Source organism: Lagenorhynchus albirostris, chromosome 5 (assembly GCF_949774975.1).
Source record: "Lagenorhynchus albirostris chromosome 5, mLagAlb1.1, whole genome shotgun sequence".
In the NCBI taxonomy this organism is placed as follows: Eukaryota; Metazoa; Chordata; class Mammalia; order Artiodactyla; family Delphinidae; genus Lagenorhynchus; species Lagenorhynchus albirostris.
The window spans coordinates 17,718,568-17,935,879 of record NC_083099.1 but is presented as its reverse complement, the minus strand read 5'-3'; the positions used below and the strand labels follow the sequence as shown (position 1 = coordinate 17,935,879).

At 42.4% G+C, this 217,312-nt stretch overlaps 2 protein-coding genes, 1 long non-coding RNA gene and 1 pseudogene across 9 annotated transcripts; 3 read left to right on the top strand and 1 right to left on the bottom strand.

Annotated features, from left to right (window-relative positions):
- The first annotated feature begins 29,027 nt into the window (after positions 1 to 29,027).
- TM4SF4 (transmembrane 4 L six family member 4) lies at positions 29,028 to 48,314 on the top strand. The gene is made up of 5 exons (XM_060149134.1): positions 29,028 to 29,201; positions 29,972 to 30,061; positions 42,095 to 42,234; positions 46,971 to 47,160; positions 48,297 to 48,314. The coding sequence occupies exons 1-5, from the start codon at positions 29,028 to 29,030 to the stop codon at positions 48,312 to 48,314; spliced, it is 612 nt and encodes a 203-aa protein (XP_060005117.1).
- Positions 48,315 to 62,422: 14,108 nt separating this feature from the next.
- Positions 62,423 to 194,620, bottom strand: WWTR1 (WW domain containing transcription regulator 1). 2 transcript variants are annotated; one of them, XM_060149643.1, is made up of 7 exons: positions 194,369 to 194,620; positions 193,530 to 193,963; positions 115,391 to 115,527; positions 87,535 to 87,737; positions 72,157 to 72,290; positions 70,576 to 70,688; positions 62,423 to 65,875 (listed from the first exon to the last, which is right to left on the bottom strand). In XM_060149643.1, the coding sequence occupies exons 2-7, from the start codon at positions 193,958 to 193,960 to the stop codon at positions 65,691 to 65,693; spliced, it is 1,203 nt and encodes a 400-aa protein (XP_060005626.1). In that variant the 5' UTR covers positions 193,961 to 193,963; positions 194,369 to 194,620; the 3' UTR covers positions 62,423 to 65,690. The 2 variants fall into 2 exon arrangements, with proteins under 2 accessions (XP_060005626.1, XP_060005627.1); XM_060149644.1 differs by lacking the exon at positions 194,369 to 194,620 and adding an exon at positions 194,169 to 194,302.
- On the top strand, positions 193,563 to 198,188 carry LOC132520872 (uncharacterized). 6 transcript variants are annotated; one of them, XR_009540634.1, is made up of 4 exons: positions 193,563 to 193,879; positions 195,363 to 196,274; positions 196,409 to 196,465; positions 197,844 to 198,188. It is a non-coding gene; the product is annotated as an uncharacterized LOC132520872 (long non-coding RNA). The 6 variants fall into 6 exon arrangements; XR_009540635.1 differs by having other exon boundaries at positions 193,563 to 193,980; XR_009540636.1 differs by lacking the exon at positions 193,563 to 193,879 and adding an exon at positions 194,212 to 194,640.
- A 4,343-nt stretch (positions 198,189 to 202,531) lies between these two features.
- Positions 202,532 to 203,358, top strand: LOC132520383 (large ribosomal subunit protein uL30-like; annotated as a pseudogene).
- Positions 203,359 to 217,312: the final 13,954 nt, after the last annotated feature.

The window sequence follows — 217,312 nt, the reverse complement described above, 5'->3', positions numbered from 1 at the left end:
CAGTAGATTGCTTTCTATCTACTCTTGCACATTAAGGCCCCATCCTTCTTGGTTCCTGATGTCACAATACAGCACAGTTGTCACAGTCTTCTTCCATAATGCCACAGAGCAAGATGGAGGTCTCCCTGAGTCATGACTTTCAGGAGGCACACAGTTCTGCAAAGATAAATCGGTCCCCCAATACAGACAACAACAAAATGGTAGAACCTTCATAAAACAGAACTTCCAACTTAGCCTTCTCAGCTCTGAACCTAACTCCATCCCAGCTCCTTTCATCTTCTCCTATAGATGTTGTCTACTCATTTATTTTTCCCTTTTGTTCTTTCCTAGTCCTGCATGCATACTTTAAAGTGTAATAAATTTCCACACTGGATAGGAGGGCCTGCTGCTTTCCAGCGCACGCGCCATACATAGTCCCATGATTACAGACCAAACCATGGCTCTTCCAAAATAAGAATGCTAAGTATGTAGTCACAAGGTTCAGCCTCTGGGGCACCAGATTTTCAGCTCTAGAAATTACAGTTTAATATTAGTTGGCACACAGCTATATGGTTAGCTCACAGTAAGTAGCCTTATGCTACATATATTTGAAATCTGCCATGCAAGGTGAATTTTCGGAAAGTATTCAAAATATATGTTGATAATTCTGTGTGCCTGTTTTGATGATTGTAACCATGGTTTCCCTAAATCTTTAATTTCCTGTGGAGGTTTCTTTGGAAGTAACACAGAATAAATGTGACAAGAAGATTCCACTACTGAAAAATAGAAAGCCAAAAAACAAAAAAGTTCTTGTATCTCAACATTTTGATATGTCTACTTTGATTCCGTTGAAGAGCACATTCACATTTCTCAACTAGGAGTAAGAGGATTAAAGATAATTTAGAATTTTATTAAAACAGTACCACATCCCCCTCAAAAAATGAAGATTTTAGCATTTATAACGGCATTGAAATCACTCAATAAGCTAACGTGTTAGCTTATGTGACTCTTTGGGATCTGAAAGCTGCCAATTGTATCTCCATATGATTTAGACACACTTTTTTCTCAGGTGTTAATTAGAAAGGTTTTTCTTCTGTTCAAACCATCTTATTGCATGTGGTGCATTCTGCCACCCAAGCCACATGACATCTTTACATCCAACCTTCAGTAATCAGTGAAGGCTACAAAGATAAATAAGCCATTAAACAGAAGGAAGTAATTAGCTTTTATTAGAGAACACTGAGATGATTACACCCATGGTTCCTAGTCATCTTGAGGTGTGGCTCACTCTTTTTATTTTTAGCAGCAATAAACATACATCTCTTCCTACATTGCTGTTGTCTATGTATTCACAGGCCTAACTGGTATCTAAAGTAATTTCCACGTGGAAATTTGTATAGAGAAAGAGCAGCAATGCTACCTGAAACACATGGGGAAAAATGAAGCTTGTTCATTTGTTTTTCCTTCCAAAAGGCTGCGTGATAGGAATATAAGATACAGTCTCTGGGACCTCCCTGGTGGTGCAGTGGTTAAGAATCCACCTGCCAATGCAGGGGACGTGGGTTTAATTCCTGGTCTGGGAAGATCCCATATGCCTCAGAGCAACTAAGCCCGTGCACCACAACTACCGAGCCTGCGCTCTAGAGCCTGCGAGCCACAACTACTGAGCCTGCATGCCGCAGCTATTGAAGCCCACGTGCCCAGAGCCCATGCTCCTCAACCAGAGAAGCCACCGCAATGAGAAGCCTGTGCACTGCAATGAAAAGTAGCCCCTGCTCACTGCATCTAGAGAAAGCCCGCGCGTAGCAACGAAGACCCTTTGCAGCCAAAAAACAAAAAATACAGTCTGATGAAGCCAGCTTCCCCAACTGCCTTCTCTAGTTCTGGGTCTAGACCTTACGGTGCAAATAACAAGCACTGACCAGCATTGCAGTCTCTCCTGCCTTGTCTGATGCTGAGTCTTTACAAGAAGATAACCACTTGCGCTACAAACTGTGACAGCAACGATCCTAAACTTCCAGTTAAGGTCACTAATCTCTAACTTCAAATTTTAAACACAGGTAGAAAACATTGTTACACTGTAACTCGTTCTTCTGAGTAGTTAAAACTGGTTGCCTGTGGATTGAGTTCTTACTTGATGACATCACAAGCTCTTTTTCCAAAAGGAGTTTTGCTTACAAATCCATGCATCATGGGTTCTTATCTGAGTTGAAAAAAAGAAAGCCTGATATAAATGGCAAGAATGGAATAAAGGTTATGGCAAACACAGTGTGATGTGGAGCCCTTAATTACTATGCTAAGCCCCAAAACATGATTGAGAGGTGGTGACGAACAGGCAGTGTCACGTCCCGCTAGCAGGCATCCCCTATCATGATGGGGTAAACCTCCAGCCATGACCAGCTCTCCTGTTTAACCCTGGTGTGGCAGGGGCCTCCCTTTTTTGGTCATTAGGCCTTGAGGAGGGACACTGCCTGTAGGTTCAAGGAGGGTAGGAGTAGGTGGGACCTACATTCTGAAGTAGAGAAGGGCAATGGGATGGCTGGTTCTCTACATGGGGGAAATCACCCAGACCACCATCCCCCAAATTGTCACAACTTTAGTTCCAGGAAGACCCAGAAAAGATGGAGTTTGTATAGCAGGGGTTAAGGCATTTCACAGGGAGGAAAGAGAATCCTGCATCAGCCATGGGAGAGATAGCAGTGATTTCCTATGCAGTGGGCAAAGGAGTCACCCAGAATCTCACTGGACTCTGGTGGGCCAGGTGAGGGCTTGGCTAGATGCTTCCAGGGGCTGGTCCTAGGGCTACCAACTTGGGTCCCAGAGTCTCTCTATGCACCATGTAAGGTGAGATGAATATCACTCCCACTTTGAGAAGACACAAACATACATACACACACACAGCACCATCCGTTCTATTAAGGGACTTATAATCAAAACTGTCTAATTGAAGCTGACATATGGGAGCTGGCATCAATTAGAAAGAGTGGCAAAGAGACCACGGACAGCTCATGTGGCTTCTCCTATGACAATTCCAGGCAAGGCCATGTCTCTCGGTCCATTGGTGAGGAAGGGGGTGCCTATAGTTCCTGAAGGACTAAACTCATGTAACTAAGGCAAATAACTCCTTTACAGAAATGTAATGCTTTGCCCCATGGGGACACATTTTGATGGGAGGGGAGTCTGAACTGTAATAAGAAGAGCAGCTTTCATCCTCATTCATAGCATGGGACCATATCCTTTGGAGACACACAACAGGCATTCAGAGAAATGCAGAGGCATTGCTGGAGGGATGGAGCAGTGGCACATAGTAGAGTTTTTCTATCATTAGAATGAGAGACTTGAAGGGAAGAAGAGCTGTATATGTGGGCTTGTGGAAGAGAACTGAGGAGAGAAAAACGGGTGGAAGAACAGGTAGGTTCCTAGGATACCCATCCTTTAAAGACCTTCACAGAGCCTAGGAGGGCTCTTTTTTTTTTTATTTTGAAAAGAGTTTCCCTTTTTTATTCCACACATACTTTTTTATTCCAGACACAACCGAAGAAGGACACAGCTACTCCATTATTATTCTTTGCTGTTGTTCAGTGATGTAAGCAGCACTTATAAATGTTACAAGAAAAACGCTGTAAGCATCCCAGCCAACCGGTGAAGAAACTGAAGTATAAGACTTTTCTTCATCTCGTCTTCTCACCCCTTCCCCTCCCCCACCCAGAAAAAGGCTCAAATATTTAAAACAATATACAGGCTTATGTACAAAAGGGACAGGATTGATTTTTCCTTTTTTTTTTTTTTGTTTTTGTTACAACATGAAGAGAAAAAGTAGAACAGATGAGCGCAGATGCATTTTCACATTCAAAATGGACTTGAGGATATGGGGAGGGGGAAGGGTAAGCTGGGACAAAGCGAGAGAGTGGCATGGACATATATACACTACCAAACGTAAAATAGCTAGCTAGTCGGAAGCAGCCGCATAGCACAGGGAGATCAGCTCGGTGCTTTGTGACCACCTAGAGGGGTGGGATAGGGAAGGTGGGAGGGAGGGAGCCGCAAGAGGGAAGAGATAGAGATAGGGGACATATGTATATGTATAACTGATTCACTTTGTTATAAAGCAGAAATTAACACACCTTTGTAAAGCAATTATACTCCAATAAAGATGTAAAAAAAAAAAAAAAAAAGGCAGACCTCCTAGTGGCCCTAGATGTGATCACCAACGAAACAAGTTTAACAAGAAAGATGAATGCTGACCTGTGAAGGTGTGAAACAGCAAGCAGTGAGATGAAGATGGAATGTTAGAAAGATCGCACATCCATGACAAAGAAGCACTTACGGCTTCAGTCACTTTTTTCCTGTTTTTTTTTTTTCTTAAGGATGCTACCGAAGGGTTTTTTCATAAAGTAGCCAACAGCACCAAAAAATAACAGAATGGATTTCCTAATGAAACCAGGCATAGATTTCTCTCACGTGACCCCTCCAAGGCAGGCAGTCTTTTTCTTCTCTCTCTTTCCTTCTTTTCCTTAAACAGATGCCTAGTGATGTGCTGGAAAAGAAGACCTAGTCACTCCGACCTCCTCATTTTGCCTGTGGGTAGGGAACAGCGTTTGCCCGCAGCTGCCGTAACCGCCCAAAGAAACAGAGTGGGGATTCTCTGGTTTTAACAATCACGAACTCACCTTGCACGTGACAGAAGAGAAGATAGCCAGCATAAAGCCATTTCTTTTTTTCCCACCGGGAAGCCACTGCCATGGGTGTGGGTGTCCACCTTGTCACAGTGCACAGCCACGTGGCAGTCCTTCTCAGAAGGGCTCAATTTTTATAAGACACAAAAATCTCTCTGCGTGCAAGCATTTTGATGCTTACTTTTCCTGTTCTGAAATACCCTTTGGATACTTACCTCCCTTTTTAATAAAGATACAGTGGAGTAGGGCATGGGGGGAGGACATAAAGATAGATGGAGATTTGAGATGGAAAGGGGCAGATTGATTTCTAAAGTCATCACGTTAGACGAAGATTGCTTATTTTCAAAATTTACCTTGAAAATCACCTAAATCTTCCGTTACGCAGAGGATATGAGGTTTCTTACAAATAGAGCAGGTCATTTATTTGTCCAAGGTCATTTACACCTTTTCTCCATGGATCTTTCCCACGGGCATGGACTGTGTTGGGCTTGAATTCATCCTTTGCCTAATTACTGTAATTGAGGCAATCACTAGGTTAAAGGGCTTCTGATCTGCCACAGGCAGGAGAAACCCTTTAGTAAGAGGGACTTATGTTGAGACTTTGCTGTGTACACATCCAAACTTGTGTGGTTGTATATGTGTGTACATGCCCTGCTGGAAGATGCCTGCGATAGGATTACTGTGGTCCCTATCATTAATTTCAAGCCTTGATGGAGAAAGGCATACTCTACTATGTTTTTGCTCTTTTGTGTGGGATCGCATTTGGTTATTGGCAAGAAGGGAGAGAGTGAGAGAGACAGGGAGGTAAGGCCTGGGAGTGGCCAGGGAAGACCTTCAGGCATGAGAAATCGTAAAACCAAAAGTGTAGATTGTCTCTCACCACGATAGGTTAGGGGAGATCGCTACTCCAGGCTGGAATGGGAGGCACCATGTCACATAGGTTGCATTTTGTTCATCTCAGAACACTTCTTAAGAATCCATTGCTATGTGTTCTTCTTTACTGTCTACAAACTTCCTCAGACATATATAGATTGCATGTCCCAGGCCATGAATAAGTCTCTCTACTTCATGATGGTTCTAATATACTTTCCCTTTAGGACTTCACAGTTCCTGAAATGATTACTTTCCAGGTGGAGAAAACAAATTGAAACAGAAAAAATTATCTGTTGTAAAGAGGTTGCCATTTTGGTCCTAACAATTCTTTGGATAGAGATGAGACCACAGTTTAAAAGTTACGGCTTTTCTATTCTTTGCTCCCTTCCTAAGAAGGGAGGCCAAATGAAGTATTTTCAAGGGGACTTTCTGATAGATATGGGCAAACAGATCTGTGGGTCTTTTCTAGATGAGCATAGTTTTGTTTAAACATGATGATGATTAAATAAATTAAAACTAAAATATTTTCTTAGAAAGGAGTTAGAAAAACTGCTTCTACCTCATCCTCTTCAGATGACCCCACTGCAATAAAACTGCTGTTGAAATCTGAATTCTGAGTCTTAATTGCTAAGTTGGAAACCGTGCCAGACATCTGATGTATAAAATATAAGACTTGCTGAAGGTTCGCAAAGTCACTATCCTTGGACTTGAAATTATATTTTTAACCAGGAGGACAACATGCTTTTCTTTTTCTATTCAATGTTTCTAGTAGTTTTAAATATATATATATCTTATAATTTTATTTTAAACTAAAGCAAATATTTATAATACTTTATCGTTTATGAAACACACATTCATATATTACCTCATTTAATCTTCACAACAACCTTTTGAAGTGGGTATAAATACTAGTCCTCTTTGACAGAGGAGAAAACTGAGGCTTGACCAGCCTAAGTGCTTTATCTGAGGACTTTAAGCTGCTAAGTGTCCTGAGTGGGACTTTAAGCTGATTTCAGACTCTCAACTCCAAGTTCTTTCCATTAACTTGGCTCTCTCATCTTCAGTCATTTTCCCACATGTCTCATTTGCAAGTATTTTCCAGTCACTGTAAGATAAAAATATACAGTGGTTCTCAATAGCCTGCATTCTTTTCCACAAATTTTCATTTAAGTCAATCCCATAGATGTTTATTTAACTCAGTGATGATGACACAGGGGCTCAGTGTGTTTTAGGAAGGTCGAATATTACAGTGGACTAAAGACTCTGGAATCAGACTGCCTGGGCTTGAATCCCAGCCTACCACCTCCTAAAAGTGTGACCTTGGGCAAGTTTTTGTGCCTAATTTTCTCCATCTGTGTAAAGGGTTAATAATATCATGTACCTCATAGGGTTGTTATGGTAACTGATGTTATTTATATCAAGCACTCAGAACTTGAGACTTACTAAGAACCAAATAAATCTTGGTTGATATTATTCGGAAGGGAGGAGGATTGTGGTGGCCATACCTACATAAATAACTATTTGAGATGCATAAATCACTGTGCCACTTGGAGCAGGCCGAGAAGTGCCACAGAATAGGTATTAACTAGGCTTTACTGAGGTTCTAACTTAGCGAGAACCGCGGGAGGAGGCTGTCTGAGAAGGCCTGTGGGCTGGGGGAGGATGCTAAACGAGTGGAACAGTCAGAGACACTAAGGTTTTCAAAAACATGGAGACTAAAATGAATATTTGATATAATTTATTATTTTTATTTTATTTTTTGCGATACGTGGGCCTCTCACTGTTGTGGCCTCTCCCGTTGCGGAGCACAGGCTCCAGACGCGCAGGCTCAGCGGCCATGGCTCACGGGCCCAGCCGCTCCGCGGCATGTGGGATCTTCCCGGACCGGGGCACGAACCCACGTCCCCTGCATCGGCAGGCGGACTCTCAACCACTGCGCCACCAGGGAAGCCCTGATGTAATTTTTTTTAAAGCAATACAACCACTGGTGCCAAGCTCTAGGACAAAGAAAGTGGAAGAGCTTCCAAACCTCCCCGTCCTCCCATCCAAGGAAGCACAGGACTTGAATAGCACCTGGTTTGAATTTCTCAGTCAGTTACCTTGTGGTGATGCTACCTGGATTCAGAAAGACACATGTAGTATTCCTGCCGAGGAGATGAAAACTTCAAGGTCTGTCTGCCCTCCCCTTCAGTTCTGACTTATCCTGTGACTTACCTAAGTCACATAGCTCCTTAGCGGCCCCTCCTCAATTCTCTCTTCTCCCTTCCCCCTTCCTTCTCCTCCTTCCCTTCCATATTATTCTATCTAATGACGTTTTTGTGAAGGGTGATTGAGACACATACAATCACTTTGTAAAAATATAAAATGGCCTGTGTGAAAATGCCCTGTGGTTAAATGATGACTAAAAAAGAAATAAAAATCAGGGGCTTCCCTGGTGGCGCAGTGGTTGAGAGTCCGCCTGCCGATGCAGGGGACACGGGTTCGTGCCCCGGTCTGGGAGGATCCCACATGCCGCGGAGCGGCTGGAGCCTGTGCTCCGCAACGGGAGAGGCCACGACAGTGAGAGGCCCGCATACAGGAAAAAAAAAAAAAAAAAACAGTTACAGTACAGTTATAGTAACAGAGAGCTGATCAGTGGTTGCCCAGGGCCAGGAGGTGGGGTTGACTGCAAAGGAGCAAAGGAAACTTCTGGAGCGATGGAAAGGCTCTATATCTTGTGTATACCTTTGTCATAACTCATTGAACTATATACTTCAAATAGATATATAGGCATATTTTACCATATGCAAATTATACCCCCAATTAAATTGATTTGCAAAGTTAAACAAATAAGTCCCAAAGCAAATACAAGGTGTAAGTCAATGGCAGGAAATTTTTAAAATCTGTAGGAAATGAACAGCTTCCCAGCAAATATAAGTAATCAAAATTGGCCCAAGAAGATAGGAAAAATATACAGTGACCATACAATAAACTTAAGGTGATTAAAAACTACCAAAGGCTACTTAGAAATTATTTAACTGCTTGATATTCAGTTTTTTAATCTGTAAAATGGAAATAAAGTAATACTTACCACACAGAATTTTTGTAAGAATTGAACGAATATGCTTAGTATAGTACTTGGGACACAGTAGGCACTCAATACTAGTTTCCCTGGTCTGCAGTGGTGTTTTGAGTCCTTTTGAGGATAACTTTACTTCTCTTTCCAGATGGACAATGTAACATTACTTAATTCAGTCAACAAACATTGAGTTCCTCCTTTTGAGGCTCTTCCCAAGGAGATTCCCAACTCCACAGGATGGGACAGAGTTTTTCTGTGTTTTCCTTTCCTGGACCTAACTGTGGAGAGAGAGGAGAAAACACAGCTAAAAGCAGGAGGCTAAGCCCTCAGAAAGGAAAACACCACCCAGGGAGGTAGGAGATCCCTAAAGAATGTCTTCAGCATATTCAACACATACCCCCTGGGCAAGCCCTAAACTAGGATGATAACTGCCAATTCTGCTCTGAAGAATGCTGAGGTTTCTAAAGTCTAAGCCATGGTGTTGCAAAACTGAGCACTTAGCTTCTAAAGCTAAGGGGAAGATTGATGGAACCAGAGCTTTTCACCACAGGTGTCTTCACCCCCCTCCCCCAACTCCTACGCCTCCCCCCAGGGGAAACATCTGGGCTGAGGGTGGAACCTGCTCTCCCTGGGAGGTTTGGGAGTGGCATTCAAGGAAGGCAGCCTCCTGCCAGGTTGGAGGTCTGAAGGAATGTGGCAGGTCACTTCTCTGCTGGCCTCCTCACCTCTCCATACCCCATGAATGTTTCTCTTGGCCTCCTCCAAGATCTGGGAATGTTCTAGTTTTCAGACAGCTGCTGGAGTCTCCTTCAGCTCTGACCTGGGTGACACAGATTCCTAAGAATCTGCCACCACATCATTGGAACTTTTCAAGAATTTCCATAGGGGACTTCTGTGGACTCTCCTCCAGATAGACGTGCACATTCTAGGCAAGGTAACTGGCATTGAAATCAAACAGATCTACCAACTGGACCCTGCCATACAGCAACTCTGTGGCCTCAGTTTTCTCATCAACACATTGGGGATGATTATATCACCTCCTTTTAATAGTATTGAGAGTGACGGGGAATAGCATACATCAAGTGCATGGTACTGTCCCTGGCTCACGATAGAGCCTCAATAAACATTAGTCTTCCCTAATCACTGTCATGTCACACACTTCCAACAGGAGCACGCAAGACAATTCCCTCTATCCTGTACATTTTCCCCAGCGCCCCTTACAAAAAGCCACAAGTGAATTTTGGCGAGATCTGGTTTGTTCTGCAAAAGACAGTTCAGGCTTCCCTGATGGCGCAGTGGTTGAGAGTCCGCCTGCCGATGCAGGGGACACGGGTTCGTGCCCCGGTCTGGGAGGATCCCACATGCCGCGGAGCGGCTGGGCCCGTGAGCCATGGCCGCTGAGCCTGCGCATCCGGAGCCTGTGCTCCGCAACGGGAGAGGCCACAACAGTGAGAGGCCCGCGTACTGCAAAAAAAAGACAGTTCAATTCAATTTTGACTTAAGAAGGATTTGTGGAGCACAAGCTACCTCCTTGTAGGTCCTGGATGTGAGAGATGATTACTGGTTACCTATTGCCAAAACCACGCCAAAATGTAGAGTCTTAAAACAACGATGTATTATTGACCTTTGTGGTTCTGTGGGTTGACTCAGCCTAGCTGCCTTGTTCTCACGCCATGGTCCTTAGTGCTGAGTCATCTGAAGGCCTGTCTGGACTGGGCATCCAAGACAGCTTCTTCACTGACTTATCTGGTGTCTCCGTGTTCCTTCACATGACACCTGTCTCCAGCAGAGGAGCCTAGACTTCTTACCTGGTGGCTTAATGCTCCACGAGAGAGGAAGCAGAATCTGCCAATGATCTTAAAGCCTGAGCCTAGGAAGGACCCAGGGTGTCTTCTGACAGATTCTGATGACAAAGCAACTACAGGCCAGCCCAGATTCAAGGAAGAAGGACAGGCTCTACCCCTCAATGGGGGAGTAGCATATGTACACAAAGGGAAGGAACTGATTGATGGTGGATGTCTTGACTTTAGATACAACATACGATTTCCACGTGGATATAAACACAAGATATTTACTTGTATGACTTTTTTGAGCTGATAGTTTTTCACCCAAGTGTGCTGTAAACACCATTCACCACATGTCTCAAGCTTTTGAGTTCCTACCGCTGAGAACGAGGCCACAGCGAGGGACAAATCTGTGAATGTGTCAGATCATGACATTTTCCTGTTGGCTAAGATGGCTTCATCACCTTGGAACCCTTTTCCCCCACAAATTTCATCCTCCATGTGAGCGTGTTACTTTGTAGTTCATTGTTCTGTCTTTAAAGTAAAAACCAAGGCTTCTGATCAGTCAGATGCTGCTTTATATCTTTCTATTGTCCCAATAATCATAGCTTCCAATGAGTTCTAGTTACTCAGCTAATTCTTCCTCTTAGTATAAGCCACGTCCTTTAATAGCTCCTTGTACTTCAAGGCACTTACCTTAATTTGTAACTGTATTTGTGAGATTGTTGGATTGATTTCTATCTGCCTCACTATACTCGAAGCTCTATAGTCAGGTACTATTTATCTCCAGCATATAGGTCTGTACCTAGTACATACTAGATGGTCAATAATATTCTTTGAATGAATGCATCGTTTCTTTTTTCCCAAACTATTTAAGGCTGAAAGAAGATCAACCCCATTAAACTGGAAAGAAATTTTAGAAATTTATTTCAAAAATATAGTGTTTAAGTGTCAGACCTTAGAAATCTTGACATCCAACTTAAGAAAAGTGAAATTATTGGATTCTGTGACTCAAGTAGTACAAACGAAGTAATCCTTAAGAACCATTCCACAGCAGGAGATATGACCTCAGGCACGCTAAGCCCTACTACAGGAATATATCTACGCTTCGACTCCCACTTACCATTCCCGACCGTCTTGCTGTGTTCCTGTATCTCACATTCCTTCCCAGTTGCCTCATACCTGCTTACCTAACCCCAGCTGATGGATGTTACAGCTGTAGTGTCCACTTGGCTTAAAATCACCCTGAACTTCCTGACCCTCTCAGTAACTTTCAAAGGCCTGCCCTGCCTCACGCCCACACGCACACATAACTCTGGAATCCTTGATTAAATTCCAATACCCTGATTCTCAACGTATTCAGACACAGCTCCATTCCGCTTTGGAACTCCTCAAACTGCAAACACAGGTGAGGAATTAGACGCTAGAAATCTTTTTAGTCTTGCTTTTTATTATGAAAATTTTAACAGTAAAGAAAATACTGTAATGAACTTTGATATGCCCATCACCCAGCTTTAATTATTATCCATTCGTGACCAGTCTTTTTCCATCCACAACTCCACCCACTTCCCCTCTCCCCTGATGGATTTCAGTATCCGTCTCCAAAAGATAAGTACTTTAAAAAACACAGCTTAAAAAATGATCACACCTAAAAATTCTCGGGGCCCATTTCTGATGACGTCCCTTATTGTTCCATGTAAGACATGGCACTAACAGACTATTGGCTTTACTTTTTTCTGTTCTTCAAAGACCACCAGGAACACCTGTAGTTGGTTTTTCATGGGTGGCAGTGGTGGGAACACACACCATGGGGAACCATGGAGCGTCTCAATAAGAGGGCATCAGAAGGAAGCTTGTAAAGGATTGGGGCGCTGGTGGGGTAGTTTGGGGGACAGCTGAAGGAAGCAGGGACTTACTGTGGATTGGGGGTTGTCAGAAAGTGGCGGCAGTTCTATGAATGGATATCTCAATAGGTCACCTCTGTGGGAGGTCAGATTAGAGAAAGGTGAATGCTGACGTTGGTAAAGAAATTACTTTCTCCACTCAGTAAACGAGGGGAACGTTTGGTATTTTGTGTTGCACAGCGACCTTGTTTTTGTCTCACTTGATTGTGATCTGAGAGGGACCTCATTTGTTATAGATATTCTGTAAGATTGTTTCTGTGCAACAGGAAAGCAAAGTGAGGCTGTGAGTACCAGACCAGCTTGTAACGGTGTTGACGTCTAGCTGTGAACATCAGATCCATTCTGGATGTCAGGGGCAATTTTTTTTCTTTCTCATTATCCTACCACTTTTTAGGGTATATGAGTTCGCTGAATACTACTATTTTTAGTCCTGGTTCTGCATGACTTTCTGACCCTATTTCTCCTTAAAGATCATTTTTTGTCACGCATAATTTACGTGTGTGTGTGTTCTATTATACTGTATTCAGCTGTTTATAAAGTTTCTTAAATCTTTTTCTGGAGAAGAAAAATGAATTCATTTTCAAATGAATGTTTGAAAATGTAAAACTAGCCCAGCTATCTATTATTTATTGTCAAACACTCCAAAATCAAACTCATTTTGGGTGGACGTTCAATAACATTTTATGTGAGTAGGGCAGTCGGCAGGCCTACATTACAATTAATGTATTCAATTGAACTGGGCAATTTTCTCAAACTTTTTCACCTTCACTGGGACCTTCGGAAAGAAGTACATTGTACTCAGTAAAAGGTACACCACAAAATACACACCTCAGGCACATACCTTACCAAACTCGAAATTCTACAAAGCAATGCTTATTATAGTGATATACCCCAATACTTTCCATTTTATTTCATTAAAAATTAAATACTAACCTTCTAAATTGATTTCGCGACCTCCTCATAGATCTCAACTTGCAGTCTGAAAGACCAACTTGGCACTAGGAATTTACTTTGCACAAAGTAAAATATTTATAGATTCTTCATTGATATTAACGTTGCTGTTGTGTTTTAAAACCATGGTGGGTGCTGTAAAAATCATTTAAAAATCTTTCCTGCCTAAAATGATGACAATCATGCCGAATGGCATAGACTGTGACAAATTATTTGTGGAAAGAAATCTTGGCCCTCCCTCTTACTACTTTTTGGCTATCCCCATGCAGAGATAAACTCCATCATACATCAGGACTCTCATAACTGGATTTGAAGCCAAGTCCGACCTTAATTATCAACAAAGAAGAACTGCATTCCAGTGCTTGTCAAGAAGAATGATTTCTCTTCTAGCCCTACCAAAAGCTTAGCTGGAAGACATGACCATAGAGGGATGACATTTGGAGATATGTATCAAACTTAGGATTTTCTTGTTGACTCCCCATTTCTACCCTTGTCACTGTCAACCTCATTCTTTTTTTGTCTCCTGGCTCTTTCATTTGCCATAAAGAAGAAAGGACCCAAATTTACCCAAAGTAAATGAGATTCAGAATGGAGATTGTAAACTCACCATCAAAAGCAGACATAAACTTGGCTTTGAAGATCAAGACATTTATTCACCAACAATAGACTCGAGACCAAAGAACAGAGAAGCAGGACCAGGCTGAACACTTCAGGATGGACAGCCTGGGTTGGGCGTGGGGTTGAGAGTGATGGAGATTAACAAAGGAGGGGGCATTACTAGGCTGGAGGTGAGTGGGATCCTGCTGGGGACACCTAACCAGAGAGGAATCCTGACAAGAGTGGACTAAGCCTCAGGGGGCTGCCCAGCCCTGCCAGAGTGAGCTCCGTCCTTCACAGTGGCAGAATGTTGAGCCAGTACATTTGACTACCCATTGCCATTCACCTAAGGACAACACTTCAATTTTAAATAATCATTCCTGCTAAGCGTAGTTGTTTTAGCTGCTACAAAAGAGTTTGAGCACCTTAAAAACGAAGGAAATTCTGACACGTGCTACAACGTGAATGAACCTTAAAGACATTAAGTGGAAGAAGGCTGACATAAAAGGACAAATATCGTGTGACTGCATTTATATGAGGTACCTAGTGCAGGAGGTGTCTCCTGCCAGACTGTCCATTGCCTATACCCCCGTTCCCTGAGGGGAAAAAGAAGAAAACAGCTTTTTCTTCCCTGAATTATCTACATCTATGGAGTTACTATAGACACAGTTGCTCCGGTCAAAAACCTGGGAAGTAGTTTTGGCTTTTCTCTTCCTGTGCCCCCTCATCCAGACTTTGCCACGATTACCCTCCAAATCGTATCCCAAATCTGCCACTTCTCTGCCACCATCAACCTCAGTAAGACTCACTTGGGCCACTACCATGGCCTTCTGTCTGGCCTCCTGACTCATATCTTCGTCTTGCTATAATCCATTCCCCACTCAGGAACCAAAGTGATCCTTTTTTTAAAAAAAAAAATTTATTTATTTATTTGACTGTTTCAGATCTTAGTTGAGGCATGCAAGGTTGTCGTTGTGGCATGTGGGATCTTTTTATTTATTTATTTTTTTAGTCACAGCATGCAGGATTTTTTAGTTGCAGCATGCTGACCTCTTAGTTGAGGCACACGGGCTTCTTAGTTGCAGCATGCATGCAGAATCTAGTTCCCTGACCAGGGATCGAACCTGGGCCCCCTGCATTGGGAGCAAGGAGTCTTACCCAGTGGACCACCAAGGAAGTCCCCAAAGTGATCTTAACTAAAAGAAAAAAAAAATAGAAAGAACTGTGTCACTCTTCTGCTTAAAACCTCCCAGTGGCCTCCCAGTGAACTAGGACTAAACTCCCAGCTTCTGACCCTGGCTTCAAGGTCCCACAAGACCTGGCCTAGCCCTCTCTCCAACCACAGTGCCACCTCTGCCTTAGCTCACGGTCCCAGCAACACTGGGGCCAGGTCTTCCCTGGACGAGAAGGAAGGATATTTGTCCTTCCTTCTCATCCCCTCAGTGTTCCCTACTCACCTCATTATTCTCTACCTTCCTATTCTGCTTGGTTTCTTTGTAGGGTCATCTCAATTTTTATGTATTTTCTTCACATTTGCCTACTTTCTCTCTCCCCAGCTAAGCCCCATGAAAGCATGGACCAAGTCTGTTTGATTTACCACTGTAAACCCAGCACTGCTGGGCACAGAATTGGTACCCAACAGAATATTCATTGAATGAATAAATAAGGAGGTATATAGACTGTATAAGCAAATCACATACAAAGGAGGAAGTGATAAGTGCTAGAAAAAAAATGTGTGCTGTTTGAATTCAGAGTCAAGAAAAACAACTGAATGTGGGGATGGGCAGGGGGAGAATTAGAGAAAGTTACAAGTGATTACATTCTAAAACTATACCCTGAATATGTACCTTATATGTAAATCATATGCGTCTTTTAGACATTTTGCCCTTTTTTGTTCACAGCGTTATACTTTAAACATTGATAAGTTTTTCTATAACGACCTAAATGAATCAAATATTCTTCCCTTGGTCTGCATTCCTATTGAGATGCAAGGGAACAGAGCTGTTTAAAAAGAGTTTCCAAACTTTTGATGATTGTAAAATTATGATTTATGAGACCAGAAAGATTAAAGAACACAGTATAAAGTGAGCTGTGTAAAACACTGTCACACATCTGGAAGGCTTGAGTTCAAGTGCTGCATTCGTGTGGCCTTGATATGGTCACTGTCTCACCAGGACTCCATTATCTTAGCTACAATGTACTAGTTTGGGCCAGATGACATTTTAAAAAATACATTTATTTATTTATTTATTTTTGGCTGCTTTGGGTCTTCATTGCTGCGCGTGGGCTTTCTCTAGTTGTGCCGAGCGGGGGCTACTCTTCTTTGCTGTGCGTGGGCTTCTCGTTGCGGTGGCTTCTCTTGTTGAGGAGCTTGGGCTCCAGGCGTGCGGGCTTCAGTAGTTGCGGCTCGCAGGCTCTAGAGCGCAGGTGCAGTAGTTGTGACGCACGGGCTTAATTGCTCCACAGTATGTGGGATCTTCCCGGACCAGGGATCGAACCCGTGTCCCCTACATTGGCAGGTGGATTCTTAACCACTGTGCCACCAGGGAAGCCTGGGCTGGGTGACTTTTCAGTGTTCTAATTATAGAACACAAAATAGTCTTCGCTATACTTTATATATTTTAATATATATAAATATATACCTAATGTATTATATATTTATATATATTATATATTATATTATATTTTTAATATATATTTTTTCCTTCCTCCTAACTTTTGTCATGGAAAACTTCAAACATGTATACGAGTTGAAAGAACAGTAAAATGGACCCCCATGTGGCCATCACCAGCTTCCCAGCCACCAAATTCCCAGCGCCGGCCAATGTTGCTATGTCTCTACGCTCACCCATGCCAATGGCTATTTTGAACCAAATCCCAAGACATCATTTGTTTCATCTGCCATTCCCTACTGGAAAGGAAATTTTGAGAAGAAAAAGAACAATTTTTAAATTTAGAGCCCCACAATGTCACATTTGCTCATTTATAGAAACTTAAGGACAAAGAGTCTACATTTAGTAGTGTGGCAGGAAATGGACAACAGTTTTATCAGAAGTGGTTTTAAGAGGCATGATGCCCAGTTGCAGAGTTTTAAGAAAAAGGTAAAGATATAACTTTTTTCCAGAGTATTCTTTGCATTTAAAAAGTCTGTTTTTATTTGTCAGCTGTGACTGAAGCAATCCGTATGAATGGATATGGGGATCAGAGAGAATCTGTGAGCCACAGTTTGAAGGGAGGGTCAATGCCGCCGCAGTCGGCCACAATCTGCTTTTCTGCTGAGGCCCCAGCTTTTGGAAGTCTGAGTGCCTGCGTCTGCAGGGTCATTTCTGGCCTCTCCAACATTATGGGTGATCAGTGAACAGGATGACGTAGATTCCGCATAGGTTGCCAAATTTAGCAAATAAAAACACAGGACGTCCAGTTGCATTCTAATTTTGGAAGAACAATGAGTCATTTTTCAGTATGAGGAGGTCCCAGATATTGCGTGAGATATACTGATACTAAAAAAAAAATACTGTTTAACTGAAATTCTAATTTAACTGGGCATTCTATATTTTATCTGGCAGCCTTAATTACAAGGCCTGTGTTCCAGTTACTCTGGCTGCGTAATGAAACTTCGTGGCTTAAAGTGACAACAATCACTTATTATATTTCATACTTTCTATGGGTCAGGAATTCAGACAGAGCATATGGGGACAGTTTCTGCCACTTCTGCTTCACGATGTCTGGGGCCTCAGCTGGAAGATGGAGGATGCCTGTGTCTGGTAGTGGATGCGGTTGTCAGCACGGCACAGAGCTGTTGGCTGTAGTGCTCCTGCGGGGCCTTCCTTACAACATAGTAACTGGTTTCCAAGGGCAAGAATTCCTAGAGATAGAACCACACGGAGGTCATATTGCCTTTTATGACCTAACCTCACGGTCACTTTCACCCCGTCTCAAAGGGAAGGGGTATAGACCTGAACTGAACCATCTTCATCACATAGTGAGAAGAGTGTGTGGGATGGGATATATACACTCTGCAACAGCACGTCATGCCATTTAGATATCTTATATCTGACTGTTCACTTTCAAATATAGATAAACTTGCCAGATATAACCTGGAATGAAGACTTTCCTTATGTGCTCTTTCCGTTAACATTCTATTGGACAGCTAAAATGTAAATTTAATTATTTACATCTGTAAGGGTAAAATGTCAAAATAATTCATTTTGATTGTGAGAGCTGTCTATTTGATATACAAAAACAATTAAGAACTACTAAATTGGTCAATAGGGAAATCAGTTGACAGTTTGTGCAATAATTCTAACCTTTGTAGAATGAATTGGTGTTCTAACTTTCATAAAATTAAATAAAATAAACTTTCAAAATTGTATTTCATTTTTGGTTATTTAAACTCTATTTGGGTCATATATCTTTCAACGAAAAGTCTTATTTAGAAATTCTTTACATATTAGCAGGATGAATTTAAAGCATAAAGATAACTTTAACCATTTCAAAACGTTATGAGCAGGAGAAATTTCAAAATTATATGACATCTGTGATAAATTATCTTTGATCTAGACAGAATAATGCTATGATTCCATATCTAGGCTATTGTGAATATATATACAATGGAATATTATTCAGCCTTTAAAAAGGATATTCTACCATCTGCAACAACATGGATGAATCTGGGGGGCATTATGCTAAGTGAAATAAGCCAGAGGCAGAAAGAAAAAAACTACATGACCTCACTTATATGCAAAATGTTACAAGTCAGATACATAGAAGCAGAGGGTAGACTGGTGATTACCAAGGGTTGGGTAGGTGGGGGACATGGGGAGATTTTGGTCAAAGGGCACAAAGTTGTAGTTATGGAGGATGAATAGAGATCTAATGTACAACATGATGACTATAGTCAATAGTATTATATTGAATACAGTACTGGAAATCTCCTAAGAGAGTAGATTTCAAGTGCCCTTATGACAAAAAAAAAAAAAAAAAAAATAAGGTAAGTATGTGAGGACATGATATGTTAAATAGCTTGATCGAAATAATCATTTCACTATGCATATGTATGCCAAATCACCATGTTGTACACCTTAAATATATTCAATTTCTACTTTAAAAAAAAGCAATGCTATGAAGAAAAAGAGAAAGTACTAAATAATAGTGAGGTATCCCCAAATATCTTGTTTCTCCACCAGCTTCAGTCAAAATGAGCATCTATTAGATTAGTAGACAGTATCAAGCAGTAGATAGTGCTGAGTAATTATTGATCTCATGCTAGTCACACCTCTACAAAAAGTTCAATAATAAAATTGCAATGATAATTAAGTTTATCGGTAAAATTTCAGGTTCATTCTTATATCCCTTACATTTATCCTATGAAGCTAATAGTTGGCTTTTGCTCAGTTTTGGATGAATATAGATTTTAACATTTGGTTGTTATGCACTGGGTCAAAATAAGTACAGTAAGCTACCAGGGGCAATATAGCATATATAAGCAATAGAACTTCAGGTTCTAATTCCAAGATTCATACAAAGGCTCTGTTTGCCTACACACTGTTTTTGGAAATTTTTATTTGGTTTCCAATCACTATCAAATCAGAACATTTTGTATGATGTCCAACTACCTTTGAAAGATCTGGAGGGGTAACAGCCTGGGCCAACATTTCACAGTAGCCAGAGGTAGGAATTCTTAGATTGATTGAAGTGATGACCCTAATTAATGACTTCAGTTTGACTTTGAAGGTCCTCTCATCCAGAGAAGTCCCTTTCACCACCCTTTGAATCTGGGCAGGCCTTGTAACTTGCTTTGATCAATACAATACAGCAAATAAGATCTTGCACACAACCCAGTGTCTCTCTTGAAACTCTGCCATTGTTATCAAGTAAACAAGCCTAAGTACCTACAGGAGGATAAGAGACCACCTGGTGGAGAATCCAGTTGTCCCAGCCTAGGCCTAGACCAGCCTGCTCCTAGCGAATCTACAAGCTGACCTCAAACGCATGAGGGAGCCCAACTAAGAGCAGAAGAACTGTAGATATATAAATAATTAAAAGTGCTTATTGCTTTAAACCATTGGGTTTTGGTGTGGTTTGTTACACAGCAATTACTAACTAATACAGAAGAAAATGGATAACCGCTAATCCTAATTAGATAACATACTCCCAGCAAAACCAACATGTAACACACATGATAATTAAGTCCTTTATATATATATATATATACACACACACACACACACACACACACACACATATATACATATATATGTATATACACATGTATATAATTCAGACCAACTGGATCCTCTTCCAGGTGGCCTCTTATCCTCCTGCAGGTACTTAAGCTTGTTAATATATATATATTATATATATGTGTGTATGTGTATATATACATACACACACATATATATTATATATATATATATATATATACACATATTTACATATTTCTTCAGTTTAGTTTTACCTGGGGGTGGGCTGACAGAGAAGAAGGAGGCTGAGTGAACAAGAAGCTTGGCCATGTGTGTTTAGAGCCGGTAGTTGGGGTTAGGGGCTGGTAGGCATTCTGGCGTGGACGCTCTGTCTCTGCCTGCATGGTAGCAGCCAGACCTTTAGCCTGGAAGTCAGAGGATGTTTAATTCTAGTTCTGCCGCTTGCTGACTGTGTGAACTCTAGCAAACTTCAGCTCCTCATCCATTAAAAGAAAATGGCTATAACAATGCCTGAGTGGCCACCTCATCGGCAGGATGGAGTGAGATGATGCTATGAACGCACACTGAAGGCTCTGAGAGGTTAAGTCATTCTCAAGGGCCACAGTTATTCAGTGGTAGAGTCTTAACAACTTTCCATCATACCATCAAGTTTTCTAAAAAGAATTGATAGCGGGCCTGCCTCAAAGGCACATGCACCCCAGTTACTCTGAGAAGGTACCTTCTTGTGGGATGACGGTCAGGCGTCTTCACAAGAATGAAGCATAAAATTCCGAGAACAGATCCCTTCAGCCGGGAAGCTTTGAGGGATCTTCGGGGTTTTCTTTCCTCGCTCTGCAGGTGGTAGATGAACCATGAGCCTGGTGGGCAGCGCTGGAAGTCACCAGGAGCTGAACTCATGGTCAGGGAAAACACCAGAGGTGTCCTCCATCAGGCAGAGGTAAGACTCTGTGGATCATGACAGCTGTGAGATTGTGGCCCATGTGGGGACTCATAGCCAGTGAGTATTTGCACATGGGAGAAGGGAAGTGGCGGATGTTTCTTCTGTCTAAAACTTAACTGTCTAGGGAGTTTCCTGGCAGTCCAGTGGTTCAGATTTGGCGCTTTCACTGCCATGGTCCAGGGTTCAAACCCTGGTCAGGGAACTAAGATCCCGCACGCTATGCAACACGGCAAAAAAGAAAAAAAAAAAAAACCCACAACTGTCTAAACTGTTTGCCAGAAAGTGTTCAACATGATGTTATTTTTCAGGTGTTCCCCCCAATGGGAGAAAATACCATGCTTCAGTCAGGTAGGATAATCTCTCCTCTCCCTCTCTGCCCTCCCCCTAAGACACCCCCCTCACCCCACCTTGCCAGTTACATGCACTCTTAAGTAGCTCTCAGTTCAGTTGTGAACAAGCAATGAATGGACACTCTTAAGTGTTAAGTGGAATTTTAAAGTGCATTCAGAATTACACAGGAAGCACAAGAGCATGGAAATCCCAGTCTTGGAAACTTTAGGTAATTAACTATATGGTTATTCTAAAAGGGTATAAAAACTGGGTTCAAGAAGTAAATAAATGATCCTATCTTGCGTTTCCACAAGTCAGGTTTTGTAGTTGTGTGGGGTGGCCGTCATTATCATTATCATCACCATTATCAGATAACAGTTTATGGTGCTTCAATTAAGTGACCGTACTGTACCAGGTACAGTCAAGGACTTTACCTTTCTAAAAGATACAGTCACTGTCTTTAAGGAGTGGTTCATCTCCTTTCCTGGGGCAGAGGTTAAGATGAAAGTTTTTGATGTGGTGATAAGTTTGGAAAGTCGATGTAGCCTTAAAAGTCTCAGGAAGGGAGAACGTTGCAGAGTGTTGACTTCTAAAGTCATTGCACAGGTAACCAGTGTGACTCCAGAGGCTTAAAGGGAAGGATGAAATGCTGCAGAGGCCAAAGAAGAGTAAGACCTGAGAAATGGGCACTGGATCGGTCATGCAGTGACTCATCCTATAGTGAGCCCAGGGCAGGAACTAGACAGCAAGAGGTTAACAAATCAGGAGGGACCAGGAACTGGAAAGAGGGGCTTGATCACTAAAGGAAACCAAGAAGTAGGGTGGTAGCTGAGGGAAGGAGCAGGGCCGAGGGAAGATGTTTCTAAGGAAAAAATTCAAAAGTGGCAGACTTTGATAATGATTGAAGTTAGTGAATGGGTAAAAAGGAGTTCATTATATAATTCTGTCTGCTTGGCAAATTTTTTTTTTGAAGTACAGTTGATTTACAACGTTGTATTAGTTTCCGATGTACGATATAGTGGTTTGATATTTTTATAGATTATACTCTATTTAAAGTTATTATAAAATATTGGTTATACTTGGCAGATAATTTTTAACTTCCTTAATAAAAATTTAGGAAAAGAAAGGTAAGAACCTAACATCTGGAAGAGGGTAGAGAAATGAGTAAAGGGAGGATACTAAAAGTATATGAGATCACACAGTCTCAGAGGAGGTGTGTTGGAATGGAAACAAGAGACCAGGTGAGAGAATTTACCTTCTTATAGGAAAGATAATAAAAATCAATGACAATAAGGACAAAATTTGAGTTGAAGAGGAAGTGTTGGTATAAAAATATAACAAAGTTAAAAGGAAGATGAGGGGCTTCCCTGGCAGTCCAGTGGTTAAGACTCCACGCTTCCACTGCAGGGGGCGTGGGTTTGATCCCTGGTTGGGGAGTTAAGATCCTGTATGCCGTGCAGCCAAAAAAAAAAAAAAAAAAAAGGGCAGATGAATAAAGGAACTTGGGCCTCCTTTTCCGCAAAGTGGAACGAGAGATTATAAGATGCAAAGGAGTGGGGATGAAAGGAGGGAGGACTTGGGGAATGTGGAAAGGGCTAGAATAACAGTCATGGAATGCAGTAGGGAATGAGTATGAGGGAGAAGACAGACTGCTGAGTGGTAAGGCCCTTCCAGTGGACATCAGCAAAAATTTTTAATGGACCCACACTTTGAGAACTACTGCCTTAAAGCACACAGAACTCAGTAAGCCAGAGTGATGAGAGGCCTCTTGCAATCTCAGAACCTTCTGAAATCCCCAAGTTGGCAGTAACTATCTCCAGAACAAAGTTTGCCAGAGCAAGTAGCAACTGTCCAAAACACCCCACCCAGGGCAGATCCAGTGGGAAGTCAAAGTGAAAGTGTCCATTTGGCCCAAAATAAATATACTAATAAATATGTACATATTCACCGTATGGTCCTAGGATCACAGGTATGTCATATGACATGACCGCCAGCATCACCTGGAAGCTTGTTAGAAATGCAAAATCTCAAGTCCCACCCCAGACCTCCTGAATCAGAATCTACCTTTTAACAAGATGAGCCATATACACACTAAAGTTTGAGAAACCGTGGTCTATAACTATGTTAAAAGCTTTGATATACATATAGGTAATCACAGTAATGCTAATCTCAACAAAGGAAAATATTGGGCCTCTGCAATGTCCCTCAAGCTGTACGGGGTACTGTGAAGACCACCAAAGACCTCTAGGATGCATTTTATACCCTCTAACTTTAATCAGCATCGTTATTACTGGGAGGATTTTTTTTTTTTTTGCAATTATACTTCAGTCTCCAAAGGAAAGCAGTTTATTTTAACTTTGACTTTCTGTGAGTTGGAGCTGGTCATTCGATTTCAGGTGAGTGATGTCTACTGTTCAACGTGGGCTTCTGAACACCACCACCAGCAGTGGAAGGGCAGCCCAAGGCAGCCACAGAGTAAGTAAATCCTTATCTTACCAGCTCCCTATAACAAGGCCTGCCTTTAAAATTTTGGTTTTAATATTTTCACCACCCTAGTATTTAGTCTTACCCATCATTTTTTCTCTCTTTGCTCAGTTCTTTTTTTGTTTTGTTTTTTTTGCGGTACGCGGGCCTGTCACTGTTGTGGCCTCTCCCATTGCGGAGCACAGGCTCCAGACACGCAGGCTCAGCGGCCATGGCTCACAGGCCCAGCCGCTCCGCGGCACGCGGGATCTTCCCAGACCGGGGCACGAACACGTGCCCCCTGCATCGGCAGGCAGACTCTCAACCATTGCGCCACCAGGGAAGCACTGCTCAGTTCTTTTGCAGCTGAGAATCAGCCCTTAAAGTTAATGTGAGCATTTTTGGGCAGCGGGCCAGTGTGAGCCCTCCCATCTCCCGGAGCACTGCCTTCTCCTTCTTTTAAGACAAACAGTGTGTGGGCTTGGGTTCAAATGCTGACTTGATGTTTTCTACTGCATGGTCCTCAGCAAGCTCCTTACCCCCTCTGAGTCTCAGTTTCCTCCCATGTAGGAAAGAGTGAGTTACTGTACCCACTGCAGAGGGACACTATCACAATTAAGTGAGCTAATAATGAAAAGCATTAAAGAAATACCTAGCAAGTAACAAGCACACAATAAATATTAACTATACAATTTTGTTAAAATTTTTTCCTTGGCAGTAAAGTTTCAAAAGTACATTACATTCTCAGAGAAGCCTCAATATTTTCCAAATTTTGCTTGTTTTATTATTTTTTTTACTGTTTTCTAGCATATTTGTGAAACTTTAGAAAGTAAGTATGACTGGGGAAATACCTGTGCAGAGGCATAGACCAAAAAAATAATATATAATTTCATAAAGTCAGCTTTATAAACATAAAAAAATAAATGCAGTGTTCACATTTCTCTGCCTTTTAAAACCATGACATGAATTTCTAAACTTAGTCTACTTTAGAACATGTGAGTATACTTAATTTTAAAAAGAGGATGAGGAGTCTCAATTAGTGATGTTCCACTTTACGGAGAGTGGGTGGCGGCTGAGTTTCTATCGAAAGCTAACTTACCACCTACAACCATAGCAGCATAAGGCCAAAAAGAAAGAACGCTAAAACCAATCGATATCTGAGCAGATCTCTCAGAAGAGAGTCATCAGCCAGAGTTCATGCCTCTCTGAGGGGTCAAGCTGTGCTCTTTTGTACTGAGACCTGGGTTAGGGAGGGCCACAGCACACCCCTCTGAGTCATGAGGCAGGGTGTGCTCGCTCATTCTGATTTTGAAAACAACTGGAGATACTGACGTCCAGGTGTCGATGGTGCTTGCAAAATCCCCAAGTCCAAATCCTAATCAAGCTGTGTCCACCCATCTAAAATGGAGAGAATTATCCAGATTAGTTAGCCTGTAGCTGAGAAGGGCCCTGGATGTGAAGCTAAATGCACACAGGCAGCCCTCCCCGTGTTGATCGAAGCACGGGCGTATTGAGGCGTTACACTGTGGTAGTCGAGAGCTCAGCCTCTGGAGCCAGATTCCCTGGGTTCGAATCCTACCTCTACCACTGTGGCGGGTTAAAGATGGCCACAAATACTTTGACACTCTTCACGCAGAGGTGTGGTCTATGCCCCTCTCCTGAATCTTAGATGACTCTGACCAAGAGGATATGATAAAAGTGGTCCTGTCCCAGTTTCTGACCCAGGCGTTAAGAAACGGACAGCTTCTATTTCTTGTCTCTTGAACCACCATATAAAATCTCACTACCTTACTGCAGAGACCATGTGTGGACCCCTAAGATTACAGGGGGGAGAGAGGGACCCTACTGAGCCCAATCTTACCACCCTTCCCATCAAGCCGCGTGGCATGTGAGTGAATCCGTCTTGGACCCTAAAAACCAGTGCAATGCAGCCCCTAGATGATCAAGAGCGAGTAACCCCAATGACAATATGTAGAGCTGAAGAATTACCTGATCTACTTTAAGATGAGCAGAAGAACCTAATCTTCTTCTGCTCAGGAGCAGTTAATTCATTTAACCTCTGCGCGTGATTTTTTTTTTTTTTTTTTATCTCTTGTCCCAAGTAACAGATTGTAATACTGTTGAGGGCAGAAAGTAAGTCAGATTTATTTTGTTCACTAGGAAAGCACTTGGCACACTGGTGGACACGTTGTGGGTGCTTCAAACACACTTACTGATTGCACTGAATTGATGATTCTTCATCTATTGCCAGGCGAAGAGTTTAGCAGGCTGAGAAAGCATCACCCAAGTATTGTGCATGCCTCCTGCCGGTCGTCAGAGTTACCTGGAAAACATCTCCAAGTGCACTGCTCGTTGGCTTAGGGATGGAGTGCCTGCATCACTGCCAGGAACCCCCTGACTTTCCGCTGCTTAATCCTCTGCCATCAAACTCCCAGAGGGTGTGGTCCAGGAGGAGAGCCACGAGGCTCAGGTTCTTCTCCTTTCCTTTCTGCAAGGATCACTTTCTGTCCCTTCCAGAGCTGCCATCTGCTCTCACTTCTGAGGTCTTCTTCCTGCAGGACAGGATCCAAAGTGGGGTTCGGTCTCAGCCACCTCCTCCTTGCTGTCTCTGAAAAGGAGGGCTCTAGCCCTTGTGGTTCAAGGGCTTCACTGCTAAACAGAGTGAACAGCAAACATCAAGCCTGCGTGTCACAAGATCAGTTGCCTGAATCTCCTGAGTGCCTACAACAATGACCCTACCCTTCCTGAGGGCGAATTTCACCAAGCCTCCCTCCCCTCCCTATCCCCTTCCCCCAGATTAGGTGTTCCACTTCCTGCTTGCAGGTCTAAAGGCACAATGAATAGCTGAACAATAAATGAATTAATCACCCTCCAAGTATCTGAAGTCAGGGCATTCCAGAAGGGTGACTGTCAGTGTTTCCCTTTTTCCACACAGGAAATAAATGACCTCAGGCCTCTCCCTCATAGTTACTCATGTACCACATCTTCTCAAGATTCGTGGAAGAAAACTGAACTGTGGTCCACAGTATCTTTTACTCTCACCTGTTCACTTAGTGATTGGTAACTCCAGTTACTAGTCTGAAAAGTCTAGGACATCAGGGCTGTGTTGCCCAGTGTTATTCAAATGCCTTGGGTAACTTTTAGGGGCAAAAGTCTCTGAAGAAAGAAAAAACTGCCCAGTCCCCAAAGGAGAGCTGCCTAGCTCCAAGGTGACATCTACAAAGATGAACTCAACACTTACATCCTGAGAACTCTTGTCTTCCTCCTGGCACTATTCTCAGAACTCCCTGTCAAAGCTGGTGGGTGACAACGAAAGCTCAGTTGCACGTGCTCAGAGTGTTGGAAAACAACTGCAAGGAAAGTGATAGCAGTCCTTACCTGCTGGTGGTAGGAGTACAGCTGGTTTTCCTTTTCTTCCTTCTGCTTATCTTATCTTATCTCTTATGTGACTTTTCTACCCCCCACCCCACAAAAAAATCCCGTATTACTTTGTAATAAGAAAAAAAATCACAATTGTTTGTCGTTGTTCAGAAGGAAGTATATCCCACTGTACCCATATACTTCACACATGGCGTCATTCTATTGTTTATATTGAAAAGATAATATTTTGTTAATTTCTAAAAGAGAAAATCTATTAGGGAGACAATAGCCTGGGTTTTGGCAACAAAGGGTCTTGTTTTAAAATCTTAACTCCTCGCCTTACTATGCTGGGATGAACTAGCCAAATGTATTTAACCTCTCTGAGCCCTAGTGCCTTCCCCTGTAGAAGGGACATGACATCCTCGTGGTCTGTGCTTAGTACATTATACATGCTTAATAAACATTTGCTGTTTTTCTTCTCGCCCCAACCCTGAGATCTCAGAAAGTATCTTTAAGGAGCAACCAATGCACATTTCACAGAATCTTCAGAAGGAAACTCAGCGTCCATCCTACCTGACTTCTCTGGAATCCTGTCCACAGCTTCCCTGGTCAAGGGTCCCTGAGCCCTGGCAGAACACTGCCCACTGCTTCCCTGGAAACAGGTGGCCAACTCCATTGTAGGACAGGTCTCACCATGATAATGATGTGACTTGCTTTTTATTTAGCTACAGTTTGACTATGAAATTCTACCTACTGTCTTATTCTAACCTCTAGGCTGTCAACAAAGAGCTAGCAGGCTCCGTTTCCATCCCATAGTCCTTCAGCTGTTACATAGCACCAGTACTGAGCAGGGTCATTGCGTAAAGCAGGGCTTGGGCTAGGCATGGCAGAGACTTTCTTAAAGTGACACAAAGCAAATTAGTAACTGAATCCTGCCCTGGGCAGTTGGCAACATTTCTGGTAGCGGTCCCATCTTACCTCCTCTTACGCTGCCTGATTGCTCTGCCTCCAGTCCACTCGTCAGTATCTTTCTTCTCCACCCAATGCCGACCTCCCTTTCCCCTTATCCTTTGTAAAGGTGGAGCTTTTTATTCCTGCATGGAAGCTATAGGTGAACAAGGTGATTGGGAAAACAGTCTTTGCTATTTCTATCACGCCAGGTTGGGAAAGAGATAGAACTGAATGGAGTAGCAAGTATAGAAATAGAGTAATCAGGCAATAAAATAAATAGTTGTTCTGATTTTGTCCTTTAAAAAATTCCTGTAGGCCTGAGCTCAGCAATACCCAACGAGACCATCACATTGTTATTTTCCTATTGAGGAAAACAGAAGCTCTTTCAAATAACTCTTTTGCACGCTAGGCTTTCAGCAGAAAAGACAAAGACACGCACTGTAGACCATTAAGTCCTCAGGAGACATGATTTCAGCTAGGATGTAACTCAATTTTACAGTGATTTCTAAAGAGCCTGGGGGAAATATTTCCTGATTTGTGCGGGGCCATTGTCAGTTTAAAGGTGCAGTCGTCCCAGATGCTGTTTGTTCCAGCCCTAGGTTCAATTGCAGCAAGGTTGAGTGTCTTGTCTGTGCTGGTGGATTATTAACAGAGGTTATTGGTCTCCATGGCAAAATCGCAATGAACGTAATCTTATTTATGAGGGTGCAGAAAAAAAAAAAAAGACTTCGGGTCAGGGAGAACGTATAAATGTCCATCGCCATCGAGGTTCTGCTATATTTGAGAAGCTGCAGCGACTCCAAGGACACCGTTCACAGGGCGATCTCGCTTCTCAGCTCCAAAGTCTGGATTGATCTGGGGACAATTATTACGCCTCTGCGGCGGATAACTCAGAAGAGAGCCTGTAAAGGAGGCATCGAGGGGGCTCATAGCGAGACCTGCATCCTACCTCCCCGGCATGTGCACTGAGAGGTGTGCCAAGTGCCTGGGCAGCACCCTCATTCCCCTCGCTGTGTCTGGCTTCCTGGCTCACCTCCTGCTGTTTTTCCCTGGAGGAAAAGTGATAGACAACAATGACCACCTTTCTGACGAGGTCTGGTATTTTGGAGGAATATTAGGAAGCGGGGTCTTGGTGAGTAAGGAAGCCTTAAAATCTCGCCGAAGGAGATTTTCGCTCCATCCTTTTAAAATTGGGTACTTACTGAACAGGAAGAGATTTAGTTGCTAACGAAAGCCCAAGCATCGCATGATGAAAAGTCAGCACTTTAATCTTTTCCCTTCCCCGTTGGGACTTGCCAGAGGCATGTGCACTAAGTTGACTAAGTCATGAAATCCCCAAGCTTAGGCGGGCAGCTCCCATGGGTCATTTGACTTCCCTGAACCAAACTGAGAGCCGCATAATATCTTTAACAAGATAATGCTGCGGTGGGTGCCGGGTTGAAGAGGTTGGGGAAGGAGCACGCATTTTCTAGTTAATCGATTGACTAAAACCCACCAAGAGAAGGAGGTGTCTGTGGGTTCCTCTTCCACTCTTGTGCTAATGATTTCTTTACCCCTTGTTTCCAATAGCAGTTGGGGGCCTCTGGTTTAGAGAGAGAGAGAGAGATTCATGTTTCATGCCAACTGAGGACAAGTTTCTTATCCCTATCCTAACCCACCATGTAAATGGAAACTCGGGGTGTCATATCTTGACATCTTGCCTTGGAGCTGCAGTTAGGCCAGATAGAACCTAAAGACTCCATAATACTTGTCTACCCACCAGCCAGGCTCCGTTAGCTCTTGCCGTCCTCTGGCCACCGAGTCCCACGTTGCGGATGTGGTTCCTCATACAGGCAGGCAGGCTCGGGCCCCCCCTTCACATGCCAGACCAGACCCACTCTGAGGTGCTTCTTTTGCTGGTAGATGATCTTCCCTGCGCTGGTGTTCTTGGGCCTGGAGAACAATGACTGCTGCATGTGCTGTGGCAACGAGAGCTGTGGGAAACGCTTTGCGGTGAGTTGGGGGGCGAGGGGGGAGGGGGGAGGCGCAGCCACCAGAACTGCTCCGGGGCGCACTGCCTCCTTGCGCCGGGCGTGGGGATGAGTTACCGGCCCCAGGCAGGACTCTGGGGGCGGCTGGTACAGGGATGAAAGTGGGTTTCTTGCTGATGCAAAATAACAATAATCATAAAAATGTAAAACCCTTCTACTTATAGGGTATAAGTACCATTTAAAATGTTACAAACAGGCAGGGATATCAGAGTTGGAAAATTGCAGTGATGCCATGTAAGGAATGCATGCTCGGAAGGCAGAGATGGGGGCTGTGACTCTCCCTCTGCCACTTCGAAGCCCTGAGACCTTGGGCAAGTCATTTCCCTTCTCTGGCTCTGCATTGCCTCATCTGTAGAGGGGAGCTGGGACAGGATAACAGTTGGTAACCTCCTCTCCCCGATAGTCCCCTAAACTCTCCATCCACACCACTGCCAGCTTCACTGCTTCAGAGGCTCAGCAATTCCCTACCTCTACCTGGATTTTACCTAGGGCCTTCTGTTTCCTTTCTCGTTTCCTGCAGCCATCCATCTTCAGTGGGCAAGCTAGAGAAACTAGGCTTCACCATTCCGAGCTGGAGTGGGAAGAAGGCTGGGAGTGGGGTTGAGTTCCATTTCCGCAACTAGGATTCTCTCTGACGTCTTCTGTTCATCTATAAGATGAGGAAGTTGGACTAGATCAGAATGTCCCAAGTACAGACAAACTCTGCTAGTACACAGATGTGCTCTATCTTTCAATAACATAGAAAGTTAATTTTGATTCTCCTTCAGTCCTCTCGATTCTATCAAGAAAACTCTTATGTTGATGGAAATGTCTTTACTATTTCTAATCCTTTGTAATCTCCCTTTCTACCAAGTCTCCAGCTCCAGGAATGCAAGAAACGTTAACTAGAAATTCAATAATATTTTGTTTTTGTGAGTTAATGATTCTAGTTTTTCATTCATAGAGGTGATATCAATGAATAAAATAGAGAGTTGACTTAAAGAAAAATATTGAGTTCAGGTACATTGATGTGGCAAAAATGAAGAAGGATGAACTGGAATTACTGGCTGGATGATGAGTAAGACCAGCTCCTGCTCTAATTTCCTGAGATTCAATTGTCCATCTAAGAGAACCCCGATGATGAATTACGCACTCTTACCGTAACCTCTTAAAGGGAAAGGTGTAACAATTTGTCCTGAAACAGAATCATCTCTAACATTTCCTTCTCATCACTATTTGTTCAGTCAATTAAAAAATATCTATTGACTACATATGAAGGGCTGAGGCTGGTGCACTGCAAATACAATGATGCTTTTCCATGTGAGATCGAGGATCATTCAAAGAGAATGTTCTCACCTTTTTAACACCATCAAGCATTGGTTATTATAGCAACATTTAAAATCATCATTTACAAAGAGATGTAAAAATCAACCACAATTCATTTGCTACAATTATGTAACATGTGCTATATATAATATTTTACTAGACTTAATTATAAAGGAAAGGAATAAATATGTAACTCATTTTCTCTTTGAAATGTAATCCCACTATACCTTGTGGATTTGGGGGCAATAAATTGGAAACAAGAATTTGAAAAAAATTAGCAATTAAGAAAGTTGGATGAATTGGTTAGAAATCTAACAGCTCATTCCCTGGTGCTGAGTAGAAGTCTGAAGATTAGCCAGTATAAAGCCAGGGTTTTTGTTTGTTTATTTCTTTCGTTTTTAGGTTTATACATAACCAAAGTGAGATGCGGAACAATATTCAAAGTATTGTGCAAAGAGTGATTTTAAATTAGATTTATATGAAGTCCAAGAAGAGGCAGAAAAGGCACATTTTTACAAGCACCGTTGAGTCAATACAATCTGCCCAATTCTAGTTGTCTGATTGGGTTTCCTCACCCCACGGGGGCCATCTGCCCTTGGTGTGGGTTGAGGATGACTCCTCCCGGCCACTGGCTGGCTGTCCACAAGGGGAGTGCCCGTCAAAGGACCAGCTCTGCCAGCTGGAAACAAAGACACAGCCAGGGCTGCCCTGTACCAGGCGCACCACACTCTAGGTGGCCAGCAGAAGGATTTCTTGTTTGGGGTTCATTTGTTTGTCAGCTGCCAACTTTTAAAAGTAGAGAGATCTCACAAAAAATATCTAGATATCTTACTTCTTTTTCGAAAAACAAAAAAGTAACCTGTTACTCCTGGGCCTCCATTTTGACACAAAAACGGCCTGCACTGGGCGTGACTGAGCTCTTCACCCACCCCTAAGGGCCACTGGGTTCATGCCCCTGCTTTAGAGCCAAGTTTCCTTAAGGTTCTGAGGTTCTGGAGCAATCATCAGTTTCTAAAGAAAGGTATTTACAAACATTTTGTCAGACAAAAAGAAAAAAAGCTGCAGCATAATTTGATTGGTACTATAATGCTAAAGGTTTGAATTAGTTTTCCAAAGGCTCACAGCCTTCCCCTCCAGTGTTTAAGGAACACTGGGCTTCTGAGGAATGTGGTGTAAGAAATCCTGTTGGGCAGAAAGGTCTGTGAGGCAGGAACAGACTAGGCCAAGGGCTGCTGAGCTAAATCCTGCGGCTGTCTTCACAGCTTTGCTCTCCATCATTTGTTTCCTGGTCTCTCTCTCTCCTCTCTTCTTTGCTGCATCTTTCTGGAATATTCCCCAGAAGTCAGCTGCATCATTCTCTTCCCTTCTCTTGGGTAGTAAAACCAGGACATATGAATCAATAGTGGAAGCAGGATGTGATGGCTGTAGAGATAAAGCAAGACAGTGAGCTGGGAAAAAAAAAAAATCTTGAGGTCACCTAATTGGTAGTTTCATAGTGAAACTAAAAAATAGAGGCAAACTCTCCTCTGAGGCAGAGCAAGACTGAAACCCAGTCCCAGGGATCTGCAATCTTTTAAATAAATTAGGGTAAATGAGAGTTGAGAAAAGGGAGCCCTGGGGCAAAAGCTATGAGAGGAGGGTGACTTCCAAGGTGGGCTTTGGAACCCCTGGCCTGGGTTTGTAGTTAGGTCTCAACCTCGTTCTCCAAAACTGGAGGTGCCCTAGCTGCTGATCTGTGGTTGGTCAAGGTCTCCTGCCCTCTAATCCTTAAAAAAAGAAAAAAATTTGACATCTCAGGGTCCAATGGGACAGCTGATTAATTTTATCAACGCTTTTGTGTTAAGTATATTCTTTAATAAGAGCCTTTAGAAGACCTTGACATTGACTCAGAAGAGTGTCTCTAATAATGGGCCTGATAAAGGAGATATTTAGGGGTAGGCTGGCATTTCAGCATTCTGAAAGTATATCAGGCCGATAAAGCCCCCCCCCGCCCCCCAACCCATAGGCAAGGTCAGATGATTGACAGACCTGTTCTGAAGGATGATCTTGGATAGTTCATAAATCAGTCTATTCACTGTAGAGTCAGCACTTCTCCCCATGACCAGCTTGGCTCACCAGTGCCCCTTAGGGATGCCTTCTGTGTAAGTACTTCTGCCGTCAGTACTTCCTGAGGCCAAGAGCACAGCCGCCTCTGCATTCCTTGGAAGGACAGCCCTGTTTGAGGGGGATGTAAGAAGACACTTCTTTTGAAATAACAGATTATCTTAAAAGGAGAAATAACGTATGAAACCCTATTTCTTCAGTAAATGTTTTCTTTGCTTCAAAATCCTCTGCTGTAAAATGGACTGTGGCAGTTGCTACCTTTCGTAAGGACATTGCAAGAATGGGGGAAGAGGTTGCAAGCCTTAGCGTGCAGGGCAGGGGAGAGTAGTACCAAGTGCCTGGGGGTACTGAGGGCACATAGGTCCTCGATAAATGCTTGTTGGATGAATGAAGTAAATGAACGCTCTGGGAGGATTTCAGGTGATTTCCGTACTTGATCAGGCTCAATTCTCACAATAGCCCCTAATGAGTTAGGCATTAAACTTCTCGTTGTATAAATAAGGAAACTGAAGCTCTTGCAAGTTGAGTTTCCGACCACCACACCTGCGACGCCCCTGTCTGTCTTCCAGGCTTTCCAAGGCTGAGGCAGAAAATACAGGAGGACATTCACGTTTAAGCGAGAAAACACTTCAAGTAACATCTATGTACCTCTTAGAAAACTTGCTGAGAGGAACCTTCATGCCCACCAGAGATGTTCCCCCAACATGTTGCCACTGCCCAAGCCTCAAAATACCATGTCTCCGAACCACCCACCCTTCCCCACTTCTCAGCCCCCCGCCCCTCCTCCATTTGCTTCAGCTGACATAGTACACACCACGGACCAGGGCAGAGCTGGGATATCATCCCACATGGTCCGCCTCCAGAGCCCGGTAGAGGGGGAGGCCTTAAAGCTGACACATGGTGAATTTGGGAGCATCTTCTTCCATTTCAACGGAAGTATTTACAGCATATACATTAACACATATTTCTTTAGAAATACAAACTGAACATGAGCGCTGAGCAACCATAAGACAGTCAGCCTGTCTACTTTTATTTTTCTCCCCAGAGCTATACTCTCTGTATTTCTGGAAAGTTAAAGTATGTGAGGCTATGATTATTAAAACATTATAATATAACAATGACACTTATCAAGTGCTTGTTAATGTCATGGGAAATGATCCAAATCTTGGAAATAGGCGAAAGAGATTTCTGGGTATCCCCACAGTGAAGTACCAGGCATTACCTACCCCACCTGGGGGTTATCTGATTTGCGAGACAATGTGTACATTTGATTCCCTATTTCCTATTTTTGATTAGTTATCTTACATATTATGATCTCTGGGAGACGGGTAGTTATTATCGAGGCTTATTTTACAGAAGAAGAAATGGAGATCTTAGAAAGATGACCTTCTCAAATTCATGAGGGAGGAACCAGGACTCAAACCCAGATCTGTCTGCCTGTATCCCACGTCCTTGACCACTACACTACACAGTAGTGTCTCCCTTTACTATTTATTCATTTAGAATAGGGAAAACATGCCCACAGTACAAAAACTACCACAGAAGCCACACATTCCTGACTTCAAAGTCTGGCAACGCCCTTCCCCAGAGGTTACCAGTGTTTCCAATTATTGTGTCTCCTTCCAGAAATATTCCAGGCCTTTTGCCTGTTTAGTTTAAAAAACACCAACTTGAAGCATCTGCTCCCTGACATATTCAACTTGATTTCAATAACTTCTCTTTTAACATGAAAAGTTTTGTATCATGAAACCCATGATAAATGGAATGTACTTCATCTCATTTTAAGATTGATAATAGCTCAGAGTAGTAAATTTAGCAATTTTTTAAAGACTTTTGAACACGAAATGACTTAAAACAAAGTGACATAAAGTGTACCTTGCTTCATGTAGGTCATCCATTCTGGAAAAGTTATGAAAAATTATTTAGAGTATTTTTTTTTATTTCAAGTTGAGATATTTCAAATGTGAATACAAAAACAAAACATACTACCTGTAGCTTTATGAAATTGTAACCTGATGCCATATTTTCTTCAGAAAGTTTTGTAAAGAACTAAAACCTTATTGCTTCAATTGAGGGTCACTGTCTTGCCCTCCTCTGTTATACATCCCTCCCTCCTGCGAGTAACCGTAATCAGGGAATCAGTACAGCCCATATCCATCCATTTTTTTTAACTTTTACTACCAAAAATCAATCTTCCACATGTTCTAGACTGTACTGTCCAATACAGGAGCCACTATCCACATGTGGCTATTGAGCGTATGAAATGTGGCCAATCAAAATTGAGATGTACTAATTTCGTTCTTTTACATGTAGCTAGAGGCAGGACGGGAATAAAGGTGCAGACCTACTAGAGAATGGACTTGAGGATATGGGGAGGGGGAAGGGTAAGCTGGGACAAAGTGAGAGAGTGGCATGGACATACGTACACTACCAAACGTAAGGTAGATAGCTAGTGGGAAGCAGCCGCATAGCATAGGGAGATCAGCCCGGTGCTTTGTGACCACCTAGAGGGGTGGGATAGGGAAGGTGGGAGGGAGACGCAAGAGGGAGATGTGGGGATATATGTGTGTGTGTGGCTGATCCACTATGTTGTAAAGCAGAAACTAGCACACCATTGTGAAGCAATTATACTGCTATAAAGATGTTATAAATAAATAAATATAAATAAATTTTTAAAAAAAAATTGAGATGTACCTGGGACTTCCCTCGCGGTCCAGTGGTTAAGACTCTGTGCTTCCACTGCAGGGGGCGTGGGTTCAATCTCTGGTCGGGGAACTAAGATCCTGCATGCTGCGAGGCTTGGCCACAGAAAAAAAAAGAAAAATTGAGATGTACCATAAGTATAAAACACATACCAGATTTCAAAGAACTGGTAAAAAGAAGAATGTAAAATATCTCATTAGTAGTTTTTATATTGATGACCTGTTGAAATGATAATATGTTGGATATGCTGAGTTAAAGGAAATATATTATCAAAATTAATCTCATTTTTTTAAACCTTTTAAGAAGTGTCACTAGAAAATTTTAAATTATGTATGTGGCTCGCATTATGTTTCAGTTGGACAGTGTTGGGATAGAGGTGCTTACGAGGGGGACTCTTCGATCAAGGGGAAAATTATCTCATTGCTATTTTATATTAACTTGGTTTTTCATTTACTCAGACTTGCCTAAAATGAGGACTGTTTGCCTCTGTACTCACTTTTGTGTCTGTAAACATTTGCCTGCGACACGTTCCAGGAATGATATCTAAAATCCTCCACTCATCTCACACAGCGGGAATAGCACAAGACAGATTTCTCCTCTCATTACCAGCCAGTGGATGATGAAATCCGGAGTTGCTTTAGTCAAAGGGGCCATCTGGAACCACCCACCCCTTTCTTCTGTTTGCCACCAGAAACCGAGGCCAGGGAGGCGGGGGCCTGGGTGACTGAGGAGGCCGGAACCCTGGTTTCCGCAGACTTCCAAACTGCCTTCCTGGAAAAGTGATCTTTCTTTTCTATGACAGCAATTTTAGATACTCTTCCATTCTTAATAATCAATAGTTTCATGATTCCTGACTAATAATTAGAACTCAAGATCAGAAGGTCAAATGAGCAAAAAGATATTTTTTTTCTTATCTGTCGTTTTATTTCTGTGAGAGAACCAATGTCATTCACAGAGAAATTTGCAAATAATAGAATATCTGGCGCTAGTGGCAGTGTGTTTTCTGTGTGTGTGTGTATTTGAAGAGGTGGTAGGTACAGGATACTAGACTGGGAGGGAGACCCAGTTCTTTTTTTTTGTTTTTTGTTTTTTTGAAGTATAGTTGCTGTACAATATTATATGTTACAGGTGTACCATATAGTGATTCACAATTTTTAAAGGTTATACTCCATTTATAGTTACTATAAAATTTTGGCTATATTCTCCGTGTTGTCCAATATATCCTTGTAGCATGTTTTATACCTAATAGTTTGTATGTCTTATCCTCCAACCCTATGCTGCCCCTTCCCCTGAGACCCCAGTTCTTTTTTTTTTTTTTTTTTTTTTTACGGTACACGGGCCTCTCACTATTGTGGCCTACCCCGTTGCGGAGCACAGGCTCTGGACACGTAGGCTCAGCGGCCATGGCTCACGGGCCCAGCCGCCCCGCAGCATGTGGGATCCTCCTGGACCGGGGCACGAACCCGTGTCCCCTGCATTGGCAAGCGGACTCTCAACCACTGCGCCACCAGGGAAGCCCAGACCCCAGTTCTTAATCTAGCTCAGCCACCTTCTAGATGTGTGCTTTGAGAAGGTCACAAAAGCATGGGCTTTGGAAACAAGTGGCCATGGACTGATCCTACTCCCACCACTTTACTCTTTGTTTGACTTAGAGCAATTATCTTAATTTCTAGTAGTCTCAGTTTCCTGTCTGGAAAATGTAGATAATCACACCCACCTCACAGATTTGTTGAGAAGATTAAATGAGATAATACGTCTAAGGCTGTCACAGAATGAAGCTCTTTGCATTATCTAGAAAGTGAGATGATTGCACTAGAAGGTTTTTGAGATTGTCATTTTTGTGAAAACATAATTATAAGAATATTTAACCATTTATTTAGTGGAAATTCTGGCTTTTGAACACTTTTAAGCAATTTTAAGATGAGAGACCCTTCCTTCACAGAATCTTCTTTTTTAATTGAGACAATCCAATCCATCCCAAGGACCACATGTCAAAAATGTTTCCAGACCACTCAGAGCCTCACTCTGAAAGGACAAGAGGTAAAACATTAGGAAAAACTGACCTGAGCATAAGCTTTCAATTGCTCTACTGGAACGTTCTAGCCATTCCTAGATTAACACCAGCTGTGTCTAACTAAACAGCAAGTTGATTGGAGCATGGAGGTTGCTCAGAGACAGAGAAGTAGCTAGATAAGCTCTCGTTAAATTGGAGCAGCATCTCCCAAAGTGTGTCGTCGCAAGGGTTCAAGGGAAGAAGTTATAGGCTCCTATGAGATCAGAAAACTCTGCAAATTACAATATATACCCAAATATAGGTGAAACTTTGTATAAAACCACCTCTTATTTTCCCAGAAAGCAGTTTCAAAAAAAGTTATTTGACTAACGTGAATATATACATAAACGTTCTGTGATATATGCATATTTTAAAGTACATGTATAAAATAATTTTAATATATTGATTTTGAAATATTACTTCTTTCCTCTCATTTATTTTTAAATGTTTTCATGTTTTTTGACCTTAATGTCTTTGCTCCCACTAAAGACAACACTGGAGCCATCAAAAGTTTCCCACAGCACATCTTTTTTTTCCATTTAATGACATTTTTGTATCCATGTATGATGCTGTCAGCGGAAATTTCACTCAGTCATAACTATCAATTCAGATAAGACGAAGACAGTATTCAGACATCCCTCTTGCAAGTGTATATTAATGATCCCCACAATTGTAAACACTAAACATACTTATATTAGAATGCCCTTTAAAAGGCTTGTTAACTATAATATCTGGAACTAGGAATTGTGAGGTCAACTTTCCTAGAATAGTTAGCAAATCTGTGTTAAGAAGGAAATGTTTAAATAATTCTGTCATCCAACAGTAATTGGGTTGTTTCTGACTAATGTCTTTCCCACACAATACTTGTTTGTTCAGATTTGAGGAAATGTCCTATTATCTGATGGATGAAATAAGGGCACAGCTCTAAAGCAGGTCCCTCACTTCTGAGGGATAATTTGAGAGCTAATAATTTTCCTTACATTCCAGTATACATAGTATATCCCCTCCTTGGAGCTCCATACATATTAGCATATCACAAAGATTCTTAGGAATGAAACCTATTTAACTTTATACAATTCAACAATTTCCAAAATTATTCAACAAGACATCCTTTGGAAAAGAGATTGCCTGTTCTAACATGATAAAATGACCCAAATTTTAATTTACTTCTGACCTAGATTATATTCACAATGTTCTTGATGGTGGGAATGGGTTTAGGATACCCTAGGCATAAAAATTAAGAGGAAAAATCTAAATAATGAGTATATGAACTTTAGTCATTGAAAATATCCAATAAGTAGTTATCCAGTGCCTTTGATAAGCTGGGGAGGGAAAAAAAAAAAAACTGTTGGTGGTAGGGCTGGAGCAATGTCCTAACTATCTTCAAATAACCCACTGTCCATGGCTTCAAGGAGTTTGTCCTCTGGCTGGGGAAGACAGACATAAACAGCTATGCAGTAATGTGTTATATATACTGTGCTATGATGGGAGTTGATACAATCTAGAGCCCTGGAGGTGGGAGATATGGATGCTGAAAACTTGGTCTCTGTTCACCAGTGCCAAATTGAATCTCTGAGACAGAGTTTTGTGTGAAGTAGAAAAGAATAGCTTTATTGCTTTGCCTGGCAAAGGGGAACACAGCAGGCTCATGCCCTGAAAAACTGTGTCCCAACCCAGGAGGATTTGGTGAGGAGTTTTATAGCAATGGTTCAAGGGCAGCTTTGCTGATAAGGATCAGGGTGTATGCAGGGCCTGAACTTCTTTAATCTGATCTCGAGTGGTGTCCTGATGAGGTTCTCAAGGTTATCAAACTGTGACATTCTCTGGAATGAAGAAAGCTAACATCTTCCGTTTGTTGAGGGTTTTAGTTCTATAAAGAGCTCAAAGATATTATTATGTGTATCCCTTGAGATGGAACCAGGACCTTGCCCCAAGGCTGAATTATTGTTTCTTGGCTATTCCTCCCTTGTCTCTGCATCCTCTCCATTCCCTGATTAGCAACTGTTCAAATCTGCACTTTGGGATTCTGGGAAGGTTATGGAGGCTTGAGTCTGTTCCCTACAAATAAGAAACAGGGACATGGAAAGGCTTCCAGGCCCAGGAACTCCACAGGGTCTTGTTCTCTTTCAATATGAAGAAGGGAATGGTCAGTTCTACTTGGGAAGTCAGACACGGTGCATGGAGCCAGAGCTCAGTCTTGGAAAGTTGCATCAAAAATACATTTATAGGGACTTCCCTGGTGGCGCAGTGGTTAAGAATCTGCCTGCCAATGCAGGGGACACGGGTTTGAGCCCTGGTCCGGGAAGATCCCACATGCCACGGAGCAACTAAGCCCATGTGCCACAACTACTGAGCCTGCGTGCCACAACTACTGAAGTCCATGTGCCTAGAGCCCGTGCTCGACAACAAAGAGAAGCCACCACAACGAGAAGCCCGTGCACCTCAACGAAGAGTAGCCCCTGCTGGCTGCAACTAGAGAGAAAGCGCGCACACAGCAACGAGGACCCAACGTAGCCCAAAATAAATAGATAAATAAATTTTCAAAAAAAAATACATTTATATATGATATGACATATGATATGAATATGAACCCCAGCTAAATAGATTACACAGATTCCAGTTGCCCAGGCACAGTTAGATCCTCTCTACACTCTAACCCCACCCTCAAACCCTCAAATATATACTGTAAAAAGATTGATAGTAATACAGGGAAGGGGAAAGAGGAAGTATCTGACATTTAACTTGGGTTATCACATCTAACTTAGGTAGGCTTTATCATGTCCATTTTATAGATGAGAAACTGAGAGCCAGTCATCACACAGAGAAAAGTAGCAAAACTGAGATTTGAGACTGGGTTCTGCTGACTTTTAAACTCTTGTACTTTGCACTACACCTTCATGTCCCAAAGCAATAGAGGTGATCATTTTCCACCTCTATTTACAGAATTATTAATGTTTCCACATTACTCTCTAATTACTGTTTAGAATGGACATTGCCTCTCTAGGCCCCTTTTTTTTTTTTTCTCATCTCTAAGAGGGATTTAGCCTGGATAGGCTCCAGGATTGTTTCTGCCTTTTATATTCTATATTCTGTCTTGATTTTATAATTTAAAACAAAGATGTAGTACAATCTATTTTTCACTAACTAATCTGTCATATAAAAATATTTAAAAGAACTGGAATCGTTGGGCTTGTGTAACCCAAAGAAGAGAAAATTAACAGAGGGTGGAAGGGGTGGAGAGATGTCATATAGGAAATATTTTTGTGTAAGATATAAAATATCTTCAGATATTTTAAATGTTGCTACCACATGGAAGAGAGGTTGGACTTAATCTTTTTGAACTCAAGGAATGTAACTAGGACCGATGAGGAGAAATTCTAGACTTCTACCCTTTCTCATAAGCAGAACCTTCCTGCCACATGAGGTCCCACTGTGACCTAGCCTCAGTGAGATGATTGGACCACAGAACTGAAGATCACTTCCCATTCTAAGATTCTTTGATTCTGTAATAGATGGGTCTTCCGTATTAGGCCTGTGAAGGACAATTTGTTCTTAGCAAGGTTAAAAATCCTGGTTCAAAGGCATCAAACCATAACTAGCACTTGGGTCATCAATGAATAGGTGAAAAAGATGGGGATGGGGTTGGAGAAAGGGACATGAGACACCAAAATTCATTCTAGGAGACTCCACAGGCCCCATTTCCAGTAAAAACTGGCTGCATACCCCGTAACTTCCCCATATCCACCATGCTCACTAACAGGCCAGTTAGGTGTGCTGTGTGTAATCTCTGGACACCTTAAGAACCTGGCGGTCTCTCTCCTTCTCTTTCAGATGTTCACCTCCACAATATTTGCTGTGGTTGGAGTCTTGGGTGCCGGATACTCATTTATCATCTCAGCTGTCTCAATCAACAAGGGTCCAAAATGCCTCATGGTCAATAATAGCACGTGGGGCTACCCCTTCCTGGACGGGTAAGGTACACCCTTCAATGCTCACATGTCACCATTTGGGGCACCAGCAGGTAAAGGCCCATGGGGGACACCGTTCAAGGTCCGCCATCTTCAGTTTACAAGTCGCAGGCATGTTGCTCCTTTGAGGCAGAGCTGGAGTTGTGGGGTGAAGTTACACAAGATCTCACCTCTAGGTGCTCTTTTGACAGACACCAGGAGAAATAACGGAAGAGGGCACGTCAGTTGGCCTGAGGGAAGGAGGTTGGTGGCGTCACCTCTTGCATTCAGACATTTATTAGCGGGCTTCCCTGGTGGCGCAGTGGTTGAGAATCTGCCTGCCAATGCAGGGGACACGGGTTCGAGCCCTGGTCTGAGAGGATCCCACATGCTGCGGAGCAACTAGACCCGTGAGCCACAACTACTGAGCCTGCGCGTCTGGAGCCTGTGTTCCGCAACAAGAGAGGCCGCGATAGTGAGAGGCCCACGTACCGCGATGAAGAGTGGTCCCCGCTTGCCACAACTAGAGAAAGCCCTCACACAGAAACGAAGACCCAACACAGCAAAAATTAATTAATTAATTAATAAACTCCTACCCCCAACATCTTCTTTAAAAAAAAAATTATTAGCATCAACATGAGGCAACTAATAATATTAATAAACAGGGAGCAGTGCCTTCCATTGAAAATCTTATAATAGAAAACGAGAATGACTACTCATTAAGCTCAAAGGCTTCCACTAATACCCCAAATGATGGATAACTAAACAATCTCTTAAGGTGCAGATTTATGGAAAACGACCTTGAAAACACTGCAGGTTCTTCATGAGAGTTATTGTTAATAGAACTCATTAAAGTAACACTTAATATTTTCACAGTACTTTGTAGTTTAGAAAGAACTTTTTTAAAAATAAATTTATAATTTAATCTCCACAACAATGTCAAGAGGTAGTAACTCCCCACTGAGGCAGAATGAATAAGTGTGATGTGCTCCAAGTCTCACAATTAGTGGGCAGCAGAGACAGGGAGCAAACTCTCGTCTTCTAACTTCGAGTATTATTAGTATTTTTATATTACACATCCCTCTGCCCCTAGACCGCACTGCTCAAGGCAGTGGACAGTTGCCATACGTGTGTACTTAAATTCACGTAAATGAAATAAAGTTTAAAATTCCTCAATCACACTAGCCATATTTCAAGCACTCAGTAGCTGCACACGGCTATTAGGGACTATATATATACATATATATATATATATATATATTTGTGTGTGTGTGTGCGGTACGCGGGCCTCTCACTGTTGTGGCCTCTCCCGTTGCGGAGCACATGGGCCATGGCTCATGGCCCCAGCCGCTCTGCGGCATGTGGGATCCTCCCGGACCGGGGCAAGAACCTGTGTCCCCTGCATCGGCAGGCGGACTCTCAACCACTGCGCCACCAGGGAAGCCCCTCAGCTTTTTTTTTTTTTTACACTTTCTAAATAATGTCTTTTTTTAAGCAGTACATTTCTTGTAATTGAAGTATAGTTGATGTACAATATTACATAAGTTACAGGTATACAATGTAGTGCTTCACAATTTTTAACAGTTAAACTCCATTTATAGTTATTATAAAATATTGGCTGTATTCCCCGTGTTGTCCAATATATCCTGTAGCTTATTTTATACCTAATTGTTTGTACCTCTTAATCCCCTCCCCCATGTTGCCCCTCCCCCCTCAACTTCTTAATCTGTGTATATGTTCATTCATTCATGAGTATTTCCTGGGGCATTGTTCAAGAAAACTAGCACCTCCTCGTAGGATTGGGAGGGATGATGGAACGCAGCTAGCCCAGCGCCCAGAACACGGGCAGGACCCCGTACATGAAAGCTGCTCATTTACTGAACACTCCCTGTGCTGGAACTGGGGACAGAGATGGGGACATGGTCTCCACCCTTGTGGATGTATAGTCACAAAGAGAAGACAGACAAATGGACAGATGCGGACAGCTCAGGGTCCTGGGCACTGTGTACCAGAAGGAACCAGAGGGCTGGGAAGCACAGAAGGGGTACCACAGCCAGCTGAGGGCAGGAACATCAAGGGGTCTGTCTCAGAGGAGGAGGTGGCGCCCGAGTTCCCCAGACAAAGCCCTCGGGCTCCCCTGCTCCTTCCTTCAGCTACCTTTGCTGCTGGCAAGAAGTGAGTTGTATCCATGTATCCATGTATCCATGAAATCCATGGTGTTCTACTCTGAGTGATGGAATTACTGCATCTCAGGTGGGACGGCCCTTCACAATGATGAGATTCAGTGGGTTTAAACTCCTCATGTCACAGAATGTGGAAGCATGGTTTAGCCTCCAGATCCATGAAAAAATTAGGGCCCTCTCACCTGGGGTTGGAGGGTTGGACGCAGCAATCATTTCCTGAGATCTGAGACTCTCAGAACCTGAGAGTTTGGGGGGAAAGAAGAAGGGCCTGTGGAACAGCTATCCGTGAGGGTTTGTAAGGGGTGAGGCAGCAGCTGGAGTGAAACTGAGAGGATTTCTCCATCCAAACTCAATCCTTGTTTCCAAATTCCCCCGTGAGCGGTTCAACAATATCACCACCAGGGGGTGGTGTCGTCCCACCGCTGGACAAACTCTTCAGCCGAGGGTCCAAACTGGGGACTGCCAATTACTTCACCTTAGGATCTTTTCTTTATAAAATGTGCCTGGAAAATATTGTCTTTTTGTAACCTCTTATAATCACCAAGTTGAAAAATTGTAAAGATAGGAAGGACTACATGGAAAAAAACAGAATGGAAAAATGAGTGTTTTAAAAATAACATAATGGGGGCTTCCCTGGTGGTGCAGTGGTTAAGAATCCGCCTGCCAATCTTCCTGGACACCGGTTGGAGTCCTGGTCCGGGAAGATCCCACATGCCGCAGAGCAACTAAGCCCGTGCACCACAACTACTGAGCCCACGTGCCACAACTACTGAAGCCTGCGCGCCTACAGCCCGTGCTCCACAACAAGAGAAGCCACTGCAGTGAGAAGCCCGCGCACCACAACGAAGAGTAGCCCCCGCTCACCACAACTAGAGGAAGCCCACGCACAGCAATGAAGACCCAACGCAGCCAAAAATAAATTTTAAAAATAATAGTAACATAATGAAAAGAAGTCTTATACAGCCATACATACGTATATTATCTCAGTGAAATTTCACAATTGTGAGGTTGTTCTCAGCCCATTTTATAGATGAAGAAAATGATGTGAAGGCCAGGGGGTGGGGGGTGGTAGGTGACTTGTGTGAGGAATACACAGCCAGTGAGAGGAATGCTTGGATTCAAACCCAGGTCCATCTGAATCCAAAATACCAGCCTTTTTCTTTTAGACCAGACTGCTCAGCTTAAGTAAAATAATAACAATATTAGGGTTTATGGAAAACTTACGATATGCTAGGCACTGTTCTAAGTGCTTTACTAGCGTTAACTCATTCAATCCTTATTTAACCCTATGATTTGATATCGTTATTCCCATCTTACAGAGAGATACACAAGTCACACAGCCAGTGAGCTGCTAGAACCTGTATTCTCATGGGAAGGTGAATGAATGTGATAAACGATGTTTTATTTTTCAATCAAGAGCGAAAGTCTCATTCTTTCCTTTATCCCTTCTGCGCGACTAAACTCTAGGGCATCTTCCATCATTTCAAAGATTTTTCAAAATCTTAATACAGAATGTATCTCAAATAAATGTGTGCTGATGCATTGGAGAAATCATCAGAGACGGATCGTCAAAATGATCTAAAAACAACGAGGTGGAGATGACTTTAGTAGTCAGATGGAGAGTTTCCTCTTGAGGCCTTGAAAGGAGAGAGGACGCGTAAAGGAAGAGGGAGAGACCGATTTGTGGCTTTAAGAACGTGAGAAGGAATATAAAGATGCAGAGATTTTACCCGTTCTACCCTCATTGTTGTCTTAAAGATACCACACTTCACATTTCTCCTTCAAGGCACAATGCCCTTGATACTGCAGTGGACTCCTAATGTATATATTGTATAAATATATTGCAGTTTCTCCTATTTCAAAGTTTTCATAAAATGTGTATTAAGGCAGCAGATTATTTCTTTCTTTTAGTTAATTAACTCTTTTTGCAGGTGGAATCCCTACATCTTCACAAAAATATAGCTGAGTCAGTTCACAATTTGGCTAGAAGTAGGCCTTAAAAGAATCGAGCTCTTCCCTTTAACTATACGACACAACTGTACTTTACATGGCTTCACACGGCCACTAGACGTGACAGATAACTTATCAGAAGTCCAAAAGGTCCCTAAGGACAATAGTAGGATAAAGGCCGTGAACATTTGTGAGATTCTGCTCCTGGAGTGTCTTCATTTTCATTGCCCCTTAATAGATATTAAACTTACCCATCCTCCTGGTCAGCTCACAAAAATCACTCTGTCACTCAGTAGCTGTGTGAGCTGGGGTAAGTCACTTAACCACTCTGTGCCTCAATGTTCTCATTTGTGAAATGGAAGAAAAGAACCATAAAGTTTCTATGAGAAATAAAGGAGTGAATACGTGTTAAATGTTCAGAACGGGGTTTGGCACCTTAGTCTATACTCAATAAAATTGTCAGGTATTGTTTTTAAAAGTGTTGTTATTATGGGATTTTTTTTTTCCCATGGAGCTTATATCTTGGATAGATAGTATTGCAGAGGAAAAATCGTTATGGTGACTTTCTAGCCTAGGGTATTGCACACTTTTTACCAACATCTCCTTTTTTCCTCATGTTCCCGACAGAGATTACCTCAGGGACAGGGACTTATGGAGCCAGTGCGAAAAGCCTGACAACGTGATTCCCTGGCATCTGACCCTCTTCTCCATCCTGCTGATCATAGGGGCGGTTCAGATACTTATCTGTGCCATCCAGGTGATCAACGGGCTCCTGGGGACCCTGTGTGGAGACTATCAGTGCTGTGGCTGCTGTCGGGTGAGTTGGGGTCTTTGTCTTTCCTTCTCGGCACGCAGCTGAGGGAAGTTCTGCTCTCGGTGATGCTAACGTACCCAGGCTGAAGCTGACCAAAGTTTTCAGTCTTACCCCTACTCCATATACATGTAGAAGTTTATGATGATGTTTACATGAAGAGCCCCAGAGGAAGTGGACATCAGTTACAGGCACATATTGTCAGGAATACGCATCACGGTCTGTCCCCAAATGTTTTACTTCCTAAATAGATCTAGAAGTGGGTTAAAGTCGTCAAGTAATATATGGAAGGGTATTTTCTTTCCCTTGGAAAAGATATAGAAGAGAAAACTCATTCTTAAGTGCAAAAAATAAAACAAAATCATTTTGGGATTTACTCTCCAAATAAGACTGTAAATGATCAACAATATGAAAAATAAAAATAAACCTATGGACAGTAGGACAAGGTGATTATTTCAACTACTGAACAAGCCAGATCAGTCAATTATTCATACACATAAAGTTATTTTAAAGCACAGATCGAAGTATGAGGAAAAAAATTAAATAGAACTTGAGAGTTGGGGACTTACCTGCTGGTCCAGTGGTTAAGACTCCGTGCTTCCACTGCAAGGGGCACAGGTTTGATCCCTGGCCAGGGAACTAAGATCCCACATGCCAAGCAGCACAGCAAAAAAAAAAAAAAAAAAAGCATCCAATCCATGTTAATAACAGAAGGCTCAGTACATTGTACTGACTGTTATTTCCTCAAGAGGATGGAAATCCATGTGACAGCATATCTTCAAGGAAAGGAACACAGTCTCTGGGTTTCACCTCCCCAGGTTCTCTATTTATGAAGTCCTGGCTCCTCTACTTATTAACTGTGGCTTCAGATACATCACTTGAGCCCCATATCAAAATTTATTTTAATAATAAAATGATGGAAAATAAAATGAAGCTTCCACACCTATAGCCTAAGCACAAGTTAAGTAACAGATTAAAACTCTGAAACAAAGTCAGAAAAGTACAGAAAACATTCAGTAGGTAACCAATAAGGGGTAGGAGTAATCAGGAATAAGAGGGCTGATGGGGAGGGGAAAGGGACGGGAGGAGAAAGCAAAGAAAAAAAATGATGTTGTAATTAATTAACCTTTTCTACCTTCTAGGGAGATGGACCAGTCTAAACCTCCATGATGAGCTGCCCTAACTTAATGGTGTGTGAGAAGATACATTAAACTTATTCTTCTCTTCTTGGGGTTGCCAATTCCTATCTGCTTCCTAACTGACAAAACTTAGGGAGGCCAGAGTTATTCCTTCTCCTTTCCAACCAGGTCAGCTCACCTTAGAGTTTCATGTTAGTTTCAAATAAAAAATAGTTTGGCCACTTAAGTAATACTTATGAATCTTTCAAATTAGCTTCCTCTTAGAATTGAAGAGCAGGTTCAAAGCAAATATTTCATAATTTTTTCTTTGAGTGAAAAATGTATAAGGTCACATGTACTGCCACACTGCTTCTTTGTATATAGAGGTGTTAATATCGTTGGAAGTTTTACAGGAGTCAAAGGAAGAAAGCACATTGAAAATGAGAAGCTAAGACCAATTTTTATTTTTAAGATCTGTGGGAAAAAAGAACGACTGATGGATCATAAATAATTTTTATTTGTTTTCTTTTGTGCTAACATGTTTGAATTAACTTGTAACTAATCTTCTGGGCCTGCCATCATTTGCAAGCATTTCCTTGTGTATATTAAATTGAAATCAGAATTCAGAGGTAATAAAGATTGTGTGCTTTTGGGGAGGTAGGGGCAAAAGATTGAATGAATAACACCCTCTTTTCATCTTTTCTACAAATGCTTCCTTTGCTCAAACAAAAAACAATGTTTTTAAAAAGCTGATTTGGGTAATAATTTTGTCAGCCTATGTATGACCCAGGATTAAGATAATAAGTGTTATCAGTTCTACGTGTTATGTTAAGACATTAGCTTTGGTTTTATGAGTCAGGCACTAATATGGAGTCAAATCCATTCTGTTGATTTCAGCTCAAACCCCAACTACCCACATATCAGCTTGGGGATCCTGGGAAAGTTGCTTTCTAAGTCTCAGTTTCCCCATCTGTAAAAGGACTACTGAAAGGCAATCAATCATCAAGAAATTTTGGAATCCCCCAAGGGTGAAACAAAGAGGCCTGTGGGATTGTCTATCTGACTGATGTATAATACGGAGGACCTTAGAGGGTGTCACAAGCTAGAGTCTCACTTCTGCTCCTGCCAAGCTGATTGGCTGCACTATGTAAACTAGGCACACCAAAAACTGGGTTTCTCACAGTCACCAAGAAAGCAATTACTAATCATAGTGCTGGCCACTGGGGGCCGGGCACTGAAGACACAAAGAGTTACATGCTGTAATTCTTCCCTCGCTATATGAGAACTCTGAGGTCAGAGAGTGCGTCTGGAAGTTGCTTAAGTGGAAGGAAGAAAGGCAGGCAGATAGGCAATTAAGATCTCATTGGCAGAACTATAAATACAAACACACACATACACATACACTCACACACTTACACACAGCATGTTTCAATTCAGTTTAGACCATTGGTTCTCCAACATGGCTGATCATTAGAATCACCAAGAAAGTGTTCTAAAGTTATGATTCCTGAGCCCCAGCTTAGACCTACTGCATCTGAAATCTTTTTTCCATTAGGTAGTGTTGAAAGCTCACCAGGTGATGCTAAAATCCAGCCACTTTGAGCAACCATTGATTTAGACCACAGACTGGCATGCACCAACAATGACGAGTCAGACCCCATAACAGTCCATTGGGAGCTTACACTCTACTGATTAATATTAATCAATGTAGTACATGCTAAACCCTAAAGGTGACACAGGTAATGGTGTTCCAGAGACTCAGAGTTGTTCACGGCATTAGGGACTGATTCACTACCAAAGTTCTTTGATGAGGAAATAAGAATGTGGGGAAGACACATCAATTCTTTTTTCAGGAGTTTTCATTGACTCAGAACTTTAGAAATGAAGGGATTGTAGTCATCATCAACTCTAGTCTTATTATTTTACAGATAAAGAACTAAAACAAGTCTTTGACACGTTTTCACACAAAAGGTTTCAAATCTAATTGTTATGAAGTTAGGGAAAATAGCTTACCATGGATAGGAGGACTTAAAAAGAAGAGAGAGAAAACAAACAGTAAAGATGAATGGGCCCCTCCCTTGGTACATCCTCCTATAAATACACACACCTCTCAAGGTTGGTCATCCAACTGTCCAGAAAATTTAGTTTTTATTGAAATATAGTTGACCTACAATATTATGTCAAGTTCAGGTGTACTACATAGTGATTCAACATTTACATACATTATGAAATGATCATCACAATAAGTCTAGCAACCATCTGTCCCCACACAAAGTTATTACAATATTATTGCTTTTGTTTCCTTTGCCTTAGGAGACAGGTCCAAAAAAAATTATTACTATGATTTATGTAAAAAAGTGTTCTGCTTATGTTTTCTTCTAGGAGTTTTATGGTTTCCAGTCTTACATTTAGGTCTTTAATCCATTTTCAGTTTAGCTTTGTATATGGTGTGAGAAAATGTTCTAATTTCATTCTTTTACACGTAGCTGTCCAGTTTTCCCAGCACTGCTTGTTAAAGAGACTATCTTTTCCCCATTGTATATTCTTGGATCCTCTGTCATAGATTAATTGACCACAAGCACATGGGTTTATTGCTGGGCTCTCATTTCATTGATCTATGTGCCAGTACCATACTGTTTTGATTACTGTAGCTTTGTAGTATAGTCTGAAATCAGGGAGCGTGACACCTCCAGCTTTGCTTTTTTTTCTCAAGATTGTTTGGCTATTTGGGGTCTTTTGTTGTTCCATACAAATTTTAGGATTATTTGTTCTAGTTCTGTGAAAAATGTCGTGGGTATTTTGATAGGGATTGCATTACATCTGTACATTGCTTTGGGTAGTATGGACATTTTAACAATATTAATTCTCCCAGGTCCACGGTGCTAATAGGCTGGAGGGAGGATTTGAAAATGGCACTTGCCAGTGCTGATGTTATCCCAATAGAATGAGCTCCCCCGACTTCCCTGCTGGTCCAGCTGTTAAGATTCTGTGCTCCCAATGCAGGGGACCTGGGTTTGATCCCTGGTCAGGGAACCAGATCTCGCATGCCACAACGAAGATCCTGCGTGCCACAACTAAGACTTGGTGCAACCAAATAAATAAATAAATATTTTTTTTAAAAAAAGAATGAGCTCCCCAAAAGGACCACCATCCCCATTCTCGGAGGGTGGGGGTGGTCCCAGTTGCCTCCTGAGTCTCCAGGATGCTCTCTAAGATCAGCAAGTGGGTGTGATTCGGTCTCCTTTAAAACTACCACCTCTGGATTGGGTCTCAGAGCATGTGAGATTTTGCATGTGCCCTTTAAGAGTAGAGTCTCTGCTTCCTATAACTCCCCAGCTCTCCCAAACATAAGCCCTGCTGGTTTTCAAAGCCAGACATTCTGGGAGTTCATCTTCCTAGTATAGGATCCCTAGGCTGGGGAACCCAATGTGGGGCTTAGACCCCTCACTCCTTGCAGAGGACCTCTATGACTGTGATATTCTTCCTGTTTGTGGACTGCCAACCCAGGGGTGTGGGTCCTGACTATAACGTGTCTCCACTCCTCCCACTGGTCTTGTTGTGACTCCTCTTTATGTCTTTAGTTATGGAAAATCTTTTTGCTAGTCTTCAAGTTCTCCTCACAGATAGTTGCTCTGTAAATAGTTGTAATTTTGCTGTGCTGTGGGCGGAGGTGAGCTCAGGGTCTTCCTACTCTGCCTTCTTGGCATCTCCCTGCAGAAACTTCTTTTATGGGAGTTACAAACCTCGTGTTGCTTTCTAGAGTACATGACATATCTCTACACTTGGGACTACAAATTCTTTGAGGCAAGGACAGTATCTGGATTCAAGTCTACGTCTCCATGCCTAACGGGGGACCTGGCACATAATAGGCAATCGATAAATTTGTTGTGTCAATGAAGGTGCCCAGGACCCATTTTTCTTTCTCCTATAGCCTCAGACTGAGTGAAGTATTGTCCCTCATCCTGAAATAAACTGTAGGAAGATTTCAAAAATGAGTAGCCAAAAAAGTAGGAAATGGGCGTCTGTGTTACACACTGAACAAGGGGCTGGAGTGATCCATGAGTATAAAAGTTAAAATTGTATTTTCTATAACTGCGTTTGGTTTCTGACTCTGAGTGCCGCTGAGCCAGGGTTTAACTTGGGCTGTTCTTGGGGTTTTCCCTTCTGCGTCAGCATTCTACTGGGCCCATGAGCACAAAGACCCACTTGAATGGGGGAAAGGAAAAGTGGGGTGCTAGGAAGAGCAAAATAAAGCCTCGATTATTTTCTGAAAATGTTACCCAGCTACATACACATAACACGCTGATGAGCCTGAGCTCTTAGTGGTGATGGAGGAAAAGAGAGAAAAAGAAATTCCAGGTTTTACCCAAACATACCAGTCACAAATACAATTGTAGGCAAGAAGTTATAATGAAGTGCTGAGCAATTACATGTAAGTAGCACCCAGCTTCTCCTCCCACTGTTCGAGCCCTAGGAGAAGTCTGCCCAGGAACTGAGGACAGCTCTCCTCTGAGCAGCTTCAGGAAGACACAAGGTCTCTGGAGGATCTCCAGATGGAGACAAAAACAACAACAACAAAAAACAAATGGTCAGATGGAACGTCTCCAGAAAGGCATCATAATCCTTCAATCGACAAAGACCCAGGTAGCAACAGGTTATGACTGATGACTTTGGATGGTCGCATGGAAAGGGTACATGACGTACTTTCCTATTTAGCCAACAAGCTATGGAATAACTGTGGGTGCTAATCTATGGAGTATATTCATCCAAGAGGGGAAATAGAACAAATAAAGAAATAGAGAAGAGAGAAGAGGAGGAAAAGGAGAAAAAAGAAAAGAATAGGTCCAGGGTTTAGAACAATTCATGGGAGAGGACCACTGAGATTGGCCCCAGGGAGGAAAAAATCTGCCTTTCTACAAAATTACCTTGTCCTGTGTTAGAAATACTAACAGACTGACACTGACCTCAGCGCAGCATATCAGTCATGGTTCAGTCAGAGATTAAAGATCCATGTGTGTAAAAATCACAAGGATTTTCCCTTACTAATTGTGGGAGCTCGTTAAGCAGTCTCTGATAGACTGTTGTCTCTGTGTCTAATGCTGGGGCTTGAAGTCCACAGGGCAGGCAATCGGCAAGGAGAGATGGTTGTAAAGGGTGAGAGAGCACGAACAAGCTGGAAGCCACAGCATGAGCTGAAGACCAGGAGGATGGACTGAGACCCGTGTCAGCTCTCGTTGCCTCTGACTTCAATGGTACGGGTGTCCTGCAGAAGGTAGAACCCTTTACCACGGAGCTGAACACACACTGGGTGTGGTGGACCCCGGGGTCAGAGAAGCTGAAGATCCTGGGGAAGGCGAGCAGGTGTAGATCCAGCTGCTGCCTTATGTCAAAGACAGTGTGCAGGAGTTACAAGGTGCTCCTGCTTCCCGTCTGCCCTCCAGAGCTGGCAGGAATCGCCCTTGTGGTGCACCCTAACGGGAAGCATAACTCTGGGAAATGCAGTTTGACCTAGCCAAGTCAACATGTTACAAAGCCACCATACTCAGTTTGTAGAAGGGAATGGGTTTCTTTACTTTCTTGACTGTGTGCACGTCCTGTTTCTTAGTGTAGATCAGGGCTTCTCGTAGCTGACATCTGGGTGAGGTAATCCCTTGTCAGGTGTGAGAAGAGCCGCCCAGTGCACTGTGGGATGTCTAGCCCCAGCCCTGGCTTCTACCAACTAGATGCTAGTAGCAACCTCTCCTTCTCAGTTGTGAGAACCAAAAATATCTCCAGATGTTGCCAAATGTCCCCTGGGGGGCAAAGTCACCCATTGTTGAGAATCACTCATCTAGAATGTGTACTGCTTGAGGAGAAGAGCCATAGTTCTTTATCCCGGAAACCAGCAGTGTTTACACACAGAGAGTGCTCAGTAATTGGTTGAATGCCCAAATATGTGCATAAACAAGTATCTGCCCATCACCAAAGTGACATACATACATTGAAAAGTAGGTACTCTGTTCCTTACATGTTCTGACTTCATAGCACTGCTTTTCTTGGTCTAAATACACTCCCAGATGATCGTCACTGCTGTGGTTTCATGACTATGTTCATGACCCCCATGTCTGTATCTCCAGCCCAGACCACTGCCTTGCCTGCTCGATGTCTGTCTTTGAATTCCTCACTGGCACTTCAAAGCAACATTTCTAAGCTGAACTCTCCCAGTTCCCTCCATACATGCTTGTCCTGAAATCCTTGTCTTAGGGAATGTCATCTTCTGTATTAGGTAGACCTAGAAATGCAGGAGTGAGCCGAGATGTGTCCTAAACACAAAACTTAGCATGCCCCTGTCCTTGCGATGGCTTCCATCACCCAGCCCCCACTGGCCTCTGCCCTTGCTCTGCCTGGAACTCAGGGATCCAGTAACTACCTGTTGTCATTGGCATCCCATACACTCTTTGAAATCCTGGCTTTGCATGTGCTGTTCTGTCTGCCTGGGAACACTCTTTCCCTCTTATACATTAGGGTAACTGCTTCTTCTCCTTTATTTTTTAAATTTTGGGGGGGTGTCTTTGTTGCTGCGCGCAGGCTTTCTCTAGTTGCGGCGAGCGGGGGCTACTCTTCATTGCGGTGCGCGGGCTTCTCGTTACGGTGGCTTCTCTTGTTGCGGAGCACGAGCTCTAGGCACGTGGGCTCAGTATTGCGGCTCATGGACTCCAGAGCGCAGGCTCAGTAGTTGTGGCGCACGGGCCGAGTTGCTCCGCGGCATGTGGGATCTTCCCGGACCAGGGCTCGAACCCGTGTCCCCTGCATTAGCAGGCAGGTTCTTAACCACTGCGCCACCAGGGAAGCCCTTCTTCTCCTTTAAGACTCAGCTCACTTCTCATCTTGTTCTTCCTTCATCACAGTACCCCCAGCTAATTGACAACCCCTCCACATTCTCCTGTGACATCCTGTATATGTCAGAAGGGTTGCCCTTTGCAAGTTATATCACATAACACTTCCTTCTTTCCCTCTGGACTGAGAACTCCTTGTGCTTGGAAACTCTGTCTCATCAATGTTTGTACCTCTTCCCACCATTGGGCCTGGAACATAGTAAATGCTCACTGAATAGACTGTTAGCCTTGTTGTGGCACCATGAATAAATTATTCCGCTCAAGAGAAAGAAAAAGCTACTCTCCCGCATTTTAGAATCAAGCATTTGTAATAAAAAAATTAAAAAACTCGGCATTCATTGTATATACCCAGAAATCTTGGTAAGTGATATACGTGGAGAATTTCACTTAATCCTCAAAACAACCTGCCAAGTGTCCACAACGGCCCATATCTTCCCTGCTTCTTTGTCTTGACCAAGCTTTAGTGATCCCCTCTCCTCCTCACAGGACGCTGAACTCTGCTTGCTTCTAAGCCTGGGCAAGCACTCAAGTGTCGCTTTATCAGCTTATCCGGGGAATGCGCTGACCACAGCGAGACACCGTTCCTGTCAGACTCCCGGCCATCAAGCCCCCTCGCTCACCCAACTTCCCACTGCTGCGAAGGTCTGCTTACCCCTCCCATAAAAGAAAAGCCTTTTTGATTTGTTTTTGAGATACCTGCAGGTTCCTGAGATCGGTGATTTTCCTGTTGCAATAGTTCTTTTGAATAAAGTTTCCCCCTTTCTAAGCCTGCGTTTGTTTTTATTTGGTACAACTCTAAGATAAAGAAACTACGATTAGCCCATTTTGTATAAGACTAAAGTGAAGCTTAGAAAAAATAAATTCCCCAGGACCTCATAAAAAGCAAGTGGGAAGTCCAGGATCTAAACCCAGAGAGTCGAAAAGCAAAGCGAAAAATAAATAAATAAAAGGGACTTCCCTGGCGGTCCAGTGGTTAGGACTCAGCGCTTCCACTGCAGGGGGCACAGTTTGATCCCCGGTTCGGGAACTAAGATCCCGCATGCCTCGAGGCACGGCCAAGGAATAAATAAAGAAAGAATAAAATAAACCCAGAGAGTCGGACTATTTGAGGGTGAGAGTCCACACTCTCAGCCCTGTGCTCCCTACCTCCCTAATTCTTCTAAAAGCACCTAGGAAGGGATGCTTTCTTATGCTAACTTAAAGTTCCATTGTAAAACTGAAATATCAAAATTTTGTTATTTTTTAAAATTTCATAATTTATACTGTTCATTAATTCATGCTAACCTGAATTAGTGAAAAGTATCACTTAAAACATGTAATCAAAATCATTATTTTTATATAATCTTTCAAAGCGCCTATATAAAGACATCCACACACAGAGTCCCCTGGTTGCTCACTCTTATAATTTTTATTTCCGAATTATTTCTATTTAATGATTTTATTCTCTCCGTGTGGAATAAGCTGGAATGCCGAGGCAGAATTCTATAACCCTTGGGGTTAAAAAAGAAGAAAGAAAAGAAAAGAAGCAAAAAGAAAAGGAAAAAGGGGAGAAGAAAAGAAATGAGAAAAGAAAGAAAAGAAAGGAAAAGAAAAGGAAAGGAAAGAAAAGAAAAGCAGGTTCTTAAGCAATCTGCCCCCATGCCTGCCACCAGCTGAGAAGCTGACACTTGCAGAGCATGCGCTCTGAGGCAGACATCAGTCTTGACCTCCATCAAGCCCATTTAATCACAACCTGCTCCTGGGGGTTAATTATGCTAATATTATCACCCTTAAGTGAGAAGTTAGGAAACTGAGGCATGAAGAGGTTGAGCAAGAGGCCCAAGGTCACAGAGCAACACGGAGGCAGAGCTGGCATTAAACCCGGGACACCTGGCTCCACCCCTGAGCCTCCCTCTGACCGCACCAGGCTCTCCTGCAGGGCACCCGCAAGTGTCAACACCAAGACCACAAGCGCCAGGAGCTGAGTTCAGTGCAAATGGGCAGCAGGTACTGCAGACAGTGGACTAAAGAATAAAAACATCTGGGAGTTGATGTCAGTGATCTGCTTCAGCAAATGCAGAGATCTCGGCTACTGCTGAACATGCAATCTTCCCTGTCCAGGCTTCCTCAGGAACGTGACCGGTTCTCTGTTTCAGTATGTGGCCCCTCCTGGAACAGGGAACGGTGGAGAGCTGGATGCTGCCTGAGACAGTCAGTACCCTGAGACAGTCAGTACCTGGGCGGCCTTGGGGAAAGCTCCAGGCCTCAGTTTCCTCGCCGGTAAATGAGAGCAATGAGTCAGGCCATTCAAAGTTCCTCTGTAGGAGGAACTAGTTTGCTCTGAATAGCCTAGTTTATTAAAATCTGGGTCCACAGAGCTTAACTCCTTGGAGAGCTTTTTAAAATCCCAGTGTCCCCTCACACCAGTCAAAATGGTCATCACCAAAAAATCTGGAAACAATAAATGCTGGAGTCGGTGTGGAGAGAAGGGAACCCTCCTACACTGTTGGTGGGAATGTAAGTTGGTGCAGACACTATGGAGAACAGTATGGAGGTTCCTTAAAAAAACTAAAAACAGAGCCACCATATGATCCAGTAATCCCAATCCTGGGCATATGTCCAGAGAAAAGCATAATCTGAAAAGATACATGCACCCCAATGTTCGCTGCAGCACTGTTTACAATATCTAGGACACGGAAGCAACCTAAATGGTACATATATACAATGGAATATTACTGAGCCATAAAAAGAACAAAATAACGCCATTTGCAGCAACATGGATGGGCCTAGAGATTGTCATACTGAGTGAAGTAAATCAGAGAAAGACAAATATGATGTCATTTATACGTAGAATCTAAAAAAATGGTACAGTGAACTTATTTACAACAGAGAAGTAAGAGTCACAAATGTAGAAGACAAACTTATGGTTACCAAGGGAAGAGGGGGGAGGAGGGATGAATTGGGAGATTTGGATTGACATGTACACACTACTGTATATAAAATAGATAACTAATAAGGACCTACAGTATAGCACAGGGAATGCTACTCAATACTCTGAAGTGGCCTATATGGGAAAAGAATCTAAAAAAGTGTGGATATATGTATATGTATAACTGATTCACTTTGCTGTACAGCAGAAACTAACACAGCATTGTAAATCAACTATACTCCAATAAAAATTAATTTTAAAAAAATCCCAATGTCCAGGCCTCACCACCAGAGATACTGATTTAATTAAAGGAGATTGGAAGATCCCACGTGCCGCAGAGCGGCTGGGCCCGTGAGCCATGGCCGCTGAGCCTGTGAGTCCGGAGCCTGTGCTCCGCAACGGGAGAGGCCGCAACAGTGAGAGGCCCGCATACCCCCCCCCCCAAAAAAAAAGGAGATTGAAGCCCAGGCATCAGTGCTTTTTTTTCTTAAACTCACCAGGAGATTCTAATAAGGAGGCAGTTTTGAGAACCATTGCTCTGGAGTGTTTCCAAACTTGAATATTCACCAAAAATACCTGGAGGACTTATTCCCACCGCAAAGTTTCTGATTCAGTAGGCTTTGAGGGTGAAGTATTTCTAGTAAGTTCCCAGAAAACACTGATGCTGCTGGCTCAGAGTCCCCACTTTGAGAATTCCAGAAATTTTCACACCCTCTGAAATGGTGTATGCAGTCAGATGAGTAATTTTTACCCCCCATCCTGGAGAGAAAATTCATAGGTTTCATTAGATTCTCAAAGAGACCTTCGACCTGAGAAAGCAGATGATTTTGCAACTTGTTCCATCTTGAAGTAGTCCCAGAGGTGTGTGTGTGTGTGTGTGTGTGTGTGTGTGTGTGTGTGTGTGTGTGTGTGTGTGTGTGTGTGTAAGTACCTGGGCATTGCTGGGCTCTATGATGCCGACACACCGACCAATCCACACTCAGTTTCCCACCCAGAAGTTGCACTCAGGGCATCAGGTTGAGGAAGAGGGTGAACGTGACAACTTTCCCCAGCACCAAATGTGAATTCTGGGGAGAAGGAGAAGGAGAGAGAGAGAATTCCCAGTGACTCTTTGGAGCAGAAATAAAACCTCTATGGATAATCATGTTGCCTCATGCCCGTTGATGTTGAGAAAATGAATACTGTGCCATCACAATCAGCCTGCAGATCAGATAAACAACATTTCATCAGCATGAAGTATCCTTATCCTCTCATCCAAAATGTGGCGTGGGAAGTTCATATATAAAATTTAACATATATGTTCTTTCAACCTTTCAAAATCTCCATTTTTGTGAAATGTTTTATAATGTACAAGATACATTAGGACAACATCTATGTATATAATTTACAAATAGAGAAATGAGCAGGCAAACATACATACCTTGGGGTTCCATGATAGAAAAGTTTAGAGACTACTCATCAGGTGTGGCGGTCCTCAAACTTGAGAGCCCACCAGAATCACCTGGAAGTTTGCTAAATAAATGCAGATTCCCAGCCCTCAGTCTCATTCAGATTCGGGAAGTCAGGGAAAGTCACATTCTACGCTGACATCTTAGGATAAGATGATGATAAGAGGCAGGTGATCCATTGACTCCACTATAAACCTTGCTGTGAGAATGCCTTATTTTTTCCTTTTTTTTTTTTCTATGCACTTAAAAATAACTTTATTCTCACTCAAAAGCTATAGCTCTTCCTGGCAAGGGATATATAGGCGAGTGCAAAGAAGGTTAACAAAAATATCAGTATTCTGTATGTCCTTCTATTTCCTGCTCCCGTGATGTCCCCCTCCTTCCCCAGCCTCTCCTGGCGTTGGTCACCACACATGACAAAGCCATCTGCTGCCCTCTAATGGCAACTCGGCCCAGCTGATCACTCAGCAAATAATTTCTGAGGCAGGCAGGTTTGGCCATCTTTCCAAAGAATCCAATGTTTTCCAATATTTCCCCGTTGAGGAACACTTTCCAGAAGCCTCTTTAATTCAAGATATAGAAGTGCACGCAAAAAAGTCAATCAAAGATGGCGCCGTCCACAGGAAGGGTTGCAGTGTGAAAGACAAATTCTCACAAACATATTCATTCATGCAACAGATGTTCTGAAAATATTTTTGAACAGTGTACCAGGTATGGTTGAAGATGCTACATGCTAAAGAAAAAAAAAAATCTCTGCTCTCACAGCACTGACAGGCTAATGGGGGGAGAGAGCGACATCTTACTGTTAGATGGCGGTAAATGCTGTTGAGAAAAATGTGGCCTGGGAAGAAGAGAGTTGGAAAAGCTCACCAGTAAAAGAAGGAAATGAACACTTATTGACCATTTTTGAATTACTGAGTATTCTACATAAGTCACTTCTCTTGATCTTCACAGCTCTCTCATTGTAACCCCCTTTTTTAAACTGTAATAGCCAATTTACACGTAAAGAAACTGAAGTTGCACAACCCTAGAAACTTGGCTAAGGCCAAGATGTTAACTCATAGCGACATGGTACTGACCTTCTTAACTGGTTGTAGGAAGTGAAGCCCAGGGCCAATTTGTAAAGGAGACTGCTCACACCTGCCCTTCCTCAGCTCTCACACCCACCCTTCTCCAGGACATTCAGTGCTGCATGGAATGTGCTGGACTCACTTTTCCCCATGAATCTTTCCCTTGTTCTCATTCTCTGAAGCTCTTATTTTACTCTATGATAATTCCATAAACGGATTCTCCTAGAGTGCGGGTGTTTAGTGACTGTTAATGTCTGCTAATCCCATACTTTTCTCCATTTATCGCCTAACTAGTCACATCATCATCACCCAGGTAAGATATTTGAGGGGGCCCTTTTTCTGGAAACAGTCTGTAATCTTAATAGTGGAAATATCAGGCCCTCTGGTTGAGCAGAAACGAACATGCTTGTTGAAATGGTGCTATGTATGGGGATTAGAGTCATATTAAAATATCAGTTTCTCATCTTCCTGTCTGTTATAAGTATTGAACTCTCGAAAATGCTACAAGAAAAGAACGTGTCTTTGTGTGCACGACACAAATCCATCGATCTCCCGTGAGATTTGAAAGATAGAGAACTTTCACTTTTTACTTTATACTTGTTGGTACCAGGTATGAGCCCCTGGTACCTTAAAAGTGATGATGAGGGACTTCCCTGGTGGTGCAGTGGTTAAGAATCTGCCTGCCTATAAAGGAGAAACTAACACACCATTGTAAAGCAATTATACTCCAATAAAGAGGTTTAAAAAAAAAAAGAAAACTCAGAATTGACTGAAATGTATTGGAAGCAGGACATATATTTGAAACTCAGTGACTCTGGGCTAGAAATACTATCAACAGTGTTAAGGACATATACAAAATGAATGCTTTGTGTGATTCTCTTTCCATAATACATTGTCTTTTTTAACATTGTATTGTTCAATATTTAATTAGATTATATTTTGAAAGCAAAAAAAAAAAAAAAAAAGAATCTGCCTGCCAATGCAGGGGACACGGGTTCGATCCCTGGTCCAGGAAGACCCCACATGCCGCAGAGCAACAACTACTGAGCCTGTGCTCTAGACCCAGGAGCCACAACTACTGAAGCCTGCGTGCCTAGAGTCCGTGCTCCACAACAAGAGAAGCCACTGCAATGAGAAGCCGGCACACCACAACGAAGGGTAGCCCCCGCTGGCCGCAACTTGGGAAAGCCCGTGCACAGCAACGAAGACCCAATGCAGCCAAAAGTAAATTTTAAAAAAATGATGATGAAATGCAGCTTTTAAAACGATGCTTGAGACTTAGACTCGACTGTGGCTAAGTTGTGTCCACCAGGATCTCTTCTTTCTGTTGTTTAGCTGAATGCTTCTGCTTAAAAACACTCTGCTATTAAGAGTGCCCTCACCTCATAAGGTATCACCACGGCAAGAATCAAGGGACTCAACAGACAGAGAAAATATACTGTCACAAGCCTACACTCAGAATGAATGATGAGCTGTTTTTCAGTTTTGACGAGAAGCCACAGCTTGTTGTTAATAACAGAGGAACGCCTAAGAATCCTATAGTTCTGATGTCTCAGTCAAATCTGTGAGGGTGTTGGAAGGACTGTGTGATTTAGAAAAAATATATATATACATATATATATATATAGTTTTTAAAGTCTCAGTGAGTTACTTCAAATAAAGTAGAAACCAGAATTCTGTGGACATTTAGAATATTTAAGACCAGGCATTTGAGCCAAAAAAATGTTTGCCTACAAAATTTATTTCTTTCATTGTCTGCCAGGAGGGTTACATAAGCCTTTCTTCAGTACCACCCAAAGCCCTCAGTAAAAGGAACACACACAAATAACGACGAGATAAAGGTTCCAAGTGGAAATTCAACTGTATTTATTTTTCTTATACAGAATCAGAGAAGTAAAAACCAGTACCAAACTCCAGTTAAAATGGTTTGAGCTGACTGATTTTTCTGCATACTTTCTGTATGTATAGCAATCTAAATTAAAAATAAACACACATATGTCATATTACAAAATGTAGAAATAATTTTTTTAAAAGTTAAAATACTAACACATAAATGATGTAGTGTGTTAGGGAAACGGTCTCTGTCAATCACCCATTTTCCCAATTAAATTAATCTACAATTTCCTTTTAACAGCTTTTATTTTTCATAAATTGGCACTTTCGGAAGTTACTTTCCAATTATGTCATGAGAACACAACTTGTCGCTAACAGAACTCACTCCAGATCACCTTCTTCTACAGAGAGCTTTTCTCCCAAGCTGGAGTCAGCAGCACCCCAGCAAGCTAAATGTTTTACTCTGTTTTCATGTATATTGTATAACCAGTGAAAAGAAATGGCATTTCACATCCTAAACTCTATGGTGAAACGCTAACAATTACTAAGATTTCATAGAATTGCAAATAGGTTTTGACAATGTATTTACTTCAAGAAAATGTGTTTTATCAGGGGGAATAAAAACCTTGAAAGATCTCTGAAATTATTTTTCCATTTCAATTTTTAATCTGCCTTTTCTCTGGCAAAATTATTGGATGAAATGTTGAAATTTATTGACTGATTTAGGACTAAAAAGGTGAGATATTGTGGCAGTTCTTTTATAATAAGAAATATAGTATAAATAGCACCTTATCATGAATTCTGCAGGGGTTTTAACACAATAATAGGAAAGAGCCTTTAAAGAGTTGTTCTTACTTTAGATTTCTAGCTTTAGTGTTCTTTAACAAAGGCCATATTTTATGGCCTTAAAAATAACAACAAAAATTATATCTGGCTTCATTTATTAGTAAACACATAGTCAGGGTCCATATTTAATTCTGGAAAAATAATTGTTATGTTCATTAATAAATGTTCCAACTAATTTCACTAAAAAAATTCTTCTAGTGTTTTCTAATGCCACAAGCTTACTAGGAAATTACGTCTAAAAATTGATAATACAAATCATCGATGTTTTAACTGCTTTAAAAAGAGAGGGGTATCTGTTTCTTTTATGTTTAATAACCTGAAAATGAGTCTATAAAAATATTTTTTAAAAATACAGTAACACTGCTCAGTTTTACTAGGTCCCTTGTTTCTGAGTCTTTTTTTTTTTTTGCTTTTTCTTAGAAAGAATGTACAATGCTTTTTGCAATTATTGCTAACACAAGAGGAAAAGAAATAGTGCTCCCTCCAATTTAGTAGCTAAAGAAACATCTGCCCCCATCTCTCTCAGAGCGCTTCGAGAGAGAGAGAAGGAATCAGAGGAACAGAAACCATGGGTCCTTCAGGGGAAAAAAGTCACTTCATTGTGTTGGAAGCAATGGTAGGTTTATGGTCTTGTCCGCCTACACACTTAACATCAGCGTAGACAGGACAAGACTAGCCCTGCCCCTCCTTCTCCCACATAAAGTGCACCGAAGCCTTCTTTTCTTCTACAACAGTCTTTTGGTACAAAGACTGTAGGAGAAAATTGTTGCTTTGCTCTTTGGGGGCACCTCATACCTCCTGCTCGTCTTGCTTTTGGAGTACTATAGCTTGTCTATTTGCATTTCACACCTAACAGCCTTTCCACTATATTCCCTAACTTTACTACTTCATCTCTGACCTTTACACTTGCTTTCTTTCCAACAAGATAAGATGTATTCTGCCATCTATCTTTTGGTAGATCGAAAAGGATCTCAGATCCCCAGCAAATAAGCCCCTCGGGAATGGAAAGGTTCCTCTCAGAGACCTGCATTATTAATGTCTCTCAAAAAAAGATATTAAATTCATAGATTATAAATAATGTCCGTTCAAAATATTAAACAGTTGAGGACTTCATTGGCAATGCAGGCAGGGTGCATGCCAGGCAAACCCAATGCTCTCTCTCAGTCCTTAAAAGCTAATAAAAAACGGTTTTGGTTACATAAGAGGTATTGAGTACATATTTCATGCCTTTTTATACCAACTGTAGCAAACAAGGTTAGGATAATATACTTAGGAATCAACATTAGTGACTTCAGAAACATGTCTCCACCATACACCCTCAGGGGGCATTTTTTTACATGTCAGTCAGAGATCTGCTTCATCCTTCAAACAGTTTCACAGATAAGATTACTTTAAACCCTTGAAATCTTGAAAGAAGCAAAACCGACAAGGCTTTGGAAGTTTAAAAGCAACAGCTTACTGCGTGTGCCATCAGGTTGAAAGCTACGTGGTCCTGATGTTTTCAGAACGGTTTCAAAAGACAGAGATACAGTTGTCACTGATTTATCAAAAACATTTGACTGCCCTTTGTCATCAGCTACAAAATGATAGTGCTTCATAAAATAAACATTTGAGTTCTAAGCTGCAGTTTAAAAACAAAAAAAAAATCCAACTTGTAATTTTAAAAACCTTTGTTTAATAGATGTTCATAATTAGTACCAAACTGGTCTCTTTCATAAGATCTTAGTGTAGGAGCTGTGACTAACGCTGCTGTTACTCTCCTGCTGGAAGGACTAGCTGGCTAGATGCTGTGCAGTAAAATGCTAAAGGATAAACTACAATAGGACTGTGTGTGCCTTTGTGAATACAGGGTAATAAGAACCAACAGAACCAGCATGGATCCCAGACTACATTGTATTCCAAACAGCAGAATTTTACTATCTGTACAATGATTTTTAAAGCTCAAGTTAAATATTTTTTAAAGCATTTGGTACTAATGTCATCAATACAGTTTTTGAAACTGTAAATCAGGTTGAATTTTGTGTACATTTCCTGGACCGAGCCGCCTGTCAGAAGTCACTGCCTGTGGTCAGCTTTTCATGGTTTATAATCAATTGACGTATAAATTTCAGCTAACACCCATAAAGCTTAGTCATGGGGCAGCAGAAAGGAAAGCAGAGAAGCAATTCTGCATAATCAATTCTGCTGAAACAATTCTGCATCACCCATCACAGGAAGGCAGGCTTGCAGAAAATGAAAATAGAATGTTTATTTATGTTTAACTTACGTTACTGTCAATCAACTCCAGGCAATGATTAAACTGGCCACAAGGAAAGGAGGGAGCATGCGTCACGGAGGCAGTAAGCGGCACACCTGCAGACTTGCTCTGCTCCATCGCTTTTTCCAAGAGGCCCAGGAAATGTCAGGTCACGGCTGCATCCAAGCTACAGTGGTACTGCTTACAGCCAGGTTAGAAAAGGCTCGCTTTTGTTCAGAGCAGATTCTACATCATTGAAGAGGGGGATCAGATCTTCAGATTCCAAAGTTCCTAGATCAACATTTGTTCCCGGAAGACAGTCAAGAAAATCAGGGAACCGGGTCTGCTGAGGGTTGATGTTCATGGGTGCCTGGCCTGCATTTTCTCCTATAACAGAATGAAATGAAACCATTTTAATTCTTTTTTAGAGCTCTTGAAAGAGGGACAGATTCAAGTGTCAACATAACTCTCATCTTCATTTCCACTGTGTCTACATTCCACCAGAAGATTTTATTGCTGCAGGTCTAAAATATTTCATCTCTGTGCAAAAGTTCAGCTTCCACATTATTGAAACTGAATTGGAGATGCTCACTCCTAAGAGATGCAGAGATGCCAGGTGAACCTTTCATTGTTCTGGGTAGACACTGTCCAGAATGGGTAAATCCAGGGAAAGAGGAAAGGAGCAAATGAGGGTGCTGTGGACCTGACCTACAATCAATGACTTCCCATGACAACGGCGTGAAGAGCTGGTTTGAGTAGAGAGGCCCTGCCTGTCATAAAAACCTTATCACAGAGCTATAATCCAATGATTTAACTGTAAGCTCAAATTTGCCCGTATCATCCCTCTTTATGTTCAAAGAGAGTAGTGAGAAGTTTCTTTTAACCACGTTTTTAAAAAGCTACCTTCATTGATGACTCTAGGGGTCATTTTCAAAGTATTTTAGAGAGGGGGTGTTGCAGTTCACCCCCCTCACTCCACACACACATACAGCCCGCAAGTATCTACGCTTCTCACAATGCATGTGAGTCACAATGCATGGGAGCTGACTAAGGTTCTGAGAAGTCTTGTAATAAGAAAGTCTGATATATTTTGCTTAAGCCACTATGACCTAAAGCCATTTTATCATCGAATGCAATTTTGGCCGAATTTATATCCTAATAGAACTAGAGTCTATAGAACCTAGTTGAGAGAATGCTGTTCCAGAGGAAAGTTAAGTGTCTGGGATATAACATGTGGAATACATGCTCTTCATGAATGATAGTATAGGAGAAGACGTACGGACAATTGTACCAGGAGACGGAGCTTTTTAGCTGTGTAACCTTATTTAGACACACTTCACCTGTCTGAAATTGGGATTATAGCACCTTCACAAATTGGAGTTAGGTGCCATGTAATATCTGCCACACATCCATGGCTCTGGGCTTCTTTCATACATACACACTTAGGAAAATACAAAAACGCATTGCTTGTTGATTGTGCTGAGAGGAAGAAAAACCTGGGAACTCAATCACAGTTAATGACATAATATCAGAGCAACTGGCTTATTCCAAGAACCCCAACCAATTTTCTGAAGGGATAAAATACACCTCACAGTCACACTTCACAGTGCATTGAAAACTATGGCCAGCTTTCACCATGGAATCACTTTTAAGAAACGTATTAAATTAGCTTTTGTGCCCTACAAGTACGGTAGCCTTCCTGAAAAGCCTGCTTAGGAATTTCACTATTCTGAGCAAAACAGGAGAAAACTCATTTTAACCATATGCATTTTCCAAGGAGAAAAAGTACATTTTTCTGAGTGATGAGGGAAAAATACTCAAACTTGCATTTTGGTGGTAGTAAAACTTGATGGCTTTTCTATAACTCATAAAATATCAATGACTCTTAGGACTATTTTATAGGATTTTCATTGCAAAAGGCAGTATTTTAAAAGTTAAATCGAGTTCAACATGACCTCAATGCTGTTGTGTTACTGACTTGAAAAACATTAGTTTAGAAAAGAAAATCCAAAATAACTTTTTTCTACCCACTAGAGTGTAACAAATGGAAACGAGGCTTAAAAAAACTATCTGCCCTGAAAAATCAGCCAATCTAAAGTGCTGGATGTCTTTTTTTCTTCATCTCCAGTTAGAATTATTCATCTCTACTGATTTCCCATTTTAACTTTTTAATAAGTCAAGAATTCATTTTTTTTTAAGAATTCATTTTTTAACCAAATAAAATCTCTCTGTTTAAAAGAATTCCTCTTATCCTTTCTCCTTGGGCATGGAAAGCATGAGGAGACTAGTTAAGGTTCTTCAATAAGGTTAACAATCTTAAAATCTCTCTCTTTGGAGCAACTCTGCAACCTCGTAGTAATATTTTGGGTCTTTGCAGTTTTATCCATTTAAAAAGTGGGGCATAGTGTACAACATGGGGAATATAGCCAATATTTTACAATAACTATAAATGGAGTATAACCTTTAAAAATTGTGAATCACTGTACGGTACACCTGTAACTTATATAATATTATACGGAAACTATACCTCAATTAAAATATAAAGGATGCATATCTGCATAGATAATAAAAATGAATGAATGAATGAGTGAAAAGTGGGACAGACCAAAAAAAAACAAGCAATTCTTAAAAGGGTGTGATTATTGCAGAATATTCTGGAAGGTGGATGACTTCCAGCCTTTGCTCCTGTTATTCCCTCTACTCTATCCTCACACCATGTCCAGCTGTTGTTTCCATGTGTATTTTGCAAAGGGAGTGTTCAGCTGGCTTGTTCCCATTCAGCATGTGGTCAGCATGTGATCAGTGCATCTACTAGATATTTGCCAGCCACACTTGAGCTCAGCTTTTCCTCATCTTGTTCCTGAAAAAGTAATTGTACTTCTCCCCTTGAGGGGGTTTATGCCCACTCCCTAGAAAGGCTTCACAGATGTGACCCTAAACCCAACAGGCTGACACTCACTACACCAGGTTAACCTGGAACCCTAACATTTAACAAGACCAACTTGTACATTACTTCATCCTTCTTAGAAGGAGGAGAAGAGGAGAAGACAACTTTGTGCCAAGCTCTGTGACCTCATGAGCCCTCACAACTCTACAAGATGAGCACATTACTCCTACTTTATAGGTGAGAAATCTGAGGCCCCTGGGAGGTTATGTCACTTACCCAAAGTCATTACTAAGAAGTAGAGAAGCAAAGGTCCAGCTCAGGTTGCCTGACTGCAATGACTATGCTCTTTTCAGGACACCACTTAATTCTACATTTTGGCTTCAAAAACATTCCCTACTTCTCCACTCAATGTCATTTTAAAAAGCCATAGAATAGAATCCATCTTCTTTTATTTTTAAATGTCAAGCTTGGATTTAGATCTCCTGAGTCATTTCTTATTTAACTTTGCTTTTTATCTTTACTGGCTTCCCAGTGTTTAAAAGATGAAAGCAAACAATTATTAAACACAGGAAGGAGCCACTTCATCAGGCAGGTCTGAAGAGGGCAAGATAAATCTCACACCGAAAAATAAAGACAGGGATGAAGAGAGGGAGGGAGGGAAGCAGGAAGGGAGGGAGAAGGCTGAAGTAATAAATTGAAGAATAACAAAACAAACAGTTCAAACTATTCCTGTGTGACTCCTCACAAGGCAGTCTGTGCAATTCTCTCAACAAGTAGATGATGGGCTGCACGGAGAGCCCGGAACAGCTGCTCCAACCTTCTGGCCAAGTTTGACTTTTGTCTGACCAGTCGTTTAGTTTTAGAGCACAAAGTGCAGTCATCGAGGAGCAGAGGGTAACAAACACGGGCGCTCTGGACAAGGGCACTGGGGAAAGCAATCATTTCATCACAGAACGATTTTCTTTCAACAGTGAGGATGGAGGAGAAACTTGCATGAACAGCTCCAAAGAGGTTATTATTTAATTTTTTAAGTCCATTTTCAGGGTGTTTTTTTTTAATTGAAGTATAGTTGATTTACAATGTTGAGTTGGTTTCAGGTGTGCAGCAAAGTGATTCAGTTGTATACCTATAGATGTAGATATAGATATAGATACAGATACAGATATTTATATAGATATAGATATTTATATAGATATTCTTTTTCAGATTTTTTTTCTATTATAGGTTATTTCAAGATATTGAATATAGTTCCCTCTGCTATACAGTAGGTCCTTGTTGTTAGCTGTCATTTAATTTTGGTTTCAGAATATCTTCTGGGAGTTTAGGACTTTGATAATTAAGCCTTGACCAAATTTGGAGGCATCGCTCCTAGAGAAATGGTGAAAAGGAGGTAACCGGGAAGCCAGCTGAGGCCTAACCTGAAAGCAGGGCAGGCCAGGAACTATGTTAAATTTAACTGCCGGGGGAGGACACTGTTACCATGTTAAGATTTGGAGCTGACATTTTAGAATCCTCTGAGTTGCTTAACTTTCCAAATGACCACTGCCAATTACTTCCCAAATGCAGTTAATGACATGAAAAAATTTGCACACTGGTGACCTGTACATTACAACCAAAAGCTAGAAAAAAGCATAAATATTCCACTGTGGAAGAATGGCAAAGCAGACAGTGGTATGTTAATGTAATTGTGAGGAAAGGGTTATATGAAGCAAGGACAAACAAAAGGAAGGAAGGGAGGGAGGGAGGGAGAGAGAAGAAAAAAGCAGAAACTAAAATCCTGTGCCCATATATAAAACTATATTTGCTCCAATAAAGATGTTAAAAAAAAATAAAATAAAAGGCTACTCCTGGAATTAAAAAAAAAACTATATTTGTATAAACTATGGGGAAGGGGCTAGAGTTTATTAATAGTGCCTGGGTTCCAGTGGCTTTTCAGCTGTTAGTTTATGTTGTTGCTGAGGTTAAGTGTCTCTCGTTGGATTTTAGAATTGAGAGGACTAGGGAACTTCCTTGGCGGTCCAGTGGTTAAGACTCCGCTCTTCCAATGCAGGGGGCACAGGCTGCATCCCTGGTCAGGGAACTAAGATCCCGCATGCTGAGCGGTGTAGCCAAAAAAAAAAAAAAAAAACGAATCGAGATGACTAAAGAGACAATTTAAAAGTGCAAACCTACTGCAAGGCCTCGCAGGCTTGGCTCCTACCTGTGTCCATCTCATCCACGTTGCTGAGGAAGTCCTCCGGAGTGGTCGGGACGCTGTAGCACCCTAGCCCCAGGCCGCTGTCGGTGCTCTGCTCCCTCGAATGATATGGCCCCCTGCAGAGCAAAAGACGGAAAGAAATTTCAAAATTAAAATACAGTCATGAAGACCCTCAACTAGTGTAGTTCTGTCAACCTGCCCGATCTTCAGATAACAAAGGGAGGTGGACTTTGCACTTCCTTTTAATTTTGAAACATATATCCCTGTGTCAGTGAAATTAATAAATTGTAAGCAAAAAAAACCTGGCCATTCATACTAAATTGACACTGATTCCCTTTTCATCTCAAAATAACAATTTGAACACCATTCTACATACAGAGAATGATACCATTTATGTACACTTTTTCAAAACCGAAAACGAAGTTGAATATTGTTTCTGGATACAGACATTAACAGGCAATAAGAAATATAAAAATATGTGTGATGAAAAAAGAAAAAAAAATGGGTGTGATGGATACACAACAATTTCCAAATAGTGGCTACCACTAGGGAGCGAAGACGGGAAAGAAATGGATTTCAGTGGTGGTGGGGAAGGGTTTAAGTATTAATTGTAATACTTATTCAAAAAAAAAAAAGATCTATGGAAATATGCAAAATGTGGGAGTTGGGTACACGGGTAAATCTTAAGTTATTCTTTATACTCTTCTCTACGTTTGAAGTAGTTTTAAATCAATCATTTAAAAACGCCTTTCTTTCATTATTTCCCTTACTGTTTGTTTTCATCTCTCTATTTTTAATAACTTTCATAACTGTATTTGCTTGTTTGCCAGAAGACTCTGCAAGGGCAGAAAAGACACAGGAAATAGAATACTGCCTTTTATTTGGGTTTAAAAGGCTACAATTAAGGTTGACTACTTCTACTCATGAAGATATTTCTGGTTCAATCACCTTTTCCTTCTGCTCATATATTTCATATTTTAAAACAACACCTTTTTGTTTTAATGAAAATTTTAAATTGTGAAATAATTTTAGAATCACACAGAAGATGTAAAAAGAGTACAGAGTTCCTGTGCATCCTGTTCCCAGCTTCCCCAAGGACATGGTACACAACCATAGTACAGTGATCAACACCAGGAACAGACAATGTATAATACTATTAACTAAACTATAGACCTTATTCACGTTTCGCCACAAACATCACCTCTTAATTGTGTTGCTCCCTTATTTGCCATATGACATGCTTTTTATCCCCTGTTGGCTACATAAAACCACAAAATTCTTCTAAATAATTACTATACAACACCATCCCATTGAAATCGTTAAGTTCATCCCCATTTTCAAATTATTGACTAGGGGTTTACTCCATGCTATAGCACCAATTTTTGAATTTGAGATTTTTTAAAAAAAAGGTAGATGACTTCTTCCTCCACTTTTTTTTTCCTGCCACCTCCCTCCACATCCTCCCTCTATCTTAACCCCATCCTCCAAGCTCCCCAGCTTTTCCCAACATAAACAAAGATCTGTTATACTGTAAACTACATAATAAAGAAAGCAAAAATAGGTGGCCCTAAAATGTTGACTTACCCATTGAGGAAAGGATCCGAGCTATTATTAGTGATGGATCTCATGTCTGGAGTCATGGCGGGTGGGTTGACGGCAGCCTGAACCGTGGCTAGAGTCTCGGCTTCCATGGGGAGCTGTCTACAGAGGGCGGCTTCCTACAGAGAGGTGACAGTCCGAGGGAGAGGCAACAGTGATTCTTTCATTGTCATAAGGATCGGAGCAAAGGATGCTTCGCATAAAAACTTTTCACCAAACACAAAAGCGCTTTACGTTTATTCCTCATACATCAAAATCATCAGGAAATCATTAGTGTTCTTTCTCTGAAGAAATCTTATAGATATAAGTCACTTTCTCACATTCACAAAGTTAATGAGAAGCTCATGCAATATTTGCCCTCAAGGCACTTACATAGCAACTATCTAACCCATCCAATTGCTTAAAATACCCAAATCAGGGCTTCCCGGGTGGCGCAGTGGTTGAGAGTCCGCCTGCCGATGCAGGGGACATGGGTTCGTGCCCCGGTCCGGGAAGATCCCACATGCCGCGGAGCGGCTGGGCCCGTGAGCCATGGCTGCTGAGCCTGCGCGTCCGCAGCCTGTGCTCCGCAACGGGAGAGGCCACGACAGTGAGAGGCCCGTGTACCCACCCACCCCCCACCAAAAAAACCCCAAATCATATAAGGGCCTCTCAAGACACTTTCTCAGAGACAAGACTATTTTTACCCCAGGTGCTCAGACCAAATCTAAGTCAATCAAAGCAGTTGGACTCCTCTGGACTAGCAGGTACATTCTGGTCTTTGCTGCTTAGAGGCCAGTAAAGCAGCGGGATTACAGAGTTCTGGCTCTGCATTGTCACGTCTGGCAGTTTGATATCAATAATAACCAGGAGGGCTTCCCTGGTGGCGCAGCGGTTGAGAGTCCGCCTGCCGATGCAGGGGACGCGGGTTCGTGCCCCGGTCCGGGAAGATCCCACATGCCGCGGAGCAGCTGGGCCCGTGAGCCATGGCCGCTGAGCCTGTGCGTCCAGAGCCTGTGCTCCGCAACGGGAGAGGCCACAACAGTGAGAGGCCCGCATACCAAAAAAAATAATAATAATAAAATAATAATAATAACCAGGAGAGCAGAACAACCAGTTTAAAAGCTTGTTAGTCAATAAGTTTTTCTATGTTACTAATTATTTTGTTGACTAAAATGGCTGAAGTTTGGGGCACCATGCACATGCAATCCAAATCCCACTGACGATTAACTATTCGATAGCACGTGGATTTCATTAGCAAAAATTAAAACACTAGCATTTTTTTAAGCTAGCACTACTTTGCCAAGGAGAGTCAATCCAAAAGTTTACAAATCTGACTGCAATTACTTTCTCTAGATATAACCTCTAGGGAGTCTCTCCCATTTTGACAAACATGACCAGACATCAAATTCCTTTCAAATTTGCTGCTGTTTCCAGAGAATAATACTTTTATATATTTATACATGCATCCAAAACCAAAGTTAGGCCCTCGGCATATTTATGCCTATCGGTTTCCCACCACGCAGGCTGAATCACTGGTCTCACCATCCCTCAAAACCCCAAAACCATGGCTACAATGGCAAACAGAATATTTAGACCATCTAAGCTACAGTGTCTGTGTTAGATCCCTTCCAGCCCTGACACACAATGATTTTAGAGAGTAACTGCTGTCTAGACAAGTCTAGTGAAATCATCGGCCATAAAAACTTTCGGTTATTAGAGTTCATTATACTGTTCTGAGGAGTTATGGTAGCATAACTCTTATAAACCATGAAGACCTGATTGATAAGAAACTGCATTGTCAACTTATACTGAAATAAATACCCTGTCTAGACAGGGCTCTTGGTTCACCTCTGTTCATTTCGATTGCAAATAATCAAATACTTAACTAACAAATTTTATTCAGTAATCTGTAAAAAGTAAACCAAAAAATGGAGTTTTTTTTTTTTTAAGGGGGATTTTAATCTCAATCTTGGAAGTAACTTCTGACTAAATCTAGAAAAACTGAATTATTTCCTATAGTTGTTTTTATGTGGTAGGCAGTGTGCATTAGAAATCTTATCTTCCAACCAAAGCTTACCCGGAGGCCTCACACACAAGAATAACAGGGATTGGACCTGGTGTGAAGAGCACAGAGGCCACCAACCTCTCAAACAGACTCATACACACAGTCTGAAGACAGCTAGTCAATGATATAATTTCTAGTCCTTTATAAACTGTAAATGCAAAGATCCTTTGGGCAATAACCTTCATTAACCAAAAAAATCAACTGTAACTAGAATATTCCAATTCTCCAAACTTTCTGAATAAATGTGGAGTGTACCCCTAAACGGATACCCATTTAAACATACAGCTTGAAGAGACTGCTGCATTTCTTTACATGTGACACAATTTTATCACCATATATCTTAAGAACACTAGTTGAATTTGCAGTTTCCAGGTGGTCTGCATTTCAATATAATAAGAATCATTTCTGGAACTTCACTGGGGAAAAAAATATAGATACAATGTATATATGAATTATTTGTCATCTCTAATGATATATCATATGAAAATAAAACGTTTAAATTATAAGAAAAATATCTAGTTTCTGATATTTTAAGCTTTCCTCTTCATTTAAATTACTCTGGGAATAGGTCAAATAGATACAATATGCATTTTAAAAGAATGCTTGTGTGTGGCTAAATATATAAATGAAATTCAAAAGAACTATTTATAATAACCAAAGCTGGAAGAACCTATACTATTATATATCAGGGAAAATGTGTCATGGTGCCATTTCACGTCTGTCCCCTCTATTTAAAATGAAAGATAACTGAAGTTCCATTCCTCAGCATCGATGTTTCCCTAACTACTTTGAGGACTTGACCCCCACGGCATCATAAGAGGCAATGCTCCGTTCTGCCTGTAGGGGGCTCGCACTATCATTTTCGCCTCCGAATGACTAACTTGGGAGAGAGAATACAGAAAAGGTGTTGAATATACCTGAAAACTAACTTTGCAATATAAATTAGGCCAGTCTGAGTTAGAAACTTTTCCGAGGGGGCAACACTTTCTTCGAGATTACTCTAAGATTATTCTTAAGTCACAGCAGCCACTGTGAAGGTTATGTTGGCCCCTGGCTCCAAACCCACCTGCTCCCTATCCCACCTGGACGGCGGCCCACAAAGCCTGCCTGACAGCCCTGTCCACGTCTCCTCCTTTGTCTCGGACGGGACCCCCTCACTCCTTCACTCCCTCCCCACTGCCCCTCCCACTTCCGGCATCTGCTCCAACTGTTCGTTCTGCTTGGAACGCTCTCCTCAGATCGTCCTGAAGTTCACTCCCTCATTGATGTCTGTCTCAACAGATGCCATCTCGTCAGAGATTACATTCAGTGTTCTTGATGAAAACTTACATATTTACCGTCTGTCTTTCTCTTTAGAATGTAAAGAGAGGAAAGGGACCTTATTTGTCATGTTCACTTCTGTATCCCCACTGTGTATAACAACCCAGGCATATAGCGGGCACTTGATAAAATATTCACTCAACGAAGAAATGAAAAATATTGCTGGAATTCAAATGGAAATATTTTAAATTATAATTAATAATAAAAGGAAAACTTAACTAAGATCATTCAATTCTCATCTTCAACCACAAGTATGAGTCAAACAACAGTCTACTGTATAGATCCCAACTAACCAGGCTCAAACTCCATCCTAATGAAATGATCCCACGGTGTTTCTCCTGCTCCCAACACAGGAGATGGGCAGGAGGGCAGAGTGGTCATGGGCAGGGATTCCAGGGCCAAATGCTTGGATTTGAACCCTGGCCATGCCATCTCCCAGCCAGTTATCTAATTTCTTTGTTCCCCATTGCTAAAGTGAGGATAATAACAGCATCCACCCAATAGGGCAGCTGTGGTGATAAAATGAGGTAACACATATAGGGTACTTAGAGCAGTGCTGGCGCACGAGATCACTTAATAAATGTTAACTAAGTATTATTACCGTCTTATGCTCTGTATTCCAATCCCAGAAAACTAAACAAAAGCAAAAGCACAAATAAACAACCTTAAAAGTCACACTACCACATGGAACTGACCCACTTTGAGTGGTCTGACAACTTTTCCTGGCCAACTTTCACCTTGGAAGGATTACACCAAATGTGAAGTTCATCATGAGTCAGTAAGGCTAAGAATATAACTTTTTAAAAATTTTACCAAGGAGCGGTTTGTAAACCTTTTTGTATAACATAAAATTGATTTTTAATGTAAGTGGAGAATGGTGAGAAGTTTCATTTCATTCAATTATGTCTTATAATAGTTCCATATTTAGATTTTTTTTTTTTTTTTTTGCCACACTGCATGGCATGTGGAACTTCCCCAACCAGGGATGGACCCTGCACCCCCTGCAGTGGAAGTTTGGAGTCTTAACCACTGGACTACCAGAGAAATACCCATATTTAGAATTTTTAAAGGTCTAGCCTTTTTTGAATGAAAACAGTTTCCTATTTCTGTTCATAAATTGAAACAGCAATACAAAATCTAAGGTTTGGAAATAAAAGAACTAACCTCACTAACACGTCCCCGTCCAAAGAAAGGAGGATTTTTATTTAAAAAAGAAAAAAAAAAAGAAACTAAATTTAAGTATAAAATTAAACCCCAGACGCAGTATGATTTGGGCTGCCACGTGACCTCCTCTGCCCTTGCCCGGGCAGAAATGAAAGGCAAACACCTGACTTTAGTCTGACCAAGATGGGGGAGTCAAGACTGAAGGAGAAGCGGAAGCAAAGGCTGCAGATGGGGCACTGGGCTAAGTGAACTGATGTGGAAACAGGGGGACAGTTGAACAAGGCTGGTCTAGGACAAGACTCAGGTCTCCAACTCAGAGCTGGCAGTGCAGCTGCCCTAACCCTGTGCTCCCTCCCCAGCTCCCGCCGGTGCAGGCAGGATAACACATGCTAACCTGGAGACACACCTGAGCCCCTTGGTCTGTCTCATCTCCCACCTCCACTCCAGTTCAGCAAGATCCTTTCCCAGTGTCCCTTCCACTCCCACCCACCCTATCCTCCCAAACAAGTCTTCAGTTTCCTGAAGTCCTCGGTACTTTGGGTCCCTCTTCATCAAGACATATCCCCCCACCCTTAGGGGTTCTGTTACATCACCTTTCCCAGGATGCCTTCCCTGACAACCATGACCACAGCAAACCACTACCTGCCCCTTTCCCACCCCTGAAGTCCAAAATAAAGCATCCAGCTGGGGTCTGAAACTCCATGTCTCACAGTACACTCCTCACCCGGCCCCAAAGCAGCTCTTCCTGCTGACGTCAAGCTTTCTCCTAATGCCGTCACCCCTTCTCCCAGCTCCAAATCTCAGTCAACTGTCTCCCTCAGTCCCCACAACAAGTCATTCATTTGCTCCTGTATTTATTTTTTAAAAATACTGTGGAGAGGGCTTCCCTGGTAGTGCAGTTGTTGAGAATCTGCCTGCTAATGCAGGGGACACGGGTTCGAGCCCTGGTCTGGGAAGATCCCACATGCCACGGAGCAGCTAGGCCCGTGAGCCACAACTACTGAGCCTGCGCGTCTGGAGCCTGTGCTCTGCAACAAGAGAGGCCGCGACAGTGAGAGAGGCCCGCGCACCGCGATGAAGAGTGGCCCCTGCTTGCCACAACTAGAGGAAGCCCTCGCACAGAAACGAAGACCCAAAACAGCCAAAAATAAATAATTAATTAATTTAATTAAAATGTTAAAAAAAAAAATACTATGGAGACTACCAGGTGCCCAGTACAGTTCTCGGCAACAGGGATACAGCAATGAAAAATACAGACGGTGTCCTGCCTCTTCAAGGATTCTAGAGGGGGAGACAGACTCCAACAGAAAATGACACAGAAGGGCCAAGCCTCATGGGGTCCGTCTCCCCGATATCTACATGCTCCAAACCTTCTTTCCAACTCAAGTCGTCTGCACTCCTTCTCTAGACCTACCAGTCTCCATGTGCAGGGGGAGATTGTTCTACACTTTGTCACGATCTTTACAAAGGGTGACCAGAGGAGAAAAATCAGGATAGGGAGCGGTCAGAGTGTCATGTCCTACGAAGGAGCAAGGGGACTGTTTAAGAGAGACTTGTGGTACACCATGGCTCTCAAACTATTATTGATTGCCACGTGGAAGAAGGAAGATTCCTTCTACCCCAGACTGGAGGCAGATCTGATGGAGGGCTTTGTAGTTAGTAGTTCGTTCAGTGATAGAACTGGCTGCTTCTCAATTCTCTGGGCTACTGGCCACTGGAATTTTCAAGCAGTTGTTGAGGGTTAAATGCTACTGGATATGACCAGGCCTTGGCACAGGAGAAAAAGTGTCCTTGGATTCAGAATGATGAAAGCTCAAATCCCAGCTGAGCTACTCCCTAGCTATAACATTTTGGAGTACATTTTTAACCTTTCAGTTTGTTCATCTGAAGAAAAAGAAAAAAAAAAAGACATAAGATTTATCTTGCTGGGCTGTTATAAAGATTAAAAAGCATATTTATCAAGAACCTGGCACAGTGAGGCAGTTACTAGAATGAGCTACTTACTCATGGTGTTAAATGTTTTAGGAGGTGGAGATGTTAGCTAATACTTGCGTATCACTTACTACTTGTGAAGCACTGCCCTAAGTGCTTTAACATACTATATCTCATTTCATCCTCCTGACAACCCAACTGTCTCCATTTTATGGATGAGGGCACTGAGGCACAGAGAGACTAAGCAACTTTCCCAGGATCTGGCCCCAGAGCCTGTTGTCATAGCCACTACACTCTGAGGAAAGCCAAAGATTGAGGTCGGCAGACCTCAAATTTTCAGCCCTTTCACCTACTGGCTATAGGACTTGGGCATGTTATTTCATTTCTCTGAGCTTGTTTTCCCAGCTATAAAACAGAAATACCAACCCCCCTCCTTCGGGCAGTTTAGAGGATTTAATGAAGTGGCCTGTTTCACTGCCCTGAACACAGTTTCCCTCTCTGAATTGGAAAAGAGATGGAACTGGACATAGTCTCTGATCCTTTTCAACGTATAAGGGTGGAGCTAGTGTCCTGGGAATTCACAAGCACATCCAGCAAAGTTATAAGTTCAGATTTTAAAGGCCAATTTCAGAAAGATCTGGAAAGCTGCCCCTGGTAACCTCACCCCTACCCTGCTCCACCACAACTTTATTTTTTCTCTACATCCAAGCTGGGGGTGGAAAGACTGTTGCAAAATAAAGGCTTGGGAATCTCTTTCAGAGTTTGTGGTCTTCCATCTAGCTCCCTAAAACGAATAATTACATGCGGGTTTACAAGCACCCTCTCCTACTGGCTGGGGGAGGGGGTGGTGTGTCAAATAGCTGGAGGGGTGTGAAAGACAAAGGCCCATCTGTAAGAGGAAGGTGTTCCTGGAAGCAAACTTCAAACCTCCTTTCCTTCCAGCTCCCCACTGGCCTGCAGCCTGCCTGTGGAATAAATCAAGAGAGGAGGTGAGAAAGTCAACAGCAGTTGAAAGCATCCTGCAGCCCTGTCCATCCCGGGCTAAGGGAGCGCCTCCCGCCAGCCAGCCCTGGCCCTCCCTGGAATGTACTTGAAAGGAAAGACAATAACCTCTTCTGAGGGTGCCTGCTTGATTTAGGTGTGTGTGGCCAGGGATACTACAAAAATGGAAGATTGTACTGTTTTAATTAGAAAGGGTGGGGTGAGTAGAAACAAATGAAAGCCAAAAAAAAAAAAAAGACAATATTTTGAAATCCTAACATTAAAACAGTTATTCTGGTGCAGAGAAGTTGCTCTCTCTGCCGAAACTTCCCCGGACTTCAGAGGCAGAATACTGAATTATTTACCTTCTTTATAAGGAAAAAAAAAAAAAAAAAACAGGCCCAGTGTAAATTTCTTTTTAACTCTGTGCTAAGGGATTCTAGAAATTCACTGTCACATTTCCTGGAGCCTCCCTTTTGGAAATACCTCATCACACAAGCTCAGCTGCCAGGCTCAGACTGTCGAAACTCTGACACTTCGGGGAAGACATTTGTTGAGTCCATAATTATTATCCATGGCCTGTTTGATGCTCTTTTAATTCAGGATATAAATAGCAATCTTGTGTTGCTCCATAATCTCTGTTATCCTTTAGAATCGAATTAAGGAAAACATTATATGATTTAGATAGTCTCCTCTTAAGAAAAATAGCTGAATGGATTTCGAGGTGGAATATTTCTTCGTACCTCTGATCTTATCAAGATCCGAAATATGAAGCTGCTTTACATTTGTGCAAACCTGGTGAGCCTCCATTTAAAAAAATGTGTTTGTACTACTCAGCCATAAAAAAGAACAAACTGTTGCCAATTGCAGCAGCATGGATGGACTTGGAGGGTGTTATGCTAAGTGAAATAAGACAGAGAAAGACAAATAATGTACAATATCACTTATATGTGGAATCTAAAAAAATGCAACAAATAGTGAATATAGCAAAAGAGAGGCAGACTCACAGGTGTAGAGAGCAAGGTAATGGTTACCAGTACAGAGGTTGGGGGTAATACACAGATGAGGGGTGGGAGGTACAAACTATTGGGAATAAGACAGGCTCAAGGATGGATCGTACAACATGGAGAATATAGCCAATGTTCTGTAATAACTGTAAATGAAAAAACCTTTAAAAATGAATTTAAAAATTGTAATAACCTATAATAGAAAAGAATCTAAAAAAGAATATATATATATATGTATAACTGAACACTTTGCTGTATACCTGAAACTAACACAACATTGTAAATCAACTGTATTTCAATACAAATTTTTTAAAACTGTATAAAAATATTTTAAAATAAATAAATAAATAAAAAATTTAAATGTGTTTGATTTATAATATCTTTCAAAAGGGTCCCTTTTATTTATTTATTTATTTTTGCGGTACGCGGGCCTCTCACTGTTGTGGCCTCTCCCGTTGCGGAGCACAGGCTCCGGACGCGCAGGCTCAGCGGCCGTGGCTCACGGGCCCAGCCGCTCCACGGCACGTGGGATCTTCCCGGACCGGGGCACAAATCCGTGTCCCCTGCATCGGCAGGCAGACTCTCAACCACTGCGCCACCAGGGAAGCCCTGGGTCCCTTTTAAAAGAATTGGTATTTATCAGAAAATGGATTATTTCTGGGACTTGTAGGCAAAGAGAACACTGACAGCAGTTACAATGGAAGCCCTTTGAGGGTAGGGACCAAGCCTATTCGTTCACTGCTGTGCGTTTAGTGCCTAGAGCATGCTGAACAAATGAATGAATGAACGTAGACAGCCAGGTTACTCTACAGGGATCCACACCCTGGGTGGACAACATGACCTCTGATGTTGCAGTCAATCCTGAAACCTAATTCTCTGAAATGCTTTTCTAAAAGGAAATTATAGCCCCAGGTGCTGAAGGCAAGACTCTATGAAGCAGCCACTACTTAGGCTATGATATGACACTTTTTAACGTCTCTAAATAGCTATTCTTCACATGACAAAAAACAGACCTCAGAACCTTCCCTGGACCAGCGCTGCTCACAGCCGGGTGTGTCCCTCCCCCGGGCCCTCGGTCAGGAATGGCTGCCAGAGGCCGGCCAGCTGGCCGGCCAGACCCGGTAGTGGTTGTCAAGCCCAACAAAAATCTGTGAGACCTGCCAAAAGAATTCTGAGGCCTCCTGCCCAAGCCCTCTCCCCTTGTCCCTGTTGCCCTGGCAACCAGAGGCCGGGCTTAGTCAGCATTTTTGTTTGACAAGCTGCTTTCTCCTGTCCACTGAGCCTCAATTAAGGGAAGGATGGGGGTAAAAGCAGTGCTGAGTCTGCCTGGGAATAATAACCATTTCCCAACAACGCAGAGGGAGCGAAGGCTTCTTCACTTAAGACTCTTCCAGGCCCTGGAGGCTGACGGGAAGTCCTCGAGGTTAAAATCATCTTTGAGGCAGAAGGTCCCCCAGCTTCATATTTAAATGAATAATACAACGAAATACTCTCCTCAGATAAAGCCAAGAGTCTGTTTTTATGTCAAGGAATTGTTCTTTCAGAGGGGTAAATAGGGACTGCGAAGCCTGTTTCTCAATTTCTTACGAGTTACTCAAATTTTCCATTTCCTCCGGTAAAGTTGTAAACATGCCCTTTATGATACTGAGCAAATACTGTGTTGGTTTTTAAGCTGTAACAGCAGAATAATCTATAGTCTTGTGGGCACGTGTGGCTCATAGTATTTTAAAAATTTATGTCCAGAAACGTTGGAGAAAGGATTCCAGGCAGCTTAGAATAGATATGTCCAAACTCACAGCACAACTTCCATGGCTGATACAGAATAAATAAATGACTTCCCAATATATTAAGAAAAAGAGATAACAAACAGTAGTATTCTCTACTACCAATTTTGTTTTAAAAAACAAAATACACATGGATACATACGAAGACTGGAGAGAAATCACCAACATCTTCATAGCTGCTCTCTTTAGGTAAGAGTATAAGTGATGCATACATTCTTTCCTGGTTTTGATTATTTTAAAACATTTACTACAATGAATGTGTTTTGTCTTTTCTGTGCGACACTTTTACTTTATTATTATATTTACTTAGAGTCGAATTCACTCTGTGAAACTGTACAGTTCTAAGTTTTGACAAATACATAATACAGTTGTGAAGCAGCCACTGCAAGCAAGACACAGAACTGTGTCATCCCCCACAAACCCCCTAGTGCCTCTCCTGTGGAGGCAGCCCCTCCCCGATCTTTAACTGTAGCAACCACTCATCTGTTCTCTGTCCCTATAGTTTTGCCCTTTCCAGAATGTCATATAAATGGAATCATACATTGTGAAGTCTTTTTTCTTTTTCTTTTTGGGTGCACTGCGAGGCATGCGGGATCTTAGTCCCCCGACCAGGGGTCGAACCGGTGCCCCCAGCAGTGGAAGCACAGAGTGTAACCACTGGACCGCCAGGGAAGTCCCATTATGAAGTCTTTTGAGTCTGAATTCTTTCAGTTAGTAAAATGCTTTCTCTCATCTCAGTCAGAGAAAACAAACAAAAAAAACTACTAAATTATATTTTTAAAAGTTAAAAATGATTTTTTACTTAAAAAAACTTCATAAACTGAATTCTAACTTTTTTTTCTAATATGAAGGTAGCAGGAAGTACATCTTCAACTGAGAATTGCTTTCTTTCCTAGGGTTGCCGTTTCTTAGATGAGCCTGAAACCGCTTCACGGCGTTTTGGAAAACTTAGCAAAAATAAAACTGATTATCACGGACAACGGAGAATGTCTTTCATGAGAATTCACTCTCCATAATGTCTGTGACAGACGCTGAAAGCAGAGAAAGTTCCACTTTCCTAATAAGGCCACGTACTGCAGACCTGGCTGGGATCCCCTTGGGCTCGTGGCACCCCAGCCCTTGGAGCACCTGCCACATTCTGAGATAATTCATCAATTATCAGATACAAGCAGTTCCACTCTGTTGCTACAGCAGCCAATGCTAAATTGTAGGGATCATTTTTAACAAAACTCTTCTACTTCAAAAGATTCCTAATCAGGGGAGATACCAAACCTCACCGGCCCTTTGATCAGAGTTCTGTTGGCCTGTGGGAACGAGGAAAAGAAAGAAAGAAGCACCTTATGCTCATTTTCACAGAACTCTGGGCTCTGGTGCATCTGGTCCCTGCTCCAGCTATGAAAGTGAAAGATGGCAGCACTGGGACCCCACGAAGTAAGGAATGGTTTGAATTTATCCTTCTGGCCACCAATCTGGATTAGAGTTCATCATTTTGTCTCCTTTGCTAAAATGTGAGTTATCTGAAGGCAGCCATGTCCCACTTATCTTTTTAGTATTTCCCACAACATAAATGTTGGGTGAATAAACAAATGAAGAGATAAAAGAAGGAATGAAAAAAAAAAATTTCCATCCTGAAATAATGGAGGTTCACTTCAGATCTGTAATCAGACTTTCCTCAACTTCATTTGTTAATATCTCTGGCATGATTTCAGAGACAAGTTAACATCTGAGCCCTAGGCATTGTGAGGTGTACGTCAGACTGTGGAACGAGAACCGAGGAATTGTTTTCTCCACAGCACAACATCAGACTACATGCCTGGAGGAACAATGGCACAGAAACAGAAAAAAGAACAAGAGGGAGAAGGAGATGAAGAAGAAGAAGAAAAAGGAAAAATAAAATAATATTTACATGGCATATAACTCATAAGGACCTTTCACATTTATCATATATTTAACAATAATAAAAATATACAGAGTAATGGGCTTCCCTGGTGGTGCAGTGGTTGAGAGTCCGCCTGCCGATGCAGGGGACACGGGTTCGTGCCCCGGTCCGGGAAGATCCCACATACCGCCGAGCGTCTGGGCCCATGAGCCATGGCCGCTGAGCCTGCGCGTCCGGAGCCTGTGCTCCGCAACGGGAGAGGCCACAACAGTGAGAGGCCCAAGTACGGCAAAAAAAAAAAAAAATATATATATATATATATATATATATATGTACAGAGTACTGATGACTTCCCAAGAATTAGGAACAAATTCATTCTATTTATTAAAATTTACCAACCTCCTTTCCTATCATAAAGATGGAGCCTAGGAAGGGGCCTCTCTCCCAGAAATTCTCCCCTGATAGGAAGGTCAGGGCCTGCCTGCTGGGCAGGGACTTCAAGAAGACAGGCTGGACAGCTAGGGCCCTCCTGCAAACTAGAGGAAGGCCAGGGGAATTACAAAGTGCCCAGAAAGCAAAGGATATTCAGGAAGTTGTTGACTACGTAGAACAGGGAGTGGGACAGAAAGAACAAATGGCACAGACAATCTTCAGAGCTCATCAGGACCACCACTGCTTCCGTCCCTCTACCTTCCTACCAGGTGCTGGAAGGCGGCTAAACAGGTGAGCCAAATATCACTTTTACTTCCAATCCATTTCCCTGCCCCACCCTGGCTTAAGTGCAAATAGCGAGGCTTAAGGGCAAAGCACCAAAAGAAAGCAGTAAAAAAAAACCCCACAAAGGTGATACACATACTAATCCACACCTGAACAATCAGACATCTTGGCAAATGCCACTGTCATCAAACACTCCAACACCATTTACTGTATGGCCTTAAACAATATCTTTGACCCTGAGTATCAGGCTGCTGCTGGATGGGGAACATGTCTGCCACGACTTAAAAAAGTCTCTTTAGACCTTTTTTCCTGTATCCATAATAAAGATAAAAAGACATCAGAACAATCCATTCCACCTTCTTCTCCTCCTCTAACCACACACACACACACACACACACACACACACACACACACACACAAGCTCACACGTTCAAAGCTGAACTACAGGAGACTCTGGGAGCAAATCTGGACAGCGTTCCTCCCCGAGGTCCTGTACAGTGGAGTCGACGCTGTCATGCAGCAAAATACTCCAAGTTCCACAACCTCTAGGGATCAGCATTTAAGGAACTTGGTTGGTATTTCTGTAATATGAACCATCAATACTAACATTCTGGTTCAAAGGCACCTATGGTTGGAATAAAGGAAACAATTTGGGGCACTTTTCTCCACCCCTTTTCAGAAATACTTTCTGTGGGAAAGGAGGAGGTGGGGTAGGGGAAAGAGAAACACAGAACGAGGCAGAAACTGAGACACAAGTCATTCTTTGCGGGGGAAAAAAAAAAACATTAAAACTTATAAATGCTACTATAATACTATTTATATTACTCTATATTATAAAATAGATAAATTATTCCAAACAGAATTATTATCCAAAGACAGAAAACCATAATACAATCATTTCCTGCTAAGAAACATGATACTGTATATCTAAAAACAGTATAAACAAATGCTACCCTGAAATAACCGTGAAAGTTCAGACATAAATCCTCAGGGTAAAAAAAGCACAACGATGGTTATATTACAAAGTTGTATTCCTCAAATTTAGAGGCTAGTTCAACAGAACAACAAAGCACAATTTATATTCATTTCCCACATTTTCAAAGGCTATGTATAAGAAATTCTTTTAATTCATCATGTTTTTTAAACTTCATACAGTGTAGATACTTTATATTTTAGAATTTATTTGAAATTTATTTGATGAGAAATACATTATTTACCTATGGCAGTCAATGTATATCTTTGAAAGTATCAGATATAACTAAAAGAAAAAATCGTGTTTACCCTAATACCCCCAGCCCCCTGGAAGAAAGCTTTCTGGAACAGTTAAAACTATTCATTTCCGTCCACATGGAAAGGAAGCTACCCGTGTATCTTGCTTCATGTGAGTCATAAGGCAAAGTCTGAAGAATTAAAACAATAAACTGAAGCCTTCCTCCCCAAAATGCAGCCAGCAAAATTTATGAGACCTGAAAGCATGGGCTACATGAGTTTAGCAACACAGAAGAGAATTCTGCTTTTGCACAGACCAAGCCACTGAATCAGGGAGAACACTGTGGGCTCCTTCATGGATTTTCTTTTCTTTATTTTGTGAAGTGAGGCCCTGAGCCTGACTCACAGAGGACACACACTCTGTTGACTGACTGACTGAATGAGGAAATGGCACTAAGTGCCTGATCAAAGCCCAGGGGGTTTTGCAGAGCACTCTATCAGAGTCTGTATGCAAAACATTTTCCTTTCTTTTTCTCATGCTCCACGATGGATCAAAGATGGTTGCAGATTCTTTGTCATCTCTTCCGTGGAACATCCCCTCTGCTATCTGCTCTAATTGGGGGTGGAGGGGTGTGCTGTGACTGCTCTGTCCAAGAGAATATGGAAGAACTGACTCTGTGGCAGTTTCCAGAGCCAGGCCCGAGACCCTGGCAGCTTTCAATTCCTGTCTCTTAGAACATTCTCTTGGGGAGACCCAAGCTGCTATGTAATACGTCCCACTGCTCTGAGATTGCCAAGCTAGAGATGCCGTGGGCAAATACTCCAGCTTTTAGTCCTAGCTATGCTCAGTCTTCCAGCAGCCCTTTCCATGGTGCCACACACTTGAGTAAACCCACCTTGGACCCTCCAGGCCAGGCTACCCACCGGTCGACCACCGTTAAGTGACCTCAGTCAAAATCACGTACAGCACAAGAACAGTCCAGCTGAGCCCTGCCCCAATTCCTGACCACGAAATGGCGTGATATAATACAATGGCTATTGTTTCAAGCCACTGAGTTTTGCGATAATGTATTACACAGTAATAAATAACTGGAACGTATTCTTCCTCTCCTTCTAGTGATTAGCAGTGAAAGCCACAGGCAGCCATGCTGATACAGCTAGTCTTTGTACTCATCTACGTTTGGCTCTCAAGACAGTGCAAATAGATGTTGGAAGTTTGAAGCAGCGCTTTGGGCTTTTAATGCGATGGCAAGTAGATACCTACCCACTAGCCTTGCCACCAAAGGCCACGAAGCCTCCACCAGGCCCCACCGAAGGCCATACCTGCCTCATGAGCTCCTCTTGACGCATCCTAATTCTCTCTCTCTCCATCTGGATCCTCTGAAGCCGAAGTTTCTGCTGCTGCTGCTGCTGCGTGGTCAGCGCGTTGGGCATACTCATGAGCCCTGCTGGGGGGTTCTGAGGAGGGTGGCTCTGCTGGCTCAGGGAACTGGATGCCATCTGCTGCTGGTGCTGGTGATTCATCACTACAGGAGGGAAGAACAGGCGGGTGAATGACCAGGGACCACAGCACCTTATCAAAAAGAGATCATCAGAATGCTTTGCGCTTTACACTATAGATTCCTGAGATTCCTTCCAAAGCACTTTCCTGTTAATCATTACTGTTGAAGTAATTATTACCTTAATTCAATTCATGGAGGCTCAGATACTGGCCCTTCTCCTGGCTCACCTAGTCGTGGCTTTTGTGCCCTGTTAAAAACCTGATTTCACACCTTGCCTGTGTTCTAGAATACATTTTAAACCTTTCAGAGAACAGAGTGGTCGTAAGTAAATTCCACACAAGTTGACACAGCATAAAAGCTAATTTCACCAGGACATCTGGGGGTGTGTATGCACGGTCTCAGATAAACTGCATGCTTATGGCAGGGCTAAGGAGGGCATGTGATCGTTGACAGGTGGTGGGTAGAAAATAATACTTAGGATGGATGAGTGAATTGACGAGCGACATGTAAAACATAGTACCTAGATCAGGGACCTACACAAAAGCAGGACGCCATTCACGCTTTGTTAAAAGAGGGTGCCCCAAAGAAATTATTTAGTGAGAAATTATTAGTGAATAATTAGAGAATCATTTAGTGAGAATTATTGTGAGAAAGAAATGATATAAAAATGCTAACAGCGTTTGTGATTGGATAAAGCCACAAGAAGTGTTTGAAACTTTTTACGGATTTTCTATTTGTCTGCATTTACCGACATTTAAAATTTTGGCATGCAGTACTTCACTTTAGAAAAAAAAAATTTGTAATCCTTTAATAAATTCTATAATTGGTGTCTCCCCACACCACCCCACCCCCCGCCAAAAAATGCATCTTAAAAAGTGCTAGCTTTCCTCCAAACAGTTTACCAGTCAAATCTGCTTAACTTCTGCCTGGGTAATATCCTACAATAAAGAAAACCATGCTTTTCAGTCTATTTGCTCCTAGGTCAGGGCCAAAGGCAACAATGTGTAATTTTATATACTTACTTCATTTCTGAGGGAAAAAAACGCTCAATTTTTGCTATATTTGGTATCATTACCTTTAAAAGATAAAATTATTGGCATACTTTACTTAAAGTTCAAAGTAAAATATTTCAGATCATCAGTTTGTTATGGATATTACAAGGGAACATATTTTATAACTAAACTTTCTTAGATGAATTTTAAATTAGCCTAATCAACTATGTATTAAGTGAATGTGTAGAAAACACACACACACACACATTGAAAAGAAAGTACCAGGAAACCCTCCTACACTGTTTGTAGGAATGTAAATTGGTATAACCACTATGCAGAACAGTACGGAGGTTCCTTAAAAAACTAAAAATAGAACTACCATATCAGCCAGCAATCCCACTCCTGGCCATATATCTGGACAAAACCATAACTTGAAAAGATACGTGCACACCAATGTTCACTGCAGCACTATTTACAATAGCCAAGACAGGGAAGCAACCTAAATGTCCGTGGACAGAGGAACAGGTAAAGAAGATGTGGTACATATATACAATGGACTATTACTCAGCCATAAAAAAGAATGAAATAATGCCATTTGCAGCAACATGGATGGACCTAGAGATTATCATACTAAGTGAAGTAAGTCAGACAAAGACAAATATCATATAATATCACTCATGTGGAATCTAATTTTAAAAAATGATATAAATGAACTTAGTTACAAAACAGCAACAGACTCACAGACTTAGAAAACAAACTTATGGTTACGAAAGGGGAAACGTAGCGGGGAGGCATAAATTAGGAGTTTGGGATTAACATACACACACTATTATATATAAAATAGAGAATCAACAAGGACCTACTGTGTAACACAGGGAACTCTACTCAATATTCTGTAATGACCTATATGGGAAAAGAATCTGAAAAAGAATGAATATATGTATAACTGAATCACTATGCTGTACACCTGAAACCAACACAACATTGTAAATCAACTCTACGCCAGTAAAATTTTAAAAAAGAAAAGAAAATACCAACACTGAAGATTTTCTGTAGAAGAACTGGTTTCCTTAAGGAAGAATTAATTCCATGACAGGAACTTCCTCTGGATGGGAGTAGAGGTGGGGTAAAAATACTTTTTTTTTTGAAATTTACTTATAACTCACTCAAATCTTTATCCCATTCCCACTGTGTGCTGGGCACTGGGTTTGTAGTTGAATAAACAGCTCCTGCCTTCACAGGAACTCACAAGGAACGTGTGAAGAAATGAGGTGGGTTTTTATGCTTGGCCGTGGAGCGCTAGAATGTTAGGCTTTGTAAGGACTCCTGGAAAGCATCTAGTCCAGCCTTTTATTTTGTGAAACCCAGGGAGGTGAGGGGCGTGCTCTGCTTAGAAACAGGTGGAACCAGGGCCACAGTTGAACCCCCAACACTCCGTCCACCTGCCCTTTCAACTGTCCTTGGCCGCCCTCTGCCACACCTGAAACTGAAGACCAGGAACGATCACTGAAACTGAGGCAACCCCGCTACACACGGTTTCCCTTCAGTTGATCGCAAGGAAGCACCACTTAAACAGCAGACCCTCAAAGCACTCAAAACAGGGCCCTGGGACAAAGGTTGCTCAGGTTACAATTAGGAAGGGCTCAAGGAAGGTTTGGACAGATGTACAACTCTGCTCAATCCCAGGGAAGTCACTCGAGGCAAGGTAAGATACTGGAGTATTCTGCCCAAACAGTTTGGGCTTCACTTCCCGAATCAAGCCCACCACCAAGAACTCTCATTTCTTGGCACCGTCCCTGGCACACAGGGAAACTCAGTAAACGATGGGATGAATGACTGAAACCAGCTGGGCATTCCTTATGTTCTCAGTTTGAGAACAGAAAAAAAGCACAGCTGTGATCAATGCCAAAATAACTGAAATAAGTACGCCATTTCTACAGCTTGTTGGAGCGTAATCACAATCTCTATTTGAAGGCCTGGGTGGGAGGGTCAGGGATGGGACACACACTGTGTCATCGGGGAAAAGTTCTCTTAAATACCAATTCAAGTAAGACAAAGTCCAGATATCCAGAAGGGTTTAATTCATAAGACCTCCTTCAGGCCGGGAGAAGGACGCTTAGATGGAAGAATAGTGATTATCCCCTGGCACAGTCGTTTCTGAACCTTCCGAAAAAGTATGCTCCTATTTTTCTGATGTAACTACTATAGACAAAAAAAAAAAAAAAAAAAAAAATTGTGTCTATAAGAGAAATGTGTAAATTGACTATTTCCAATATCAGAAATCCCCAGGTTAGGAAAAAAGCTTAAAAATGTTAAATTTTTTTGTTAACTGTTCAGAGGTTATGTTCATTTTTATAACTCAGGTTCTTTGAAAAATATTAAAACCGGCTCAAGTCTGGTACTTACTGACATGACAAATCAGACCCATCTGCCGTAACTTGGGAAGACAGCATTGTCAGTCTACTCACACAGGATTCTGTTACTCCACTCCACACACTGTCCAGATACTGCTTGGCAGGTTTTATTGATGTCTGCCTCCTTATCTGGGGGAGTCTAAGACTTGGAGAAGATCTCTTCCAAAACCACACCCTTGCGAGCCTTTGAAACACCAGCCCTTACGGCGACCATCCATTGGGAAGGCATGGTGGACATGCTGCTTTCTCCCAGTTAATTTAGATTTGATCCTTCAGACTACACTCAGACTAAACATCTCCAGCTATTAACTGTAGTGACTGGAAAAGAGTAGAACTTAGCCAGTGGCTTTGTTTTCAAAATAAAGCACACCCACCAACGGAGAAGTCTATATGAGAATATTCACCATAGTATTGTCCATAACAGCAAAAGACCAAAAACAGTGTCCACCAATAAGAGATCATGATGCATTCATTCAGAGGAATTCTATGTGGCTATTCTGAAGAATAAAGAAGCTCTGTAGGTCCTTCTATGGAACAATCTCTAAGAAACAATGTTTAGAAGAGGGAAGAAAAAAAAATCCAAGGAAAAGAAATGCAAGTAAGAGCATGCCACTATTTGTAACTAGAAAAATGGAGGCAGTGGGCATTCATATCATATCAATACATATACAGCAAATCTCTCTAGGAAAATACACAACAGTGGGTGCCTCTGGAGAGGAAACGGGGTGTCAAGGATGGGAGGAGATCTTCCTTTTCCTCTTCTGCACTGTTTGAAGTTTTTCTGTGTGCATTTATTATTTATGTAAAACATAAAAATGTGAAAGTAAAAAACAGAAAACAAAAGCACGGTCATGGCTCCCCTGGTGGTTTAGTGGTTGAGAGTCCGCCTGCCGATGCAGGGGACACGGGTTCGTGCCCCAGTCCGGGAAGATCCCATATGCCGTGGAGCGGCTGGGCCCGCGAGCCATGGCCGCTAAGCCTACGCGTCCGGAGCCTGTGCTCCACAACGGGAGAGGCCCACGTACCGCAAAAAATAAATAAATAAAGCAGGGTCATGTATGCATCAAATATGCAAAATATTTTCTTGGTGGACTGAAAGGAGGTAACCCCCAAATTATTTGAAAAAAAACGAATAAGGCTTAAAATATAGTCAAGATCCTCAAAACTAAGAGCCTGCCTGGTGCAACTTCTTGTGAAGGTGAGGAAACAATACCCAGAGAAACAGTGAATTTGGTCAAAATCATAAAATGGTCCAGGGCCTAGAAGCCAGGTGTCCTGCCTGACTCAACCCAGGTGCCCATGATTCCACCTGTCACTCTGTTCCCTCTAGTCATTTCATTTCAGACTGTTTTTGAATCTTTTATTAGGTTGAATCTCATGAACTTCACCGATGGTTGAGGTTCTAGCTACTCAAAGACAAAGAGGCAACAGAGGCCCAAGACAGAGACAAACAGAGAGGAGGTCCTCAGGAGAGCACAGGAAGGAAAACATCTAGACTTGCAATGAACAAAATACTCCTTGGGATAATATTCCATAACATTTTAGGGAAGAATAGTTCAGTTTAAAAAAAAAAAAAAGAAAGAAAAGCAGCAGAGTATCTCAAATGCAGTATCTGAGGCCAAACCAGTTAAGGGCAGACTGCCACTAAATGCCTCAAAAAGGCTAAAGACCTAGTCAAGTTCTAGACTTTTGCCAGTCCCCACAGAAAGGAATAACCCAAACAGAAGATTTCTCCATTGAAGCAGGAATGTATCAAAACTAAAGCAGAAAAAAAAAAAAAAAAAAAAAAAAAACCTAAAGCAGAGACTTCTTTTTTTTTTCCTTCCAAGAGAGTCAGAATTTAAATTGAAACCCACATGTATCTTTTTCATTCTTTTCATCTCCTTTTCCTTTCTCTCTTTTTTTTTCTTTCTTCTTTGATAATTGGCTTTCTCTTCTGTGTTTGGCAATCGAACATAACCAAGCTCTACAGATATGTAACCAGAAACATTTCACTGCTATTATTCAATATAAAAGAGAACACCAAGAAAAACAAAACTCCACAGCATCTGAGATATGAACACTCTTTTGATTTAATGATTGTATCCTTGGTGAAGTAAACGGTCAACATGGGAATGGGGTGTGCAGAGGGGGTGACTACCCAGACTCTCTGTTTAATGCTGCCCAGGACGCTGATGCACCCTCTGACCTGCTCCAGCAAACACACTTGGTCACGTCTACAAAGCCCCACAAGTAGGCTTGAGGCCAGGAAGGTCCCTGGACTCAGTTCTAAGCCTACACATCATTTGTTGTATAAGAAGCAGACGTGGAAAAGGTGAAGGCTTCACTCCTGAACTTTTGCCTTTTGCAGCAGCAGGGACAGAGAGCGACAGCTCACAGACAAAGTGTTTGGGCAGCTTCCCCAAGCCAGGAGCTGCAGACGAGGAGGGAGGCCAGGGAATCAGGTTGTCCAGCGGGCCTCCTGGAATGTTTGACAAATGTCTTTCTGGCCTCGGAGAGGTTCAGTGGCTTGCTTTTCTGTGTCCTGGGCTTGCTTCCCTTGTTTTTAAAATAGGCTATGGTTACACACACACACACACACACACACACACACACACACAAAATGCCAAATGAAGAAAACAAAACCACAAGATTAGGCTCAACTACAAAACCTGTCACGGGCCTGCATGGGGCTGGCTCTGAGCAGATTATGGAAAGGACAACCAGCTTGCCAATGGCTAGAAGCCACACCTAAGCCCTAGAAAGACACAGAAATTACTTTATTCCCTTCAAATCCTTCTCCCTGATGCACATGTGAATCTGGGGAGGGCAGAGAGGAATACCTTTTGCTAGTTATCCACTGTTGTTCAAGATACAAAGTAACAGAAAAACAAAACGAAACAAAATGCAAGGAAAGCGGGGGTTATAAGAGACTGCCAGAATATCTGCTGAAACTCTCCATCAGCAAACGTTGATTTAACAGGAAAATCTCAAAGATGCTTTAATTTGTACTCCCGTTTTCGCGGGTGGTAAACAGAATCTTGCTAAATGAACTTCAGTTCCACATATTCAAAGTAACCTTTTAGTTTAGTTTTGGGCTTTCTTTCTTTCTTTTTTACAAGCTTCTATGATAAATCATCAAGCATTCCAAAGAACCCTTCTAACATCATCCCTTGAGCGTGAGAAGAGCTTTGAAGAGGCTGACTTTTTGTGAAAACCTGGTTGCAGTGTCCTCAAAGTAGACGAATATGCAACATTCGAATACTGTACGCACCTTGGGTAATACACTTGATTTGGGATGTGGGAAACTTCCTCCTCCCATTTGGAACAGGTGTTTAATTCAGTTTGACGTTTGGGCTAATACGTTTATATAAATTGCATCAGAAACACATTCCAGAAACCTAAACACCCATGAGAGGGCAACACAAGCTCTCCTGCATCATGGACTGTTAACAACGGGAAGCTTGACGATCACTCCATTCTCTGTCCCTGCTCTACAAATGCTGAAACGGGTCTGTCACAGTGAGTGACCAGTTGTCCTAAGTTTGACTAACGGGTTTCCTGGGACACGGGACCTTCAGGGCTAAATCCAGGAGAGTCTCAGGCAAATGGGATTGGTTGGTCACCCTAAGCCTGTGAATGTCCGTGTCCCCAGAGCTAACTCATGGCAGTAGAACCCAAGTTTCCTATTTCCACGCTAATGTGTTTCCTTACAAAGAGAACCAGCGCCCGTATGAAATAACCGTCTGATATTTAGAATGACAGTCAGGCTGCCCAGATTAGCTCTCAGTGTGTCCTCCATGGGTTACAACTAGCTGCCTGTCCTTTTGTACCCATACAACTTGGTAATTGGAGAGGGAATATGACGCCTGCACTTACTCTGTAACTTTTTAAGGAAATCAAGCACTATTTATGACATTGCATTGCACCACTTGTAAACATGTACTTGGTTAAGGCTTAAAGTCAGGAAATCTTTCCTGTTGGATTCTGGGTTGGGCTATACACACAGAACAGAAGCTCTTTTAAGAAACACTGAAGCGTTTTCTTCCTGTGATTTGAACTCTCACTTTCCTGGGGGCTGGATTTGTGCTCTTTATAAATAAGACCTAGGAAGGAGCCAAGTCTGCCCCTGCCCCTTGGAACCAACCCCAATGATACGGATGTTCCTTATAAACATAGAACACAAATAATTTAGTGCATTTCAAACCTGACTTGCTGATGCATACAGTAGGCACTAAATACATTCTCCCTGAACTAAACTTCAGGGTTTATGGGTCAGAAATTGGTGTATGATATCAGTTCATTTGTAAGAAGGTGATCAGCATAGACTTTTCTAATTTAAAAGAAACATAATATGAAGAAAACTCAGAATAAACTGGAAATCCCTCCCCACCACACACACAGACACAACTCTTTCTCTTGAGGATGCGTTTTAATCACTACTCCCCTAATCTTACAAGTGAATATTTAATGAATACTAGACTTTTGTGGCTGCTTTCCCTTTACTTCCAGAACATAGTTCCCTGTTCAGGACCCATTGCTCTGTTTTATCATTAGTGGTTTACAAACCCCACCACACTCATCACAGCTGGGGCCATGTATTTACACTACTTTGAAGCGTCACCATAGAAGTTCAGGCTGGAAGGGGCTCAGTCCATTTCGACCAGGGTTCTCAAGTCTTCTTTTTAGCAGCAGGATCTTTCTCCAGAGCCTGATATATGGCATGAGGCAGAGACACCCCACATGGGCAGGGGCTCATTCACAACACGCCTGGGGCCTGTGCTGGTGCCAGTGAGCGCTTAAATGGCAGCCCTTTTGACTCTCTTCTCTAAATTTTCTTGGTCTGGCTTTCACTGTGCTTTCCCTACAGGCGTTTCCCAACTCTTGTGTCAAAATATTAAACAAAGTTTTAAAATATGTTGAACAGACACAGCTCTTGGAGACTGAATACTAACTAAGCTTAGCTTCTGCTCACATGCCCCTGAAACCCTGGCATGGGGCCTTGGGACACAATTTAAAACCACTGACTTAAGCCAATTCACTCATTTTTGAAATGAAGAAACTTGGAAGTTTAAGTGACTCAGCACAAATCACAGGCATAGACTGTGACAAACCTAGGAAGCCCAGGGAATGTGCTGGAATGCATGGCTGGCATGGGAGGCATTGACCACCAATCACTGCCCTGTCCTGCGATCCAAAAATATTTACTGAGTGAAATATGGTGACAAGGATTGAGGAGTTTCCTTTTCCCTATTTCATGAAAAGGTCTAATGCAGACTAATTTAATTAACTTATTTACTTATAAAATGATGAAATCAACACGGATCACATGTTACAATGACACCCTGCGTGATCTGGTTTTACAGAGAATGGTATAGGGCTTTCTTCTTCAGTCCTTAGGAAAAAAAAAAAGACAAAATCAGATAACTTTGAAGAGTTACATTTCATAATTCAGGAAGGTTTCAAGGAGAAGAGGTGCTGCCATCAGGCAATACTAGCCCTTCTGGCCACAGCGGCTTTGGGGAAGTAATGATATGCAACGCACAGAAGCCAAAACAGGTGTAAATCGTATCTGACATATATGCAGACCCAGCCACACCAAGCTTCAAAAATATTTCAGCAGCAAGAGTGTCTGGGTGCAGCTGTGGGTCTTTTCCTCTCTGTTTATGGGCCGTACATGGCTTAACTCATGTGAACTGGCCAATGTCAGGTGTCACGCAGCCCCGTCTGATGGAAAACACATGTCTACGGAGGTCGAAAAGAAAAACCCAGCCTCAGTCCAGCCTGGACTCAGTCACGATACAATGAAGGGGGGAAAAGGGCTGCAGACACGTCTCTCGCCCTTCTTGCGCCTCTCTCAGCTTCTGCTAACAATGAGTCGCTTGTTTCTCTTATTTCCCAGAAACAGTATTAGCCGTCCAACAAGGTCAGCAAAAAAAAAAAAAAAGGCAGCCTTTCACTTCAGGGTACATTCGGTTCCAAAAATCTGTAAAGTATTAAACCAAGAAGCTGCACCATCCCAACTTCACACTGAGCCCTTTATTCCAATTCTGGGTGAGAATAGCTATAAGGAAATTTCTCAGCTGGCTCAGTTGATAAGGCATAGAGTTCTGGGGTCCCTGTGCATTCAGCCACACTTTCTCGGCTTCAAACCTTAAAGTCACTTCCAGTGCCCCCAAAACTGAACAGGTGGACCTTAGGTTTCCCAGATGCCCCCAGCTGGTCTGGTTTTAGACTTGTAACCCAAGCTGCATTTACTTCACAAGAAACCCTGAATTTTTAGCACCAGCACACGATTTTCCTACTTGCTCTCCTGTCTGCCCATCCAAACAGTAATCTAGTCAACAAACCAGGGTGCGAGTATTCAGGCAACTCTGCTCTCTTAGGTATAAAGATGGAAATGCCTGTAACCTACGTTTTTATGTTTTCCTAGCAAATGCATCATCTACAATGTATATTTTATTGGCATTTAAAGGATTACAACATCGGTTTTCATGGTTTTGACAGATCCAGGACAAGCTAGAAATAAAAGGAAATCACATCTTTCTGGCATGTTCATTTATCTGGGTCCTTCTGCTGTAAAGAAACCATATTTCTTCTACCTAAAGCAGCACCAGAGTGTGCTACTCAGATTCCATGTGATTTCTGGGATATCTCAAGATTTATCAAAAGTGGCCAGGAAGGAAGCACATCTATGAAGGCAGTGAATTTAGGCAAATAAGGACCTAACTCGGAAAAAAGGAAATTGGGTGTTTCACTGTGCCGCTTCACAAAGTTATCTTTGTGTCTTTGAATTTAATTCCATGGCCTGGCAACAGCAGCAAAACCAAAACTTTTCTTGTTTTATTATCTTCAGACAATAGGCATACTTTTATCCCAGCAGGAAATGGAAACTCTGATTCATGCATTTATTTTCATTCGTCAGGAGAGAGTTTATCGTAGCTTTTTATTGGTTAGCTTTCCTGAATGATTTTAAAACTACTCCAGGTGCAAAGTGTGGCAACCCAGGCTTAATAACAGAAAATGAATCCGCAGCTGCGTTCCACAAGAAGCGAGGAGAAGTTGCCAGTGTGGGCTGCTGGTTCTTAAATCTGTTTTCTTTTTATCACGTGCCATTTTAGTAAACATCTTTATTATTAAAAGAGCTCATACAACAGACGCTCCAAGAGGTAAGTCAAAGGATTTGAACGATTTATGAAAGAGAACATGTATTTACTAATCAAACATGGAAAAATTATCAGCTTCACAAGGAATCATAGAAATGCAAATTAAGGAGCCATTCTTCAGCAATCAAATTAGCAGAAATAATACAGTAAAGGTGATGTGGGTGTTTTGCATCCAGCCATGAGTACTCAGGAAAAAAAAACAAAACAAAACAAGAATTTAACCAGGGGTAGCAGGATTAAGAAATCTGCTAAAATTATTTGTCAAGTTTTGGGACTTTGTGCTTATACGCATGTACCCCTAGGTCTTATAGGATTTCTAGTGACCCCAAAAGGCTAATTACCTTTGAAATGAAAATGTATCAAAATACTAATAGTGGTGGTGCTCGGATGGTAAGCCAATGGATGATTTTTTTCTTTCCGGTGTTCCAAGTTTCATTTAAATATTCACTCACCAAATATCTGCTGAGCCCCGTGCAGGTGCAAGGCCCTGTTTCTAGGTGCTAGAGATACTGATGAACAAGACAGAAAGGCCCTGGCCCTTCAGGAGATTATATTCTAGTGGGGAGACACAATAGCAAATATATGGTATAATTCTAACGATAAGGGCTTTGAACAAACAAATGCAGAGCTATTTGAGACAGGCATTCCTTCTGTGCCTGAGGAGGTAATGTGTGATCTAAAAACATCTGGATGAAGTGCAGAAATCAGGGTGGGGGGCATACTAGGCTGAGGGAGAACAAGTGCAAAGGTCCTGAGGTGGGAAGGGACCTGACCTGTAGGCTTGGAGTACTTGAGCAAAACGGGGTGGCCCATGTGGCTGAGGGGCACAGGGGGAGAGGCAGGGACCAGGGCCTATGGGGCCTCATGGCTGTGGTGAGCACTACAGTTAGCCTCTGTTCCAAAGTGATAGAAATCTCCTTCGGGCTACGACATGAGAAACTGTCAGAGTATTTCATACACTATGGTGAAATAAAAAATTCCGAAGAAATCAACAGATGGAGAAGTTAGGGATCTGTGTCTCTGAGCTGTTGTCTCTCAGCCCTGTGAGGTCGTTCAGAGTCATCTTTGGGCAAGAAAAGAACAAGTTCTGCGGTGGAGGTAAGGAGAGGTAGAAACCAAAACAGCTCTGCTCTTTAAACACTTTCAAAAGGCGATTCTGGTCCCAAGCCAAACAAAAACAAAAACCGACGCCTCTAAATTTCATTTGTCAGGATGTGCCAAGGGGGCCCTGTTCTTAAAAACGGAAACAAAACGAAACACACACCAACAACAAAAAGCTACAACTCTGGATTTTCTGAATTGTATGCCCGAGTCCAGCTGGTACGCGGGGTAGCCTTGTGGTCTGCAGCCGTTCCTGGCTGGTTCTCTGAGATGATGCCACAACCTAAGGTCAAGGAAGGGTAGAGAAAACCTCTCTCTAGAACTCCGGGTATTCACAGTTGGGAGACTTTTTGAGGACTGCTAGATTGCAGTGTCTAGATCATGTATGGGGAATTAGCAGGAGAACTCCCCCTTCGGCCTCTATACCTGGAAAAGCTTTGCTTCTCCTCCACACCCGGCAAGCCTTTCCCTGACGGATGCTTTGACTCCTGTAACTGAACATATCTCGTCCTCCGAGCACGAGCCCCCCCAAGTCTCAGCATCAAACCTGCAGGCACCTCTAGCAACCACACGAGGCCTGCAGTATGCGTTTTTCTCCCTGACTTTATTATTTTCTCAGCCACAGTCTTCTACCCCAACTTAAGTCAATTATTTATATGTATACCTTTTTTTTTTTTTTTTGGCTACACCACGCGGTATGTGGGATCTTAGTTCCCCAACCAGGGATCAAGCCCACGCCCCCTGCATTGGAAGTGCAGAGTCTTAACCGCTGGTCCACCAGGGATGCCCCTATATGTAGACTTCTGAATTAAGTGTGTGGGAAGAGGCAAGAGTAGAATCAACAGATGGAAGCGTCACAGTTTCATTTCAAAGCTCTATCTCTCTATATACAGCTACACCAATATAGCATTTTTAAAAATTTTATATTGGAGTATATTTGATTAACAATGTTGTATTAGTTTCAGGTGTACAGCAAAGTGAGTCAGTTATACATATACATGTATCTATTCGTTTTCAAATTCTTTTCCCATTTAGGTTGTTACATAATATTGAGTTCCCTGTGCTATACAGTAGGTCCTGATTGGTTATCCATTTTAAATACAGCAGTGTGTACATGTCAATCCCAAACTCCTAATCTATCCCTCCCACTACCCTGCCCCCCTGGTAACCATAAGTTCGTTCTCTAAGTCTGGGAGTCTGTTTCTACACCAATATAGTATTATTATTGGTTTTTTTTTTTGCAGTACGCGGGCCTCTCACTGCTGTGGCTTCTCCCGTTGTGAAGCACAGGCTCCGGACGCGCAGGCTCAGCGGCCATGGCTCACGGGCCCAGCCGCTCCGCGGCATGTGGGATCTTCCCGGACCAGGGCACGAACCCGCGTCCCCTGCATCGGCAGGCGGACTCCCAACCACTGAGCCACCAGGGAAGCCCCTAGTATTATTTATGAATTAAATAGTGGTCTGTGAAGCCTAAGTGACCACGCTAGATATGGCATTTGCTCATCATCCAGAGGACTGAAAAGAGTTTACATGACCTGAGGCCACATCTTACAGAGGCCTGGTGGACCAAAACGTTTTTCCTCTTATTGCACTGTCTTTGTGGAGCACACTCATGAGGCAAGCCAGCTGACCCAAGAAACTCCTTCCATATCACCCATTCTAGGACAAACTGGCATCACATGCCTCCTGACAGGATGCAGGGAGACGAATACAACATCACTTCTGTGGTACTCCTGCCCAAAATGTATAACCTAAACCTAAACCAGGAGGAAACACCAGACAAAGCCAAATTAACATCAATCTTCAAAATAACCGGCCCATACTCTTCAAAAATGTCAAGGTCCAGAAACTCGAGGGCTGAGGAATCATTCTAGGTAAAAAGAGATTAGGGAGACAGGACAATTAAATGCAATGCATGACCTTCAATAGATCCTGGACCAGAAACCAGAAAGGCCATAAAGGACATTACTGTGGGGACTTTCGTGGTGGCGCAGTGGTTAAGACTCCGCGCTCCCAATGCGGGGGGCCTGGGTTCGATCCCTGGTCTGGGAACTAGATCCCACATGCATGCCACAACTAAGGAGCCGGTGAGCCGCAACTAAGGAGCCCACCTGTTGCAACTAAGACCTGATGCAACCAAATAAATATTTAGGGGGAAAAAAAGGAGATTATTGTGGCAAATGAAATTTCAAATATTGACTGTGGATTAGACAACAGTATTGTACCAATGTTGAATTTTGTGATTTTCATACCATACAGGCATACCTCAGAGATATTGAGGGTTCGTTTCCAGACCACTGCAAAAAAGCAAGGCATACAAATTTTCTGGTTTCACAGTGCATATAAAAGTTATGCTTTTGGGGCTTCCCTGGTGGCACAGTGGTGGAGAGTCCACCTGCCGATGCAGGGGACACGGGTTCGTGCCCCGGTCCGGGAAGATCTCACATGCCGCGGAGCAGCTGGGCCCGTGAGCCGTGGCCGCTGGGCCTGCGCGTCCGGAGCCAGTGCTCCGCAGCGGGAGGGGCCACAACAGTGAGAGGCCCGCGTACCGCAAAAAAAAAAAGTTATGCTTATACTATACTGTAGTCTATTAAGTTTATTATATATACACATATATATACACACACACATAGACAATATATATAAAGCAATGGCATTATGTCTAAAAAAAGTACATACCTTAATTAAAAGGTACTTTATTGTTAAAACATGCTAACCCTCATCTGAGCCTTTAGTGAGTCAATCTCTTGGCATTAGTAATCAAAGTACACTGATCACAGATCACAATAACAAATATAATAATAATGAAAATGTTTGAAATATTGCACGAATTCCCAAAATGTGACACAGAGACACAGAGTGAACAAATGCTGCTGGGAAAATGGTGCTGATAGATTTGTGTGATGCAAGGTTGCCACAAACCTTCAATTTGTAAAAAAATGCAGGATCTGTGAAGCACAAAAGTGAAGCTCAGTTAATATGAGGTCTTCCTGTACTGTGCTTAAGTAAGAACACATCCTTTTAGAAAATATGATCTGAAGTATTTACGGGGAAAAGGGCATTACATCTCCAACTTAGTCCTGAAGAGTTCAGAAAAAAAAAAATATATATATATATATATATAAAATACATCTTCATACAGAAAAAGAGAGATAAGCAAATGAGGCAAATCATAAACAATTAACAAAGGCAAATCTGGGCAAAGGGTATGTGGGAGTTCCTCGTACTATATTTGAAACTCTTCTGTAAGTTTTAGATTATTTCAAAATAAAAGGTAACATATTACAGCAAAGAAAAAAACTTCCTCTAAACACACCCTAAACTCCCTGGAGATTGAAAATTCTCAGCCTGGCAGAGTCCAGACAAACCGTGTGGTATACGGGCCGTTGTGCAGCGATGTTATTTCTCTTCGAGGAAACTGCTACTGCTCAGTGGTTTTGAGAACTGACTGGGGTTTGGAGGGAGAGAACCCTAATTGTAACAGGTGCTTCATGATCCTGATACCTGACACTCACCATTTCTCCCAGCCTCGCCACCTCCATCCCCAACCCCAACTGTTATTTGTGGACAAAAATACTTGTGGCTGCCATTTCAGTAAACAAAGAGTGGTTCCCGCCATCAAGCCAGCAGCCGACCCCAGTGGTGAGTCCTGAGGAGCACTGAGGATGGAGGAAAAAAGGATGCTGGCCCTAGATAATCAACATGTAAATCAAAGGAGTAATTTCAACGAGTCCAGACTCCTGCATCTTCCCATACATAGAAAAGCACTAAAGTCATTAACTTGAGATGTCTGTTTTTTACGATTAGTAGTAATCTTTTGATGTGCGACTATTTTTTTTTCAGCAAAAACTCCTATATATCACGGCACCTCCCTTACCTCTTCAGAACAGCCCCTCAGAGCTATCTGAGGGGCTGTCTCCTGGGCTACAGTCCTCAGTAAGGCCCCCGAATAAAACATAATTCTCAGCTTTTAGGTTGTGCGATTTTTTTTCAGTCGACACATCACAAGAAAAAGAAAAAACTATGTGTGGTGATGGATGTTAATTAGATTTACTGTCGCGGAACCTCCCTGGCGGTCCAGTGGTTAAGATTCCGCGCTTCCAATGCAAGGGGTGCGGATTCAATCCCTGGTAGGGGAACTAAGATCCCACACGCCGTGTGACACGGCCAAAAAAAAAAGGATTTATTGTCATGACTACTGCACAACATATACACGTATCAAATCACTGTGCTGTACACCTGAAACTAATATACTGTTTATGTCAATTACATCTCAATTTTTTTAAAAGAGAAAAAAATCTCATTTTTAAAAAATAGAGAGCCTGGAAAGACAGGACAAAGCGGTGTCCTATGGGACTGGTCTTTCAGAAGAAACAGCTCTGGAAAACTGTACCTAACGACAAGACGCTGAACTAAACAATTACAAGTTTTCTTGGGTAGAACCTGGGCTCCAAGAGTTAGCTGACTATAAAGCTTGAGGCCCTGGGATGAAAGGCCCTCACTTCCCAGGATCAGAGGTGAAGAAACTGTTCCATGTTGGCCTTCTCGATAAAAGGAAAACTGGACAAGCTAAGAAGCGCAGAGTGGAGGCTGGAGAAGGAACTTTCATTTGCAGCTGCCCTGAGCATTCATTTTGCTAGGATGGGATGATCCAATTCCATCTGGGGAGAAATGATAGCTCCATTCTAATTAATTCAGGCATTATGGCATTTGATAAGAGTGAAAACAGAATATTTTTCTTGATATTTAAAATGTAAGCTTTGAAGCAGCTATATGAAAGTCTTGTGAGCCAGGACTAAATCAGCCACATTAATTTTCCCTTTTTTTTTTTTTTACTTTATTTTTTTTCCATCTCTGCAAATATTTAACTCTTGGCAAAACTGAAAACTCACTCTTCACTGGTGCCTGAGAAATATAATACTGGAAAGGAAAAGGACGAAAATAATATGGAATGAAATGCATGACATGTACTGGGAAGCAAACTTCAAATGAAACTTCCATTTATGGCTTTAGTCAAAAACATATGGATATGCAAGCTGAAAACCAGAGCTAGTGGGAAAGCAAGGTGCCTGGCTAAAAATACACTTTTTGTGGCAACCTTAAATCATATTTTTGTAAAAGAAAGTAGCAGCCCAAACAAATCCTCCCCAACACACACAGTGGACATGCAAACAACTACTTACTTAGTTCGATGAAAGTAAACCAGGTCAAAATTGTATTTTTTTTTAAAGGAATTCTCATACTTTCCTAACAAATTAACTTTCCAAAGAAACTGGAAAAAATGAGGAAATTAAGGAAGGCACAAAAATTTATGTACAAGAATATTTACTGCAATATCATTTATAATAATAAAAAATAGAACTAATCTATACGTCCCTCAATAAAAGAACTGGTTAAATAAATTATGGTAGAGTCACACAATGGTATATTGTACAGTCATTAACATGATGTAATGGTGTATAGAGAGAAATATGCCCAAGTCCATTCATAACTTAAATACATGTACAAACTAAACAATGAGAATCTAGTTTGTACCTATCAGAATTATAAAGACTAAAATGTTTGATAATGAACATTATTGGCCAGAGTAAGAATAATATTGGCCAGGGAGAAAGAAACACTTTCGTACACTGTTGGCAGGAGCGTAAATTGGTGTAACATTTTTGGAGGGAAGTGGAACATCTATTACAACTTTAAATGGACATAACCTTTGACCCAGGAATTCCACCTCTGCAAAATTATCCTATACATAAACAGCATACGGCACAAGGATTTACATACAGGGACACACATTGTGGCATTGTTTAATAATAGCAAACAATCAGCAAAGAACCTAAATATCCATCCTAGGGGACCGGTTGAATAATTATGGTTCATCAGTAGAGTGGAATATTATTTACTGCTAAAAAAGAATAAATCTATAAGTGCTAATTTAGGGAGCTCTCTAAGATATGTTAAGTTCTAAAAAGGCACATACATCCAACCACACCTTTGTATGTCGAGTATTTCTGGAATACAGATGGCCCTCTGTAACTGCAGGTTCCACATCCACGGATGCAACCAACTGTGGATAGAAACTGAATCTGCAGATGCGGAACCACGGATACAGACGGCGGACTGCACTGTGCCATTTTATGCAAGGGACTTAAGCATCCTCGGATTTTGGTATCGTGGGGGTCCTGGAACCAATCCCCCGTGGTTACCGGGGGAAGAGGGAAGGCTGTACTGAGGAAGCTGGGAGTAGTGGTTTCCCTGGGGAGAAGAGAAGGGCAGGGGGTCCTGGTGTGAAGGAGACTTACTTGTCTTGAATGCTCTTTACGACTGTTTGAATATTTCACCATGTTTGTGTTACTTTTCCAATAAAAACAGCTAATCAGAAAATATCTACTGAAACAGAAAGATGCTCATGATACATTAAGTGAAAAAAGCAGGCTACAAAAAAGAACGTAGAGGATTCTCCAACCTCTTTTGTTTACATTTGTATTGAAAAAAGACAAATACGAGACAATGTTAGTGTGATTTTGAATTGTCAGATTACAGTGTTTTTTATTTTCTCATTTTTTGCTGATCAGTATTGTCTACAATGACCAAGTAGTAATTATATAACACGGGAGGAAAATAACATTCTTTTTTTTTTTTGCGGTACGCGGGCCTCTCACTGTTGTGGCCTCTCCCGTTGCGGAGCACAGGCTCCGGACGCGCAGGCTCAGCGGCCATGGCTCACGGGCCCAGCCGCTCCGCGGCATGTGGGATCTTCCCGGACCGGGGCACGAACCCGTGCATCGGCAGGCGGACTCTCAACCACTGCGCCACCAGGGAAGCCCCGAAAATAACATTCTTGAATCTTGCTGCCTCAAATATGTTTTCGAATCTTAATTTTTCCTGCATTTTGTTATTTTTTTTTAAACCAGGGAGATGGCTGATCTTCCTCTCTTCAGTGCTCGTAATGAGAAAAGACCATGACGGCTTTTGTTTTCCTGGCTTCTCTTATGGTATTATTTTGCTGACTTCAACACAGAGAATTATCCAGAGTCAAGCGTGGCAGAACAGCTGTTCCTGACCACCAGCAACTGCAAAACACCCCGGGAATAAATTTAGACTTCCAGAAAGGAAGAAGAAATCAATCTTGCAGTTGATACAGGGTGGGGGAGGTGATGATCAGGTGGGGACAACATCACCAGGGGCCCCAAAAAGGAGATCAAAGAAAAGTGTCCAAATGTCACTCAACACATCAATTTGGAACAAGTGGCCAAAGGACAAGCCATCCCAGAATCCCTCTGCCTAAAACTGTAACTGGGCAACATTCTCCACAGCAAGGAAGTTCCTGGGGACAAACTACTGGAAGTCAGCCAGCAGATAGTACTAAAACTGTCCCAATTATTTTTAAAACTCTTGAAACAGGGGCTCGCAGCTTAGTGAAGAGATTAGACTCCATTAAAAATAAATAAGTAAATGAAGGTCGTGCCCACAAAGAAGGGACTGAGGAAAAGCTTGACCTGGCCTTTACCTCTTTCCTAAGAGACTCTGTGCTTCTTTGGGGTATGGGGTGCCCTCCAGAATTTTTCAGGGCTTTAAGCTTGCAGAGGCCTGACTCTTTGGTCAGCTCTCAGCTAGCAAAGTTCAAGATGGGCTTATACACTGACCCTATGAATTTAGACAATACACTTCAATAATCTAGTTGCCAAACTGCAACGTCTCCCCCGGTTTTTGAAGTCTACTTGGTATGACTGGGGTCAGAACTCTCTGGAAAGCAGCTTCAGCATTCACATACCCAAAGCTCATGTGTGCACTGACACCAAGTGCCAAAGTGACAAATGCCAATGTCACCATAAACGTCTATTTCAGGCAAAAATCACAGTTAAAAGTTGGTGAAATAAGTCAGACAGAGAAAGATAAACATTATATGTTATCACTTATACATGGAATCTACAAAATAAAACAAATGAATGTATATAACAAAACAGAAACAGGACTCACAGATACAGAGAACAAACAGTGGGGAGAGGCAAGATAGGGGTAGGGGATTAAAAGGTACAAACAACTCTGTATACAATATATAAGCAACAAAGATGTACTGTACAACACAGGGAACAGAGCCAATATTTTAAAATAACTATAAATGGAGTATAATCTTTAAAAATTGTGAGTAACTGTGTTGTACACCTGAAACTTAGACAATATTTTACATCGACTACACCTCAATTAAAAAAAAAGAAGTTGGTGAGCACACTCGGCGTTCTTTTCAGGTAACTCAAGTTAAAGACTGGATCTCTGAGTGCGTTTTTGCCAGTTGTTCTGACGGCAGTTTCCAATCTCTGTGCTAAGGCACAGAGTTCCATGGCTGTTCCTGCACTTGGCTGGTGACCAGAGGTATCTGAGCACTTGAAAACAGCACCCATTCCTAGACTCCACCCTACATGGTCTGAGACAGGATTTCGCAGGGGTGGGGTCCAGGCAGTATTTCTCCCAGCAGCTGCACATGACTGTTCTTTGGGCAGCAATCAGGCTCCTACAGGACTCTGAAGATGTATGTGTAACAAATGGCCCAAGGAATCCGACCCATGCTAGACCTGGGCCTCCACGTGAAGAAACACGGATCTTAGAGACCAGGGAATGACTTGTTTGCCACAGGTAGACTCGGCTGCAGAAGCTTGACGATTCATGGTTCTGTCTCTATTGCACACTGGGCCTAGAGCCTTCTTCCCTACACCCCATCCTCCTCTCCCACCATAAAAAGCTCAAGACACCAACCAAATGGCTCTCCTTTTTTTTTTTCTTTTGGCTATTATAAAACGAATATCACCATATTACAGAGAAAATTAAGGGGACCACCCCCAATTCAAAAGCCTTACTATAATCACTATGAACATCTAAAAATATATAATTGATTTACTCAATACATTTATTCTACTAAGTGGTGCACCTGTGATGCATACTGCACTTGGCCATGGGCTAGAAATACACAGGCGGAGAGCATCGTCTTTGTGGGAAAAGAAAATCTAAACAAAGTCTTTTTTAAAAAACAAAATTATAATCCTAGTATAAACAATTTTGCCTGCTTTATCAAATCAGACTGATATAATAAAGTTTTCCATGTGCCATATAGTCCTATAGCTACTCTTAGTTACAAATATATTTATTTTCATATTGCAGGCATTTAATGGGGGGGGAAGCATCTTTGTGTACAGTTTTCCAAAGTGTTCATCTAGCAACTACTTGGGAATTGTACCTTGGGGGATATTTTCTTCGGAAAATTTTGGCATCAAACATTTTTCATGGCTCTTAAGACTTCTTATCAAAGAGATTTGCTACCTAAATTTCTAAATTTTGTGTAATAAAATCTATAAGTCTTCATCACATAATCTTAATGCATATGCAGATGAACGAATACTGATATAGATGAGAGATTCAAGAAAACACAAGGTTGGTTTCTTTTTTTCTTTTTTTTTTTTTTGCGGTACGCGGGCCTCTCACTGTTGTGGCCTCTCCCGTTGCGGAGCACAGGCTCCAGATGTGCAGGCCCAGCGGCCATGGCTCACGGGCCCAGCCGCTCTGCGGCATGTGGGATCTTCCTGGACCGGGGCATGAACCCATGTCCCCTGCATCGGCAGGTGGACTCTCAACCACTGCGCCACCAGGGAAGCCCAAGGTTCGTTTCTTTATCGACTATTACGTACCACTTTATTGCACAAGAAGAAATGAATCAGTTGACTTAATTATTTGTGTTTGGCCCCCATTTCACATAATCTTTAAAAGCCTTAAAAGGTAGGAACTGTAACGAATCTCCTTTAGGAAATGCTGAAGAGTGGTCTTCAATAATGCCGACAGACTAAATTCTGACAATTGATGGATTCCTCCAAATCTCTCTAAGAAAATAATATTGATTTTCTACAGCATTTAGAAAACTGCTCTCTCTTTTTTTAATCAAGAAAAAACGAAAAAACATTGTAACCAGAACCCCTTCCCCTTTCCCTGTGCCCACCAGTCTTCCTTCCCTTCCGTAAAGACCCACTTCCCACCACAGCACTCTTACCAGCACCCCATCACCACCACCCTCCCCCTTAAGGGTGGAGGTTTTTCAGTTGTCTTTGGGTTTGTGTGTGTATGTGCTTGTGTGCGTTAGGCTAATTCATGCTGCGGAAACCGCAAAGTTCAAAAAGTAGTGAGAACATCAGAGCTGGAAAAATCACAGTAGCCAGATGTGTCTGCCATAAACTCACTACATAAATTTGATTAGAAGAAAACTACCGGAAAAAGACAAAAATAAGCCTATGTATAAATCTAACTTTCAGCACACTTTCAGGATACCTCTCTACATGCTTTCAGCAACACTAGGCTGCGGTGTCCCTTAGCTATTTTATTTGCTTTTGATAAAATGTCTTCAAGTGCCTTTGTACACTTCCTCGAGGGACAAAGGAGCCAACTTTGCAAACTGAGCAGAGACTAGATTTTCCATCTTGTCTTGAAAAGCATACCCTGCAAAAAAAAAAAAAGCAAGAAAACCACACGTGTTTACAATTTGAAATACAGATCAAGATAGACCTGGAGGACAAACTCTGGCCTGGTGGATGGCGCGTCTTCAAAGGGGGAGTGTGTGATATTTAAAAGATTCCTATAGCATTAAAAATACACTCTGACTGCACTTTACCAGCGGTTTCTCAACTGGCTAGGGCTGGCAGTCTGGTGAAGTTGTTATACAGTCTTTATTTTTCCTGTCCTGTCTGGGAGGATACTGGCACCCCAGGTCAGGGTCTCATTCCAACAAGGAGGTCCATTAATGTGTGACAGGAGGCCAGCACCCCATGGTTGACGATCACTAGGGTTATCACCAAAAAGGCAAAACTGCCTGTCCCTTTCTCTCTGCAAAGACATTTTAAAATATGGGGAGATTTTAAGTTACTGTACGAGTTCAGTCCTCGTGTGCTGAGAGATAGGAAGACCTTGACACCATCACACTTGCAGAAGGAGAAGGTTCTTTATGTGGGGCTCGAAGTGAACCTGCCCTTCCCAAACTGCCTCTGCTCATCTGCTCATGAACGAGCCCGGGCTCGAGCGTGTTTCTCACAGTCGCTGCCTGGGGTTCAAGATTAGTTTCGCAACGTGTAAGCAAAAGTGTCCAAAAGATCAAAGCTGCAGGAACAGAGGTTGGCTTTTCCTGAGGGAGAAGGAAGAGGATGGCTTTCTATCGCACACACCACAGGCTCTTCCTCTGGCTACACAGGCCAGAAAAGTGAGGAAAAAACAGGCTACTAGCTCATAATAATAGTTACAACAATATATTTCTTGGGGAGCTTTCTCTATGCCAGCTACCAAGGCATGGAATACCTAAGTACTCAAAACTTTTATGGGGAAGAGACTATCATTATCACCATATTACAGATAAGGAAAATGAGACCCAGGTTAGATAACAAACGAAACTAGTAAATGTCTAACCCAAGAGAAACTCAGTTCTGACTCCAGGTCTTCCCATTAACCACTATACAAAGAGGTCCCTGCCCACCACACCACCCGCATTACCGCCCTAACAACCTAACTGGTTTCCTTAGCAGGTTCCATTTGCCCCAAGCCCATTGTTTTATGTATTATAATACGGGCTGTGTAGAGTCCTTCTTTTTTTTTCCTGTTTGTTTCATTTTTTCCCCTCCTTCAATAAAATTTAGTGGCTATTAAAAGTAATTAATCATACCAACAACCCACTTAAAAGATATGAGATCCCACCTGGTTTGTGTCATGCAAAAAAATCAACTTTCACACTTATAGTAGTTTTCCCCCTTCACTGTGTTACATAACAGTGAGGATTTCAAACAAGTTGTCAGCCCCCAAGTGATACGGCCTCCACCCAGTGGTAATCTCTCCTCTTCGCTATCTAAAGTTCTCCAAAACCTTCCTTTCTTCTTCCATTCACTGGGTATCTCCGGGGACTCAGACGCAAAGGGGACCAATCTGCTCAAACAGAATCAAATTGGATAAAACCTGACAGACAACCCGATTGGGTAAATACAAAAACAAAAATTTCAGTTAAAAATTAGACCAAGCTGGGGGCTTCCCTGGTGGCGCGGTGGTTGGGAGTCTGCCTGCCGGTGCGGGGGACACGGGTTCGTGCCCCGGTCCGGGAAGATCCCACGTGCCGCGGAGAGGCTGGGCCCGAGAGCCATGGCCGCTGAGCCTGCGCGTCCGGAGCCTGTGCTCCGCAACGGGAGAGGCCACAGCAGTGAGAGGCCCGCGTACCGCAAAAAAATAATAATAATAATAAAATAAATTTAAAAATTAGACCAAGCTGGAGAGAGCTATTTGAAATACCCCTTGAGAGTCTGTTTCGTTTTACTTCAGCATTTGAAAAGCGAGTGAGTTTAGATACACAGCCAACCTGCCATCCTACCAAGAGATAGATGCCTTTTCACTGGACTCTGAGGCAGCCTGACAAAAGTATGCTCACGAAGTCACTCACAGAATGACTTTCACAAAGTCACTCACTCCAGGATGCCTTTGAGTGATGGATCTCTTCTCTCCCAATTAAAATATGGGTTGCCTTACAACCCACATTTCAGGAATAGAGCTACTGAAAAAATAAGATATCCACTGACAATAAGTTTCTCGGGGGTTGGGGTGGAGGGGACCGGGAGGACTGAAACATTTCCACCAGGGGGCGCTATCCTCACTGAAAGTAAAAAATACAGAGTTCTAATTTAAAGCTCTTTGCACACTAACCAGCCTAAAATAAATTTTTTTATGAGAGCTTTTAAGATGAACAATGAAATTGTCTTCAAATCTAACATTCTATAGTTAAATAAAACTTTTCTTTCCACAAAGAACAATGATGACATAACATTTCATTACGTGCCAGGCATGGATCTATGCACTTTACTTATAAACTCATACAACCTCCTCACACTATAAATATAAACCTCATTTTACATATGGAGAAACTGAGGCACAATTAAGTGACTTAACAGAGTCACCAATAGGCAGAGCTGAGATTCAAAGTCTGACAGTCCGACTCCCAAGTCCATCACTAACACATAGAAAAACACGGAATCACAATATAAGGAGATTTATTGCTGAATGTGTTTTGCTATGTCACTGATTATATCATAGTTCCAGAAATACATAAAATTAGCTTATTACTATTTCTATCACCTGACAGTAATGTTCATTGCATTTTGACATCATTTTCACTTGTACATAAATATCTATCAGTGAAGGGGACACATCACCTAAGTTCACTTATTTGTCAGATGTATGCCATTGAAAAGACCAAAATTCTAGAGTTAAGAAGTAGGAGGAGGAGAAGGATCTTCTCTGGTTAAAAGGTAAAAAGAAAAAAAAATGCAGTTGATGTAAAACCGACATAGAAGTTTTGAATCATATTCCAAATATTGACTTTATATGTTTACATATATATGCTAATGTATGACGTAGGTATAATATATGTCAACACAGATGTACACCTATTATTTCTAAAATAATGAAAATAAAATACCACATACTAAACCTCAAAAAAAAAAAAGTAGAAAGATCTGCTCTTTCTATTTTTAAAGGTTGATAATAAAGAGTATAAACTACAGGCAGAGCTATAGCTTTAAATAAAATACTCTGAGTAAATCATTTATTATTAGGACCATATTGTGACTCTCTAAATTACCCCCAGTCTTTGGAGCTTACTTTGCATTCCCCGTTATATTTCCAAACTTGGGACACATCTGTGATTCTCGAGAGGCTAGCAACGCATTTTGTAATGGGCAAATATTCAAATATTATTGGAAAAACCCCAAAATGTGTGTCTTGAGAAATTTACTGCCCCGATTTATTAGAAATCTGGAAAAAGGTATTTTATTCAGCCACAGGTAAACTTGTTTCAGACATTCAGATTACAATTTCTTTAGATAAACTTTACCAGCAATTGGGCTTTTAGTGCGTGGGGGGATGGGGGGAGGGTAGACTCACATGTGCCTTCAGTATTAAGCTTTTAGCATTCAAAGTCCTTCTAATTTAGTCCACTTCCTAATCGTTGTGCAATTTTGTAAAATTAAGGAAAGTACATGAAACAGCACAAACAAGGATCTTCACTCCAATACTGGGTGCACTAACAACACACTAAACCCAAATACCCATCAGATGGAGGCTAGTTAAATAATTATAGCATATCAACATGTTGGACTACTCGGCAATTTAAAAAAAAAAATGAGGCTGCTTTGCGTATACGGATATAGAAGTAGAAGAAAAGCAAGGTGCAGGATGGGAGGGAGACACAAGAGGGAGGGCATATGGGGATATATGTATACATATAACTGATTCACTTTGTTATACAGCAGAAACTAACACAACATTGTAAAGCAATTATACTCCAATAAAGATGTTAATAAATAAATAAATATATTATGAGCAAAAAACAAAAAAAGGCAAGGTGCAGAACAGTGGGTATAACGTGCTAGCAATTTATGTGAAGAAACATACACATAACTGGAAACACTGATTGACTCCAGGCAACATACAAGGGACTGAGGCATGGGTATCAGAGGAAGACTTACTTTTTGAACACCCCTTTGAAAAACGTGTTTGAATTTTTTTAACCAGGTCCATGAAAGATCCTTTCCAATTATAATAGATTATAAAGTTAACATTAATAATTTAATAATCAGCTTTTAGAACTTTTAATAAAAATTAAATGGCTAAAGAAACCCTAGTCTAATGCTACCTAAAAATTAAATAAATTAATAAAAATTAAATGGCTAAAGAAACTAGTCTAATGCTACCTGATTTGTGGTTTCCTTGCTACACTCGCATCTGCTTTCTACTTGACCTCTTATGTACTGGGGACAAGTGACTCACTGCTCGTAGAAGCAGTGGCACCATTTTCCTTGATCTACCCTTTAGATACGAAACACAACAGAGGTTGTTCTGAGTCGTTTGCTTTTTGTATATATTTTACATCTGCAAGCTTTAAAATGGTAGATCCAGACTTCCTGGAAGAAGGGACAATATATTTACTTGAATATACTGACTCAGGTCTCCTCGAGTCCATACTCACCATGGCTAAGCCACAGTTATAAAGGAAGGGTGTCCAGGAAACTGCTTCCATTTTTATCCTGTTCATTCCTGAAAATCCAACAGGAGATTCTTTTCATTCTCTAAAATTCTGTTCTGTGTATAAAGCAGTATCTGGATATCTGATCTTAAATGGAAACATTACCTGAAAACAGCACCATCTTTTTAAAAATTGGCCCTCTTATTTTTAGCCTTTGGGGGTGGGAGAGGATGACTAACAAAAGCTGACTGGTTCTGCTGCAGGAGTGAATTCATTCACATCTGATTCTCTCCAGTGGGCAGAATTGTATTTCTTCTGAAGTAAAGGCAATTAGCAGAAACGAATCTCAAGTTTAAAATCACACTTATTCAAAATGAAGTGAAATGTGAGCCGTCCTATCCTAGGGCAGGTGTGGGGAGAAGCCACCCGCAGATTATGTAAGGGTTGAATGCATTCCCCAACCTCAGTTCCAACTCTGGCTCTACTAGCCCACAAGCTCGGACTTGGGAAAGTTTCTGCATCTATAAAATGGGAATACTGTCACTTCTTGTAGGGTTTTTGTGAGGATTGAATGAGATAAGGCAAGAAAACACCTAGTCTGGTGTTAATCACACATTGTTGGGGGGCGGGGCTGAGCAAAGAGATTTGAGGCCAGAACTGTACACTCTGGCAGTCTTCAGGGACCAAATTCACAGAAAGGGGCCCTTCTTGCCTTGGTCTGGATGAAGACAGGACGCCTAAGTGAGTTTTCAAAGAACTTCACTAAATACAACTGGAGGGGATGCTGGAGCTGTAGTGTAAACCCTGGTAGCAGTGTCATGAACTGTGTAGCCAAGAGGCCAAGAAAAGAAGGCAAGGGCAGTGAAAGGGTAATGCAGCCAAGAGGGAGGAGAAGATACTATCTGGGCGTGTGAGTAGGCACTGAGGCAACCAGAGCTGCTTCTGAGCTCTCGAGGCCCTCGGTCGAATGCTTGTTTATCCAGCTCCGGTCAAAGCTTACCGAGATTCGGCTGAGACACGGCCATGGACCTCTGGGGCGCTGGTGTGGAAGTGGCAGCTGGGTGGAGGTTCATATGATTCAGGGGCTGATTCATCGCCTTCCTAGGGTCTTGCCATGTGGTGATTTTTTCTATGTGACTAAAAGAAGGAAAACAATTATCTTTTTCATTGTTAGCGTTATCAATGTCATCATCACCAGTAACAACACAACAGTTAAACGATGCTGGCTCTTCTTGCCCTAGGACCTGCTTATACGAGGTTGACACATTGTTTGTTTTCAGCCAAGGTCAGGCTTGCCCACTTACCCTCCATCCAAGTTGGGCCACGTTGGGGATTTTGCAGGGGACTCTCTGAACATAAGTCCATGACTTAGCTGACCAGCTGCCCCTAGGTGCAAACACCCTCTTAAGGATTTTCTGCCTTACCAGGGATGGACAAGCCCCAGCGTTCCTCCCCACGGTCCAAGGAGCCTATGTTCTCCAATGCCCTGTGCTCACTGCCATTCAAGCACTGCGATACCACAGTGCAAACTCCTCTCCCAAAGCCGGACCTTGCGCTCCTGCCCGTCTGCCCTCCCACACTCTCCCAGCTCATATAATTGACATAATGAGGATGCCTCCACCTGTCCTCAGCCAAAGACAGGGCCCTTGAAACCAAACTCATAAACATCACATTGCCGAGCTCTTACAAAGGGTAAGACACTGTGAGGTCCACATAGGTAATACATAAACCCTCAAGAAGTTTATGTTCTACCATGCAAGATACCAACTGTGTAGCTGGAGGACAGGGCAGCAGGAAATAAGGCCAGATTATGGAGAAACCCAGATGCGGAGGCATAAAGGTTTCTGAGGGAGGAGACGCGATTGGACTTTTGGTCATATACAACTTCCAGGGTGTGTTATTACAACTTAATCTCAGAGAAACGAGCATGACATCAGCTTCTACCCAGAGTTTCTGATGTGTCTGTAGAAAGATGGATGGGGGACTTCCCTGGTGGTCCAGTGGTTACGACTCTGCGCTTCCACCGCAGGGGGCATGGGTTCGATCCCTGGTCGGGGAACTAAGATCCCACATGCCTCGCGGTGTAACCAAAAAGAAAAAAAAAAAAAAAAAAAGATGGGTGGGACATCTAGCTTTGCCTGCCTCCCTCCAGACCACATCTTAAGTCACTTCTGGTGCCTTAAAGACCCTGTGCCACTCCATAAACTCTTTTTTGAGAGTTCATTACATTTTTCTTTTAAAGATAAGCATATTCATTTGGTGCCACAATTCTTGTTTTATGAACTGTATCAGAGATCTTTCTGTATTTATCAAGGACAACGAACTTTGATAGCAGAAGCTGAACGTCAGCCCTTTGTTCCAAGCCTTGTAACTAGGTTGTCTCTCCCAAACCAAAGGGCAATGTCAACCCCACACACTATAGACCTTTCTGGATCCACGTGAAAAGGAGAGAGCTTGCTCCTTTCAAACACACCTTGCTTTTGAATAACAATGGCTTCCTTTGAATCCTCAGCTTAGGAAACCACTATTAGTATCATTAGGCTAAATCCTAAATCAGTGCTATCTCCTACACTGGAGTTGTATTTATCTTTTAGTTTGCTTCTGTTTCCTCACATCTGAATACTGCCACGGCTAAAATTCTTCTTCAGATTTCTTCATCCCAGACTGGAAGTCATTGCCATGGGGAGCTCATTCATTGCCTTGAGTGAAAACTTGGATGTTTTCCCAAGAAGGCCTTTAAAATGAGTATGATTAAAAAAAAAAAAGTCAGCTTCCATAAAGGAGGCAAAACTGTTAACTGTTGAGTTTCATACTATAGGAGCCATCGGTGGGCTTTAAAAAATAATCAAAAATAAACTGGGAGGAATAAAAATTAAAAACCAAGACGATTTTGTTAAGAAAAACACAAATGGGGCGGGGGGTGGGTAGGGGGCTGAACTACAGAGATGAAAGTCAATTACCTAAGCCTAAAGGAAGAAACAACGGTCTTAGTTACACCTTCAAGCTTAATAATTGTAATTCTGTTCAAAGCTTGCATAAAATCCTTTGTCAACTTTTGGTCCTGTGAAGACTCATAGCCAGCCTCAGGGGGTCTGTCACAGGCCTTCCAAGTGAGGAAACAATTGATGAGGATTTCAAAATTAAGCTCCCTTTAGCAAAGTAATGAGTTAAGAAACCCTTTGACTAACTATTCCTTCAGGACTCTTACTACTAAAACATGTTTTCCCAAGGTAGGCACGTCCTACAGAAATACTTTCCACTGTGGTACCAGGAGGGGAAGTATCCTTCTCCCTTTCGTGAGCCTTTCTTAGCACCTCTGGTACCATGGATATGGACACTGTGGTAGAAGCAGCATGCGCGCAGCCCCGGTGAGACGCAGTGACATACACCGTACAGTGGAAGACATTTAAGGACGCTGCTGTGTACAGACACTCAGCTATCTGTCAGTGGTCGGAACTATACAGGAACCCGAATGATGCATTCCCAAATGCCAGTCCCCCACCCTCCCCTCCCATTCTGAACAAGTGGGCTGGGATTCCCAAATCTGGGGAGAGCAGAAAGGCCCGCACCCAAAGTGGTAGAGGAGCCCAGCTTGCCTGAGGACTGCCACCACGGCTGGCCAGCCTCCATCCCCTGGGACAGAGGTGAGGGCTTCCTGGGGGAACACTCTGGCCCTCATTCCGATAGATCCGACCCCAAAGATGCACAACTCAGCTGCGGCTTCAAGCCCCAGAACTCCCCCAGGACCGTGGGAGTCTCCGCAGCCCACCCTTCAAACTCCACACCCAGCCAACGCTTTTAAAGGAGTTTTGTTCCCAGCGGATTTGTTAATTAAAAGTGTCACTCACTGTATTCCCCAAAGACTTGAGTACAAGAGGGAGCCTTTCATACGTGAGCAGTTCTCATTGCTCTGAAACAACTCTGAGAAGAAAAGCACTCCAACTCCCAGCCTCTGCACATCCATCGACCCCACGGCAGCTTTGCTCTAAACCTCAGTTTATGTGATGTCCAGGGCGGCTCCTGGTCTGAATGCCAACAGCAAGGGCACTGCTCACAAGAACTTAATCCACTGCTCATGGTTTGATTTGAAAACTAAATTCTCTTATTGTTCAAATCACTTAGCTCCCCTCACCCCATTCCCAAACGTAGAACCACCCGCTATTCCATACTGCTGTCTCATCTCTGCTCCTTCTCTGAGCTACTGAGTCACTTCCTTTCCTGTATTTCTCAGTGCAGCCTTACTGTTTGCCAGGACCCACAGTTTAGCTAGATTAATCCCCACTTCCCTACTACTCCCACCTCTCCCTGATGTCACTCCCTTAAAGAGTCCACTTCAAGAAAATGTCTAAGGGAAAAAAGAAAAAAAAAATCGATAGGGCTTCCCTGGTGGCGCAGTGGTTGAGGGTCCGCCTGCCGATGCAGGTGACATGGGTTCGTGCCCCAGTCTGGGAGGATCCCACATGCCGTGGAGCGGCTGGGCCCGTGAGCCATGGCCGCTCAGCCTGCACGTCTGAAGCCTGTGCTCCACAACGGGAGAGGCCACAACAGTGAGAGGCCCGCGTACCGCGCAAAAAAAAAAAAAATATATATATATATATCTTCAAGGGTTTCACATGGAGGCCTGGGGTGGTGTGCAGTGGAAATGGCACCTGAAAGAAAGATAATCAGGCCCCCTCTTCCTTTGGGGGCCCCTTTGACCACTACTTCCCATGCTGCCTTTCTTCACAGTCTCATAAAGGACAAACCTCCAACCACATCAGGGTCTGTGATGTCCAGGTCGGCAAAGAGCCTCAGCTCTGAGGACCTGCATTTTGCCCAGGGGCAACAAAGGTCAGCATTTCTCTGAGAAGATATTTGGCTGGAAATGGTAGCTTATGGAAAGCTGTGCTGTGTTAAATAATTTTTCCTTCTAGAATTAATGTGTTCTTCAATAAAGACACAAGTTGAGAAAGTCATTTTATGTATTAGGAAAATTCTATGTTGGGGGTTAGATTGTCATGGAAATCAGTGGGGAGGGGCAGCATTACCACCCTCTCCTATCGGCCTGGCCCCTCCCATCGGCCTCCAGGGGATTGTTAATTTAGCTCCTTATTTCCTCCCTTCCAGCCCCCTGCATGACCTTTCACCTTGATGAGGGCAATGGCCTCCAGGCTTCTCCTCCAGTCTCTCAGGTTTTCCTCTTGCCCTCCATCCCTTCCCCACCCTCCCTATCTGACAATCCCTTCTTTAACCCACCTCCAGACTCATCCCAAGGACAGCTGGGATCCAAGTCACCCCTGGATCCTTAGTCTCCCCTGGCCATTGACAGCCTACTGGGAGACAACATGAGGCACTATGGCCTCTGGAAAGACCACAGGCTTGGAGTCACACACACCTGAGTTTTCATGTAGCTCTGACCCTGTGTGACCTACGTGGACAAGCCATTTAACCCATCCTAGTCTCAGCACCCATATCCGTGAGACGGGTAAAAAAGCCAACAAATGCTCCGGTTCCTCCTTGCAAGGGTGAAAAAGGTCTGCTCTGGGAAACCTGTAACCGCCAAAGTCACCTGCCAATGTCATGCCCAGTTCACTGGGCTTCCCCTGCTCACTTCCTCAGCAAATAAATCCCCAGAAGACAGCTCCAGCCTCCAGCCCAAGGCTGGCAACCTTTGGTTCAAGTTTATTCAACAAGTGTGGATTGTGTATCTATTGTGCACGTGCACTTGGTAGGCATAAAAATGAAAAGCATTTTGTAAATATAAAATCCTGACTGGCAGCAGAACCATGAAAGGCAAAGATAAAATCTTATCTGTAAAAATAGAATCCACCGACTTCTTATAGCCCAGGAAAAGGCCTGGTGTTTTTGGACGAATTTACCCTCCAGTTCATGACCTATTACACTAACTTTATGGAAGGAAGCCACACAACAAAGACTTTCTGAAATAGAGAAGGCCTATGCAATCCATTTTGTATTGCTGGAAGCATACAGAGATATAAAAATAGGAATGATTATAAGTGCTTAATTTTGAAAGAATTTAGAGTTCGTAGCAACATAATAAGCTGCTTGCTCATTTCTATGGGCAAAGATTTCATTTCCAAATATAAGTGTTTGGCCTTTTTCCTCCTTCGCCTCTCCTAATATATTAGAGTTTCACATTAGTTAGTGTCAGAAATTACTTAGGGCTCCCTACATTCAACAGAGCTATTAGGGCAGGACTTAGAAGCAGCGTCTTCTTTTCTACCACCCAGGCCCAGCTAGGTGGTTAAAGAGAACCACACCAAAGAGATGGGAATTTAAAGGCGACCTGGGGTCATAAAACCAAGGCTGACTGGCTCAAAACTCAGTTCACACTCAGCGCTGCTTGGCTTCATCCCCTGGCCAATCCCTGTTTCTCTTTAACCTCTCCCCTCATTCTTTCTTGTTTGGGGGGTGTTAATATTTCTCTTCCAATGGAACATAAGCTCTTTCGATGATAGATAGGACCCTAGGGGTGGAGCAAGGTGTCCTGCACATTGCAGGCACTTGAAAAACAATACTCCTGCAACCCCCCATAATATTCACAAGACCAATCAAGGGCAAAAGTAAATCATCTTACTTTTAAAAATCAGACATTAAAATTTTTTTTGACTTACCAGGCCAATTCACCACCCTCTTAATGTTCTAACAAAAGTATATATACACTGAAGATCATGTGCTTAAAAACTGCTAACTGAAATAGCTTTGCAGCTTGCTCGTTGTGAACCAGTTCAATTAAACTCATCAGTGTTAAAAATGAAAACTGACACAGATTTGCATGAGGTTGATAATTTCCCAGACAGGGCTTGCCAAGTAAACTGGAACCACTGTCAGCAGACAACAAATATTATGCCAATGTTTAAGCCTATACCAGATGGCAAGAAGAGTTGCCCAAGACTCACATTAAAGTTTTGAAAATCTTCCGCAATTAGAATTAAAATACAAACACTAAAAGCTGGTTTACTTTTATATTGTATTTCAGGGATAAATGCTGCCTGTGTTTCAATCACATTAAACATGTAGGCAGTGTGTTCTGATTTAAATTTCAAGACCTAGGAAATGACACATCACATCTTACTCATACCTTGCATTCCTCTGAGTGGCGCCTTTTGTTGCACTTTGGTTTTTGCCAGTGATACTTAGCTCTTCCGACTGACACCAGAGGTGGGTCTTAACCACAAGAACAAAGACAGCTGGAATACACACTTACTAATTCTCCCAGGCCCAGAGGCACACTCTTTCTTAGTTCCTCTGCTGTCACCAAACCCAGAGAGAAGTGGGAGCTGATCACAGTGCGAGCCCCACGGCAGTGGTAGCTCAAAGCCCACGTTTAAACTGGCATCCCGATCTGATTAGTAGCCATCAGTAAATTGTTCCCCTCTGTTTAACCCTATCAGCCCAGCTGGTTCACGGGAATTTGTCTTCTGTATATACTGACAATTGGAAATAAAGTGCTGGCTCTCCACCTGACTGAACAGATCCGTAGCTAATGTTTTATTTTCTTTCTAAAGCCACCAGTCTCCCTCCCAAGTTGCCATCCTTCCTATTGTCACCCCAATTGATGATTCTTTGTCCCAAAGCAGCTTTCACAGCACTACAATTGGTTGCAATTCTTACTCTGTTCTGCCCAAATCTTAAACATCACCACCTCTTGCTAGCCCGATTCCTAAGAAGAGAAGATACAAAGAGGTAAAAAGTCAGGCTGCAAATGTACCTAGCGGACACATCCATTAGCAAAACATTCATATCATTCACAGATTAAGTCCGAAAGCTATAAAAACTGACTCTCTCATGTCGTACAATAAAGGTGACTGTTCACACAACAAAAGTGTGTTGGCTGAGAAAGTTCATCCTTTGAAACCACGAGTAATTTATAGTTAAAAGGTTCCGGTCAGATTTTCACTTCGGCAGCTCATCAGACATAGCTGCAGTCTGTGACACAGGACTAATAACTCATATATAAGTAGGGAATTTTTTAGGATCCTCTAATAAAAGATGATACCAGACCAGAAGCATTATTTTGGTGCACGCTTCTGGTCTCTACCATTCACTTGCCAATTCAAAAAATGTCAGAGTTCTCTGGAATTCCGAATGAATGGCGGGGATTGTATTTTTAACTACCAGGCTCTAATCCTCGACTTCCATCCCAGCAGTGCCAAGAAGTCTCTACGTGTTTAAATTAGCAGCAGTAGGAGCCGCAGCAGCGTGAAAGGTCGGCGGGCACTTCCGCCGCGGCCAGCTGTGGGCATCTATCTACGTGAATCCTATCCACAGAGGATCACCAGCTTTTCTGCAAATTCATTCCTGAACCTGCTCGGCCTGGGCAGAAGCTGAGTCAGGCAGAGCTGCTGTCAGCCCCGAAGTGCAGAGTGAGCCCACGTGAGGCTGTAATATACGTAGTTCCTTCTTGCAGGGGTTTATTTACCAGCGTTTTGTCCCTGGGGCGGGAAAGTAGGGGACACTATGAATACACCACTTTTGGAGAAAGCCTCTTTGGGAAGCGGGTGACTCATGGACACAGCCCCAAGGTGTGACTCACTGACCTCGCCTCGCAGGTTGAGCTATTGTGTGAGGCACCCCGTCATCCCCGCGGAGGTCTCCAACGCCACCCGACCGGGGCAAAGCTGACTTGGTCTCTGCAAACTGGGCCAGCTCTTGCTTCACCTCATTTTTCCTATTCCCAAAAAAAGCAAAAAGAAAAAGGACTGCGTTTCTGTTCGCTTGTTTGCCTTTGGCCAAGCACCCGATTAAAGAACTTTGGCTGTATTGCAATTGTATTATCAACACTTAGCCTATTTTTTCGCTTTTCGTATCAGGATCAATAATGATATTAAAAGATTTATAAATCACGTTGTTTCTTGTGTTGAAACCAAACAACAATGTAAGCCACTCTTTATTATTTTATTATTTCCAGGCATCAAGTATAAAATATGTACTTGGTACCTCTTTTCCCACTTTTTCCTTTTTCACAAACAAAAATACGGGATGGGAATGAGGAGAAGTGAAGAAAAGATGAGGTTCCTAGTGAATAGAGAATTCTAGAATTATCAAAGGAAGTGAAAGGCACTCATCCGTTCATTCAGTTCGTTCAACAAGATGCATTTACAGTGGCACTGCATCTTCCATGAGGATTCAGTTCCAAAATCAGTTTTGGCAAATGCGGAGTGTGGTGAAAATTACCCCTGAATATCCTTTAAATGGCCCATAATGTACAGTCTGCTAAGCTTTGTGTATATTATAAGGTCTTTCAATAAGCCCAACACAGATGGATCCTTCCAGAGTTAGGACATGGTACTGTTTCTACAGCCCAGCTCCAGATGAAGTGATGCTGTCCCCAGATACCTATGTTGGGATTTGGTAGGTATGGAGAGTTGAATTCATGCCACTTAAGTAGGCATATGGTCCTGAATGCCTGCAGTGTCCTTTCCTCTGGGATGGACGGAACAGAAGATGATCTAGCGTGGGCCCTAGGAGCTGTCAATCAGGTGGCTAGTGGCAACGAAATAAAGGGTGGTGTGGAGGTTAACAGAGCACAGCCCCTATTATTATTGTTACTATAAATGGTCCAGAGCCTGACATTCTGTCTTGATAGCTGCATGTTAGATACGCTCCCCATATCAGCTGCATCTGACATCTGGGAAGCAGCTTTAATCTCGCGATCAGTATTTTAAAGCATTTTTTTTAAACCACCGAGCTACTTTAAGTGCTCAAATACTTTGAAAGTTGTTTTTCCAGGCTTTCTGTGCCCAACACGTGTTTCAACGTGTTGTTTTTCCAGTTGTTCTTAAATGGGACATTGACACACAGCTTCTTCTAATGGGGCCAAATGAACTAAATGTCACTTGCCCAAAGAAACAGGGCAAAACCTCCTAAAAACCAAAAATTCTTTTGGGTTAGTCTAGTTTCTCCTCTATTCATGTGGGGAGAGTCAATCCCTTTTTGTTGGTTTTTTTTTTTTTAATTCTGGGAAAGGGATGAGCCACCCTGTGCTCTGGGTGTCAGTCACTTTCTGCACATGTTTGAAAGACAAGACACGTGGAACTAGAGAAAAGACTGGCATGAACCCCAACCCCAGTCTGGAGAAAGGCTGGAGGTGCTTTTCACAGCCCGCATCTCATTTCGCAAGAAACGATTTGGAGGATGGAAGACAAAAGAAGGGGAGTTGAGTTAGGCTTCCCAGGCAGGGAGGGGAGAGGGACATTGGAGGCCTTGCAGATAATCACCGGGCAACACTGCTCATGTTTCCTGTAAACTCAGCCCATAATGTCTCTTTACATGTATTTCTTGGCATGTCTGGTTGAAAGCATCACCCAAATGAGGCAGTACTGCAGTAGCTTTGAACTTTGCCTCTGCAATTAACCAGTTAAGAGACCACTGAAACTTTACTTAGCATCTCCAAGCCTCAGTTTCCTCCACTGTAAAACAGGCATAAGAACATCCTTTCATGAGGTTGTTTTGAATATTTCATCCAATAACAAAAGTGAAACACCCACTTGTGAGTGCCAGACACACATGACACTCTATAAATATTAATTCTTCTTCTTTCTCTCATGAAAATGTATCCCAACTTTTTACAAAGATCTGAGGAATTCAAATGCAAAAAAAATCTGCAAACACCCTAGGGTACAATGAACCCAAGAAAATGGGGGAAAATAAGAGTGGACATCCATTCACTGAAAAACCTACAGATTTATTTGATTTCACATAGAGTAGCTAGTTAATAATTGATCTAGAGACAAAAACATTCTCAAAACACAAAAGAACTAGCAAACCACCAGCCTCAGTGGCTCCTTCACCACCACCCCTCCTCCCACCCTGCATTCTAATAATAACAACTCTCAGATCCCGTGTAAGAAAAGGCCAAAGCTGAGATTCCTCTAGTGCCCTCATTGGGCACTTTTAGCAGTGATGAGCATCCCATGTCAGCACAAGATTTTCAGCCTCATGTATAAAGTAGAAAGGATTTCAGCTTCAAGTGAAAAGCAAAAGACTGAATACTAGAAAAAGAGTATCTAATGGCTTTCCATCCTTCCTAACAGAAATGTTCAAGAAGTTTTACACTAATTTAGTTTTTTCAATCACTTACAGGGTGACAAGAGTTCACCCCCATAGCGCACCCCAAAAGGTAGGGGTACAGATTAGGTACAGAAACGCAAGAAGACTTGAAGTTTCTGGGACTCAACAAAATGGAAAAACAAATTTAGCCTAAAAAGTACTATAGTTTTATACAAAGCATGTTAATGCAAACTTCAAAGAGAGTTAATGTTAATGTTAATCAAAAATATACTACAGCTTTAATCTTTTGTATTTAACAAAGAACAGAAATATGGATCTGTTTCCATTTTTTATGACTTATTTCCCCATCTAAACCCCACTGTTCTTCACTAAAGTGGCTGGTATTAATTCTCATATTAAAAAACATCTATTTCTGTGTATGTAATTTTTATTTTGATAAGACTTTAAACTTACAGGAAACTTGTAAGAATATACAAGGTACTGTCACCTACTGATTCACCAACTATCATATTTTTTTCAAAGAAAGATGGGGGAAAAAAGGCTAAGATACCTGAATAACCAAATTAAGAAACAGAGTGACACCAAGTTTGTTAATATCTAAACAAAAGCAATAAAAATTTGGCAATAATGATGACCCTTAATATCCTTTCACAGAAGGAGAAAACAGACCCCACCCAAGAGGAGGAAACCCCAAGCAGAAGATTCCTTTATTTTTGGAGCTACTGATGGCCATGCCACAGTGTGACAGAAATCAAACATCTATATATCTGAACAGACGTGGGCTGAATAGCTTCTTCACTGTGCCTTTTTACTTAACTGGCAGGGAAATTTTTCAGACTGGGAGGGAGCCACCTTACTTGGGTTCGTTTATTAATTCAATCTCCAAATAAGTTTTCTTAGAAGTGGAGGAAACATGTGTGAACAGCGTTTGAATTCTCAGCCAAATGTCCTTCTAATATCTGGAAGGAATGCTCTACTTGTACAGACATCAATTTTGAAGAAAAAACTGTAAATATATCAACACCCGCCACATCAACCCTCTGAAGAATGTGTGATTTAAACAAAAGAAAGAACACAGCTTCAGGAAAATAGCTTTAAAAATGCTCATCCAAGAACCCACAGCCTCACTGAGGGTCACTCTTGCATATTACTGAGTTTAACTCGGTAACCCCTTTCTGGAGAGTAGTTTGTCAGCACATTACAAAACGTTTAAAAAGCTTTGAACCAGAAACTCCACTTCCACGAAGCTTATACCAAGGACACAGTTAGAGAGATATGGCAGAGATGGCCAGCTGCTTCTGAATATCTGCTCTCCCTCTCTTCTGGGTGCTAGGTGTGGCCAAGAGACTAAGTTCTAGACACTAAACAGAGTGCTGTGTGAAATTCTGGGGAAGTTCTTTAAATGGAAGGGATACACAAGCTTTTCTGCTTTTCACCCTTCTTTCTTCCAGCTTGGAATGTGGACGTGATGGCCAGAGCTACAGCAGCCCTCTTAAATCATGAGGAATGAAAGCCACTCATTAAGAAAAACAAAGTAGAAAAAGACAAGTACCTGTGCAGCCATCACATCAGCCCTTGATCGCCTTACCTTAACATTAGAGATAAATAAATAATCTCATTTCACATCCCTGTTAATCATAAACATAATTCCAAACCAATACAACAAGTATGCAAAATGTATGTGCAGGGATGTCCATTGCAGTTTTGTTTATATCTTAAATGTGTCAAATGGTTAAATAAATTATGGTTCAGCTAGACCATGGAAGACTGAACAGACATTATAAATGACACAGATCTATATTTGTTAAACTGGAAAGATGTTCACAATATATTGCTAAGTGAACATGATCCTATTTTGGTTAATATACATACATATGAATAAGGGGAAAGTAGGTTTCATTCATATCTTTAGATTTGTTGATACTTCCTCCATTTTGTACAATAAGCATTATTTCTCAATCAGAAAAAAGGAGAGAAAGAATGAGAAAAGCTATCCTCCCCCACTCCAAGTAAACTCACTTCCTGCTTAAAAAATCATGTTGCATTCCACTTTTGAACCTAAAACTGCTAATTACAGCCTCCGAGAATAATTCCACAGCTAGAGTGTAGGATTGAACATCTGTGAGTCCCTCAACTTTGAGCTGGAAAAGGCACCACCATAATACCCCTCTGAGTGCTTAGCCTAAAGGTGCTGTGAACCACGGAGAGGCACAAGGGGGCCGGGGGGTGGGGGGAGCAGTAGAAGGAAGGGATAAAGAGGATCAAGGGAAATTCTATAATTAAGCAATATTTCACGGCTGCCTCTGGCAGCTGTTTGAGCAAGGTGGGGGGACGCTGAACGAGGCGTCAACAGACGGAGCAGCTCTGTCCTCGGACAGATCAAGCGGGGCCTGTCATCCCGAGCACTGTCTACACTTCACGGGACAATCTGGGGCATCTTATATCCAGCACCTGTCAGCTTTGGAGACGCCCAGCTGCGGTGCTGTTACTCCTGTCATCTGCCTAATCCAGAAGGGAGAGGCATTTACTGTCTCTCAAAAGATGAGGTTGAAACTATCTTTGATTCTTCTTATGAAAGAGAATGCATGCCTCATGTCACTGTGTTTGTTTTCTTCTCATCCCTCCTGACTTTTTTCTTTTCTTATTAAAGGAATAAACCTACCCTTGCAGCTGTATTTTTCATTTTTTAACCCCACGTTAATTATATAGTCGCTCCAAATAAGGGTTTAAATTTAGTCTGATGACCAACCACAGGGCTCTTTCTCCTCCCGCTCTGAGGCACATCCTGCCTGCAGCCCTGCTACGCAGTTCCCACTGACTTGTAGAGGAACTCTGTGTAAAGAATGAAGCAGGATAAAGATCGGAATAATGGTCAGAGGAAATGGTATGGAATATTTTCTCTACAGGATGCGTTTAGATTTTTCCTTCCCATGAGACTGTTTTTTAAAGGGTGTTGAAATTGAAGGAGACTTTAAATAAGCTTTCAAGTTCTCAGTAGTTCCAATATTGTATTGAGTATGCAAGACCCACAGCAGATAATCAAAAACTACTCATGGAATAAACGACTAAGAAAAGGAAGGAAGGAAGGAAGGAAAGCATTTAATGAGTTTTCTTTAACAAATCATTTTGCTTCTCACTGTCTGTATCAAATGAATCTTACACATATCTTATATAGCCTTACGTATCAAGTGCTCAAAAAACTCAGCCAGGAAAATGTGTTCTTTACTGGTCCCTGGGAGGACATGAAATCTAGAGGATGCTGCGACATCCTCTAAAACAAATGAAATCACTATCAGTTCATTCTTGTTTGATTCAGCAAAGTGGTCAACTGAACCACCACCAAGTGCCACCCACCATGGCTCCTGAAAGTGCACCGCCTTGGGCATATAGCAGACACTTAATAAATAAATGCTTTTTGTTGTTGTTGTTATTTGGCCGTGCTACGTGGCTTGTGGGATCTCAGCTCCCCAGCCAGGGATTGAACCTGGGCTACAGCAGTGAAAGCGCCGAATCCTAACCAGTAGACCACTAGGGAACTCCCAATAAATAAATGTTTGTCAAATGAATGAATAAGTGAACAAACGAATGAATGATGTGGTACTAATATTTATTAATAATGACAGTCATGATAATAATGATTCATTATTAGTCATACATCATAATATTCACAATAATGATGGCAATAATAATGTCTGAGAGCAACAGTTGGCATGTATATAGCATTTTATAGCTTCAAAAATTATCTTAATTTGGGCTTCCCTGGTGGCGCAGTGGTTGAGAGCCTGCCTGCCGATGCAGGGGACGCGGGTTCATGCCCCGGTCCGGGAAGATCCCACATGCCGCGGAGCGGCTGGGCCCATGAGCCATGGCCGCTGGGCCCGTGCGTCCGGAGCCTGTGCTCCGCAACGGGAGAGGCCACAGCAGTGAGAGGCCCGCGTACCGCAAAAAAAAAAAAAAAAAATTATCTTAATTTGATCCTCACACAGCAGATTTACTAACTTCCATTTTTAAGATCCAGAAACTGAGTTGGGAAAAGTTAAATGGCTTAAAAAATTTCCTGAGGTTCTATGTGACCCAGCAGAGAGCACAATCTTGCTCTCAGAGTCGCATCTGGGGCTTTTTCCCATGACATGTTACTGCCTTGTGAACCCAAAGAGGCTGACGCAAATAACCTGGACCCTTAGGAAGGAAGGAAAAGAGGGTATGGACTGGTGCTGCTGATAGCCTGACTCAGTCCTGGAACAACAGCCCCCTACAAGCTCAGTCCTTCGGAGGAAAGGACCCCACAAAATAGATACCCCACCCCGCCCCCATCTTGCTTCAGTAACACACCACCATCCCTCCTCATCCCTCCTGAAGCCCTTGAGACATGGAGTGTGTATACTTGCCTGCAAGGTTGACCTTTTAACTGGCCTGTTTTTTTTTCTTTTTCTCTTTTTTTGCGGTACGCGGGCCTCTCACCGTTGCGGCCTCTACCGTTGCGGAGCACAGGCTCCGGACGCGCAGGCTCAGCGGCCATGGCTCACGGGCCCAGCCGCTCTGCGGCACGTGGGGTCTTCCCGGACCGGGGCACGAACCCGCGTCCCCTGCATCAGCAGGCGGACTCTCAACCGCTGGGCCACTAGGGAAGCCCTAACTGGCCTGGTTTTAATCAGGCCCATCCTGTCAAGAAAAGGGACTCCCGTGACAGTAAAACAAATTAGCTCCATGTGATCCTGTAGCTGGTGCTAGGGAGGAAGGAGAGGAAGAAATACAAGTACTACTTCAGAAATGTAAACCAAACACAAAGCCAGACTCCCTGCTATCACTTAAAAGGAAGAGGTAAAAGGACTCTGAAGATGGATTTGGAGACGCAAAGGTAGCAACCGAGCATGCCTGCCTTAAGTAGGGCTCCAAACCAGAGCTGGGGCTGTTAAAGGTCCCGCGTCCCGTAAAGTTTGTTCCTTCAGAAACTCTGACAAGAACAGCTTCAGCCTGATTTGTCTTTGGTCTTCATTAATGTCGAGTACTAGGGAAAATATTCAAATAGGGTTGATGTTCCATAAATGTGTTCATTCTATAATACTTTAGGTTACTGGCTTTTATAATTGACTATAACTATAATTACTTAAGTGAAATTCAACATGTAGATGAATCTTTCCTACTTAATCATTTTATGGGGAGAAAAAGAAATATTGGAGATAATTCTCATTTTCCTAAGCTACTCCCTTTTAGCTCTTCATAATCTTTTACATTTTTAACATTTACACAAAGTACATTTTTGTAATGTGCTCTGAAATGAAAATATTAGAAGAAACAGCCCAGAACTATGAGGATTTGCGTTCATTTTAAATGACTTTTTGAGAAAAGGTTCAAGTTTGCATAGTCAGACACATAATAAATATGATTTTAATACAAAGTGCAGGAATATGTACACATGTTATCATATGTTGTCTAACGTGAGAAAAGGAACGTCTATTATTGCACGGAAATGAAATCAGGAGGAAAATGACAGAAACACGACTTTACATGACTATCTAGATAAACTATCTGTATTTTCTTATTTTGCTCCAAAATTTTCCTTGAACAAATTTTTGTCAACATGTTCCTACAAAAAGAGGTTAAGATAAGCCCGGCAATCGAGCTTTGGTCTGGAAAATTGCCGTAATCCTGATAACAACTATTTTGACAAAAAGATGAAAATGAAAGTGTGCCCTAAGGTGCGGGCATGGGGGGGGGCGGGGCGGTAATTAATACTAAGTCACTGTGAGGTAATTAGGGGGAAAGACACTTCTGAGTCTGCCAACAGCATCACTGCGTGGGTGGACCTCATCTGACATTTCAACCTAAAATCAACTTCTCAGGTGACAAAAGCTTTGGGGCTCAGTCACACTGGTTGTGAGGAGAGGCAGTTATGGGCAGGGTACCCTCAAGTACGTTCTATGGGATATTAGCCCTAGAAGATAATCCCCCAAGATTGCACCCAAAAAGGTTTTGTTATGAAGTTAGTTTGGGAAACACTGAATGTTATATTTCCCCCCTAAAATTTATACAATATATATGCATTATTATAAAAGGCTCTGTGTTTAAATTAGCTTACCTAACATTTCTCTAATTTATTTTAGGTGTAATCTTTTTTTCACTTTATTAATATGCTGTAGAATACATTTTAGGAATTAGAATACACCATTTGTGGTACTTATGCCAAGCATAGCTTCAGATTAAATCCAGCAGCATAGTCTGAACACACAATATACTTCAGATATTATAGCAATATTTTTATTGCTGTAGTAATATTTTTCTTGTTGGCTACCAACTGACCAGAACTAAAAAACTATAGGCAGTTCCCATCCAGAGTCGGTGGGCAAATGTGGGCGTGATGCTATGAAGCCATGATTCCAAAGCATCCTAATGACAGAGTTTATTCAAAGCAGAGTTCATGTAGATTAGAGAGAGAGAGATAGAGAGAGGCATATATAAGCATGTGTGTGTGTGTGTGTGTGTGTGTGTTTAAAAAAGTGAACTGAACTGTTTGTACCCAGAAGCTTTTTTTTTTTTTAAACATCTTTATTGGAGTATAATTGCTTTACAATGGTAGCACCCAGAAGCTTTTAACCTTCTTCCTTACTTTAACATCGGGAGCCTGTAAGTATCTGTCTATTCTTAGTGTGCTTTCAAAATGCAGCTTCCCTTGGCTGGGGTCACAGCTGCTGCAAAGCACTCTGGGTGGCTCCTCTCCATCCCCTTGAAACAACTGGTGGGAACCCAGCACTAGGCCATCAACCCAGCTGTTCAATCTCACTTTCTAACTTTAGCAAGTCACTTCAGAACTAATGTCACTAGGGCATGCCACATTGAAAACCACACCAGAGAAGGTAGATTCTTCCCCCCCGCCCCCCAGAAAAAAATCCAGGCACACAGATCAGTCACACTCAGGTACCTACAGCAATACTACCCAGATGCAAATATAGGACCCACCTGACCTGATTGATGTGGGTCATCTAAGAAGGCTTCACTGGACACCTCTCTACCCAGTTCAGCCCATTAGAAGGATACCTGTTAGCAGCTGCAGAGCCCAACAGCCTAGAAGTCCGTGAAAACGAACCTTGGGTCAAGATACTCGTACATACACTGTGCTATCGGCTTTCCTACTAGAATGCAGGATGCATGCCTTTCCACATTGTTAATGTACCATAAAATTGTCATGAAAACCTCATAATGTAATTACTTGCATTTAATTGATTATACATGCCCCCAGCCTTGTTTTCTTTCTTTTTTTAACTGCATGCTCATTGTAATGACTTGTCCCAAAGCCAAGTGATTTCAGAATTATTTGACTGTTTATTATCCTTTGAGAGTTACTAATTAAAATACTTTCCTCCAGTGAAAAGAGTTGCTCTTTTCCTGAATTCGCTTCGGGATGCTCACCCCTGAGGAGAACTCCAGGAATGCCTTGCTAAGCTCCCCTGTAACTGACGGCCTCCATTGTTAACATATGCGCGGGCTTAAAAAACATTAAGCGACTTACACAAATGGAAACAAAATGCCCTTTGAGTTCTATTGATAACTTAACCTTTAGCGTTTTGGATTAAATCCCTTTTCTCGGGAAAGCAGGGGGAGCCACTGAATGAAACCATTATGTAACACATTGTTGTGGGAATTATTTTGTGTGAAAATATATACAGTATATCATCTAAAATGTCTTTGATTGACGGTGGGTTTTCATAATTCCTAACTACAATATACATATCTTTTATTGCTTCTCTAATTTGTGCTCCCTTTTTTAGGGAAATAGAAGTAATTTTGAGCAGGCAAATGATCCCATGACACCAGACATAGTGGAAACCCTGGAGAATGTGGGGGTCTAGAAGGGGTAGATGGGGTACTTATTGGAGCTGGGAAGGTCCTGTTTCTTGAAAGCTGCTTAGGTGGGTGTGTCCAATTTGTGAAAATTCATCAAGCAACATACTTAAGATTTGTCTACTTTTCTACAAAAATTATAGTTCATTTTTAAAGTAATTAAGAGAAGTTATTTCAATTTTTTAATTATTTCAGTATTAAAAGTAATTTCTATAAAAGAAAAAGGATGTAGTTGCCATCTAGCAGAAACACAAGCATTACCCTAAAGTGTTTACAAGGAACAGAATTAAGACTGGTCTCTTTTTCTACTTTGTTTTAAAAAATGATGCACAGGGATTCCCTGGTGGCACAGTAGATAAGAATCTGCCTGCCAATGCAGGGGACACGGGTTTGAGCCCTGGTCTGGGAAGATCCCACATGCCGTGGAGCAACTAAGCCCGTGCGCCACAATTACTGAGCCCACATGCCACAACTACTGAACCCTGCGCGCCTAGAGCCCGTGCTCTGCAATAAGAGAAGCCACCGCAATAAGCCCACGTACTGCAACGAAGAGTAGCCCCCGCTCGCTGCAACTAGAGAAAGCCCACGCACAGCAACAAAGACCCAACGCAGCCAAAAATAAAATAAATTAATTAAATAAATTTTAAAAAAATGATGCACAATATATGCTTTGACAAATCGATGTTAAAAAAAATCTGAGACAATTGGGAAAGTCTGAATATGCACTGGATATTAAGTGATATTAAGAAAGTACTGTTTGTATCTTGATGTCATGCAATAAGAAATTCACAGAATGACATATGTTGTATTTTTGTCAAAATGTTTGACCTAATTTAATCATAAGAAACGCATGTGGAATATTGGTCTAAAATGTTTTTTTTTTTAAAGTTAATGTTTGGAAAAAGAAACAAAATGGTAAGAGAGGGGCACATTTCTGAATCAAAACAGGGGCATAAAACTAAATGCAATATGTGAACACATACACACACACACACACACACACACACACACACACGGCTGCTAAAGATATTTTACAACTGGGAGAATAAGGCCTGTATATTAAGTTACATTATTTAACTAAGGCTAATTTTTTTAGGTAATCATGGTATTTGTTATCATGGTATTTGTGTAAAAGTATGTTTTTTAGGTAATCATGGTATTTGTGTAAAAGGATGTTCTTAGGAGCTGCGTGCTGAAGTATGCAGCGGTGAAATCGCATGTTGCCTGTAACTTGCTTTCAAATAGTTTCGTGAAAGAAGAAAAGAATACACACAGAGAGACGTGGTGAAACGTTAAGAATTGCTGAATCCAAACCAAGGAAGAATACGCTCTTCTTCAGTACCTCTTTGGGTTTGAAAATATTCAAAAATTTTTTTTAAAATCATTGTTAATTTTGTTACGTCTGTAAATGGGAATTTCGTTATGTAGGAAAATGTCTTTAATTTTTAGAGATAACTATTCAAGTATTTAGGGTTAAAATACCATATCTATTATTTGCTTGAAAATATTATACTTTCATTAAAAAATATGAAACAAATATGGCAAATGTTAACCATTCTTAAATCTAGGTAAGGAGTATATATATATACACATACATATATATATATATATATATGTATGCATGTATATATTTACCAATAAAATCCTTCCCAAGTCTTTTTTGGTCTCAGGTTACCAAAATAAATTTCAGTAGCAGTCTTCCCCAATTAATTTTCAAAGCTCTCCGTAAATTGGTAGAGCTTGGAGAGACAGACACCATTAGTTCAGTGTACCTAGAATTCTGACTCTTTGTAAATAAAGTCAGACGACACACTTGCCTCTCAACTCCACTTATAACAACAATTAGGAGAAGGGATGATAAAGGTTCTAAGAGAAATACTTCAGTCTGCTCTGAAACGTAAATGTTGTCTGGCCATCTTCCAAAGACAAGCCATCATACTCCCGTCCTGCTCTCTCAGACACTGCCCCTTCAGGAATTCATCGTTTTCTTCCGGGCCATTCTCCATTGAGGAATCAGCTCTGGCACTTCTAGAGCCCTTGCTGGACCCCAAGCAAGCCCTGGCACCACAGCTCTCCCGGCAAAACCCCTCTGTAACCTGCCGCCGAGTCTGTGCACCGATTAACTTAGAAAAGGAGAGCCCACTTCTCTGTGGCCCTCTGACCTCAGGGAGCAAGAAACTGTAGCTTTTAATCCACAAGGCAACAGCTCTGCTACAGTGGGCCTTTGGCGGGGCCCTGGATGTGCTTTTTCTCTGCTGTAAGGACAGCAGAGGGCCAAAAGCCCTCAGAGCAGCTCCTAATCCCCTAGCCTTGGACTCCGGAGACCATATTGCACAACACGCAAGGGTGTGGGCGGTGGAGTCCTAAAAAACATGGTTTGAGGTCCACATCTGCCACTTACTAGCTGTGTGACCTTGGAGGAGTTACCCAGCCTCTATTTCTCGGTTTCTTCATCTGTACAATGGAGATAACGCAAATAGTAGCTAACAGGTTGGGGGGAGGGGGAGGGGGAAGGGCGGAAGGGGGTCAAAAAGTATAACTTCCAGTTATAAGATAATTAAGTTCTGGTGATGTAATGTACAGCAGGACTATAGTTAACAATAACCGTATTGTGTATATCTGAAAGTTGCTAAGAGAGTAGATCTCAAAAGTTCTCATCACGAGAAAAAAATCTGTAACTATGTGGGGTGATGGATGTTATCTAATCATTTTGAAATATATACATATATCAAATCATTATGTTAAACTTATACAATATTATAGGTCAGTTATAATATAATTAAATTTTGGGGGGCTGCACCGCAAAGTTTGTGGTATCTTAGTTCCCTGACCAGGGATTGAACCCCGGCCACGGCAATGATAGTGCAGAGTTCTAACCACTGGACCGCCAGGGAATTCCATCCACCCACCCCCCCAACTTTTTTTTTGCTAATCTTTTTATTTATTAAAGTAATTAAATTTCTAATTATAAAACTTTCTCATAAAGAACATTCTAGTCCCAGATAATTCACTTTTGAACTTATTCAAACTTTAAAGAAGACATTATCTAATGAACAATATTCTTCAGAAAAATGAGGAAGAGGAAATATTTTCCAATCAGTTTCATGAGGCAATATATCCCTTTTACATAATCATGACAAAGACATAAGAAAAGAAAGCCACAGACTGATATCATTGTGAGAATAGAAACTACAACCTACTGGCTAAATCCAGCCACACCTATTCATTCATATATTGTCCATGGCAATAACATTTTTTTAATTTTATTTTTTTATTTATTTTATTTTATTTTTGGCTGTGTTGGGTCTCTGTTGCGGTGCGCGGGCTTCTCATTGTGGTGGCTTCTCTTGTTGCAGAGCATGGGCTCTAGGCGCACAGGCTTCAGTAGTTGTGGCTCGCGGGCTCTAGAGCTCAGGCTCAGTAGTTGTGGCGCATGGGCTTAGTTGCTCCACGGCATGTGGGATCTTCCCAGACCAGGGCTCGAACCCATGTCCCTTGCATTGGCAGGCGGATTCTTAACCACTGTGCCACCAGGGAAGCCCCAACATTTTTTAATGTTACAGAATAAAGAGGTCTGGAGTCAGGCTGTATTCCATTTCTAGCTCCTACAATTATTACTTGTATAAACTTGGGCAAATGACTTAATTACTCTGCACCTCAGTTTCCCACCAATACCTATGACACAAAAAGACCTTAAAACAAAGCCTGACAGGTAGAAAGCGATCAGTAAGCATTAGCTACCATTATTATTACCAGGACTAAAGGACCCACCCCATTATCTTGAAATTAAAGTTAACTAGGACACCTAAGGCTCTTAGCATAGTGCCCAGCACATCATAATTGTTTATAAATGTTTGCTATATGTCTAGAGGCATAAATGGCAGGAAAGGTGTTGGGGGGGATTCACGGATCGGAGAAAGAAAAAAAAGTTTGCTATTATTATTGGACTTCACAATAGCTCTGTTAGGTAAGCAACAGCAATATTAGCATTTTGCTGATGAGGAAACAAAGGATCAAAAACACTCAATGACCTTCCCTCTGTTGCATGCTGACAACAATGACTACTATCCATGCCACTTCCTAAAATTCTCCATGCCTCAAGGATCCACTAGGAAGGAGACAGAAAAACTGAAATAGCGTTTGAAGATGTACTCATGAACATCAGCATAAGTATTCTGAAGCTAAGTTTAAAAGATACAATAGTCAGTGATGGGAACAATTGTAGACTGCCCTGAGAAAGATGCTTGGAATTAAAGCAACCCTGGACACAACTGTACTTTACTTTGTGCCACTGAAAGCTCCTGCTAAAATCCTTTTTCGTTTGGTTTATTTTAATCACATTTGAAATGCAGAGAGAGCTCCTTCTGAAAACTAATTTTGTTACAAACCTTTCTGGAAAGTGAGTGATTATTTTTCCTAAAGAATTAAGCTCTCGCCCCCTTTATCAAGTTATTATAGATACAGATTTTTCTGTACCTGTTTAACTAAAAATAATCAGCATCTGTATTCAAGAGAGTGCATGCCTTCAGGTGGGTGTTGGTCCATCTTAGGTAGAGAGTGATGGTCCCTACCTGATCTATAGTGGACTATAAAGGCAAATTCTCCCAATAGATGCCTTGCATCATCTGCTTCTCAGCAGCATGTTAGATTAGCACAAACAACGCGAAAATCACAGCACAAAGTCAAGAATACAACCGAGAGTACGCTATTGAAGCTATTAGTACTAGCTACCACCCAGCTCTTGGTCTCCTACAGAATCTCAAGAATTTTCCTTGCATCATTATCTCATTTAATACAACAAAGAGAAATTATTATCCCCATATTATGAATGAGGAAACTGAGGTTCAAAACGTTTAACATATGAGACTTGCCTGAAGCTCCACAGCTCATAAATAGTGTAGGAATTTAGACCCAGGTCTGCTTGGCACCAAAGCCAAGCACTCCTGAAATTTTCTGTAATCTTGTTAGTGTCCCTTGGAAGAAAAAAGAAGATACTCAGAATCTTAAGAATCTGAATCCAAAATTAAAAGAAAATAAATATTTTTAAAGAATTAAGCCCGGTCGAGTCCAAGAATTCCCCCATGGGCTCTGGGCAGAGCAAGGCATCACTTTCTAAATAAACGCAGCCTGCTAGGTGTCCCACCCCGAGCATGTCGCCCCCTGCTTGGTTCAAAGTGGTCACAACGCTGACCACGGTCTCTGGTCTTCTACTAGCTGTCCTGGGCCAGCACACAACTCAGAGATTAACTTTTACAGGTCCAATAACAGCTGGGGAAGTTGATGAGGTATTAAAAGAGAAACAGAGACAGAGAGGCACAGAGAAGGTGGGGGAGGAGAAGAAAAATAGAAAGCGGGTAAGAACTAGCACTCCCCTCTCGCTAAAGAATGTGAGTCCGTTGCTGAGCAACAAGGGGGAGAAAAGCAGTTGACAGCCATTCTAGCATCTGCAATTGGGCTTCAGTTCAAGAAAAGTAACACTTGCTTTTAGCTACTGCCTCTGTGCTACAGAGCTGCATTTAGATAAATTTTATGTTATCCACATTTTTACTCTTTTTTCCCTTTCAATTGGCAGGCTTTCTTCCCAAACCTCTTCAAGGAGATATAAAACTCAACTGAAAGGGGAAAACTGCTAAAAGCAGCATCATTCAGGAATTTTTTTTTGAGCAAAATAAATATAGGTGGTGTTTTCAATCACTGTAACCTGCAGTGGTAGGTCCAACCTCTCAGTGAGGCGGTGAAAGGGGTGAAGCTTCATGACACTTTTTGCCTACACTGTCCCCGTGTTTTCTACATTCAAGAAGGTAGCTTAGGGCTTCCCTGGTGGCGCAGTGGTTGAGAATCTGCCTGCCAATGCAGGGCACACGGGTTCGAGCCCTGGTCTGGGAAGATCCCACATGCCGCGGAGCAACTGGGCCTGTGAGCCACAGCTACTGAGCCTGCGCGTCTGGAGCCTGTGCTCGGCAACAAGAGAGGCCGCGGTAGTGAGAGGCTCGCGTAACGCGGTGAAGAGTGGCCCCCGCTCGCCACAACTAGAGAAAGTTCTCGCACATAACGAAGACCCAACACAGCCAAAAATAAATAAATAAATTAATTAATTAATTTTAAAAAAGGGCTTCCCTGGTGTCGCAGTGGTTGAGAGTCCGCCTGCCGATGCAGGGGACACGGGTTCGTGCCCCGGTCCGGGAAGATCCCACATGCCGCGGAGCAGCTGGGCCCGTGAGCCATGGCCACTGAGCCTGTGTGTCTGGAGCCTGTGCTCTGCGACGGGAGAGGCCACAGCAGTGAGAGGCCCGCGTGCCGCAAAAAAAAAAAAAAGAAGGTAGCTTATTCATTTGCAGCAACATGGATGGACCTAGAGATGATCATACTAAGTGAAGTCAGTCAGAGAAACACAAATATCATATGATATCACTTAAATGTCTAATCTAAAAAAATGATAAAAATGAACTTATTTACAAAACAGAAACAGACTCACAGACGTAGAAAACAAACTTACGTTACCAAAAGAGAAAGGTGGGGAGGGATCAGTTAGGAGTTTGGGATTAACATATACACACTACTATATATAAAATAGGTAAATAACAGGGTCGTACTGTATAGCACAGGGAACTGAAAATCAATATTTTGTAATAACCTATAATGGAAAAGAATATATATATAACTGAATCACTTTACACCTCAAACTAACACAACATTGTAAATCAACTATACTTCAATTTAAAAAAAGTTGGCTAACTTGTTTAGATTTTTTTCAAATTAAACAAAAATGAATACATTTTGATGTTTCTTGCTATTTTGGTGACACTTACAAGCATCAAAGCCTGGGGTCTTAGCATTTTTATATTTAAAATTATATTTTATGTTTGAGCCCTTAGGAGAAAAACACATTTAAACAGACATACACATTTAAACAGACATATAACTGTATAACATACGGTTATACTTCCAAATGCTGATCACAGTGTTATCATTTTCAAAAAAGACCCTTGCAAAGATGTTCCAAATACAGATCACCATGCCCTATTCCCATCAAATTTTGTGTAACTGAGTAAGTAGACTGATAATTAAAATACCAGGATTCTTTAATACTCATCCAGAATCCACCCCAGACATCTCTAGCAATGGTCTAGTCACTTATTACAGCACCATACATCATACAGCGTCTACTACAATGTGTAAGTAACTTTTCCCAACAGAACTCCTTTGTTCCTCGAGCTATTTGTGTTACATAAAGCCCACAAGTGGCCTACAGAGAAGACCAGATTGGCAGATATCTTCTAGTCAGGCTCACCCCACTAAATAAATGGTCTTATTACTAATAGTATCCAGCAACACGTATACATTCATCGCTTATTAGAAGGGCTGTGCTTCTGAAAAGCTGTGATCAAATAGATCTTTTTAAATCAGAGTCCCTTTTTTCTTTCACTTGCATATGATCAGAGCTTACTCCTAGGAGACAAAAATGTACACATAGTTCCATGCACACCTCAGATGTTAAGAAATGGAAAAAACCTTAGAGACTATGGAATCCAACTTCCTTGTTAATCTGTCTTCTGCTTCACTGTGCCACATTCGTAAGTGACAGCAAGAAGCACTAGAGTCACACACATCTCCCAGACCATCTCAACCCACTTCACAGAGGAAAGAGAATGGGACTTAGACATGAGTATTATTCTTTTCTTGGTGCAAGCCCAGGGGACCTCCCCAGTCTTCCATTATTAGAGGGCTTTGTTCCCCACTCCGAAGACTGGAACTATCAACAGTTGACCAGTGGCAGCAACCAAGTTTTATCATCTGCTTATTTTTACAGAGTGAAAAAATGATTGTTTTACAGAGTGAAAAAATGATTGTTTTATTTGATTTATTTATTTTTGGCTGTGTTGGGTCTTCGTTGCTGTGCGTGGGCTTTCTCTAGTTGCAGCGAGCGGGGGCTACTCTTTATTGCGGTGCGCGGGCTTCTCACTGTGGTGGCTTCTCTTGTTGCGGAGCATGGGCTCTAGGCGTACGGGCTTCAGTAGTTGTGGTTTGCGGCCTCAGCAGTGGTAGCTCACGGGCTCTAGAGCGTAGGCTCGGTAGTTGCAGTGCACAGGCTTAGTTGCTCCAAGGCATGTGGAATCTCCCAGGACCAGGACTCGAACCCGTGTCCCCTGCAGGCGGATTCTTAACCACTGCACCACCAAGGAAGTCCCAATGATTGCTTTATTATTGAGGATCACTCATTACATGTGGACTTTTAAAATTATTATTTGTGTACAAGAGCAATTTAATGATATTTACACTACAAAATTATCTTTGATTGACCAACCAATTTTTAATCATATGTCACTGACGTTCCATTCCCGCCATGTTTGAATTATGTCAGTCTATAAAGTGAGGATTCTAAAAGTGCAATGACCAAGGTCTATCATGGTAACCTTGTTCAGAAATTAACATCACTCTGCAGAGTATTGATTTGTAGATTAACAGTTGGATACTGGAAGGAAGATCTGATTCATCAAAGTTAGTAGGTTGGGGAAAACAATGGGTCTAATTAGCAAATAGATTATTCTTAGGCCCTTTGCTAATTTCAAAAGGATAAGTTTATTGGTTCCCATGGCAGAAAATGCAGAACAAATAACCAGGTTAATCACTGAAGTTCAAAAAAAGTTGGCCAGTAATGGTCATCAAGGGCTCTGTGTCCAGGAAATCCCGCCAGACAGGCACTGTTTGCAAATGGCTGGGAAATATGGTCCACTGCCATCAAAAACAGATGAAAAGCAGGATTTGGTTAAAAGAGTGAGTCTTTGCCCAAGCAAAACCTTTCCAAAATAAAGAAACAGTGTATGCTGGCTGCCAACTGACCTCGGCTGAAAAGAAGGGACAGTCCCGCACTGGTGTTCATTATACTCACTCTCAATACTATTAAATGGTGTTGAGTGGAAATAAGACTCAATCAAGGGAAGACCCTGCCAGCTCTGACAGCGTGGTAATATCCCCAACTAAAATACTCAGATTCTCATTAAATCACATATTTTTTAAACTTAAAAGTCAAATACACCAAGATAATATCTATACTCTAGTGTTAAGAGAAACTACAATAATACGAGGAAGGATTTAGATATGTGTTCAAAAACATCGAAATTCCAAGAATTTTCCAAATACCTCTAGGCTATCTTTAAAGAGCAACAAGGTATATATTATACAGAGTAATTAAACAGGGCAAGGGATTATTAATAATAATCTTTTCAAAAATAATGTCATTATTCAGAGTCAATAGCAGTACTCTAAGATTCTTCCTGTAACGTAATCTCCTATGGAAATATAATTGAGTTAACAGATGTAAAGGACCTGGTACATCGTAAGCATTATGTAAGTATTAGCTGAGCTAATAAAGTCACAGGGCCAAAAGGGGAAAGAGAAGCCTGACAACTTCCTCATCCAATCCTAACACAGGGTGCCTTCCTAACCCCTCCAAGAAACTCAAGCTGATATCCAGTCCTCTGTTCCTGACACACTGTTCACCTGAACGGAAATAGTCAAACAGATGTCAAGACAAGCACTAACCATACCTCACGTACCTTCCTTGGCCCTTGGTAGGAAGGAGGCCACTTCCCCAAGATAAGAATCAACCTGGGGGGACCCATTTGATATGTTAAACGAAGTTCAAATAAAATGTTTCCGTAAGTCACGAAATTGCCTATTTAAAATTCACACGACCAACTGCTTGACCAATAGAATATAGTGCCAGTTTCCAGGCTCAAGTCTCCAAAAACTCGCAACTTCCACTTTCTGTCTCTTGAAAGGCTCATGCTTAGCACCCAGGCTCCATGTCGTAAGGAAGCTCAAGCAATCAACAGAGAGTCCCTCATGGAGAGAAACTGATGCACCCGGCTGACGGCCAAAACCAACTTGCTAGGGTGAGCTGCCTTGCAGAGGATCCCTAACCCTCAAGTCGCTCTAATGGACACTTTGTGGAGCAAAGATAAGCTGTTCCTGCCACATCTGTCCAAACTGCAGATTTGGGAGCAAAATTAATGACTGATGTTTTAAGCCTCCCCTTCCCCCCACCCAAAAAATCACGTTATCTCAGTAAAACATAGAGCTATGCTCACGTTCTAATTAATCAACATTCCTGAACTCAAAAAATATAAATTTTAAGAGATGGGTGCATATTTTAAAACAAGCAACCAAAAAAATCACCAGGCATGACTATTTCTCCTTTTCTTGAAACCAGTAAGGTCAGTTCTCCCCTGAGAAATTTCCTTACTTCATATCTAATAGTTTTCCACTTAACAACCAGCCCAAATACCCGCAAACCAATATATGCCCCGATTCCTCATTCTATACTATCATTTAAACAAAGCAGTATGAACTAGGATATGAAAACAAACTTTTTGTCGATTTTTTTTTAAACAAGGTCCTGTTCCTTGCATACCTTGTAAGAATCCTCTAAACTACTTGAGAAATTTGTTCACGTTTATAACACCCAGCAAACAATCCTAAAGGCCATAGAGCAAGTAATCAGCCTTGTAATCATATGGTATGCAATGACTGCCTCAATACAGAAAGAAATTCAATGTAAGCAAGATATGAGAGTTGAGGTGCACTAGACTTCAGTTACATTGATTCAAAGAAATTTACACTAGCGGTGGTGGTAGGTCTTACTTCTAACAGATTTTAAACTCCTTTTCACCTTGGACCATATCTAATCTTCATATTCACCACTAATGACCACAAACCAGACCCCACTAGAAAAACTATCAATATGCATTTTGTAGGCACTGAATAGTGCTGGGGGGAAATGGGGAAACAATAAAGTTTTCCCACAGGAGAGAAATGTATCTATGTAGGGTTCAGAGAAATGTTAAGAAAACTCAAGGCAAAGTTCAGTTTGAATTTTTCATTCTCGAAGTCACAGTGTAAAACGGTATTTGAAAATCTTTTATATTCTTGAATGGGAATTTGCATCTATTTTTGCTAACAGCTATTTTGGAATGAGCTGAGGATTTGGATTAAAGAAGAAGGAAAGGATGTGAATGGAGGCCACCCGAGATGAGAAGACGGTTCTGGTAGCAACGATCCTCCCTCCTTCATTTCACCCTGAGCCCTGAGCAGCCCTGAAATCCCAGCAGTCACAGGATCCTCAACGCTTGGGAACAACCTGACTCAATCTCGCAGACGTCAAAGGTACAAAGCACAAGATCTCAGGAGCTTAAACTCCAGTGGTTGATCATTTCTGTGACCCAACTTTTAAGTGTTCAGTAAACCCCTTAAATAGCTCATCTTCTCATCATTGTTTAAATTGACCATGCTGATGTTCAAATAACTTACGAGAAAAGCCTAATTTTCAAGCCAAATAATAATAATAACCAGGCTTCATCCAACTCTGGGCTTCAACTGTAGAAATCTATTTTCAAACTGCAAAAAATACTAACTTTGGGTAAGAAGGTTTTTAATCTGACAAGAAGAGACTCTGAGGTAATAGTTGCGTTCCTCTTACTGTGAGGGGCCAGTGTCACTGCTGAGCTGCCCCTCTCTGTGCCCACCCACCCTGGGCCCACAGACTGCCTGCATCACTACCACTCTCTGGCTTCCCACCAAGTCCTCAAGACATGATTTTCTAAGTTCAGTCGAGTAACCAGATTCTATGAAATAATAAAAGGAAAATGGAGTTCATGACTGAAATCAAGCTGGATGGAGACATAAAGGGTCTTTTGTTAATCACTGTACAAGGGAATACAAATGAAGTCAGGCTTCGCAAGGAATTCTGATATCTTAATGAAGATTTATGAAGAATTGTTGGCAAATAAACCTCCAATGCAAGGAGAAATGGTCACATAAAAATACGGGTGTATATTTCTTTAGCTTAAAAACAATTCAAAATACAGTTCCTTCATAATAATCCTAATAATTGAACCGCGAGGGGTTTTTTTTTTTTTTCTGTTCTCTAATTACACTCCCCAACCCCCATTACACTTGTCTGTTTCTTCTTTCTTCTTTGGTTAACTCTGAAGTGGGATAGCTCATCAGCTTGCCCTAAAGCTGTGAACTGCCCCACTGATGAAATCATGAGAGTGATTAGATTTCTCTACTCCACACAGAAAGTTTTGTTACACAGTTTTATTTGTTCATGTTCTTAGTAATGCAGAAAATCAACTGACATTTTCTCCTAATAATGATTGGATTATGAGAGAATGTCAATGGGAAAAAAAATGCTGTCACGGTAAAATGCTTAACTGGTGCTATGTAAATGTCACACAAAAAAGCAGCATGTGAAGCCATGCAGATCTCATAAGGAGCACATTTCCCACATCCAAGGTCAGCGATGGTATTTGGCCACAGTCATGGATTTTACGTTGCAATCAGGACACACGGAGATAATTAGAAAGACAGTGAATTCATGAAATATATTCAAAGTATGGGGAATTGTTTAACTTTGTAAGCAGCGATAATAATATTACTAGCAGTAATACACTATAAATAAGTAGTTTACGCAAAGTATTTTCACATTTCATAATATGCAAAGCATTTTTGCTTTTGATTCTCCAGATATTTATTTCATTCTCTAACCCTGGAAGAGAAGTATTATCATCCCTACTTTATAGGTGAAGAAACAGAAGGCTAAATAATTTGCCTGAAGTCATGCTGCTAGGAAAACGGCTGAGACTCAGTCCCCTGGGATGAACGCACTCATCACAGCTCACAGTGCACAAGTCCCGGGGCAGCCGAGAAGGGGTCGCCACAGGCTTTGCAACAGCACCCGAGCAACCGAGTTGGCTTTGACATCTATTCATCATCCAAAAGAGGAGCTGGAAGAGAAGCCAATCTTGGGAAATCAATGCTAGCAGGGTCTGGTTTACTCCTAGGGTTCTGGCTCCTCCTGTTTTAGCTGTAATTCAGAAAATGCAGGAAGTGAAGCAAGGAGGTCAAAGAAAGAGCTCCGGGACTTCCGGGAGGGCCAGGTGCTCCCTGTGTCACAGTTGCTGCTACAAGGGCTGCCTTAATCCCTGGTGCCTCGCCCAGTCCCATTCCTCCCAGCCCACATGCTGACCAGCTGCTCAGTGCTTCTGTGCGGGGAGCGTGGGGGGCAAATGTCAGGCAAGTCCAAGGCTCCTGGCCCTCCAAGCACTACCCTTCCTCCTGACCCACCCTCACACCCTCCTCCAGGCCCCCAGATCAGACTTGAGGGCAGGCCAGGAAGCAGGTGCGAGGACAGGTGCCTGGAGAAACCAGGCACAGAGAAAGGCTCACACAGAAACTGAAGCCATAAGTTCTGCATTCTTCCCCCACCAGGCAAAAAGAGGGAAGTGTCAATGGAAGGCTTGAGTTACTGAAGTGCAATGGTCACCTTATCCCCCTGGATTTCAGGGTGTCAACGTTCATGGCAAGGCTTTCAGGCCGGTGCCCCTGCAGGAAGGAATGATCACTAATTAAAGGGACAAGTAATTCAGACAAAGGGAAGAGCACTGTGAAGGTCCAGAGGCTAGCAGGAATGCAATATATATTTTTTACGTTTATTTGTTGTGATTGTTTGTGAGATATTTCTATATTTTTATAATTTATTTTATTTATTTATTTTTGGCTGCATTGGGTCTTCATTGCTGAGCACGGGCTTTCTCTAGTTGCGGCAAGCAGGGGCTACTCTTTGCTGCGGTGCGCGGGCTTCTCATTGCGGTGGCTTCTCTTGTTGCGGAGCACGGGCTCTAGGCACGCGGGCTTCAGTAGTTGTGGTGCGTAGGCTCGTAGTTGTGGCTCACGGGTTCTAGAGCGCAGGCTCAGTAGTTGTGGCACACGGGCTTAGTTGCTCTGTGGCATGTGGGATCTTCCCGGACCAGGGCTCGAACCCACATCCCCTGCGCTGGCAGGCAGATTCTTAACCACTGCACCACCAGGGAAGCCCAAGAATGCAATATTTAGGAGGAACTATAAGAAGTTCGTATGGCCAAAGAGTAGAGGTTGGGTCACAAGGGCCTTGTAAGCTCAGTTAACACATTTGAACTTTACCCTAAAGCCAAATGAGGAGTTTTAAAACAGATGCTATGACACTAATACATTTGTCTTTTCAGAAAATCACTCTGGCCACAGCATGGCAACCAATCAGAGGAGAGTAAGACTATCTCAAGGAGGGAGATCAGGTAGAAGACTACTGCAGATGCCCAAGCAAGAGGTGATCGTGATCTAGACCAGGGAACATAGAGAAGGGAGGTTATGGGGATGCTGATGAGGTGGGACTGTGAGAAAGATTGGATGTGATAGGTGAGGACAAAATGATGGGTGAGGTTCCAGCCTGAGCAACATTTACTGAGTTCCAAACAATGGAGGAGAAGCAAGTCTGGGAGTGAGATCATGAATTCAGTTTGGACATGTCGTTTTTGAGGTGACTGTGGTACACACAAGTGGATGTGTCTAATGGACAAGTGGATACAACGGTCTGGAACTCAAAAGAGAGATTTAAGCTGCAGGTTTAGACTAGGGACTTACCAAGTACAGGTGCTGAAACCTTTTCTCTAGTTACCAAAAAGCGGCCATGCCTTACAGACCCCCTCAAGCCACAACCACTCCATGAAGCTGCTTTCTTATCACCAGCTCATGTTCTGAACTCCTGTCCTGAACTTAATAGCCTGTACAATATCACTGAGATATTGGCAGAAAAAGACCAGACAGGTGTACAGACAGACAGCCGTTGTTACTGGTTGCATACTATTTATTTATTTTTATTTTTTGGGGGGACGTGGGGGGCCATGCCACACATTTTTCTGGGATCTTAGTTCCCTGACCAGGGGCTGAACCCATGCCGCCTGCAGTGAAAACGAGGAGTCCTAACCACTGGACGGCCAGAAAAGTCCACTGATAATTTATGCATATGTATTTTCCTGCCCCACCCAACTTTAAGCTCTTTAAAGACAAAGATGTGTCTGGTATAGGCTCTGGGTTTTCCAAGGTAGTCTTGGTTCCAAATAGCCTGGCCCTATGCATTCCTGTGCCATTAAATTTTCTTTAAAAACTCCAACATTTCCTCAAACAGTAAATGAACAAATTTTTCAGCAAATGTTACAATTAAATGTATAGGTCATGAAAGACTGAGGACCACAAAAAGACACACAGACCCACAGGATGAGGAAACAGTAAGATTTCTCACTAAATTGCATTAATAGCTAATACTGATAATTCTGAAGTGCCCGTGAGAGGCCAACTCCGGGGTCACACAAACCTGGGTTAGCACTGAAGCTCCACTGCGGATAGGGATGTAACCTTGGGCAAATTACTTAACCTCTCTGTGCCTCAAAAGCCTCCTTTGTGAGGGAAAGATGGAAATACGTAACTAACAGGTTCATTCATACCAAGCTGGCTATAGACAGGCAAACACAGACTCCACGTTCATCCAGCTTACTGTCAGATAATGACAGAAATAATTAATTACAGTTGCTCTGAAGAAGTAGAAGATGCTATAGGGCTTATAACAAGGGGAATCTTCTGTTCCCAGGAAGGTCAGGGAAAGCTTCAAGGAAGAGGGGACCTTTTAAAGCAAGACAAGAGGAATTAACTAGATGATAGGGTTAAAGTGAGGGGAATCCCAAGGAGCGGCAAATGCAAGAGTGAAAAGTCTGCGGCCAAAATAAATGAAATTTTTTTAAAAAGAACAAAAAAAATAAAAAACAAAAGCAAAAACCTCTGAGGCCAGGGACTTCCCTGGTGGCGCAGAGCTTAAGAAACCACCTGCCGATGCAGAGGACATGGGTTCGAGCCCTGTTCCGGGAAGATCCCACATGCTGCAGAGCATCTAAGCCCGTGAGCCACAACTACTGAGCCCGCGAGCCACAATTACTGAAGCCAGTGTGTCTAGAGCCCATGCTTCGCAACAAGAGAAGCCACCGCAGTGAGAAGCCTGTGTGCTACAACGAAGAGTAGCCCCCGCTCGCCGCAACTAGAGAAAGCCCACGCACAGCAATGAAGACCCAACGCAACCATAAATAAATAAATAAAAATTTTTAAAAAGTGTCTGAGGCCAGATATAACTTTATTTTATCAGAAAAACTGTGAGGTGACCACCCTGAATAAAAGTGGAGCAGAGGTGGGATTGGTTGGAGAGGAGTGATAAAGCACAACAGCCTTCACTATTGTTGGATTATTTATTACTGTCATTGTTATAAAACTATTATCATAATGGTATTTTTCTAGTTGTAAAGGCCAAGAACGCCAGCCTTTTACAAAAATAAAATTTGTGACATCAAGGCAAAGCTATGTGACAGCTTTAATAGGTATTGTTAAGTATTTCAGTTCCTTTTATTTTGCCTATGTTTTTTTAGTACTCGTTTATAAATGCCTGTGGAATATTTTTATAAGAAGTACTGTATGGGCTTCCCTGGTGGCGCAGTGGTTGAGTCCGCCTGCCAGTGCAGGGGACGCGGGTTCGTGCCCCGGTCCGGGAAGATGCCACATGCCATGGAGCAGCTGGGCCCGTGAGCCATGGCCACTGAGCCTGCGCATCTGAAGCCTGTGCTCTGCAACGCGAGAGGCCACAACAGTGAGAGGCCCAAAAAAAAAAAAAAAAAAAAAGAAGTACTGTGTAACGCAAATATAAATCCACTATTATTGCTTAGAAGGCTGATAGTATAAATTAACTTAAATGTCCTTTGAGAACTTGACATAGTAATTTTCTAAAAGACCTATTTGACTGACCGTCTCTAAAGCTCTGAGTTGAATGAAATGCTTTCCAAATTAGCCGACATAATTAAAAAGAGTGAATTCATTCTCCGTCAGTGAAGAATCAGAGTCATCTTCAATGATTAACAACTTTGGGAGACTGGGAAAGTCAACAAAGAACTGTGTGACTATAAAATTTCCTCTAATAATTCAAACACATTACTCAGAGATTTGCCAAAAGATAACTGAAACAAAAAATACATGTGTGAAAAACAAGTAGTGAGTAAGCAGACCTCTTCTGAAAAGTACAAATAAAACTACCCACCCATCACCTTCAACAAAAGATTCCCATTTCGAATACAAGCTTTATAAGGGCAAACAGTTTGGTCTTCAGTGTCTAGACGAGTGCCTGGCACATAGCAGGTGTTGGATGTGTTGGATGAACAAAAAAATAAACAAATGAGGAACCACAGTAACAATGCAAATATTGAAATCTGATATTGAAAATTTTGAATTATTCATAGAATTTTTTAACAAATATATTTTAGATGTATAATTACCATATTATTTTTATAACTATAAGAAAGACTGTTTTGCACAATGTGGAAAACAATTTCATTTGGAATACTGAAACGTACATTTCTGTATTCTGACTACCCCACCATCACATTTCACACACACAACCGCACCACGAAGCCCTGTACAGTTAGGGTATATTTGTTTCCCAATAAATATCTAAATACTTTTTAGGAAGGTAAATTGCAAGAATGATCATCAGAAAAAGAACGGAAGCATAAGTGATAAAGGGTCTAAAACATGAAGAGCTACATGAAGCCTTAGAAGTCATCTAGTCTGACCCTATCATACACCAGATGGGTAACAAGATGCAAAGCACCAGTGAACTTCCGCATTAATGGGGCAAGGACAGAAGCACCAGATCCTAAAGAGTCATCCAAATTCCACTAGGGATTTTCTTGGCAAATTTGTGTTAACTAATCATAATCAGATTATCTACTAAAAGGTACTGAATACCGAAGACCACCACACCCTTCCCCTCTTCAAGAAATTGTCATGCCAATTCACTAGGACAGATAGGGGACAGCAGATGATGCCCTGCAGCCGAATCCCACCCACCCCCTGTTTTTCTACAGCCAGCAAGCTGGGCATGGTTTTTACCTTTTTAAATATTCAATTTTAACAAACTAAAAGTACGATAATACTGGTGACCCATGAAAATTCAGATCTCTGTGTCCACAAACAAAGTTTTATTGGAACACAGCCACACTCATTTGTCTAGGTATCGTCTAGGTATCGTATTCAGAGCTGAATAGTTGCGTCAGAGACCACAGGGCCCACAGAGTCTAAAATATTTATCCTCTGGCCTGTTACAGAAAATGTCTGCGACCCTCGCACCAGGAGATAGTTAATGTGACTTCAGTAAATTTCACCTTCAGAAAGAGCCAGCCCTGTCCCCCGCCAACCAGCTGTAGTCACTCACATGCTATTTCCTCTTCTTTGATTATTGAAACTCCACAGCAAACTATTGTTTTTACCAGTCACTCAGAAAACAAAGATAAAAGTTTCCACAGAGGAAATAATAACCTTCCTTTTCCAAGGTCCTCATCTGCCTCACTTGCAGTGAAATTAAAAAGCCATGCTTCACTCACAAGTTGGTCTGTGTCATTTTCCCCAAGTGAATTCAGAAGACTCCAACGATTCACTTTTAAAATGAAGAGCTCAGGCAGAAAAAACAACAAGTAGCCAGGTTAGTGAAGATGAACTTATTTACCCTACGGGGGAAAAGAACATTTATTATCTGGAACTGAAAGCAGTTTTCTCCTCCTTTGATGTGCTATTATTTTAATATCAAAATGTGCGAACTATCCTTATGTACTATCCATCTTCTAAAAATTGAAAATTATAATATCCACACTAAAATTTTTAATTTGCCGGTTTTCCAGATGAAAACAGAGTACCGAATTCATACCTGCTCAGTGTTGCAAAATGACTTTTACGATGTCAAGAAGTTTTTTGTTTGATTTTGTTCCATATTACTTTCCTCTACCAGTGTACAAAGTACTGCCTTGTAACAAACACATCAACTAGGAAAATCCCATTCCTGGGGCCTTTGGAAATAACTTTAAAGGTGTCTGCGTTCACTTACATCATGACCCCAGCTGTTATGTTCCTAAAGTTACAAATGGCCACTCTTCATTTTAAGAGCACATTTAAAGAAACCTAATGTTAGTTCAACACGGGTAAACAGTCTCCGACACTGTATAAATAAAGAATTCTTTGAGTTGTAAATAGTAGTTGCTCAAAGTAGTGGAAAGCGGGCTGAGAAATATAGAAACGAGAGATGGACACAAAGTTCGCAGGGCCCTCCCCCCAACCCCCTTTCCAGCAGGGCAAGGAGTGAGCACAGGACATCAGAAGCTGGGAGAGCTTGGCCACCCAGAGGGGCACTGAAGTTGTCAACACCTGAAACCAGCTGCCATTCAGTCACTGTTCACTCGTTGGCTGAACGTCAACTGAAGAGCCTCCTACTTATCCAAAATCCAGGGGATTCAAAGGCAACAAAGGCCTAGACTCTGCCCTTGAGAAGCCTACTGACATGCAGGTAAGAGAGAATAGCCTAGAACCAGTAAAGCTACCCGGAGGACAGTGACATACGCCAGGGGTTGGCTAAGTGCAGCCTGCAGGCCCAATCCAGCTGACAGCCTGTTTTCGTAAATAAAATTTTATTGGCATATGGCTACACCCACTCATTTATTATCCACGGCTGTTCTGATGCTATAACGGCAGAGCTGAGTGAATGCAACAGAGACCATGTAGCCCACAAAGTCGAAATACTTCCTAACTGATCCTTTTCAGAAAAAGTTTGCCAACCCCTGAATAGGCAGACAGCTGGCATCCAGTGAGGGTAATCGGAGGAGACTACACGAAAGAGCTGGTATTTGGTCTGAGCCTTGAAGAATACGGAGAGTTTCAAAAGCAATGGGAAAAGGATATAGTGAGGGACAGAACGGCCAAGATGAGACGAGTCTCGAGTGAGCAAAGGACCCAACCTAAACGTGGTACCGAATAGGAGCCGGGCGTTGTGTCACCACGGCCAACTGTACTCACCTAGACTACACGGTTTAACCTCTAATAATGCAGTTCCAGCACGTTTGCTTACTCACTGGCAGTGTTATTCCCCTTTCCTCTAGCTTCCTTGACGTTTACGGCAACCTCATCAGAACCTAGTAGAAGCCAAAGTGCATTACGAAAGTTCCAAAAAATGTGTGTTTGCTGAATCATTATTTTATCCAATCATAAATTTGCATGTGAGTTTAATTTCAAAAACACTCGTATACATTATTGCCTTTCTGATTATTTTAGTTTATTTAAGACTTCACGCCTTTTTATTTTATTTTATTTTTTTTATTGGAGTATAGTTGATTTCCAGGGTTGCGTTAGTTTCGGGTGTACGGCAAAGTGAATCAGTTTATACATATACATATATCCATTCCTTTTTAGATTCTTTTGCCATATAGGTTATTACAGAATTTTAGACTTGCGTTTAATCCTCAATCATGGCAGACATTACTACTTCCATTTGGCAAATGAGGAAAACTTGGACTTACTGCGTGTCCCATATGGAGTCAGGGGCCAAGAGACTGGCCTGGAACCCTGGATTCCCCATTCCATCCCACAGCTTACTTTAGGAAAACACTCTGTTGGAAGGCTTGCCACATGGACTACATTCAAGACTGGAAATTCCAATAATCAAATACCAGATAATCAAAGGGAAATGATTTTTGCGGACACATCCTTGCCAAACTTGAACTGTGGCCTGCATTAGCTGGTGCTTGGTGCTACTTAAAATCTAGACCAAAGACCAAGAGCTGGAGGTAAGTTCACTCCATGCTTCAACATCTCTGGTCAACATGCACATTTTGTTACAACGGGCACTAGGTCAAACTTCACATGGATTGACTTGAATCCATTAGAGATGAAAACAAAACTCACCTACTAATATATGTCTTGGCAGTTGGATCACTTTATTCTGCATTGGAAAACTCACAGTCCTTAAAAGAAAGGCATCATTAATAATTAATTCCCCTGTCCCTCTGTACTGGCAAGTACACAATAAACAGGATTTGAATGAGTCCCTTAGAAACCCCAGTTGCCTGCCAACTGAGTAATATCTTCTTTTCAGGGAAGGGCCATGAAAGAGATTCTAAAACCTTGGGTCGCTAAGTATTTCCTATGCAACAGGACATGAGGCTTCAGCGCTGAATTTCTCCACCAGCAGGATATTCGCATGATGAGTAAATTAGCAAGGAAAACAGGAGTTGCTCTCACCATTTGTCATTCCATAGGTCAGACTTTCCATAATCACCAAGTTGGCATAAATGGCTTCTTTAATCACGGAAGCTGTTTCTTCTCAACCCTTTCCCCTTGTCTCTCCACTCACATCTCACCTCCACTAATCCCTCAAAACATCTCTTCCTGCTCAATTTTTATTTTTTATTTTATTTTATTTTTTAAAGATTTGTCTGACTCGCTTTATTGTGATATTTGTTATTTATTTATTTGGTTGTGCTGGGTCTTTGTTGCGGCAGGCGGGCTCCTTAGTTGTGGCAATGCGAACTCTTAGTTGTGCCATGCATGTGGGATCTAGTTCCCTGACCAGGGATCGAACCCAGGCCCCCTGCATTAGGAGCGTGGAGTCTTAACCACTGCACCACCAGGGAAGTCCCCCTGCACAATTTTTAATTTGTGTTCCTTCAACATAAGCCCGTCTAGAGGCCTGTATAACTAAGCTATTTTCATTATATTTAACTTCAGAACAGACAATGGTTCCAAAGCAGGTCTGAAAACCATTTTGAAAAATAGAATAACTCTTCTTCCAAAGTAGAGGTGGGCAGGCTGGCAGCAGAGCACAGAGGCATTTTTATATTTTCAGGATCAGAGGAGGGACTACACCTGCTCTCTGAGGTCGCTGTCCCAGTCATCCTGCCAATGTCCTGTCTCCCAGCATCTATCATCTCCTAGCTTTTTCCCAACACCCACCTCTTGAAGCCAGGGCATCCTCAGAAGGTAAATCAGGACATGTAAAGGCAGAAGACAGAACAGAATCAAGTATGAAACCTAAATACAGGTTACGGGCCTGGCCTAGGAAGTATGGTCAATGGGTCTCCCAACCTGGCCTAATAAAATGACGTCATGAAGGTGAGCATCACTCCCCAGCATCAGCACCAAGGAAACAGAGGCAAGAGCCAGGGACCAAGTACAGGGCTGAAGATAAGCAGCAAGACCAAAGGTAAAAACTTGGTAGTTAAGAAAAGGTATCTGCCTTGCACTGCCATGGTCACCTAAATATAGCCCATCTCTACTCCCTCATGCCCTCTTTTATTCTGGTGACTTACATTCTTTCATTACTTTTTTAACAAGCAGATAATCGAGGTTCATGGTGGGGAAAACATGTAAAATACATATAAACAAAAATGAAACATAAAGATGCATGGGTGGAAAAAAGAAGAAAATCCACAATTTCTCCACCCAGAGAATCTATTGCTAACATTTTAGTATTGCCTTCCAAACTTGTTATTGCTTACATGTCTTTTGAGGGGGTCTTTTCCTGAACTGCTTTCAAACAAACAGATTTTACTTTTTTTCCATCTGGAAAAGAATCAGTTCCTCTGAGAAGCTATTACTGACACACTTCTCAAAGGCATGATGATTAAGGATTTCCTTGCATCTAGTATAATATAAATGTTTGATCCTATATCTTTTGCCAAATTATTAATGCCATTTGAACCCAGGAAGTCTTTTATGAACAACATGAACACCTTTCAAAAAGTGACTTTGGAGTGACAGCTTAGGTGTTGAGTACAGTGGGGGTTCATCATACTACTGTACTAGTATTGGGATATGTTTGAAAACTTCCATTATAAAAAATGCTTTGCACATGCACCTCAGTATTAATTTACATGCAAACCAACATGTGAAGTACTCACTAAATAAAATAAACAATACTTTGTACTTTCAAAGTGCTACTCTTGAATAAAATATTCGCAAACATCTTCTGATTTAATGCAGAAACAGCTAAAACTCAGCTGTGAAAACTGGGCTCAGAATATTGGTTTCTGCCATTTTTAAAAGAGTTTCTCCTTTGGCCAACTGATTTTTCAGACTGAAAAACTGTGTACAAAATTCCATGCCATGTGGAATCTGCTTTAAAATAATTTAGCTAGCAATTAATCATTACAAATTTTAAAACATTTTTAGCCCCAGGTTTTTTTTGTATTTTGGCCACATCACGTGGCTTGTGGGATCTTAGTTCCCTGACCAGGGATTGAACCCATGCCCTCAGCAGTGAAAGCATGAAGTCCTAACCACTGGACCACCAGGGAATTCCCTTACAACATTTTTAAAAGAGAGAATGGATCAATGATGAATGTTGAAGTGGGTAATGATGGGCACGTGGGAATTTATTATACTATTCTCTCTGCTTTTATGTATATCTGAACATTTCCATAATATGAAGTTTAGTTTAGTTTTGTTTTTAATCACTGTGAATATATTGCTCCTGTTGTGAACAAATCCTTCATACCCAGGGTAAAGATTACTAAGCTCCACTGGAGTGGCTTCAGTATGGAGTATGCCCAGTGCTGGCCCCAGCATGTTGTACTCATCTATTCCTCATGACCCGCCTGCTGGGTGGGTGTTACTGGTCCCGATTTGGTATGTGAAGAAACTGAGACCCAAAGAAACAAACAGCTTGGCCAAGGACTCAAGGCGATGGAGATGGGGGAAGGAGAACAGCCACACCATGGAGGTGTCTGCTACACATATTGTTTGGTCCCTTTCTAAATATTATTGTACGTGAGCATGTCTGTTTCATTGTCACTTGCAGTATTTTAGTGCATCCTGTTTTTCTAGAAAAATGAATCAGCCCCTCTCTGTTTATCCAAGATAACAAAACAAAACAAAAAAGCCCGGAGAACAATATTGGTCTGATGGAGTTCATCCTGACTGTAAAAGGAAACGTCCCTGAGGCAATATCCTCAGTGAGAGACATCCCTTCATAAAACAAACCAGGAATATTCCAACGGGGCTCCAATAGGCACAGACATCCACACCGGTCAGTGGAAGCTACACTGTACTCACCAACCGGAATTTTGACCGCGTTGTGGAGGCTTTTCCCGTCTCATCTCGGATTCATTCCATGAACTCTATTCCCTCCAATGGCTCCAGCTTTAAACTTTCATGCGTCTTATTTTTCCCCTTAACTGAGAAGGCCTCTCCCACCCTCTTTTCTGCCTCTTGAAACTACCCTATCCTTAAAAACCCAGCTCAGGGAGCAGTCTCCTCTGTGACCCCATGTAACCCCCATCCCCGGCTGGAACTGTTTCTTTCTCTGTACTTTCCTAATAAAATGGCTGTGGTCTCCTTTAATAAATTTCCTTGCATCGCTGTGTATTATGATAAGCCACTTTCATATTTCTCTCGAAAACTCATTGCCGATTATTTAGCACAAAGGCCATTCATTTAGTATTACATCCCACAGTCCCAGCACATAGTAGAAGCTCAGTGTGGAAGGAGAAGAAAGAAGGAGGGAGAAAGCAAAATGCTGCTTTATATGTACAGCCCAGAGATAAATCTAATAAGGGAGTTAGGATCTAAAGTCATCAAGCGAAGACAAAACTGATTCAGGAAAATTGCTCTTGAAAATCTAACGGAACATTAAATTTGCTGCACCATTTGTAGACATCCTCTCTGTTAATAAAAGCAGCATAGCCAGTTTTCCCTCCAGCTTCAGGACAGACAGCTGGGGAGATACTGGTTTTCACTTAGGTGTCATATTGTAGTCATACCCTGAGGGTATCCCTGGAACCAGATGCACAGAAGGAAAAACAGACTCACCTCTCATTTCACACTCCCTCCAGGGCATACCCTCGGAGGGCTAGAGTGGAGCATTACGCAATCCATCTTCACTTTCTCTCTGGCCCCCTCTCTCTCCGGGCTCACATGGGTGCATCCAATCACACGCAATGTAACTGCGCTGTGCATCCTCAAGTTCACGACTACTGGAGGCTTATGGGTTTCCAAGGATTAGCTGCTTTCATTATCTCTAGCTGACCTCACTCTAACAAAGGATTTATTTGGAGCCCTTTAAAATCCCATATAGCATATCAATATTACTCATGAACTCTAAAAACCTCTCCCACGAATACAAAATTAAAATGTAGTATATTCTACCACTGGATAAAAGAAAATAACTGCTCAAGTACACACACACACACAGAAACCTGGAAAGATAGATACCACAGTGGACAGTGGGTATTCAAATGGTGAATTATGGGAGATTCCCCCCCCCTTTTATTTAACAAACAACTATGGATACAACATTACTAATCATTGGAGAAATGCAAACCAAAACTACAATGAGGTATCACCTCACACCAGTCACAATGGCCATCATCACAAAATCTACTTTTCAAATAATTTTTAAGAATTACTTTTTAAAGGCTACTCTCAAGTTCTTAGGGATGGACTGAAACAAGAGATGCCAAAGATAAGTCTGTGCCCTCTGCAGGCATGTTCTTTTGGACACTGAAGAATGGTATGAGGGGCTCCCTGAGCCAACAGGCTGCCTGCCCAAGTTGGCCACAAGCCGGTGCTACAATGTCAGGCAGCTAACAGATATGTCCGGGCGGCTGGGGGGTGTGGGCAGACACTGAGGCGCTAGTACCAAGCTGGGGGTGGGTGGACCAACATCTCTGATCATCCATCTGTGCCGGCCCCGGTGCCGGATGCCCCACATGTGTTTATCTCTAATCCTCACAACGACACCCAAGGCAGGCAAGCAGCTAGACAACTTACCCAAGGCCACACAGACAGAAGATGGCAGAGCCAGAGTGGGAAGCCAGGTCAGTCAGGTTCCAGAAAGTGCTCTGAACCAATGGAATACAAAGATGTGGTCCTCACACACCTGGAGCTTACAGACTGATGGAGAAAAAAGTGAGGGCTATGCAATGTCAGGTGTGAGAAACACCAGTGAAGGGTTAGGGGCAGGGAGGGTTTGGGAATGCAGAGCGGAGAAACCTTATAAAGGGCAGAGGTGAAATCTGAACCCAGTTCTGTCTAGACCTAAAGTCTCTGGGCTCTGCACTGTAGTAGGCTGCCTATCCAAGCTTCAGGAGGCTGGGAAGGCAGAGGAAGTGCCAACTGAGAGGACAGTGACCTCACAAGTGCAAACCTGTCCCCTCTCCTTCTCCCGCCTCCCTCCGGGCTCCAGAAAGAGGCAATGCGGGAGCCAACGCCACCTCCAAGCCATTGACATTGATACCCAGAGACATTCAACCCAGAGATGTTTAATGTTTAGGCTGCTGGCCAAACAAGGAAATCCAAGATAAACCTGCCATTCTGTCATGACCTCATCCTGCTGCCAGACAGGCAGAGACAATGGCAAAGAGGAACAGCCCTGCTATGTTTTCATGGTACCTTTCAGGAAGAGATGAAACTCACCATCAGTCACACCCAATTGAGGCTGTACCACGTGCTGAAGCAGGGAGCAGGGACTCTCCTGAAGGCAATCCAGTGGGCTCCCGCAACTTCTCAAAAGATGGAAAATAGGGCTTCCCTGGTGGCGCAGTGGTTGAGAGTCCGCCTGCTGATGCAGGGGACACAGGTCGTGCCCCGGTCCGGGAAGATCCCACATGCCGCGGAGCGGCTGGGCCCGTGAGCCATGGCCGCTGAGCCTGCGCGTCCGGAGCCTGTGCTCCGCAACGGGAGAGGCCACAAGAGAGAGGACCGCGTAACGCAAAAAAAAAAAAAAAAAAAAAAGATGGAAAATAGCACGGCCTCCCCTCAAACTCTTCACACTACCTGACAGCAGTTCCTATGAGGCAGTGTTTGTCAGCTGTATTATTGAAAGAGAAATCAGGTATACAGTTGACAATTTCTTCAATCTCCACACTCTTTTCACTGGAGCACAACAAAGGTACTTTTGTTCAAGCTTCTTACTTTAGGCTTTCATTGACTGCCAAGAGAAGGCTCACAAATATACCTTTATTGCCCAAAGATGGGATGGCCCAGCAATACTGCCCACTTGGGTTGCCAGTTAATCCTAAAAACAGGCTGAATCTGGGGATTTTATTACACCAATGGCCTGGTTCTCTCAAGATCTCAGGCAACCGGTTTCTAAATTTTGTTTTCCAAACGGTGGTCCTTTGGAAGCACCTAGAATTCCACCATTGCACCTTCCTTTAGGTGCCCGATTATGGACTTGGCTTCCCTGAACATCTACACACTTTGATTTTTAAACTTATTTTTGGTCCTGGATTCTAGCATACAACACTCTTAAGCACTTACCTAAGGACTTTATATAGACTGACTCTCTTAATCCTGGAAACAGCCTTGTTTAATAGGTGCTTTTGTTATCTCTGTTTAGAGATGAAGAAACTGAGACACAGAGAATTATGTAATGTGGCAGAGAGAGGCAGAATTGAGAACTGAACTCCAACACTTTGTAGAACTCTGTAGAACCTATATTCTCAACCCCTACCCTAGACCACCTCCTCTAAAGAGGGTTTATGGTAACTTGGTTTCTTTCTGCTTTAGATGAGGTACTCACAAATGGAAGCAGGGCACGTGGAACATAAGCAGGTTCAAGGTCATGTGTGGTCATCCTAACCTCAGTGGTATGAGACCCAAGGATGTAACTGGATCTCCTTTGAACCTGTTTGGTCAGTTCTCACATTGAAGCAACAGAATTCACCTTCCAAGACGATAGTAAGTCTGACTGCAGGACCCAGCTGGGCTGACAAGTCTGGATGAAGGACAGTATTCAGGGATCGGTTGCCTTCAAGTTCAGTTCCAAGTGCCTTAAGGAAGACCCCTTGAGGAGCTGAATCTCACACAACTGAACTTCATGTTCTCCTTCACCCCTCCTGCACACACCCCCACTAGCATCTACCTTTGTAAAAGACTTCATTTAAACAACACAGAGTAACTCATCTACTCAAGACAGAGAATGTTTCTATAGGAGCTGAAATGAATGTCTAGATCGTTTTTATCTAGATCGCATCTATCTACACCTCAAGATCCAGCTCAGATCCAATCTGTCCAATTCCATTAACGGCATTTCCATTGCTAAAAGTTACAACTAGTTCTGCCCCACACGCGTCCAGGATTGAACCATATCTCCAGGCTGCGGAGACCACAGCCTTTACCTAAGAATCTCCAGCTCTTTGACTATAGAGCATTCCAACGACTCTATTTGCTCAAAATGACGCAAGTAGAGAGAACGCAGAATTGTGGAGCATCGTAAAAGAATCCATGTCACCCTCGGTGGGAACAATTCTATACTGGGATTAAATTTGCTGAATGAACCACAGATCCCTAAAAACAAATTGGCTGCCATTCTGACTTTATGGTCCTGAAAATGTCACAGAATGACACGCTTCTCTACCTTGGCTTTCACCTCACTTGAACTGTTTTGAGGTATACTAGATATGGCATTTTAAAGGGCAAAAAACATGCACCCAAAAGCTTCTAGGCCTCCCTTATGAAGAAACAGTCCTTGTTTTTAAACTTTTCAAGCTTCTTAAATTTGCTTCTTCCCTGTCTACTTTTCCAGACGGGAATGCTAATCACAGGAGTCTTTGTGAAACTATATTTCTGTGATTTTTTTTCTTAACTCAAGTAATGTTATTGGAAGGAAGCAGAAGACCACAGGGCCCAAACAGAAGTGACTAATGCTGGGAGCAAGTGCTGGAAGAAAGAAGGCCCCACAGAGAAAGAGACCTCTGCACCACAGTAGCCCGTTGTATGTCACTGTGGCCACGACTGTTTGGAGACTGGCACCCAGATTGTCCAGCTCTCTTGAAGTGCTAACCAAAGTAACCAGGTGCAACTCCTTTCCCTGGCAATCTTTTGCTAAAAATGATAGAAAGAAAAAAAATAAATAAGAAAAACTAAGGAGGAGAGGAAGAAATTCAAGTACAACGCTCAGTTCAGTAGAAGACAGAGTCATTCTGTACCTATCTCAGTTATAGGACAGATCTATTTTGTTTACTTTATTTATGTTGGTTTTGGCCACATCGCGTAGCATGTGGGATCTTCGTTCCCCGACCAGGGATCAAACCCGTGCCCACTGCAGTGGAACTGCAGAGACTTAACCACTGGACCACCAGGGAAGTCCCTTTATTTATTCATTTATTTTATTTCAGACCGATTTTTAAAGAACTACACATATTCTATCGTCTGATGTTCCGCATTGCAGGTGTTCTCAAAAACTTTTACATGGCAGACAGGCCAGTGACCTAATGGTTAACTGAATTCCTCTGCTATCATTTCAACATGTTGTTGGCACAGTTTCAAAATCAGTATGTGGTTTTTCTTTGGTGCTGTAAGGATGTTTGCTCTCGGTCCCAAAATGTCTTCATCATTTCACCTTCCCTATCTTTATTCTTTCAACTCTCACTCACTCACCTTTATATAAAAACTACTTTGATAGAAATCATGAGTCCATACGCCACACCTTTCCCCTGCAAAAATAATACCTGTATCTGTTACTACTCACTGCCTCTCAACCCCCTCTTCTGACATGATTGGTAATAACTACTTCTTCATGAATATAAAAGTGTTCATCTCAAAAACAGCAAGGGACTTGTTTTAGCCCAGTCTTATGAGATGTTTCCCAGACAAAAATGTGTTAGTTACAGTCAGGTTGATTAAAGCACATTGTGGACGATGTTGCTGTTACTATATTCCCAAGTTCCAGTATGTTTTCTATCAAGGTTGTTATTATTTGAATAATAGAGTTACTTTTCAAAAACCATGAAAATACAATCAATTGTCAATTTATTAGGGACATTAAATAATGGATGTATACCAACAACATAATATATGAATCATACACAATAGTAATAACAATCATTTGGTATTTACTACCACATTCTATTTTCCCACAGAGTAAAAGAAAATAAAGAATTGATGTACTTGATTCAATAGCCAACCAAAATGATTCTGAGTTCATCATGATTCTTTCCCCCACCATCCTCCATGGTAGTAATAGCCTTGGATCCAATAATTTCTAAGAATGAATTTTCATGAAGCAATCATGGATGTATCTTAAAATTTTACAAGAATATTTATCACATGGCTTATTTAAAGTGTGAGAACAGGGAACAACCTCAATAATCAGTCATGGGGGCTGGATGAATAAATTAGGGTACAACCATAAAACGGAATGTCGAGCAGCCACTAAAAGTCATGCTGTGATGCCATTAGCTATGAAAGGCGTCCCAAATCATTTAAGTCTGCAAAATGTGTTCTCTCTTTTTTATGAATTAAAGCCTGTATCCACTGAATAACATCACTCCCATGAACGTGCATTCTGATCTTACTTGAACAGGAGAGAAATAATAATTTCTATGGGTAAATGTAGATCTGTATAAATAGAAATGATATCATTGCTTTCAGGACTAATCATCTGCTATGTGTCCATAGAGAAGAGAGGTGAAATCCTGATGAGAAGTTGCATATAATGCTAAAACTTCACAGCCCTCTCTGAATGACCTCAACTCATACTGATAGCACTTAACTCTGCATCTCCTCATTACTCTTACGTAGTCTGGGCAATGCCATGCTCTCTCCCACGTATGCATGTTAGCGCTCCAGTCAGCCTACAGGGTCAAAGCCTGGGTCTTTGTCTCCCACTGTAGTTAAGGTATGTGGTTATTATCTGCCCTGCATCTCTTTCCCTCTTCTGACCAGAGAACCTCCCACCCCACCACTACCATCACCATGAACACTTCCATTGAGCAACGGCTCTTTCTCCATTCTAACGAGGTGATTCTTGGGTGGTGACCAACCCAGTACCTTGCTTCACTGGGCTCAGGGAAGGGCAAATGAGCAGATACTGGTATACACTGAAGCTGGGGGGAGAAGGAAGCCCTCTCAGCCCTTTGACATGGCTTACCTGGAATATAGCAAGCCCAGATCTGCCTAAGGCCACACTCCTGCCAACCAGAGAAGAGAAGGTGGCCAAGGGGAAGAGAGATGTCAAGGAAATACATGGGAGTCCAAATGATACTGATGCAGTCCCTGGATGTGGAGTCAACCTTGGCCTCACCTGGTACATATCCTGGCTGGGGCTAGTGTGAGTTAGCTGTCTGTCATTTTCAGCTGGAACAGTCCTGACCGGTCCACTCTCACTCACACAAGCCAAAGACAAGAATCTACATCCTGTGCTGTATTCATGGCCAAAAGGTCCAATCTCTACTGTCCAAGCCCTTCCAGGTAATTGGGTTACCCATCACCTTGGAGGTGTGCAACATACAAGATCCAGTTAGCTGTATCTTTCTAAAGTTCCAGTGCTTGTACTAAGAAGAAAGAACTGGTTCATTCTGTTTCTTCTAAAAATTAGAAAAATAAATAATAATCACTCAACCTTCATAGGAAGTCTCTTCTCAGGAAAAGTTGGTTATCAATGAAATAGACAACTCTGTCCTTTTGTTATCCCAGCTTTCTATGACAGAGTTACTGTGACTTGGCTGGTTTGTTTGTTTTCAATGAAGCAGAAATTAGGACCACATGCAAATAAGTGTTTCCTCATAAGGAAGACATGAGCTGTTCTAAGCACAGCACTAAAAGCCCTGACTCAAACCAAATGCCACTTCCTTAATCACTAATACACCTCCAAACAGCACCCTGAGTTTCCCATTCAAGTACCTACCAAGTCCCTCCCTTCCTAAATGTCTGACACCCAGTTGAGCTCATAGATCAAGGTGACATGCATCAACCATTCCAAGCGATGAATGTGCTACAACCATACAGTAATGGCCACAAAATAATTGTCACTCACGAACAATGAGTTTTCCTACAGGGCCCAAGAAGAACAACATCAGAGATGGCTTTCTGAGTCTAACCAAGGTCTAAGGGACAGGCCTTCAGTTGGGAAAATTGTCCGTGTGAAAATTTCAGCAGTAAACAATCGTAAATAAATTAATCCCACTATATCAATCCTCTGCGTTCATTATTGGAGTAATTACTGCATTGCTAATTATAACAGAGCCTCCAAAAGTGTGCCTCCAAACCCAGCAGACAGTAATGCAACATCCAGGGGCAGACCACGTTAGATAAGCATCCTTTATGACTCATGACCGTATTTCCCATGGGTTTTTTTCTCCCCTAAAATACATTCAGTTGGAATCAGTCACTATACAAAACAAAGCTAATGACTTCTCTTACTTGAGCCAGAATGTTAAAAGAATGTTTGTATGCAAACATACATATATATATATATATATATACATATTCTGTAGTGTGTAATAAATACATAAGTAAACAAATACATACATACATACTATTGACCTGAACCAATGTGATGTTTAACATACAAATGAAAAAAATTATTTTTTACTTTATTTAAATAATTTGCATTAAAACCCCAAAAGCACACTCAGTGTTATTGGTTAGAGATGAAATTCTACTCCTCTTTTTCCAAACTCCTAGAGAAGGTACTGCAGGGATTTGCCCATGAAGACTACAAAAGGGCATCTGCTGGGGCTTCCCTGGTGGCGCAGTGGTTAAGAGTCCGCCTGCCGATACAGGGGATATGGGTTCGTGCCCTGGTCCGGGAGGATCCCACATGCCGCGGAGCGGCTGGGCCCGTGAGCCATGGCTGCTGAGTCTGCACGTCCAGAGCCTGTGCTCCGCAACGGGAGAGGCCACGACAGTGAGAGGCCCGTGTACCGCAAAAAAAAAAAAAAAAAAAAAAAAGGGCATCAGCTGGATAATTGCCCATGTTTGAATGTGTGCTCAGATGGGGGCAATAAAAGACATTAAACATAGGGTTGCATCCAAGAATAGTATCAAAAACAAGGTGTTGCCCAACCTTGGCATATCGTGAACAGGTAGTTGAACACCCACTCTGTCCTGAGGCCACCAAGCAGCTGCTTGGCCAATGCTTTATTAATGTCCTGCCCTGCCCTGTCTTAGTTCACACTAGTGTAATGGCCTGCTCATTGTGCCACTCCCCAGCAACTCTTCAAAGAAGGTCAGGTAAGGTAGAGGCCTACAAAAAATGTGAAATGAGACTTGAGAAGTAACTTAGGGACTTAGGATTGCCAGATTTAGCAAATAAAAATGGAGGACACGGGCTTCCCTGGTGGCGCAGTGGTTGAGAGTCTGCCTGCCGATGCAGGGAACACGGGTTCGTGCCCTGGTCCAGGAAGATCCCACATTCTGCGAAGCGGCTGGGCCCGTGAGCCACGGCCGCTGAGCCTGTGCATCCGGAGCCTGTGCTCTGCAACGGGAAAGGCCACAACAGTGAGAGGCCTGCGTACCGCAAAAAAAAAATAAAATAAAATAAAAAATGGAGGATACCCAGTTAAATCTAGATTTCAGATAAGCAACAAATAATTTGTTTAGTATAGTACACTCAAGAAATATCTGGGATATACTAATACTAAAACTCGATCCATTGTTTTATGGGAAATCCAAATTTAACTGGACATCTGCATTTTATCAGGCAGCCCCACTTAGGATAAACATCTGTTGTTGACTACCCATCACCTATACCCACTGCCTCCCTAACCACAAGCCAAATGTCCTGGGAAACACCTGCCCCCATTTTCGGCTTTGTGCAGTGTCGTAAGGAGTAAGTCAACTCTGAATATCTGCTGGGCAATGAAATTGAAGGAGGAACGCAAATTTTTTTAGGAAGAAACTACTCTTTATTCTCCTAAAAGTGAGAAGGCTTCAGAGAAAGGAACGTATGCCAGCTGCCTTAAACCATGAGCTTCCCTGCCTGCCTCGGAAGCGCCAGAGAAGCCAAGAAGGGGGCATAGGTGGTAACAGCTGAAGAGAGTGTGATGTGGCTACAGTTGGCATCCCCAAGTCAAACTGGTTAAAACTTGTACCAAACCAGCCAGAGATAACCATGCTGCATGGCCCATGAAACCACAGGATTTTCTTTCTATCCATTGGGAAGACTTACAAAGCTCTCTAGGGTGAGTCTCCCCCCTTTCTTTGTATAGTGTAACCGGTGAGGGTCTTTTTTTGTTTGTTTAAGGAAGTATTGTTTTTTTAAAAAATTCTGAAGGTATAAAAAACTACCATTAGGGCTTCCCTGGTGGCGCAGTGGTTGAGAGTCCGCCTGCCGATGCAGGGGACACGGGTTCGTGCCCCGGTCCGGGAAGATCCCACATGCCGCGGAGCGGCTGGGCCCGTGAGCCATGGCCGCTGAGCCTGCGCGTCCGGAGCCTGTGCTCCGCAACGGGAGAGGCCACAACAGTGAGAGGCCCGCGTACAGCGAAAAAAAAAAAAAAAACTACCATTATTAAGCCAGTTTGGAGCACTCTGAGCTGCATGCTTTGCAACAGGAAAACCCAGACACGCAAACACTAGCTTCAACAAGTAGCTTCCACTGACACTACTTAGTTCTTGGTATTGTCCATTGCTTTTTATGATGGGCTAATTCTTCCCCTGGAAGTCTCTTTTTCCATATGATAGAGCGTGTGTATCCCTGCCAACAGGAAACACAAGGTGAGCTTTTGGAGGTCTGGAAAAATGACCGTGCAGATCATCTCTTCTATTTTCCAAATACCAGTAACTTGTTGTCCAGAGTCTTGGTGAGCTCTGAAACAAAGCCGTAAAGATATCCTTCTCCACCACAGTATAAGCTGTGATAATTATCTTTTGTTTTAGACATGACTGGCCCTAAATAACGCACTAAAAGCCCCTATGAGTTTTAAATTGGGTGAAAGCGCATAATAGAGGAATTTAAAAACAAAAAAAACTTTCAAGTCACCAACCCATCTACTCCGGAATATTTGATTATGAAAGCAGATAACGAAAAAAGAAAAAAGCAAAACAAAACAGGGAATTCCCTGGCGGTCCAGTGGTTAAGACTCTGCACTTTCACTGCCTAGGGTCCGGGTTCAATCACTGGTGGGGAACCAAGATCCCACAAGGTGAAAGGCACAACCAAAAAAAAAAAGAAGAAGAAGAAGAAAGCAGATAGCGATATGAAAAGCATACATATAAGTACATGGGGAAAAAGTAAAGTTATAATAATGACATTTTCTGTGGGTCTTTCTTTGCTTCTTTTAAAAAAAATTAATTAGCATTGTAAATTATCTTGCTTCTGACTCTGGCTCTAGCAATGAACAGAAAGAGATTTTTAGAAGAAAATCTCCAGACAAAAGAAAATTAGCAACTTATCTCCAGTCTACAGACAAAGACAGAGATCTAAAATTTTCAGAGATCATTTACTGTCTCCACGATCCCTTCTAGCCACTTCACAGGCAGGATATACCTCCATCTGGGGACAGGTGATCAGAATTTCTTCTTGCTCTTCCTCCAGACCAGCTCAGGCCTGCTCAGCTCACTGTATTTTCCAGTCAGCCGTGAGCCAGAAACACAGGGCCAAGATTCGTGGCTTCACATGAGGCCCTAGTCACGTGTCCAAGCCTTTCTGCCCTTGGTGGGCTGGCAAACAGGAGTTTACATGTAAGTCAGCGCCCTCAAGCCCCAGGACCAACAACAGGAAGCAGAGTCATGATGCTTAAGGTAATAAGCTGTCCTTTTGGACTGTGGACTGTGTCCACAGTCACAGTATGGACCACAAGGCCCTGAAGTCACCCCAGAAATAATGTCTATTCTCATCCCATCCATTTGTTTCTGTACAGATTGTATCTGAATGCAGCAAACCACATCTCCTTTACTCATTCCTTCCTTGTTTCTAAGCTGTATTTAATTCTGAAAAGAGCTACAATCTAATGATGGAAAGGTCAGACTTAATGGAAAAAAATGAGTGTCAGTCCTCCAGAAACAAATACTCTTTTGTCGAGATCGCCCACACAAAATCTGGTCATCCTTTCAGTCTGGACATGTTGGCCTGTTCACAGTTGCTGTGCACAGTTCAGACTAGTGCGAAGGATGCCAGGCAAGACCTGTCCGCACTCACCTGAGGCCAGAATAGAAGAGGGGAGGGAAGATTCATGTAGCCCCACCAAGTTTACAGGGGCAGAAACTAAGTTTGGACAAGGACAGTGGCTTACTTTCCATTCTCTCAAAAGATCTGCTACTGTAAGAGTTGTATGTTTCCAAAACCTATTTACTTTAAACAATAAAAAAGGCTTTTATTTTGGGTGTGGAGGCAGGCTTTGCCTAAAATCCAAAATTGTAGGGTTCCTTGATTCTTAATAACGATACTCGCCAAATCAGTGATATTGCTATGATCGCACCCTCCAAGTAAAGTTGGAGTGAATTAACATTTCATCTCTCTTTCACCTATTTACCAAAAAAGGCATTTCAGTCTTCATGTACAGACTCCAACTATAAGAGCCAATAGATGTTGAATAACCGTAAAAAAGCTCAGGGTATCAGCTACACTCCGAGACTAAAGCTTACAAAGGAAACACTCCATCTTCCCTGTCCTTTTCCACAGAGTGAAATTCACTCCCTCTGTATCTTTTTATCAAAGACAGAAAAAAGGCCTTACCCCCTATAGTCATTCTTCTCAAATGGCCTGATGAAGTAGTACCAGAGCACAGATCTAGACCCAAGACCAAGCAACACCATTAACACATGCAAGAGGAGACATTTAATTGTCCCAATAAGACTAAGCAGGTCCACCTTGGCGACCGCAACTGGGGTGATGGTCCTGGGCTCCATGCTTTGAGTCACTGCGCCTTACTAAAATTGACAACGTTAAGCACCTATTTTTTTACAACCTTCATTTTTATTTATTTACGTATTTATTTTTACAGCCATAATGAGGTCTCTCTGTGCTGAGTTGCCCCAGGCTCCACACACTTTCTAGCATGACCCTGACTGTACAGAAGCAAGCAGGGGTAGTTTCCATTTTACAGAAGAGGAAACTAGGGCTTGCTGAAGTTGTGCAAGCTCATTAAACGGCAGAGCTGTGATTCAAACCAGAATGTCTGACTCCAGAGCTCACGAGTACTCCCTACAACTACTGCCCGCTGCTGATGACCAAGTATCCAACCCCCGGGCACCTCCACTGCACAAACACAGAGTCCTACTCTATTAAAGCAGCAGAGGGAAACTACTTTTGGCAACTGCAGAAACCACAAGAGGAAAGGCCATTTTCCCCTCAAAAATAAGTAGAATTAGCCAAAAGGTGGAAACAACTCAAACGCCCATTGACAGATGAATGGATAAACAGAATGTGGTATATCTATACAATAGATTATTATTCAGCCATAAAGAATGAAGTTCCAATACATGCTACAATACGGAGGAACCTTGAAAACACTAAGCCAAGTGAAAGAAACCAGTCACAAAAGAGCATATAATATATGATTCCACTTACATGAAATGTCCAGAAGAGGAAAACCTATAGAGACATAAAGTAGCTTAAGGCTGGGGGGATGAGGTTATGGCGAGGGGAGGACGATAGCTAATAGCTACCTAGCTAGCAAGGGATTCTCTCTGTAATGATGAAATTGTTCTATTATTGATTGTGGTGATGGTTGCACGTATCTGTGAATATGCTAAAAACCACTGAATTGTACACTTTAAATGGGTGAAATGTACAGCATAGAAATTATATCTCAATAACGCTGTTTAAGAAATTAAGTGACGTCAGTTAGGCAAACTCAAAGAGACCTCGGCTATCTCATTCAAGTTCGTTTTTAAAGGTGAGGAACCCTAGCAACGAGCCCAGTATGAGAGTCTAAATCAGTGTCCCAGTGTGCTCTGTCTGCCGGTCCCACTACTCAGTGTCCCTGGGCACTCGGCTCAGTGCCAGGCCATGGATAATGGGAGACCCTCACCACTGCCCCTAAAGAGCTTAAATGTAGTTGGGTTTTTTCAGGCCTGAAACAACAAATCCATTCAACAGTCTGTAGCACTGGATCAAGATGAGGGGAAGACCATAGGAGCTGAGGAGATGGACAGGAGGTGAGGCCTGAGATGGGCTTTCCGAGAGGAATGAACTGGATGAAGGCCCAGAGAAGACAGGGGAGGGCAGTCCTGGGAAGGGAGACAGACGCTGCGGAGTAAGTACTCAATTTGCACCATGTCTTTCAGATGAGGTTTAAACAACATTATGGTCCTGGGACTTCCCTGGTGTTCCAGGGTGAAGACTCCCCGCTCCCAATGCAGGGGGTGCGGGTTCGATCCCTAGTTGCGGAACTAAGATCCCTCAAGCCACAAGGCGCGGTGGAAAAAAAGAAAATTATAGTCCCATTACTAGGAGAATGGGTAAATAGGCGAGAGTTCGGCCCCGACAGGACAAGATGCCAGGGAGAGTTCTGAGCGGGAAAGGACAAGGTAAGAGCTGTCTTTACAGAAGTCTTGTCTGTCTGCCGCGTGCAAGGGACCGAGGTCGGAGGCCAGGGTGTTACAATCTACAAGTGAAGTATCAAGTACTAGTGTAGGGGCAACAGGAATGGAGACAAAGGAAGGAAGAGAGATCACAGAGGAGAAAAACAACAAAATCCAACCATATGAAGACCTGTGGGAGGGAACAGAGGGACAACCAGGGCACTGACTCTGGGCCCAGACTGCCTGGGTTTAAATCCTTACCAGCTGTGTGACATTGGTCAAGTTACTTAAATGCTCTGCACCTCAGTTTCCTGAGTAAAGTGAGGATAAAAATTGTGCTTCTGTCTGTCAAACAGTTGTTGAGAGAATTAAATACAGACAGTGCTTAAAACAATGCCTGGCACTGAGTAAGTGCTCTGTACCGTTTGTTCAATAAATACATGTAAATGCGTATTCAGATCTCCATGACCTCACTTTCTGAAGACAGCAGTGGCAACAAGGAAAAGCCTCATTATCTCCCATCAAGCTTCCTTTTTCACTCTCTTTTCCCCATTCATTCACCCCTAGGTGCTAAGTTCTAGGAAGAATAAAACATGCTCCCTGCCCTTGAGGGTGGGCCTTCTGGGAAAAATTGAACAGAAGAAAAAGAGCAATAACTATTCTCCACCAGGATCCAGGCACAATAAATGGCTGAACCACAGGCTTGGTGAGCAGCCCAAAGCAGCAAATGAAAGAGCCTGGACCAGGCGGGCCTTTGGGGCTCCTGTTTAAACAGCCCTGAGGGACTGCTCACCTGCTCGCCCGGGGCTGCCCTTTCCAGGCACCGCCTTCCAGCCAGAACAACTGAGCCTCTTCCCTGCCCTGCTTCCTAGTAGCTCATCTTCCCGGCCTGGCCACACTACCTCGCCACCATGCCTGTCCCCTCACAGCTTAAATCAAAGACTCTGAGGCCAAACCTTGAACCGACGATGCTGGCCAGCGAGCTCTGGGCAGAGCTTGTAGACCACAGAGGAGAGATGGGATCCTTGCCTCTTGACCAAAGAGCCCGGGAAGGACAGACATCTGACCTATCCTCACCTTCACATGGTTGTGATAATGCGTTGCTGTCTCCCCACACCCGCACCCAGCCCACCCCCCTCATGCAGACTCACAAGACTGCTGGGGTATCATGCCCCTACTGAAAAGAAGGTTAAACTACCATACAAACACAGTGTATTTTTAGTAATTGGACTTGAGTCTTCTATCTTTGGATAATTACTAAAAAATCTCCCTTCAAAATGATAAAAAAAAAAAAATGAGGAACAAACAAAAACCCAAAAAACTCAAAAGAAGTAAGAATTTAATTTATACCAGGTGTTTCAGATGAGATTTAAATAACATTACAGTCCCATTATTAGGAGAATGGGTAAATACACTGTAGTAGTTTATGATGATGGAATATTATGATGGAATAATATATTTAGGTAGATCTCTAGCTACTGTCATGGAAAAGCATACTTTTAAGTGAAAAGAAAAATGGGACATTAAGGTACAACACGTAAAAACAAAATCTGAATCACAGCTTTGCACGTGCACTTGGACAGACTGTGAACTGCGAAGGTGGCTCTCCCTCCGCAGAGATGATACTGGGAGCAAAGGAGTCAAGAGAGACTGTCTCTGGCTGGATTTCTTAAAACAAAATGCATTCACATATAACTTGGGTAATTTTTTTAAATAAAAAATAAATAGATACCATTGCATTTAAATACACGACCATCTATGGGTAAAGTAAACCTAATTTATAACTTTAAATTCTTCTTCCCTTTATTCTGATCAGAAGAGGGTTCAATTCCTGCTCTTTGGAGATCTGAAAAGATGATAAAATTAAATCCTGGTTGTGTGTGACTTTAAGGGACTTGTAAGGAATAAAAGAGCCCAAACCAAAATTTAAAATAAAGATATTAATAATAGGTATATGATTTCGAAGGTGATGTTCCCAGGAGAACATCCCATTTCTCCTGGGTTGATCTGGCTAAACTTCCTTTCAAGTTTGTTTGTGGAAGCTGATGATACCACTGAGGATGAACTTGAGGCTGTGTTTAAATACTTGCTACTCTAACTAGCTCCTCTGACATCTCTCTGTATTCACTATTGACACAGTTAATCTGCTTAATTACAGTTCTGTTGATATCTCAAATTCCCCTTATTTACTTTGCATCCTGAAAAGTCCTTTGAAATCTAAACAGTCTACTACCTCTCCAGCTCTGTTTGGAAAGATTACAATCTTAGGATCCTTTGAAAGGGGGTTGGGAGTGGGGGCTGTATTTCCAGCATGGAGTGGAATGTGGAAATAATCTGGGAACAGATGAATATACTGGATTTATTCCCAGCAATTTTGCCTCTCCTAATTCATTATTGTTCTGCTTGAGGAAGTGATTTCTTGGAATTTATAGTCAGACTAATAATTAAATACAAAGAATAAAATATATTCCAAAGTGTAGTACACTTCATGTGGACCCATTATGCTAATAAGCACAGTACCCGTATCTGCACACAGTATGTGCTCAATAAATATCTATTGGCTTACTGCATAAGAAGCACCAGATGATCTAAATAATGGAGAAATTTTTAATTATTTATATTTCTTTCAGCAAATATTAATTGAATTCCTATCATGCGTGCCAGGCATTGGGCTGGGCACTGGAGAGATACAAATGGGATAAAATTCGGTTCTTTGTCCTTAATATAAAGAATGAAAATAAAGCGTAAGCACTCTCCCTTGGTGCAAAAAAAATCAAGTTTGCCTATAACTTCTAACACTCAAATTCAAATCCAACTCGTTGTACTGTTACATCTAATCTAAAAGCATCCTTTTCTGGGACTTCCCTGGAGGTCCAGTGGTTCAGACTCCGCGTTCCCACCGCAAGGGGTGCAGGTCCAGGAACTAAAGTCCCGCATGCCGCATAGTGCAGCTGAATAAAAGAAAAGCATCCTTTTCTGCCTCTGACCACTCAGTAACATGTTGATCATTTCAAAAGCATGTTCAGCATTAGCCTTGATCTCAAAAAGTATTCCTTCGTATCAACAGGCACTAGGCATGAAGGACAACACAACACCAGGTCCATATTCCGAGAGTTGAAATGCTGGGTAAAGTGAAATAAATCCATTCATTTAACAAGCCTTACACAATATTTTAATGGACAGTAGGAAAGATCAATTGTCAAATTACCCATACAGATCAAATTCCTATGGGGTCTGGAGAAGGAGGAGGAGATCCTTCTAGCTGGTTGGTCCAATAAGGTGTCAGAGAGGAGATGGAGTTGGCTAGACCAAGCAGGAGATGGAGAACATTCCAGGCCAGTGAGAGAAATGATACATTACTCTTTGTGTGTGTGTGTGTGTGTGTGTGTGTGTGCGATACGCAGGCCTCTCACTGTCGTGGCCTCTCCCGTTGCGGAGCACAGGCTCCGGACGCCCAGGCTCAGCGGCCATGGCTCACGGGCCCAGCCGCTCTGCGACATGTAGGATCTTCCCGGACCGGGGCACGAACCCATGTCCCCTGCATCGGCAGGCGGACCTTTAACCACTGCGCCACCAGGGAAGCCCCAATACACTACTCTTAATCAGAAGGCCAAAGACGAGACACTCTGTATGAAATATACAGAGGCCATGAGCACAAAACGGAGAGAAAACTGGAGTGATAAGCACCCTCACAGTCATTATGGGCTGGCTACCCTCAGTCCTGTTTATTAACATATTCCCCCCCAAATCACTCCACTGTTAGATACACACATGCCTTGAATCAAAAGGGACCGACCAACTGCAAAAAGGGATACAAGTCCCCAAATAGAGTATAATTCCCTGACATTTGTATTTTTAAAGAGTTCATATGAAGGGCAATGGCATTAGCATAAAACTGGCCCTGAACTTCGGAGTTTTAACCATGTGTTCAAAATGATTCGTTTTCTCTTGTCTCCCTCACTCTCTTGGCCTATTTCTCTCCTTTCTTCCTTTATTTTTCCCTCTCCACCCTTCTCGGTGTAAGTTAAAAAAAAAAAAAAAATCAATGCCACAAGTCTGTATGTTTAAATTCAGCCCACATGACATTTCCTTCGAGTTTAATTGCTTCCATACAATTTATATCCGCTAGTCACGCTACACCCCAGAGTATTAAACATGCTCTTTTACAAAGAAGCTCTTGTCCTATAATAACCCCCATAATCAAAGTGCAGGAATTATGGGTAAGGCCCAGCCAGATGACGGGTGAAACAAACAGGTTTTTAAATTCACCCAAAGCAAGCTTCGGGCAGGAAGCAAATCAAAGCCGGCCACTCTACCATCGGGCTTGAGACCAGAAACACTGGCTTGAACAGAGATCTGGGCATCTTCGCACGTCCAGCCAGGAAGAAATGAAGTCAGATACTATTTTTTTTTTTTTTTTGAAGTCAGATACTTTATATTTGGGCTGCCTTGAAGGGCCACCTGGTTATATTTTCTCTGCTTTCAAGTCAGCCCATCCCAAAAAGTCCTAGTGATGGACTCCAAAGTCCACTGTTTAAATGAATAAATCATTCTTCTTTGTTATTCTGAGTAAACTAAAGTTAGCTTTTCCATCTTCCCATAAACAACTCAGGTAACATTTCTGGCCTTGTCCTATAGCAAAGGACATCTACAAACATCTCGAAGGTCTTTTATAAAACCTTATCTTTCTAAACACTTGTTACTCATCCGATTACCTTCCCCACCTCTCAACAAACCACCTCCCCAAAAGTTCACCTTTGCGATTTTATAACTGCACAAGACACTAACAGGACTCTGAATCTTTGGATCTCCCTTATTCAGCTAGCCCACTTGGCAAAAGAGTTGTGTCTACCCTTCTTAAAAGCCTTTTAAGCAACGTTTTTGGTCCTCCCCACTGGATTCAGATAAATGCTTCTCCACCAGGACAAGACATTTTTTAAAGAACAATTTTTAATTCCATGCAATCTCTCCTTGTGTTCAAAATCCACTCAGGGCAAGAGCCAATCAATCTTTACAACAAGGGTGTAAAAGATCCCCACACTTGCTTCTTTTTTTTTTTTTAATAAATTTATTTATTTTATTTGTTTATTTTTGGCTGTGTTGGGTCTTCATTGCTGCGTGTGGGTTTTCTCTAGTTGTGGCGAGCGGAGGCTACTCTTGGTTGCAGTGCACGTGCTTCTCATTGCAGTGGCTTCTCTTGTTGCGGAGCACGAGCTCGAGGTGCGCAGGCTTCAGTAGTTGTGGCTCACAGGCTCTAGAGCGCAGGCTCGGTAATTGTGGCGCCCGGGCTTAGTTGCTCCCCGACATGTGGGATCTTCCCAGACCAGGGACAGAACCTGTGTCCCCTGCATTGGCAGGCGGATTCTTTACCACTGCTTCACCAGGGAAGTACACCCCACCTTTGCTTCTTAAAAGACCTAGTAAAGGTTTCTATAGCTTACCCCTTTGCCTGTGTTCCCTCACTGATTTTCAGAGACCAGTGATGTTGTCTATGGATAAAGGTTAGAACCAGTAGAGTTTGGATCAGATATGTTATTCTAGTCTTAGAAACTGGTGGATGATAACATTTTGCTTATTGCCAATGAACTACTTTTGACCTATTCTAATAAAAAACAATTTCTACGCTATCACTAAAACACAATGTCATTGAAGGTTTATTTATCTTTTACATGCTATACGGATGTATTATTTACTGTAATAGTCTAGATCTGGACATATTCTGAGTCATAATCACTTTATGCATCAAGTCACTGGACAAATCAAAGTAAAATCAGATTTTTAAAACATTCATTTAGAAGCTCCTATTTACATTTTGGAAAGGAAACTTTATATTTTAATGGTATTAGATATTATTTATTATGCAGTGTTCTTTTATCTTATTCCACAATGCAACTTTTTTGTTCTACTCTTGGCAGACTCGACTGTCACTGTACAAAACAGACATTGTTCTAAAAACCCATTTGTAGTGTCAGTAAATATAATCTTTCACTTCAGCTGAAGCAACTCCACAGCATCAGTTTACACCTCCATGATCACTTGCAAGTTTATAATACTCTTTTTCAGCAGCTCTCAAAACTAGACTCCAAAGAGATACGTACCAGTCACCAAGGTGTTTACCAGGCCTCAGAAGGACCTTCCGAGAACTCTTGAAACTTAACGTGCCACCGATACTCAGCTTTAAGGCGAGTATGGACAATGCACTTAGATCGTGGGATTTTTTATTCACACACATAAGGTAAACTGGACATTCCAGTGCATGAGCAAGTGGAAAATCGAAGTCCTGTAATGGTTTTCAACCGATTAACTAGGGCTGGCCAATTATTAGGTTAAATGAAAAGCACTGTGGCAAAACCTGACTCATTTCACTATGGCTAATAATTAAAAAAGGCTGTGTTGGTCTAGCCACCTGCCAAAGTTTCAGGCAAAAGTTTCAACAACTCTGAGTCTAACCTTTAAAATCATTTCTTTAATGTTGACACTCCAAATTGTTCATAATGACTCTACACTCTCCTCTGCTCCTACTGTTAAATATCTGTTAATAATCACCGACTACTCAATAGTTATTAAAATGTAAGCAACGGACAAACAGAAAGAACAATGTCTCCACTGTGTTCCGTATGGGTTACGGCCCTTGGACCTTTGCTTGAGAACTTTCCGAAGTCCCAAACACAGCCCTTGCCATCTTCATGCTTACAGAAACGCCAGATCAATAAATGCAAGTTTAACTTTTTTCAGCCCATAGATAAGATAACTAAACTTTTTTAAAAGCGTATGGAAAAAACGGACCATAATTTATAAACACATCTGGGGGGCTTCCCTGGTGGTGCAGTGGTTGAGAATCTGCCTGCTAATGCAGGGGACACGGGTTCAAGCCCTGGTCTGGGAAGATCCCACATGCCGCGGAGCAACTAGGCCCGTGAGCCCCAACTACTGAGCCTGTGCGTCTGGAGCCTGTGCTCTGCAACAAGAGAGGCTGCGATAGTGAGAGGCCCACGCACCGCGATGAAGAGGGGCCCCCGCTTGCCACAACTAGAGAAAGCCCTCGCACAGAAACGAAGACCCAACACAGCCCTAAATAAATAAATAAAATTTAAAAAAAAAGAGTAAATCCTATAAAAAAAATAAAAATAAAAACACATCTGGGTACAGCTTGACCTTTAAGTAGGTGTTCTTTCCCCATCCCTGTCTTTCCTTCCTACAAGTTTTTACTACAGTACACATTTATGGTTGGATTTTATGCTAAAACGCACAAATAGCCAAACATATTCTGGATGATATAGTTATGTAACAAGAGTTCATATTTGCCAAAAGTCCTATATGCAAAGGTTTATATTTCACATAGTACCTAAAACTAAGACCCATAAAAGTGGTGACAATTGCACTAGAGAGTGCGTCTACAGAAAACATAAGTCATTTTATAAGCAGCACTGAAGTTTACTGCTTCTTTTATGACTCTTAATCCCTCCTACTAAATTCACATGTTCACACAAGTCCCAAACCAGTAACAGGGCCACTAGATGCTCCCATATTAGCAAAATGCAGCAGAATAGGCTTTTAACCACAATCCCAGCTTTAACTATAAAATGTATTCAAACTCAAACCAGGTTTGATAAAATCAAGCATGTTTCATTTACTTACACTGTGAGAGGATAAACTGACCCAGGGCATTTACCTGCATTAATTTCAGAATCCCCTTTGCCAGCTATCAAAATCAGTTCCGGCAAATGGAGAAACAAAGATGGAATGATAAACGTTTATCTGAAACTACAGTTACATAATATTCTGAACCATAAATTTTTTTCCATAAATTTTTAACTGATACTCTCCAAACGTAATCTGCTATTTTTATGGCTGCAATTAAGTATGACGCGTCTCGGCAGTGACGGTCCTGTGAGCTACAAACTGTGACAAAAGTTTGACCACAGCGAGGACTGGAGATGGCAACTTTCCTCGTGGCAAGTGATCATCATATCAGTTAGAGTAATATTTTTACCCAAGTCTCATAACTTATCTCAGTTAGTTATAAAACACTGATTTCAGACCTCATTTTAACCAGATGTTTAAATAAGCAAATGTGTGGTCCTTCTAGACAGCCAGCGGATCTCAACAGGGAGAGCACCCTGCTCCTTAGCAGGACACCTCAGCCGAGGTGGGAATTTGTGGGACACGCCTTACCTAATTCATATGCTTATTTTCACCATTTTTCTCTCTTCAGAAGCTATCTTATCCGAATTAGTGCCCCAGGCCCTTGACCTGGCCCAACCCTGGAGAAAGAAAGTGGCCTCAGTGGAAAAACCATTCACTGGACATTTTTCAGTTCTCATCTTCCTTGACCTCTGAGAAACATGCCACAAAATTAACCCTTCCTCCTTCTTGAGCTTCCCTGGATTTGGGGCATTACTTTCTGGATTCCCTCCTATATATTTCTGGCTGTTTCTTCTCCATCTCATTTACCAAGTCTAGCGGCACTTCTCCTTTCTTCTCAATCTATATGTAACCTCTCTCTAAGGAATCTCATCCACACCTGGATTTGAATAATAATAATATATATATACGGTTATAGTTATGTAGATAATACAGTTATATAGATAATATATCTACCTATCTAATAGGTAGATATAGTCACCTGGAAAAAGAAAAAAAAATATATATATATATATATATATCTCCCTTGGAAATCTTAAAGTCACCTTACACTCAACATGCTAAAACACTTCTCAACCTCTTCTAAACCTTCCAGTACTGCTTGTTACAACTAGAAAGCACCACCATTCAAGCCATTATATAGCCAGCAACCTGCAAATTTTCCATTTCACCTGTTTTCCTCACTGCCCTTATCTAATTCATCAGCAAACCCTTTCAAATTTACCTCTCTAGGGCTTCCCTGGTGGCGCAGTGGTTGAGAGTCTGCCTGCCGATGCAGGGCACACGGGTTCGTGCCCGGGCTGGGAGGATCCCACATGCCACGGAGCGGCTGGGCCCGTGAGCCATGGCCGCTGGGCCTGCACGTCCGGAGCCTGTGCTCCGCAACGGGAGAGGCCACAACAGTGAGAGGCCTGCGTAACGCAAAAAAAAAAAAAAAAAAAAAAATTTACCTCTCTAATATCCCTGAAATGATTTCACTATCCCTCAAATGATTGATTTCACTTCTTCCCTTTTCCAGCACCACCAAAGCAACTTCCCTGTGATTAAATCACTCATATGTTCTATCTGCAGGGATGGCATATCACCAATGAAATGATAACACATTTGCTCCAAAAAAGATTGTGAAGGAGGCAATATAAAATATCTAGAATGGAGCCTAACTTAAGTCTTTAAATTAAAAAAAAAGAGATAGTAAAAAAAAAAAAAAAATCACTCATACAAGTACCTTCATTCCAGAGTGGCAGAATATTCAAGTCACGGCTTGTGAATCCTGAAACTGCAGTTACAGTGTCTATCCCCATTTCATCCCAGTACAGCCCACATCAGACAGCCCTGGAAACCCTGATCAGTTTTGGAGCACCACGGGCAGCAATTTTCTGAACCACAAAGCCAAATCCCAGTCTCTGAACTATAGTTACCTCAACAAGGTTTCTCACCCTGAGACCTCCCCCTCAGGCATCACATGAATTTCTCCAGAATTTAACCCATATCTATTCTCAGTCCTGAGGCTGTGTGAGGGTCAACCAGAAACAAAGACCACCTAAGCTGTGATTCCCAAGATCCCAAAACATCCAACTGATGCAAGTATAAATGAGGTCATGTGTATACATAATAAATCCCTGAAAGATACACAAGCAATTGTGAACAGTGGTTCTCTCTGAGTAAAACTAGCGGGTGGAGTACTTTTTTTACTTTATATCCTTCAGCTCTGCTTAAATTTTTTGATGAGAGTATGTTAAAAAGCAGTCTTTTTTTTTTCTTGGCCATGCGGCTTGCAGGATCCTAGTTCCCCAACCAGGGATCGAATCTGGGCCACCAGCAGTGGAAGCTCGGAGTACGAACCACTGGACTGCCAGGGCATTCCCAAAAAGCAATCTTTAAGAAGAATTCCAAAAATAAAATCAAGTCAGTAAAAGTTATGTCTGGGAGCTTCCCTGTTGGCGCAGTGGTTGGGAGTCCGCCTGCCGATGCAGGGGACACAGGTTCGTGCCCCAGTCCGGGAAGATCTCACATGCCGCGGAGCGGCTGGGCCCGTGAGCCATGGCCGCTAAGCCTGCGCGTCCGGAGCCTGTGCTCTACAGCGGGAGAGGCCACGGCGGGAGAGGCCACAGCAGTGAGGGGCCCGCGTACCGCAAAAAAAAAAAAAAAAAAAAAAGTATGTCTGTTCATTTTGGTTATATTTATCATTTGCTTGTGTTTTCTACTTTTGATGGACTATCACAGTTGCTTCCTCAACCTGTGAACACCTAAGCCCAGAAAGATTTTCCATGGGCAAACTGGGAGAAAGACAAATATTCATATCTCAGTATTTGCAGAAAAGTCATCACAAAGGAAAATATATTTTAATAAACAATCCAGCATATGCATTTTTCCACAGTCACCATGTTTTGTTTGTTTTGTTTTGGCACCCCAGGTAGGACACGAACCCACAATCCCTGGCTTAGGAACCATGTTTTAATTACTGAGTCTATAGCTAGCCACGTTTACAGGTAAATTAGTCACCAAAAAGAACAGAATTTGAATTTATCTTCAGTGTTCAGAATTGAAGTGTGTCAAAGCATATTTTTAAAACAACGAGTTAGTGTAGGGGGCCACAAAGACATAAAATATATTATGTACTGAAAAATTCATCATATACAACCTTTGTGCCATAGAATTTGTTTCCATATTGAGACTCGTTATTCAACATCTTTGGTTGATTATTCTTAAGTTAATGAAAGGTGTGATTAATTGATTGATTAGTTGGTTGATATCTAAAAGATAGTTATAAGGGTGGATGGAAAAATAAAATGATAGGTAGGTAAATGGATGGATGGATAGATGATAGATAGATAGATTGACAGATAGATAGATAGATAGATAGAATTAAGGAGAGAGGAATAGATTAGCGCTTCTCAAACTATCTGTTGTAAAGCACTAGTGTTTTTTCTTTTCAATCCGCCAAGCCAAGTATGTGGTCCTATTGTAGATGGCTTGCGTGTAGCTCAGGCCACATGTGACTTACCACACAAGTTTGACGCACCCAAACTACCCTGTTCCACAAGGCAATCCCATTGATCATGTGCTTAGATGTCACAGCAATGTTATTTTGCTATAAAAGTTTCTAAACACTCTCGACTTCTGTATCTAGCTCATCACAGGCCCGTAACATTAGCACACTGGTGTCAGTCTACGGACTACACTTTGAGTAGCACTGAGATACAGGCTCAGCCACTTCACACTGCTATGCCACTCATTCCGATTGGTTGGGCATCCATCTAACTGGCCAGTGCATTTGCCAGCCCATGTATCACCCTTGTGTAAGAAGGGTAGGTATATTGGTTAATAGGTAGAACGGTAGATGATAGAGAAATTAGATAACAGATAAGCTAGATATCTAATAGATATCTAATAGATTTATTAGATATCTAATAAATTAGGTAGGAGCCAGATAGTCTCTGCTCTTTATGCAAATAATTCTCTAGATAAAGCGTTAACAACGGTTGTCTCTAAATAGGGATCCAGGGAAAATCAGAAGAATCTATTTTCCACTTTCCTCCCTCCAGTAGTGGCTGAGCATATAATATCTTTATACTTAAAAATAAAATCAGAAACAATCTAAGTGTCCATCAATAGGGGATCAGTTTAAGAAATTCATTGTACGTCCATACAATGGAATACTATGTAGTCCTTAAAGAAATAAAGCAGATATTTATGTACAGAAGAGGAATAAACACCAAGATATACTAAATGACAAAAGGAAGGTACAGAAGAGTGTGTACTGTATTGTGTACCATTTGTACTGTACTGAAAATAGTCTAGGTGGGAATACACATTTAATTTACATATACATATGCATACTTGTACTCACACAGTTTCTCTGGAAAGACAAAAGAAACTGGTATGCTGGGGAGGGTACCAGAGGACTAGAGGGAGGGTAAAAGAGACTTCTCACAGTACATGCTTTGGTACTATCGAAAATTTTGTCATTTCCATGTATTTATTACCTATTGGAAAAATATTTTTTAATGTGAAGTCATCTGAAAACATCAACATGTGATGCAGCCTCATGAGTGAGTGTGAAAAGGCTCCCAGCGGGCTTCACTAAGAGTCTCGGACGGACTCCCCTGAGAGGGAGGCCACGGGCTGCTCAGGGCCTAGGTGGGCTTCGTGGATTAACTGTGGTTGCTGAATCTCGATTTTGTCTGTGCCCAGGTGACCAGCCTCGTCCAAAACTACAAGAGTATTCTGGGAGCAACCAGACCTGCAGGCTATTCCTTTACAAGCAGAGATGGCAGATTCAGTGGGGATGGGCCCGAGTCGAGGGTAGCCCCGTACCCCACTAACTTGGAGAGCAAAGACCACCCACTACGGGGGAACAGCACAGGCTAAATTAAATATAGGACCAACGAATGGATCTGTGGATGGACAGAGGAATGGCTGCTTTGCTAGGAAAACACTATCATTTCAGACCCACATGTTAGTATAAAGTGCTTAGTTCCCTAAAGAACTAGGAAGACCTCAACATGAGGGACAATGGTGGGGTCTTATGCTACATTCAGATAACTCTAGGATTGGTGGATCTCAATGAAGGGAGGAGGAAGCTGCCACACGGACTAGTGAAAGGTCCGTGTCCCCATCCTGGCTGAGGTTCTCAAGCCTCAATGGGATGCATGGTCATCTAACAACCAATACTTATCTTCAAGCTAAGTCAGGCCAGGTTCTTCTTGGCCTTAAAAACAGACCCTTAGCATTTCTGCTTCTGCACTTCTCTTCCTATCCCCTCTGTCCTGGAAGGCCCTTCTGCTCACCTGCCCACATTCTTCCCATTTTTCAAGACTCCATTTATGCCCAACCACCTTTACAGAGACTTCTTGAACACCCACCCTTCATCTATCTTCCTCTCCACTGCATTCAGTACATGGAGCTAGGATTCTAAACTTTCAATCCAGGAAGCACACAGACCTGATGGAACTACATTCCTGAACACGGCAGATTCCTATGAAGAATTCCAGGGTGCAAGCTTGCAAAGATTTAAAAGAAAATATTATGGGATTCTTTCCTTCTCAAGCACCTACCTCTGTGCCAGGCCCTGTGCTCAGGTTATACAATGACAAGCAAGAAAAACATCATTCTTGCCCTCATGGAGGTTACAGTGTAGTAAGAAAGAGAAATAAATCAACAGTAATATGGGGCATTCCCTGGCAGTTCAGTGGTTAGTACTCTGGGCTTCCACTGCAGGGGGTGCGGGTTCGATCCCTGGTCAGGGAACCAAGATCCCACATGCCGAACGGTGTGGCCAAAAAAAAAAAAACAACCACACAACGATAGTATTATAGCAGCAGTGCTACGTCTGCAGAGACACAGAGGGCTGTGGGAGAACCTGGCAGGAGCATCGAAGCCAGTGCGGGGGCTGTGAGTCAGGCGAAAACCCCTGCAGGGCTGGCATCTAAGGTGATGCCTAAAGGTAGTGTAGGCATTAACCGGGCAAAAAGCAGGGAAGTAATATTCCAGGCACAGGTAGCAGCTTGTGCCAAGTTCCTGAGGCCAGGAGCACAGCCAATGGGAGAAACCAAAAGACGGTCAGCCCAGCTGCAAGTTTCAGACCTATAACCATAATAGAAATGACAGCCTTATTGTGACACACCTCAAAGTGCTTCCAACCCAGGAAGGCAGCTGCACACAGGTCAGAAGGAGGCTATTTAGCCTGGTTTTGTCTGTATTCCCCATGTCTCTCCAGCTAGACTGTCAGCTGCCTGAGGTCCGAAAAGCTGCCACATTTCTCCCCACCCCCACCCCCGGGCACAGTGCACTGCGTTGGCACACAAGAAGAGTGCAATGATTTTTTGCTGTAAATGCTGAAATGGCTGAAGACCTTTAAGATGGCACAAAGGCAAGGCCCTGGGAGAGCACTGCCCCCACCACCATCTCAACCAGGAACAAGACAGGAGTAAGTAAACTTTCAGGGCTGCTCGCTGTGCCAGGCACAGAGCAAAGCACTTCGCATATACTCCTGGTTTCGCTTCATCTAACAGCAAACATCGTTTATCCCTTTATCATCTGCTGGGTCTAGATGGAACATTCAATAAAATCTAGAAGTCCAGGAAGAAGTGTATGCAAATAAAGAATATGTTGAAGGAAATTCAGAAGATTTGCCATGAAGTCTACTTCTTATCCTGACTTTTCTGGAGAATTTTTGGTTAAGATTTTAGCAATTACGGTATTCATTTCTAAAGAAAATAACCCAAAACAGATGAGCAGATGCAAACTGCTATCTATAGAATGGATAAACAACAAGGTCCTACTGTATAGCACAGGAAACTATATTCAATATCCTGTGATAAACCATAATGGAAAAGAATATGAAAAAGAATACATATACACGTATAACTGAGTCACTTTGCTGTATGGCATTAACACAACATTGTAATTCAACTATACTTCAATAAAATTTTTTTAAAAAAGAAAGAAAAAAAAAAGAACCCAAAACAAGAAAAACACAAGCAGTTCCCAAAGAGGATCTCCTTAGTAACATAAGCTCCAGGCTTCAGTTACTGAGCTAAAACTACAAGATCCCTCCCATGTCCCACACACCTACCCAAATTACCACTCCATCTTCCCCTGCCTCTCTGCTTGCTTTCTGCTGTGGTTTTCCTAACTTCCCCCTTCCCCCAATTTAGAAAGAAATATGTTTATTATGCGACATTTGGAACATACAGAAAGGCAAAAAGTAGACAAGAAAAATCTCCATAATCCCACAGATGACCATTGACCACAGTTTGGTACGTAACCCTCTATCAGACAGACACACACACACTTTTTAAAATAAAATCAGGATTATGACCCTTTCACAATGTACCATAATTATCGGGTTTTTATGTGTTATATCCCACTTGTCTGATATTTAGGGCCATTTCTTATCTCTAAGCATTGGTAACTAACTGTTAAATCAAGAAATATAAATGAAAACGTAATACATCTACTCAAAGCACACTGAAAAGAAAAACTGTAACTTGATTTAAACATGAAACTCTCAACTAGAGAAATAACAATGGAAGTCACAAAAACGCTTCCCAAAGTCCATAGGACATTCCTAGGTGGACAGTATGAGATAATAGTTGGAATAAAAATGTTCAAAAGTCAAATATGCTTGTGAAATAGTGGCTTAAAAATAAACTAGTTTTGTAACAAGTGACTCCGGAGTCTTGAACGTGTATTGTGAAATTCCAAGAGAGGGACAGAGCGTGCAACATATCCCAAATCTATTGGTCCAGGAACCTTTTGTTCACAAAGTATCTGAGTGGACTAGGGTTCTAAGGAATACACTTTGGAAAACATTGCTCTGCTGATATTTCAATGCACTAAAACATTCACAGTCCCCCACAGACCAGCAGAAGGGCCATCCCCTCAGAATTTCCCCTTCAATAAAAAGTTTATTACTTCAGTCCTCAGTCTTCCAAATCACCCTTTAAAAAAAAATTATCCCCTGGATTGGTGGATTCATTTACTTCCACCATCCTCTCCTGTGGTTAGATATTTCATTGAGGGAGGACGGGAAAGGCAGAGATGATAAGTAAGGGTGTAATTCCTACACGTCTTAATTTGTCAACAAACAAAAACTGACACTGAATCAACCCTTTAAGCAATGTATTTCGAATCAATCTCTGCAATTATAAAGACAATGAGAAGTAAATTTTTTTCCTGTAAGCTACTTTACTAACATCTAACTAACCCTCTCAACAAGTCCTCAGCAACATACCCAATCCTGACATACATTAGGTCATCCGCCCTCCATGTCACATCTGTGTGCCCTGTAAAATGATATGGATTTATTAATGGTGAAAATCTCAATGAGAAGAAAAAATCGTCATTGTAGGTATACTATCCATTTCTGGTTTGGTTCATCATTTTTCTCTCTCTCCAGCACTGAGAGCTCCAAATTTGATCACCCAGACTGAGTTTAGAAGCGAACTCTAATGCTCCATCCACCACTCCAAAGTTATCTGGTCACCAAGGATACCTAGTTACAGGGCCTAATTATGGGCATGTAACTGACATGAGGCAGTACAGTACAAGTGCAGAAGTACAGGTTTGAGAATCACATAATTCTAATCCCATCTCTGCCACTCGCCTGTTATGTGACCCTGGGCCATTTACTCAACCTTATTGTGCCTCAGTTTCCTCAACAGTAAAATGAGAAAATAACATGTACCTGTTCACAGGTCACTGTGAGAGTTAAAAGAACGTGTGAAAAGCACCTAGGGTTATGAATAAAGTTTCCTTACGCATGTGTCAGGAGTGTGTTCCATGGGTGATTCTGGCGCTGCCTCTCCGGGAAGTACTGACTTATAGCTCCCTGCCTCCTCTGGAATAGAGCAGGTAATCAACCAATGTCAATTCCCTCCCCTCTTCCTCTCACCCCACTTCTCAATCTCACTCCCCCTCCCACACACAAACGGGGCTCCACGAGTAGCTACAAGCCAGATTCCAAAAATCAGAAAGTAGATCCTCCTCAGAAGAGGTTAGACATCCTCTGCCCAAGATGCTGCAGCAAAAGGGAACCTGTGGTGGGCATTCCTACTTAGGTTTTTTAACAGGAAAATTGATTCTCAGTCTTTATTTACAATTTTAAAAACCAGCTTGCAATTCCAGATCCAGGCTTCATTCAGCACCAAACAATAACTGAGAGTCAAAATTAGTTTATCCTACTAGCAAGGTCTCTGCATCCGATTTTGGCCAGGTAGACAGCATATGCATGTGGGGAGGCAAGGGGAAGCAAGAACGAACTTGTACTGAAAGTCTACTATGTACCAGACACTTCAAATATGTTATCTAATCTTTAGAAATACCGTGAAATAGGACTTCCCTGGTGGCGCAGCAGTTAAGAATCCTCCTGCCAATGCAGGGGACACAGGTTCCGTCCCTGGTCTGGGAAGATCCCACATACCACGGAGCAACTAAGCCCGTGCGCCACAACTACTGAGCCTTTGCTCTAGAGCCCACGAGCCACAACTACTGAGCCCATGTGCCACAACTACTGAAGCCCGCGCACCTAGAGCCCATGCTCCACAATGAGAGAAGCCACCGCAATGAGAAGCCTGTGCACTGCAACCAAGGGTAGACCCTGCTCACCGCAGCTAGAGAAAGCCCACCTGCAACAACATAGACCCAACGCATCCAAAAATAAATAAATAAAATAAATAAATAAATAATAAAAGCAATCTCTCTTTAAAAAAAAAAAGAATCCACCTGCCAATTCAGGGGACACGGGTTCGATCTCTGGTTGGGGAAGATCCCACATGCCTCAGAGCAACTAAGCCACAACTACTGAAGCCCGCGCGCCAAGAGCCTGTGCTCCATAACAAGAGAAGCCACCGCAGTGAGAAGCCCACATACCACAACCAAGAGTAGCCCCCGCTCGACGCAACTAGAGAAAGCCCATGTGCAGCAATGAAGACCCAAGGCAGCCAAAACTTAATTAATTAATTAATTTTATAAAAACAGTTTCTCAAGTATGTACTCCAGCAAAATGAGGGCATAAACCAAAAAAGAGGAAGACAAACAAACAGCACTCCTAGCCATGGAAAGAAGTAAAGAGAAGCCCTAAGGATGACAGCTCTGTTGTAGAGCTAGAGAGCAACAAGAATGGAACAGAAAGATGAGGGAATCTGGACATAAAAGCTTAAGGAAAGGAGACCTGACAGAACCCAGGGGATTGAGAGCCTGGAAAATTTTGAGATCATAATAAAGGCAAATAGTATATAAACATATAAAAAGGCAATTAGAAATAATAGGAAAAAATGTTTAAGAAAGTCAAGATCCAAAGATGAAGAAACTAAAAGGTAACACAAATTTTAACAACTGATGAAAAGTGAAAGGAAAGAATCCCTATGACTTTGGGGCTGGATATATCCTCCTTTGAGTGTCCCAGGAGTCCTGACACCAGACACAATGTGCAAGTCTAAGATCCAATGTTAATACACAAGGCAATAAATTATATTAAATGTTGCCTCCAGTTTTTCAACTTCAAGAATAATTTATGAATAAAAAAGTCAATTTGGGGACAAAGCACAAAACTTTTATTGGTTATGGGTTCAGAGCTTTGGAATATTAAGGTGTCACTAACAAAAAGCAAATTGTGAAACTGATAGCCACCCTTGACTTACAAAATGAACCTCCTTGACTTACAAAATGGGGAATCAGAAATACCGTAAAGGGGCTTCCCTGGTGGCTCAGTGGTTAAGAATCCACCTGTCGGTGCAGGGGACATGGGTTTGAGCCCTGGTCTGGGAAGATCCCAAACACGGCGGAGCAACTAAGCCCGTGCGCCACAACTACTGAGCCTGCATGCCTAGAGCCCGTGCTCCGCAACGAGAGAAGCCACGGCAGTAAGAAGCCTGCACACTGCAACAAAGAGTAGCTCCCCACTCATGGCAACTAGAGAAAGCCCACAAGCAGTAACAAAGACCCAATGCAGGCAAAAATAAATAAATAAATAAATGTATTTTAAAAAATAAAATAAAAATTGAAAGGTTCCCTCTGTGAGCCTTGAGAAGGTGAAGGAAACCATTGTGTTTCAACAAAAGTCCTTTTATACTATTGGGTTTGGTACCACCTGCACAGATCACTTTGACAAAAATAATTTTCTACCACACATTTCAGAAAAGGCAAAACACTAAAATTATTCCTAAAAATTGAGAGTGTCAGCAAATGTTATAGTTGGAATTATATTTAAGAGTGGGGATAATTTTTCTTACAGAATATGTTATTCAAATAAAAATTTTCTACAAGAATGGAAAGTTCTACTGAATCCAGATCACTTTCTTCTTTATTATAATTCTCTATTTTCTGGTCTATGTACACCAAACATGTATTCCATTTATAACCAGAATTTTTTTTTTAATTTTAATGTGATCAGTGTTCAAAGTCAGCATGCCAGTTGCTAAGAGCCCAACACCTACACACCCCAGCCTGATTTATGGGCTGTAGAGAACAGCAGGAACAATGCAGTCTTCAGAGGCCATGCGTTTTAACATTCTATCCTCCCCATTGTTAAATGCTACCCTAACACCACAGGGAAGGTGTGAATGTTTAGAAAAGGTGCCCTGTAACAGGTACCAGAAAGTGATTACACCATATACCTAGGAACAATCTTGCCTGAGAAAATGACAAAAAGGTTTTTTAAAGCTTCTTAGATGTCCAGGCTTTGTATCCCATAAAGCTCATTGTTCAGCTGGGGAAGTGACATGAGGATAAAGGTGGGAGTGGGGAAAACAGAAAACTGCTCCCTAAGTAGATGACAACAGATTAGAGGGCCAGTCCAGGGTCCACCATTAAACAACCACAAATGGCATTCCCCAAGTCACGTGAACACCCTTCCCTGGCCTCAGTTTTCTAACCTTCCCCCCAAGAAAATGACCTTGTCAATTATAAAATACTTTGATTTCTGATTTATAAAGCCCTCCACTCCTGACAAAATCAAGAATAGGATTCTACTGCTAGCCCCATTTCACAGATGTTGGGGCAAAGTCATGGGTAGATTTTATGAAAATTAATTCAGGGTTAGTTGCCACCATTTTCCAACCTTCTACTTAAATCCACCAAAATACATTGCTTTTTGAGGCTGTGGAACAAAGTGTGGCATATAACATTTATCTTATTCCAGCTTTAAACAAAGCTCCAAAAGAAATTCAGAGAACTCCTGGCAGATTGCTTATCTCAAAAAACAAAAGTCACAGTGACTTAATTTCTTAAATTCCCTTAGCTACTTGGCCAAAAAATTTCCAGGGATAGCATCAGATCAAGCCTACAGGCCTACTGCTTACACGTTTTTCCAGTTGTTGTCTTTATTGACTATCCAAAGGGAAATGAAGATGCACCCAGCTTTGGACTGAGGAGTGACTGTTAGTTGGGGGGATGAGGCAAATGGAGCAGATCAACTTTCTCTAAACCCAAGGCCTACTTCCATTTTTAACCTAGTTTCACAAACATATTTTAGAGCTACTCCAATCATTCAAAGCCTGTATAAAAGGGAACTCTTTTGTTTTATTTCTGTTTAGGGATCTTTTCCCCCTAGCTTTCCTCAGAAATTAGGCAAGCCCAGCTCTTATTTCATATTTTTAACAACCAGCTATACCAATCATATACATATTTGTGTGTGTGTATTTATAAACACAGTTCAAAAATCATTTGGGACCAAAAATAGCCTCCAAAATTATTAGAAATTATTGGGTCTTTTTCTACTTGTAGGTACTACTAAGTCCATTTCTATAAAAGTCACAGTAAGATATTCAAAACTGCATTTACCTAAGTAAAGCAATACAAGATGCTACTTTGGATCTTTATATAGTATACAAACTAATGCCATCCTTTGGAACAATATCATCACACTTAGAAAAATGTCATGCTATTACATCACATACTTGAATTCCATCAACTATTTAGAAATTAAAGCACTGGACTTCCGCACGGGACTTCCCTGGTGGCGCAGTGGTTAAGAATCCTCCTGTTGATGCAGGGGACACAGGTTCCGTCCCTGGTCTGGGAAGATCCCACATGCCGCGGAGCAACTAAGCCCGTGAGCCACAACTACTGAGCCTATGTGCTACAACTACTGAAGCCCGCGCACCCAGAGCCCGTGCTCCCGCAACAAAGTCAAGCCACTGCAACGAGAAGCCCGTGCACCACAACGAAGCGTAGACCCAGCTCGCTGCAACTAGAGAAAAGCCTGTGCGCAGCAACGAAGACCCAACGCAGCCAAAAATAAATAATTTAAAAAAAAAAGAAATCAAAGCACTGAGTACGTGTCCACACTGTCACTCAAAACCCAGGAGAAGACCAGTTGTGGACTAAAATGACCATCAAGTCTGTTTTAGGACAAGGGCTTCTCAGCAATGCATCAACCCCAGCAAAAAAATAAAGCACTCCTCCTTGCACAAGACATCAACAGCTTTGGGATGGGAAAGGAATAATTGGCCACCAGTATGAGTCAAAGGGTTGGCTATTATAAGCCTCATCCATCCTTGTGTATTTGTTATTAGGGTCCTCTCACAGCAAAGTATCAAATATTAGTGCCAAAGAAAGGGTTGATTATCTTTTTAAAATAGCACATAACATCTTAACGTCTAAACTAAAGCTACTCAATCAAAGAAATATGGGCTTTAACATAAATTCCAAGGCAAGTTCTTAGAGGAGGAGTTTCCCTCCATGGCAGTGAACAGCCCGCCAGGGCAGGCAATCCTGGACCAAGTGGTCCAGCTGGTACGACTTCAATCCAGGCCATTGATAGCCTGACCCCCCATGACCTCACTAATTACATTGCAAGTTCCAGCTTGGCTTCTCCTCCAGAATACAATTATTTTAGGGTACCACAATGGAAACAACCTTCTTTATGCCTATGAATATATTTTCCTATACAGTCTAATTCCACTCAAATGTAAACTTCATTACATCAAAAAGCTGGAACAAAGGGAAGGGAAGAATGACAAAGCAGGCTCCTGATTCGATGGTATTTTAGGTTACCAAGGGCGACATAATAAAACTCCGACCCAATTTCCACACAATTGATTTGTCCAGCCTACAACTGCTTCACCAGGCAGTTACTAATTACATCACAGGTGCTGTGTGGTCATCACGTCACCAGTAAGGCCTACCAGGCAGTGTTCACTTTTCCAGACTGCTTTTCCCAAGAATGGAGAGACTGGAGACCACCTACACTACCAAGAGTCCCTCTCCTCCCCAAGCCTCAGATCTGCTCTAGCATTTATGTTGATGTCATATCTCAGTGGACCAGGCTCTGACTATCTGACTTAGAGTGGGCAGGGAAGGGAGTAAGAGTTTGGGTCCAGGAGTCTGTATCAGTACTCCAGCTGCAGGGCATAGTCACCTATGTGTCTCATTGAGAATTCTCCCAAAAGTTTTTTTTTTCTTGTACCTCTAAGAGTTTCCATGTCCCGAATCTCTTGTGACTTCCAGAACCCTGGAAGAACTTCACCAGACTCAGTTTCTGATCCCTTACAATTCCAACACCCAGAGACTCACTCCCTACTTCCAGCCTCCCAGATCTCTGGGAAACAGCCGTGGAAGGTGACACATCACCTCTCCCTCTCCCTCTCTCTCTCTCTCTCTCTCTCTCTCTCTCTCTCACACACACACACACACACACACACACACACTCAAGAACAAGCGTGCACACACCCTGGGTATCATGACTCTGTGTCCCCCCTAGCTCCAGGCTGACTTACTTGAGGAAGTACCTCTGGCCAGTGGCCGTGAAGGTCATCTCCCAGCCTGGGGGCAGAGGCAGCTCGTCGGTCACGTCGTAGGACTGCTGTCGGAGGTGTGCGTGCTGCTGCGCCGGGCTGCCCGCAGCGCCCGCGCCGGTGCCCAGCTGCAGAGACGCGGGCGACGAGTGCGAGCGGACGTGCTGGGCGCCGCCGGCCAGTCGGGGCCCAGGGTGACCACCGGACGAGTCGGTGCTCGACTGGCGCGAGTGCGAGCCGGAATCAGGCTCCTTGAAGAACGACTCGGGCAGGATCTTCTTCCGCCACGAGCTGGGCTTGGGGTTCATCACCGAGTTGAAGAGGGCTTCGAGGTCCGTGTCTAGGTCTTGAGTGACGTGAATCACTTGCTGCCCGGGTGGCGGGAGCGGAGGGGGCGCCGAGGCCGGATTCATCTTCTGCAAGGAGAAAGGAGGTCAGATGAGCTTTTTATTGAGGGTCGGAGAGGGTGATACGGGGGGGAGAATAGAGAGAAAAAGCAAAAGAGACAGATAGGTGTCAGCCTCGGGATCCCAGACACCCAGCAGTTAAGACCAGCCGGAGGGGGGAGGGGTCCCTCCTGGCCTCGAGAATTATGCAACTTTCTTGAAGCCAAGAAGTTACCAGGAAAGGGGGGATGGGGTGGCTGCTGGGAGTTTACTGCACTGGAGACGCTGCTGAACTGCTGGTGGCAAAGGACAGGTCGAAACTTTCCAGGGCAGTCAGCCCCCCAAAGTCTCCAAGACATCTCAACTCCGGAAGCCCGAGGAGCCGGGCGCCCTGGCGTGGTGCCGGGTGAGCGGGCGCGCGCCGGCGGGCACTACCTGGGCGCGCAGCGAAGCCGAGTCTGGGCGTGCGGCGGCCGCCGTCCCGCCCGAACTCGCTGTCGGGCCTGGGTCGCTAGGGTGCGTCCCGAGCTTGCAGGGTTGGAGCCGGGGCCCGGCTGGCAAATCCTGACCCGACTCGGTGCCTGGCAGCCGAGGGCCTTCTGCTCTCACATCCCCCGAACTGGCCTCAGGCGCTCGCGCTCCGCGAGGAGGCTGAGGAGAAGCAGACAGCGCGGCCGCCGCGGCTCCCGGACTGTCCCATAAACAAAGTTTGGAGCAAACTCCCACTCCCAGGAAAGAGGCGGGGCCGAAAGTTGAGCTGTTGAATTATGCATGACCTCCAAGTCCCCAGCCTGCCTGCCCCCGCTCGTCTCTCCCCTTTCTCTTCCTCCTCCTCCCACCCCCGGCTCCAGAAAACCCTGGGCGTGCTGGGTACTTTGCAGGGTAAGAGGAGACGGGTGCCCTCCACCCACTCCTCCTGGTCGCGCGGACCTCTCCCGCGGAGCCCTGGATCTGCATTCCTTTGAGTTTACCACGGACTTGGGGCGGGATCAAAGGGAAAGTGGCCCGAGCCTGTTTAATCAAGGACTTGTGGACCGAAACCAAGGCTGGGGGCGGCGGAGGGCACGCGGGTGAGGGGCCCAGACCGAGTAAGGGCCGGTCCTGGGCGCCGCGCCCTCCCTTAGTGCCGGGTGCCGAGGCCGGGAGCGCCGGAGCGCTGCACTGATCCGTGATTCTGCCTGAGGGCGGGCCCGGGTGCGCTCCGGCGCGGGGAGACACCAGCGAGGCCAGCCTTTCCACGGGAGGCTACTTAGCGCTTGTGACCATATTTGGTCTGGCGAGGAGGCATCTCGGCTGTTTGGCTTTCAATTGTCTGCTCGTGCGCAGACGGTGCCCAGAAAGTGCCTCTGTCGCTAGGGATGCGGCTTCGCCAGCTGGTTCATTGTAAACAACCTTCAAACCATTTATCAATCCTTGTTTTCCTCTCCAGGGTGACTCAAGTCACTAGGGGTTGAGAAGAAACCTGGTCAAAGCTTGGGCGCTGGAAAGGGACAGCGATCGTGCCCCCCTCTCCCGCGACATCCGCGCGGGTAGTGGGAGGATTGGAATGTCCCTGACGCCCTCCAGAGAGCCTGGAGCCGGGATGGAACCGGAACAGGTGGCTGGGAGCAGAGAGGGTGCGCCAGTGACCCGGAAAAAACCACCCACCCTCCCACCGACTGGATCTAGGCGAGGGGTGGAGACCCCCTGCTAGATCTAGACTGGCAAGACAGCTGCGGGAAGTAGGAGGCGGCCTGGTCCTCCGGAGCAGCTCAGTTCCTTCTTTCCTTGTCCCTTCTCCATTGGGGAGAAGGGGAGAGTGGCTGCGAGGTAAGTCAGGCTTCAGAAAGTCCCTACCCGACCCCATTTGATTCAAACATAAGTTTATGAAATAAGTCATATGAGGCGATATATGTAAAGCACTTTGAAGACATACCTGCCTACATACCTCTTTGTTAAATAAAATAGAATTGTATCAAGTGCAAGTATTGTGCCTTCACAGTTTTATAAGGGTGGAACAAAGTCAAAATTAAAATCTGGAGTTGCTTTGAAGGAGGAAAGTTTATGGGAAAGACAAGGCCACCCCATAGGTTTTTTTTTTGGTTTTTTTTTTTAATTTAATTTAATTTTTTTTTTTTTTTTGCGGTACGCGGGCCTCTCACTGTTGTGGCCTCTCCCATTGCGGAGCACAGGCTCCAGACGCGCAGGCTAAGCGGCCATGGCTCACGGGCCCAGCCGCTCCGCGGCATGTGGGATCCTCCAGGACCGGGGCACGAACCCGTGTCCCCTGCATTAGCAGGCGGACTCTCAACCACTGCGCCACCAGGGAAGCCCCACACCCCATAGTTTTGCTTTGGAAAAGGTAAGAGTATTTGGGGCACATTCCCTGAATGGCTTCTCCCTGTCAGTGCCCAAAATAGAGCAGAGGCCGCCTAAGTGAGCCCGCCCCCCATTATCTGTGTTTGAGGGTGTGCTCTGATTCCAAACTCCCCACAGATGGGAAAATCAAGACTGCCTGAGAGAGAACGACAGTCATGTGGATCACTGTCAAAGGTAAGCAGAGCATGGCTCCTTCAGGAGACTCTGGAACTATTTCCCATCAGCAGGTCCTCTGCCCATAGGACCAGCAGAGGGAAGGGGAAGCTGCTACAGGTCACTCCATGGGAAATAGCATCTTTACAAGCTATCGTCAGAATCCACCACAGTTGCAACAATGGGAAAATTAGCTCTGGAACTAGAGGAAGTGACTGGGACCGAAAGGTTACTAATTCAGAAGCCACTTGATGAACAGATGCAACCTTGAGGCCAGCCCAACTCCAGGAAGGTCCTCACCCAGGAAGGAAGGTCTTGCTTTGTAAAGAGTTCCTGGCTGCTGCACAGAGGAAGATGCTGAGGGAGCCATGAGATTAATCAGTTAGGGAGAATCAGGATTGAGGTTGGGTGGGCAAGGATGCCGTCATTCCTTGCCAAACTTCAAGACATAGATAGTGGAGGACAAAGTAGATGCCTGAAATGGAAATTGCTCTGATCACGTGATAGCTCAAAGGGAAAACTCCCAGTTCCCAAACAGTCTATAAGATATGATAGCGGATGGCCAAAGAGATTTGCTTCAGTGCCTCAAACAATAGTTTCAGATTAAATAACATTTATAGGTGCCTTGTATATATCAGGTACTGCCCATAAGAGGCAGTATGGTGTAACAGGTAAGTGTATAATGAATCTCTGGAGGAAAATACCTGAGGCAAGATACTGAAACTCTCTATTCCTGAGTTTTCTCCTTTGTAAATTAGAAACAATAACAGTACCCACCTCACAGGATTTTAGATTAAAACAAATTACAGTCGGCCCTTTGTATCCTTGGGTTCCACATCCACTGTGGATTTAAAAAAAAAAAAAATCCAGAAAGTTCCAAAAAGCAAAACTTGAATTTGTGGCACACTGACAACTATTTACATAGCATTTAATTGTATTAGTTATTATAAGAAGCGTAGAGCTGATTTAAAGTATATGGGAGGATGTGTGTAGGTTATATTTAAATACTACGCCATTTTATATAAGGGACCTGACCATCCTCAGATTTTGGTTGGGGGGCGCGGGGTGTCCTAGAACCAACCCCCTGCTGATACTGAGGAACGACTATATACAAATTTTATCTGTTCCCACTGATTTAGAACACAAGCTTTGAAATGCCTAGCTCTACTCTCTACATTGGGCAAGTAATTTAACCTCCCTTAAATCATAGATTATTCATTTACAAATTGGAGATAATAGTATGGTAGTCTGTGACACTGCAGGCCTTCAATGGACCACCCTTCTTTTGGTCACACCCTTATGGAGTCCCTCCCACTTAAATCTGGACTGGGCCAGTGACTTGCCTTCGCCTGGAAAATGCAGCCCTGCATCTGTGTTTGTTCCCTCTTTTAACCCCAAGGGAGGTGTGGAAGTTTCTGCTTCTGTAATTTTGGGAGATCTGAGCCATGCTGGGGAAACCACGTGCAGAGGAAGAGGCCCTGAGATAGGTGGAGACAGGGAGAACTCCAGCCATCCAGCACCAGAGCTGAGCCCAGCCCCCAGCCGGCCCAACAGCTGACTGCAAGGGCATCAGTGACCAGCATCAAGACCAGTAGAACCAGAGCCCAGCCCAGCCCAGCCCAGATTGTAGAACAAATAAAATGAATATTGTTTTAAGCTACTAAATTTTCAAATTTTTTTTTAAATGCAGAATGGGCATTCTAAAGATTAAATAAGAAATTACAAATAAAGTTCTTAACACAAATTCTGTTACATGCTAAAGTATTTAATAAATAATGGCTGTGATTTGGGCTGAGACCCATAAAATAGATAATAGACAAATATTTTACAGGTAAGGAGACTGGCCCAGTGAGTTTTAAAGTACAGGAAGATCTCACTTTGTAGCACTTCACAGATACTGCGGGTTTTTTTTACAAATTGAAGGTTTGTGGCAACCCTGCATCACGCAACACTACCGGCTCCATTTTCCCAACAGCATTTGCTCAGATCGTGTCTCCATCATAGTTTGGTAATTCTCACAATATTTCAGACTTTTTTCTTACTGTATTTGCTAAAGGTGATCTGTGATTAGGGATCTTTGATGTTACTATTGCAAAAAGTTTACAACTCACTGAAGGCTCAGGTGATGGTTAGCATTTTTTAGCAATAAAGTATTTTTTAATTAAGGTATATACATTGTCTTTGTTTTAAACATAATGCGATTGCACATTTAACAAACTACAGTACAGTGTAAACGTAACTTTTATATGCACGGGGAAACCAAAAAGATCCGAGTGACTGGAACTAAACTGGCAATATCTCCGAGGTATGCCTGTATTTTGTCCAAATACGTGAAATGAATTCTTGGGGGGAAAAAAAATGCTGGGACAGAGCCCAGGGTTTGTAATCCTAGATTGGAGTGCTTTTTTCTACTCTCCCCTCCTTTGAGCCAGGAGTTGCTCTCTGGTTTTGTCATTTTTAATCAGTGAGATACCTACTGCCTACCTATCTCATAGAGAAGAAACTCCACAATTTTTATAAGATAATCAATTGAGAGCACACTCCTGCCGATATGTAAATCTTTCTATTTGCAAAGACTTTCTCTCCTCCCTCTCTGCCCATATCCAATCAACGGCAAGGACTGTCAATTCTTCCTTCTGATGTCCCTCAAGCCCATCCTTCCTTTCCCACTCCCACAACAGGACCTTATCTTCAAAGCCTGCAGTGGCCTCCTAATTGGTTTCTCTCCCTCCAGTCCCTCATTTCTGGCCTCCCATTTTCATGTCATTCCCTGGCTCACAAGCTTTGAACAACTGCCCACAAGAATAAAAGTCAGAGCTATCAATCCAGCACCCAAGGACTCCCAACACACTGCCATCTTCACAGCATTCTGACCTTAATTTTTACACAGATGTGTCCCTCATCCTCTCCAGCTAGGCTCTGACCCAAGCACATTTGGCCTAATCCTTCACTATACCTATCTCTTTGTTTGAACCCTGCTCAAAACTGCCCTCCATACTCCATTGTCAAACCTTCATCCATCCCTCCTTTCCCTTAAATTCTTGTCTTTTTCACTCCCTTGACACGTAATCACACGTAACACTTCTTTATATTCTATTTCAACTTTTACCTCAGTATCTCTTGCCTCGCCAACTGGATTGTAAATAGCTGCAGGGCTAGACACATCTTGCATTTCCTTATGGAATTGCTTCTCTGAAGGCCATAATTCCTTGTCGAGGGAATGCTGATCCTTACATGACTTTGCCTGTTCCTCTTCCAGCACCCACTGGTGTCCTCTTAACGGTTTGTAAGGCACCCTCTCGCCATTCGCTGTAATTTTGGCACTACATATGGACTCAGCTCCTGAAAAGGATTGCAAGCTCTTGGAGGACAAGTCTAAGAGGACTTCATTTTCCTTTTTCTCTTCCCCGTGCCTAACAAGGTGTTCTCCACACAGGAGTGTCCAGTACACTAGCCTAGCCCAGTGGCCGTTGCCTGCCATTCTGCCTGAGGAAAGCCACAGGCCGCTTTTCTCAGCTCTGAATCACTGACTTGGTCTGAGTGGATGATTCCAGCTCAGGTGAATGGTCAGAAACTTGGTGGGGTGAGTGAGTTGTTAAAAGACTCTAGCCCAGGAGCCCTTGGGGCAGAACCTGCCTGGACTTGCTGAACCAGTATGGAGAAAATTCCCAGAGCAGAATCACCATTAGCAACTGAAGGGGAGCAAAACAGACAAGGACTTTGAATAGATAAGGGTTTGAATAATCAAGAGTCCAGAAAACTGTTGAAGAAGATTATTTCAACAGGAGGCTAAGAGTTGACCAAGTTCCTTGACATGGTATGTGTGTATTCATAATTTACCACATCTCAAGTGTCTACCACAGTGTCCAGCACATGGCAAGTTTACAAATACTTACAATGACTGCTGCTGCCTCCCAGTTCTGCATTTGCTCTCCTCACATGCCGGCCTCACTGTCAGGCTTCACTTTGGTGTTCCTAAAAAATGCATCACTGGTATGATCGTAAGGAAGATAATTTTGATAAAGGTGATGATGACGGTGATGATGGATGGGACTGTGGTCTGCCTAATGTTATCTGTTACTTCAGCAATGCAGTTGGACAAGAGGAAGAAGGAATTTCTGAGATTCAGTCTGTACTTGGGTACTGTGCACGAGTTGTTTATCCTTTAGTATTTTTACTATACATATGTATTTTTGGGGGGGACTGGAGAAAATAATTTTAAATGGAAAAATTAATTAATTAATATATTTTTAGAAAAGAAAAATACGCTTTTGGAAATGCTTAACACGGGAATTCCCTGGATGTTCAGTGGTTAGGGCTCCACTTCACTGCCAACATGTGGGTTCAGTCTCTGGTTGGGGAACTAAGATCCTGCAAGCCGTGTAGCACGCCCTCCCGCCCCTCCCAAAAAAAAGGAAAGAAAAAGAAAATGCTTAACAACGTAAAGCATGGTTTGGAGGTTAACTAGCAGCTGTATTGGAAAGTTGCCAGTTGCAGCATAATCTACAGTAGGGGAAAATTAGAAGTTTCTTAAACACTTAACATGAGATTGGTTAAGTATATGTGACGGCTCAATATATCCAGTGAATTTTTGGTAGCTATCTGAAGTAGTACTTATGAAGACAATATATCAATGTGAAAATGTCTTTTTAAATAATTTTTGATGAAAAAAATCCAGAAGCAAGTATTAATGAATACCATAATTACAACTTTGTTCAAAAACATTGAGGCAGGTGGGAAATGAATAAAAAATACGATGCTAAAGTAATACCAAAAAATAAAATGTCTATATAAAAATAAAATACATAGATAAATGTCTCTCTTTATGTACTTAGATCTGTGTAGATCTATAAATGTGTCACATGATAGAGAAATTGAATCATCACCCTCAGAAGCCTAAACCATATTATTAATATTATTTTGGGTGTGATGAAAGAACTAATTACCAGTGTTTGGGGGGAAATTTCAAGGTGCTCAGTATTACATATATTCAAGAAATATATATATATGTGTTATACATATACGTATATAAATTTGGAAAAAAAATTTTAATTTTTTTTAAAGAAAAAAAATTGGGGTCCCCACTACGTGCAGGACCAAAAGTGGTCTTTCAAGCCGAGCTTGGAAGAGTTTACCACCTGATAGGACATTCATTGGTTGACGATGTCATTCAACTCCTCCCTCGACCCAAATAAGTCCCAGATCTGGTTACACCAGCTGTTCAAGCCACCTCTCTTCCCCTGTCTTATTTGTCATGTTGACAGGAGCCAAGCATATACGAGCTCTACTGTTATCTCTCTGTCTCAGAACTGTCCAGACTCAAGTGAGGTCACTTTTCGTGCCTGGTAAAGAAAAGTCAACCGTGGTTTGGAGCCAAGGAGACAAGGAGAGGACCAGCCAAACCAAGACAGGGTGGAGGGAGGGCCCAGGAGGCAAATGCTGCTCCACGAGAGAGCTAACCCTACAGGCATGAGTTCAACTCACACATGCTTAAAAACAACAAAAGTTTCCTTTACAAATATATATTTGAGGGCTTCCCTGGTGGCGCAGTGGTTAAGAATCCGCCTGCTAATGCAGGGATCGTGGGTTCGAGCCTGGGAAGATCCCTTGTGCCGCGGAGCGCCTAGAGCCCGTGCTCCACAAGAGAAGCCACCGCAATGAGAAGCCCGCGCACCACAACAAAGAGTAGCCCCCCTTGTCGCAAGCCCGCACGTAGCAACAAAGACCCAACTCAGCAAAAAACTAAATAAATAAAAAGATTGGCTTATAAAAATAAATTAATTAATTAAATAAAAATATATATTTGCATATAATCTTGGATCAGAGGGTGAATTTATTCTCATGTAGTGTCTGCCATACAGTAACTCCTAATTTGACCATATGACTGTAGACATTTCCCCCTAGTCAAAATAATTAAAAGTTATTAGTATTTCAATTGTCACAATAAGAGTGAATAATATTTGTATAATACTTTACAGACTACGAAACAATTTCACATGTACAATCACACATGAATCTCACAGTAACTCTGTAAGAATTGGCAGGCAAGCCTTACTGGAACACCTATTTTACAGATAAGAAAACAAAGGTTCAGATAAATTTGTGTCTTGCCGAAGGTCATTGAGTTGTAACAAAAGAGCCAGAACTCAGCTCTTTCCGGCTGGAACCATGGAGGGTGCGGAAGAGAAGAAAAAGAAGGTTCCTGCTGTGCCAGAAACCCTTAAGAAAAAGCGAAAGAATTTCTCAGAGCTTAAGATCAAGCGCCTGAGAAAGAAATTTGCCCAGAAGATGCTTCGAAAGGCCAGGAGAAGCTTATCTATGAAAAAGCTAAGCGCTATCACAAGGAATACAGGCAGATGTAGAGAACTGAAATTCGCATGGCTAGGATGGCAGGAAAAGCCGGCAACTTCTACGTAGCCACGGAACCCAAATTGACGTTTGTCATCAGGATCAGAGGTATCAATGGTGTGAGCCCAAAGGTTCGAAAGGTGTTGCAGCTTCTCCGACTCCATCAGATTTTCAATGGCACTTTTGTGAAGCTCAACAAGGCTTCAATTAACATGCTGAGAATTGTGGAACCATACATTGCATGGAGGTACCCAACCTGAAGTCAGTAAATGAATTGATCTACAAGCGTGGTTATGGCAAAATCAACAAGAAGCGAACTGCCCTGACAGATAACGTGTTGATTGCTCCATCTCTTGGCAAATACGGTATTATCTGCATGGAGGATCTGATTCATGAGATCTATACTGTTGGAAAACGTTTGGGTTCAAAGAAGCAAACGACTTCCTGTGGCCCTTCAAATTGTCTTCACGAGGTGGAATGAAGAAAATGACCACCCATTTTGTTGAAGGTGGAGATGCTGCAACACGGAAGACCAGATCAACAGGCTTATTAGAAGGATGAACTAAGGTATCTACCATGATTACTTCTGTAATCTGGCCAGTTAATAAACAGTGACTGCTTTCAAATTGAAAAAAAAAAAAAAAAAAGAGCCAGAACTCAAACTGTCTAGTGCCTCCAGGCTTTCAAATTATATTTCTCTTATATCTTCTTAACTGAATCAGAGTCTTAATTGCTTCTTCCTTTGTGAGCATTACAGAATTCTGTCTGTTCCTCAAAAAAAAAAAAGAGAGAGAGAGAGAGAGGATATTTTTAAAGTTTTTTCTCCTCCACTGACTTACAGTATCATTTCACAAATGCTTTGTCATCTAATGGCCATTCAATGCACAGAAGATTGAAGTTTAGTTGTCTCTTCCCTCTCATTAAATAAATGAAAAGTCAAATGTGTTGGAGGGAACTTAAAGTGCAATCAGGTCCTGATTAATGGAGTGCTTGTGTGTATTAAAGAACCCCTTCTGTGTTGTGAATCGTCACTACTAATTAATATGGAGCAGGCAGTCCCTGCTTCTTTTTTTTTTTAAAGGATTGTAGTCCTTAAGTCGTTTTGTAAATTGGTCATTTGGAACTCAGTATGCATTTTGTTACAGAAAAAGTATATCACAAATGATGACTAGGCACTCCAGCCTAGTCATTGAACTAGGGGCTCTAACAGCCCCAAATCCTTGGGGGCCCCCAAACCTCAGTCTGTCCTGACCCTCAGATTGAGTCTTTCTAGACCCTTCAAGGGCTGGTGTGGGGAAAGAGCTCAGAAAACAGGCAGATTTCTTCCTGCAGCAAGAAGAGGCTCCTACAGGATCAAAGTGTTTCCTGTGAGTCCAGGATTACCTTGTTGGACAAATTCATATTTTCTATATCATACACTTGCCAGGAGTGGGAGGAAAAGTTAAGACTCCTCTTGGCTGCAGGTAAAAGGTTATGTTCACTTAAGCAAAAGTGAGCAATTACAAGGATACTGCATAGAACCTGAAAAAGTCCACATCTCTCTCTCTCTCTCTCTTTCTGTCTCCCCTCCCCCACTTCTCTCTGCATATCTTCTTCACTCTTCTTTCTGCACCCAGCTTTTTCTGCTCTTCAATCCACATGGCACATGGTTGTCTACACCTCACAATTTCACATATTATACAGTTTCTCTTGAAAGAGAAACGGACTTTTGCCTCAAGTCCAAATTCCCAGGGAAAGGTGTCTGATTGGTTTAGCTTGAATCAGGTGTCCATCTGGACTAATCACCTTTAATGGTGGGTAGGAGGGAGAGCAAGGTCAAGAATAAGTACAATGAGCATGATTCTCAAGGGAAGGCAGGAAGCTCTCAGAAAGAAGGCCCAGGCAGAGAAACTCAGAGATGGAATAGCTGCCTGTGTTCATGTGCTTGGCATTTCTTAGCAGGAACAAAAATCTTTTAGCTCTTTACCTTTTAGAAACAAATCACCAACAAAATACTTAGAGGTATCACATGATGCCCTTACAGCCAAACAATTTTAGGACTACATGGGTACCAACCTAGTGGCTGCACATTGTAGTTCTACTGAATCATCATCTCCCATTTTGGAGGCAAAGATTTCAGGCAAGAGACATTTTATTGTTTATTCTGTGAATTTCCTCCCACCCGCCATCAAGGCTCTTTCCTCCCACCCGCCATCAAGGCTCATTGATTCTGTGAATTTCCTCCCACCCGCCATCAAGGCTCATTGATTGTACAGCCAGGAGCTCCAGGTTAGAGATGATAATATAATTCAGCCTGGCTAGTAGACATTGTATCAGTATCTGTAAAGATAAAACTTGTTATGGCTTTCAAGGGAAAAAACTTGAGTTTTAGTTTTCTCTTGCAATTGTTAAAAAGACTTGGGACTTCCCTGGTGGGCCAGTAGCTAAGACTCCGAGCTCCCAATGCAGGGGTCCCGGGTTCAACCCCTGGTCAGGGAACTAGATCCCACATGCCACAACTAAGAGTTCACATGCCGCAACTACAGATTCCATGTGCCGCAACTAAAAGGCACTCATGCCTCAATGAAGATCCTGCACAGGGCAACCAACACCCTGCTTAGCCAAATAAATAAATATTAAAAAAAAAAGACTGCCTTATTCAATTAAGTATGGCAACTTGTACCTTTCAACGAGGAATGACAAAGTTCTTTGTCTGATTCTGATTTAAGTACGTCTCAGGTGAGAAATCTATCTCTTCTATCTGCCCTGGAGATAGGTTATATTGAAGTGTCCAAGAGCTGATGCTTCATTACTTTACATCACAAGTCAAGGTCTTAAATTAGAAGTGGTGGATCCCATTCTTAGAATAAAATTAGTCACTAATAGAGAGGGGCCCTTTGGGTGAATTCCCTGACAACTCTGGAGCAATAGTTATATTGATTCTTCCACATAAACTCCCTTAGACACTCTACTCACCAACAAATGTCACAGGGGTTTCAAAACATTTTGTGTCAGTGTTTGAACGTCACAAGAAATAAGTCTCAGTCTGTTTGGTTGAAAAGACAGACATAATCTGGTGGTACATTTCATCCTTGCTAATGAATCTTCCTTTGACTTTCTGCGCAGCTTGGCCAAATGAGTTCGGAGACCAAACTTTACAGCCTCCAAAGCAATTTGCTGGTATGGGAGAGACCCAGCCCATTTTCCCCAAAATTACCAAAAGCCTTCATGCAGAATCCAAGTGTTTATCTTTAGTCGGTCTTTTCTGTTTCATCACTGCCAGGAGATTTGTTTCTGTAGGAGAGGCAATAAGAAGCCCACATATGGGTATTTTCCTACCCAGACTCATCTACTTGCAAGGGAACCTCTTTGGTGGTCACAAAATCTCACCAAGGAAAATCCCAACCAAGTTTATTACTGGGCCAGTTCCACTAATCCGCAGCTTGGGGCGGCAGTGTGTAGCTGGTCTGGGAACAAGAGTGCTCTTTTTTACTTATCACAAATCCATCTGAACTCAAAGGGGCCTCACTTAAATCAGGAATTCCTATTCTTCTGGAAATGTCATTTCATCTGAATTAGCAGTTCTGTGGTTTAAAGGAGACAAACAGGATTCTTACCACTAGAGTCCAATGGCAGGGAAAAGGGAGGCAACCATAAAAGTAATCCAGGGAAAGTTTGGAGGTGACCTTGCCCTCCTGTAAATAGATAAAATAGACCTCTGTTTCCCTAGTACAAGTTCTAGAAGACACTGACATAACCTGTAACTCCTCTGCAGAGTTAAATGACAGTAAATTGGCCAAGAGAGATACCTGTATTGATAGGGTAGGTGTCTGTTTAACCTTCAGGTTTAAACGCTTCATCAAGCAAAAAAAAAAAAAACCAGAAAAACAGTTGCTTACTTGGAAAAGAACTATTTAGAAGTGTGATTTGTGGGTCAGTTCAGATCCACCAGGAAGCAGATGCCAAGATGGAATTAGAGGAGCAAGAGATGTATTGCAGGAAAAGCCTCTCAAGAACGGAGGGGAGAAGGAAGAAAAGCAGGCAGGATGGCAATGCAGATATGACACCTGTGAATGGAGGAAAGAAGGAAGCAGGATTGGGTGTGAAGAGCTTCAGACTGTAGTGCAACCCTGAGAAAGTCCTGACCCAGCTGATGGGGAACTTCAAGGCAATCCTTGACTGACAGGTGGCCCACATGTGCAGGAAGGGCCCAGCTTTAGCACCCTGCTGAGTGCAGTCACTGGCAGGCTGAGGAGAGCATGGCCTTCAGCAGTGAATTTCACAGATGCAGCAGCTGGGGCTGTTAGCTCCCTGCCCTCCTCACAGGAGATTCTCTGTTGAAGGGAGCCCTAAGCAGTGAACCCGCATGGTTTTCACCCTGGTCTATACAGACTGCATCACATGGACAGACTTCTCTATCCATTTTCAGGGTACAGTTCTTCCCAAGTTCCTGTGGACCTCTCCTCTTGAGGGGAAACTTAGAAGAGGCGGTTTAGTGACCCAAACCACAGCCCCCATGCTGCAGTTGGTCTTGAGGCCATAACTGGCATTTATCTTCTCTCTCCTCAACTATCCACTCTGAAGACTCCACATCCTACTCTATCACCTTTGCAGGAGTTGATGGCTCCCTTATCTGGTAGTGCAACTCAGACCTTCATTCTTAGGGGGCCCAGGCCCTTGGAATCGGACCCTTCTCAGAGTGAGGATGTTGTGTAAGTCCATCCACAGTTATAACTGAGAAAACGAATCCACAGAGGTACCAAGTAGATCACCTGGTTGTGCACATTTCTCCCTCCCCCTTGCCCTCCCAGTGCAATATCAGCCTTAGCTCCTCCCACTGCTCAGGGTCATTGGTTCTGGCTGGAATGATGGCAACTCTTCTCTCCTGTTGGTCCTGGACACAGGAGTCTAAAGTGCCTGTGTGGCATTCATAGATTATAGTTCAATCATACCATTATGTCACCTAGAGCACTCCCTTTGGGGACCTGGACCTCTGACCCTACAGAGCCCAAAGTTGTGAGGATGGGAAGCACAAAATTCCCCAATGGGTCACTAGGAGTGATGTTAAATGGGCCTTCTCTTGTTGCCACCCCTTCATTCTTGTACCCGTGCATTCTTCCTATAAGTGACATAATATCAAATAAACGTCTCTGGTTTGGTGTATACATTGCACTCTGTAGGATGGCAACTTATCCCTGCAGAGTCTTGTTTACAAGCTGGTGCTTTAGCTGTGCCTTCTGTCTACCAGTTTAGCTAATTCTATATATTGAAGTATGTAATATAACCAGTGGATTCTATAGCTAAGGGGTAATTTCTGCGCCTCCTCTGCTGCAAAGTGGGTTTCGTGATCGGATGCTATATTGCGTGGGATTTTATGCCAATGAATCAGGCATTCTGTAAGTTTCCAGAGAGCAGTGCTGACTGAGGCTCTGTGGGCAGGGAAGGCAAATGCATACCCCAAATAGGTATACATTCCTGTGCAGGCTGGATGGAGGGGGCCCACTGCGGTCAACTGGCCAAGTGGCTGGTTGGGCTCTTCCAGGAATACTGCCACATTGGATGCTAGTCTCTGTTTTTGGTACACTGGACATTTAGAAGCAGCAGGAACTAGAGCAGCTTTGGCAAATGGGAGTCCGTACTGTTGGGCCCATAGTCTCTATCTCCAACACCTTTCACTTGTCCATCGTGTCCATTCTGGGGTGGTTGAGGGCAAAGAATGGCTAATGGCAACTGGCCAAGTCCACTTTGCCTACTTGGTTTTTTAGTGCCTCTTCAGTGCTTAATACTTTTGGGTGGGAATTAATATGTAACACAGAACCTTCATGCTTCATGCCCACTTTCATATATCCATCTACATGCCTCTGCTTCTGACCTTTGTCAAAATCCTCCAGTGCTTTCCCTTTCAGAGTCACTGCACAGGAAAGTATATGTATTCACATCTCAAGCAGTTACCTCTCCTTCCATACAAAGTGAATGACCTTGCAATGCTTGAAGCTCTACCCACTGGGAAGTTTATGAGCCACTGTCCATTTTTGTCTTGCACCCACATACAGAGCCAACCTATCCATAAGCTAACCCTAGCTTTGAATTTTTCGTCCCCCTTCAGCGGGTTGGGAACCTACAGAGAGTGAAGGCAGCTGGTGCACCCGTAGCGGATGACATGGGTGTCTGGGATACCTGCCAATGCAGTTTGCTCACACCCTCTGGTCCTGCTCGGGCTCAATCCTGGATGTACCATTTCCATTTTATGATGGATTGCTCTTGGGTCTGTCCAACTTTATAACTCGGTAGACCAAATAGAACCCAGTTTATAATAGACAATTCTAAATGTATGCTCACATGTTACCCCATGGCCAACTGCTCCATCTCTACCAGGGCCTGGTAACATACCAGTGAGCTATTTCTGAAAAGATGTAAAACTCTCTGCTGCAGATGGCATGGCCCAGCTCTAGAAATCTTAGAGTCTGTGCTGTGATTCTCTTACTGGGGCTTGCTATAAATTCCACACTGTATCATTTCCCACCTCCAACATTATAGGCTCTGCCAGGGAGTATGATCAAGTAACGGGGCTGCTTACACCCTGTACTTGCTATAGAGCCCTTTCTTGCTCTAGGCCTCACTCAAAGATAGCGCCTTCCATGTCACCTGGGATTTGGGCTGCAATAGCATTCTTAGATATGGAATATGTTGCCCCCAGTACATGAAGAAGCCCATCAGGCATCGTGGTTCCTTCTTTAGAGTAAGAGATGCAAGATGCAGTATTTTGTATTTTACTTTGGAGAGGTTTTCCCAGAATACCCTTGACTACTGAACCCTTAAAAACCTCACTGAGGTTCAGATCCCTGAATCTTCATAGGTTTGTCTCCCATCCTCAGGTGTACATGTCTCCTACCAAGGCTGCCAGCACCCTAGCCACATCATGCTCATTTGCCTAATCAGCACACTGTCACTGATGTAATGGATCAATGTGATGTTCTCTGGGACGTTTAGATGGTCCAGCTCTGTATCTGAACCACACATAACAGAGGGTGGAGAATTAACATATCCCTGGGGCAAAATTATAAATAAATGTTGTCTATTCCAAACGAATGCAAACTGGTTCTGATCCTCTTTTCTTTTTTGTTTTTTTAATTTATTTATTTAATTTATTTATTTTTGGCTGCATCGGGTCTTTGTTGCTGCGCGCGGGCTTTCTCTAGTTGCGGCGAGTGGGCGCTACTCTTCACTGCGGTGTGCAGGCTTCTCACTACGGTGGCTTCTCTTGTTACAGAGCATGGGCTCTAGGTACACAGACTTCAGTAGTTCTGACTTGCAGGCTGTAGAGCACAGGCTCAGTAGTTGTGGCACACGGGCTTAGTTGCTCCACGGCATGTGGGATCTTCCCAGACCAGGGCTCGAACCTGTGTCCCCTGTATTGGCAGGAGGATTCTTAACCACTGAGCCACCAGGGAAGCCCTGATCCTCTTTTCTTTCTTTCTTTTTTTTTAAAATGATTTTATTCATATATATGCACCTAACATTTTATTCTGGTTAGAGTTTATTTTATTTATTTACTTATAAGTTTTGTTTTGTTTTGTTTAACATCTTTATTGGAGTATAATTGCTTTACAATGGAGTGTTAGTTTCTGCTGTATAACAAAGTGAATCAGCTATACATATACATATGTTCCTATATCTCTTCCCTCTTGCGTCTCCCTCCCTCCCATCCTCCCTATCCCACCCCTTTAGGTGTTCACAAAGCACCGAGCTGATATCCCTGTGCTATGCGGCTGCTTCCCACTAGCTATCTACCTTACGTTTGGTAGTGTATATATGTCCATGCCACTCTCTCACTTTGTCCCAGCTTACCCTTCCCCCTCTCCATATCCTCAAGTCCATTCTCTAGTAGGTCTGTGTCTTTATTCCTGTCTTTCCCCTAGGTTCTTCATGACCATTTTCTTTTCATTTTCATTTTTAGATTCCATATATATGTGTTAGCATATGGTATTTGTTTTCCTCTTTCTGACTTACATCACTCTGTATGACAGACTCTAGGTCCATCCACCTCACTACAAATAACTTAATTTCATTTCTTTTTATGGTTGAGTAATATTCCATTGTATATATTTGCCACATCTTTATCCATTCATCTGTTGATGGACACTTAGGTTGCTTCCATGTCCTGGCTATTGTAAATACTGTTGCAATGAATATTATGGTACATGACTCTTTTTGAATTATGGTTTTCTCAGGGTATATGCCCAGTAGTGAGATTGCTGAGTCATATGGTAGTTCTATTTTTAGTTTCTTAAGGAACCTCCATACTGTTCTCCATAGTGGCTGTATCCATTTAAATTCCCACCAACAGTGCAAGAGGGTCCCCTTTTCTCCACACCCTCTCCAGTATTTATTGTTTGTAGATTTTTTGATGATGGCCATTCTGACCGGTGTGAGATGATATCTCATTGCAGTTTTGATTTGCATTTCTCTAATGATTAATGATGTTGAGCATTCTTTCATGTGTTTGTTGGCAATCTGTATATCTTCTTTGGAGAAATGTCTATTTAAGTCTTCTGCTTATTTTTGGATTGGGTTGTTTGATTTTTTGATATTGAGCTGCACGAGCTGCTGGTAAATTTTGGAGTTTAATCCTTTGTCAGTTGCTTCATTTGCAAATATTTTCTCCCATTCAGAGGGTTGTCTTTTCATCTTGTTTATGGTTTCCTTTGCTGTGCAAAAGCTTTGAAGTTCCATTAGGTCCCATTTGTTTATTTTGTTTTTAATTCCATTTCTCTAGGAGGTGGGTCTAAAAGGATCCTGCTGTGATTTATGTCAAAGAGTGTTCTCCCTATGTTTTCCTCTAAGAGTTTTATAGTGTCTGGCCTTACATTTAAGTCTTTAATCCATTTTGAGTTTATTTTTGTGTATGGAGTTAGGGAGTGTTCTAATTTCATTCTTTTACATGTAGCTGTCCAGTTTTCCCAGCACCACTTATTGAAGAGGCTGTCTTTTCTCCATTGTATATTCTTGCCTCCGTTCTCAAAGATAAGGTGACCACATGTGCATGGGTTTATCTCTGGGCTTTCTATCCTGTTCCACTGATCTATATTTCTGTTTTTGTGCCAGTACCATACTGTCTTGATTACTGTAGCTTTGTAGTATAGTGTGAAGTCCAGGAGCCTGATTCCTCCAGCTCCATTTTTCTTTCTCAAGATTGCTTTGGCTATTCGGGGTCTTTTGTGTTTCCATAAAAATTGTGAAATTTTTTCTTCTAGTTCTGTGAAAAATGCCATTGGTAGTTTGATAGGGCTTGCATTGAATCTGTAGATTGCTTTGGGTAGCATGCCATTTTCACAATGTTGATTCTTCCAATCCAAGAACATGGTATATCTCTCCATCTGTTTGTACCATCTTTAATTTCTTTCATCAGTGTCTTATAGTTTTCTGAATACATGTCTTTTGTCTCCTTCGGTAGGTTTATTCCTAGGTATTTTATTCTTTTTGTTGCAATGGTAAATGGGAGTGTTTCCTTAATTTCTCTTTAAGATTTTTCATCATTAGTGTATAGGAATGCAAGAGATTTCTGTGCATTAATTTTGTATCCTGCTACTTTACCAAATTCATTGATTAGATCTAGTAGTTTTCTGGTAGCATCTTTAGAATTCTCTATGTATAGTATCATGTCATTTGCAAACAGTGACAGCTTTACTTCTTCTCTTCAGATTTGGCTTCCTTTTATTTCTTTTTCTTCTCTGATTGCTGGGGCTAAAACTTCCAAAACTATGTTGAATAATAGTGGTGAGAGTGGACAACCTTGTCTTGTTCCTGATCTTAGAGGAAATGGTTTCAGTTTTTCACCATTGAGAACAACGCTGGCTGTGGGTTTATTACGTATGGCCTTTATTATGTTGAGGTACGTTCCCTCTATGCCTACTTTCTGGACGGTTTTTATCATAAATTGGTGTTGAATTTTGTCAAAAGCTTTCTCTGCCTCTATTGAGATGATCATATAGTTTTTCTCCATCAATTTGTTTATATAGTTTATCACATTGATTGATTTGCGTGTATTGAAGAATCCTTGCATTCCTGGGATAAACCCCACTTGCTGATCCTCTCTTCTGATTGGAATGCAAAACAACTCATTTGCCAAATCAAACACCTCACACCATGTATCTGAGTCCTTATTCATTTGCTGTAGCAAGGATAACATGGCTTGCACCGCAACTGCAATCATGGCTACGACTTGATTGAGCACACAGTATCAATAGTCATTTTCTGTGATCCAGATGGTGTATTAAACAGCAATATAATCAGGACCACCCACTCTCCTGCATCCTTTAGATCTCTAATGACAGCACGTATCTTTACCACCCCCTCTCCCACTCTTACCTTCAGGATGCAATATTGGTTTTGATTTGCTGTCTTGCTGGGAGTGGACAGTTTCTCAGGGTGCCATTTCAGAGGATTGTACTTGACCTTCCCCACTGTGATAACTCTTACCCCACAGGCCAACAGCCAATGGGAAGATTAGTCCAACTGCCAAGAGGATCCATCCCAATTACATACTCAAATACAGAGGAAATGGCCATCCGATGGGTCTGCAGACCCAGGGAATCCACTGTAAGTCAGACTGCCAGAACTCCATTTTACTTATTTATTCTAACTGTGGGAAAAGGGGCATGACAATGCTTCAGGTCTCCAAACGTCAATACCAACTCAGAACCTGTATCCAATAATCCTTGAAGTGTTTGAGTATTCTCCTTTCTCCAAGAAAATAGCCATAGATTCCCTTGGAAATGACTGAGAATCCTTACAGCATTACTTGCCATGGTGTTCCAGGGCTCCTGAAGACGTGGCTACCTCTTCAGGCAATGGATTACTGATTAATAATTGGCTCAGACCCAGGAACTGAGTGAGAGATCGTGACTTTTTATGGGGGCAACCAGTCTCAGCCCCCTGCTCCTTCATTCTTGTCTTATTCTGATTGTAGATATTAAGTAGTACCCCTCAGGTCATGGACAACACCTAGAATGTGAAGAAGGCTATGAAATACCTTAAATGCTATCATTAAATGTCAAAGGTGACTTATTTAAAAGGCAATCTTACTTAATAGTCCAAAATATTTAAAGCCATGAACTTCCACTTTTACATACAACCCAAACAGAAATGTTTATGTATGTTCACTCAGAGACATGAACTAGAATATTCATTGTTCACGGCAGTGAAAACTTCAAATAGGAAACACCCAAAAATCCTTAAAGAGTGGATTGAATAAATAAACAATGAGGCACTATGCAGCAATAGAATGTAGAATATTTTAGACTGAACAACTACAACTACAAACATAACACAGATAAATCTTACATATATAATATTGAACAAAAGAAGGTAAACATTAAAGAATATATACTGTAGAATTACATTCATATAAATGATAAAAACAGGAAAAGCAAATCTGTGCTGTTTGAAGTCAAGATAGTGATCATCCTTGGCAGGAGAGGACTGACCGGAAGGGATTACAGAGAGTGGGGTGCTTCTGGGTACTGGAAATGTTTTGCTTCTTGATCTGGGTACTGGTTCCATGGTTATGTTCAGCCTGTGAAAGTTAATCAAACTGTACACTCATGATATGTGCACTTTTTGTACATAGTATATCATGTTTCAACAAAAAAGTTCAAAATGTATATTTAAAACTACAAGATACCGAAGGAGAACTTCAGAATACAACTTTTTGGATTTCTTAATGTAAATCAGTAGTTCCCAAACGTTGAGAAGCATCACAGTCACCCTTTCCCCAACCTATAGAACCGCTGGGGTAGAGAACAGTAATTTAAGTGTGTCAGGAGCAGGGTGAGGCTGACTAGGTGGGTTTTCACGATCCACAGCAGAATATGGTCAAAGAAGCATTCCTGGGTTTCTTAGCCTCCTACACTCTGGCCACTTCAGAGTGCTTCCTAAATTATACAGCATATGGAAGTTCTAGCCAACTGCTTGGTCTTTACTCCTGGGGACAGCACCTGACCCTAGTCTCAGTCCCTTTCCAATCCTGGTCAAAGTAGCTGGACAGTTCTAATGGACATCTGATGTTTTCATCTGTCTTGCATTTCCCCCCTCCTTCTGAAAATAGAGCACTTCTGTTCCTAAGGAGGACCCATTCCAAGGAGATTAGGTGAGCCTGACCCCCACCCTAGCCCTCTAGCCTTAGGAGTAGGACTATGACTTAGGCCTAGCCAATCAGAGTTCTGCCTAGGTCTTTTTTACCTGCAATGTCTAGAGACTTAGCTTCTTTACACTGAAGCCACAAGCAAGGAAGGTACAAGTCTGGCCACTGTAGCATAAATCATGTACTCCACATGCAAGAAGCCAGTGTAGAGTAAAGACAATTAGAGCCAAGTGAACATTAAGGACAGGACAAGAGATAGATTTCCAAAGATATTGTTTGAGCTCCTGGATATAACCATTCCTGAAATCCACAACTATACAGTTATAGGACCAGTAAATTCCTATTATTGTATGAACTGATGTGAGTCCATTTCTGTTCCTTGAAACTGAACTGATGATTAATACCTAGAATAAAACAAACCAAAAAAAAAAAAAAAAAACCAAAACGCTTAAATGCCTCTTTACCCTCTTTCCTTAAGCTTAGAAAAAGCCATAAACTTACCTGTTTCCTCTATTTGGGGCCCACCATGGTCCTTAATTCCTCTGTGACACAAAAGGATTTTAATGAGGCCCTGCATATTCAAGGAAGTACTTTTTAATATAAAAAACCCCAAGCATATTGCCACACAGCCATTTTCAGTTCCTGAATTCTATCATCCTTGCACTCTACTCCTCCACTATGGAGAAATCCACGCCTAATTAATAGGAACAGAAGGAACATGACAGATGGCTATACCTCAGGTGGCCATTCTCCCCTCTGCTCTGTATGTTTTCTTTATTTTATTTTCTTTATTTATTTTTTGCTGCATTGTTTCTTCGTTGCTGCACACGGGCTTTCTCTAGTTGTGGCAAGAGGGTACTACACTTCATTGCGGTGCACGGGCTTCTCATTGAGTTGGCTTCTCACTGCAGTGGCTTCTCTTGTTGTGGAGCACAGGTTCTAGGTGTGCAAGCTCAGTAGTTGTGGCGCACGGGCTTCGTTACTCCGTGGCATGTGGGATCTTCCCGTACCAGGGCTTGAACCCTTGTCCCCTGCATTGGCAGGCGGATTCTCAACCACTGGGCCACCAGGGAAGTCCCTGTATGTTTTCTTTTGTCTAACATGTTTAATTTTTCTTTCACCATTCATCCTGTTTGGTATTTCAATGGTGACTCCTTTCCTTCTGATATAGATCTTTTCTTTAGTACTGGTCCTTCACACTTACTAGGTCCCTGACCTGGAGTAAAATGGGCCCAAGAACAAAGTCTAATGAGGCAAGGTCTTGGCCTGTGTCTAGAGGCCAGTCTTGGAAAATGGGAGGGAAGCTTCCCTCAGCAGCCAGTGGCTACAGTATGAGAAATGGAATATTTCCTGATAAAAATCATGGAGGGCTTAACTTCCTTATAGCCAGAGCATCTCAGTCTTACCTATTCAGTCCCACCCTCTTAGAAGTGTCTCTAGATGGAGACAGACCTTAATAGCACTAACCACACTCCCGTCACCTTGCTATCATTTTTAGAGCCTCATGGGAATGTCTGGATATTCAGGAAAATGAAGACCCACTTCTTGGCCTTCTCACCACCAATCTAAGAGTGTTTAGGGTTGGGCAGCAGACCTGGGCACAGGAACTCTGGAATCCTTATGGTTCCAGGGTTATCATTTTAAAGCATTTTTACATTAAAATCATTTAAAAGGCCAGTGATATTAAAGTAAGTGTTTCAGATATCTCTTCCTGCAAAACAAGCCACCCCAAGCTTAGTGGTGTAAAATGATCAAAGTGGTTTGTTTGTTTATATCTCTCATGGTCCTGGGAGTTGACTGAGCTCAGCTTGGTGGTCATCTCTCAAGGGATCTCATATAATTGATGCCAGGTGGTGGCTGGGGTTGGAGTCATCTCAAAGGCTGCCTCACTCACATGTCTCGTACTGATTCTGGCTGTTGTCTGAGGCCGTAGCTGAGACTGTCAACTGGAATGCCTACAAGTGGCCTCTCCACGTGGCCTGGGTCTCTTCACACTACGGCATGTGGGATCTTCCCAGACCAGGGATCAAACCTGTGTCCCCTACATTGGCAGGTAGATTCTTAACCGCTGTGCCACCAGGGAAGTCCCAAGTCAACTATTTTTAGAGAATATTTGGAATCTTGTGTAACTGGTAGAGTAGCTAACAACTAGAGAAGAAAAAAATCAGTAAGGATGATCATGTGTCAATGGAACTATTTAAAAATCCAAGGATTAAGAAAGGCATTAGGGGGACTTCCCTGGTGGCGCAGTGGTTAAGAATCTGCCTTCCAGTGCAGGGGACACGGGTTCAAGCCCTGGTCTGGGAAGACCCCACATGCCGTGGAAAAACAAAGCCCGTGTGCCACAACTACTGAAGCCCATGTGCCTAGAGCCCGTGCTCCGCAACAAGACCCTGCGA

Bases quoted from the DNA above. Each gene is read 5' to 3' on its own strand.
- TM4SF4 (XM_060149134.1), top strand. From the start codon at position 29,028: ATGTGCACTGAGAGGTGTGCCAAGTGCCTGGGCAGCACCCTCATTCCC. The intron at 30,062-42,094 runs GTGAGTTGGGGG...CTTCTCTTTCAG, and splicing joins GCTGTGGGAAACGCTTTGCG to ATGTTCACCTCCACAATATT. The intron at 42,235-46,970 runs GTAAGGTACACC...TGTTCCCGACAG, and splicing joins GGCTACCCCTTCCTGGACGG to AGATTACCTCAGGGACAGGG.
- WWTR1 (XM_060149643.1), bottom strand. From the start codon at position 193,960: ATGAATCCGGCCTCGGCGCCCCCTCCGCTCCCGCCACCCGGGCAGCAA. The intron at 115,528-193,529 runs GTAAGTCAGCCT...TCCTTCTTTTAG, and splicing joins GGCCAGAGGTACTTCCTCAA to TCACATAGAAAAAATCACCA. The intron at 72,291-87,534 runs GTATGGCCTTCG...ACCTCTCTGTAG, and splicing joins AAGAGGAGCTCATGAGGCAG to GAAGCCGCCCTCTGTAGACA.